General features: G+C 43.3%; 2 protein-coding genes across 3 annotated transcripts; one reads left to right on the top strand and one right to left on the bottom strand.

Annotated features, from left to right (window-relative positions):
- Window positions 1-129,963: 129,963 nt before the first annotated feature.
- LOC137221148 (uncharacterized) lies at window positions 129,964-135,768 on the bottom strand. The gene is made up of 2 exons (XM_067730406.1): window positions 135,071-135,768; window positions 129,964-131,680 (listed from the first exon to the last, which is right to left on the bottom strand). Exons 1-2 carry the CDS (start codon window positions 135,720-135,722, stop codon window positions 131,646-131,648), a joined length of 687 nt encoding a protein of 228 aa, XP_067586507.1. The 5' UTR covers window positions 135,723-135,768; the 3' UTR covers window positions 129,964-131,645.
- A 283-nt stretch (window positions 135,769-136,051) lies between these two features.
- Window positions 136,052-278,434, top strand: ANKH (ANKH inorganic pyrophosphate transport regulator). Of its 2 annotated transcripts, none has more exons than XM_067730404.1 (12): window positions 136,052-136,515; window positions 213,823-214,039; window positions 222,935-223,053; window positions 226,312-226,395; window positions 233,144-233,314; window positions 235,529-235,663; window positions 237,782-237,874; window positions 241,520-241,615; window positions 273,288-273,417; window positions 275,192-275,315; window positions 275,954-276,053; window positions 276,506-278,434. In XM_067730404.1, exons 1-12 carry the CDS (start codon window positions 136,420-136,422, stop codon window positions 276,617-276,619), a joined length of 1,479 nt encoding a protein of 492 aa, XP_067586505.1. In that variant the 5' UTR covers window positions 136,052-136,419; the 3' UTR covers window positions 276,620-278,434. The 2 variants fall into 2 exon arrangements, with proteins under 2 accessions (XP_067586505.1, XP_067586506.1); XM_067730405.1 differs by lacking the exon at window positions 136,052-136,515 and adding an exon at window positions 150,677-150,790.
- Window positions 278,435-288,358: the final 9,924 nt, after the last annotated feature.

The raw sequence follows: 288,358 nt of genomic DNA, 5'->3' as shown, positions 1-288,358 counted from the left end.
AACTATTTACCACATGCTTATTGTAGACCCACTTGATGAACTCTTATTTTGATTTAAGCAGAAAATAAAGAGTAAAATGTGTCACCGATGCATTTTTGCCAACTTTAAATATTGACGGGTGAAGAAAGAAGAAAATTCCCCCAACCTTTTGCAAACATTTACTATAAACGCAATTCAAACACAGAAATAGTACTCACGGAGTTCAGATTCAACATAAAACAAATAAGCATCGTACGAGAGGGCAGATCAGAAGGCTTGTGTCAGAACTTGAGGCCCTGCTCTACCTGTTAGCATCGTACTGGACAGGTCTTAACCTCTCTGAAGTTCAGATTTTCCATCTGGAAAATGCCATAGAAGTCCTCAGTCTTACCAACTGCAAGGTAAAGCTGTCATAAGACTCAAAGAAAATAATGCAAATGAAAAAGTTTTAAACAGTAAACATAGTGAAAATACTAATGGATTATCTGGTGGGAAACCTCTGAGAGAATTAGATGCTGGGGGCAACAGAGTCTAAGAATCTCTCCCAGCAGATAAACTTGTCCTGACTTCATAGCTCACACTCCAGTTTCTTCTGTTCTTGCCAAAGCAAGGGGGAAAAAATGGGAGCCAATTGCTTTTGATGATGTGTACTTTTCGGAAGACCCTTGGAATCAGAGTTTAGAGTTGCTCTCAAAGGGGGATCTTTTTTTGAAGTAGAGTTGATTTACAATATTGTGTTAGTGTCAGGTGTACAGCAAAGTGATTCTGTTATATATTTTTTTCTCCCTCAGATTCTTTTCCATTATAGGTTATTACAAGATATTGAATATAGTTCCCTGTGCTACATAGAAAATCCTGTTGTTTACCTATTGTATGTATAGTATTTTGTACCTATGAATCCCAAACTCCTAATTTCTCCCTCCGCTGACCCCCTTTCCCCTTTGGTAACCATAAGTTTGTTTCCATGTCTGTAAATCTGCTTCCATTTTATATATGGACTCATCTGTATTATTTTTTAGATTCCACATGTGAGTGATAACATATAATATTTGTCTTTCTCTGTCCGACTTACTTCACTGAGATATTCTCTAGGTCCATCTGTGTTACTGCAAATGGCAATATTCATTCTTTGTGGTTAATATTCCATTCTATACACACACCACATCTTAAAGCAATCGTCTGTTGATGGGCACTTAGGTTGCTTCCATGTCTCAGCTATTGCATATAGTGCCCCTGTGAACATTGGGGTGCATGTATCTTTTAGAATTAGAGTTTTTATCCTTTCTGGATATATGCCAAGGGGTGGGATTGCTGGATCATATGGTAGCTCTAGATATAGTTTTTTAAGGAACCTCCATACTGTTTTCCATAATGGCTGCATCAATTTACATTCCTACCAACAGTGGGAGGGTTCCTCAGAAGAGGATTTTATTTCTTCCTGATCATTAGCTAAAAGTGTTTTCCTCTAGAGAGTTATTGTCTCCAGTTCTACTGGATTTTGGACTTCTAGCCTCCAGAACTGAGAGAAAATAATGGTTTTAAGTTTGTGATAATTTGCTACAAATAACACAGTATCTTTTTTTATTTTTACATCTTTATTGGAGTATAATTGCTTTACAATGGTGTGTTAGTTTCTGCTTTATAACAAAGTGAATCAGTTATACATATACATATGTTCCCATACCTCTTCCCTCTTGCGTCTCCCTCCTTCCCACCCTCCCTATCCCACCCCTCCAGGTGGTCACAAAGCACCAAGCTGATCTCCCTGTGCTATGCGGCTCCTTCTCACTAGCTACCTACCTTACGTTTGGTAGTGTATATATGTCCATGCCTCTCTCTCGCTTTGTCACAGCTTACCCTTCTTGCACTGCTGGTGGGAATGTGAATTGGTACAGCCACTATGGAGAACAGTATGGAGGTTCCTTAAAAAACTACAAATAGAACTACCATATGACCCAGCAATCCCACTACTGGGCATATACCCTGAGAAAACCAAAATTCAAAAAGAGTCATGTACCAAAATGTTCATTGCAGCTCTATTTACAATAGCCTGGAGATGGAAACAACCTAAGTGTCCATCATCAGATGAATGGATAAAGAAGATGTGGCACATATATACAATGGAATATTACTCAACCATAAAAAGAAACGAAATTGAGCTATTTGTAATGAGGTGGATAGACCTAGAGTCTGTCATACAGAGTGAAGTAAGTCAGAAAGAGAAAGACAAATACCATATGCTAACACATATATATGGAATTTAAGAACACAGTATCTTTTAAAACATGGATACTGTATGCAACCACCAAAAGAGTAGATATTGATAGAGAAGAGGATGTAGGACTGAGCTTGAAGGCTCTTTTACTGCAAAAGGCTGAGGAGAAGGAGAATCTAGAAAAGGACAGTGATGCAGGAGGAAGCTATGGAGGGTGGTTCTGGAAGTATGTGAAGGAGTGTTGGCTAATGTGTCAAATGCTGCTCTTTGGTCAAGTAGGATAAGGAGAGCTGATTGGTGGACTTGGCGACCTGGAGGTTGTGGGAGACCTCGACAAGAAAAATTCAGTGAAGCAAAACCTGATTAGGGTGGATTTAAGGCCGAACTGGAGAAATCAGAGACTGCAAGTATCTAGACAACTCTCTCAAGGTTTTGCTGCAAAAGGAAGCAGAAAAATGAGGTGACAGCTAGGTAGGAAGTAAGGTTAGGACAAGGCTTTTCAGACAGGAGGAACTCCAGCAGCATCCTTAGATGTTGACGGGAATGATCAAGACAGCACCAAGAAATATATTAAGAGAGAGGGAAAATTGCTGGAATGGTGTACAAAAATTTTTTGTTAATTTTTTATACCTCCTTCTGCCAAGATAACTTGTTCAGTGAATTGCCTTAAAGTGCTTTCTATGCCGTTTTTACATGGTTGAGATTATAGCTCAAGGAATATATAGAGAGATATTTAAAGATAGTTAACTCAGTAATACACACAGATGCAGGATTGAGTATCATTTGAACAAGAGTTTAGGGACTAAAAATATCTGCTATTTGAATAGTTTAAGAAAATGGCTCAGTTCATTTACTATAATATGTTCAAAATGGTTAAATTCCTTGGAAACTAAATGGCCATTGTGGAATTCTCTGCAATTCTGCTTTTGTGAGAGCAAAAAAAAAGGTTTTTTGTTTAACAATTCTCCTTACACTATGTCCTGCTGTATTATTAGTTGGGGTATTCTTAGCAAGTGCTGGAAATTGAAAAGCACAGTAATTTTTTTTACATAGTTATCAAATATGTCAAGAAGTCAATCTGAACACTGCGTTGAAAGAGAGGTACATAAAACACGTTTCCTGATGTAGAAAAAGAAGGCAAAGAAGAGCTAAGAGGAAAGCAAGGAAGTATCAAGTTTCACAGTGAGCTCCTGAATTAAAAGGACAGCAAGTGATACAAAGGGTTCTTGATTTAACATTCCAACTTTCAACACAAGAATATACGAAATAGGTGAAGGGGGTTAAGAGGTACAATCCTCCACTTATAAAATAAATAAGCCACAGGGATGTGACATACAGCATAAGGAATATAGTCAGTAATACTGTAATGACTTTGTATGGGGACAGATGGTTACTAGACTTACCGTGGTGATCATTTCATAATGTATGCAAATGTTCAATCACTGTGTAGTACACCTGAAGCTAACATAATATTATACATCGATTATATTTCAATTGAAAAAAAAGAATATACAACATCCACATTCTTGAGTTCTTCATTTATATTTCGAAAACTTGCATACCTGATAGCTTATTTCTGATACTTTTCCTATAAGAGACAACTTCTCCATACATAAGATCATTTGATCACACAGTTTTCCCTATAACCTCTTTAGATTTCTCTCCATGGTTCATGGTCTTTAGATTCTGCAGAAGAGTATTACTTTTCTGTTGGAATTTTGGGTAATTTTCTTCTCTGTCATCCCAGTTCAAAATTTTAACTAGGATTTCTCTGGGTATGTATTTCTCTTTGGTTATTTAATCTGAAACAGTGTGAAAACATTTAAGGGAAATAATCAATTCTGTGTTCTCTCTCTTATATGGAAGCTATGCTCCAGTTATTTTGATTTACATCTACAGATTTTATGTTGGATGTCTCTATTTGTAATTTTCTATGTCATTATTTTCTCAGCTTGATCTTTTTCCTTAAGCGTTTCTGAAGTTTATCTTCTGTACTGCCTAGTTTATGTCAATTTGAATTTTAACTCTGGTATTATAGATTTAATTTAATTTTTCACTAAAGTTTCCATATCTCTTTTATATCTGCTTTCATATTATCCTGTTTGTGTCTTAAACTTAACCTGTTTTTTTCCCTTACAATTACTGTCTCTGTTACATAACAATGAGTTCCTCTATTGTTAAAGGATTTTCTAACATTTTTTTTCTGATTCTTAAAATAAGTGATTTTCAGGTATTTCTTCTTCCTTGAGGATCAATTATTTTAAATATATGATTTTTTTCCCTCTATTTCTCTATTTTTTAAATGGTAAAACATTAAAATTTAAATCTTGTGCTCTTCATTCTTCCAACTACAATGTAGCCATTTATGATGGTATATTATGTCTTTAGTAATTATGAGGAACAGAGATATATTTAACTTGGAAAAAATTATTCAGTCATTGTTAAACTAAAAAAAAGTAGTTCCTGAAGAGACAGGATAGTGTGACCCCATATTTGCTTTAAGCATAAATATACACTTCAATCATTTATTGAAAAAAATTTTATTTAGCACCTACTAACTGCCAAAGTCAGCTGTAAAAAAGACAAACATCCCACTCTGAGTAGATGAGTACATTCTACTCAGGAGAATGATAAAAACAAATTTAATATTTGATTTTTTTCTAATTTTACATTTGTCTGACAAATTTTCCTAAGTACTTAAGCAATTAAGTAATTAGTATAGGTACATTGAAATACAATGATTCTTAAACTCTCTTAAATGTCCCTATAATATGTATAAGCTTAGTATGATTTCAAATTAATCACAAATCTAAAATAACTATTCATTTTTATATCTTTAAACTGAAATCACAAGATTAAGCTATTGACCCTCTAATATGTCAACTATTCTTAAATATTACAGATACTTAGTCTAACAAATGTACTAACTATTATGAACTTTTTTTTTTTTAAACCCACATTTGTTTATTTATTTATTTTTGGCTGTGTTGGGTCTTTGTTTCTGTGCGAGGGCTTTCTCTGGTTGCGGCGAGCGGGGGCCACTCTTCATCGCGGTGCACGGGCCTCTCACTATCGCAGCCTCTCCCGTTGCGGAGCACAGGCTCCAGATGTGCAGGCTCAGTAGTTGTGGCTCACGGGCCCAGTTGCTCCGCGGCATGTGGGATCTGCCCAGACCAGGGCTCGAACCCGTGTCCCCTGCATTAGCAGGCAGACTCTCAACCACTGCGCACCAGGGAAGCCCTACTATGAACTTTTATTTTCTTCATATCTATACTTCATTCTAAGCCTTCCTGGAGTTAAAGGGGCTTATCCACTAAAGGAAAACTATGTCACTTCAAACAATTTTTTGCCAGCTTGACTGAGATATTATTGGCAAATAAAACTGTATATACTTAAAATGTATGTAATGATTTGGTATACGTTGTGGAATGATCACCACAAACAAGATAGTATACCTATCCATCATCTTACATAGTTAGCTTTTTGTATGTGTGGTGAGAACGCTTGAGATCTACTCTCTTAGCAAAGTTCAATACATTACACGGTTGTTAACTATAGTCACCAGTCTGAACATTCGATCCCCAGAACTCATTCATCTTACAACTGGAAGTTTGGGTACATCTTCCTATTTCCCCCATCCCCAAGCCCCTGGTAACCACCATTCTACTCTCTGATTCCATGAGTTTGAATTTTTTTTTTTAGATTCCACGTCTGAGTGAGATCGTACAGTATTTACCTTTCTCTTCTGGCTTATTTCACTTAGCACAATGTCCTCCAGCTTCATCCATGTTGTCACAAATGTATTCAGCCAAAAAGAAGAAGGAAATCCTGCCACTACAAATAATTTTGAGCTTGTTTTCCCCAGGGAATAGTTAGGATTTCTTGGCATGCTGAGACTGCTTAATAACCAGACCAAATCTTGGGCATTAGAATATCCAGCACCGCAGACATCCAGGGCAATTCTACTTCCCACTCTGACTACCAAGCCAAGTCCTGTTTAGTAGTCCTTTTTATAGCTAGGAATTGTCATTGAATTTGCATGTCAGTTTAATCTCTAATCCCCATCCAAGTGGCTTTCTCCACTTGATCGCATTTAACAAGTCTATATACTGCTTCAGTCTGTCCTCAATTCTTGTCCTATTCTTCCTGTTTTTTAGAACCACAATTTTTAACTGATATTAAAATAACATCAGATTGAATTTTGGAATGTCCTCATGTCTTTGTCTGACAAGAGCAGCAAGAAGTCATTAAACAACTTTGAGCAGGGCTGTGATATGAACAGTTTTATATTTTCAAAGTATTACTCTGGCAACTCTGGGCAAAATGAGTTAGAAGAATGCAGAGGGGATTCAGAGTTCAAAGCCCTTGCAGTCTTGCGGGCAAGAGATTGCTTTGTGATTCAAGCTGGGGGTTGGTTGCATCAACTTCTCTACCCTTGACCCAAGAATAACCCTCCCCCCTGGGAATCTCTGCCTTTCTCCACTCAGGGCCAATCTGTGGAGGGAGACACATGGAATTAGAGGGGAAGCAGAACCCAGCCAGCCAACCACACCAGTCCAGTGATCCTGTCTCAATCGTATCACGCTCCTGACCACTGGGCATCGAACCTAAGAGTAATAAGAATTCAGCAAAGAAAGAGGCCAATAAGGTGAGAAACCTTCATGGCAGAGATAGACCTGAACTGGACCCCATCATAGGGTGATGAATGTCATCCACTGAAATCTGAGGAGAATTGACCACCCTGGAAAGATTTATGTGTATACACTCTTTCCAAGCTCTACAGTTGGTGATGGGAGGGAGGGAAATAACAGTACCTGCAAATTCTTTTGCACATCTATATTTATTTTATCATTTTATTCAAATCTTTGAGGGAAAAGAGACCTATTATTAATCACATTTTTATATGAAGACACTGAGGTTTAGAGACGATAAATAGCCCAAGGCAACATCCAAGTGTGTCTTTACACACACACACACACACACACACACACACACACACGCAACAGAGTTAGGACTAGATTCTGAAAGTATTCCTTCCCTCGGGCATCTACTCATATGGTTTAGGACTGTCAGTCAGGAACCTTCTTCTCAAAGCCATACTAATGCACATTCCTATCAATTCGATTTTTTACATTATAAAAATAGTATTAAATGCTTACTAGTGCTGAGTGCTGTATGTGGAGAAAATAAAGCCTGTGAGATTTCTCTTTCATTCATTATTTTGTCCCCTGTACTTAGCACTGAGCCTGGCATGTATTCAGTGTTCAATTAGTTGCTAGGTATGTCCACGTTTTCCCAGATGGAAGCCTTTTGGGGGTCAACAGGAGATTTAAAATAAGAGTAGATTCTTGGACTCAGTTCCTATACAATAATTGCTAGACTGACCGTCCCTAAGCCCTCTGCTCTGGTTCAAAGGTGCTTCCCACGTGGTTCCCAAGGACCCTCCCTCCGAACCCTGACTCCTACAGGTAGATGCTGGTCCCACTGCTTCTCAGACCTCCCCTCATCCCCTGACACTCTGTTAGCACATTGGCAGAGACTCAAAGGCAGGTAGAGGAGTGGGAAAGCTTCCTAGTGGAAAACAGACTTCAGGTGTGTCCTGATTGGAGGCTGTTGTCCTGGAGAAGCTGGAAGAGGTCTAGGGAAAAGCAGGACACCCTATGTGACTGCTTGGGGTACACATTTGACTTTCTCTGGTTAGTCCTAAGTTGGAAGCAGGGACCAAAATTAGGAAAGCTGTCACTTATTAATCAAGTCCTGGCCATTTAGGGTTGATTGTTACAGGAGTTATTGTTTGGCTTCCTGAGCTGGTGCTAAAGATAGTGGTTTGACTCGCTACAAGTCTGACATAGATAGCACGCTGGCTTCCTGGGCTGGGTACCCATCGATAATGGGTTGGTTTCCTGGGTTGGTTGGGTCAGAGTTCTATTTTTACATGTATGTATAATATGGCCATAGTCCATTTGTATATTCAGTCTCTTACCCCTCTTTTGAATTCTGCTCTTAGGCCAAAATCAGAGCTGCCTCTTATCTGTTTTTTTAATGAGGCTTAGAACAATGCAATTCTTTCCTGTGACTTGCTTCCTAGTATAACTTTTTTCTTTCTTGTAACCTTATCAGAAAAGAGGACTAAGAAATAAATATCAAGATCTCATAGTTGTCCCACCCCTGTGACCCCCTTCCACTGCCCCCAGAAGAAGTTTGGGGACCTATACTTTCTCTCTTTCCAAGGTAAATGTTCTTCTCTTTAGCTACTGTACTTGAGGCAGACACAGAGATGTGCTGGCCAGATGGCCCTTCAAGGAAGTACAGTCAGCAGACAGCCTCCGCTGTCAGCTCTTTCAGGTTCTGACTCAGCTGCTCAGAGCCTCCATACCCCAGGTCCTACCCTTTTGGGGTCAGCCCTTGCCCCGCAACTGAGCAAAGCAGGGGTATGAAGATGCCGCCATTTTGGCCCATGAGGACAACATTGATGGGGGTGCTCCCCTTAGAGGTCCCCACAAGTTTGGCCAAGATCTCTCAGGCTGACAGTACTATCTCACTCTTTCCTCTGCACAGTTTTCCCCCTTACTTTTGCAGCTGCTGATTCCTAATAAAATCTTGCACCCCAAGCTGCGTGTCAGCTACCGCTTCTGGAGAATGTGACTGAATCTCAGTCTGCCTATTGGCCCCAGGGTGTTTTCCCTACAGATGACAGACTGGTCAACATAAGTATGGATACAGTCTCAGTTCACAGCTTCACCTCTCACATCCTTAACTTAAGTCTGGGAGTAAACACACATACACACACACACACACACACACACACACACACACACACACACCCCAATCTAACCATTGTGATCAACCTGCTCTCTAATTGTGTATGTAGGTCAGACCTAAGACAGAGATGAGCCCATAGTCTGCTACTTGGTTACTGATATGCAAGGATCGAATTTATACCCAGAGAAGTGTCCGTCCATCTCTTCTCCATGGAGATGGTGGTGCAGCTGGGTACTCTCACAGTTCCCCTGTGCCTCTTAATCTGAGGTATGAGGGTAAAGTGGAACCCAAGGTGGCCGGCACAGTAATAGAAGAATAGAAAAGGGAAAGAATAGAAATCTCCATAGAAAGAAGAGTAAGATTGGATTTAGCAAAGTTGTCACTTAGAGTCATTGCTAATTTACAGTTTAACCCCCGGGCTTAGTGTCTCAGACCATAACAGGAATTTTGCACGAATCCCCTGAGCCCCGGGCTGGTCTGGGAGCTAGCTGTCTGGGCTTCAGATGGCGCATGCACAGAACCATTGGCAATCGCAAGCGCTGGCTCCAGACAGCTACTGGATTAAGGAAAAAACTTTCATTGGTGCTAAATTAAACATGATCCAAATCCTCATGTGTATAATATTTGGTACTTTTTTCTCATCAAAAGGTGATTTATCAAGTAGAGGAAATGGACATTGGGAACCAATAGCAAAGTGAATGAGCCTGAGTGTGTAGAAGGAGGGAAATGCACTGCTTTAGCCTCCGTTTGCTAGCGAATCACCCCCTATAGAATTCTCACCAGCAATGAAAAAATACATCCATCAAGCAGACAGTGTGCTAGAGAGGCTGTGAACAAAAGCCAAGGAAATAGCCATTGCCTCCTGTTTCCCAATGTGAAAGCATTCCAAAATTCAGACAGCAGAGACCAGAGTCCCCAGTTGTTCATATTACCCTCAAATGAAACCTCATTACTATGAGTCATTATGTTCCAGTAGCTTTATCTCTAGTGCTTTCAAGCTGCAAGACTGAATATTTCACCTGACATGAACAGGCCTGGGATAACTGGGGGTTTGAGGCATTATACAATCACAAAAGGCAACAACCTAGATCACATGAAGAACATCAGATCAAATAAGATCAAGATAGACTACCTCCTCTCGATCCCAAATCCCCATAAATATGGGAAACTGGGAAAAAGTGTGTGTGCATGTGTGTGTACAAGGGAATAATTGCTTACCACCATTAGAAAGAAAGATCTATCAGTATGCCAGAAATGTGGCTGATTCCCAAAAGATAGAAGGCAAATGAGGTTGGTTTGATGGAGTAAACAGGAGCCCAAAACTCAGCCCACAAGAGGGAAGCCACGAAAAATCAAAGCAGAGCTGGGTGTGCTCTAAGTGTGGACTGGCTCCTACAGGGAGCTGGCGAGGCTTCAGGGTTATGGGATCACATCTGGAGCGTATAGAGCATCCTGGCAGGTCCTTCCTGCCTACACTGACCCTTCACTCTCCACCTCCACTTCAATCAGGAGAGAGCAGTTTCTCCTAGACTGTGCCAGTTAGTTTGAATGCTGAAGGTGGTACAGTTGGCACCAACAGTAACTTCTGACAAATAGGAGAAAAAGGAAGCCCCCAAGCCCAAAAGACAGAGTAATCAAATGCTCCACCAGGGAGAACTTCCAATCTCCTCCAAAATCACTCGAGGCGGGCTGCTGCAAACAGAAACACAGTCACATGAGTCAACAGGGAATCTCAGATTTTTTAAATGAGTATGTGAGCAAGAAACAGAAAATATTTAAGGAAAACTAATACTTTGACAGAGAGGCACAAAGGCCACAAGTAGAAAAACATGCACAATAGAACAAAAAAGAGGGAACTTTAATCGATGTATAATTAATAACCTCAGAGTTACAAGAGAGGCTATCCCATTTATGAAATTAAAATGAGTTATTTTGACAAACAGCCAATTAGATATCTTGGAAATAAAAGAACATGATTATTAAAATAAAAGTCTCAAATATACCAATATCAAAATAGGCACCCCTGAGGAATAAATTACTAAGTGGGAGGATGGATCTGAAAAATTCTTTCAAAATTCTGTACAGGAGGATGAAAAGAAGGCATGAAGTAAAGTCTAAAATATGAAGCCTACTTGTGAGAGTTCAAAAGTCCAGTTAGAAAAATTCAGTGAGATGTAAATGAAAATTCCAACAGACCTTTTATCGAACCTGACAAGTTAATTATAAAATGAGAGAGAAAATGTTGAATAAAAAAGAACAATGATAGGAACTTGACCTACCAAATGCTGAAAAAAGCTATAAAGTTCTATCAGCTAATACAATATGGTGATGTTGTATTGGTCTTAATACATGAACAAACATTGATAAATATTAAAAAAATAGAAAGCCTACATTGAGAGAGATTTCATTCGAAATGTTAATGTGATAAATCAGAGATTTAAACTCTTCTTTTGAGAAACAGCTTCTGGCTTGATGGTGCACCGTGGAAAAGACTGAAGACCTACCTAATCTTGGGTCATCACGTGACCATGGATCCTGAGTTTCCCATCATGAACCAAGTGTGGTCTGACCCACCCAGCCATTAGATTGGGTGTGCAGTGATCTATCGTCAAATATAAATGGTATTATGATAGCTTTATAATGTGTCAACTGGACTAGGCTGAACTACACTTCCCAGAATTCCCTTTCTCATATGTTTCCGGTTATGATGGGTCCCAAGGGGGATTCTTGAGACATTTAGAAGGCTGAAAAGAAGCAGCAGCTGTGTGTCATGCACATACAGTTGTTGCTCCTCTGTTGACCCACCTCGTTAACATGAAGCAGCATCTAGGCCTGCAAATACTCTCTTATACTATATCTTCTTTTAGATTTCCTGAGTTCTGGGCCAGGTATGTGTGTGTTTTCCTTCCACGATAAGGGGTCATCAAAGTCAGAGGTTTCGGTTTGTCCTCATGGGCCCCCAGCTCATGCTCACCAGGTTTCAGTCTACTTACGATCTGCCCTTCCTGACTACACGCTCTGTGGATCTGCAGGGACAACAGCCTTACACAGACTGCTTAGCCAGCCCCACATTGCATAAGCATCAGAAGAGCTCAAGGAAATCCAGAGGGTACAAATAAGTTACTTGCCGATGATGAGCAGCTGACTCTCGGAATTGTCTCCTGTCCTTCAACCTATGCCAGTGGCCTCCTGGGATGTTCCTATGGCCAACTGACTAAGGAAGAAGAACTTCAGGATGACGTGCTGGTGCCACCAGGAAGTGGAAAGCTGCAGCGCTACAGCGCCACCCAGGGCGCTGGTGAACGAAGGTGAACGAAAATCCTCCAGTGGGCAGCCGACTGAGCAGCACATGTCCACTGTGCTGAGTGAAAGATGGCCGGAGGCGTGGCTCTACACTGATTCACGGGTGTCACAGATGGTTTGGCTGGATGGTCTGGGACTTGGAAGTTGAAAGTTCTGGGAACTTCCAAGTTTGGAAGATGGGTGGCAAGGAAATCTGGGGGAAAGGTATGTGTGTGAACCTCTCGGACTGTGAGATACTTTTGCCTCAGGTCGATGTCCACCAAAGGGCATCCACTGCAGAGGAGACTCAATAAGCAGGTGGACAAAATGACTTGCTCTGTGGAGGTCAGTCAGTCCCCTTCCTCAGACACACAGTCATTCATATTTCTGTTCACATGTCACCTTCTCAGCCTTATCCCTTCATCCTCTGATTCCTTATCCTGATTGATTTCCTTTCTTCTTCACATTTATCACAGTCACTTGCACATGAAGTTTACTTCTCTCTGTTCGCACTACCCTATGCAGGTCACCATCAAATCCCACATGGACACAGCAACCACTACTAACTGATCTCATGTTTATTCTCCCGCTTATTCTCCACATTGCAACAGAAATGACGTTCCTTGAATAAAACCTGAATGTGTCACTCTTCTTTATAAAGGCTCCCCTAACTCCCCTTTACCCTTCATGTAAAAAGCTTCATATGCACTTTGTGATACATCCCACCCCACTGACTCCCTCCCCTCCTCAATTTAGAGCACCTCCAGACTCCAGGCATACTAAACTTCCTTCTGTTCCTCAGACCACACCGCACTCCACCCTGGAGGCCTCGCCACGTATTTCCCCCCAGACTGGAACCCTCTCTCCACCTAACCCCTTTAGCTCGCTTCTCTTTGTCCTCAAGTCTCAGAACGGATTTCACTTTTTCCAGAAGACCTTTCCTAAACCTTCCCTCATTGTAATGGCCCCATAGCGCCCTCTGTTTTTCATATTATCACCATCACCATCCTTTCCTGCAATTCCTCACTTAATTATTTATTGAGAAGTAGTGAAGTATAGAGTTTTAAGAGTCTGGGTTCTGAGTCTGCCAGCCTGGATTTGAATCTCAGCTCTGCCTTTTACCAGCTTTGTGACCTCTGGTAAATTGTACCAACAATGGTAAAAAGTTGGTGTAAAAATTAAGTGAACTAATAATATACATAAAGCCCTTATAACAATCAAATCACAGCAAATGCTCAATCATTGGTGTTTCCATTGTTGTTACTGCTTTGTCCTCCCTGGGAGATCACCACAAAAAGTGGGGACCCTGTTCACCTCTGATTCACAGTACCTGGTGCCTCATAGACAGGCAACAAGTATTTGTTGAATGAATAGATAAATGAATGGATGAAATCTTCCTTACAGTCCTAGAGCGAGTAAATGTGGAAGCTGAGACTGGAATCCAAGTCTTCTGTCTTTTCTTGTATCGTTCCCCCCACCCCTTATAATTGTGCTTCTCAAACTGAGATGAGTTTACCCTCAGGAGTACATGTGAATATGCTCGGGTGCTCTAAACCCTGACACAAACAGGATTCACCTTCCTTGAGCATCATTTTTTTCCAACGATAAGCAATTTAAAGTGTTATCTTTACATTGGGAAATAAAATGCAACAGTCACCTGAATATTTTAAGTAACATGAGACCAGAAATAAAATGTCCCACTATGGCTATGTTTCATCCCACCCCCATGCTCCAGCCCTGCCCTTCACCCACAAACAAGGCAACCATACACAACCAGGGATGCCACTGGCCGCCAAATTACTCTCCGTGTCATTATCTGCAATAATGATCAACACGACATAATCATCTCCAGTGCTCTCTAGAATTCTGGATAGCATCTCAGATCTTATTTTAATTAGGCTTTGGTACATATGTTTGTGAGGATCATTTGGATTTTAAACAAGATTTGAAATTATGTTTTGTTATTTCTGATTATGTTTTTTAAAGACTATTCAAAAAGAAAGGATAAGCTGTTAAAACATATATTATTGCCTAACATTAATTTTAGGCAAACTGATAATAAGTAGTAAGCCCACTAGCAGTGACAAAACACAGTTGGCATCATCCATTTCCATACATGGGTACAGAGTTGGCTGCTGGAGGAGAATGTAGGGGATGGAAGAAGATGTGTCCAAGAGACCAGGGTTTCTCAACAGCAGCACTACTGACATTTGGGGTGGATTCTTTGTGGTGGAGACTGTCCTGTGCAACATAGGATATCTAGCAGCCTCCCTGGCCTCTACCCACTAGATGCCAGCAGTACCTCCTACCCCGACACAGCCAAAAGTGTCTCCAGACATGGCCAAATGTCCCCTGGGGGATAAAACCATCATAGTAGAGACAATAGAACACAGAAGACAGGAGACCCAGAAGCTAATGTCTTTTAAAAGTAGATAAATATTCTAGTTTGACCCTTCTGTCATTTCAAAAAGAGAATAAATTCTGCTGTAGAGCGATTGCCAGCAATAAAATGGAACCCATCCTCAACGTTGCAAGAGTTGTTTTTAACTGAAACGAAGCAAAGGTGTGGGAAAATCTGCTTTTTCTGGAGCCTCTTAATATTCTTGGATTTGAATCTAAATTCCATTCCTTAAGGCACTTGGAAGAGCGCTTACATTTTTCTTCCCCACTTGCCAGAAATTACAGTAGATAAGGCCTTTTTCACACTATTACTTTCAAAATGCTTCAAACAGCAGCCTTATCTGCAGTCATCTCTGAGTCGAGAATCATTTTCCTGGCTTTCATAACATTGGCTGGAAGTGCTGACATGCTTGACATCTTAGGTGGCATCTGAAACTCCTCTTTAGCGAGACGAGAGCTGACCTAAGGGAATGCTAATTGTTCACCTGAACTTCAAGGGCTGACCTCTTTGTGTATCAAGAGTTTATTAAATTTAATTCCAACTGGATCTATTGTTGAAAATATCTGTGACCCAAAAGTCCAAAAGTAAAACTAAAATCCATTTGTGAGGACAGCTGCCAAAGAACCTCTGCCCACTCCATGGAAATTACTTCCACCTAGAAAATCTGCATATATCTTTTTCATTGCCAAGAATGTGTGCAGCTCTGGCATGGTGCACTTGGTCCCTGGGTTCCTTTACATTCTGCTTCTGTTTTTAGGTTTTGCTTCTGCTTCAACCTTGAGGAAGCCCACTTTTCCTTGGGGAAACGAAGGAATCTGCCTAATGAATATGAAAGGAAAAACTGAGGGATAGCGTATGGCAGAAGAAGTGTCAGAGCCTCACTCCACTAAAGGGACCTTCCTGTACATCTTCACATTCATCAGGCTTTTTCCCACGAAAATGGCTTGTACCTAGTAATCTAGAAAATAAAGCAACAATACATGTATTAGATATATTTTTCAAGACCTTTTGCTAAAAAAGCTACTGAGCTCATTCCATTAAACTCATCTGAAGATTACTCTGCTGCTATGGCTTTTTAAAAATCAAACTCATGTTTACCTTTCTTTTCTGTGCCCTTTCTATAGCATGGTCCAATGTGGGGAAGTTGACATTGCTGTTAATTTTTCTGTTTTACAAGAAAGGAAACTTTTTAAAGGTCTCTATCGAGGGTGTAAGTCTAACTATATCTCAGTTCTCCAAACTTTTTCACCCAGGGTTCTCCTCATGTGATTCATACAATCTGTTACTCTCAATGTTGTGATAGCACCATTATTAACCATCACATGTGTTTTCTGAATGGCTGTATTTTCAAAATGAAGGGCATACACTGGAAACAAGACTTCAAGGATTATTCTTTGACAAAGATAAAAAACATTCATCATTGTAAATCTTTATCTAAAAGAAATATAAAAGGTTTAATAGATAAAAACTAAAAATACAAATGACCTTGTCTGCTATCCAATAAGTTAAATAAATAGATGACCGTTAAGTTAAAATATGTGATTACAAGAGGGAAAAGTGGTGAAATATAAATGTAATTTTTCCGTGAAGGCCTTGTAAAATCTATCTAAGGAAAATTGGTCTTCAGTGGAAGATTATTTGGGAGCTTAGGACAAAAGTGGGTTAAAACTGTCCTACTTTATAGCCCATCAGATAGGTCTGGCTTTTGTCAGAGCATTTATTGGTACATGAGGAACCTACAGAGATATAAATGTGTGCATGCAATCAGCAGTGAACTGAATAGTAGGAATCTACACAAAGACTCAAGAGGGAGTGAAATTCTTTCTGGGTAAGAATATGGGCTATTTGAGTCATTCTGACACCAGGTGCATAGTAGATAGAGATCTAACTTGCCTGATCCCTTCAGCTCCACCGTATAGGTCTGGGAATGATTCCACCCATAAAGAAAAAATGCTCAAATTATCACATTGCCTTTCAAGTGAGTGGAAGAAAAGATGCTTTGAGTTTTTACTATATTTATTGCTCTCTTCACAGGTTGGGAACTCAGAGCAGAGCCACAAATACTCACGCTTGAAATCTCAAAAGTTAGATATAGTAAGACATTAAACACAAGGCACTGGGCTCAAAAATGGGAAAGTTACTGGGTCACCACATCATTTGTCTTGAACTCAGTGTTGCCAAGAGATGGCAATATTGGCACAAAACACAGAAATAATTTCCCTCTCATGCCCTTCATTCCCAAAGTCCTGACTCAAGAATGATGAGTAAGAAGATGTTGAACTAAACAGTAATAAAAATGCCTTTCAACAGGTCAGGTCAAATAAGGTCAAAGGAGAAGCTAGGGAAACAAGACATGACATTTTCAAAAACTTACCGGTATGACTTAGAAAATACAAATCAAATGACTCATCAACATGGCTTAGAAAACATGCACGAACCCCCTGTTAAGAAACAAAATGGAATGCCAATAAAAAGAGAATGTCAAAATGGTTGATAAATGTTTTTCATTTCCCACTTGCCTTACAGAATGCTCTAGGGGTGCCAGTGTCTTTGAATGTCCAGCCTCCCCTGGCCAGTATCCCCATGCCCAATGGAGCATGCTGTTAAACAGAAAATAAAAAACACTGTGAACAGTGGAGAGAGACCACAGAAGAAATGAAGAGGTTTATATTTTAGTATTTTAATGGCACTTTTTCCTTCTTTTTGTAAAGGGGATTCTGCATTTTCATTTAGCGCTGAGCCCAGCCGATTATGTAGCCAGCCTTGCCTAGAATATTTGAAAGCTAAAGGTCCCCCATAGACAGTGATCAGTGTTCAAGGGATTTCTGGGAGATGAACTGTCCATGCACAAAGCTGGAAGGGACCCAATAGTAGATTCACGGCTCTCCCTGAGACTGAATCTTGAAACATCCTAATTAAGACAAAATTCTGACTTTGTCCTCCATACAACACTCGTAAAACAAACTGCCAAGCCCAAGATAAAATCCTGATAGTATTTCTGAGGTCTCCGCAAGAGGATATCTACTCTAGATGCTTAAGTCTCTCAAACCAATAAATTCTCTTTGTTGCTTAAACAAATTTGAGTCGGGCTCCTGTAACTTTCAATTGAAAGAGTCCTGAGCTGTACAGAGTTCTGAGGTTGGTGGTTGCTGGGAAGGGTGATTTCCAATCTCATTCCTCACATGCTGGAATGGGGCTTGCTACAGGATATGCCCATCACATCAGATCACGCTGATACCCTGGAATCCTGTCCCACATTGACTGAAGACCATCCTCAAAGAAAACTTTAAGTTAATGGAAAGTTTGTTCCAAAGTCCATTAAGAATAATAAAAATAGACAAGACAGGAGGCCAATTCTGAAAGGAAGATAATCTTAAACAATTGATTAACCAGAAATTAAAGGCAAAAGGAGTTTCTAAATCGTCCTTTTAGTGATAATATTTATGGGAAGAGGAGATCTACTCTTATGAAAGGGTTCACTCTTTCTTTGAATTTTATAAATGATTCACAATTGTTGGCAATAGTGTCAAGGCAATTTTGAAAACAACAGAAAAGAGTAAGTGGCTCAGTCCAGAGAACAAAAATTATGACTGCTTTGCCTACAAGAGTTTGAGAGAGGGCTTTACAGTTTGGGTTATAACATTTGCTTTGGGATTTAGACTGTATATTGATACATCATCGCTGAAAATAATTCCAAAGGCAAAAATCTATTCTTATTTGGTTCCAGAGTACCTTTTTTATTTGATAGCAAAACTCACTATTGCAAAGAATCTGTGATGTGTTTTTTATGTCATGGTCTCCTTTGTTACTGCTAATGTATACTGTCCTTGGCGCTGTGCTACATGCCTTCACATGCGTTAGCCCATTTAATTTTATGTCTCTAAGAGATAAATTAGATTACTTTTCCCATTTTACAGAAATTGCTATTCAAAGGTCATTTGCATCTCAGGGAAATCTAGCAAGTCTGGACTCACTCAGTTGTGTCTGCCTGCCCGTGGTGTCAATTTTGTGTTACAGTTTCTCACAAGCTAGAGAGGCCCTGGATGTTCACAGCTTCTAGAGAAAAATTTTAAGAGGGGACGGGAGCTACACACTGCAGACCAAACTTACCTGCACGTTGTCATTTTTTAATTCACATGCTTTTTTTTCCTCCATTTATAAATGGAAAATAACATCACTATCCTGATCATTCTCTTGACTTTGGTTTCCCAAAAGACAGCATCCCTGTGAGTTCAAAATAAAAATTTATTTGATTATACTCAGAGCAAGATGGGGGGGGGGGAGGTTAAAATTTATTTTATTTCAAGAGATTTGTTTTGAAAAAATGGTTTTAATAAAAATCCAAACTATACACACCGAGTATAAAATTTTGCCACGTGTATGTGTATGTGTACATACGTGCACACACGTGTATGTATCGTATACCTACCATGTCACGCTAAGGGAAACCCTGAACATTGTACAAACACCTGAAAACAATGTAAACTGTTTGGCTCTCATTGAATCTTAGATGCATTAAGACTCCATATCAGGGTCTGCTACGTACTTCACAACCTTTACACCACTATTCAAACTGGTCTTTTTTAATGGACTATTTCTAGTAAGGAAAAGAAAGCACGAGTGACATTTTCAGCTTTGTTCAAATTGAAAACCTTAACCCCAAATGCCACAGAGACCTGAAATAACAAGATGGATTTGTCTTTGCAGTCACGCTTGGACCGTCTGCCACCCCTCCCAGCATGAAATAAAAAGAAACGAGCTTGACCACTAGAGGGCAACATTGTTCCTCAAATATACACACAAAGGAAAAACTAGGGATGTATAAAATTCCTTAATATTTTTGTCTTCCCTTTAAGAAGCCTCCCTTTCAATATATTCAATTTGATGACTTCGGAGGTATGCATATACCCATGAGACTATCACCTCCAAAAGCTCCCTCCTGCCCTCCCCCTCACAGCCCCCTCATTTTCCGTGTCAAGAACACTTAGCACGAGGTCTACGCTCTAAACAAGTTTCCAAGTGTACGATACAGTTTTGTTAGCTGTACAGTCTATGTTGTACAGCAGATCTCTAGAAACTGCTCACCCTGTGCAACTGAAACTTTATATCTGTTGAACAAAACTCCCAGTTCCCTCCCCTACCAGCCCCTCAACCTCAATCACTGTTTTACTATCTGTTTCTATGAGTTGACTGTTCTCCATACCTCCTGTAAGTGGAATCAGGCAGCATTTGCTGTGATGGGCTTCTTTTACTAGTATAATGTCCTCCAGGTGCATCCATGCCATCTCAAATGGCAGGATTTCTCTTTTTTTAAGCCTGAGAAATATTTCCCTGTATGTATACACCACATTTTCTTTATCCATTCATCCATCATTGGACATTTAGGCTGTTTCCACACCTTGTCTATGGTGAATAATGCTGCAGTGAACATGGGAATACAGATATCTCTTTGAGATTCTGATTTTAATTCTTTTGGGAAGGTACCCAGAAGGGGGAATCACTGGATCATATGATTCAATGTTTAATTTTTTGAGGAAACTCCATATTGTTTTCTACAGTCACTTTTTCCAGCCTCAGTTCCTAGCAATGGCCAAACCCTCTAGTCATCTCTCACTTCCCACATCCTCTCGTGTGTCCAGACATTCCTTCAGCTCTTTAAGAAAATCACCTTTTTTTTTTTTTAAAGGCCTTCCCTCATCACTCTGGTAAAAATTACATCCACAATCCATATTTCTCCTCCATACATTATATTGTTTTTGCCTATCTTCTTGCTTTTCTTATAAACTATTTTTTTCTGGTAGGAAATATGCTCCACGCATGCCAGTAACTTTGTCTGCTTCATTCACTTCATACTAAACTAGGAAAATTCACTCTTTTACTAAACCAGGATTAGAATAGTGACTACCATATAATATATATGTGTATATATATAATATTCATGTGTATATATGTATGTGTGTACATACATATATATATATATATGAAGGAGACGCACTTTTAGAAAAAATATTCCTATTTTTCGATGGCACTAGGAAATAATGTCTTATTTTTTGTATATTCCACCTTAAACTCAACATGTCCAAAACCAGATTCATTATCTTTTCTGTCTTCTGGACTTTCTGACTTGGTCGGTAGGAAGTACTAGCAAACACCAAGATAGCAATCTGAAAGACATTCCCCCATACTCATGCTTATCTCACTTAACTCTAAATATGTGTTTAGTTGTTTTCCATCTTCACCTGACTTGAGTTTAGGAAGAGCAGGAACCTGCTTTATTGTCCCCGCCATCATGTACTCAACAGTCTGGCACCATATCTGTCATGCAGTGGGAGTTTAATAAATCTTGACTAGATAAATGTCACTGAATACATTCTAGTCTCCTCCCTTTCCCTCATTCCTCCTGTTTTGGTATCAGGGTGATGGTGGCCTCGTAGAATGAGTTTGGGAGTGTTCCCGCCTCTGTTATATTTTGGAAGAGTTTGAGAAGAATGGGTGTTAGCTCTTCTCTAAATGTTTGATAGAATTCACCTGTGAAGCCATCTGGTCCTGGGCTTTTGTTTGTTGGAAGATTTTTCATCACAGTTTCAATTTCAGTGCTTGTGATTGGTCTGTTCATATTTTCTATTTCTTTCTGGTTCAGTCTTGGAAGGTTGTGCATTTCTAAGAATTTGTCCATTTCTTCCAGGTTGTCCATTTTATTGGCATAGAGTTGCTTGTAGTAATCTCTCATGATCCTTTGTATTTCTGCAGTGTCAGTTGTTACTTCTCCTTTTTCATTTCTAATTCTATTGATTTGAGTCTACTCCGTTTTTTTCTTCCCTCTTTTTCTTGATGAGTCTGGCTAATAGTTTATCAATTTTGTTTATCTTCTGAAAGAACCAGCTTTTAGTTTTATTGATCTTTGCTATTGTTTTCTTTGTTTCTATTTCATTTATTTCTGCTCTGATCTTTATGATTTCTTTCCCTCTGCTAACTTTGGGTTTTGTTTGTTCTTCTCTCTCTAGTTCCTTTAGGTGTAAGGTTAGATTATTTATTAGAGATTTTTCTTGTTTCTTGAGGTAGGCTTGTATGGCTATAAACTCCTTCTTAGAACTGTTTTGCTGCATCTCATAGGTTTTGGATTGTTGTGTATTCATTGTTATTTGTCTCTGGGTATTTTTTGATTTCCGCTTTGATTTCTTCAGTGGTATCTTGGTTATTTAGTAACGTATTGTTTACCCTCCATGTGTTTGTGTTTTTTTCCCTGTAATTGATTTCTAATCTCATAGCATTGTGGTCAGAAAAGATGCTTGATGTGATTTCAATTTTCTTAAATTTACTGAGGCTTGATTTGTGGCCCAAGATGTGATCTATCCTGGAGAATGTTCCTTGCACACTTGAAAAGAAAGTGTAATCTGCAGTTTTTGGATGGAATATCCTATAAATATCAATTAAATCTATCTGGTCTATTGTGTCATTTAAAGCTTCTGTTTCCTTATTTATTTTCATTTTGGATGATCTGTCCATTGGTGTAAGTGAGGTGTTAAAGTCCCCCACTATTATTATGTTACTGTCAATTTCCTCTTTTACAGCTGTTAGCAGTTGCTTTATGTATTGGGGTGCTCCTATATTGGGCGCATATATATTTATAATTGTTATATCTTCTTCTTGGATTAATCCCTTATCATTATGTAGTGTCCTTCCTTGTCTCTTGTAACATTTTTTATTTTAAAGTCTGTTTTATCTGATATGAGTATTGCTACTCCAGCTTTCTTTTGATTTCCATTTGCATGGAATATCTTTTTCCATCCCCTCCCTTTCAGTCTGTATGTTTCCTAGGTCTGAAGTGGGTCTCTTGTAGACAGCGTATATATGGGTCTTGATTTGTATCCATTCAGCAATCCGATGTCTTTTGGTTGGAGCATTTAATCCATTCACGTTTAAGGTAATTATTGATATGTATGTTCCTATGACCATTTTCTTAATTGTTTTCGGTTTGTTTTTGTAGGTCCTTTTCTTTTCTTCTGTTTCCCACTTAGAGAAGTTCCTTTAGCATTTGTTGTAGAACTGGTTTGGTGGTGCTGAATTCTCTTAGCTTTTGCTTGTCTGTAAAGCTTTTGATTTCTCCATTGAATCTGAATGAGGTCCTTTCTGGGTAGAGTAATTTTGGTTGTAGGTTCTTCCCTTTCATCACTTTAAGTATATCATGCCACTACCTTCTGGCTTGTAGAGTTTCTGCTGAGAAATCAGCTCTTAACCCTATGGGAGTTCCCTTCTATGTTATTTGTCGTTTTTCCCTTGCTACTTTCAATAATTTTTCTTTGTCTTTAATTTTGGCCAATTTGATTACTATGTGTCTCAGTGTGTTTCTCCTTGGGTTTATCCTGTACAGGACTCGCTGCGCTTCCTGTACTTGGGTGGGTATTTCCTTTCCCATGTTAGGGAAGTTTTCGACTATAATCTCTTCAAATATTTTCTCCTGTCCTTTCTCTCTCTCTTCACCTTCTGGGACCCCTATAATGTGAATGCTGTTGCATTTAATGTTGTCCCAGAGGTCTCGTAGGCTGTCTTCATTTCTTTTCATTCTTTTTTCTTTAGTCTGTTCTGCAGCTGTGATTTCCACCATTCTGTCTTCCAGTTCACTTATCCATTCTTCTGCCTCAGTTATTCTGCTATTGATTCTTTCTAGTGTATTTTTCATTTCAGTTATTGTATTGTTCATCTCTGTTTGTTTGTTCTTTAAATCTTCTAGTCTTTGTTAAACATTTCTTGCATCTTCTCGATCTTTGCCTCCATTCTTTTTCCAAGGTCCTGGATCATCTTCACTATCATTATTCTGAATTCTTTTCCTGGAAAGTTGCCTATCTCCACTTCATTTAGTTGTTTTTCTGGGGTTTTATCTTGTTCCTTCATCTGGTACATAGCCCTCTGCCTTTTCATCTTGTCTGTCTTTCTGTGAATGTGGTTTTGTTCTACAGGCTGCAGGATTGTAGTTCTTCTTGCTTCTGCTGTCAGGTCTCTGGTGGATGAGGCTATCTAAGAGGCTTGTGCAAGTTTCCTGATGGGAGGGACTGGTGGTGGGTAGAGCTGGCTGTTGCTCTGGTGGGCAGAGCTCAGTAAAACTTTAATCTGCTTGACTGCTGATGGGTGGGCCTGGGTTCCCTCCCTGTTGGTTTTTGGCCTGAGGCAACCCAATACTTGAGCCTACCTGGGCTCTTTGGTGGGGCTAATGGCAGACTCTGGGAGGGCTCACGCCAAGCAGTACTTCCCAGAACTTCTGCTGCCAGTGTCCTTGTCCTCACGGTGAGCCACAGCCACCCCCCGCCTCTGCAGGAGACCCTCCAACACTAGCAGGTAGGTCTGGTTCAGTCTCCCCTGTGGTCACTGCTCCTTCCCCTGGGTCCTGATGCACACACTACTTTATGTGGGCCCTCCAAGAGTGGAGTCTCTGTTTCCCCCAGTCCTGTCGAAGTCCTGCAATCAAATCCCACTAGCCTTCAAAGTCTGATTCTCTAGGAATTCCTCCTTCTGTTGCCAGACCCCCAGGTTGGGAAGCCTGCTGTGGGGCTCAGAACCTTCACTTCAGTGGGTGGACTTCTGTGGTGTAAGTGTTCTCCAGTCTGTGAGTCACCCTCCCAGCAGTTATGGGATTTGATTTTGCTGTGATTGTGCCCCTCCTACTGTCTCATTGTGGCTTCACCTTTGTCTTTGGATGTGGGGTATCTTTTTCGGTGAGTTCCAGTGTCTTCCTGTTGATGATTGTCCAGCAGCTAGTTGTGATTCTAGTGTTCTCACAAGTGGGAGTGAGAGCACGACCTTCTTTTCCGCCATCTTGGTTCAGTCCCCCAGAGTGGGCATTCTTACCACAAGTATGTAAAGTCACCTATTTCTGTATAATTGGGGGGGGGACAGTTTTAAATACAGGCACTTTTCTCTCACAAAATTTTACCTTAGTATTTAAAGAATTGGAAGAATTTTATGCACCACTGCAGTGTAAATCAGCCGTATTTCTTAGTTAATTTGAGCTTTCCTTGAGGAAAAAAACTACACATCACACGTCCTTTGCTCAAAAAACCGAGTCATCTTTGTTGCTTTTTTATTTTAACTTGGATACCTTTTCTCAAGTTCACACCATGGTTGTGCAGGATTCCGCCCCTTTCTTCTGCCCCTCAGCAAACGTCTTTAATTATCACATCAAGTGCCTAGCTCTGACCCAGAATCCCCTGACCTACCTGCCGATATGCCTGGTTGGTCTAAACATTCCACCCATAGTTCTGAGACTTCCGAAAAGCATCTTCCACAGAAAACCAAAGGCCACCCGGGCCTTGAGCCAAAGCAGCTTTTCCCCTGGAATCACACTGAAGTAGAATAATAATTTTTTTTAACATCTTTATTGGAGTATAATTGCCTTCCAATGGTGTGTTACTTTCTGCTGTATAACAAAGTGCATTAGCTATATGTATACATATATCCCCATATCCCCTCCCTCTTGCATCTCCCTCCCACCCTCCCTATCCAACCCCTCTAGGTGGTCACCAAGTACCATGAAGCAGAATAATTCTTGACCCTCTTTGTTAAGTGATTTTCTATGTCTCTCTCCTCTTCGAAGGTGATTTAAGGAATGATGTGTTAAGGTAGTACTTTCTCTTAGAGTTAAGGAAAGAGAGGCCCTTGAAGAAGACAGGCTTTTACTGTTGAGAGATTACTTTTGGCTTCCCACCGCCTTCCTCCCTGCTCCCTGTATCACTGTGGCAGGCAACTCCAAGAACCCAGTACTGCCAAAATACACTGGCTGAATGGAACCACAGTGCTTCCTGACATGCTGGTCCCTCAGCCTTTGGATGACGCAAGATACTGGTACCGTTCGTCATGTGCAAACAAGAGTAGCCCTTGACTAGCTTTAGTGGCTTGGATTCCAAGTATCACCACCTACACTGCAGCAAGCCTATAACAGTAACGATAGTACTAATTCCTTTCTCCATTGATACAGCAATCATCTCTTCAACAAGATTGATTCTTTTTTTTTTTTTTTGGTTTATCTCTTAGTAAATATCTTTTTAAAATTTTTATCAGAGTATAGTTGCTTTACAGTGCTGTGTTAGTTTCTACCATACAGCAAAGTGAATCAGCTATACATATACATATATCCCCTCTTTTTTTGGATTTCCTTCCCATTTAGGTCACCACAGAGCACTGAGTAGAGTTCCTTGTGCTATACAGTAGGTTCTCATTAGTTATCTATTTTATACATAGTGTCAATAGTGTATATATGTCAATCCCAATCTCCCAAGATTGATTCTTGTTCAAACCATGCTAGTTACAGCAGGAACAAAGTTAAATGAAGTGGCAACCATGGTCATCCATCAATAACTCACAATCTAACGGAGAAGAGGACAATTCCAAAACAATATGGAAACCCAGTGAGAGACATGCAGCATAAAAAAATAAATAAATGAAAGGAGCTTCTAACTCAGAGAACAGGTGGAGGAAGCAAAGACCTCCTGGAAAAGGCAATGTCTGCACTGAATGCTATACTTGAAACGTCAAAGATCTACAGAGATCAAAATATTTTTTCACGCTCAGGAAAGTCCCTGTGTTTCAAGGAGATTAACTCTCAAGCCAACTTGTTCCACAAACACCCTCAATTCCCCTTGCAAAATGGGCTCCAGGGCTGTGATTTCCTTATAGAATTAAATTTTGTCCATTTGCTTTTACTTCTCCTTCTTGGAGGAATGAAACCATAAATCCTGTTCACAAAATAGGTATTTCTCGACTTTCAAAACTTTGGTTCGGAAAACATCCATTTCCTGCTCAGTTAAATAAGGCTCTCGCAGATGCTGGTTCTCACCCTCCTGCCAAAGCCATTATACACGTGGGCTGTGGTGTTTGGACAGACTTTAAATAGGAGCATTGAATCCCAACGGGTGTGTCCTGATGTGATCATTCCTTTTGGGACAGGTTATTGTGCGCGGCTCTCAGTCCAAGACATTCAGCTTAAAATACATTTTGCATATTGTGCAAATCACTTGAAAAAACAAAATCCTTGGTAAACTGCCTATAAAATTTCTAGTACAGGCTAAGTCATATCCTTGAGTATTTCGTTTTTACATTGGCCCCAACTTCCCAAGAGTTTTTTAAAAAAATAGAGACTTTAATTAATGGCAAATTTTATTACACTCATTCTAAGGGTGGAGAAACAGAGAGACTAAAATGAATCATCCTCAGTTGCAGAAAGAGTTAGATGCAAAATCTATTGGTAGATACTAGTTCAGATATCTATTCATTAGCTGTAACTACTTCTTACATTTCCCTTCCATAAGATATTTTTCCATGTTTGTGGTATAATACAACAAATCTGTAGAAGTGAATGCAGGGGAAAAAAAAAAGGCAAACTATTGAGACTGATGCCAGGATTGTCCTGTTACTGAGCTTTGATTATACAGTGCAAGATACATGAACAGCATGCCTTTAATTTTTTTATCCTTCTGATATCATATTTATGCTACCCCTCAAGATAGCATATTGGGGGCCATAAACAAGCCTATTTCTGGTCTCCATAAAGTACATTCTAAAGCTATCTTGATAGTGTTAGGTTGCTTTCATGTAAATCTATTGCTCTATTAACTTATTTTTAGTTAATAGTCCATACCAGTGAATATTTACTGAGAAATACACTGTCAATAAAGCAGTTTGCACCCTGATGTTCATAGCAGCATTATTTACAATAGCCAAGTAAGTTGCAGCCTAAGCAACATATATATATATATATACACACACACACACACACACACACATATATAATGAAATAGTGCTCAGCAATAGAAAAGAATGAAATCTTGCCATCTGCAACAACATGAATTGACCTGGAGGACATCATGCTTAGTGAAATAAGTCAGACAGAGGAAGACAACTACCGTATGTTATCACTTATATGTGGAATCTAAAAAATAAAACAAACTAGTGAATATAAAACAAAAGAAACAGACTCACAGATATAGAGAACAAACTAGCGGTTGCCAGTGGGGAGATGGAAGGGAGAGGGGCAAGCCAGGGGTAGGGGATTAAGAGGTACAAACTACTATTAATAAAATAAATATGCTAAATAAGAATATATTATACAGCCTGGGGAATATAGCCAATATTTTATAACAACTATAAATGGAGCATAATCTATGAAAATTTTGTATCACCATGTTGTACACCTGAAACTAATATAATATTGTGAATCAACTACACCTCAATTAAAAAAAAATGAGTAACAGTCAAGTGGAACTATCCTCTGTCTATTGAGTATTGAGAATGTTTTTCTTGGTAAATGTTCACTGCTGAAGACAATTAATTAAAAATAAGTTAATAGGCCAATGCTTTGTGGGAGGGCTGCCCAGTGATCAAAGGTAATCCTTGGTAATTCTGGTTCTTGCCAAGGCCCAGCAATCGATGCATTCCCAAGGGCAGGGAAACACTTCTCCCCAGATGATGGACTTGTGTCTGTATCCCAGCAGGGAGTCATCCTCTTCTTAGCAGTTTTTCCATTGACTCACCATGTGGGTGCAGGTATCTAAGCCACATCAAGCTGCAGCAGCCCCTCCTTTGGAGAGTGCCAGCTACAGGTGGTGGGAAAACTAACAAATCCACATTCCGGCTTTCATTCTTCCCTCCTGAGTGTCAGGCTCTGTGCTACACTCTTGGAGTAGAGAGGTGGCTATAACAGACACAGTCTAGCGGGAGAGGTGATCAACCAATGCTGAAATGTACAGAGAGCTCTAAGAACAGGTAATGGAAGAATCAAAGTAGACTGGGAAATTAGGAAATTAGGCATCTTTGCGGAGAAAATATTTAATCTAAGCAATTTTTCTCAAACTTGGCTGCAGACTGTAATCACCTGGGGAGCTTTGAAAAAATACTTCATCGTGGGTCTCACCTCCAGAGATTCTGATTAAACTGGTATGGGGTGAAGTCTGGGCATCAGAAATTTTAAAACTCCCGAAGCAATTCTAATGTGCAGCAAAGTTTGGGACCACAAGTCTAAGGATAAGTAAGAGTGAGCCCAGTGAAGATGGTCCTAGTGGAGGGAACAGCATGTACAAAGGCCCTGCAGTCTGAAGGAGCTCAGCACATCTGGAAACAGCATCTGGAGTGTTAGGAGGAGGCCTAGAGGGTCAGGAGATGATTCTGAGGATGAGTATGCAGAAGCTGGCAGGAGCTGGATCACATATGGCCTTGGTAAGTTAAGCTACAGTTTTCACACGTTTTAGTAAGAACAATAGAAGCCACTGTACGGCTGTAGACAAGGAAGTGAAATCATCAGGCTTGTGTTTATAAAAGGCATCTCTGGCTGCTGGGCAGAGAGTGTATTAGAGGTGATATGACATCATGATATGAACCAAGACTGTCTCTATGTTCCAGTAGATCAGAGCTGTAGAGAGAGGAGGAACGGGGTCATGGTCGTGTCAAAGCAAAGGAGAAAAGAGTCGTGTTCTCTGAGCTGATCCTGGGCAACGGGAAGTGTCTGATTTTCTTTTATATAAGCCACATCGGGTCCAACTCCCTCCCATACACTGTCCTCTGTCTTCCATCCTCTAGACTTAAATTCTTCCCTCATTCCATACTCTCAACCCCTCCGGCAGCCACCCCAGACCGTGCTGCATGAGCGGAGACAAAGTCATAGAGAAGAAAGAGCCCTGAGGCAGGAGTTTTCTCTGCTCACCCATGGTGATCCCCACAGGGCCCTGAGAATCGAGAAAGAAAGCCAAGTGCCTTCTGCCAGGGCTGGAGGGTGTGCCCTTGAGAGGGCAGAGGCCTGTTCCCAAATCTCCACCCCCCACAGCGCTGTCCAGGCAGGAAGAGCCATGGGCCACCGTGTGGACCTTCTCTGGACGCCTCGTGTGAGCAAACTTGCCAACAACAGCAACGCTGCGATGTGAAGGAGCCACTCCTTCCTTCCACGATAGGTGACAAATTAGAAACGGGGTTACACTACTTTCTGTTCTACTCCAGATTTGTTGTTGAACCCTAAAACAAAGGCTTCTTGTCTCATTATTTTCCGTCTACAGAATGAGTCTTTTGATAGCTTGGGCAGAGGTAGAGAACTCCGAGCATTGTATGATTTCAGCATTCAAAGAAATTAAAATAGAAATCCACAGAGTGTTTAAAAAGATTTTTAAACAGTAATCTAGTAATAGCCCTTCAATATTCTCTATGAGGCAGAATCTAAACACACCTATCTCACCCAAGACTGCCAGCTCCTCCACAAGTAGGGTAGTATTATTTCCATTTTACAGAAGAAAAAGAGGTTCTAAGCAGATACCATAATTTGTCCAAGGATACAGGGGGGATACCTGACTGGCTGTGACTTGAATCCAGTTCTAGTCTGACCCTGGAGTTTCCATTCTCAATCAGTACTCCCCACTGCTTCCCTAGCTGCAGGTCCTTTATCAGTTTGGGAAAAATCCTTAGCCCCACCTACTCATAATATCCTAGCAGAGGTGCTCCTGATGGTACCAACATGAAGAGGCCTGAAGATTTAATGTCAGTAAGACAAGGAAGGTTTTTGTCCTCTACATGCCAGATGTGTAACCCAGGCCAGTTATCTGAGCACTCTGTGCCTCAGTTTCCTCACCTGTAAAATAGGAAAAATAAGAATAATATCAACCTCAGATGATAAAAAGCAGTTAGTGCAAAGTCTATCATGTTAGTGCTCAAGAAATATTAGCGATGATTAGTATTGCTCTTATTACAATGGTTTGCACGCTTCTCCATCTTTTTACCCCAATTGCGCAGTACCTTTAACTTTCAAAGTGGAAAGTGGCAACAAATTTAGATAAAAGACTATAAATAGAGTTCAATCAGCTGTGCTTTGGCGGTAATTTGTTTGATTAGGGTCGTGGGAGTGAAGAAAGGCAGCTTTGCCCAGCACCACTAGGTGGTGCTAATATGTTACAACCACCCACAGTGCTTTTCATGTACATTTCACAATCAAAAATATGCTTGAGGGCTGGCAGGCGCCAGAGTATTATTTTCTAAATGTGGCCTATTATTCTATGTCCAGCACAAAGACTCCACAGTGCTACTTACATTAGGCCATGCACTACCCCAAGAAAAAGACAGGGATTGTATTCCAATTGCTTTACTTTAGATAGAGGACAACTTTAAATAGTTTCCTTTTGATATCACAATCAGGGTCACCCAGTCAATGCAAGAATCTACATTTTTTGCTAAATGTAATGAATTATTGCAGTGAAAGAGTGACTTGATACAGAGATGAATGAAAGCATCTTAGACAAAAGTGTTCCAGTTAGTTGTTTCCTCGACTAAGAAAAATCACATGACCTCCTGGAATTAAAATGTCCCTCACAGACTCTAACTGAACAGTGATTATGGTAAATTTTCCCTGCCTAATTTTAAAAGTAAATTCCTGCCTTTTCTCAGGTTTCCCGTATCAACAGTACCCAGTTTCACCCACAGATGGAAACCCTGAACACAGTTTCAGGCTTGTTTCCATGAAAGGGTCATTCAAGGATTCCCGTTGGTTGCCACATCGCCTGGGTGATGAAATGCTCCTGCTGTTGCTTCCTGGGAACCACAGGTGGGCAGGGCTTTGGGTGTTCTGTGTCCCAGTCAACAGAGGACCGGGCTTCCCTGAGTTGCACGCCTGATTATTTCTGAGCACCAATGGAAAATTCTTCCCTTCACACCCCTTATCAGCAGATTTCACACAAGGTGTTCAGCTCTCTCTCGCTCACCCTTATTCCAAAGGATAAGGCAAGGAGCTATTTGCCAAATGGAAAATATCATGCTATTTTCTGTTCTCACAACCAAAAATAATTTCAAAGGGAGCCTGCTTTTAATTTCTTGTTTTAGTTTCCATCTGGGCATGCTGAATAACTCTCGAAAGCTGGATCATGGGGGATTCTAGATACAAAGGAGAAAGGCTTGCCTGTGCAACCCTGGCCTGATTCTGATACCTTCCAGGATTTGAGTCCCTCCCACATTTTATCTTCCAGCTCATAGCCCATTTTACATGCATTTTCTCACGTTGGTCTCTGCACCAAGGCTGTTGGAAGATAAGTAAGCAATTGCTATTGCCTCCTGTTGACGCATAGAATCTGATTTGTCCAAGATTGAAAGTTAGCTAGTGGTACAGCTGGGACTCAAACCCAAGTCTTTATACATCAGACACTGTTTCTTAATCACTCCTGCTCATCTGATATTCATCATCAATTGCCTTCAGTTCTTCATGGGTGTATGTAGTCTCTGCCCAGCTAAATGTTAAGTTTAACGACAGAGACTATGTCTAATAAACCTATTGTTCCCACAAAGCCTTAAACGCACAATAAATAATTATTAGTTGGTCTTTATTGTGTGAAGGATGAGAGTAACACAATACCCTTAAATCTAAATAAAACTGAATGGTTATGTTCTCCTTTTGTATAAGGGAAAAAGATATCAGGACTGAAAAGTGGACACTTTTTTCAAGTTCATTTTAAATGAAAAAAGTATGTCAATTCAGGGCAGACTCATTTCCTATTCTATATCCCTTATGGGTTTAGGTTATAATTTTGATGACAGCAAAGAGACTAGGGTGTTTTTCTGTTTTCCTTTGCTAAATGACGTGATTTGGGTACAAGGAAAATTGTGTTTCTGTGGGTTCGCCTCCATATTTACTCTCTGCCTGACTCCCATTTTCCAGTGTTTCATAGTCTGGGGAGGAAGTGTGGTCTAGTGGTCAGAAAAACAGTTTAGGAGACTAGAGTCGTGGTTTCTATTCTTGTCTTATCCCCTGACTCATCATAAGATCTTAGGAGAGTCACTTAAACATCATGAGCTTCAGTTTATCCACTCTTTTCCCACCTAGAGATGGTGCTCAGAAATAATCAGATCATCTGACAATGTGAAATAAGAAATAAGTTTGGCTCTAAAAAGAAATAATACCGTCTGAATACAAGGCTTCGTGAAATGGGTAATATTGGCTCTAGAAGAAAAACAGGATCCTCTAATTAACTCTACCAGCTGAAAGGAGTTATCAAAAACTCTTCCGGGAAGCGTTGGTTCAGCTGGGTATTAGTATCAACTGAGATAGTATCTGGAAAGCAATTTATGAAGGACAAAAATAATCAAAGAACCAAGAACCTATAGGAGAGGGTGTCAGGAATTTACCCCTGGCCTCCAGAAGGAAAAAGTAACTCAACAGAGGCACTCAAATTTCACTTGAGGGTCACACTCTTTGACACACTAATGACTCTTCTCCGGAACTCCCATCTGGTCAGCCTATAAATTCAAGATCTACTTGAGATCTTGGTTTCTCTCTACCCTTCATTCACACCACATTATCCTTCTCCAAGAAGAAAAGCTACAGCGGATGTTATCCCATATTGAATTAAAAAGGGAGGAATCTGCAAAACGAAAAATCAGAGTCACCCAATTACTCACACAGAGAGAATCATTTTTATTCCATCACATGATCTCCAGCCTGGTTCATTGGCTCTGGCATTCTTAGCCATCAATAGCCACCCTAGAGAACAGGACAGGGCTGCCTTCAGAACCTCACCGTTGGCTCAGTGATTGTTGTCATTGTGTTAGGGGTTGCTGTCACCTTCGTAAGATGGAATCTGATGAATTGATCATTCAGTATAATTCTGACACTAAAACTAATACTAATAGCTGAGATTATAAGAATAACAACTCTTTACTAAGTGTGTCCTAATTGGCAGGCACAATGGTTAGCATGCTCTGTACATGACCTCCTTTAACTCTCTCCTAAATCCAATAAGGTAAAAATTGATATTCTCATTTTACAAATGAGGAAACTTAGAAATAAAGTAACTTGCCTGAGGTCACAGCGTGAAGGACGAAACCCAAAGCTGTCTGACTCCAAGGTCATGATCTTGACCGCTGAGACAGGATGCTTCCTTCCAACTGGAACAGGTCAAAGAGGAGCTGTCTCCAGGAGGCGTTAGGGGAGAAGCAAAGGGATTGACACTCAATAAACCTTATTTTCCAAGAAGTAGAGAAACAGAGTAGATTGCTTCTATGGCCTGTGGGAACTTGCTAGGGTTTTTTTTTTCTGCTGGAGACCACCTTTGTCCAAGCTGGTCTCCCTGCTTGAAGAACAGGTAGAGAAGGTGGAACCAACTCCCATCTATGTGCCTGCTGGTTACACACAGCAAAGTGGTCCCGGAGGAAAATAACAATTCCAGATATCAAAGATTCTCAGGCTATGGGTTGGTGCAAAAGAAGAGGAAGAGGAAAAGAAGAGACTCAGAACCTGTTCACCTGTACAAAAGGGGGAGCCCATCTTCCCACAGACTCTGAACGATGACCTGATGAGGATTGGTCAAAACGACACATCCTGCAGGAAAGAATCAGAGGAAACGGCACATTGAAACTAAAGTGTCAGAGACCCAAGAGGAAAATAACCCATCAGGGTGGATGGCACAGTCCAGCCAGATGTGGACTTGACATAGCCAGGAGCATGTGACTGGAAAAATGCCCAAAGGCTAGAAGTTCTGGTCAGGAAATTAAAGGTCCAGGAAGCACAGATGTTGCTTTTTATCTTTATTTCCAGCTTAGGATTCAGCCTTTGAGAGAGGATACAGAATGTGAGAGGAGAAAAAAAAAACAAACCTTGACAGAGTACTTATCTAATTTAGAGCGCAAACTAGCACACTTTTGAAAACAAAAGGGGAGGTACTAATTATTAGTTCCCCCAGGAAGAACAGGTAAACTAGGACTGTCTCAGGCAGACTGGGACATATGGTCACTCTAACCTTTGGGGAAATCTATAAATACAAGAATAAAATTTTAGTAGAGAAATCTAGGTAATGGTAGAATATATACACACGTAGATACACATATAGTTGTGTATAATAGAGAGAGAGAAGAACCAAGGAGGTACTGTAATGGAAGTATGCTGAAGAAATTGGTTAATCTTGACACTGATCAAAAAATTGGCATATTGGCAAGTTATGGAAGTAAGGAGAGACTTCAGTGACCTTGAAATTTTGGAACTTTCCATCTGAAAATCAGGTCATCTGATAAATGTCTGGATTTAACCTGCCTCACTTACAATTTCACTTCTCAGGAAGTAAAGGAAGTGACAAAGGAACTGCTACTTTGCATGTGATTCTCCTTAATTATGAGGAACTTCCAGGAGATGTGAAATCCAACGCATGCTTAGGAGTCCTGCTGCCGATCCTAACAGTTTCCAGGGAAATAGAGGTAGGATCCCGCACACTGAGATGGTTCAAGAAGGAAGGGAAGCCCATGAATAAGAAAATCACGCAACACAGTCACAAACGATCTCTGCACAATAAAGGGCACGATACTAAAAAGCCCTGTAAACATAAAGCCAGAGGTGCCAACGCCAAGACAAGGTGAGGCCAAAGAAAACATCTAAAGCTACGAAGGAAACTCTCTTTGGAGCAAGAAGGAGACATTCATGGGACATGTCCACCCCTTAGAGAACTCCCATCACGTTGAAGCAACACAGGAAGTAGAAGAGTTGAGCATTAATCTACATTATTCCTTTAACTTCCAAATTCTTCAAGCTATCTCAGGTCATTCATTTATTTCCACTGAAGAATTCCCACTCTGTGGTTAGTCCTCTCTATCAATCGAAGAAAAAAAATAACAATTATAAATATATATGCACCTTACGTAGTTAGTCCTCTCTCTTTCTCTCTCAAAATATTCCCAAGAAGAATTACATTTGCAGTTAGTAGGGACAAATTAGAGAAGAGGTATAAGGCAGCTAAAAACAGCGATAGGATTTATGAAATTTGAAGTAAGCAGGAATGTGGTTTGATGTATGAAATTTCTTCCCATAAACGCAAATGGGGAGAAATAGAAGCCAAAGGAAAGAAAATAGTGTATAAGAGACAAAGTGAATACGGCACGTTTAATTAGAAAACTTCCAGGAATTGTGTTCTGGCTGGTTTAGAAGCCATCGTGCATTACCACATTCTCAGGCACTTGGGGTCTTGTGTCTTTCTGTTGCTTCACAGTGTTCTGCACATAGTAGCACTCAGTCAATATTTGCTCAATAAATGAAGTTAGAAATGGGACTCCAGGATCAACATGCATCAATATAGTACAATCATATCTGTAGTGCACTCCTCAAAGAAGTGACCACTTAGTTAGCAACCCAAGAAAGCTGAGAATAAGAATACACAGCTCTCACCAAGTAAACAATATTTATTAAAGACTGAACTTACCCGCTTATTAAGTGGGGATCCAAGTGTGTCATGTAAACATAAAATAATGAAGTAAAATATAAAGTGGGCAGAGCAGGCAGAATTTCTGAGAATAAATTGGTTAACTCACTTGGAATGAAACCCAGGTCCTAATAATGGCGCCGCGGGATGGGGTCTGGGTCTCCCTCATCTCTCTGTCTGCATCTCCTTTCACTCCTCCCCTCTCTCTCCACTGCAACCACACTGGTAAAGGGCCTCTGTCTCTGCTATCATCTCCTGTATCTGGAAGACTCTCACCCCAATTATCTGCGTGATTACTACCTCTCTTCTTCAGGTCTTTTCTTAAATACACTGTCTCAGTGATACCTTCCCTGGAAACCCCATTTATATTTGCAACACCATCCCAATCGCTGTGTTCTCCATCTCGACCTGGGATCCCCCAAAACAGAGCCCAGACAAAGGCTTACATGCAGGGACTTATTTGAGAATTCAATCCCCAGGGAGCAGAAGGGCAGGGCCAGGTGAGTGAAAGAGGCAAGGAGGGAAGGGCTCCCAAGGATGTGCAATCCAGCTGGCGGTCTCCCTGAGGCGACTGATCCTTCTGGTGCCTTGGAAGGAAGCTTAGGAAATGCACATCAGAACTACGCCTCTGGGGGACAAAAACAAGAAGCATTTATTGACCCCCTCCTGCCTGCACTTTGGGGTCACGCACATCTGAATGTAAAGCTGGTTTCCATGGAGTGTCCCAGGCTCAGTAGCAGGGAAGCCCCAGAGCTCTGTGCAGCTCCGGCACAGGTGGCCAAAGTCTGCCAAGACTGGTCTTGGTGGCAGAAGTTGGGGTCAAAGGGAGGACCATGAAGCAGCCCACAAGAGGAGCCCCATTCCCTTCCCTGCTCTGTGTTCCTTCGTTGCTCTTACCGGCATCTGAAGTTCTGTTTCACGTATATATTTATTCAGTGATTGTCTCTCCCAGCTACTGAGGAAGCTCCATGAGGGAAGGAATTAAGTTTAGTTCACTACTGTATCCACCATACCCGGAAGGGTGTCTGGCAGAGTGAACACTCAGTGTATGACCTACAAGTGAATGAACGAATGAATGAAGGCAAGCATTCATTTTGAAATACTGTGAAAGACTGCATCTTAGTGGGATTTAATGAACAGAAACTCTCAGACGATGTTCATTATCACACATTATCATGCTATCCTCAAAATTTATCCAGAAATAATTCTTCAAATTTTTTCCATGCCATAACCAAGCACTGGCCATAATTAAACCCAGAGACAGCAGACAAAAGCAACACAAAAATCCTTCAGAAGAAAACGGAAACATTTTTAGCACTTTCATTTCTCTAATTTTCTAACCAACTTTACCCAACTATATGCCATTTAGAAATGGCCAAGATCAGTCACAAAATCTAATTCCTTTTGCCCAGCGCTTTCCATTGCTTCCAGAAAATATAGCATCAGCCCTAATTGGTTTGTCTTTCATTTAAAATATATATTTTCTAATATATATTTTATATAAAAATTGTATTTTTATATATAATATATGCACACACACACGCAAATGTTATCTTATTTCCTCTCTTACTTATACAAATTAATATGTCTTGCTTCCCTTTCTTATTCCCAAACCAGTTCATACTTCTAAGCCCCTTCCTTCATGTACAATACATTTAAAAGGTGACCTGAAACGTACTCATGTAATAATTCTAGGGATATTCATCTAATTCAGGTACTGACCTCTCTGTATCACTACAAATAAAGATACTGGTGTCTCCAAGAAAATCCAAATTTGCCAGAGACATGTTGTTCTGATTCAAAGAGATTTCTTTATTAAGGAGCATAACCTCCTGGTGTTTTTAAATGACTGTTTAAGGGCGGATAGCTATTTAACAGACTTCGACCGGTTGCACAGGCCTGCCCTAGTCACTTCTTTAGCCTCCCAATAACACCAGGATGGAGCTGGATAGACCCCCACTAAGCCTTTTTTTTTTTAAATATCTTTTATTGGAGTATAATTGCTTTACAATGGTGTGTTAGTTTCTGCTGTATAACAAAGTGAATCAGCTATACATATACATATATCCTCATATCTTATGGTAGGCTTCTACCGTATTCATCTTAAGGTGAAAGACAGTCAATCCTCATTATTCACGGATTCCGTATTTGTGAATTCACCTACTCTATAAAATTAATTTGTAACCCCCAAATCAGTGAAACTCCAGGCACTTTCATGATCTTTCACGGACACAGGCAGAACAGCAAAAAATTCAAGCTGCTCAATGCACACATTCCCAGCGAGGTCTAACAAGGCAACACGCTGCCTTCTTGTTTTAGCTCTCACGCTGTACACGAGCATCCTTTCTGTGGTCTGTTTAGTGCCACAGTTTTCACATTTTTTTGTGTTTATTTTTGGTGATTTTGTTGTTTAAAATTGCCCCCAAGCATAGTGCTGTCTAGTGTCTAGTGCCACAGAGCAAAAAGGCTGTGATGGGCCTTATGTGAGAAAACGTGTGTTAGACAAGCTTCATCAGGTGTGAACCAAAGTGCAGTTGGTCTTGAGTCCAATGTTAGTGAACAGTGTATATTAAATAAGGTGTCTTTAAACAGAAACATATAAAACAAGGTTATGTGTTGATCTGTTGACTAATGGCTGGCAGGTACGTAACCCTGTGTTTTCCTCCTGGAGCAATAGTTGTGTTCTATCCTTTGGTATCCACAGTGACTTTATCAAACATTACTGCAAATAATGAGAATCAACGGTACAAGGGGCTCTACAAGCAGAAACAGGGGTTTCCCTGCTACAGCGAATCCATCCGCCAATCTGCTGTATCCCCACAGCCCTTGTCCCTCTGTCTAGAGCAAGGCTGGCGACCCCGACCCCGTCTTACTGACCACAGGACATGCAGGTAAGCAAGACGTTCAATCACATCCAGGACCCTGGAACCGCTGTCATATCAACGATTATGTCTGGGGACACGGGTCAGATGACACCCAGCCTCCTGGAGCCTCAGCTGGGATAAATCCAAGGCCTGCTCTGCACTGCTTCCCAGATTTCCCCGGAGGAGTTGGGCTCCAGTTGCCTACAGGTCACTGATCTAATTATGCCATATTTAGTGGCTTCGTCCTCTTCTTGTCTCACGTGCGTGGGACCATCTCTCAGATAAACTACTTGCACTCAAATCCCTATCTCAAGGCCAGCTACATGGGAACCCAAACCAAGACACACTCTGATTACAGAGGTGTCACAGGCATCTCAGTTAAGGTGATGCCACAGCAGAGTCATCACCAGTTCAATGATACCCCACACCACGGACTTAGAGATACACACATTGCCCACAACGCAAGGTCTCCAGAACCCCACACTAGGGACCAATCTGCAGGCTAATCCTTTCACAATCTTCTGGAGCTGCTGGGAAATCTATGACAAGAGAGCCCGTGACAGTGTCTGGCATGAGATGTGTGCTCATAACTAGTTATTCAGTGAATGAACGCGCAGTAAACTTTCAACATCATCTTGTAAGTAATGCAAAACCACTGTGGGGTTTTGAGCAATGAAACACCAATACCAGAGAAAGTAATCTGATATTGATATAGAGGATGGGGAAGAAAGGAGATAAACTCCAGTTTTCCAGTTAAATGAAAGAAAGAAGCATTTATTTAGATATTTTAATGTAAATATATGCAAAAGCAAGAGATCAAAATCTAAATGGAGAGAGAGAGGAGAGGAGAGAGAAAGAGATGGAGAGAGAGAAATTGACAGAGAGAGAGAGAGAGAGAACGAGAGCCCACGTCCTGTAATGAGCAGAACAAAGCCAGCCACCCCAGACAAGGGCCCTTAGACCCAGGCTTTGTAAATAAACCTAGGGAAAAATGGCCGGGTGAGAGCAGAGCTAGTGGGAGCAGGGAGTTCAGGCTTCCCCGGGCTTTCGATAGCAGACAGTAGCAGACAGCATCCTGTGTGAGGGGCAAACCGCGGGCAGGAAGCAGCCTCTGTCTTTATGTCTTTCTAAGATATTTATATGCTTCACTGTGGCCAGCAAACATAACTGCTGGAACTTGGATGAAATCTTAATTATACAGGACTTTAATGATTTAAGTTGTTGTGGGTAGAGAGGGGAAGCCAATAAGGAAGGAGCAAAGGTTGACGCAATTCCAGCTGCCCGTTTCCCCTCAGCCCTGCAGAAAAGCCGGCATTCCAGAGGAAGGTCTCCAGGTTCATTGCGTAAGGTGGGAGAGAGCCACATAATTCTAGCTCCTGGCTCTGGGTACTGGTTTTGTCAATCCTCAGTCTCGCCACAGCATGTCAACAAGTGGACAGATCTGGAGTCAGTCATCTTGCTAGGAAAAGGATTACGGGACCGTTGTCATCTCCATAGTACTCTTTACCTGCCCTTTTCCCCTGGACTTTTCTTCCTTCCCTTTATCTCTTCTTTATTCTTCTGGACTAGCCTTTCCACCTTCCTCTCCATTGTCAAGAGTTGTACCAGAAGGAGACCACTCTTTTCTGCCCAGAACAGGCTTACCCTTATCTTGCAAAGAGTAAGGAGAAGGTTGGCTAAACTGGTCTCAACGTGGAGCTATAGAAGGATTCTGGATGAGACTTTCATCCAACACTCAGCAGGGCTGACACCTGCCTAGCCCAGGTTGGAATGAGGTCAGCGCTTGCTCCAGTGACACTCACCAAGAAATTCAAAGGCCCTTTTTTCATTATTCCACAATCCGATTAAGCAGACCTATAACATCAGACTGTTCCTGGGGGCTTTGCAAGGTGACTGAGTTGGCCACGCAGGAGTAAAGGATGCGTTTTCATTCACTCGACAATTTACTGAGAATTAATTGCTGCGCTGGATGCCTTGACAGCTAAAATGATGAATACCCCCCAGGTTCTATCCTCAAGTTGTTAATAATTTGGCAGGAAGTGTGATGTGTGCTCAGACAACAATAGGACATGGCAAAGCATCCTGACAGACAAGATGCGGTGACTTGGCTCTCAGCTGGGAGTTCAGGAAAGCTTCACAGACAGCGCTTGAACTTGGCCTGGGAGGGTGGATAGGATTTCCATATGGACAGACAAAGGTTTGCAGGTGAAATGAACAAGGGCAGGAATGTACAAGTTGGGGGAGGGGGTGGAGGCCAGTAAGGGACAACAAGTATTTCATTGTGGCAAAGGTATACGTATGTTAAAGGAGTTAACAGCTGAAAGAGTTAGATTAGGGTTAGGATATTTTTTTTTCGGTACGCGGGCCTCTCACTGTTGTGGCCTCTCCCGTTGCGGAGCACAGGCTCCGGACACGCAGGCTCAGAGGCCATGGCTCACGGGCCCAGCCGCTCCGTGGCACGTGGGATCTTCCCGGACCGGGGCACGAACCCGTGTCCCCTGCATCGGCAGGCGGACTCTCAACCACTGCGCCACCAGGGAAGCCCTAGGATTTTTTTTACAGACAAGGTGGAGGCAATGGATGTCAGAGCACCTGGTCTCACCCCTCTCCTCAAAGATTAGAGCCCCATTACCTAGAGAGGTTCCAAGCCTTTCCCAAGGTCCCATAACAAGTCAGAGCTGGCTCAGGGTTCCCGATCCAAGGCCCCGTCACCATGTGTGGCCGTTTTATAATCACAACCGAGACTTAGGGCTAATAATCTGGCAGCAAAATAAAAAACAGATGACAGGGGTGAAGACGGTGGGCATGAGAGCTGCACAGAGGCCTTTACAGGTTCCAGGAAAGGACTACTGGGCACCTGGACCCAGCTGCTAGCAGTAGGAAGGCAAAGGAAGGTATGAGTCCAAGAGGAATTGCGGAGGGAGAGTTTACAGGACAAGATGACTGTTTGGAAGTGCGGGCTGTAGCAGGAGAGGCGGCAGAGCTGATGCCGAGGCTTCAAGCCCAAGTGACAGGGAGCCCTCTTATGGACTAAGGAGACCGCCCACTCTTTCCCCAGCACCCGGCAGCGCCCCTTCCTCTCTGCCCCTCTGCTGCCGAGAGCGTCCCTCGGGGTTTTTCCTGACACAGCCCTTGCTCCCTGACGTGTGACCACATGACATGTTATGCCCCCCTCCTCTTTGTTAGTCTCCCCCCTTCTTGGATTTGTCTCTGTAGGCTTTTATTACCTACTCTTTAACTTTTCTTCAGCCTTCTAAGTATAATTCTTTTAAGCTTATATTCTTTTCTTTTTTCATAGTAGTAACAGAAACCCAATTCAAACTAGTTCAGGTTAAAAAAGGAAGGTATTCGTTCCTGAAATTGAAAACCTTGGAGGTATATATGGCTTTAGGTACAGCTGGATCCAGGGGTCCACACTGCCTCTCCCCCCACCTCTCTCTTTCTCTCTCTCTCACTCTCTCTCTCTCTCTCTCTCTCACACACACACACACACACACACACACACAATGGGAATTGCCCATGCATCTCTGAGGACCAAATAAATCTCTATTGATTAAAAAACCCACTCAAATAAAATATTATAGTACTATAAGAAAGGTTGCATTACTGTATCCTCATGCAATGTTTATCAAAGCCACTGTGTTTAACAAATTTAATCAAGAAAATTATCTATTAAGTATTTAAGGACAGCAATACTCGATAATAAAGATTGCCCCGGCTTCCTGTCAATTAATCTGCCATCGTCCCAGAAATAACCCATATCTAAAATGAATACTGTGACAATTCTACCATGGAAAGCTCTCCGTTGTAAAAGAATTTCTGGAGTAGTGGTAGAGGGGGCGAGGAAGAGGGAGACGTGTTTTAGAGTAACACGGCATTTTTAAATTAAATGAAAGACTACATTTGAGGACTATTAGAGAATCTTACACCATTTAAGTCTAAACTCAATACCGTTTTTTCAGTTAGTCCAATATTTCTAGTAGCTATTCTGTTTGTTGTTTTTATTCCATTTGTTCCAAGTATAGAGGAGAAGGAAGGGCTGTTTCCTTCTGTTAACAGGTGGGGTTGAAAGTAAAAATTTTACAGTCACTCATGAAAATGAGCCCAACTAAGAATTTTATTTTTGTAGAAAAAATACCACCAGATAGGTAGAGGCCAACCTTAACAAGATCATAAAATGGGGAGAAGTAGCAAAATAAGCCTGGCCCTGATTCCCAGCACCAAAAGCCCATTGTGGTTGCAGAGCTATTGTCACACTAGGTGTGTGTCCTGCCCCCTGGGAAACATCGTTTCAACTTTGCTCTTGGAGCCTGAACTATTTGAATCTTTGTCACTGCTACAATACCCACAAACGTTCCGTAAACATATATGAGCATGGAGCAATGAGGAAATACAAATGGGGCAAAGATGGCCCGATTTTGAAGGTATGAGATGAAACCTGAAATGCTCTCATGTCACAAAATAGATGCCATGCAACCTGCCATCTATTTAATCACTTAGTTTCCTGTTATTATAAGGCTTGTAAACAAATTGTCTTTTCATTTCCTATTATTAGTTATGGCGCAATGCAAGAGCTGGAAACACTTTTATAATTTAGGATAAAGCATTAAAAATAACAAAAAGAAAAATCTCCTAGATCAGGTGAGAAAAAATGATGGTGGCGATGTTATCTTTTATTGACTACCCAGAAAAATGGGAAAATGCTGTAGAGAGACAAGTTCCATTTTGTTTTATTAGAGAATACCTTCAAAGAACAGACCAGGGGAAAAAATGTAGCCCTGCTTGCCAGTTGTTATCTATATCATATTGGTGGATATTCTGATTGTCTCAGAATGCAACCCTAGGGTGATTTTTTTTAACCTTTGCTCAGTCTCTCTTCAGGGCAAATCTCAAATGGATTTAGCTTTAAAGGGGTCATAGAAACTTCTTTAATCTTACAGCACAGTGAATGTACACAGTTAGAGGAATCTGATAAGGCAGAGCAAAGACTTGCCTCCACTAGCACTGTTGTGATTCTGTCTTCAGAACAGTGTCTCTCTATAATCATTGCTTAGTGGTTAAAATGTATTGCTCCAATCTGCAAAAAGAAGAGCTGATGAACAGGCTAGTTTTGTGCAGCCACTGAGAAGCTAGTCATAATTTCAAAATCCTAATGCTCCCTACACCCTCAATTTTGTTTATGGGTCAGGAAGTTCTAAGGACACGGAGTTTCCATCCGTATCTCTGTAAAAACGTTGTGCTATCTCTTTGCTCATTGAATGGTTAGAGCTAGACTTTGACATGGCCCCAGAGACCATCAATCTTCATCCCATCTCATAAGTGAGGAAATGGAAACCTGAAGAAAAGAAAGGATTTTCCCAAGGATCACATACCCAGCCAATTGCAGAGCAAGGATGAAAAATCAGGTCCCTAGATTTTCAGCTGAAAGCTCTTTCCGTTTCTGAGAAATAAGTGACCTTGAAGCTCTTGGAATTAACATGTATCTCCCTGTACCAAAGTTGCTAATGATAGAATGTGGAAAATGGATATAGAAAGTGAGAATTGTGCTTCCGAAGTACATCAGAACGTTTTGTGACACAGTTTTGCGATCTAGTTGAAGAGAGCATCACTGAGAGTCACAGTGAACTTGTAACATTTTTAATATTTCTTTATACAAAAGATATTCTGGTAAGAGTAATCAAGGGTTCCATAATGTTTAAATCACCTGACAGCACATGCTAAAATTGCTATACAGAGTACCAGAGAAGATAGCAAGTATTGCTTAATAACTACTGGACATCCTCTCATGTCATTCTGGTGGTTTTTCCCATCTACTCTCGTTACCAAATCTGGGATAGTCATCACCATCCTTGAACTTCATGCAACTTGCTTGATGCATTTGACCCCAGAAGTTAATATAGAGTGGAAATTCCTATATGGGGCATAATAGCTCTGACAAAGCAAGGCAACATAAACTCAACCGTCATTTAATAAACACTTGCTCTGTACCTACACTATACTATGTACTGTATTAGATGCTACAAAGAGTACAAAAAAAAAAAAAAAGGATAAGCTTTGATCCTTGCCCTTAAAGATTTTATAAATTTTAGCAAACTGTTAAGTGTTAGTAAAATAAATTAAATACTAAGGAAACAGAGAAAAAAGCAATTAATTCCGGGCAAGAGAGAAAACCAAGAGGTTGTAAGGGTGGCTTCATAGAGGAGGTGCTTCTGCTCTTTATTGTTGTTTAACAAACTACCCCAGAATTTAGAAGCTTAAAACAATGATGACATTTATTTTCCTTTTGAATCTGCGATTTGCTCAGGACTCAGTGGGGACAGCTCATCTCTGCTTCACTCAGGGTCAGCTGAGGCTGCTTGAAAGCTCATTCATTCACATTTCTGGAGACGGATGCTGACTCTTCCCTGGGGCCTTACCTGGCCCTATGCGCTAGAACACCTATATGCAGCAACTCCATGTTACCTGGGCTCCCTTACAACATGGTGGCTGGTTGGAAGGGTGAATTTCCTGGAAAAGGGAGAGAGCTAGTCAGCGGGAGCCACATGACCTATGACCTAGCCTCAGAAGTCACACAGCATCAACTTTGCCACATTCTGTTCATTGACACAACCACAAAATCCTGTCCACCACCTGATGGGGAAACAGTGAAGTTCTGAAAAGTTAAAATATCTGCAGAGCTAGTAAGGGAATTCCATCCCAGCTGGATGGAATCATTCCATCCATGATTCCAGATCTCACGGTCTTAACAACAGTATTATTCTAAAAACTGAAAAATGAGAACTAGATTTGAACCCAAAACCTAGGCTTATCATATTGGTTAAGGAATTGCCAACTGATAAACAGATAAACAACTCCTAGGTATATATCTGAAAAAAACAATAACACTAATGTGGAAAGATATGCACACCCCAATGTTCATAGCAGCATTATTCACTAGAGCCAAGACATTGATACAACCTGTGTCCACCAACATATGAATGGATAAAGAAGCTGTGGTAGAGGGTGGGAGGGAGGGAGATGCAAGAGGGAAGAGATATGGAGATATATGTATATGTATAACTGATTCACTTCGTTATAAAGCAGAAACTAACACACCACTGTAAAGCAATTATACTCCAATAAAGATGTTAAAAAAAAAAAAAAGCTGGGCTTCCCTGGTGGCGCAGTGGTTGAGAGTCCGCCTGCTGATGCAGGGGACATGGGTTCGTGCCCCGGTCCGGGAAGATCCCACATGCCACCGAGCGGCTGGGCCCATGAGCCATGGCCGCTGAGCCTGCACGTCCGGAGCCTGTGCTCTGCAACAGGAGAGGCCACAGCAGTGAGAGGACCGCGTACCGGAAAAAAAAAAAAAAAAAGCTATGGTATACATATGCATTGGAATACTACTCAGCCATAAAAAAGAATGAAATTTTGACATTTGAAGCAATGTAGATGGACTTGGAAGGCATTATGTTAAGTGAAATAAGACAGAGAAAGACAAATAATGTATGAAATCTTATATGTGGAATCTAAAACATACAACAAACTAGTGAATATAACATAAAAGAAGCAGACTCACAGATATAGAGCACAAAGCAGTGGTTACCAGTAGGGAGAGTGAGGGGGAATACAGGGGTAAGGGAGTGGGAGATATAAACTATTGGGTGTAATGTAAGCTCAAGGATGTATTGTAAAGCATGGGGAACATAGCCAATATTTTGTAGTAACTGTAAGTGGAAAGTAACCTCTAAAAATTGTAGAAAAATTAAAAAGTTTTCAAAATAAAATGGATAAACACCCAAACCTCAGCAGATTAATATAGCTGAGCTTTATTTTTGCTCATGAAAATTCTGAAATGGATGTTTCTAATCAAGGTTCTCCTTCAAGCAATTATTCAGGGATCCATGCTCCTTCTCTCTTGTGGTTCCACTATATTCCACATTTTCCCTCCAAGGTTGACTTTGAAAGGGAAACAGCTCGGAGATTTTACGGCTCAGGCTTGGAAATGGCACCCTTCACCTCCACTCATGTTCTATTGATTAGAACTCAGTCACATGACTATATTTAACTGCAAAGGAGTCTGGGAGTGCCTTGGCCATAGGCACTTAGCAAGGAAAGTCACTCTGTCATAGAGCTGTGAAATCTGCTTGAAGTGTTGAGAGGTTTTATAGAAACAAATTAGCACTTCACTCACGTTGTTTAAATCAATGGATTTTTATCCATTTCTCCTCACACTAAGGTATGGAATTCTGAAAAGCATTAGCATATGATCTAAACACGAAGTCATCAGGAATCATTTCCCATGTTTGTTTTTAAGTGAGGCAATAGATGTTATATAAAGAAGACCACAGTCAAGGGGAGAATTATAGGCTGAGTTAACCATTTGCCAAAAACAAAAGTGAATAAAGATTTTGGGTTTTCGATAGATGAGCTAAACCGTAATTGAGAATTAACAAGGAGTGGGGCTTCCCTGGTGGCGCAGTGGTTGAGAGTCCGCCTGCCGATGCAGGGGACGCGGGTTCGTGCTCCAGTCCCGGAAGATCCCACATTCCGCGGAGCGGCTGGGCCTGTGAGCTATCGCCACTGAGCCTGCGCGTCCGGAGCCTGTGCTCCGCGACAGGAGAGGCCACAACAGTGAGAGGCCCGCGTACCGCAAAAAAAAAAAAAAAAAAAAAAAAAAAAAAAAAGAATTAACAAGGAGTAAAAACACAGTCCACGTGTAAATGATATCAAATATACCCCACATTTTGGAGTTTGGTGACTTACACTTATATACTAACCATATTGACTGCTTTTATCAAGGTGATCCACGTCTGCCCCAGGTGCACTACCTCCCCACTCACTGTTTCTGAGCCCCAGATGAATGCTCTTATCTCGGGGTCTTTGCTCTGGGAAACAGCTAGAACTTTTCCCAGTGTAATTCATGGACAAAGAAAGATAGCCCACCCAGGATGTACATACAGCTGGAAAGTGCCTATTCATGCTGATTTTGAGGCTTTGGGGCTGATTTGCAATAAGAGGGAAAAAATGGAAGCAACGCAAGTATTCAACAATGAGGAGGATGGTTTAGTAAATTACAGTAAGAATAATCATAATAACTAACAACTTTGAGAGCTTACTTTGCTCCTGGCACTATGCTGTTCAATTCAGGTTATCTTGGCCAATCTTCACTAATAATCCTTACTTCACATTCGACAAATTTTTACATATGACAAACGTCTTATCAAAGATGTAAAGAAACTTACCTGAGATCCCAGAACTAATTCACAGAGGTCTGGATTGAAACTCAGGATTCCAGGGTCCTTGTTTTTAAGCGCTCTCTTGTGCTGCCATGTGGTCAGATAAGATCCTATCCCAGAAAGGTATTTATAGTCTCTAGGAGAGGCAGAGGCATAAACTAGAATAACTGCAATACCTTGTACTAAGTACACTTATAGAATTAAGTATCTAGGAGAGCTTCACGAAGACAGTGATTCATTTGCTAAATTTTGAGGATCTGATTGATAGACAAGGGAGGAAAGAGTGGGAGAACCATTCCCAAGAGAAGAAAAAGGGTGTGCAACGACCCAGGGGAAAGTACAGAGACATGAGGTAGCTTGGCAGGTTAGAGGAGAGTCAAGTGGTACAGCGATGGGACATCCCACAAGGGCATGAATAGGGTGAGACTGGAGATCGAGACCCAATCACAAGAGCCCAGCCCACCGGCTAACAGGCTTGGGTAATCCGCGGAAGGACTTGAACGGGAAGTAGGAACCAAATGCTCATTTTGGAAAGTTGCATTTCAGAAGAGTGGGGGAATGGGTCAGAGGGAGCAAAGTGGAGGCAAAGAGATAGGTAGGTTAGAAATTTATAGCAACAACAGTCCAGGCAAGAGATGATGAAGTCTTGTATAAAGACAAGGGAATGGACAGCAGCCGTTAAGTTCAGAAGATATTTAAGAAGTAGAATCAGACAGACATGATGAATGATTGCCTATGTAAAGAAGGGGTCTAAACGGACTTCCAAATTTTGGCCTCAGATGACTGAGCTGATGGTAGTATCACCATTTGAAATAGTGAAAACAGAAGAAGGAATTTGAGGGCAACCTGTGGAGATTAAGTGCCTGGAGGACATTCAGGAATCGATGCTTAGGAAGGTCGCAAGTCTGGAGAAGAGGTCATCAATTTTAGCACACACTGATCATTAGTAGGCGTTTGGGAAACATTCCTAAGAAAGCACAACCACAGCTTATTTAAAGAAATGAAGTTGAAGTACAGCCAAAAACCATGGACATTGTGTACAAAATAAACACAAGAAGAGTCTGGAAGGTGGAGAGGAAAGGCCAACCTACTAGGGGCCTTGAGACCCCAGGACAGTGCTCTGCTAAGTTCCCTGGTTTTCCTTTTGCCTCATGAATCCCATACAGGGGGCCAGAGAGGCCAGCAATGCAAAAACCACAACAGGAACAGACCAAAAAGCCCCAAGAAAAAGCGGCTCCCGCCATCTGAAGGACCAGGAAAGAGACAACCTAGCAAGACTGAAACACTTTCAACCATAACCACCCTACCCCAGCCAAACACCATGGAAAAACACATGGCTCCACCCTCCCTTCCATCACCAAAGGCCAAGCAGCAGTCAGGATCTCCACACTTGCTCACTCCCAATATGACAAATTTATAAAGATGGAGAACACTGGTGGTTGCCAGGGGTTAGCAATGGTGTGGGAAGGCAAGGTGATTATAAAGGGAGCACGAGGGCCATCTCCTTGGTGATGGGATGGTTCAGTATCTTTATTGCAGTGGTGCTAATGTGAATCTGCACATGAGACAAAATGCCAAAAATATATATATACACACACACATTGTACCAAGGTCAATTTGCTGGCTTTTTGATATCACATTATTGTTATGTAAGATGTATAGTTATGTAAGATGCTGGGGGAAACCGGATGAAAGGTGCCCAGAATCTCTGTACAATCTTTGCAAGTTCCTGAGGATCTAAAAGTATTTCCAAATAAAAAGTTTTAAATTGTCATAGAACTACACACACATACACACACACACACACACACACACACACACACACACAAAAGAACAAAATTATATATAGAAAACGGTCACCAGATTATATTTGGCTTTAGTACTTTTCTCACTTGTGCTTTTTTATAAGGATGCCTGAGTTTATTAAAATTTACAGCACTTCAACAAAAGGATGAATCTATATGCTACAGATTCTACCCAGAAAGAGCTAGGCGTTTCTCATTTGCTACAGTGTGCTTGGTTGTAGACCCGGTTTGTGTCTCTAGCTCCACTGGTTTCTAACTCTGTTACCCTCTCAGAGCCTCTGTGTCATCTGTGAAATGGAGCTGAGAATACAGACCACCTGCATTGTTGTATTTAAAGTTCTTTCCTAGCACTGAATCCAAAGCGAGGGAGGCCTCAGCAGTGGTCTTTCATGAAGAGAAAAAGAAAAGATGGCAACAGCCAGATCAAGAATGACAGGGACTTCCCTGGCAGTCCAGTGGTTAAGACTCCGTGCTCCCAAGGCAAGGGCTGCGGGTTCAATCCCTGGTCAGGGAACTAAGATCCCACATGCCTCGCAGACCAAACCCCAGAAGCAACATTAAAAAAAGCAAAAGCAGTATTGTAACAAATTCAATAAAGACTTAAAAAAAAATGCTCCCAGAGACACCATAAAGCTAATATCCTTGCCTTTGCTCCTTTGATCCCATGAGCTACCCCTGTATTCCTCCCAGCCTGGAAACAGAGTCAACAGTTAAGAGGCTGCTTCAGTAATATCGGCAAACAGTAGTAAACTAAAGCATTAGCGATGGGAAATGAAAGAAGGGCAAACTTAAGAGAGATCTTGATGATGAATTGGACTTCAGGATTAAGAATGAGGGAGAAAAAAAAAAAGAATGGCACGCAGATTTCTGGTTCAGGAAAAATGAGTTTCAGTTAAGGAGAAAAGAAAAACAAGAGGAGAAGACTTGGGGTAGATACCGTAAGCCTGTTTGGGAATACGCTAAACGTCAAGAATCTGGATATACAGATGTGGTGCTGGAAGAGAGGCCTGTGATAGATGAGTCTATTGGGATTATTGACATGCCACTCGAAGCTCCAGGCATGGGTGAGGCATCTCAGGAAGAATATGAAGTGAGAAGAGCCGCGGCCAAGGACAGTGCTCTGAGAAGAGTGAAACACCGTGAGCGGAAGAGCCTCCTGAAAAGGCATCTCAGAAAGAGCATCTCAGACAGAGCAAGTGGAAAGGAAGGAGATGACTGGGGAGAGAGTGATGTCATGGAAGCCAAATGAGGAAAGAGAGAGACATGGTTGGGTGACTGATGTCACAGGGGGCTCAATAAGACACAAAGTGTCCATGGAATGCAGCACGTGGATGTCAGTGGTGTTGGAGCAGAGGTCAGGTTGCAGCATGTTGGGGAGCGAATGAAAAAAGCTCATATGCAGCCAGCAAATGTAGAGTGTTCTTTGGAGGGACGGGTCCCACACTGGGTCCCCAGGTGTCAGCATCACCTGGGAACTTGTTAGAAATGCATATTTGGGACCCTACCTCAAACCTACTGAATCAGAAACCCTGGGGATGAAGCCCAGTCACTGATGCTTTAATAAGCTCTCTAGACAATCCTGGTGCATGCCAACGTTTGAGATGCCAGACCTAGAGAAGCTTACACCTGGAGAGAAGGAGAAGAAACCATTGGTGGAAGGTAGAGGAGGACGGTCAAGGGAGGACTTTGTTTTCCAAAATGGGAGAGATTTTTAACGTATTTGCCTGCTATGGGAAAAAGAACTCACATTTTAAAAGAAGGGACTGGCTAGATAGGGAAATAGAAGATCTGGGTTGGAGCTGGCTCTTAGGAGAACAAGAAAGTAGATGGTGACTATTTTGAGATACAGAGACAGAGACTAAGCCTGAGAAATTGTATCCCAGTGTCAGGACCCATCTGTCCATTAGGCAAAGTGACGACAGATATTTTTACTATGATAATCCTGCTTCTATTGCTTCAACCAATGCCTCCTCTAAGAACCTCAGTATTTTCACTCCCTGTGTCACTAGCATGTTGAGGGGTGGAAGCATTTCACTCCATCTGAGCGGCAGGCCCACTGCGGGCTAATGGTCCTCCTAGACTAGGGCTCAGGGCCACGTGTAACGTGGGAGCTGAATTCCGTGGTGCTCAGGTACCCTGGCTCTGGTATTTGTCTCCACACTGGATCTCCTCCATGCTTGAAGCCACACGAGCCACAGTCTGAGAGTCAGATCCAGCGAGGCCGGGAGGAGGAGTATTTTCCTAGGCCAGAGGCAAATGAAAAGGGATGTCTGGGGCTTTTTCCAGACAAAGTAGGTAGGAGCTGCTCACTCAGTGGCTTCCAAAAAAACCCACAAAAAATGAGAAAACACAATATTCCACCTTCTGAGGTGATGCAACATGTCAAATACAGACAAAATTTTAAAGGGAAGAAAAAAAAGAGGTTTGTCTGGTAGGGAAATGAAAAGGAGGCTGACAGCTACCATTGGTAATGTTTGCTTTGTTATTCCTCTGGTCCTGCTGGTCTGCAGTGACCTGGTGTACCCAGACAACAGACGGTGGCAAAACAAGTGTCGGTAAAGGAGACCTAACAAGAGATTCAAAGATTTTTAACTTTCATTAACCCCTTTTTCTTAAAAACATGGTGCTAAATCTTTGTGGTTAAAACCCTAGGTTGACAGCCTTTAATAAAGAAGTCCAGACACTGGAAAAACCAAAACATAAACACAACTATGGGCCAAGTCGCATTCTCCTTTGATATTTGCTTTTGAAAACCGAAGGCAGCACCATTAACATCACAGAAAATGTAGGCAATTAATTTCCCCTTTTAGGGGCTTTGAGAATGTCTGCCAGAATTGACCACAGAGAGCAAACCAATGCCACATCAAGACATTAATCCAGATTACCAACTGGTCTACTTGAAATCCTGTCTGGTAGTAACTTCCGTTTACTACTAGCTTGGATGAGGTTTGAGAGTTGAAAAGAGAGTTCCCGTTCCAAGCACTAAACCATGCCCAGTTCAGTTTCAACTGACACTGATTTTCTTCTTCCCCATGCCACTTCAGGAAGAGGAAAGTCAAGTTTGGGGACTGTGAATGGTAAAGAGTAGCACATCCCTGTGTGTATCTGTATCACACAGAAAGAGCACACCTTTACCTTTTCTCCTCTTTTTCCTTCTCACCTTGAGGAGGAGAAGGGCTGGGCAGAAATCAGTGTATCTGTGGGACCCAGACTGTTCAGTCCAGAAGAGCTTCTTTCGTTGTCATTGCTCACGAAGCTGCACCACCACTGATTTTATTTTCTAGGAGTAGATCCAGTGTTTTCTACCAGGCATTAACGTGTCATAAAATCAGTTTAATGAGTCATGACTAGCATTTTGGATATAGACAGGATAGGATGGGATGGAATGGAGTGGATGGGATGGGATGGGATGGGATGGGATGGGATGGGATAAGATAAGATGGATGGGATAGCATAGAATAGGATGGATAAGATAGGATAGATAGGTTAGGATAGAAAATATCAGAACCAATCATAGGTAACAAGGTAACAAGGTAACATAGGTAACAAGGTTGGGAACTGGTCTGTGAAACTTTTATTTAAGTTTTGTATGTAAGTGTGTGTGCACATACACAAATGCAGTTGTGTTCTAAGTCACAATGTAAGATGTATCTTTCATAATCAAAAAGTTTGTGCACTATTATAATAGAAATGGGACTTCTCTACCTAAATCCCAGTGATTGCCGGGTTTTCACCTATAAATAAAGAACTGCTCTTATTGGCTTAGCACATCAGCAAAACATTTTACCAAGCAGTGTTCAGAGGCGAGAGTAGGCCCCTCCATACTGAACAGGGTCCTTCCGGCTCTGTGAATCTCTGAAGCACGGCCTCGCTGGGATACCGTGGGACAAGTGTTCTGGGGCTGCAGGATGGGGAAAGCAGAAAAATCATGTGGCTTATTCTCAAGATTTCTCAGAAATAATGTGCCCAGGCCTACCCACACCTCACTCACCCCACATGGGCAAACACCAAGTCTTGGTCCAGACTTTGAAGACCATCCATGGACAAACCAATGAATCCCACAGTCTGCATTTTCAATTTCAAAGATTTAAGAAAACACTTAAGAAGAAACACTTTCCAAGAAATCTGTTGCAAGAGCCTCTAACACGAACACTCCCATTTATATTTTTGCTTCAATCTAGATGAAAAGGATTGTGATAAAAATTATCCTTTCCACGCAGCAGGTTTCAATCCCTGAGTCTCACCACCACAAGTTGAAAGGATGCCCTGGGCCACCAGCGTGACCGCCCTCACTGAGCCCAGATGGCTTCCCTGTGGGTCCTGCTCTTGTTGGCTGGCTGGCTGTCCGCTGGCGACACCTGGAGTCACCTCCCATTTGCACAAAATGAGAACAATGTTGCTTTTTATTCAGGCAATAAATAATAGTGCAGTGTTGCTTGGGGTTTTTGTTCCCCTTAGAATTCTTGAGATAATTGTGAAAATCAAAATCAAAATATTTAAACTTCCCTTTTCCTCTTCATGTATAGTAATAGAATTTGGAGGTCTTAAAAACTAAAAAGCCAAGTTTTCATAAGGAATATCTGTCATGCTCCAGAAACATCAAAGCATCTTAGTATGTGTTTAATATGTTCTTATCAACAGAACTTGAATTTTAAAGTTACATTTGATGAAATGCAGGCTACCCAAGAAATAAGAGGATCAAAAGAGCTTTCGGTGGAAGGATAATTTCTACAATCCCATGACAAACTACACTTAACAAATAAGTTGAGGAATTATTCCCCTTTGTACACCACTTTTGCTGGGTCAGTAGTTAGTGACCAATGAATAGAATCTAGACCTAAGTTCAAAGTCATTTTTCTTTCTCATTGGATGCGTGTTACATTCATTCTCAGAGCATTCATTTTGTACGATCCAGCGTAACACGTACTGAAAAGTATAAAAGACTGAACAAACTAAAGAAATTATATGAGCCACAATAAACATTACTCCAGCTACTAAAAATATGAAGCCACAATGAAAGTTACTATGAATGAATACTGATTGACCAAGTGCATGGTTTTTTTTTTTTGTTTTTTGGGTTTTTTTGTTGTTGTTGTTTTTGCGGTACGCGGGCCTCTCACACAGGCTCCGGATGCGCAGGCTCAGCGGCCATGGCTTATGGGCCCAGCCGCTCCGTGGCACGTGGGATCTTCCCGGACCGGGGCACGAACCCACGTCCCCTGCATCGGCAGGCGGACTCTCAACCACTGCGCCACCAGGGAAGCCCCAAGCGCATGTTTTTTCCCAAAAGGAAACATTACCCATATGTATAGAATCCATACCTACAGAAATGTATTCATTTTTATATCTTTCCAGTGAAGCATCCTTCAGAACTAAACACTGATTACAAATTCTCAAAGGCCTTTCCCTTTACGCCATTCTCCAGAAGCAAAGGGGAAGAGGCAAAGAGATGGTGACTGAGTGTGGCTATTCATTCTGTGCCTATTTCATGAAAAATAAAAAAGTTTTGCCTTCAAGTCTAGTGTCCTGAGCACACATCCCCTGTCAAAATATTAGGAACCCTGAGAGAAGGACAGCATGATCTGGGCTTTCTCTCACACCACAAGAAGGACTCCCTTAGGAGTTGGAAAGCAGACCACACAGAGCAGGCCTCTCACAGTTGATGCTGCTTCTAATGACTACACTGCATGGCAGTTCCAGATAATTCCTTTCAAAACAGAGGAGAGTTTTTCATGACCAGTTGTGATGGTTAGTCTCATGTGTCAACATGGCAAGGCTACGGTACCCAGCTGCTCAAACACTAGTCTAAGTGAAAGTATTTTGTAGATGTGATTAACATCTATAATCAATTGAGTTTAAAGAAAGGAGATTATCCTTGATCATGTGATTGGACCTCATTCAATCCATTGAAGGCCTTAAGTGGAAAACTGAGGTTTCTTGGTGGAAGAAGAAATTTCACCTGCAGATTGAAACATTAGTTCCTGCCTGAGAGTTTCCAGACAGTTCTTCCTGATGCCTGCCCTAGTGATGCCAGACTTGCCAGCTCCCCTAGTTACTGGTTCTGTTTGTCTAGTAGAACACTGACTGATATACCAGTCAACTGGTCTGGGATGGCATCAATCTAAGTTCATCGGGAAATAAAGGCCCCCGTTATATCCTAAATTTTAGTCAGTTGACAAATCCCAAAACATTGGTTTTGTAATCTTTAGAACACAGAGTAGCAGACCTTTAAAATGATTTGCTACTGTGTCCTTAAATGTTGTGTAGATGGGAGTAGGTAAGAATATACTCTATTGTACAATCCCAATTTCCATCAAGCTGAAAAGACACTTGAAACTGATGTTTGTTCTTAGGGGAAAACATAGGCAGAACACTCTGTGACATAAAACACAGCAAGATCCTTTTTGACCCACCTCCTAGAGAAATGGAAATAAAAACAAAAATAAACCAGTGAGACCTAATGAAACTTAAAAGCTTTTGCACAGCAAAGGAAACATAAATAAGACCAAAAGACAACCCTCAGAATAGGAGAAGATATTTGCAAATGAATCAACGGACAAAGGGTTAATCTCCAAAATATACAAGCAGCTCATGCAGCTCAATATCAAAACAACAAACAACCCAATCCCAAAATGGGCAGAAGACCTAAATAGACATATCTCCAGAGAAGATATACAGATTGCCAACAAACACATGAAAGGATGCTCAACTTCGCTAATCATTAGAGAAATGCAAATCAAAACCACAATGAGGTATTACCTCACACCAGTCAGAATAGCCATCATCAAAAAAATCTACAAACAGTAAATGCTGGAGAAGGTGTGGAGAAAAGGGAACCCTCCTCCACTGTTAGTGGGAATGTAAACTGATACAGCCACTATGGAGAACACTATGGAGGTTTCTTAAAAAACTAAAGATAGAGCTACCGTATGACCCCACAATCCCACTACTGGGCATATACCCTGAGAAAACCATAATTCAAAAAGAGTCATGTACCACAATGTTCACTGCAGCACTATTTACAATTGCCAGGACATGGAAGCAACGTAAGTGTCCATCGACAGATGAATGGATAAAGAAGATGTGGCACATATATACAATGGAATATTACTCAGCCATAAAAAGAAATGAAATTGAGTTATTTGTAATGAGGTGGATGGACCTAGAGACTGTCATACAGAGTGAAGTAAGTCAGAAAGAGAAAAACAAATACCAACACATGCCAACACATATATATGTATGCCAACACATATATATGGAATCTAAAAAAAAAAAAAAAAGGTTCTGAAGAACATAGGGGCAGGACAGGAATAAAGATGCAGACGTAGAGAATGGACTTGAGGACACAGGGAGGGGGAAGTGTAAGCTGGGACGAAGTGAGAGAGCGGCATGGACATACATACACTATCAAATGTAAAATAGATAGCTAGTGGGAAGCAGCCGCATAGCACAGGGAGATCAGCTCAGAGCTTTGTGACCACCTCGAGGGGTGGGATAGGGAGGGTGGGAGGGAGACGCAAGAGGGAGGGGATATGGGGATGTATGTATATGTATAGCTGATTCACTTTGTTATACAGCAGAAAGTAATACACCATTGTGAAGCAATTATACTCCAATAAAGATGTTAAAAGAAAAAATTCACCTAGAGGGGTGGGATAGGGAGGGTGGGAGGGAGACGCAAGATGGAGGGGATATGGGGATATATGTATACGTATAGCTGATTCATTTTGTTATACAGCAGAAACTAACACATCATTGTAAAGCAATTATACTCCAATAAAGATGTTAAAAAAAAAATTCACCTAGAAGGGTGGGATAGGGAAGGTGGGAGGGAGGGAGACGCAAGAGGGAAGAGATATGGGAACATATGTGTATGTAAAACTGATTCACTTTGTTATAAAGCAGAAACACACCATTGTAAAGCAATTATACTCCAATAAAGATGTAAAAAATAAAAAAATTTTAAAAATTGATGTTTGTGGAATTCCCTGGTGGTCCAGTGGTTAGGACTCTATGCCTCCACTGCAGGGGACACGGGTTCGATCCCTGGCTGGGGAACTAAGATCCCGCCTGCTGCATGGCGTGCCCAAAAATAATAATAATAAATTAAAAACACATATTAAAAAAAGAAATTGACATTTATGCTAGTTGGGTTTTCATTGTTAAATAGCTACAGCATTTCAAGGCAGAAAGGAACACATATGGAATATGTCTCAGAAACACTACCACAACCAAAGTCATCTAAAATAAGTATGACTTGATGAATGTCAAAATGAAGTTGAAATTGGTTTCAGCCCATTTTCTAAGTTGCAGCTGTTCTGATAATTCCACTATACCTGCCTTATTTCAGTAGTTTCCTGCAGCTTTGTTTTTTTTTTGTTTGTTTTTGGGTTTTTTTTTTTTCTTTAATCCATATCTAAGAAAGAATTGTATTCTGAATTTTTCATGCCAACTATCACTGATGAGTTTAACAGTCCTTTCCCCACCACAAAAGACTACAAATTTTCTTCCCATTACATTCCTCTTCTGCCAAAATAGACCCCTACGGCTGGGTGGTTTTATTTTGTTCCATCATAAGAGAGTTTAATATAAGCTTGTCAAAGAAAGAGACAGCAGTGACAGTTAAATGAAAAGTGGCACCAACTAATGTATTTATAGAACCCCACGTGCAAACAGACAACAGATGAGGAGAGAATATTTATACACGAGAAGCACACCACACTTCCGCGATAATCAATTTCTCAGAAGGGCTGTACCCCCAACAGATTATGAGCAAAATAAAATCCCAGAGAGCGGAAGAACATACAATGGGGTCATTTTTCCTGCCACCTGAGTTCTCCTGGGCCACAACGGCAACCTGGGAGGCAGCGGCACAGGGGTAAAGGTAAACCCTCTGTTACCCATCTACCAAAGAGCTATGCGTCCCAGTGGGAGACTAAGACGATCAAGCCTCCGGGCCCCTCTGGTTATTATGACAATGCAAGGACCACTTGCCTCTGTCCAGACACTGTCGGACACATGATCAAAATGTTGGCACACTGTCTTCCTCTCTTCTGCCTCTTTCTCTCTGTCATAACGTGTCTCTCCCATGCCTGAGTCCTGCTCTGAAGGGAGAATCTGCTGTCTGTCATTCACCAGAGTCAGCATGTTATCCCATGCTCTCAGAGTTTTGAAAAGTTTAAACGGCCTCTACCTACAGAATCTGTTCCTTATTGAGGGATTTCTGGCATCCACAGCAGGCTGGGCTTGGTGAGGCAGACAAGTGAACTGAGCTTTAAGCAGTTTTACAAAGAGCCAGGAAGACACAGTGGGCTTTGAGGCTGCAGAAGAGGCCTTGAGAGCCCAAGGTAGCAAAAAGAAGGACGACACCAAGAATGAATACAACACTCTGCAGTGGTTTTCCCCAGTATGGCAGGCAGAAGACTACAGCACGACAATATGTAGGAATAATGAGCAATGTATATTTATGTAAATCTAAATAAGTATTCATTATACAAAACAGTAATAAAATATTAATGTCTTGTGGAGATTTAAACATTATACTATCAGCAGAATCAAACATCTAACAAGACTGATTAAAAGAAAAAGAAATTCTGCAAAATATAAAGATAAGGAGTAGAAAGGGGGATATCATTGCCAATCCTACAGGTATATAAAAGATCTTAAGGAGATTTTATAAAATGTATTCCAAAACTATATTTTGAAAATGCAGATGAAAGGACAGATTCCTTTTTTAAAATCCCTGAAAGTGACACTAAAATAAATAGAAAATCTGAATAGTGAGATATCTAATAAAGAAATTGAAAGTGTAATCATGATATTAACTCTATGAAGATATCTCCAGGCTGTTGGAGAAAATAAGAGTCACACAGCAGTTTAGACACCTCAGTTTAGAACTGGGCTCAATTCCTAATACAGTAAAGACAGCAGGGGATTTTAGCCAACAAATAGCATGTAGGATTCAGTGGATGGAAAGTGGGGGGAAGGCAGAGATTCCTGCTAAACCAGCTTAACAAGATTCTTGCTGACATCACACCAGAGTGAGCAGATATCAATGGGGGGAGAGTCCCTCTAACTTAGCAGGATTCTTGCTATAACTGGGCCATGCAGGAAAGCAAAGCTGATCACCAAGGTGAAGGCCTGGTTGAGAAAGGGCTCAGTGGAGCCTGACGACAGTTTGCTCAAGGAGAGGGTATTTGTCAAGGCTCAGGCAACTTCATCAGTGGAGTTTCTCCAGATGTTTACAGAATAATTAATACCAATATTAAACATACTTTTCTACAGAATAGCAAGAGACCACATTTCCTGACTCATATTATGAAGCTAGCATACACTTGATACCAAAATCTGAAAAGAATATTACAAACAAGAAAAACCTTACACCAATCTCCCTTATAAGCATAGATGTGAGAAAGAGAAAAGCAGACCCTGGCATCTGGCTGGGAGCTGACTGCTACTATCAGCCAGGCCTTGTGTTATCCTGTTGAATATAAACCATTCCACAAAACACCAGCATCAGCTAAGCTCCCCCTCTAATCATGAATGCATCAAGACAAACTGAGATTATCGTGTCTGAACGCAACTAAACCAAGTTCATTGTTCAAACCATAAAAATGACTAAATACTACCCCACCTCTGTCCTGGCTTATAGCCTCCACACATTCCTCCTGCCTAATAGATAAGATTTATAAAGACCCCCCCCCCCGCAATTATAGAATAGCCCCAGCTTCTTGACAGCATGATTGGAGCAAAGTTCTACTTCCTAAAACCCTCCCTAAAAACACCAAATCTTATAATAAATTCTTCTTAACTCCCCCTTACTGGGATACCATGATTCCCACAGTGTGCAGTTTCCCTTGTTCCAGTGAGCAATAAACCCAAATTGTTCAACTTCATGTGTGTTCCTGGTGGTCTTTGGCTGGAGGGTATTGCCAGATGGAAATTACTCATCAAACGTTCACATATCAAATCCAACACTATATTAAAAATAACAATACACACAACCAATTGGCTTGATTCCAGGAATGGAATGCAATATTAGTTTAACATTTAAAAAAATCAATTGATGTAATTCATCCTGTAACAGGAAAAAAGAAAGAAATGACATATAATCACATCAATAAATGCACAAAATACATTTGGTAAAATTCAACACTTATTCATGTTAACAAAAATGAAAGCTTTCAGCAAACATAGAAAAAAATTTTCTTTATCCTGATGTGGTGTATCTACAAAAACTATACAGCAAACAACATATTTAATGGTGAAATATGAAAAGACCTTCCTCTGAGGTAGAGAATAAAATAACTATGCCACTATGATCACTTCTATTCAAACAACAGGAAGTTTCAGCTAGAATACTAAAGGAAAAAAAAGGAATAAATCTGAAAAAGATTTATAAGACTTCTACTCCAAAAATTACCAAAATTGAGAGAAATCTTTTAAAATCTAATTTAGTGGAAAACTATACCATGACCATGGATTGAAAAACTCAGCTCAATGTTGTAAAGGTGTCAGTGATTCCCAAACAAATCTATATCCCAGCAGGAATTTTTATGAAAATTATAATCTGACTTAAAATTTATGTGGAAATGCAAAGGTCCAAGAACAGCCAAGACAATCTAGAAGGTTCAAGGATAAACCAATAGATCTATGTCACAGAACAGAGAGTGAAAATACTGTCACTTGATTTTTAATAAAGGCGACACTTCAGTCCAGGAGGAAAGAATGGACTTTTTAATCAATTGCATTGAAGCAACTGGAAACTTATATAAAAAGAAAAAATCTTAAACTCCTACCTCACACCATACATAATAATAAATTCCAGGTGGATTGTAGCTGTAAAAGGAGGTGGAAATAAAATAAAGATTCGGGGGGGTGGGGAAAGGAGAATATCTTTACGACTGTAGGGTAGGTTAAAAATATATAATTTTTAAGAAGACACAACAGCAATAACCATAAATAAAATGACAGATAAATTTGACTAAATTTAAAAGTATTTCAGTTCATCAAAAGACACCATTAAGAAAGTGAAAAGGCAAACAACAAACTGGGAGAAACTATTTGCAATACAGATATCCAATGAAGGACTCATATCCAGAATACATAAGTTCCCTCAAGTCAATGAAAAAAACCAAAAGGCCATCCAGTAGGAAAACAAGCAATAGATTTGGACAGGTACTTTGCAGAAAGAACATCCAAATGGCCATGAAGCAAAGAAAAGGTGCTCATTTTTAGGCATCAGGAAAATGCAAATCAAAACCACAATGAAATGCCAGTATGCATCCACCAGAACACAGCTTCAGGTGAGGATATTAAGCAAAAGGATTCACTAACGGGGGCTTCCCTGCCTGGTGGCGCAGTGGTTGAGAGTCCGCCTGCCGATGCAGGGGACATGGGTTCGTGCCCCGGTCCGGGAAGATCCCACATGCCGCGGAGCAGCGGGGCACCTGAGCCATGGCCGCTGAGCCTGCGCATCCGGAGCCTGTGCTCCACAATGGGAGGGGCCACAGCAGTGAGAGGCCCTCGTACTGCAAAAAAAAAAAAAAAGGATTCACCAACAGAAGGCTTATTGCTAATGTAAATTAGCACAACCAATTGAAAGCAGTTTGGCCATACCCACTAAAGCTGAACATAGGCTTCCCCTATGACCAGGCGATTCTACTCCTAAGTTTATCCCCCCAAAGAAAACGAGGACATTTGTGTACTGAAAGACGCACACATGCTCATAGAAGCACTCGGCTTAGTAACCGGAAACCGGAAACGACTCAAAAGTCCATCAACAGTAAATGGATGGCGATATATTCAGTAGCGGAGTACTCTTGGCAATGAGAATGAACAAACTGGCTACAGGTAACAAAAAATGAATCTCACAGGCAAATGTTGAGTGAAAGAAATGACACTAAAGGTAAATTATACCTACCATACGATTTCATTTACAGAAAGTTCAAAAACTTGCAAAACCAACAATCAGTGATTTAAATAAGGATATTGGTTACCTTTTGGGGTGAGTCTTGAGGAGGGCTTCTGAGTTATCAGTAATGTTCTGTATCTTGGCTTGGATGGCATTTATAACTTCTGTTCACTTTATGAAAATTAATATTTTTCTATTTTTGTAATTATTAAAAGTTTATGTTTTGGAAAGGTGGGAGGGATAAATTGGAAAGTTGGGATTAACAGGTACACACTACTATATACAAAGTAGATAAACAAGAGGGACCTACTGTATAGCACAGGGAACTATATTCAATATCTTGTAATAACCTATAATGGGAAAGAATCTGAAAAAGAATATATATATATATATATAACTGAATATATATGTGTGTGTGCATATATATATATGTGTATATATATATATATAACTGAATCACTTTGCTGTACAGCTGAAACATTGTAAATCAACTATACTTCAATCAAAAAAGTTTATTTTATAAGGTACAAAAAATATACATTTACTATTGTATATAAACAACACGACCGTTGTTTTTGGATTGGGGGACATTTATTTCTTAAAAAATATATAGGGTATAACTGATTCACTTTGTTATAAAGCAGAAACTAACACACCATTGTAAAGCAATTATACCCCAATAAAGATGTTAAAATATATATATATATAGGTGTAGCATTGTGTAAGGGATTGATTCCGCCTGGAATTTGAATTGGAAGCTTTACAAGGCTAGAGGACCACACAGAAGCTCAAAAAAATTACTTCCAAAAGCATTACACAATTTCCTTGCACATTGAAATGACCTTTTGTTGCTTTATGTCTCATTCCATTTTTTTCCTATCCATTTTCTGAATGCCCTAAAGAAATCTTCATAATACAGTCAACAAATTGTGCCTGTTTGTTCCTGGACTATTGATACCACGTCAAGGCTTGAGAAAAAAAATTAAACTCTTAAACCCAAATCTCCCCCTCACTGTATCAGTGCCGCCCAAAGCACCACAACAGCCCAGAAATGGAAACGAGCATCCTGACCATTTCCCTGAGGAATGCCACAAAGGCTCATTGTGGCATTGTAAAGGGCAAGGCTTCCAGGGCAAAATCCCTCAACAGGAAGAATTTTGCCTCACCCTGGTTGTCCCAACAGAGCTTATGTAGATTGCACTGCAGCAATAAGTTCTTCCTGTTAGAGTCTGGATGAATAATGCTCACAGAGGAGAGAGTAAAGAAAGAAATAGGTAATAGTAAAGTGGGAAAACGCTGCTGAATTTAAGCTCTGGCTCTGTTTCTAATGAGCTGTTTGGTGCTAGCCAGCTCATGGAACTTATCAGCATTTAATGTCTTTGCAAAATGGATACTGTATATGAATGGATGGTTACTACGCCCCTTCAAAGTGTGAACACTGATACTCTGATGAACCTTTTAAACTGGTTAAAAAGCAAAACAGGGCCTGTCTTGGTACTGTGGCTCTACTGCTCAACTCAGTCCTGGTGCCCTCCACTGGTTGGCATATGCTAGTGCTTTTTTTTTTATTAAACATCTTTATTGGAGTATAAATGCTTTACAATGTTGTGTTGGTTTCTGCTGTACAACAAAGTGAATCAGCTATACGTATACATATATTCCCATATCCCCTCCCTCTAGAGCCTCCCTCGCATCCTCCCTATCCCACCCCTCTAGGTCCTCACAAAGCACCGAGCTGATCTCCCTGTGCTATGCAGCAGCTTCCCACTAGCCATTCATTTTACATTTGCTAGTGTATATATGTCAATGCTACTCTCTCACTTCGTCCCAGCTTCCCCTTACTCCACTGTGTCCTCAAGTCTGTTCTCTACGTCTGCATCTTTATTTCTACCCTGCCACTAGGTTCATCAGTACAGCTTTTTAAAATTCCATATATATGCGTTAGCATATGGTATTCGTTTTTCTCTGTCTGACTTACTTCACTCTGTACGACAAATTCTAGGTCCATCCACCTCATTATGAATAACTCAATTTCGTTCATTTTTATGGCTGAGTAATATTAAAAAATCTAGAAACGATAAATGCTGGAGAGGGTGTGGAGAAAAGGGAACCCTCTTGCACTGCTGGTGGGAATGTAAACTGATACAGCCACTATGTAGAACAGTATGCAGGTTCCTTAAAAAACTAAAAACAGAACTACCATATGACTAAGCAATCTCACTACTGGGCATATACCCTGAGAAAACCATAATTCAAAAAGAGACATGTACCACAATGTTCGTTGCAGCTCTGTTTACAATAGCCAGGACATGGAAGTAACCTAAGTGTCCATCAACAGATGAATGGATAAAGAAGATGTGGCACATATGCCAGTGCTTTATTACACATACTGGGATATTCACTGGGCATTTTGTAAGGCAGCCATTTTTCATCCATTCCCAGCCAGGAACTTGCATCCTGAGAACCTAAGGTTACACTCCCTGTGCTGAGCCTCAACCTGGCGATTTTGCTGTTTAAGCCCTTGCTTTTCACATATCAGGGACTACAACAGTGCACTGTAACAAAAATAATTCTTAAAATGGAGCCAAAACCCAGCATCGTTCTTTTACTCTAACAGCTAGATGGTCATAAACAGGAAGAAAAATTTTACTTCTATTTTCCCAAATGTTTGGCCAGGATGTGATTGCCAATCAGAGGCATTTAAAGTTGTTCTGGGCAAAATTTTAAACCTGCATCCAATTACCATGTTCTAGAAATCAAAATCTCCCTGTTTACTTCTCACTGTATGAACGTGTTAGACAGCTTCCAATCTTCATCATCGGGAGCGTGATGTAGCTGACATAACTCTAAGTTCCAAGTTACTCGGGACCAGGTATGGAACGCCTACTGTCCCCTGCTTGGATTCACAAACCAGCGCTGCTGGTCTTCAAACTTCTCAAAGTAGCTAAAGGGCAGACTGCACAGTCCTTGAGAAACTGTGTGCCGAACACTGTTCTAAGCATGGGAGATGCAATGGCGTACGAAAGTAGACACAGCTGTCAACTTCAACGAAATGACACTCTAGGCCAATCTTTAAACGTGCAAGCTAAGCAGAAGCTCCCCCTGAAGTTTAACTACGTCAAAGCCCTTCAAATACTTTTAGTTTTAAAAAAAACTCAGTAACTCTGTATATAAGGGATTTGGGATGGGGAAGGATCACTCCAAGAATCGCAATTATTATTATTATTTAACGTTACTATATATTATATATATATACTATATATACTATATACTATATACTATATACTATATATATAGTATATATAGTATATATATACTATATATATACTATATACTATATATGCTATATACTATATACTATATTATATATATATACTATATATACTATATAGTATATACTATACTATATACTATAACTACTATATAATATTTAAGGACGGCAATGAAAACTCAGCCTACAGCAGAAAAGCAGTCCAGTATAAAGTGTAAGTACTCTTAGTTTGGCTGTTAATCAAGTAATGATAATTGAGATTTAGAAACTCCCCTATTTTCCTTAAGAAGACAAGAAGAGGTGTAAATAGAGGCATGACTCTATATCACCTCTCTGGGTGGGTGAACCATGGGAAAGGAAGCTGCTGGAAAGAAACCTGTGATATTTAGGAAACCGGGAGACATTTAGACAAACTGAGTTCAGAAGATAATTTGACTGATGGAGAAGAATCGTTCTGTTGGATCTTTGATTTGGGCTGAGTTGTAGGGAAAGTTTGCTTTAGTTCTCAGGCAGTTTTTGTTTGTAGATTCTAGCGGGGTCCAGAGAGAGGCTAGGTTTGCTCACAGACTCATGAACAGTCAACTAATGTGGCTGAGAAAGCAGGGTAAGCCTGGGTGAAGGTCAGGTGAGTGACACGGGAAAGAGGGTGAGACAACCAGAGACTGAACCTTCAATGTGAAGTAATGACTCATTCCCTTATGTGGGCGATAAACCCTCTCAAGGGAATTCTAAAAATGTTCCATTATTTGAGCAAATACAATTTCGCCCACTTTGAGGATGGGTGCATTTATTGTTATGACTGTTTAAAACCAATCCCACGACTTAAGTCATATATCTCTAATCATAAACAACAATAGAAAAAAAACAGCTCTAATGACAGCTGTGCTTTTACAAAGGTACAATCCTGGCCTTTGAGTGGGACAGAAAGCCTTGCTTTGGAGATGTAAGATCACGTTCAAGCCTGTGTACCTTAAAGTCAGCCAGCGTTTAAGTAAAAGGGAAGTTTTGACTTTTGGAAGAAAAAACTACCGAAGGAGAGATGAAAAGTTAAACAACTCTGGAAATAGCAGATATGCTTTGTATGACATCAGATGAAAGCTAACAGTAGGGGCAGCAAGAATAATCAAAGACACCTGAGACATTTTCCCGAAGAAGTCCCTTCTTGGTTCCAGGATCCTGATATAGCTTTTTATTCATTTGATGCATGATACCGTAAAATAAGACAGGACTGGTGAAAATGAGAATTCTGAACAATGCCTTATACGCTATAACTGTAGGGTCTAATGCATGTGTTTTTAAGGCTATAATGTTTCTCTTCAGGTATATCATTTACAGTTGATTAAACAGGATATCTTGTCATCTCTATGAAAAAGTTGAGCATCTACACAATTCCCTCTCGTACCAATATTTCAAAGTACAAGTCACTTCAGATAATTAGCCCCTTTCCTGAAATGTAGGCCCAGCCCAAGTGGCTTATATGCATATTGGCCAACACTCATTTGAACCCTAAACAGAAAAAAAAGAATGATATCTAAAGTGAAACTTCATTATTTTTAGTTGAATTTAGAAGTCTATTAAATAATATGATCTTGTCATTCTCCACCACCTACACCTTTGTGTGAGGCTTTGATAAATGTCACAGCGGTGAGTAAGGTAAAGAAATCAAACTATATTTAACGTGACATATGTAAGTAGCTGTCAGGTTTGGGATTGGAAGTCGGGTAATCCTTTAACTCCTGTCTCTGTGAATATCTGGAGATCAAGCAGTTCTCCTGAGACAATGAAATTTGGAGGAAAGCATTCTACGAATACAAGGATTTTGATGTGCACTATCAAATAGACCTCAGGGTTTTTTGTCTTAACTTCCGTTTATTTTTATTTTTGTTTGGTGCTTAATAGACTTAAAAACATAGAACAAAAATACATCAAGTGACATTCTTCTCAAATCCTACTTGTTAAATAAAAGCGGGATAATGAATTCAGAGAGTTACATTTGAACCAAGCTAAGGTCACAGTTTCAAACCTGCAGAGCCATCCTATACGCTGAGAAGTGAAAAGATAACCCAGAAATATGTCTAAGATGAAAAGTACACTTGATTTGATTTGATTTGGTTTGATAGGTTAGTTTTCCACGAAAAATGAAGGAAACACACTCCATGGCTCTAGGTCCCCTAGGTCTGTAACCATAGGAGGTAGGATTTTCAGCTAGACGAAGTCCCTTCAACTATCCACTGAGATGCTGGGAAAAGCTGAGCGTTAGGGTCCCTGTGTCAGGATATTACACCAGGTGCTTCGCTTCTTTGTACCTTCAAGCCAAAATGCGCTCTCTGAGGAATTACTTTTCCCCTGACGCCAAATATTCAGCTCAAGAGATCACTGCAATCAAGGAAAGAAATATCTACCACTTTTATCTCTTTTAATTCCAAAGCATAATGGAAGGACATCCTCTATCAGAAGTCTCTGCCTTCTCTAGCTATATTAAAAACTAAAATCAAAGGCAAGAAATGCCCTGAGGTTGAACCTTCAGAAAATATCTTTTCTGAATATAAAAGCATATAATACAGGTGCCATTCCCAAAAGAGGGTGGGGGGAGTTGATGACATCACTGACTTGAGTTAAGAGCATTTAAAAATTGTCTCTTTTGACGAATTTGGTCAACCTCAAGATTATTCTTGTCACTTCTCTATAATATAATGTTCCCGAGGACAGTATTGTAAGGCTTTTCAAAAGGAATTAGTCCAACTATATATAAAATAGATAAGCAACAAGGACCTATTGTATAGCACAGGGAACTATACTCAACGCCTTGTAAAAATCTATAAGGGAAAAGAATCTGAAAAAGAGTAGATAGATAGAGAGAGAGAGAGATGTATGTATAACGGAATCATTTTGCTATATACCTGAAACTAACATTGTAAATCAACTATACTTCAATAAAAATAAATAAATAATAAATAACTTTTTTGTGTGTGGCTGTGTTGGGTCTTTGTTGCTGCGCATGGGCTTTCTCTAGCTGTGGCAAATGGGGGCTACTCTTTGTTGCAGTGCACGGGCTGCTGTTGCAGTGACTTCTCTTGTTGTGGTGCATGGGCTCTAGGCTCACGTACTTCAATAGTTGTGGCACGTGGGCTCAGCAGCTGTGGCGCACGGGCTCTAGGGCGCATGGGTTTCAGTAGTTCTGGCTCTCGGGCTCAGTAGTTGTGGCTCGCAGGCTCTAGAGAGCAGGCTCAGTAGCTGTGGTGCATGGGTTTAGTGGCTCTGTGACATGGGGGATCTTCCTGGACCAGGGATTGAACCTATGTCCCCTGCATTGGCAGGTGGATTGCCAACCACTGTGCCACCAGGGAAGTCCGATAAATAACTTTTTAAAAAAAGAATTATTCCAGGGTATATAAAAGTTTTTGCTAAGCATTTTGAGATTAAAGGGTAAAAGTTTCTGTAAAAGAAAGGGGAAATTACTCTTCAGTTGTTACTGCTATGAAACACTGAACACTGTTTTCCTATGAACTTCTTGGAGTCATTACCCTTAATTCCATTAGTCATGGTTCATGGGTAAATGATCAGTAGATATTTTTCTAGATGGTTTTTGTGCTTCATCATAAGCATAATGGGTTGTTCCTGCCATAACATCAAATGTTCATTCGAATGTAAGAAAAGCAACAGAAGACAGAAAAGCAAAAATGCAGAGGCTAAGCCGCACATGATATTTTAAAGATGTCAGTCATCCAGGGAAACAAGTTACAGAACAGTTTAGGTAAATTGTCCAGGCCAGGAATTTACCAGCAGATTATCTCAATCGATATCAGAAGCTTGGGGTTCTCAAGTATTTCCTTCAGGGAATGCAAAAATAGAAATGGTTCTTCATACTGGCATGACTCTAATTATAAACACGATAAACAGCTGCCGTTGCGGATTGGTAGATGAAGACACAAAATAAATAAGGATGCAGTACCTTATTCCAACAAGCTTTCATCAAGAAGAGCACTTTTCATTCCATCAAAACATACATAACTTCTTGCTAATTATTTCTTGTTCATCAGACGAGAACTGTTTCTTTTATCAAGGAACAGATAGGAATGTCTCCAACTAGTTAGTCGTCCTTTTGGCACTGGGTCATAGTATTCTAGCCAGACTGACTACAGGCTAATCCAAACATCATGACTAAAACTAAGGCAACAAATTGCCCAGGAAAGAGATGTCAGGATTCAGAGGTAACATTTCTCTCCTGCCAAGACCCCGAGGCTTGTTTTTTTATGCAAAAGTCATCTTAATATCTAACCAAATTCTTCTTGGAATACTTCAGCTGTGGCTTTCCCCTGCCATTCCAAAAAGAGAAGAAATTTTCTTTCATCACAGTGTCTTCAGTTGGAATTGTAGACTCAGTCTAATTGAAAAACAAAATGGGTGCATCGTTTAAAATTTATCACTACAGTACTTTGTCCAATCCACAGAGGAAAATAAGGCTCACATCCCCTGACTCCGCCTCACTTTCTTGTTCTTATTTCCTCAAAGAAATAAGAAATTTGATAGTGATGCAGAGCTAATTAGCACTTTTCTCTCTCCAACATCTGGCCCATCAAATTACAGTATGAGAATACACTGATCTCACGCTGTGCTTTTTTGTTATTCAGAACAACACACCCATGGGTGCGTAGTAATAGTTGTGGCAGTAGCAGTAGTAAGAGCAGTAGTTGTAGTAGCAGGAATGAACATGAATTGGAAAGATTCATCAGAAAGAGCAATTCACTTCTGGTTTCTAGACACCAGGCTAAGCACCTTACATATATTATCTAACTGAATCTTCACAACAGCCCTATGAGGTAGGCATTATTGTTACACTTATTTTTCCAAAGAGGAAACTGAGGTATGGAGAAGCTAATTAACTTGCTCACGGTCACACAGCTGGTAAGTGATGGAACACCAAGCTTTGAATCCAAGTACACTAAGTCCAGAGCACCCCACTTTTAACAGTTTCAATGCACTACTTTGAGCAAGTCAATAAATGCGGAAAAAGAGGAACCTATAAAAGGCCATTCCAGTGGCCTCGCTTGTTGTTATCAATGTTCTTTGAGTTTCCAGGATGCCAACATTAACAAGATATTGTGAATACTAACACTTGGAAACATATTATAATCTCACCTACAGTTCTGGAAGCTAAGAAATAATTTCCCAAAAGGCCTTCCTTAAATTTGTGTGCAAAATCGTTGTAATGAATATATTTGCATTGGGGTGGGTACACTGAATGGAAAAAGGAGAGAGGTACACTCCATCCTTCACGTACCTCCCCAGAAAAGCTACATAGACATCTCAGAATAAACCAATTAGTGTGGCAACGGAATAGGGATGGGACTCTCAGTTTCTTCACACTGGTCATGGTCTGTGTGGGTAACAATGTGTGCAAAATGGCAGAAACGTTGCCACCTCCATCAACAAAACAGCCTTGTAAGAAGTCTACTCTGAAGAGTTTGCCTGAAAGTTACAAAGTGTCAAATGGCTCAACCCTTCCAATCTGTCTTATTATACAGTAGGACTGGTGGTTGATTCCCTAAAACCCATCCCACTCCAAATGGTTAGCTGTGGTGACCCCATTCCTCTTGCTGGTAATTAGCTTAGAGGAGGCATTTGGTACAATCCTGGCCAAAAAACTTTGGGATAAAGTTTCATTTTTTCCCTTGGGATGATGCCCTGTATGCTTTAATACCTGGAATCACAGCCATGACGTCAACGCATGATGAAGGTCAAAGTAAACAGAATTTCCAGAAAACAAAGCTAAGGTTCTGAGATACCACAGCAGGAGCTGCCTTACCTATGCAATTCTTGTTAAGAGAGATTTAAAAATCCCTATGTTTCCTTACGTTTAAATCAATTTGAGTTGGCGACTTCTGTTTGGTATAACTTAAGTTGTCCTAATAGCTTCTTTTAACATTTAAAATCTCAGGAATTCTTAACAATCACTAAGGGTATAGGAGGCACTCAGAATTGTCCTTATCTATGTAGAAATTTTTACCTGCAAACAACTCATAAAGTAGCCAGCAAAGGCACTTCCATAGAAATCATTTTGAAAAGTATTTACAAGGAATGCCTGGGATGAAGTGGGGGTTGGGGGGTGGATTCTTTCTCTCCCTATCTTTTGCATCTCTATGTACAGAGAAGAAAATCAAAAAAGCTAAAAAACATTTCATACAGGTCACTCTATAACTGTGATTAAGACAGAATCTTAATAACTCCTTTCACAGTGCTTTATACGATGAAAAAGATTTTCAAAGTACTTTCTGTGCATCACATTTGATGTGCACCATCACCCTGGGATTCAGAAAGGTCCTCTATTAACTTCCTTTAAAGAATAAGGAAACTATGACTCAGAGAAATCATATGACTTGCCCTTATTAAAGACACATGTATGACTAGGACCCAGGCCCCCTGATCTGCACCTCAATGCTTTTTCCATTGTCTGCAATTAGGGATCAGGACAGCAGAGTGAAAAGGGTATGAGATTTTAATTCCAGCTCTGTTTCTCACTACTACTAACTAACCATGTTACTTTAGGCAAACTACTTGTGTCTAGTACATTATAGATGCTCACAGATGATCCTCATTACTTTTATCATTGTTCCAACAGCCTTTTTCCTCTAAGTCTTCAACACAGGGATACAGAAACACAATCATATATCACAGAGTGATTATTAAATGTAAAATCAGACAAGTAACTTTTACCATGTTTACCTAAACTAACTCATTTCTGGTTTTTAACCCTCTCTACCTTTAGCCCTTGGAATCATAAATGACATCTACACGATTAAGTATGTCCATGTAATAGTTTTTATTACATGGTGATTGCTTTGCTGTGAAATTTACTTATCGAGGGAATGGCAGGGAGTAAAACTATTCCTAATGAGAAGAGTTTTCTTGCTCATTTCCTGCTAATCCCTGGGAATGAATCCAGTTAAGCCAAATTTTATGGCTTCTCCTCATTGTATGGGCCCTGGTGAAATGGAGGTGGTCCCAGGCTGCTTTGTTTTGATACGAAGTCTAAAAGGGGCATGAGAATGGCCCAAAAGATCTTGGCTGAAGCAAGCTCCCCTTCACTGTGGTCTTTGCCTGGGCCCAAACCCACCAGGCAGTTCTGTCTTGGCCACACTCAGTATCAAACTGATTTGGGTTGACTTCCGTCTAGGCTCACATCATCAGAACAGGCCACTCTAGAAAAGCACATAGGAAAACTAGAAGGGCAACCACCGTAACAATAGACTCAACTCATTTTCCTCTCCACTGAAAATCTGCTTATAGCTTTGAAGAATAAAAATTTCTCTTGTTACTGATTTTTTCCATGATAAATCAACACTAACATTGAGAATAAAAATTCAAGTGGTTTTCATTAGAATGACCAATCATCTCTGATTTCCCAAGACACTAATGATTTACACCTTTTATCCTGGTATAATTAATAGTGCATCCTTTTCTCAAAAGGGTCCTGGTTTGGATAATAAATTATGTGGTCCCCAAAGATTTAGTTGCTTAGGAAATGACCATCTGTTCATTGGTCTAAATACTTACTGGTAGAGTCATACTCAAATTACCCCCATGAAGGCTCTTGTAGAAGAAAATTACCAATATGTTTTCACAAGGAGGAGTTACTGTGATGTTTCATGTCCTTTCCCTAGCCCCTTCATCAGAAATATGTCAGAGAACTCTGTTTTAAAAGACTGTTTTAAGAATAAAATTTTGCCATTTGCAGCACCATGGATGGACCTGGGGGGTATTATGCTTAGTGAAATGTCAGACAGAGAAAGACGAATACTGTATGATATCACTTGCATGTGGAACCTAAAAAATGAAACAAATGAACGTGTATAACAAAACAGAAACAGGCTCCTCACAGATACAGAGAACAAAGTAGTGGTCACCAGTGGGGAGAGAGGAGGAGAGAGGGGCAAGATAGGAGTATGGGATTAAGAGGTACAAACTACTGTGTATAAAATAAATAAGCTACAAGGATATACTGTACAGCACAAGGAATATAGCCAATATTTTATAATAACTTTAAATGGAGTATAATCTATAAAATATTGAACCATTATATTATATACCTGAAACTAATATAATATTATAAATCAGCTATACTTCAATTAAAATATATATATAAGACTTTTAAAAAATATTATATATTTTTTAAACATCTTTATTGGAGTATAATTGCTTTACAATGGTGTGTTAGTTTCATTTCAAATAATGACTCTTTTCCCTGGCATTGACTAGGGATGCGACACGCAATGTAAATATAAAATCCATGAAATTGAACCTTTCCCTTCTGAAGATATTTAAATTTCACGTTTATAAAACTTTTTGTTAAACATACTGAATGGGTTATACTAAACATAATATGGTCTCTCATTGCTAACTCAAGGTACATACGTTGTTGATTGCATAGTGGGGTGATATGGTCACTGAAGTAGTTAGCATTTAGTTTGCCCTTTCCCCAAATTTTTTCTATCTCTGCTTTTCTTCCATTCTCCTTTGTTAACTGTCATTTCTCCAAGTGTCAGCTATTGGCAGTTCCCTACTCTCCCCACTGCTTTTAATTCATTATGTGTTATAATAAACTAGAAAGAACCACAGGTTACTAAGGAAAACACCAACCTTGCTAAATCAGTAGTCCTAATTTTAGAAGTGATCTTCAGTGGGTAGGCTTTCATCACAAAGTAGGTAGTCAAGTAAGACACATAGCTGTGTGATAGTCACTGTCTTCCTCCTAAGAGGACTATTCCAATATTTCTATGTTCTTAGATATATTCTAATAGCAAATTTGCCAACACCTAACCTCAGAAAAATTGGGCCATTATTAAACCACTGGCTTTAGTTCGTGAATTGGAATAAATGAAAAATGTTCTGCAAAATCCATTACTGTCAGTAGTATGTTGAATAGCACTGGTGAAAATGGGCATCTTTGTTTTATTCACATTTTCAGTTATTCAGTATTGTACTGGAAATCCTAGCCAGAGTAATTTGGCAAGAAAAGTTAACAATAAAAGACAACCAAATTGGAAAGTAAGAATTAAAACTATATTTATTTGCAGATGGCATGATTCTATATATAGAAAATCCCAATGAATCCAAAAAAAAAAAAAAAAAAAACTGCAAGAGCTAATAAACAAATTCAGCAAAGTTCAGGATAGAAAACCAACACATAAAAATCAGCTGTGTCTCTATACATCAGCAATGAACAATCCAAAAAAGAAATTAAGAAAACAATTCTATTTACAATAATATCTAATAGGATAAAAACCTACCAATGAAATTAACCACAAAGCTGAAAAATTTGTACATTTGAAAACTATAAAATATTATTGAAAGAAGTTAAAGACCTAAATAAATAAAAAGCCATCCACTGTTCATGGATAGGAAGACATAATATTGCTAAAGTGGCAGTATACCCCCAAAGCATTCTACAGATTAAATGCAATCCCTATAAAATTCCGATGGTCTTTTTTTGAGAAATGGAAACATTATTCTCAAATCTATATAGAATTGCTAGTGGCTCTGAGTAGCCAAAACAATATTGAAAAAGGAAAAAAGAGTTGAAAGACTCACACTTCCTGATTTCAAACCTAACTACAAAGCTACAGTAATCAAAACAGTGTACTACTAGCATAACAAGAGACTTACAGACCAAAGGAACAGAACTGATAGTCCAGAAATAAATCCAAAAATCTATAGCCAATTGCTTTTGACAAGGGTGCCAAGATCAATAAATGGGAAAAGAATAGTCTCTTCAACAAATAGTTATGGGAAAAGTGTATAAACACACACAAAAAAATAAAGTCAGACCCCTATCACTCCATAATAAAAAATTAACTCAAAACTGATCAATGATGTAAACAAACATAAGATATAAAAATAAAAACTATTGGAAGAACCACAGGGGTAAATCTTTATGACCTTGGATTTGGTGATGGTTCCTTAGATATGACACTGAAAGCATGAGCAGTGAAAGAAAAAAATAGATAAATTGAATTTTGTAAACATTAGAATATTTTGTGCATCAGAGAATGTTATCCAGAGAACAAAAAGACAACTTACAGAATGGGACAAAATATTTGCAAATTATATATCTGACAAAAACTTAGTATCTAGATTATATACAACTATTACAAATCAACAACAAAAAGACAAACAACCCAATTAAAAACTGGGCAAAGAATTTGAATAGACATCTCTCCAGACAAGATATACAAATGGCCAACAAGCACATGAAAAGATTTTCAACATCATTGGTCATTAAGGAAATAAAAATTAAACCGCAATGAGCTACAACTTGCCATCTACTAGGAAGGCTATAACAACAACAAAAAAATCAGTGCTGGCAAGGACGTAGAGAAATAAGAATACTTGTACATATTTTATGGGAATTTAAAATGCTGCAGCCACTGTGGAAAACAATTTGGTGATTCCTCAAAAAGTTAAAACACAAAATTTCCACATGATCCATCAATTCTCCCCCTAGGTATATACCCCAAAGAATTGAAAACAAATGTTCAAACAAAAATGTGTTCTCCAACGTCCATAGCAGGACTATTGACAATAGTCAAAAAGCAGACACAACCCAAATGTCCATAAAGAGATCAATGGATAAACAAAGTGTGGTGTATCCATATAATGAAATAGTATTCAACCGTAAAAAGAGAATGACACACTTTTGCTACGACATTGATGCTCCTTGAAAACATTATGCTCCATTAAAAAAAGTCAGGCACAAAAGGTTACATATTACATGATTCTTTTATATGAAATATCTAAAAAAGGCAAATCCATAGAGACAGATAAATGGTTCCCGGGGGGCTGGGGGAGAGAGTAATGGGGAGTGAATACTTAACATTCAGGCTGTTCTTCTGGAGGGATGAAAAGTTTTGAAACTAGAAAGAAGTGGTAATTGCATGACATTGTGAATGCACTAAATGCCACTGAATTGTGTACTTTAAAATGGTTAATTGTATGGTTTGTGGGTTTCACTTCAATTGAAAAAAAAAAGCCATTACTTTTTTGGTAAATAATACTGTATTTCTGAAATTCCAGTCCAATGTTCGTGGTTCTCATACTTTTTCACATTAAATATCAATCACATTGGCTTTAAAAAAAAAATCACTCTTAGGGACAAAAAGTTTAAAAAAATGATAAACCTGTCTCTTTTAAAGCTATTTGACAGTAAATTGTAAAAAGAATTAACCAAAAATAGATGACGAATAGAAGCAATTCCCTGCTGTTGTTTTGAAAAGACAGTTATGTTACAGTATACAAATTGACATGAATCCAAGCATGGGAGATTCTTTAGCAGGGTCCAAAAAGTCTAGTGAATGTTTTTAAGGACCTGATTGTCTCAATCTAACAAAAAACAAGACCACCCACCTCCACCTCTGAGTATCACCAAGAGAATGTTCTTCTGTATGCCTGGAAAGCCTGAAATATAAGCGACAGTTAAGGGGAAGATGCAAAGAGGGATGGGAAGAAGAAAAAAATGAAAAGAGGGGATGAAAAGAAGAATATGAACAAGAGGTGATTCTAACCCTTGACAGTCCCTCATCTAAACAAATTTCCTATGTTGATCAAAATGTCGTTCAATCAAGTTCAGTCCAGGAGGACAGGGAAAAAATGCCTAACACCATTCACTGAAAAGGGACTCTTCATAGTTTAGAAGGAAATAATTAGGCCAGAAGCAATTTGGGTGAGATGAGCACCGGATCAAGAGGACAAATTATTTGAAAGCACATCTCCAGTTACAGGTTTTTCACATACCGGTATTTTGGGGGGCACCATAGAGCAACCTTCCATTTTTAATTGAGATTAACACATCTAACATAAAAATTTACCAATTAAACCATTTTAAAGTATACAATTCAGTGTCATTTAGGACATTAGCAATGCTGTGCAACCATCACCACTATCAAGTTCCTGAATATTTTCATCATTTCAACCCCCTACTCATTAAGCAGTGACACCCCTTATGTTCCCCCTCAGCCCCAAGAAACCACTAATCTGCTTTCTGTCTCTGTAGATGTATCTATTTTGGATATTTCTTATAAATGTAACCATACAAATATGAATGTTTGTGTCTGGCTTCTTTTACGTAGCATCAAGTTTTCAAGGTGCATCACTGCTGTAGCATGTCTCAGTACTTCATTCCTTTTTAAGGCTAAATAATACGCCACTGTATAGATACACCACAATTTGTTTATCCATTGATCCCTTTCTGAACATTTGGGTTGTTTATACCTTTTGGGTATTGTGAATAGTGCTGTGATGAACAAGCACAAGTTTCTTATACAAGTTTTTGTTTCAACATCTGTTTCCAATCTGGGGTAGTATATACCTTGCAGTGCAATTGCTGGGTCATGTAATAATTCTATGTTTAACTTATTGAGGAACTGCCACACTGCTTTCCACAGTGGCTGAGCCATTTTACGTTCCCACTGGTTATGTATGAGTCACACTTTTTATGTCTCTAAGTTTTGGGGTCTATTTTATAGTCATTTAGAAAGCGTTTTCAACCAGTATGATTTTTTTAATTTTGTTTTCTACCGATTATGCATGTTCTTCACTATTTACAGCAGCAAAATGCGAGAAACAACTTGAATGTCCAACTGTATGAGACCGTTTAAATCACATATGATATATAGTAGCTTAGTAAAGCCATTTTCCAATCTTCTGACTGCATTTAGTAATTTTTAAATCTTAATATAGATAAATGATAGCTTATGTCGCCACTTCCCAAGGTCATTTGACCAAGAAACACTCTTAAATCCTAACAGGAGTTAAGATAAAATACTAGCTTGAGTTGCTACAAGAAATGATCCCAAATTTACCTGAGATTTGTAAACTTTGTAATAGAACAAACAATAAATTGAGAAATAAAATTTTTAAAAAATTTTTAATATGCTGCTAGAAGGAAGAATGATGTGCTAAATCCAATCTTGATGTAAGAGGCAGCGCGAATAATAACTAATAAAAATAGCCGATCTGCTCTGGCCATTACTACGTAATGCCTGAAACATTTTACATTCACCCTCAAAATAACTCTTTCGTCTATCTGCTACTGATTTTTTCATTCTGTAAATGAGAAAACAAAAGTTTAGTGAGGTTAAATAATACTCAAAGTAAGAGTAAATAGGGCTTCCCTGGTGGCGCAGTAGTTGAGAGTCCGCCTGCCGATGCAGGAGACGCAGGTTCGTGCCCCGGTCTGGGAAGATCCCACATGCCACGGAGCGGCTTGGCCCGTGAGCCATGGCCGCTGAGTCTGTGCGTCCGGAGCCTGTGCTCCGCAACGGGAGAGGCCACAGCAGTGAGAGGCCCGCGTACAGCAGAAAAATAAAAAAAAATAAAATAAAGAGTAAATAGCTGGAGTCTGGATTTGAACTCATTTTGTTACACTAAATCCCAGGACCTCAGCAACTATGCAGTACTCCAAGTTTGCATATTTTGTTCTCACTGCGGTGCTGTAATATGAAAAATCCTATTTCTTATGAGTACACTGTAGCAAAGGCAGAGATGTGAAGTGCTGGTGTTATAATATTTGGGTAATCATGAATTGGGCTGTTTTTAGATGTGTAGCTTATCTTGAGTAATTTTTATAGAAGCCAAAGACTGTGATTATAATCTCTTTAAAGTAGTCATGTTTCAGCTCGTTTACAGTAGACACAGTCTGAGTACCACAATATCTCACTTTTCTGTTTAAAGTTCCTCTGTCAGTGGTAGATCTTGGGAAGTGAATTTGAGTAATGTAACTGGTTGGTACCCTTAACGCCTGGAATAACACGACTAATATATATTGAAACTGAGAGACAGGACACAGAGCACAGACGAGTGATCTTCAAAGAGCACTCGTCAGTTTGACAGTAAGTCAATAAAGGGCTGTCTCCATGTCAGTGATGGATGGAATGTCATAGGCATTAAACAGTCTTCTCACATCTAATTTTTTTTTTTTTTTTTTTTTTTTTTGCGGTACGCGGGCCTCTCAGTGCTGTGGCCTCTCTCGTTGCGGAGCACAGGCTACGGACGCGGAGGCTCAGCTGCCATGGCTCACGGGCCCAGCCGCTCCGTGGCATGTGGGATCTTCCCAGACCGGGGCACGAACCCGTGTGCCCTGCATCGGCAGGCGGACTCTCAACCACTGCGCCACCAGGTAAGCCCTCACATCTAATTTTTAAATACAATTTAGAGGGTAAAAACTCTGTAGCTAGTGTTTCCTTTTGGAAAATAACCTATGGCATCTCGTGGAATCCAACAGGGAAATTTTGAAAGTAATTTGAATTAAGATTCTCTTTGAGAAAAGGGAACCCTCTTGCACTGTTGGTGGGAATGTAAATTGGTACAGCCACTATGGAGAACAGTATGGAGGTTCCTTAAAAAACTAAAAATAGAACAACAATACGACCCAGCAATCCCATTACTGGGCATATACCCTGAGAAAACTATAATTCAAAAAGAGTCATGTACCACAATGTTCATTGCAGCACTATTTACAGTAGCCGGGACATGGAAGCAACGTAAGTGTCCATCAACAGATGAATGGATAAAGAAGATGTGGCACATATATACAATGGAATATTACTCAGCCATAAAAAGAATGAAATTGAGTTATTTGTAGTGAGGTGGATGGACCTAGAGTCTGTCATACAGAGTGAAGTAAGTCAGAAAGAGAAAAACAAATACCGTATGCTAACACATATATATATGCAATCTCAAAAAAAAAAAAAAAGGTTCTGAAGAACCTAGGGGCAGGACAGGAATAAAGATGCAGATATAGAGAATGGACTTGAGGACATGGGGAAGGGGAAGGGTAAGCTGGGATGAAGTGAGAGAGTGGCATGGACATATATACACTACCAAATGTAAGATAGCTAGTGGGAAGCAGCTGCATAGCACAGGGAGATCAGCTCAATGTTTTGTGACCACCTAGAGGGGTGGGATAGGGTGGGAGGGAGGGAGACGCAAGAGGGAGGAGATATGGGGATATATGTATATGTATAGCTGAGTCACTTTGTTATAAAGCAGAAACTAACACGCCATTGTAAAGCAATTATACTCCAATAAAGATGTTTAAAAAAAAAAAGATTCTCTTTGATGAGAAACCTTCAGTGAACAACACTGATGAAAATGCAGTTCAGATGCTGCCTCTAGCTAAGGTTTGCTTACATCATTCATTTAAAACATAGTGATTAATTCTCACAATAATGGCTGTATATTTCCAAAAGAGCCTTTTATGTCATTCACTACTGGTACCTGGTGGTCTCCTCTAGTAGTTTTCTCTGGGAAGCTCCAGGAAAAGAAGGTAAAAATTGTAGCTCAATTTCTGATTTTTTTGAAGTAAAGAAAAAGCATGGGGAAGTCATTTAGGCCCATTCAGTATTTAAACTATAAAAATATAAACAATATTTATAAAGAATTTAATTCTACCTACATCCTGATGGACTTGTCACAATTTGACATGATCCAGAATTAGAGGTCAATTTTCCTTCATTCGGATAATGAACATATTGCAGGACAAGAAAGGCTAATACGGCTGGAAGTCTTAATGATCCAAAAGTATCAATAGTAATATTTTCTCTCTGTGGAACTGCTCTCAGGCAAGAAGCTCAAAGCTGAATGAAGTCAGAGATACTAGCACCCCCTAAAGGTTCTTGAGATGCACAGACCAGCATTCCAGGTGGAGAAAGCTGACTGTGAGTGCTGGTGTTAGGACAGATTTGGAGCGAGGGATGCCATAGAAGAAACAGTGATGTAAGCAAAAGGACTGCTTTCAGCTGAGCCCCTGTGCTCCCAGCAGCATCCCAGGCCAGTGCTTCATGCCTCAGAGGACATCTTGTCATCTCATTCAAAGCAGTCCCATGCCCTCGGCACCCTGACATACAACCATCTTCCCTACCAAGATAGGTGTCTGGCAATTCTGCACTCAGCTTGGTCAAGACTTCCGAGGGTAACTGGCTTGACGAGGACTCTGGTCATTCCAGAGGGGCGGTCTCCAGTAGGGAGAACTGTAGCCAAGTAGTGGAGAGAGCCCCACAGATCCAGAGGATAGGAACGTGGACCCACTTAGGACTTGACCACAAGACACTCAACTTCCTTGGGCCTCGGTCTCATTAGCAGCAAAGCAAGGGGAATCAGGAGGTGGTACAAGGTCTCTTCTATCTAACACCTGAAGCCCCCGAGAGGACAGTGGTGCCTGGCCCAATATTGCTGAGCCGGGGCCAGCCCAGCCTGTGGAACAAAATACAGAGACAGGGGATATGACTAGGTTACCAGCACTGGGTGAGTCAGCCTGGAGGTTAGGAAAGGCTGGCTGGCCGGAACTCGGCCCACGCTGGGTAGGGATGTGTGGGTGGTAGAGCGAGCTCTCTCACACCAAATCTCTCACCACAGCTGCCTGCATCCCACCTTCTCTGGCCAGCCTTGGAGATGAGACGCAATAGTAGAAAAACACCCAGAAGGCAAAGGTGGTGATTAAGCGCTGTTATTGCAAAGGGGACCCTGGCACTCTCTACAAGCCATTAGCTTTATGTGACCTTCAATTTCCCTTTTCTCTGGGCTGTGTATTAAGGATGCCCTGACTTCCATCCAGAGTCAAACGACTGACACAGTTAAAAGAACGTGGGGCAGATTCTCAGGTAATTCTGGTTCTATTTCCTACAAAAAAGAATGTAATTTTTTTAAAAAATCAACTTTATCCATCATACACTACAAACTGTCCATGTGACTGAAGACCCATGTTCAGTGTTAACAAACCTCTTTGCCTTCACACCCGGTTTTAAACTTAAGAGCAAAAAGTTGTATGACATGTTTGGCTTCTTTTTTTTTTTTTTTAATTATCTACACAGTATTCTTTTTTTTTCCCCTAATATTTATTTATTTATTTATTTATTTATTTATGGCTGTGTTGGGTCTTCGTTTCTGTGCGAGGGCTTTCTGCAGTTGCCGCAAGTGGGGGCCACTCTTCATCACGGTGCGCGGGCCTCTCACTATCGCAGCTTCTCCCGTTGCGGAGCACAGGCTCCAGACGCACAGGCTCAGTAGTTGTGGCTCACGGGCCCAGTTGCTCCGCGGCATGTGGGATCTTCCCAGACCAGGGCTCGAACCCATGTCCCCTGCATTGGCAGGCAGATTCTCAACCACTGCGCCACCAGGGAAGCCCGACATGTTTTTAATAGTCAAACGTTTATGGCAGTGGGTACGTTTCACAGACTCTGTTTGTAATAGAAGCCAGGGTTAGACATTTAAAACAAGTATAACAGGCTAAAAACCTCTCCTTCCTGCAGTTAAAATAATAAGAAGTGATTTATAAACTGTTATCAGAGAGTTAACTCAGCTAAGTGATGTTGGTTTTTCTCTCATTTAGTTGGCATGATTTAAAACTCTTAGCAAACAAAATGAAAAGTATCATCTTCACCCACTGTCAAACAATGAGATTCACAACCCAAAAGAGGCAAAAAAAAAAAAAAAATTAAATGAGGGTTTATATGTATGTAACCTTTCCAAAAGTTGGACTTAGATATATATAGAAGAGTTATCTTGGTTAAGTATTGGTGATCTGTAACTCAGATCTTTTGGGCATAAGCTAATTGCTAGAAAGATCAAGGAGAATTTGACAGTAAGAAGCTAATTGTATCTTACTAACCTCTAAAAATCAGATACGACCTACATCTGAATGCAAAATACTATATGCAATAATTGCAAGGAAAGTTCCAATAAAACTGTAAAAACCTTATTGCCTTCTGAAGATCAAGCCCACTTTTCAACAACTGATTAATTCAAATTGAAGTCACTACCTTCTTGATTTTGGCCCAGCTTTAATCTCTCACCAGAAATCCCTCACACACGTCCTATTAAAGAGTTTGGTGGGAAACCACTAATGAAAGTGAAATTGGTAACTTACATAATATTCACAAATATTTATTCATTAATTGTCCTATAATTTTACTCAATAGCTCTCATATTAACCAAGGACTATTCCCTTGGTCCTAAAATACAGTAAAACATTTGAATGTCATTAGAAGTAAGTTGATAAACATCTAGGTGTATTAACATCATCAGATTAATCAAACTTAATGAAATATAGAACATATAATAAGCTTAGTAGCCGAATAGCCACCATCTCCAGGAAACAAGAAAAAGAAATGTTCAAAACTCTCACAGATGGATGAAAGAATTATCATATGACAGCACCGTAGAATATTATAGAGCCATTTAGAAAATGAATTGGAGTTATGCCAGTTGACGGGCAAGGCTTTCCAGCAGGTGGAGTAAGCACAAAAGACAAAATGCAGAGATGAAGCTCCTATAAATGTATTTACATAAGTATGTGTCTAAATGTTTGTATGCATGTATATGATGTATACATATCTATACATATTCATATGTATTTGTATATATCTACATAGAAAAAAGTACAAAAGCACACGTATTATGTCGCCAACACTACCTGGGGGAGTAGGTGGTGGCAGTGGTACAGGGGGAGGGGAAGGGTTAGAAGGAACAGGAAAAAGGAGACTGAACCAAAAACAATATGATTCTGTTATATGTGTGTGTTCAAGAAATTATTTTGAAAAGAGAGATTTAGGTCTATAGACTTATAGGGATGGCTTTGGAATATTAAAAGTTGCAAAGGGGCTTCCCTGGTGGTGCAGTGGTTGAGAGTCCGCCTGCCGATGCAGGGGACACGGGTTCGTGCTCTGGTCCGGGAAGATCCCACATGCCGCGGAGCGGCTGGGCCCGTGAGCCATGGCCGCTGGGCCTGTGCGTCCGGAGCCTGTGCTCTGCAGCGGGAGAGACCACAACAGTGAAAGGCCCGCGTACCGGAAAAAAAAAAGAAAAAAAGTTGCAGAGTAATGCGTCCAAGAAGATTCTCTTTTGCTTTTTATTTTTAAAGATCGCTTTTTTTCTTTGTATAAAATTAGAGAGGTAGAAGGGGAAAAGATTATAATGCTAACAACGGTGCAGCCACCACCAAGCCTGGAAGCACAACCTTCCAGGTCGTGTTATTAAGGACAATGTGACCGTGTGTACTATACGATCATCTTCCTTTATCAGGTCAAAATGAATAATTAATAACACCTGGGCAGGTGTTCCCTCCTCACTGACCTGCCTCCCTGTCACTGGAGCGTCCGAGTTGCCGGCACATCTTCCTTTAGTTTTTAGCCTAAGTGGTCCATCCCGGCCTCTGCTAAAGGTCCACCTTCCCCCTCACCACAGGGAGACCTGGGCTGATCAGCTGGCCTAAAACCCAGCTACCTTCTGTGTCTCCTGTCCCACTCTAAACATCAGAAACATGAAGGAAAGTCTAGGCCCCATTCACGCCCCTCCAGAGGCAAGAGCAACTCAGACCAGTGAAATCCCAGCCCACTCCGTGTTTCCTAGTTGTCCCCAGGTTCACGAGCGAGAAGCCTACAAGGCAGTCTGCTCCCAGAGCTCCAAACATAAACTTGGAGTCAAGGTTCTACACTTTCAGCATCTCACCAATTAATACGACACCCCTCCTTTCTCCAGATTCTCTCCCAGAAAGACGTGATCAAGACGAAGTAGAGAAAAGGGAACCCTTGTGCCCTGTGGGTGGGAATGTAAATTGGTGCAGCCACTATGGAAACTGTATGGAGGTTCCCCTCAAAATTAACAATAGAACTACCATATGACCCAGCAATCCCACTTCTGGGCACATACCCAAAGCAATTGAAATCAGGATCTTGAAGAGATAGCTGCACCCTCATATTCATTGCCAGCATTGTTCATGATAGTCATGATAAGGAAACAACCTAAGTGTCCATTGACAGATGAATGGATAAAGAAAATGTGGTGTGTATGTCCAGTGGAATACTATTCAGCCTTCAAAAAGAGGAGGAAATCCTGCCATTTGTGAGAACATAAGTAAACCTAGAAAACATTTTGCTAAGTGAAATAATCCAGATATAGAAAGACAAATATTGCGTAAACTCATTTATACATGGAATCTAAAATAGAGAGTAGAATGGTAGTTACCAGGAGCTGGGGGGAGGGAGAAACGGGAGGTGCTGGTCAAGGGATACGAAGTTTTAGTTATGTAAGATGAGTAAATCCTGGAAATCTGATGTACAGACTATAGTTAACAAAACTGTATTGTACCTTGGGATTTGTTAGGAGGGTAGGTCTTAAATGTTCTCATCACACACAGAAAAAAGTAATTATGTGAGGTAACGGATATGTTAATTACCTTGATTATGGTGATCATTTCACAATGTCTACGTATATCAAATCATCAGCTGTACATCTTAAATATATACAATTTTTAATTGTCAATTATTTCTCAATAAAGCAGGGGTGGGAAAAAGACTACATGTCTTATTGCTTCAGAAACAGAAGAGCTGGGTTTCAGAAATAGATATGCCAACGTGGGAATCTTCTCGCAGCAAAAACCTCAAGCCTCCTGTTTGGAGGTAAAAGCTTACTTTGAACGTCACAAGTTGAGTATTAATTTTTTAATTTCCCTTGACATTTCTGTTGTAATGTCAACAAATCCCTATTAGTTACCCCATCACCACACCCAGGAGGCAGATGGAGTCCTCGGGGTGATCAGGGATAAGGTTAACATACGCGAAAGTGCAGAAGATAAAGCACATTGATACCTTCCGTGATATTACTTCCATATCATGAAGAAATCATCTTTTAGTAATAGCATTAATGTTCTCTAAACTGATTCTTGGTTGCATTGTAACATAATGGGTGGCTTTGGTTACATTACCAAGTAATTTAAGCAGAAAGGTAATGCCTGCCCTCCAAGAGAGAAAACAGAAGGTACCCAATAAGCAGATGCACTCCTTATACACAGACCAATGAGCACAACTTAAATCTAAAAGGTGTAATCAAAGCAGTTGGGTTCATTGAATGAAATTTCTGTATAAGAAGCTAGAGTTTCAAGTTTGGGTGAATGATGGGAGAGGTAGAAGTTAGAAATCTCAAGTCCAAATATGGAATGACTGAAAGGTGCCCAGAAGGGGTGTCCCACGTAACAATGCCGGGAACTAGGGCGGCACAAATTCTTTTAGCAAAACGGACTCAAGTGGGAGCAGCCAGGCCAACAGCTTCATGCCCCCGGGGGACATGAAGCACCACACGACAGGACCAACAGGGAAAGGGCAGTGGCAAGATGAACGCCCGGGTCCCCAGACCAAACCAGAGAGCACAGAGAAGGTTCCAAGTCGGAGCATGGCAACCAGAGGTCCAAGCTGGGCAGTGAGCGGTAGGTTGGAACTTGGGTAAAGTTGAGTCCAGGAAGCCAGCACCCAGGTATCCAGGTAAGCAGGGAAGTGCAGATCAGAAGAGCCACAAGGTTGGAACCAAGCACAGAAAACTGGTAAGAGCAATGGTGCAGGTCTGCAGAGGATGGCACAAAACAGATCTTCGAAGTGGACTGAGCATGGTCTGCCCTCTGCCATGTTCTAAGCAACGTTCCTGGGATGGGCAGATGATGGCTGGCGGCAGGTGTCACTCACCAGAACAAGGGTGGACCCTGAAGCTGTTAGCGATTGCAGCACAAACCTGGAGAGTCTTCCCCGGTTGAGTAAAGAACTGGAGAATTCATGGGAGGGCATAGGAACGAGTGAGAACCAGCCTTTAGAAGGACAGGGGCCCTGACGCCAGATGCGCCCTTTCCCTGCTGGTGCCTCCTCTTTCGACCCTGCAGATCGGGGCCAGGGGAATCATGAATGCATTTTCAGGGTGCCTCTGAGCTACATAAATTATGCCTTCCTGGGATTAGGATCAAAGTTATAGGTCAGGATGCTCCTGCAATGTGTGGAGACAGTCATGGCTAAAGCAGAAAGATGGGAGAGGGAGATGGTGGGGGGATAGGAGGGGAGAAGAGACAGACAGAGACAGAGAGGGGTTGCGATGCTAGGGTAGTGGGGAAAGCCCCAGTGACTTCATAGGTACAAAAATTCTGAATTAAATGCTGTTTCAATGGGTCTTTATTAAGTATGGAAAGAAACACTGCAGAACCAAACAGATGGTACTCAGAACTTCAAAAACAATGAATATAGTGGTCATTCGAAAAAAGCCAGTTCCTAGCAATCGCTTCTAGCTGGCCAACATTCTCAGCTGGAAGCTATAAACTCACATTACTGGGGACATCTAAGGCCTCAGGGCAGGATATGATGAGTCAATAAGTACGGATGATCTCCCTACAAATACTTCCAGAACACATCACCTCCAGGCCATCCTCACCACCTGTGTTTGAATGCGAGCCCTCATGGTTGTCACCCGGATTACTGCAACAGCCTCCCAACCTCCTGGTGCCAAGCTCACTCCTCCACCCCCATCTCCTGATGGACGCACAATGTGCTTTTCTTTAACGCTCCAGGAGTCATTCTGACCTAGGAAGTGAAAACTGGACATGCCTGCGGTTCACTCTGTGTCCTGAAAGCGCCCACTGTCTCCTGTGGGTGGATCCATGTGCAAGCACTTCTGCCCACGCTCGGGGAGAAGGCAAAGGGGAAGTGTGCAGAGGCATGTGGAGGCCCCGCCCTTTCACACACCCTGCTTTGATCTCCCGGCCAGCTGCCCTGGGACTCACATTTGGCCCCAGCCTGGAGGACACGGCGTAAGGTTCACTCTCTGCCCTCCTTCAGCACGCAAACAGTTTATTCAATACTTTGTCTCTCCCTTCTTCCTTCCCTCCATCTATTCATCCATTCATTTAATAAGTACTCAGGGAGCACCATGTTATGCTCCAGGCACTATTCTAGGAACTAGAGATAGAACACTGAGCAAATGTCATATCAAAGAGATATGAATGTCTCTATCCTTCATAGCCCACTGCCGGGACCCACATGTTTCTCCGCAGAGCACTGAAGCTGCAGAACACTCGAGTGGGATCTCAGAAGGGTCTGGTTTTCAGTGTTGACTCTTGCCTTTGGCACCACAAACTCATCCCTGGTTTCCCCTGGTCTAAACTCAGGGTCTCCTGGGCAGTTCCAAGAAGGGGGGGCTCCACAACCTCCACCTATCCTGGGCAGCCCCTGGGGTTGCCTAGTCAGAGCACCCCCACTTTAGACACAACGTATCAGCCCAAGGATATCATCCGAGCATCATTAGTTTTTACAGCAACTCTCCTGGGTCACTCTTCTTGGCCCAGAAGAGAGGAACGGGCTTTGCATTTGGAGAGACCTGGGTTCTGGTCCCAATTCATTCACTTGCTAGCTGTGTGGCCTTAGACAAATTGATTCATTTCTCTGAGCCTCTGCAAACTGAGAACTGTAATCATTGCCACTAACACATATAAGTTTTACCCTGTGCAAAGCACTGATCTGGGTTCCTCACATGCGTGACTCAAGGCTCAGAGAAACCCCTTGAGGTGCACGTGCTTGTTATTGACATTTTGCAGGCAGAGAAACTGAGACACCGAGGGGTAAGTGTCAGGTTCAGGATAGGAACCCAGGCAGTCTCTCTTCAGAACCCTGGCTCTTAAAAACTCTACTGCCTCGTTGGCTTGTCAACCAAGAGCAGGCTCCAGGCAAAGGGCATGTAGCTACCCACCAGCACAGCTCCCTCTGCTGTGCCATCCTACTCTGCTACCACTGCCGCCACGGCCACCGGACTAGCCCGAAGTAACTTTCCAGGTCTGGGTCCCCCATCAGGATTTAACACATACTCAGATATAAGTCTGAGGAACATAAAATATCGAAAGATAAGGCTTTACTTTACCTTTTCACTCAGAGTTTGTTGCCTTGTTCATGGGACATGGAAAATAAAGATTGCACTTTTTGCCTGCCAAGTGTAGTCTACTATCTTCAGACAGGTTTTCAAGAGTAAGTAAAAATTATTGCTTTCATTATAAGTACTCCCTTCCAGCTCTAAAATGCTATGATTTAATGCACGGCATTGTAAGTGATCGCCTGAAAGAATGGCTTCCTACCATTTCCTCAGGTGAAAAGTTCAATCCTAGGGTCTCCCAGCACAACGACTGCTGCCATTACCATGAAGGATTGTCTTGCTGGCTAATGTTGGCGCCTTATGCCGTTGCAGTGGGTAGTGACACACAGCGATGCCCGAGTCATAAAAATCTGTTCCACCCAGAAGGAAAAAACAAGAAAGTAAAGCACTAGTTGTCATCACCAGCTGGGATTAACCTCCTCCATGCAAGCTCAGAAAAAGCAAGTTGTGAATTCTTAAATTCCCATTCTTTGAAATAGCAGTTGGTCTAGTGTAAGAGTTTGGACTTTGGAATCAAACCGACCTGGCCTCTTAGCCAGGCTTTGCCCCTTCCCAGGTATGTGACCTTGGGCTGGTAACTTAATTCTTCTGAGCCTGTTTCCTCATCTATAAAACAGAGATAATAAAACCCAATATGTTGGGCTGCCCTAAAGATGAATGGAAATTTGATAAACATACCATAATGGTGTCTGGAATGTAGGAGAGAATCAACAAATATTTCTGACATTATTCAAAAAGAGTAAAACATATCATGGGGTCCTTTTTCTGGGTCTCTGTTTTATTAGTAACTTAGCAGTGTTCACAGGGAATTTTTATAGCAGACACAGGATTATTATACCCAAAGTGTAGGAAACTCTAGTCTCTGGCTTTCCACTAACCAGACTTTCCATACCTCTTTAGTACTATTGTAATTGTTACATGACCATCGCTCTTGACACACTGCTGTCTACTGAAATACCTTCTGAATCATTAAAAGACAGATGGCATTATGTGCTAAATGGCACTTTTCCAAACATATTTTATAGTGTTGTTTCTTTTCAGATACACATTTGCCAAGGAGGAGATACTCTTCACTCTTATTTAAAGACATAGTAAAATAGCTCCCCCCATTTCTTGTGAAATTCTTATTAGTCAGGGTTGAATATAACAAAGTGTTAATAAGTTGCTTTACTCATTCACCTACCGAAGGTTGGAAAATACACACACCTTCAAAGAAAGTTGTTTAGCCATCAGGATCACAGCAGGAACTAGGGGGCACCCGTATTAACAAAGGTGTGGGTGCCCCAACTCACTTTTCTCCCATCCACCTTTCCCCTCCTTTGCATCCCACTGGCTGGATCCAATAGGATCCAGGTAGCAGGAGAGTCACAATTTGTGTGGCCCAGTAAGTCCAGCCTCCCAAGCACAGAACATAAGGAGAAGGGGGGAGAGTGGATTCAGAGGGGCAAAGATATTCAGCCTCCTTATCCGGAGACACAGTGTTGCCGTGAGGAAACTTTTTTTGAGTCAGCTACAGTGTGAGAGCTTTAAATATTCCCTGACATAAACAGGGGAAAAAATTATTCTATTATATGGAAAGTTAATTTCCATAACCCTAGAAATATTTTTAATGCATTTTATTCATTCAACAAGTCTTTAGTTCCTGTCTACCTGAAAAGAGACACTGACACTTCTGCTGGATTGCAACATAAGCATACCTGAACATATCTCACATTCTCAAAAATCAGGCACTAAAATGACAGTTTACAAGAAAAATGGGGTTGGGCCAAACCTACGCAACTTTGTAACCTGAGTCCTTACAAAAAAACAGTCTAACTGGTTCCAGGGGAGATAACTTGAACACAGCAGCAGACAGGCAGCTCGGCCTGTTAAAAATGCCCAGAAACAACAGGGTGAAAACGTTAGCAGCGTGCTAGTTAGAGCTGAGCTGGAGATGTGAACAGTGAAGATGGGAGGAGAGTGCTGAGCTGGGGGAGACCTGTGAAGATGGGCCCAGAGGCGTGGCAACCTGACCCGGCCCAGAGCCACATGCAGCCAGCCTGTGTCTCTCGAAGGAAGGAGCTCCAGACACAGGCATTCATCTTAATTCTCTTAAAATGCAAGCGAAGGACTCCTCAGCAGCTGGGCTGAGGGCTGTCGTGATGAAGGCTATAATTCCACTCCCGTTATGTATGCTGGCCCCCCTCGTGAAGGAAGACCCACATCTGAACCAAAATGACTTCTGTGTTAGTACACGGGCATTGTCTTGGCTGACTTCCCTGGAAAATAGAGCCCTGAGGCAAACCTCACCCAGGCTAGAGGTTGCGGGAGTGAAAGGAAAAGGAAAATGAGGCAGGGAAGGAGGGAACAGATTTAAAGTTGTTGCCAAGATGGCCACAGCGTCACAAGGACACCCCTGACTCCGGGTCATTGGGAACCATGGCAACACAGGAAAGATGCCGGCGTGGGGGTGCGGGGGGAGGGGAGGGAATTTCTCTGCCAGCTCTTCTTTTTGTCTCCTATCCTTCTTTGGTAAAGTTGACCCCAAGGTGTGTGAATTCTGCTGCCTTCCATGTTGTTTCACACCTCCCACCCCAACCCAGGTAGCAGCAGGGAACGGTTGGGCAGAATGAGCACTGCAGCTGCCCCAAACCTGGCCATCACATTTAGGGGAGACAGACAACTCTCTGGAAACCAGCTAGCAGCCCAAGACATCAGGAGGCTTCTCTGGCTGGGTAGAAGGGAATGCAGAGCGTAGGGCCAAGCAATTTGGAAAGATGCCAAACCTGCGTTCAATACTGACCTTATTCTTTTTTTTTTTTAATGAAAGTTTCTTTCTTTCTTTCTTTCTTTCTTTCTTTCTTTCTTTCTTTTTGTCTGTGTTGGGTCTTCGTTTCTGTGCGAGGGCTTTCTCTAGTTGTGGCGAGTGGGGTCCACTGTTCACCGCAGTGCGCGGGCCTCTCACTGTCGCGGCCTCTCCCGTTGTGGAGCACAAGCTCCAGACGCGCAGGCTCAGTAGTTGTGGCTCACGGGCCTAGTTGCTCTGCGGCATGTGGGATCTTCCCAGACCAGGGCTCGAACCCGTGTCCCCTGCATTGGCAGGCAGATTCTCAACCACTGCGCCACCAGGGAAGCCCTGACCTTATTCTTTTATTAACAAATTGCACGTGAGTATGTTCATGTCCTAGAAGCCCACAATACAGCAAAATAGACTGGACTCTAAACAAGGACATGTACCTGTGCTCTGGAAGCTATGTTCTTATTAAATAACGAAGATTGGTACCCACAAAGCATACCAAGACTTGCTCTCACCAGCATCCCCGTAATCACCCCACACCCACTAATCTATGCTTCAGTGGATATTGGAATAATTTTAATGCATATTTTATTCATATCACGCCCTGTCTAAAATTCTTCAGCGCTTCTCCACATCTTCCATGCTTCGTAATTTAGCACATAAGTCACCTTTTCAGAGATTGTCCTTTGCAAGAGCATCTTTTCTGAGCCCTCAGTCTTCTGCCCCCCACCTCTCCACTCTACCTGCTTCTTTTCAATGCCTCCTTCTGCCGCTGAGGACCAGGGATGGTGCTTGAGTTTCGGCCAATAGAGAAAGGGGACAACACCTGTGATGAAGACATTGCTATCTCAATATGATAATCATCTATGGATTAACTGGACAAACTTCGTATTTGGTTTCATGTAAAGTTATACAGCATGACAGTTTCCTGTGATCCACGTAGGATTGTCACATTCCTGAATGCAGACTTCAGGAACTTTTTATCAAATATTACATTTCCACGCCTTTTGGCACTCAGACACTTACTCATCAAGTTTTCCAGGATGATAGGATTAAAGATGTTTCATTCCTTCCTTGAGTTGAAAAAGAAATCATAAGCCTATGAATATGCAAGTGGAAAAAAATAATGGCTATGTTTTCTTTTGCTTATGATTCCTTTTCTTTTTGTGTCTTTCTCAGGTGGTGATTCTGTGTTAGTGCTGACAATAATGATAAGCGTACCTGGCGTTTCACATCTCACCAGCTGTGTGTGGAATCCTGTGCTGGGGACCCTCTCTACACACTGAGTTGGTGGCAGCCATCATGCCCTCTCTGCCACTGCTCCTTGCTTCAGCGGGGCTTTTCATCAGGAATGAGACACAACTGGCAGTATTGCCCCCCTCCCCAGTTAGACATTACCATTTATGTCCATGATCTTGACAGTACACACTCCCACCCCCATTTCTTTTTTTTAATATTTATTTAATTTATTTATTTAATTTGTTTCTTTGGCTGCGTTGGGTCTTAGTTGCAGGGAGTGGGCTCTTCGTTGTGGTGTACAGGCTTCTCTCTAGTTGTGGCGTGTGGGTTTTCTCTCTCTAGTTGTGGTGCACAGGCTCCAGGGCGTGTGGGCTCTGCAGTTGCAACCTGTGGGCTTAGTTGCCCCGCAGCATGTGGGATCTTAGTTTCCCGACCAGGGATCAAACCCACGTCCCCTGCATTGGAAGGTGGATTCTTTACCACTACAACGCCAGGGAAGTCCCATCCCATCCCCATGTCTATACCTCACTTCCCATCAATTGGTACAAGAACTGATAATAAGCGTCCAACAAATCAAATGCATAAACAGCCACTTAGGCTACTAGATTCAGTTAATGAAACCAGTTAATGAAGTTGATATCATCAATTTAACCCCATCATCATGAACTTACAGAATGCCTTATACATCATCATGATATCCACACAGCATTGCTTCTGATCAAGGAACTCACTTCATCGCAAATGAAACATGACAATGGGCCCATGCTCATGGAATTCACTGGTTCCCCATCATCCTGAAGAGCCTGGATTAATAGAATGGTGGAAGGACCTTTTGAAGACTCAGTTACAAGAGAACAAACAAACTAGTGATTACTAGTGGGGAGAGGGAAGGGGGGAGGGGCAAGATAGGAGTAGGGGATTAAGAAGCACAAGCTACTATATATAAAGTAAATAAGCCACAAGGATATATTGTAAAGTACAGGGAATAGAGCTAATATTTTATAACTTTAAATGAAGTATAATCATTAAAAATTTTGAAACACTATGTTGGATACCTGAAATTAATAATGTAAATCAACTATACCTCAATTTAAAAAAAAAAGACTCATTTACAGTGCCAACTAGTTGACAATACCTTGCAGGGCTGGGGCAGGGTTCTCCAGGAGGCTATATATGGTCTGAATCAGTGTCCAACAAATGGTGCTATTTCCCTGATAGGATTCATGGGTCCAGGAATCAAGGGGTAGGAATGAGGGTTACCCCTAGTAACCCACTTGCAAAATTTTTGCTTCCTGCCCTCATGACCTTATACTCTAGGCTAGCAGGTCTGGAGGTCTTAGTTCCAAAGAGAAGAATGCTTCTACCAGGAGACACAGCAATGATTCCATTGCACTGGAAGTTAAGACTGCCACCATCCACTTTGGGCTTTTCATGCCTCTGAATCAACAGGCAAACAAAGAAGTTACTCTGCTGGCTGGAATGATTGGCCGTGACCACCGGGAGAAATGGGGGTGCCAAGCAAGAATATGCCTTGAATACAGGGGATTTCTTAGGGTGTCTCTAAGTATTACCACACCCTATGATTAAGGTCGCTGAAAACCTATAACAACGCAATCAAGGTAGAACTACTAATGACCTAGATGCCTCAGGAATGGAGTTCTGGTTCACCCCACCAGGTAAAGAACCATGACCAGAGGTGCTTGCTGGAGGCAAAGGGAATACAGAAGGGGAGTGGAAGAAGGTAGTTATGAATACCAACAACTACCATGACTAGCTACAGAAGTGAGGACTGAGAATGTCATGATTGTTTCATGTTACTTTGTTATGAATATGTGTGTGTGCATGTGTGTGTATTAAGCAAATGTCTGCTTTCTCCCCTCTTAGTTCCTTATCTATGTTTTAAAGAGATGCATACGGGTGCCATGTTGACAAGGGATGGACCTGTGATGGTTAATAGTATTTGTCAACTTAGAGGGTGTTTTTGGAAGAGGTTAATATTTAAAATGGTAAATCTTGAACAAAGCAAATTCACCTCCACAATGTGGGTGGGCGTCATCCAATCAGTTGAAGGCCTGAATAGAACAAAAAAGACCAGCTTTCCTCAAGCAAGAAGGAATTTTCCAGCAAGATGCCTTCAGGCTTCATTGCACCATTGGCTCTCCTGGGTCTTGAGCCTGCAGGCCCACACTACAGATTTTGGACTTGTCAGCCTCCATAATCACATGAGCATATTCCTTACAATAAATCCCTTTCTAATTATATACACATGCGTTACTTCTGTTTCTCTGCAAAACCCTGACGAATACAGCCAGGAAAATCCTTTTTCCATGAAACATCTATTAAATTTTGTGAGACACTAGAGTTCCAAGAAGACTAGTCGGTTAGGGAAATGCCACCATAGACCATAGCCTTCTAGAAGATCTGCTGTCTCACAAATGCAGAATATTGGTAAGAAAGAGATCTGAAAAAAGTGAAGAAACCTAAAGCAATCATCACCAGGGGTTAGCAAGCTTTCATATTCATGACATCATTCACAGGATAATTTTTCTACCACTCAATAGCTGTTCATTCACATATCTCAAAAAAATAAGTTAACACAAATAGAAATATGATCTCAGGAATCTTTAGAAGGTGTCTTGCCACCTGACGCACCTATATTCCATTCTATGTTTTGTCACAGTTTTTCTTTGCGCATTAATTTTCAGGTGTGGCAACAGCACCGTCTATGACGCAATTGATGCTGATGGACATTCCATCTCGGTTGCAGAGGACTGGCGTGCTTCCTGCGATGAGAGCCTTCTGCACTCCTATCCCCCCACACACTGAAAGACAACTGACAAGGGCAAAACAAGTACCAGCTGGGCAATAACACTAAGACAAATGTGAATCCTTTGCTAAAATATAAGATAAAAGCACAAAGGACTCTAAGCATTTCTGTGGCACAATTACCATGCACTTTATTACAATCTTAAGCACACAACTTAACCCTTTTTTGCTATAGTTGGGGGAATGTTTCCTTATGTATGAAAATGAATGATTTCAGGCACTGACATCTTAGGAATAAAATAACTTGTGCCTAAAATATTACTAATACTCAGGAAGTCCTTCCCGTGAAGGGGGGGGGGGAATTAAATATTGGCTTACCAACTATTTTTAAGTAAAAATATATCAGCTCTAGAAAATTCCATTTTTCTAGCACAGGCTTCTAAGGAGTTTCCTTTTCTAACCTTACAGCTGATACTCTCATCGAGAGTTTTCTCACTTTACAAGTAAGACTGAAAAATCACCTTCTTACAAAACAATTTTAAACATTTTAAGTAAAAGGTGCTGAAATTCTACAATATTGTTTTGAATAATGGTAGCATTTTAGCCAGACTAGAGTGGTTTGCAAAGCACAAGGCTATATAAGCTTTCGGGTCACTGCCAAGGTTGGCAGTTCTAATGGATTAAGCAGACCTGTGAGTAGATAAGGTTGCAGCCCTTCAAAGATGTGCTTTGCAATCTAGGGGAAAAGGGTTGAGATGAAACACGCCATCAGTGATAATGTGAGATCCACCTTAAAGCTAGTGTCTTTCATGGAATTGAAAGAAAAAGGCATATGAGGAAGTGTGGCCTTGAGAAGAATTATCCCCACAAAGATGATCTGAAGGAGGGCTGCCTTTCGGATAAGATAGAAAGTGTGGTCATAGTTTCTCTAAGTCATTAGGCACCATAGGATGCTCTTCAAATAATGGGATGCCCTTGCCTCCCCAAGTCCAGCCAGAGTGATTATTCAGCATTTCTGAAAGAGCACTATGATATTATTAGGATATAGGATCCTTTCCTTTCTGATTACAGCTGGATTTTATTAATATGGCAGCAAGGTATTAAACCGGTATATCGCCCTATGTGAATTTTGCAATGGTGAAAATGGTCCTTGAATAGGAGTTTAAAATATTGTTCAAGTATTTAGAGTCTCCAGCAATGAAAGTAACTACATAATGAGAAATGTATTATTTCAATTGAAAGTCTTTTATAGGAAAGTAATAGGTTTAGAAAAATCCTTAAGGCAAACAACTCTATTCTGATAAAAATCGCAAGACTCTGAAATTGCTAGAGGATGACATTTCTCGTTGCACGACTTCTACCTAAGAAATTTCCCAAAGATTAATGAAAGGTCACTCTCCTATAGATTTCTATTAGCATCTGGTTAAAATAATGCAAGAAAAATTAGATTCAGGAGTACCTTGCCCTAAAACCTCATGTCCTGGAACAGTTCTATGGTTGATCATTACCCCAGAGGCCAGCACTGCGGCGGGAAGCTTGTTCCCATCACCGGGAACTGGCACATGGCTCAAAAGGGATAGGGTGACATGGAGCACACAGACAGAATGACCACTCAGATTACGTCTGCCATTTTTGCAGTGCTGAAAATGAAGATGCTAATGCAGAGAAGGAGGGAAAGATAAATGATTTCTATGGACTAGTTTATGACAGATGAGCAACTTGTCACTGAGATGGAAATTTTTTATAAGGGATCTACCTAGAAATAAGAGCACTCTCTACTTAATTCAAACATATGTGTGACCTTTTAGTCTGAGGATATATTTCCACATACTTCACAACTTCGGGAGGAGGGGGGACTGTCACCACTGTCTCTGCTCTACAGCTGGAGAGGCCAGTAGTGAGAGGAAAAAATAATGTGCTCAATATCACCAAGTTCAATCATCTCCAGACTGAGGTTGGAATTCACGTCCCCTAACCCCTGAGCCTGTTCTAACATTTACCAGGGCTTTTCAGCTTTTTTTGGTTAATTCAGAATTGCTATTTTGACTTTGCGATAATTAAAAGAAATCTGAAAATCATCTGTCAATCAGGAAAATCAAATTGTTGACTTAATTGTTCAGAGCCTGTTGATACTTGGAAACACGTCTGCCACAAGATAAAGACATGAATGTAATTTGGTCACTGCAAAAGAAAAGAGATTGGATTTAGAAATTATATCCCATGCACAATTTTAAAATATGTGTAAACAGAAAGAACAGAGTGTCACCCATCATGTCTTTATGCAAAATGTTAAGTCACAACCCACTGCATCACCCGGGACAATGCACCCTGAGGGGAATTCAGAATGGAAAAAAAACAGGATGGAGCATTCTGTGCTTTGGATAAATGGGCCCCTAGATAGTCAAGTTGCATGTCAAAGGAGGCATTTTAGTGACCCCAGATTCATTAATTGAGGTGTCTGTTCTTTGTGACTAGCAGTAATCTTTTTATGCTTAACTACATGTATTTCCCAGCCAAAAAAAAAATCATATATATACTAGGTCTTCCTTACTTCTTTGGAGCAGTTTCTCAGAGCTATCTGAGAGGCTGTCTCCTACGCTACAGTCCTCAGTAAGGTCCCCGAATAAAACTGAAACTCACTGCTCTTACGTTGCGCGGTTTATTTTTTTCAGGAGACAAATTTAGTAAGTCATTACTTTCGAAAGAACACCTAAAACTCGAGGGAGCCATAAAACACAATACGGAAAACCCAGTAGGCTATGTTGCTTACAGAATTATTTTTTTCACGTGCCCTAAAACACCAAGAACTTCCAATTGCAGATATCCCAGGGTCGTTGGCTTAGAAGAATTGTCTGTGGCACCTGTTTCTTTGAAAGTTGGTAGAGTCAGCTTAGCTCTTAAGGATAAAATGTTCAGTGGCTACTCTTTCCCCTAGGAACTGCAGCTGAGAAGGGGGCAGCTGGAGGAGCCAGGACCTTGCCCAGCTGTGCCCTAAATCCAGGTGGCTGATCCCATCTTCAGCTCCTGGCCCTCTTGTAACCAAGCAGGACCCTACGGGGCCTTCCCAGGACAGACCCCTCCCCCCATGTCCTCTGCCTTAACTCCTCTCTGAATTACCTAGATAACAGTATCTGATGCAAATGGCCTGAGCCATTTTACACATGCCAAACCCCCCACCAAATGGAAGGTGTTAACCGCTTGAGGATCAAAAGCACGTAGCCCCCAGACCTCCTGGAGCCTGAGGAGTGATAATGTTAACCCCTGGGACACTGCCCTGTTACCTCACTATCAACCAATCAGAGAATTGTGCAAGGGCTGATCACATACCCCGTGACCCCCCCTTACTCACCTGGCCTTTAAAAATGCTTTCCTGAAAACTATTGGAGACTCCAAGTGTTCGAGCATTGATGCTGCCCAGACTCCTTGTCTGGAGGCTTACAATAAATGCTGCCCTCTCCATCCTCACAACCCAGTTGTCAGTAGAGTGGCTTTACTGCGCTACAGGAGAGCAAGCAGACTCAAGTTTGGTTCAGTAACACTCACATCTGAATTCAACCCACCCTTCAGATGGTGAAGCACTGGTACTGATCTAACAATGTATTCTGGCTGCATTCCGACCACGGGATCCACGCATGAATGGACGCATGGCTGAAATAGCGTCATCTGTCAGCGTTTACCTCCCTCCTCTGTCCATCAAAGACAGGGAAAGCCCCTTTGCACCATTAAATTAGTTCAAAGGGAGAACACACAAAAGAAGAAATGACTTGCAAAAGAAAGATCCCTTCACTGGGCACCTTTATTCTCTTGCAGATTTAATTTCTGTGACACATAAAGGATACCTAATTACTGTTCCTTTTGATGTTTCAGTAACCAAAAAGTAACTTACTCATTCTGCATGTACTATAGGTAAAAACTACAATATAAGGAGAAGGAAGGTGGAGTTTCTGCTTTCAAGGAGTTTACAGTCTAGAAGGTACACCAGCTGTGCACATGTCTGACTGCACTGCAAGCTAGAAACGTGGAATCAACTGCTGCAGGATAAGCCCAGACAGTGCTAAGGGAGGTCAGAGTGAGGGAGATTATTCCAGACAGCAGAGGAGACTGAGAGATGGGATTGGCAGGGAGTCAGGAACAAAACAGGATTGAGCAGAAGAGAGGCTGGGAGGTTAGAATGGGCTCTGACTTGGGAAAGCTTCAGATACCATATTAACCAAGGGGAGGGACTTTATTCCCTACATGTGAAGAAGAATAATGCTTTCCATGACTATGAGTTTTTCTGCTTAACCAGACACTGAAGGGGAGTGAGAAGAGCCCGTCTATAACTTAGATGCATGACTCCAGGGACAGCAAGTTGCTTGTTTGTACTGAATTGAATCAAACTGGGCGGGTTAAAGGCAGGAAAGTGTGGACGTGGGAAGTGACTGCATGGGGGTGAGCAATGAAGGTGTGGGCCAAGGGGTGGCAGTGGGACCGGAAATGCCCAACAGTGATCTCTTGGAATATATAAGCTCCCATGTTATTTTGTGAAAACACAGAAAAGACAACAATAACATCCTGACCACAACAGAGGGACAGCAAATGCAGGCCCAATAAAAGGAGGCTTTTCTTTAGAAAAGGAGCTGGATACTGAGTGCCTACAGTCTGAGGAAGACCAGAGACCCACCCTCTTAGGAACACCAGAGACCCACCCTCTTGGCTTCTTTTCCTTCATTCAAGATCACGCAGGAGGCAGGGTCCAAAACAGCTTGGTCTTCATGGTTTGTATTCCTGGTTTGTATTCCTCACTATCTACACTGTATCTACACTTCATGGTTTGTATTCCTCACTATCTACACTGTGTAGATGCCTATCTCCTGTGTGTTCTCTGCAGCTTGCTAAATGCTAGGGGAGATTGCATTCATCAAGACATAGAAGGTGGAGGGGAGCAGAATTTGCCACACTTAAATATGTCTCTTAGGCGTATGAATGATTTTAAGCTGGTTATTTTCTAAGAAACAGCAGACAAGGGGGAAAGCTCTGAAAATCAAGTAGAAGTTACCCTTTTATAAGAAGTATTTACATTTATAAGGGAAATCTCCACTTGTAAGTGAGTCTCCCTCACTGTACCGGGAGAAGAAGGATGATCAGGTCTCTAGAGACTTAAATCTGCTAACGGCCTTACCCTGGCCTTACCCTTGTATACTGTGCTTTTCCTCGTCACCTCCTACGACTGGCTGTCCCCACCCTTGACACCCTTTTTCGTATTTAGCTGAGAATGGTGTTTAAGGTGAGGGATTTGGCTATTTTGGTGAGTTACTCATTTTTCCTAGGCCTCTCCCATGTATACATGTTATTACACATTTGTTTGATCTTCTGTTAATCTGTCTCCTGTCAATTTAATTCTTAGACCTGTCAGAAGAAGCCAGAAGGGTGGAGGAAAATTTCTTCGTCCCAGACAGAGACATGGGCCCTTTAATATCACTGGGAATATACAACCCACAGGCTAAAATCAGGTTAATCCTCTCAAAGTAAAATGACGGTAATAATAGTAATAAGCTTAATAATACGTATCATTTTATTGAGCACTGTGTGCCGGTGCTCTGTACACTTAACATGCTGTTTTAATATTCATAACCAGTCTTTGTGGCAGGACAGCCAAATTTTGTCTAAATTCTAAGATGTTCATGTTTTTCACATGTTAACATGTCCAGGAGGGGGTGTTTTACAATCAATATATATATTTAATGTGAGAACAATGCTGCTCTTTTTGGTATATTTGGTTTGTTCCACTGAAAAGTTATTATTAAATGATGTCACTTAATAATGATGTCTTAGGATGAAGGAAAAGTGAAGATATTGTCTTCATTTTTTAAATGAGACTGAGGCAAAGGTAGTGACGAGTTCTCAGCACTAGTAGGTGAGAAAGCAGATGAGAAAACCTGCCAGCTGTCTGAAAGGCTGTACAATGAATGACGCTCTTCTATGGCATAAGAAATAGTTTATCCCCTTGCAAGGAAACTGCATGCAAGGATACTCAGCCATCGCACTAACCCGACCAAGCCATCAGCCATACTATGTCGGTATCCATTTATTCATTTGACGAGCAGTGATTCAGCACCTGTCTGCCCCACATTGTGCGGGCCATCATGCTTCTGGTAGCAAGAAAAGCTGCCTCCTTGCCCATGAAGCACAAAAAACCAATGAGAGACACAGACATTAAACAATAATGACATAAACATTGAATGGAAAACTATAAAGCATCACAAGCAAAAACACAACATGTTACGATACCATTCATCAGAGAGTCCAGATGTCGTCTGGGGTATCACGGACTGCCTTTCCTGAAGATGTTTTTTTTTTAGTTCTTCTCAGGGATTCCACTAATACTGGGCAAAGGAGTCCCCTGGACTGGGATCTGCTAGAATCTGCTGGAATAATACAGGAGGAAGCAGACTATTCCATACCATGGAAATTGCACGTGCAAAGGCCCTGAGGCGAGCGTTTGCTCATGCTGAGTTTGAGATCTAGAGAGAAAGTCAAGCAGGTTTGAAGGGGAGAGTCTGCACGTAATGAGACCAGACAGGCTTGCGGATCATGGTGAGGATGTGGCTATTTATACTAAGAACAGTAGGAGGCAGCTACTTTTTTTACTTTAAAATGTCTGAAGTCGTATGGTGACAGTTGAATGTGGAAATAATTTCTGTTTTATATCAATGTAAATTTAAATGCGACACAGTATCACCAGGTGGGAGGCTCTTTCAAAATAGTCAGGGCTTATCTCTACAGATGTCCTAGAAGTAAATACGTGGTCTGTAACAAATATATGTTACATGTCAATTCATAGGCCAGGACTAAACCATTAATTCTTCTACTGAACCATTTGATACTCATCAGTAGCCCCGTGACCAGACTCAATTTCAGGTACAGAGAGGTGTTCCCATATGTAAGAGAACAGTCATAGTGAACTTCAGGTCTGGATTATCCCATTTAGAAAGGGACAGCCACTTAGGGTGAATCTGTGTTTTTGCTGAGAATAGTGTCACTGCCTTCCTATTGATATAAGACAACAACAACTACAAAATAACAGGCTGTCTTTCCTCTATGAAGGCAGACTGCAGTGTAGGTGTCAGCCACAGAGTAGGAGGTGCTGAGCAGTAATAAGACTGGTCCTCAACCTAATGACTGGAAGTGACAAAATCCATCAGAGGGAGGAGGTTGGCTCTGAGGCTCCCACCTGAGCAAATATTAGGGGAATCACCCACCATGCCTATCTTCCAGCCAGAAGCCACTCTCTTCCTGAGGTCTAAACCATGACTGGAGGACCAGGATAAATAAATTTGCAGTAGAGGTGGAGTGAGTTAGAAATTTTATCCAATTAATGGACCTTAAAATCAGCAGTTATCTCGTGCAGAACTAGTGGGAATATCAACCGTTTATATCTTTTGGAAAACAATGTGTCAACATGTATCAATAGCCTTAAAAATGCCCATGCATTTTGAACCCATAATTCTATTCCTAGAAATGTATCTTAATGGAATCATCAGCAATATACAATGTTCACAGTCTCATTATTTACAGTGCCAAAAAGTCAGAAATAGTTTATAGACCCAGTCATGGAAAAATGATAGAACGACTATAGCATGTGCAGAGGGTGAACTATTTTGTAGCCACTGAAAATCATATCTTTAAAGTACATTTGATGACATAGGAAAACATAATCCATCAAGTTTAAAAAGCATTTTACAAAACTGTATATACAGGATAATTTTAAATACACACACATTGTAATAGGACAAAATGATAATAGTGATTATATCTAAATGCTAGTTACTTGCTTTTTCTATACTTTATTTTCTACAATGGCCAGGAAAAGTTTTTAAAAACAGAAGAAAGTACAGGAAAATAATGGACCCAAAATTAACTGTTGTTTTTGCTTCAAATATTTAATGAAGGAATAGAATGTTCTAGATGAAGTTTGAGTCCACTTTATTCCTAGTTCCAGACCCCTCTCTTCCTGAGAATGCATCCATCTAATCTGTGTTTGTATACTTTTCTACACATTATGCTTTCATAAACATCATGTAATATGTTTATTTATATAAATTTTATCACACTGCCACTTACTTTTTTTTTTTTTTTTTTTGCGGTACGCGGGCCTCTCACCGTTGTGGCCTCTCCCGCTGCGGAGCACAGGCTCCGGACGCGCAGGCTCAGCGGCCATGGCTCATGGGCCCAGCCACTCCGCGGCATGTGGGATCCTCCCGGACCAGGGCACGAACCCGTGTCCCCTGCATCGGCAGGTGGACTCTCAACCACTGCGCCACCAGGGAAGCCCTGCCACTTACTTTTTTCACTAACTTTAGATTTTTGATAGCCATTCAGGTTGCTGTGTATTGAACTAATTCATTTATTTTAACTGCTGTAGAGTATTCATCAAATATACCACAATTAATTATTCCATTCCCTTATTCACAGACATTTGTTTCCAATTTTTAGCTATTACAAATAATGCTGCAATGCAGAGCCTTCATAATCAGGAAAAAGTCGCTAAGTATAAAAGAAGGAGAAAAGTGATGGAGGCTAATGCTAAGTCTAGAGAAAGGAACGCTTCTGCTTCCCAGACTCGGGTTTTTTATGCATTGTCCCAGGCCCTCCGGAGGCCACCGGCCTTGGGGCTCTCTTGTGCTATGAAGACATCTGAAGGCCCAGAGGTCCTTAACCAGGCACCCTCTGCCCTGCCCTGGACCTTGGCATTAATACCTTCTAATGCTTGGACACCTACAACTATATGCCTGACATGCCTCTTCCCAGAAGTAGCAAACAACATGAATCTTATCAACTTGTTTAAGCCTCAGATTTTCTCAGTTGGAGAATGAGGCACAGAGAGGCTAAGTAACTTGCCTGAGGTCACATAGGCAAATGGATTCAAACTTAGACAGTGTGACTCGAAAGTCCACACTCTTAACCTCTGTGCCCAAGGCCTCCCGTAATTTTCCACTAGCCTACTCCTTATCTCATTTCCCTTTTTACAGCCGGCCTCTCACCTGCTACGAGGGAGAGACACAAGACTGCTCTGTTTCTCAGTCCATGCTCATCAACCACACTGGCTCCTCTGCTCACACTGCTATGGCTTCTTAACCACCGCCCTCCAAATCAATCTTTGTATTTATGATTCTGATCTTGTCATCATTTATATATTTCTTGAGCCACTCAAATCCTGAGTGCCCTGATCCCTTTCTTCCTCTTGTCTGGCACTAATATCCTGCTGCCAAAGCATTGAGGGGCAGGAAATAAAGTAGTAAAGCTGCAAGCTATTCCCCCCTCTGTCTTTATACAATGTCTGTGTAACTGGTACAAGGAGGAAACTTGCTAACAGTAAATAAATCAAAGCCCTGTCAACACTTGGGAATGACCCCACACCATGGACATCCATCTGTCAGTGGCGTGGAGTGAATTTTCCGCCTTTTTTGGGCTCATGGCTCAAGTCCAGTTGGTAAATTGTATTGCTCAAATATTTTCTTATGTGTACTGATTTTTTTTTCCTGCTTATTCTGTCAGTTACTGAGAGATGTGTGCTGTCAACGTCCATAATTATGATATGGATTGGTATTTCTCCTTTTAGTTCTGCTAGTATTTGCTTCATATGGTTTAAAGCCATGTTATTAGGTGTATACAATTGAAGATTGTTATGTGTTTCTGTTGAACAGCTTATTTTATCCGTAAGAGCGCTCCATCTTTTCATGTAATAGTCCTTAGGTCTGAGTCTACCTGGTTTGACACTAATAAAGCCACAGCAGCCTCTGTTGGCTGGAGTTTGCCAAGTATATTTTTCTCCATTTTTTTTTTTTTTTTTTTTACATTCAGCCTGTGTCTTTTTATTTAAAGCGTGTCTCTTGGGCTTCCCTGGTGGCGCAGGGGTTGAGAGTCCGCCTGCCGCTGCAGGGGACACGGGTTCGTGCCCCGGTCCGGGAAGATCCCACATGCCGCGGAGCGGCTGGGCCCGTGAGCCATGGCCGCTGAGCCTGCGCGTCCGGAGCCTGTGCTCTGCAACGGGAGAGGCCACAACGAGAGGCCCACGTACTGCAAAAAATAAATAAATAAATAAAGTGTGTCTCTTATAAACAGCATATAGGTTGCTTCTCATTCAGCTTGCCAGTCTTTATCTTTTCATTGCAGTGATTGGTCTAGGTGTTAGCTTCCTAAGATTATCATAACAAATCACCACAAACAAAATGACTTAAAACAACAGAAATTTATTCTCTCAAAGGCATGGATACTAGAAGTCCAAAATCAAGGTGTCAGCAGGGCCACACTTCCTTGGGAGGCTCTAGGGAAGAACCCTTCTTCGTCTGTTCTATCTTCTTAGGGTTGCGATAATTCTTGCTGTTCCTTGGCTTGTGGCAGAATAATGCCAAGCTTTGCCTCTGTTGGCATTTTTTGTACAGAAAGAAAAAAGAAAAAAAAAAAAAACCTCTGTCTCTGGGTTTTCAGGTGTGTCCTACTGCTACTATGCTCCATGACCTTCATTTTAATCTTTTTGGCTGGTCAAGTTTTTCTCCCTGCCCGCAACTCTCCAGCCCCCTGACCAGTGTTGTCCATATAAAGGACCAATCAGCTCAAGCACTATTCCTCTGATCAAACACCTACAAAACCATTTTACAGACGGTCTATAAAGTGGGAAGTTTATGATCATTGTGGCTCTGTTAGCAAAGGAAAAAGGTAAGTCATATCTGCTGCTTAGGCAAACAACAGTATCTGTCTGCAATAATCACATACAGAATAAAAGTCAAACACTTTGGTCTGGTTTTCAAAGCCCCCCCCCACCACCTTGTCTTCAACCTAGCTCTCCAAGGCCCATCACTAGGATCCCTCCATCCCATCTGCCCACGTGACCCCCGTGGAAAAAGCCTGGGCTTTCAGGCTCATGCTGCTTCATTGTTCAGGAATGCACTCCTCTATATCTATTTTTTTTTTAAACATCTTTACTGGAGTATAATTGCTTTACAATGGCGTGTTAGTTTCTGCTTTATAACAAAGTGAATCAGCTATACATATACATATGTTCCCATATCTCTTCTCTCCTGCGTCTCCCTGCCACCCTCCCTATCCCACCCCTCTAAGTGGTCACAAAGCACCGAGCTGATCTCCCTGTGCTATGCACTCCTCTATATCTTGACATGCCCTAACTACTAAGGTAGTACATGTTTGCCCTTCCTCTTCCTAGACCCCATCCCTGAAGGCTCCGTGCAAATAGCACACATTCCATGAAGCTGCCCTTCAAGCCCCTGCTCAGAGAAACTTCCCCTTCTCACTTCCTCTGTATCTCCCTCCAGCACATCACCATCTTCTATCTTTATGCACACACACATCTTACATTCCCATCTAGATTGTAAGCACCTTAAGAATAGAGACTCCATCTTACTTGTCATCATGTTGTCAAATCGCAAACACTTTCCTGGGAGACAGACGCTGAGGGTATTGGCTTGGTTTACTCAACAGAGAGATCCACCCACATGCAAAATCTATGGACACTTCAATCCCACCCTCACCAACAAATCAATAAAGACATCAGATACGTTTCGGCTCAATTTTGGGGTCAGGTCTCTCATGGGGAAGGAGTATTCCAGGACCATTCCCTCCTTTACTAGCCAGAAGTCTCTGTGTCCTTATAATTATTGAAAATTTCACAGATGTGAAATGCCACCAGATATGATTCTTAATCATTGCTAATGTCAACAATGGCTGGATCAGAAAAAAATCAAGTATACGACAAATATAATAAATATAATATTGATACATAATACAACATTATGTAATATATAATACAACAGACATAATAAACCCATTCTACAGCAAGATAGCTCCAGGTGTTCTCATCATATACAGTCTGTCTGACGTTACTCTGATGCTTGTTACCTCATAACGGTGGCTTTTTAACTTTTAAGCTACTTAGCGATGAGGGGTAGTTTTACTATCAGGATAGTGAATTCTACTCACCTGGAAAGTGTGTCAAGAGTTTATTGGGTCATGACTCACTGAGGGGACAATGAAAATGAGGCCCACCACACACCAAGCCCTTTCTGGAGTTGTGGTGCATGCCTAACTGTATCTTGTATTCTGTGATCTACTGCTTTACACATGGATATTCTTTTTGTAGTCGTGGGTACCAGATCAATTCTGTTAGGTAGGGCTGGATATTGTGAAGTGTGGGTAAGGAAAGGATTGTAATTACCTGTATTGATCCTGTCAGTCATTCTAATCACCAGACGATGATATGAACACAGTGAGATTGTAATAAAATTTGAACACATGATCCTGCATGAATTAGAGAAACTATAAGAATTCTAGCAGCTCGTCTGACACTTCCGTGTAGAAACTGGACCATTTCTGATGATATCATGGGAGTTTTGCTGGCTGTGTTTATTGCGATTTGGGATTTTGCTTTAAGATAGATTAATAAGTAAAATCTGAACTCCCCATTCTTTTATCTTCTCTCTGTGTGTTTGTTCAACATTTTTCTGGGTGTGCCCATTATTCGAGACCTGCTCTCTCTAGCCCTGATCCCTCAACCAAACACCCCTGGCCTTCCTGGGCAGTCCCTGTTCCCATCCCTCTCCTCACCCGCCTCGCTAGAAATTCTGGTTGCCTGACTCTCAGTCTATAGAAATGTGTGCTCTCCAAGCACCTCAAAGAGTGCCCACTTAGGGACTTCCCTGGCAGTCCAGTGGTTAAGACTCTGCACTTCCCCTGCAGTGGTTCGATCCCTGGTTTGGGAACTAAGATCCCTCATGCCTTGCTGCGCGGCCAAAAAAAAAAAAAAAAAGGCTGCCCATTTAAAAAGAACTCTTTTTTTTTAAGGCTGCGTTGGGTATTCATTGCTGAGCGTGGGCTTTCTCTAGTTGTGGCAAGTCGGGGCTACTCTTCATTGCGGTGTGCAGGCTTCTCATTGCAGTGGCTTACCTCGTTGCAGAGCACGGGCTCTAGGCATGCAGGCGTCAGTAGTTGCAGCACACAGGCTCAGTAGTTGTGGCTCGCGGGCTCTAGAGTGCAGGCTCAGTAGTTGTGGCTCACAGGCTTAGTTGCTCTGCGGCATGTGGGATCTTCCTGGACCAGGGCTCGAACCCGTGTCCCCTGCATTGGCAGGAGGATTCTTAACCACTGCGCCACCAGCGAAGTCCCTGAATGGAACTCTAAAAGATAAAGCCTGCAATCATTTTGTTCAAATTAAAGGGATGTTCCTCTCATGGATTTGTAGTCTTATTAACAGCTGCCCAGAGTCAGTGAGGCATGGTGGGAAAAAGGATATTCATGAGCAGGAAATTTTATTACAATCTCAAAATCATCCATTAAAGGTACGTGACTATTTGCCCTCAAGTAGAAGCTCTGTTGTTGATTGTTTCTTAACCTCCTCTAGAGCAGTCGTTCCCAGATTTGGGGATTTCACAGAAATAACTTTTTTTAAAAAATAGGATCTCAACTCAGTATGATCGGTCTATTTTTCCAAGTAAAATGTTAAAAAATAATAATAACTACCGATTCTTCTTGCCATTATCATGTGAAAGGAAGATCACTTGAATATCGGAAAAGAACGGACATGGTCCCATCATGAAGGCAGTTCTTCAATTAATAAATTTAATTTTATGTTCATATTTTCCTACTATCAAAAACTGGTGAATCTTTGGTCCTGAGCTGGAACTGGCCCATAGACCAGCACTCGGAAGCCATCACTCTGGATGTTGACATGTCTGGTCAAAGCTATGATTAGCCACCTAAACTTTGCAGGTCATGGTAAACATAAAGTTCACTGTGGGTGCATTTATTCGTTCAGTCATTCCAAAGCAGTTAGAAAGAACTTGGACCATGGCGCCACATACCTTCAACCAAGGCCCAACTCCACCACTTGCCAACTAGGTGACTTTAGGTGTGTCACTTAACCTTTCTAAGCTTCCATTGCCACGTCTACAAAAGGGAGAGACAGCAAAATTCACCGAGTTGTTAAGAGGATTAAGTGAGGATTAGCAAAGGTTCTTTGTTTCAACAAAACCAGTCATTTGCTAGAACTGGAGTTGTCTAACATGCCAGACATTGTCCAAGACCTCTAAGACACAGAGTCAAAAGTCACCATCTCTTCCTTCAAGGAGTTTATAGTTTAAAGGAGGGGGACCCACAAAAGGAGGGCCAGATTCAATGAAACCAGTGCTAAAATGGAGACCAAAGCTTGGAAGCCACGGGGGCTTGTAGAGGTTTGAGAGAACAAAGAAAAGAGAAGGTGGAGTCAGAGCAAAATCTTAAGGCATATACAATTAAAACAAAGCGAAAGAATTATTAGGCTCTTGCTTGAGAACTAGACCGACCTGTAGTGCTAGACCTGAAATGTGCAAATTAAAGCCCAGGGGACAAAATAGCGTGTTTATTATTCAGCATGTTTATTGGTTGAAGAATTGGCTCATCAAAACAGTAATTTTCCTCTGTCTTACTGTCTCCATCCTGTTTGGGTTGCCCTAAGAAGATTGTTCTCTGCCAATTCGGACCTGAAGAAGATGAATTTTCAGTGAAAAAGGAAAGAGAAGTTACAGCTGCTAGTTTTGGGGAAATCTTGAGCGTAGATCTTTTGAGAAGACCAGAGTATTTGAGTGTCTGAATCCCAGGGTGTTGCCTCACCCCTTGCTACTCTAAGTGTGGTCCTCCACCCAGCAGTATCTGCATCACCTGGGAACTTGCTGGAAATGCAGAATTTCAGGCCCCAGCCAAGAGCAGCTGAATGAAAGACTGCATTTCATTGTATATATGTACCACATCTTCTTTATCCATTCCTCTGTTGAATTGGAAGATTGGGATTGACGTATACACACTACTATATATAAAATAGATAACTAATAAGGACCTACTGTATAGCATAGGGAACTCTACTCAATACTCTGTAATGGCCTATATGGGAAAAGAACATAAAAAAGAGTGGATATATGTATATGTATAACTGATTCACTTTGCTGTACAGCAGAAATTAACACAGCATTGTAAATCATCTATACTCCAATAAAAATTTAAAAAAAAAAAGACTGCATTTCCACAAGCTCCCCAGGGGATGGGTAACTATTGTACATGAAGGTTTGAGATGCGCTACCCTAGCCTAATTCTTGGTGAAAAAAAGATGATCACTGGACCGGAAGTGACCAGCATTAAAACCCCTCTGCTGACTTGGATTGACTTTGCTTTCATTTCTTGGCATTCATTTCTCACCTCTATGCATTAAAGAATAAATAATAGTTGTGGATCAAAGAGTAGGGCTACCCCAGAGGCGTGTGACTTATAACTGCCCAATTATCTTAAATGTAAGATAATTGAAGATACGTTGAAGTTTAATAACATTTACTTGAATGTATGCCTATGGTCTTATTTATATTCTCAAACAACTTACAACTTTTTGGGGGGCTTTTTTAATTTTTTAATTTTTTTAATTTTTTTAATTTTTTAATTTTTTTGCGGGCCTCTCACTGTTGTGGTCTCTCCCGTTGCAGAGCACAGGCTCCGGACACGCAGGCTCAGCAGCCATGGCTCACGGGCCCAGCCGCTCCGCGGCATGTGGGATCCTCCCAGAACGGGGCACGAACCCATGTCCCCTGCATCAGCAGGCGGACTCTCAACCACTGCGCCACCAGGGAAGCCCTTGTTTTATTTTTTACACAGGAGAAAACTAGAGCTCAGAGACATTAGACAGCTTGCTGGGTCCACACACACCTGGTCCTCAGGTTTCAAGACCAGGGCTCCTCCCTGAAGCCCGGCAGCCCATCATCTGCTCCAGCTGAGAAGATGGTCCCACCTGGACCAATCGCTATGCCTTTCATTTCCAGTCCCATGACCAGCAGCCCCGTTCAGTCCACAGCTCTGAGCTGCCAACCAAGTCCACTGTTTGCTGCTTTCAGTTCATGGACAGCCACCGGAAGCCTAGCTCTGGGTCCCCTAATTAGCTAGCTTGGAAACATCTGAAGTAGTCTCCTAGTCCTGTGGGCCAGGACTAGTGCATTCCTCTTTGTATTTCTCACAAGCCAACCTGATGCTTCAAAGAGTTGAACTGGGTAGATAAGAGTGACTACCAAAGGTTTCCTAAGGAACAGATGAGAAAATCTCCCATGACCTCTGGGCAAGGACTGAGTCAGTGAATCGGAAACATCTTGTGGGAACAGAGATCCTGAACAGACCAGCTGGCCGAGGCAGGATACAAGGAACCAGACCAGGGCTCTCACCTCGCCCCATAGCTGGGGGCTCCAAGGGTACAAGCTGAATGCTGAATGCATCAGGAAGGGCAAACAGGCAGCATGGCTTGGCTTGGAGAGAAGTGGGGTGTGGCCACTCATAGAATCATCTAGGCTTGTGCTGGGGACTTGAAACTTAACAGCTCTTTTGATATCCTCAGTGGTACGCTGAAGTCAGTATTACAACTCACATTTCACAAATGAAGAGACAGAAACCAAGCTAAATAAACTGCCAAGGTCACACAGCCAGCAAGTGGCAGAATGAGTTTCAGCCCAGCTGGGTCTGATCCAGAGCACATTCTCTTTCTGTGGGATTTGGATCCTTGCAAGGAAGGATTGCAAAGTGAGCATCCTCTCCTCTCTCTCTCTAGTGCTTCTGGAAACTTCTTGCACATATCTGTTATATTCTCTTGAATGTGGTGTTGTGCGCAAACTTACAAGAAGACTACATCCTAGGCCTCTGATTCCTTCCCACCACTTTAGGGTCTAACACTGTGTAGAGGGTTTTGGAGAGCCTCCAAAAATATACGTCCAAATCCTAAGCCCCAGAACCTGTGACTGTGACCTTGTTTGGAGAAACGGGTCTTTGCTGGGCCCTAAATCCAAGGACAGTGTCCTTATGAGAAAAAGTCAGAGGGAGATTTGAGACACAGGAGTCTCGAAGGAGAAGCCACGTGAAGACAAAAGCAGAGATGAGATTCGTGCTGCCACGTGCCAGGGAATGCCTCAGCCTCCAGCAGGGGGAAGAGGTAAGGGAGGAGTCTCCCCTAGAGCAGGGCCCGGCCAACACCTAGATTTCCAACGTCAGGCCTCTGGAACTGCGAGAGAGTAAATTCCTGTCGTTTTCAGCCCCCCGGTTTGTGCTGGTTCGTTATGGCAGCCACAGGAAACTAATTCACACTGAAACGAAGGATCTTTCATTTTGCGACTGTCGTCCACAAACTGTACTGCTGCATAGAGCCTTTGAAAACGTACCTACTCTAAATCTATGCGATTTGGGATGGGAAGACCCAGATTTGAAAATCTAGGTTCAGAGCATTCCTGATTTTAAGAATATAGAGTCAGAAAATAATATATGTAAAGTAGGGCAGTGCATCAGCCACTTTTTTCTCAAAAGACGAAAATGGCCTTTCATGCAAAATATTTTGTAGTCGATAGATAACATTATGTAGGGATGAGGGTTACTTATGCTGTTTCTATAGTATCTTAATTAACTTTTCTTAAATGGGCATTAAGCATAAAATACAGGACATGAAAAAGGAACAAACACAAAGAGACTAGACTTCACCCACAAATCTGTTATGTAGCCTGCAATCTGTCAGAAAAGGCTGCAAATCCCCCATGGGTTTTTTGGTATAAACACTTTCTATTTTGAGACTCTTTTCCCCTTCGCTTTCACGCTAATAAATTTTTAAAGCAATCATGAGCCCCAAACCTAGACAGGCTTCTCTCAAATGCTCTACGTTATCCTCCCTCTGTCCTCATTTTGAGTCATTCTCTCTGAAGATCCTGTAATAATCTGTCATCCTCCAAATGGAGTTGAGAAAGGTTTCCTCCCTGGAGCACTGTTTACCTGGGAGGTGAGGTTAAAAAGCCCAGGACTCATAATCTGGAAGTAGAGAAGGGAATGTGTGTCTCCAGGGTAGCCCTAGGGAGCCTCTGGGTTTAGTGGGTTTAATGTGCCCTGGCTCCATCTCTGACTGTGTGGCCCCCGGCAAGTTACTAGGCCTCTCTGAGCCTTGGCTTCCTCATTGGTAAAGTGTGAATAAAAACAGTGCCCACTGCCTAAGATTTCGTGATGAATGAAATACAAGTTGCTCAACCCTGTGATCAATTCTGTTTCCATCTCATTCAACTGATTCGTGCACCTGACATAGGGGGTCACTTTCTTGATTTACTGTCACAATAATAAGCACTCCTGGTTTTCCTCCTTCCTGTCTGGACTACCCCCAGTATGTACCCCTTTTGTTTTTCTAATTTATTTATTTATTTTTGGCTGTGTTGGGTCTTCGTTGCTGTACGTGGACTTTCTCTAGTTGCAGTGAGCAGGGGCTACTCTTTGTTGTGGTGCGCGGGCTACTCATTGCGGCAGCTTTTCTTGTTGCGGAGCATGGTCTCTAGGCGTGTGGGCTTCAGTAGTTGTGACACGTGGGCTCAATAGTTGTGGTTCGCGGGCTCTAGAGCGGACGCTCAGTAGTTGTGGCGCATGGCCTTAGTTGCTCTGCGGCATGGGGGATCTTCCTGGACCAGGGCTCGAACCCATGTCCCCTGCATTGGCAGGAAGATTCCTAACCGCTGAGCCACCAGGGAAGCCATTTTTTATGCATGAATGCTGGAGTACCTTGGACCTCTTATCTTCTCACTCCCTCATTGGCCTCATCCAGGACCGTGACTTCACAAAGCCCTTTTTTGCTGATGACACCCAAATCTAAAGGTCCAGCCTCCCCTCTGAGCCCCTGACTAACTTCGTCACTCAGGTCTCTCTCTGATGTCACCGGATGTGCAGAAGCATCACAAAGTTTGGTGCTTTGTGTCTGCACCAAACTCTTAATCTGCATCTCTGGAGCGGCTCCTCTTTCCAAGCTGCCCATGTTGGTAAGTGGTACTGCTAGTTTGGCTCAAGGCAAAACATGCCTCTTCTCTTGTTCTCACCACACATCTCAATCCATCAGCAAATATGTCCATCGTAACTTCAGAGTATTTCCAGAATCTACCACTTCTCACCTCCTCCAATTTTAGGTCATGGCTGCAAGCCATCACCATCTCCCTCCTAGATAATTGCAGTAGCTTCCTAACTGGGTTTCCTGCTCCCATCCCTACCCCCAGCACAGCCTTTTCTCCACTAAACAAGCAGTGTAATTCCTTTCAAACCTATGTCGAAACATGTCCCTGCTCAATAATCTCCAAGGGTTTCCCCATTCCACTTGAATCCCGAGCTGCCCCATGGATCTCATCCCCAACCTCTCTTCCCCTTCCTTCCCTCTTGGCAAGCCATGCCCTTCCCAGGATCAGGGTACTGCTGTTCCCTCTGCCTGGGATGCAGACAGATACCTACTTGACAGAGCAACTTCCCCGGTCACCCTCTGTCACACTTCATCCTGTGCTCAGGTTTATTTTTCTTCTTAGGACTCATCTACTTTGCATTATATATGTATTTGTTGGTCAGCTGTCTCCCTACCTGAATGTAAGCTGTAGGAGAGTAAGGACTTCGTTGCATCCATTGCTGTATGCTTGGTACCTAGAATGCTACTGGGCACATTAATAACTTCTGAACAACTGAATAAAGAAGTGAATAAGTGAATGCATGAATGAATCAATGAACGAGGTTCTACACGTAAAGCCCTAAGCATAGCACGGTGTGTTGTATGTAATTCATAAATACTACCTCCTGCTGTGCTTGTTATTTTATTTTTAATTATTATTTGTTTAGGTGCTTTACACACCCTGCCTTTCCTCCTGGCCCTTCGATTTTTTAGACTCCCCCCGCCCCCTGCCATGTCCAAACCTCTCCATTGGAACCTAAGAAGAGTCAGAAGACAGTGATGGAGATTACCACCATAGTGAGAAAAATTGTCAATGGCCAACCCTCTTCTATGGTCACTGAGTTTGGTTCTGCCAGATACACAGATAAGGAGGATGGTTGGACTAAATTGTCTTCAGGTAGAGCCATCAAATGCCCTGGATGCATTTTTGGACAGCCTCAGTTCCAATAATGTGTTCTGTCCTTTTCACATACCAGCTAAAACGTAAATATTTCTGCCTCCAAATTACACCTCCCAGACCGACTTTGAAAAGCAGCCCAAAATAGTACTTGGCATTCAGAAAACACAGCCAATCTTACCTTTAATCACTCTTGTGTTGTTCTGGAGATTGTACAAATTTAAATATGGGGAATTTTGTGGGGAAAAGTTAGGTAAACCCTGGGAAATGCAAACCATATAAACTCGTCCTCGAGTTTGTATGGTTTGCATATAAACTGTGTATAACAGTTTATATGGCAACTGTTATATACACAGATCTACATCCAATCTGACTTGTTATTCATCTATACATATTTTTGAGCTTTGGGCCACATATTCTGTGTGGACATGTCAAGGAGAAGTGAGCACACACGCAACAAACACATCCTTGTAAACACACCTGAAAAAAGGCTTAGCAGGGTCCTTGGGAACGCTTGGGGCAAAGGCAAGATGCTTTTCTTTACTGCTGGGCTGAGGCCTTGGGTGAGCAGCTCCCCTGGCCTGGTAGGCAGCCGACCCACCTGAGATAAGGCCTGTCAGGGACGCCTGTTCCGTGCAGACGCCCCGGCGCCTGCAGCTGTTGGGGCTAGTTAGAGCATCAAGCTCACATCAAACACTCACCTGTGGCCCCAGCTCTGGATGGAATTGGAAAATTACTAACCCAAAGGCCAAGAGGACTCTGTCTAGGTCCAGGGCCACCAGAGTCCCCATCCTCCCTGAGGGCAAAACACTCTTTTGGAGACAAACTGGCAGGATTCTTAGATAGAAGGAGAAAAAACCACTGACTTGGGAAAACCAGACCCTCTCTGGATGAGCTACCTCCTTGAAGACACGACTGGAACATTCTTGGGTGGGGCAGTGCACCCCCCAAATAAACAACTTAGCAGTTCTCCTCCACCCAAAACAAGGGCCTCTGTGAACTGCCCCAGTCACTGCCTCTAACCTCGGGCCGGGCCCTCGAGCTGCTCCCGAAGCTGCAGTCTTTCCTTCAGCCGCAGGGATCTCACCCTGGCGTGTCCTGCTTCCTGACCTGCCACAGACGGGGCCCTGCCTGCATGATGCCCTACCTCAGGCCAACAGGGTCCTGCTTCATAAACAATCCTTAACTCAGTCCACCTCAGGCGGCAATCCTGGCTCAAACCCTCCATGGATGTGGTCAAACTAGAAGCAAAAGAGAACAGTAGCTGGGAGAAAATCAGAGACCTAAAGTCCGATATCCACCATTTTCAGCTGTGCAGATAAAGCAGGACCACCCCGTGAATAGCTATGGGTGTTTTTCTGTGTTTTAATTTCCTGGCAACAAGGTGATGGGTCCAAGGACTCAGTCCTACCAGGCCAGCTCCCTGGTAGAGAGGGGACACCCCTGAATTCTCCTTCCCATGCCCAAGGAGCTCTCAGGGTCTCCGGGGGCCAGACAGCTGGTCTTTCCCAGCCCTATCCTAGTCAGCGGACACTGTAGCTTCATGGATGCTTATCTACTGGGCAAGGCCCGTCCTACAAAAAGAAAGACTTGTGATAGGCTACATAATTGTATCCAAGGATACCTACTGCCTGGAACCTGAGAACAACACCTACTACGGCAAAAGGGTGGCTATTGCTTTCTATGGCAAAGGTGAGATTGTCTACGAATCGTAGACCACAATTCTACAGAGAGCAGCTGGACAGGACCTTGAGCCATCTTCTGTTGGGGAAGGAGAGTATACATTTGCAGTTGTAACCGGAAGAGTGGGCCTTGTTAGGCAGAGGCATCTTTGAAGAATCGTAAGTACGGGATGATGCGTATAGGTGTTACATAGCCAGGGGGCAGGGGGCCATGTGCTGGATGCCTGTTGATTTGCCTGCTAGCTCCTCCTCTCAGGGGTTCCCAGTAGTCGCTGGGGACAACAGGATCCCATCCCCTGACTCCCCTGATTAAAGCAGGGTAAGCACCTGACCCAAGCTGGCCCACTCAGGGTCCCTTCTGTTGAAATAACAGCAGCAAAAGGGGTCCTGAATCCCTTTTAGGACTGGGAGCAAAAAGAACCTGATGACTGAGCTCAAGAGCTGTGGTTGTACACTTTCTAATCACTACATGGACCAGAAAGGCAGAGGATGAGAGGGGAGAGAGGGGACGGAGGGAAGGAGGGAAGGAGAGAGGCAGGGAGAGAAGACAGATATATCGTGGTTAGAGATGCAGAGAGAATCCTAATGATGTTCAGTCCCTGGTTCCAGGTCCTTCCTGCGGCTGGGTTCTGCCGGGATATACCTATATCTTCATAATAAATCCTTCTTTTCAACTTTGGCTAGTTTAAGCTGATTTTTCTTGCATTCAACCAAAAGAATTCAACCAATATACATTCTCATAGATCAGCTATGAACAAGTAATGTAATTCATACGATAAGTACAATAGTTTGCAAAGGACGCAGCAAATAGGGAGGCTACTTGTGCAATTATTATCAAGGCAGCTCCTGTCACTGCTCTAGCTGATGACCTTGCCTCCAGCTTTGGGAAACCCTGACTTCCTACTGTCTCTTCTCACAAGCCCAAGACACAGGCCTTGCTCCCAAGTCATCCCTCATTTCCCCGTTTCTGAGAAACCAGCAGCACTGCTGCTCTACCTCCAGGGGTCCGTTCATTGCCTTTTCTCTTTTTAACCTAAAGCACGGGGGTAGTACAAAACTGGACTAAATAATCTGTAAAATCCCTTGCAGTTTTGCTATCGTGTGATTCTGATTTACTTTAACAATCCACACAACTATACTGACCATTCAGACTACAAACTAGTGTAAACAGTCTGAATCAGGAGATCTTTTCAGAATCTCATGGTTTGCTTGTAAAAAAGGCAGGACTACCCCTGTTCTTCAGTCTGAATGCCAAGCTCTAGGTGAGGACTGAGATTCTGATTGTAAGCATACAACATTTAAAAGGCCAGGACATGGGGATCAATATCTTTTAAGTCATGCATGTCTGGATTGAGTACCAACCTTGCTGCTTATTAGTTGTGAGAACTTAGACAATTTGATGAACTTTTGTGTTCATGCTTCCATTGCATAAGAAGGAGGGGGTAATAGTAGCAAATGTATAGAATTATTTTGAGGATTAAATAAGGTGATGTAGGTTCCTTAAAAAACTAAAAATAGAACTACCATATGACCCAGCAATCCCACTACTGGGCATATACCCTGAGAAAACTATGGTTTCTCAAACTTTTTGAAAACTATGGTTTCAAAAAGACTCATGTACCACAATGTTCATTGCAGCACTATTTACAATAGCCAGGACACGGAAGCAACCTAAGTGTCCATCGACAGATGAATGGATAAAGAAGATGTGGCACATATATACAATGGAATATTACTCAGCCATAAAAAGAAACGAAATTGAGTTATTTGTAGTGAGGTGGATGGACCTAAAGTCTGTCATACAGAGTGAAGTAAGTCAGAAAGAGAAAAACAAATACTGTATGCTAACACATATATATGGAACCAAAAAAAGAGAAAAAGGTTCTGAAAAACTTAGGGGCAGGATAGAAATAAAGACGCAGACGTAGAGAATGGACTTGAGGACACGGGGAGGGGGAAGGGTAAGATGGGACGAAGTGAGAGTGGCATGGACATATATACACTACCAAATGTAAAATAGATAGCTAGTGGGAAGCAGCCGCATAGCACAGGAAGATCAGATCAGTGCTTTGTGACCACCTAGAGGGGTGGGATAGGGAGGGTGGGAGGGAGATGCAAGAGGGAGGGGATATGGGGATATATGTATATGTATGGCTGATTCACTTTGTTATAAAGCAGAAACTAACACACCATTGTAGAGCAATTATACTCCAATAAAGATGTTAAAAAATAATAATAATAAGATGATGTATGTAAAGAATCTAGTATAGTGGCTGACCTACAGAAAGATTATACTTTAGCTATGACTTGTAATATAGCAAACAGAAGACTCTACCAAATTCTAAAGCAAATTAATTGGATTGATTTAATATTCAAGCATAAATTGCAAACTTCCTTATCCAGCCCTTCTTTATGAGATGGCCAGCTGTATTATTGAATGCAGTATGTAACTGCATATCTATTTGCATGCTTATTTAATAGCTGCTCCAGGAAAGAAGGGATTACGTTTTATTTTGTTTTTTGTTTTTTTGGGGTTTTTTTTTATTATTATTTTTTTGTGTGGTACGCGTGCCTCTCACTGCTATGGCCTCTCCTGTTGCGGAGCACAGGCTCCGGATGCGCAGGCTCAGCGGCCATGGCTCACGGGCCCAGCAGCTCCACGGCATGTGGGATCTTCCCGGACCGGGGCATGAACCCGTGTCCCCTGCATTGGCAGGCGGACTCTCAACCCCTGCACCACTAGGGAAGCCCTAGTTTGTTTTAATGTAGACATATACTTTACTTAAAGTAGGTTTATCAAGACATAATTTATATAAATAAAATTCACCCTTTTTAGGTGGACAGTTTTCTGAGTTATGGAACCACAACCACAGTCAAAATATAGACTCTTTCCATCACTCCAAAAAGTTCCCTTATAGTACCAGCTTGTAGACAATCCCTTCAGCTCCCCAGTTACTGACAACAACTGGTCCGATTTTTGTCCCTACAATTTTGTGTTTTCCATGATGTCATTTAAATTGTATTATACAGACTCTGGCTTCTTTTGCTTCTAATAATGCATTTGAGATTCATCCATATTGTAGCATGTATCAGTGCTTTGTTCTTTTATTTGCTGAGTAGTATTCCACATATGGCTATATCACAATTTATCCAGTCCTCAGCTGATGGTCATTTGGGTTTTGTGCAGTTGTTGGTAATTATGAATAAAGACTGTTATAAACATTCACATGCAGGTCTTTTTCTAGACATATAGTTTCATTTCTCTTGGGTAAATACCTAGAAGTGGGATTGTTGGGGTGTTTAATAAGTGTATATTTAAGTTCATAAGAAACTCTCAAACTGTTTTCCAAAGCTGTTGTACCTTTTTGCATTCCCACCAGCAGTGCAATGTATGAGAGTCCCATCTGCTCTGTATCCTCACCAGCACTTGGTGACATTAGGTGTTTGTTTGTTCTTAGTTTTAGTCATTCTTATAGGTATTTTGCAGTTTTAATGTGCATTTCTCTAGTGGTTAATGGAGAGTCTTTTCATGTGTTTATTTGCCTTCCTTACATCTTCCTTAATGAGGCAGTTTTTCAAATCTTTGCCCATTCTTGAATTGTTTAATTGGGTTATATGAATTTCTATTATTGTGTTTTGAAAGTATATATATAATATTATATTCATATATATATGTGTATATATGTTCATTCTGGATACAATCCCTTTATCAGATATATGTTTTGTAAATATTTTTTCCCAATCTGTGGTTAGTATTAATTTTCTTAACCATAGCTTTTGAAGAGAAGTTTTAAATTGTGAAGTCCAATTTAGGACATTTTTTGCATAAGGTTTGTGCTTTTGATATGTATCTAAGAAATCCTGGCCTAACCTAAGGTCACAGAGATTTTCTCTTATGTTTTTTCTAGAACTATTGTAGTTATTACTTTAATCTGTAATCTATTTTTAGTTAATTTGTATATATGATATGAAGCATATACAAAAGAATGAAGGGTTATTGTTTTGCCAATGGATGTCCGATTGTCCCAATATTTGATGAAAATACTACTCTTTCTCCATATAATTGCCTTGGCAATTTTTTGTGAAAAATCAATTGACTGTATATGTGAGGTCCTATTTCTGACTCTCTATTCTATTCTATTGACTTGTATATCTATTTCACCAGAGCCACACTGTGATGATATGGTAGCTTTATAGTAAGTCTTGAAATCAGGTAAAATGAGTCTTCCAGTATTGTTTTGTTGTTGTTGTTGTTTTAATTTTTAAATTTAATTTTATTTTTTTTATACAGCAAGTTCTTATTAGTCATCCATATTATACACATCAGTGTATACATGGCAATCCCATTCGCCCAATTCACCACCCCCCGCCACTTTCCCACCTTGGTGTCCCTACCTTTGTTCTCTGCAACTGTGTCTCAATTTCTGCCCTGCAAACCAGTTCATCTGTACCCCTCTTCTAGTTTCCACATATATGCGTTAATATATATTTGTTTTTCTCCTTCTAACTTACTTCATTCTGTAAGACAGTCTCTAGATCCATCCACATCTCAACAAATGACCCAATTTCGTTCCATTATATGGCTGAGTAATATTCCATTGTATATATGTACCACATCTTCTTTATCCATTCGTCTGTTGATGGGCATTTAGGTTGCTTCCATGACCTGGTTATTGTAAATAGTGCTGCAATGAATATTGGGGTGCATGTGTCTCTTTGAATTATGGTTTTCTCTGGGTATATGCCCAGTAGTGGGATTGCTGGATCATATGGTAATTCTATTTTTTGTTTTTTTAAGGAACCTCCATACTGTTCTCCATAGTGGCTGTATCAATTTACATTCCCACCAACAGAGCAAGAGGGTTCCCTTTCCTCCACACCCTCTCCAGCATTTGTTGCTTGTAGATTTTCTGATGATGCCCATTCTAACTGGTGTGGGGTGATACCTGATTGTAGTTTTGATTTGCATTTCTCTAATAATTAGTGATGTTGAGCAGCTTTTCACGTGCTTCTTGCCCATCTGTATGTCTTCTTTAGAGAAATGTCTATTTAGGTCTTCTGCCTATTTTTGGATTGGGTTGTTTGTTTCTTTAATATTGAGCTGCATGAGCTGTTTATATATTTGGGAGATTAATCCTTTGTCCATTGATTCATTTGCAAATATTTTCTCCCATTCGGAGGGTTGTTTTTTCATCTTATTTATGGTTTCCTTTGCTGTGCAAAAGCTTTGAAGTTTCATTAGGTCCCATTTGTTTATTTTTGTTTTTATTTCCATTATTCTAGGAGGTGGATCAAAAAAGATCTTGCTCTGATTTATGTCAAAGAGTGTTCTTCCCATGTTTTCCTCTAAGAGTATTATAGTGCCTGGTCTTACATTTAGGTCTCTAATACATTTTGAGTTTTTGTGTGTATGGTGTTAGGGAGTGTTCTAATTTCATTCTTTTACATGTAGCTGTCAAGTTTTCCCAGCACCACTTATTGAAGAGACTGTCTTTTCTCCATTGTATATCCTTGCCTCCTTTGTCATAGATTAGTTGACCATAGGTGCTGGGGTTTACCTCTGGGCTTTCTATCTTGTTCCATTGATCTATGTTTCTGTTTTTGTGCCAGTACCATATTGGCTTAATTACTGTAGCTTTATAGTATAGTCTGGAGTCAGGGAGCCTGATTCCTCCAGCTCCATTTATTTCCCTCAAGACTGCTTTGGCTATTCGGGGTCTTTTGTGTCTCCATACAAATTTTAAGATTTTTTTTTCTAGTTCCATAAAAAAACACCATTGGTAATTTGATAGGGATTCCATTGAATCTGTAGATTGCTTTAGGAACTATAGTCATTTTCACAATATTGATTCTTCCAATTCAGGAACATGGTATATCTCTCCATCTGTTGGTATCATCTTTAATTTCTTTCATCAATGGCTTATAGTTTTCTGCATACAGGTCTTTTTTCTCCCTAGGTAGGTTTATTCCTAGGTGTTTTATTCTTTCTGTTGCAATGGTAAATGGGAGTGTTTCCTTAATTTCTCTTTCAGATTTTTCATCATTAGTGTATAGGAATGCAAGAGATTTCTGGGCATTAATTTTGTATCCTGCAACGTTACCAAATTCATTGATTAGCTCTAGCAGTTTTCTGGTGGCATCTTTAGGATTCTCTATGTATAGTATCATGTCATCTGCAAACAGTGACAGTTTTACTTCTTCTTTTCCAATTTGGATTCTTTTTATTTCTTTTTCTTCTCTGATGGCTGTGGCTAGGACTTCCAAAACTATGTTGAATAACAGTGGTGAGAGTGGAGATCCTTGTCTTGTACCTGATTTTAGAGGAAATGCTTTCAGTTTTTCAACACTGAAAATGATGTTTGCTGTGGGTTTGTCATATATGGCCTTTATTATGTTGAGGTAGGTTCCCTCTATGCCCACTTTCTGGAGAGTTTTTATCATAAATGGGTGTTGAATTTTGTCAAAAGCTTTTTCTGCATCTATTGACATGATCATATGGTTTTCCTTCTTTAATTTGTTATTATGGTGTATCACATTGATTGATTTGCATATATTGAAGAATCCTTGCATCCCTGGAATAAATCCCACTTGATCATGGTGTATGATCCTTTTAATGTGTTGTTGGATTCTGTTTGCTAGTACTTTGTTGAGGATTTTTTGCATCTATATTCATCAGTGACATTGGTCTGTAATTTTCTTTTTTTGTAGTATCTTTGTCTGGTCTTGGTATCAGGGTGATGGTGGCCTCATAGAATGAGCTTGGGAATATTCCTTCCTCTGCAAATTTCTGGAAGAGTTTGAGAAGGATGGGTGTTAGCTCTTCTCTGAATGTTTGATAGAATTCATCTGTGAAGCCATTTGGTCCTGGACTTTTGTTTGTGGGAAGATTTTTAATCACAGTTTCAATTTCATTACTTGTGATTGGTCTCATCATATTTTCTATTTCTTCCTGGTTAGTCTTGGAAGGTTATACCTTTCTAAGAATTTGTCCATTTCTTCCAGGTTGTCCATTTTATTAGCATAGAGTTGTTTGTAGTAGTCTCTTAGGATGCTTTGTATTTCTGAGGCGTCTGTTGTAACTTCTCCTTTTTCATTTCTAATATTATTGATTTGAGTCCTCTCCCTCTTTTTCTTGATGAGTCTGGCTAATGGTTTATCAATTTTATCTTCTCAAAGAACCAGCTTTTAGTTTTATTGATCTTTGCTACTGTTTTGTTTCTATTTCATTTATTTCTGCTCTGATCTTTATGATTTCTTTCCTTCTGCTAACTTTCGGTTTTGTTGGTTCTTCTTTCTCTAGTTCCTTTAGGTGTAAGGTTAGATTCTTTATTTGAGATTTTTCTTGTTTCTTGAGGTAGGCTTGTATAGCTATAAACTTCCCTCTTAGAACTGTTTTGCTGCATCCCATAGGTTTTGGATCGTTGTGTTTTCATTGTCATTTGTCTCTAGGTATTTTTTGATTTCCTCTTTGATTTCTTCAGTGATCTCTTGGTTATTTAGTAACGTATTGTTTAGCCTCCATGTGTTAAACGTTTTTTTCCCTGTAATTGATTTCTAATCTCATAGCGTTGTGGTCAGAAAAGATGCTGGATATGATTTATATTTTCTTTAATTTACTGTGGCTTGATTTGTGACCCAAGATGTGATCTCTCCTGGAGAATGTTCCGTGCGCACTTGAGGAGAAAGTGTAATCTGCTGTTTTTGGATGGAATGTCGTATAAATATCAATTAAAACTATCTGGTCTATTGTGTCATTTAAAACTTCTGTTTCCTTATTTATTTTCATTTCGGATGATCTGTCTATTGGTGTAAGTGAAGTGTTAAAGGCCCCCACTATTATTGTGTTACTGTCAATTTCCTCTTCTATAGCTGTTAGCATTTGCCTTATGTATTGAGGTGCTCCTATGTTGGGTGCATATATATTTATAATTGTTATATATTCTTCTTGGATTGATCCCTTGATCATTATGTAGTGTCCTTCCTTGTCTCTTGTAACATTCTTTATTTTAAAGTCATTTTATCTGATATGAGTATTGCTACTCCAGCTTTCTTTTGATTTCCATTGGCATGGAATATCTTTTTCCATCCCCTCACTTTCAGTCTGTATGTGTCCCTAGGTTTGAAGTGGGTCTCTTTTAGACAGCATATATATGGGTCTTGTTTTTGTATCCATGCAGCAAGCCTCTGTCTTTTGGTTGGAGCATTTAACCCATTCACATTTAAGGTAATTATTGATATGTATATTCCTATGACTGTTTTCTTAATTGTTTTTGGTTTGTTTTTGTAGGTCCTTTTCTTCTCTTGTGTTTCTCACTTAGACAAGTTCCTTTAGCATTTGTTGTAGAACTGGTTTGGTGGTGCTGAATTCTCTTAGCTTTTGCTTGTCTGTAAAGCTTTTGATTTCTCCATCGAATGTGAATGAGTTCCTTGCTGGGTAGAGTAATTTGATTGTAGGTTCTTCCCTTTCACCACTTTAAGTATATAATACCACTCTCTTCTGGCTTGTAGAGTTTCTGCTGAGAAGTCAGCTGTTAACCTTATGGAAGTTCCCTTGTATGTTATTTGTCATTTTCACTTGCTGCTTTCAATAATTTTTCTTTGTCTTTAATTTTTGCCAATTTGATTACTATGTGTCTTGGCATGTTTCTCCTCGGGTTTATCCTGTATGGGACTCACTGGTTTCCCGGACTTGGGTGGCTATTTCCTTTCCCACGTTGAGAAGTTTTCGACTATAATCTCTTCAAATATTTTCTTGGGTCCTTTCTCTCTCTCTTTTCCTTCTAGGACCCCTATAATGTGAATGTTGTTGCGTTTAATGTTGTCCCAGAAGTCTCTTAGGCTGTCTTCATTTCTTTTCATTCTTTTTTTTTTATTCTGTTCCACAGCAGTGAATTCCACCATTCTGTCTTCCAGGTCACTTATCCATTCTTCTGCCTCAGTTATTCTGCTATTGATTCCTTCTAGTGTAGTTTTCATTTCAGTTATTGAATTGTTCATCTCTGTTTCTTCTTCAATTCTTCTAGGTCTTTGTTAAACATTTCTTGCATCTTGTCGATATTTGTCTCCATTCTTTTTCCAAGGGCCTGGATCATCGTCACTATCATTATTCTGAATTCTTTTTCTGGAAGGTTGCCTATCTCCACTTCATTTAGTTGTTTTTCTGGGGTTTTATCTTGTTCCTTCATCTGGTTCATAGTCCTCTGCCTTTTCATCTTGTCTATCTTTCTGTGAATATGTTTTCTTGTTCCACAGGCTGCAGGATTGTAGTTCTTGCTTCTGCTGTCTGCCCTCTGGTGGATGAGGCTATCTAAGAAGTTTGTGCAAGTTTCCTGATGGGAGGGACTTGTGGTGGGTAGAGCTGACTGTTGCTCTGGTGGGCAGGGCTCAGTAAAACTTTAATCTGCTTGACTGCTGATGGGTGGGCCTGGGTTCCCTCCCTGTTGGTTGTTTGGCCTGAGGCAACCCAATACTTGAGCCTACCTGGGCTCTTTGGTGGGGCTAATGGCAGACTCTGGGAGGGCTCATGCCAAGGAGTACTTCTCAGAACTTCTGCTGCCAGTGTCCTTGTCCCCATGGTGAGCCACAGCCAACCCCCGCCTCTGCAGGAGACCCTCCAACACTAGCAGGTAGGTCTGGTTCAGTCTCCCCTGTGGTCACTGTTCCTTCCCCTGGGTCCCAATGCGCACACTACTTTGTGTGTGCCCTCCAAGAGTGGAGTCTCTGTTTCCCACAGTCCTGTCAAAGTCCTGCAATGAAATCCTACTAGCCTTCAAAGTCTGATTCTCTAGGAATTCCTCCTCCCGTTGCCAGAACCCCAGGTTGGGAAGCCTGACGTGGGGCTCAGAACCTTCACTCCAGTGGGTGGACTTCTGTGGTATAAGCATTCTCCAGTCTATGAGTCACCCACCCAGCAGTTATTGGATTTGATTTCACTGTGATTGCGCCCCTCCTACTATCTCATTGTGGCTTCTCCTTTGTCTTTCGATGTGGGGTATCTTTTTTGGTGAATTCCAGTGTCTTCCTGTCAATGATTTTCCAGCAGCTAGTTGTGATTCTGGTGTTCTCACAAGAGGGAGTGAGAGCATGTCCTTCTACTCCGCCATCTTGGTTCAGGGCCAGGCAAGTCTTCCAGCTTTTTTCTTCTTTTTCAAAATTGTTTTGTCTACTCTCAGTTCTGTGCTTTTTCTTTTTCCAAAGGATTTTGATTGCAATTCTGTTTAGTCTATAGACCAATTTAGGGAGAACTGATATCTTAATAATATTGAGGCTTCTGATCCATTCACACATCACAGCTCTCCATTTATTTAGGTCACCTCTGAATTCCTAATGTTTTGTAGTTTTCAGCAGAACATGCACATTTTGGGATTTCCCTTGTGGTGCAGTGGTTGGGAATCTGCCTTCCAATGCAGGGGACATGGGTTCCATCCCTGGTCCGGGAAGATCCCACATGCCACAGACCAACTAAGCCTATGTGCCACAACTACTGAGCCTGCACTCTAGAGCTCGAGAGCCACAACTACTGAGCCTGCGTGCCACAACCACTGAAGCCTGCATGCCTAGAACCTGTGCTCCACAACAAGAGAAGCCATGGCAATGAGAAGTCCACGTACTGCAATGAAGAGTAGCCCCTGCTTGACACAGCTAGAGAAAGTCCACGTGGAGAAATGAAGATCCAATGCAGCCAAATAAAGAAATAAATAAAAACATGCATGTGTTTTGTTAGCTCTATCCCTAAGTATTTCGTGGATTTTAAATGACAGTTTTTTAAATTTCTATTTCCAATTTTTCACTGCTAGTATACATAAATACAATTCATTATTGTATATTGACTTTGTGTTCTGTGACCTTGCTAAGCAAGCTCACGTATTCTTTCTGGCAGCTTTCTTACAGAATCTCTGGTATTTTCTACATAAACTATCTCATCTTTTGTGAATAAAAAATTATTTTTTCTTTCCAATGTGTATGCCTTTTATTTCTTTTACTTGCCTGATTGCATTGGCTAGGTCCTCCAGCATGGTGTTGAATAGGAGTGAGAGAGCACATCTTGCATTATTCCCAGTCTTAGGGGGATCATGTTTGTTTTGTTCAATACTATATACCTAGCACCTTGCACCATGTCTAGCACACAGCAGACACTCCAAAGAAGTTGCTGAATGAATTAAAACAAAGTTAATTGATCTATATAGAGATTAAAATGACATCAGTTATGTTAACCCCTTGTCCAACCAGTCTATCTACTGAGTCACAAGAAAAATCATGTAAATAAGTAGTAGGATACCATTTTGAAATCAGGAACATTTTCTAGGATAAAAATGCTCTGGTGGAGGTAGAGGAACTTAGGGATAACCTATGTACTTAATGTGAAGACGACTGTGCACTACTTGTTTGCCTGATTAATTAATCAAATAATACCTACTCTACCATAATTAGTAACACTGCAAAGGAAAAATAGATTTTATTAAAATGCAATAACAATTAAAGGAGTGTTGTTTGCCTACCTCTTCTCTTGGATGGTAAAGTCTGAGAAGCTGGAAAATCTGATTTCTACTTCTATCACCCAAATGCTAAGGATGTCCAGTCAGTATTAACTATATAACAGAAAGGATAATACACTTGTCAACTTGGAGGTTAAACATAAAAAAAGCTTATGGAAAACTCAATTCAAAATGTGTTATTTAATGTCTATTATTGTTCTGGGGTGGAGGTGAGAAATAAGAGGGTGAAACCAGATGAAATAATATCTTAAATAGTTCCCAGCCTCAGGAAATTTAATATTTTGTGGCCGATGTCAGACTTACAAACTAGAAGTAAAGACTAATGCAGTTCTCATTCCGATTGTCAAAATATAAAACAGAAGAGAAATTATCAAATGAGCTAGAATTACACAGGATATCTTTGTGAGATATTTTAATGATATTTTAAAAGTGCTTGTAAAAGTAAATAGACCTTGGATAGGTAGCGAGAATAAAAAGTTAAGCTTTATTAATTGTATTTATAGGCATACTTTGGAGATAATTTCGGTTAGGTTTCAGGCCACCACCATAAAGCGAATATTGCAATAAAGTGAGTCACACAAATTTTTTGGTTTCCAAGGACATATAAAAGTTATGTTTAGGGCTTCCCTGGTGGCGCAGTGGTTGAGAGTCCGCCTGCCGATGCAGGGGACACAGGTTCGTACCCCGGTCCGGGAAGATCCCACATGCCGCGGAGCGGCTGGGCCCGTGAGCCATGGCCGCTGAGCCCGCGCGTCCGGAGCCTGTGCTCCACAACGGGAGAGGCCACAACAGTGAGAGGCCCGCGTACCGCAAAAAAAAAAAAAAAAAAAAAAAAGTTGTGTTTACACTACACTGTAGTCTATTAAGTGTGCAATAGCATTATGGCTAAAAGAACAATGTACATACCTTAATTGAAAAATACTTCATTGCTAAAATATGCTATCATCTGAGTCTTCAGCTAGCTGTAGTGGTAACATCAAAGATCACCGATCACAGGTCACCATAACAAATATAATAAGAACGAAAAAGTCTGAAATATTTGGGGAATTACCAAAATGTGACACAGAGACAGGAAGTGAGAAAATGCTGTTGAAAAAATGGGGAAAAATGGCACTGATAGACTTGCTCAACACAGGGTTGCCTTAAATCTTCAGTTTGTAAAAAAAAAAAGCAATATCTGTCAAGCACAATAAAGCGAAGGGCAATAAAATGAGGAATGCTTATAATTACAGACATTTTATGTTATCCTGGTCATTAAAAAAAAAAAAAAAGCAAGAGCAGAAGTTGGAGAAAGAGAAAAAAGGGAAATGAAAAGTAGCTACATTTTCATCGGTTCCATCCTCCATTCCATTCTACTCATTAAGATTTGCCAGACCTAAGGTTTGAGGAGTCAGGGTGAATTACATACACACTTACCTTGTATGTTTCACCATAAGGAGCCAAATATAAGTCAGCAAATCATCAGATGCTCACCTATATGAAGAATCCCTATAGAATCCTGAAAGTCAGGTGGTGGTGGTGGTGATGGTGTTTTGAGTGGCAAGAGCAGAATCCACCCCAAAACTTACTTTTGTTTTTCAGGTCACTTTTCAGATGTAGGAGTAAGTTACCAGTTACCAATACACAATGCCATCAGGTTACATAACTGACCTGGCAAGGGGCTCCCCGAATGTTTTATTCCCTAGCAATTATAGAAAAATCAAAATTTATAAAATGCATAAGGCATACACCTGTACTCTGATTAAATCTGCCTCAAATCCTCTTCTCAGAATAAAAGAGGAATAAACAAACAAAAAAATGCATGAGATTTATCTATCTGCTGTCCATAATTATTTTCTTTTAATTTTATGTTTCAACATGTAAAACATAAATGTTTCCAAAGCCAAAATTAGATAATAAGGTACATTCAGAGAAATTCTTCTTCTGTCCCTATTCCACGCTGGTCTCTTTCTTCTTCCCCCATAGATAAACATTTGAATAATTTTTATTTATACTTCCAGTGGTCTTTTCACAAATATAAGTAAATACACACAGGCACACAGAGCCATAGTCATATTTCTCTCTCTTTTTACCCCCCAAATAGCATACCATTTCATGGTTTGCCACCTTGCTTTTTTCAAAATATTCTGCAGATCACTCCATACTAGTATGTAGAAATCTTCTCCATTCCTCTTTACAGCACAACATTTTGAAGCATCTGTGTGGTCCCTTTAAAAATATTATTAAAGAATTTATTAAAATTGAGAACTATTACTCTTTTTTAAAAACTTTATTGAAGTATAGTTGATTTACAATGTTGTGTTTAATTTCTGCTGTACAGCAAAGTGACTCAGTTATATATATATATATATATTCTTTTTCATATTCTTTTCCATTGTGGTTTATCACAGGATATTGATTATAGCTCCCTGTGCTCTACAGTAGGACCTTGTTGTTTATCCATTCTGCATATAATAGTTTTTATCTGCTAATCCCAAACTCCTAATCCATCCCTCCCCCACCCCCCGTCCTCTTGGCAACCACAAGTCTGGAGAACTAGAACTCTTGACAGAATTGAACTAGCAAATTCTAGCTTATCTACAGCAAATGTTCGATTTCAGGATAATTTACCCATGCCACTCACCTCCTACCTCCAACTGTTGAGATATGCTGAGAGTATAAAATTGGGTTTGATAATTAGGCCAAGCAAATTATAACTAGGCTTTGGGCTGGAATGACACAGAGATGGCAAAAGTAAAACTTGCAGTTTTGGGGAAGGAAACAACTTCTCTTTCTGTTCTCTGGAAGCCTGGATATGGGCAGAAATCATGACTTCATGAAATAGGACAATATTTATATGAACACAATTAAGTAATCTAGAATCAGAAGCTCCCCCTCACTGCATTCACAGTGAGCCATGTAGTAACAGTTCACTAGGCCCAGATGTAGGACCACAAGGCTTGAATTTATATCTAGTCTACTCTATTTTGGAGTAGAGTCTACTCTACTCTATCTTACTGATCATTTCAAAACTGGACACCAACATCTGGGACTAAATCTTCCATAAAAACTATCTGTTAGGGCTTCCCTGGTGGTGCAGTGGTTGAGAGTCCGCCTGCCAATGCAGGGGATACGGGTTCGTGCCCCAGTCCGGGAAGATCCCACATGCCGCGGAGCGGCTGGGCCCATGAGCCATGGCCGCTGAGCCTGCGCATCCGGAGCCTGTGGTCCACAACGGGAGAGGCCACAGCAGTGAGAGGCTCGCGTATCGCAAAAAACAAACAAACAAACAAAACTATCTGTTAAATAAGTTGGTTATACTAAATACATGATATGGGATAATTCTGTGTGACCAGTGTAGATAATTCTATGAAGTCAATCTTACACAAATCTTTAGGGCAACTGCTTCCAGACCAAGTCCACTGCTATGTTTCCAATTTGATCCCATTGGGCTCCTCAAATCAAGAACACTGAGTTGTAGAGTTGTAGAATTGGATGATCTTAAACATGACCTTCCATTCTGTCCTTTGAAGCAGAAGCTCCTTGAGGGTAACTTGAACATATTCATTTATGATCAATTACAGAAAAAAGTAAATCAGACACATATGTAACTTTTAGTTTCTCTTTTCACATTAGCGTGTTCAAAACTTAGCATTAATAATTTTAGGCAACAAAATCATAGTATATTGCTAGTCATCTATGAAATTGTTTTGGGAAGAGTAATTTTTTTCCATGCTCTGAAATCAATGCTAACTTGTACTTCTAAGGAAGTTTTGTAAATATTTTTTTAAAACTCTCTTTTTCTTTTTATAAACTTATATAGGCCCATTGTGTTAAATACTGAAAAGTATAAATGAAAATAACACTATGCAGCTGTAACTAACCACTGTTAATAGTTGAGCATATTATTTTCCAGCATTTTTTCCTGTAGGTACATAATTTTTTCTCACACTGTTGAATATAAAGTCTGTAGATCTTGTAATGGTCTTTGGCTGAAAGCAATCAAACCTAAACTAAAAACTTTGTACATTGAAAGTAAAGCTGTACCCTCTGAAAGATAACACTCTCTGAATCTAATTTAAATGACTTTGTGATCTCTTCTTGGCTTCCGGGTAATTTAGAAAACTTCCTATTCATTACCATCACCTGTATTATGGAGTTATCTTTTCAAACAACTGCTAAGTTAAAAAGAGGAAGAGAGAGAGAGAAAGGTCCAAAACTCCCTTTGAAATCTATCAGATTTTTAAACTTTGACAGAAAAAAAAGTAATTAATTGTTCCATTCAGTTCCACATTGCCATCGTGTGATTGAAATGCAAAGCCCTTTCAAACCTAAAAAGTGCTTTTTGCCAGAATCAAAGATGACACTATTAAATCATTTATTTTACAAAACCACACTTAGAATACTCAAACAAGGATGATGACCTCTCATTGATTCACTGGAACTTTCTCACCGTTCCTTCTTAAGACCAAGGTGTGCGTTTGTATCAGCACCAGCAATGAGGCTGGCGCTTGTTCAGGGACCAACCAAAGCAAACCGGGCTTCCTGAAGGTCTACTGAGAACCTCATCAACCCCACATTCAAGACAAAGGTCAGTGTAATGAGATTGCTTTGAGTAAAATTGCTAGTCGACAGAATGGATAAACCATAAGGTGATATTTGCTCTAGAAAAAAACTCCTTCCCTGAGAATTCCTTTAAATAGGCTGTCTCGGTATATTTAAAACAAGATCCAACTATATTAAAACACACCTTTCAGGAACTTGCTATTGAGCAGAGTCCTGTACCCAAGAACTTCCTGTTTTGCTGGGACATCGCTTAAATAATACTATTTGACAAATCTAACACAATAAATAATTACCAGAATTTCATTTTAATTATAGGGCATGTAATTTGAGCTACGAGGTAAATTAGCTTCCTATTTCTCAAGGCCTTGCTCTGTTTGGAATTTTAAAAGGTCTTTTAAAGGCATAAAATATGGAAAACATTTAATATTTTCTAATAATTGTGAAATACCTGAACCCAGGAGGTGGAGATCTCATGCTTACTATGAACACAACTTTTACACTGCGAAATGTGAGGTAATAGGCTCGTTCCTGGGTGCACACTTTATTACTTTTAATAATAAACGAATTTATTATGCTCAGTAAACTTTAAAAGATGCGTTGTGAGGGGGCAGTTCAAAATAATATAAGCAGGACACGCTACATAACTTGCCGACCTCTCCTTCAAAAATCATTAATTTCCAGAGGCAGAACATTAAACCGGGCACAGCTCCTTCTAAGTCCTGGGACCTTTGCGAGCCTCCAGGTCACACATCAGTGAATTCAGACCTGCACACGAGGCCTTCTTTTACCCTCCTTTTAGGTACAATGATGTTCACGCACTCTCTCCCTTCTTGAGGCGCTTTTCATTCGCGGCCTCGACCCTCTGGTCACAGCGCGCTGGGGCAGAGATGGATGCTGGCTTTGCTGCCTGCCGTACTGTTCTTCAGTTTAGGTAAAACACTCAGCATGGCTATTATTAACCCTGAAATCACTGGGGCAAGTATTGTAAAACCGATTTTTCTTTCTCCTTCTATATTGAAAAGAGACTTTTCGAGTTTGGTTGTTCTTGCTTACAATAGCGGTGCATTGAGAAGAATCTCAGTTCACAGTAGGCAGAGTCCGCTGGAGGCTCGTCTGGGTACCCCGAAGGCCGGCCGGCCCAGCCTGGGCGCCTGAGGGGACGGTCCCCGCGGCTCTCCTCGCATTTACCTCCGGGATGCGGTCCCCGTCGCCCCTGGACACCCTGAGAGAGATGCTCCTTTTCTCGGTCTCTCGCGCCCGCCAAGAGCGACGCCTCCATCTCTCCCGGGCCCCCAGCTGTCCAGGTGGGCCCCAAGCAGGTCCCCTCCCGGAGCGATCTCCTCCTCACGTCCCCGCCTGCCTCGAGGCGGCCACCCGGGGATGGGGTATGGCGCGGTGCCCGCCAGGCGGGCAGTGGGAGCTTCCCAAACCCGCTCATTCCCGGCCCCAGCGCGCCCCGAGCCCTCCTCGCGCATCCGCGCTCACTTCGCCGGCCCTGGCGGCCAGTCTCCCACACGCCCCGGCCGGTCCCCGGACAGCGCGGGGACCCCAGGCCCGAGCCCCGCGGGGCTCGGGCGACAGGGCCCGGCCAGGGACCCCGGGCTGCCCCGGGGCCTTCGGATCTCTGGGTGCGCCCGCCCCTCAGGCTCCCCGCGCGGTGCCCTCGGGCTTCGGGCCACGCGCCGCCCCCGGCCCGCTTCCCCATCAGCGTCGCGCCGCCGCCCCTCGGTCGACAAGGGGCACCGCGGCGAGTCCCACCCAGCGCCGCCGGGACGCGGCGGAGGCGGCGGCTCCGCGGCCTGTGCGTGCGCAGCGCCCCCCGCGGCCGCGCCGAGCGCAGGCGGCGGCGGAGGGAAAGAGGGAAGGAGGGCACCGCCCGCCCGGCCCGGCCCCTTCCCCAGCCCGTCGCCCGCCCCCTGGCCGCCGGCGTTGTCCGCGCCTCCGCGCCCGCCCCTGATTTCCTCTGCGCGGCGGCGGCGGCGGCGGCGGCGGCGGCGGCGGCGGCGGCGGCGGCGGCGGCGGCGGCGGCGGCGGCGGCGGCGGCGCCTCGTGCGCGCGGTTATTTATTTCCGGGCCCCAGAGCGCTTATAATGGAGCCGCTGTCAGCGGAACCTTCTGCCGCCGCTGCCGCCGCCGCCGTCCCTCCTCTTTTTTTTCCCGACAGATCTTTGTTGTGTGGGAGGGCAGCAGGGATGGACTTGAGCTTGCGGATCTCCTGCTAGAGCAGCTGCGCTCGGAGAGGGCGCCGCAGCCGCGACGAGGAGCCGCCGCCGCCGCCCTGAGACCCGGCCGGTCCCGGCCTCAGTCCGCCCGCGCCCCCGCCCGGCCTGCTCGGCCCGCGCCTCCCGGCAGAGTCTCCTCCCGGCGGCAGATGTGTGTGGGGTCCGCCCACGGCGGGGACTATGGTGAAATTCCCGGCGCTCACGCACTACTGGCCCCTGATCCGGTTCCTGGTGCCCCTGGGCATCACCAACATAGCCATCGACTTCGGGGAGCAGGTAAGCCCCGGCCGCGCCCCGCACCCTGCGCCCTGCTCCCTCTGCCTTGGCCTTAGACGCCCGTGCGGCAGGGGATGGGGACAGAGGAGAGTCACCTGCTCCGAGTCTCTTTTTATCCTGGAACATTTGGTTGGGTTGACAGCTTGTCAATGACTTTCCAGCATTCCATTTCCCCCTCCCCCCAGTTCTTCCGCAGACTTCTCCAGCTCTCCCTGGAAAACGTTAAAAGACCGGAGGGTTTGGAGCTTCACTTACAGAAGGATTTTTAGTGCACAGGAGTATTATGTAATTTGTGATTATGTAAACATCTGGTTTGTAAGTAAATTGTAGTCTGTAATAGCTTGAGTGCTGGGGTTTTTATTTATCCCGAGTTTGTGGTGATGGGATCATGGGGAGAATTTTGTATTAGAAAGTGTCCAAGTTGATTTCCCAGGTACTTTTTTTTTTTTTTTAAGCTCATGTATGGATTAGAGGCGTCCCATATGTGTCCTGATAAGCCGACCATTGGCCATCTCTAGTTTGGGTTTGTTTGTTTTTTTCCTTTCTTTCCGTCTTGCACCACTAAAGAAGGGGAGCACATTTTTGTTTGTTGCCTTCTCATCCTTGTTTCTTCTTCATGTTTTCCCCCATTTCTCTCCATGTGGCGTCATTGCAAATCGAGCGCTGCAGCCTCTCCAGCAGCGGGGCACTGGTACTCCGCACTTTGCCTGTGCGGCCCGTTTTCGCAGGCCTGCGGCGGGATGCAGTTGCATTTTTAAGGCCGGGAAGAGGATTGGGGGAAGAGGGCAGCAGCCTGTCACCTTGATGGGCAGGGGTCGGAACTGGCCCCGGCATGTGATTGAGCAGCTCCTGACGTTGTAGTACTCTTATTTCTTTTCCTTGAAGTCAAGAGACCTCAAAGGATGTTTGTATAGAAAAGGCACCTATCTTGATGCACCTTTAGTTTTCAAAAACCAAACAGTTTTTCGTAAGGGTGTTCATTTGACTCCTCCTTTTGATGAATATCTGCTTGCATTTGTCTCTCTGTGCTCAGAACTTTTGATTGATTGGAACTGTTTATCTCCCAAATACTTAGCCCACCTTGTAAGCTACTTTTTAGTTCGAATTTTATTGCTGACAGGTGTTCACAATGTATTGCAGCATAGCCTCTGAAGACCTTTGTCTAGCTAGTAAGCCAATTTATTTCCTTCGATGAAATATTATATCTTTTCTGTTGCCACTTTGCTCTGCCAGCACCTCCCCAGGGTCTCCCAAGGGCTCCTCTGTTGCTCCACCTCCACCCCCACCCCCCAGAACCTTCCCTTTTTGCATAATTAACTGGTGACTTTGGGCATTTCCTCTAATCTTTGGAAAGGTTTTTAGGCCTGAATTTATTACACTGCACATTTTAGATGCGTCAAGTGCTGTGTATTCACTTCAACCTTTTACTGTTTTAAAGCTTATCTAATTGGAGCTGCCCCAAAGGTTGTCAGAAAGCCCAGGCTGCTCACCTGATCGCTTCTCCCTGAAATGTAGCAGCTGTGTGTGTGTGTGTGTGTGTGTGTGTGTGTGTGTGTGTGTGTGTGTGTGTATTATAGGGATAACTGGAAGAAATGAGTATTCTTTGCCATAATTAAATGGCCTGAAACATACCACAGTATTGCCTCACATTTGCCTTGATTTAATGCAAGGTGATATAACTAAGGATTTGATTTGAGTGTAAAGAAAGGGGTCTCCCTGAGGTCACAAAAGGGAAGCTAGACATAAAAGATGACTACACAGGTGGTCTATCCTAGTGGGTCTAGTAATTCACACTCATCCTTGAGACGTTGCTAAGCTCCTTGTCATAGGTGACATAAGCAAAGTGCTGGAAGAGTCGTCTTGTTGCACCGAAGCAAGTTTTATCAGTAAGTGTCCTTTGAGGTCCTTATCCCTTAAGCACCAGTGTATTTATGAGCCTACACGCTGCCTGGTGGTAGAGATATTTTATCAGAGTTAGGGGTGGGGAGATGGAGGGAAGAAATTGATATGTTTCCAGAACCTTGCTTTGCCTTCCAGTATCAGATGATAATTTTGCAAAATGGGGCAGGGTGCAAAGAACAGAACTTACTTTTTCTTACTGTTAAACTGGAGGGAAAGAATTGCAGTGTGAGCTAAAGAGTGACCTGGTCATAGGTGGGTCATGAACAAAAGAACATTTTACCCCAACTGCTTTGAGGCACAATAAAGAGGAGGAACAGTGAACCTATTATATACAAATACGGGTCTACGGTAGACTTCTGAAAGTATGCAGCTCTTGATGTGGAGTCTTGTCATGTTCTATGGACAGATGGACACACGTAGGTTTCTACCGTTCTTCTTTCAGAGTGGGCAGGTGTATATTATACCTTGCTATGAGTGAACAATGATTCACATTTCAGTAATTTACTAATTCTAAAGTAGGTTAGGTGACATGGGAGTCCAAAGGTCAAAACAGTCCCTGGTTCACGGGTGTTCGAGATGATGAAGAAACCCCAAATTAAAAAATAAAATAGCTCATTAGCTTTTAAGTCTCTAACTTGTCAAGAACAGAAGGATACTGAAATCATTGTAAATGTTCCCTAGATGAGGTGTTTTTTAATGATAATAAACATCTCAGTTTGTGGTTTCTGTTGGAAATGTGGACAGAACCTTTAAAATGAAAACCCTGCTATAGGCAAGATTCCACTGAAATTTAAATAAGCAGCACATGTGACTGTGTGAAGGCATTACACATTATCTCAGAGCTATTAGTGTCACGTGTGGGGCTGCTGTGACAAAGCCTGTAACAGCCCGTCCAGGGCCTCCTCATGTTTTCCATGAACGTTATCCGTTATGTAGAGCTTTCCCTGTAATGTTATAGGCCAGTTAGGGAAGAAACCCAAATATTATGGAATATTTACTCTAATGAAATCTATCATCACATTTTTCAATTTTGATGGTGGCCGTAATTTGGGGGTGGAGGCAAGTGTTGAATTCTACACTGAAAAAAGGAAAAAAAAAAGCTGTATGGAATAAAATGACCTGCTTTTTAATATTAAGCATAGGCACCATGGAAGAAATGAGAATACACCCTTATTGCAGAAACTAAAACAATGTTTGAAGAACCCTTTAGGTGTGTAGAACACTTGATGATAGTTGCAGTATATGTGGAATTAGCATTTTATTTCTATTTTTACAGATTGAGAAGCAAAAGTATTCATTGCTTCCATTCATCGAGCACTTAGTATGTGCTTATAACATCTCAGCACGTGTTATATATGAGGAAAGAATAAGAGGCCTAGGCATGTTAAAGCCCTTGTCCAAGTTCACATAGGCAGTGCAGGCCAGAGCCGGGGCTCCAGCCATATCCTCCTGGCCCTTAGCCACTCTGCTCTCTGCTTGCACACTGAGAGCCACCCCCAGCAGTTCTTAGACATTTAGAAGTAAGTTCTGGCTTTTCGGAGTTCCAGCCTTGGCTTAAATGTAATCTTAGCTGTCATAGTTTGAATTTTAAAGACTCAACAGATGTAAGCCAATCATAACGAGGCTTCTCAGAAAAGGGAGATTGTGACCAAGAGGGTCATGTAAGAAGGGCCAAATTATCCAGATAATTAATTAAATCAATGCTGTGTCTTATTTTGGCAAGGTTGGCATAGCCTTTGGTTAAAAGAGAGGAAAAAAGATAAGAAACAACTGACACTTCACAAAATTATTTAGAAATCACTTAGTCTTTATCATTAGAGCAATATAGATTGCTAAAGAAAGATGGAAGATATGAAGATAGGTTGAAGAAATACAATGTATTTCTTCAGAAGGGTCTGCAAATGTCCATTTGATCTCACCATATTCAAAGGACTGTGATTTCTGTTTAAAATTAAACTTGGTACAAAGTCCCTGAATTCCTTAAAAGCCAAGTTCACCAAATTATATAGAATAAATCAGTGATCTTTTTTTTATAAGGTACCTAATGACACTTAAAATGTTAAGGACAGCTCTTGTGAAGACTTGAAAGAGAAACAGTTGAAGTTGTTCTCACTTCAGAAGACATGTGTTCTGCTCAGTGCCAGGCAGTCTACTCTTTGACACTCACGAGATTGAGTTCTTTCAGGTAACCCTGAGTGAATCACTGAATTTGGTTGGGTCCAATATAATAGATCAAAGACCCAAGGGATTTATCTGTGAACGAATAGTTTTGCATATGGATTGTTGATTACTAGAGTAAGATGTATAATAGGAATGTTTCATGTTTCCCCAGCCCTCCTTTCTAACTTAAGAAACCTAGAGTTAGGCTTCCACAGTATAAGAGGGTTTCAAGTTACTAACATCACAAAATGGGGGAAAAAAAAAGAGAGAGAGAGAAGCCCAGGAAAAGTAGCTTAATAAATGTTCTCCTCATCTACTAAGTAGAGGAATGCCCCCCACCTCACCCCCCTTTAAAAAAAAGGTCTCCAGGAGGTACAGGAATTTTTTTTTTTAAGTGAATGTTGTGCATGGCACTGGCCACTACTGGGCAGGGACTCGTCATCCAAGGTCACTAAGTGATGGAAGAGACCTCCCCAGGCAGAGCTTGCCCTAAGTAATAACAAATGTGTCCATTGTATGTTCCACTTTCCAAAGTACTTACAGACAGAAAAGTAAATCCCAGGTTAAGTTTCTAAGTAACGGTCGGTGAGAGACTTTTTTCTCCTCCAATCTATTCTATATTAATGGACTAAATCTCAAAACAACATTTATTTTTTTCTAATTATTAAAGTAACATATACCATTTAAAGTTTGGTTACATATTAAAAAATGGAGGAAAAAAGTAAAAATACCTCTAATTCGACTCTGAAGAAAAAACCCCTTTAATGTTTTGGGTATCTCCTGCCAATTTTTTTTTTTTTTTACATAAATGAGGATATACATATGTGTGTGTACATATATATATATATATATTTCACAGAACACAGAGGCATTTTTCCCATATCACTTAAAAGTATTTAACTGTGATTTTAAATAGCAGTATAATATGTGATTGCATGAGCATACAGTAATTTCCTTTGCTGTATATTCCCCTGTTGTTTAAATGCTGAGGTTTTTGTTTGTTTTTTCCAACATAAAGTTTCAGTGAGCATCTCTGTGTAATAAGTAGATAATGTGTTTTCTCTGACTGCCTTGGGCTTTATGCCTAGCATAATTTGATGCCTGTTTCAGCTTCTCATTCATACATAGAAAATGAGGTCACTGGCAGTCCGTATTTAGTCAAGGACACCGTGACCTCCTTAGTCCAACTGATACTCACTTCTCCACTGTGTTTCCCAGTTTTCTTTAGATGTACATCTGTGTTTAAAGTACCTCTCTTTCACTGCACTTAGGTAAGTAGATTATTTCTAGAGCCACAGAGGTATAATTCTGCGGTTTGTTTCTTTACTCATTTATTTATTGAGGTGGTTTGATGACCAGCCTAACTACTACTTTGTCAGAATACGTCTTCCCAAGCATCTCCTTCAAAAGATAATCAAATACTTCTTACGTCAAGACGATATCTAAATCTCTTTCTAGTTATACATCTGATTCTTTAAAAGCAGTTTTAAAAGCGTACCAAGTAATATCGTTTATAGCATCATCTCACTTTTTTGATGTGACAAGCCCAGTTTTATATTAGTGGCCAGTAATTGGTTCCCATGTCTTTTTGCTCTGAAATAAATAAACCTCTTTAAACTTACACCAGAGTGACTTGGGTCATATCTACATTTAAAAAATTAAATCCAGTGTTTTTTTAACACCTATGACTTTATTAGTTGATGTGGCAATGTCATAGAAATATAGAAAACCCTGTTTTATTGCAGAATTATCTAGATATGAGCTACCTCTGTGAGTGCATTTCCTTGATAACTGAAGCTTATCCTTTTTATTTTTTAAAGGTTTTTTTTTTTTGATGCAGACAATTTTAAAGTCTTTCTTGAATTTGTTACAGTATTGCTTCTGTTTTATATTTTGGTTTTTTGGCCGCGAGGCATGTGGTATCTTAGCTCCCCGACCAGGGATTGAACCCGCACCCCCTGCACTGGAAGGCCAAGTCTTAACCACTGGACCGCCAGGGAAGTCCCTGAAGCTCATCCTTTAAAATGCAGATCACTGGTTTTCTTTTTCTTTTTGTAGTACAAGAAATCTATATTGCACCTTTCTCTACCATATTAGATAAATACTATATGCAAAACTCAACGAGCATTTTTTTGGTGGCGTGTGAAGGTTGTACTGGCAGTCAGCTGACAGGATATCCACTGACAGGTGATACTCAAAATACTTAGCAAAGAGTTTGGCACCGACCGAGAAAATAAAAATAATAATTAATAAAAATAGCTAATACATGTTGAATACTTGCTTTTTAATTTTCTGCTTTGGATCTGCTCTGGGCCCCCCAAACTAAAATCCATTAGAAATCCATGAAAAAATGAAGAACAAACAATTTTGGAGGTCTTCCTTGCGAAAAAAGTGTATACACTTTGTTAAACTAGCTCTCCTGCCCTGCCCTATTTTGGTTTCTGTTCTAGAGAGATTCTAGAGTCAATGTCAGGTAAGTGACCTTTGTATAAGGGAAGTGTTGCCAGATTTGACACAGGCTCTGCTCTCAAATCAGGTCCTATTTGAGAAAACATACATGAAACACTTTTGCAGTCAGAGCATCACAGAGCGAGATGCCTGATTGCACACTGCAGTTTGTGATAACGTACGGCAGGGTACTCAGTACCTGCAGTAGCGCGGTGAGTCTGTGGTCGTGGCGATGAACAGTAAACCACATAGAGGCAGTTCTTATCTGGAGGTTGTCACCCCTGCCTCATTCTCTGTAAAGTCTCCTGTCCCCAAAGTGGATACCACCCGTCTGCAAAGATGAGAATAGAGTCACAGGATAGGGAAATTAGCAGACTTCATATCAAGCCATACAAACCCCAGGTTTGTTTCTGTTTTGTTTTAATTTTGCTATTTCTGTGGTTTGGGACTCTTTCAGTGGCTATGCCAAAAACGAAGTACCGCTCACCATGCTGAGAACAAATGAGCTTAAAATGACCAAGACTACAGTTAGTCAAGTGAAGACTTATGCATCATAGCTTTCTGTTTCTATATGGCTGCTTCTCCATGCCAAAAATGTTTTCCAAGTCTGCCTTGGCAAGGGAAAGAACTTAGTTATTTGTCAGGGCAAAGGTGGTATTTATTCTCCTAGATAATGAGTTATCAGAAAACAGCCTGGACAGCTGGTCCAGGAATGCCACGTGGTCCCAAGGGACAGATGGACCAGCTTCATTTCTTGTGGGAAGAGTACATTTTGGTCTAAGTTAGCTCACGGGCCCTAGCTGGCTTTTACATTATTTATGGGGTTTTGATATCACAAGATCAGCGAGGCTTTCCATGAGTCTGACACCCAGCACTGTTACAGGGTTGCCTTTCTGTAGATGGGTTTGTCAGTATGAATAGGCAGTCCGCTTACTAACGTGGGTCCACATCTCTGTCCCCAGCCTCAGGGCGGGGGGAGGGGCTGTGTGTATGGCTCCTTCCTCTCCAGCACAAGGAGGCGAGAGGCACCTCCAAGCCCACGTTCCCAGTGCACTTCCTGTACCTTGTCTGGGCACATCCCACCTGGCTGGGGACTGCGGCTGGCCGTGGGGACCTGTGACTTCAGGCTGGGAGGAAGTTAAAAGCAAAAGTGGGACTCCCTGGATACGAACTTTCAAGGGAGACTAGAAAGGTGAGGCTGAGGCTCCTCAGGACATTCAGTTGGAATTAAATGGCTGAAAAGCTGAATGTTTTTAAAAGCAGATTAACGAGGCTTTCTAGGGAGAAAGCTGAGGCAAGAATGAGAGAGGGCAGAAGTTGGCTTTGTGGCCGTAATCCTCCCAGGATGTGAGAACTAAAAGTAGCTTATTTTGTGAGAGAGACAGAAAGGATTAGTTTGGGTCAAGAAGCTTTCCGGGTTGTGGTCCAGCAAGAGCATTTACATGGTGAAAGCTGGTCACTCCTGGTTGTTCTCTTAACTAAATAATAATGAGTCCACATCAGTAAGCTTGTCAGAATCCCTGCTCAGTTTTTTTAGAAATATAACATCAAGTCTAGGGAAGGTTTTGAGTCCCGGACTGTCGTTTTCTCATGTGCCCGTTGTCTTAGGTGTGGCTGCTTTGTGTTTTCAAAGCTGTCTTTAGGATGATAAGAAGTAGCTATGCTCTTACCGCTGCTCCATAAACAGCCCCGAGATCTGTTGGCCACTGGGTCATGCATTTCAGTACAGGGGAATGGTAGTGTGGAGAATCTAAAATAGCAGATTACAAAAAAGAAAAACAAATTGTCTGAGTGCTCTAAATGGTTTGGCAGGAAAGTTACCGAGCTGGGACACGGCGGTCTCCCACGATGTGTGGCCTAAACTTGACATTTTATAAAGACAGACAGCGCAGAGCAGAGTAACAAGTAACCACGCTTCATAAGAAAGAGGTAACTTTCACCTCTTCATGATCCTAGCCAAGACCAGCGCAGAAGCAACTGGAAAGACCCTTGCCACCAGCCCGATCCAAAATAGGAAGTGAAGGGTCTTTTCTCTGCTCCGGACTCACATTCAACTGTGGTTTTTCCTTGGGATGGGTTATGGTTCCCACCCCCTCCCTTTTTCGACGCAGCGTTGCATCACCTGGAGCCCCACCTGCGGTCAGGGCGTACCTCCCCTCCTCCCACACTGAGGCCCACACCTCTATGTGCCAACACCACCTGGGCCTCACACCTATCAGGCTGCTTACCAAACCTGGGCAGTTCCCTGACACTGTTGGTAGTTAGTCCAAGTGTTTACCAGTCTTCCCCGGATGAACCAGTGTTTCAGCAGCGAGGAGAAAGGAGCTTGGACTGAGTTCCGAAGATCCACTAAAGGGCCTTAAGCTGTCGGTGGCAGCGCGCATCAGTAGCTGAGCTGCGGAACCACTTTTGTTTTTCTAAAATTCTTATTTACTCTAATTGCTTTTAGGCTTAATATGTCTTCTGTCAGGGGAGGAGGCTGGTGAACCTGTTTTTCTTTCCTTTTTAAAAATCACTGTATCGTTTACCTACAGTGAGGTACACAGATCTTACATGAACAGGTCCATGAGTTCTGACAAATGAGAGATGCACACTGACATAACCCACGCACCAGGCAAGATATGGAGGGTTTCCATCAGCCCAGAAGGTTTCTGGGGCCCCTCCCTCCGAGGCCACAGCTGTTCTGAGTGCTGTGGGAGCCTTTTTAATTGCCAAGACAAAGTGACACACATGCCTTTGGTCCCAGATAACTGAGTTCTCGGCCACTCACCGTTATTACAGTGCGTAGCGCTGCTACTCTTTCCTGTTGCAAACTATGGCTCAATGTTGTGGATTTAAGGCAGGTAGAAAACTTGACTTTCTGTGTAAAATAACTTTTCCCCTTATTTTGTACAATTTGGTGTTTTTAGTTCTTCAGTTGATATACATCCTTCAGTTATATGGACTGCTGATCATTTTGATTTTCAGACATGCTTAAAAATTAAAGGCTGCTTCATATCGTAAAATGTAAAGCTAGCATCATAAAATGAAATGTGGTACGTACATACTATGGGCTATTTATTCAGCCTTAAAAAGGGAATGAAATTTTGATGTATGCTACAACATAGATGAACCTTGAGGACATTATGCTAAGTGAAATAAGCCAGACACAGAAGGACATGCTTTTGTGTATGTGGAAGTATGCTTCCACTTATATGAGGTACCTTAAGTAGTCTAAGTCATGGAGACAGAAAGTGGAATAGCAGCTACCAGGGTTTACGGTGGGGGAGAAATGGGAGTTATTGGGGTTTTTTTGTTTTTTTTTTTTGCGGTACGCGTGTCTCTCACTGCTGTGGCCTCTCCCGTTGCGGAGCACAGGCTCCGGACGCGCAGGCTCAGCGGCCATGGGTCACGGGCCCAGCCGCTCCGTGGCATGTGGAATCTTCCCGGACCGGGGCACGAACCCGTGTCCCCTGCATCGGCAGGCGGACTCTCAACCACTGCACCACCAGGGAAGCCCTGAACTGTATACTTTAAATGGTTAAAATAATAAATTTTATGTTATGCATAGTTTATCAACATTTTAAAAATTTTCATTAACTTCATAAGCTACTCAGAAAGCTGGTGGCTTTTGAAGAGGATCTCTCTTTAAAAAAATTTTTGTTAATTTTATTCTGGTTATAGTCATTGTATAAAGAAGAAAAATAAATTAAAGTATCAAGAAGCAAATGAGGATATATAGCATTATCTCTAGGCCCATGACCTAGAGCTATTGCTATTTATTATTTTAGTGCATGTCTTTCCCATCTCTTTTCTATCCGTGTATTTTCAAACAAAATTGTAACCTCTTTCCACTTTAATCACAGGCAGTTTCCCTCGATTTTAAGTACTCATCTCAAATATGATTAGTGGCATTCTTTCACAAGAACACACCACAATTTACTTAACAATACTCTGTAGCTAGGCGTTCAGTTTTTCCTGTTTCGTTCTATTACAAATAGTGCTCTGAAACATTTTTGTTCAGAGATCTTTGCTTCTGATTATTTCTTTGGGTTAACACTAGAAATACTTGTGCACGTGCGCACCTTTTCACGCCTTCCACTGTGTGCGACACCACATGGCTGTAGAAAGTTGTCCCAGTCTCCCCTGCAGGCGCCTGTTGAATGTGGCCCCGGCCCCCAGTGGACATTCCCAACCAGGATGCCATTTTACTGTCCAGTGAGTTCTGCCCCCGGAAACTGCGTTCTAGTTCTTTCAAAGCCACGTGGTACTGAACTCTTTCAAATGATTTCTTTTATTAAAAGCATTTTTTAAAATGCTGAGACATCAATTCCGTTTTTCATCATGTCATACTTTTAAACTCTTTCAGGACTTTCATTCTTGTCAGTAAGCACATTTTGGACCGAATACGTACTCCACTTGGGACTGGGCAGAAGCACAGGAAGGAAAAGGAGTGAGTGGGTTTTACTCATACATCTGTGGGGATATCTGTCCCTGCAGGTTTCACGGCAGAGAAAAGTGCTTTTTTTGATGAGTTCAGTGATGCTCAAGAAGTTTGCGTCCCCAAACTTCCTGGGTGAACTCGTGGGAGAGGAGGAAAAAATTAACCAACCTTCCAAGGTGCCAGGTCCTGCCTGAGGCTCCTGGCACGTACGGTAGGGTCGTCACCTTCCCCACTTTAAAGATGAGCAGATTGAACAGCTGTGCCGGGTTGTTCAGTCTCTCTGCAGAGCAGCCAGTCTTCTCTGACCAATAGTTCACGCTTAGGGTCTCAGAGGAGAGTATTTGGAGTTGACTGTTCTAGGGAAATATGGAGCTAGTGATATTTAGGGGAAATAGAACAGAAAGTGTTCTTCTCTCTTTTCTACCACTCTGCCCCTGGGTTCTTCAGTTTAAACTGGTCTTCTTGCTATTTAGAGCCCTCCTTGGAGAAAAGCAGCAGAGCAAACAGAGAGGGGAAATAGTTCATGCTTATTGAGAGAGGCCCTGAGTCCCTGTGGCTTGTCTGTAGTTTCTAGTAGTGCTGCAAGCTGACTACAACATGGTTGAGAGGAAGAATGTCCACTCCTGATAGGCCCGCCTGGACTTGACCTCCTCCATCCCTGCACCCACTGGCTCTATGACCTTGAGCAAAGAACTCGACTTCTGGGGGCTTCAGCTTTCCGAGCTGTTAAACAGGTATAAAGGGTTTCTGTACCTTCTTCTGGAAGGGCAGACCACACAGAGACTAGACACAGAAGAGCTTTGAAAAGTCTGAAGTGCTGCCCCTATGTAAAGCAGTATTACTAAGACTTTGAGCCACGCATGCAGCCGCTACACCTGTTTATTGTCACTCATCCTTGACTAGAGCCGACTGACTGTTCTTGCTGTGTATTGAATCCGTGACTCGCGTTAAGGAGACTTGCTAAACCAGAGCCAGCTGGGTTAGGGGCGAGCAGGGGCAGAAGCGTGCTGGAGGACAGATGCTGGAAACACTTGGATTTTACATGTGTGTCAGCAATACTTTTGCTGGGTTTTTTGTTTTGTTTTGTTTTTTCCTACTTTGGGGAAAAGATGTTTAAGGCTGGATTTGCTCAGTAGTGGGTTTTTTGTTGTTGTTTTTTTTTGATTGTTTGGTCTGTTTTAGTTGAATTACTAGGATTTAGGTAACATGCACTTTTTGAAATGATAGGTTAAATTTCATTTTCTCTTTATCATAGGCTGCTGTTTGACACAAATTTGGGGGAGGGTAGCTACATGTACCACTGGCCCCTTCTCTAATCTAGACATACAAATGGGACCAAGCCTTTTTCAAATTTGTTGACAATTATGGCAGTAAAACACCAAGGTGTTTGAAACAAATTATGGGGGCTGCTTAATGAGCTGAAAGTTGTAACCCTCTTTCTCAGGTGCTTACTATACTGTTTTGGAGTGTTTTCCCTATTAAATGGAGAATAGTTTCACTATTAATGGAGAATATGGAATGCAGGGGGCAAGAGTGTCTTCATGAATGTGTTCATTCAACAGATGTTTCTTGAACACCTACAGCGTGGCAGGTCCAGTGCTAGTCACTAAAGAGGAACAGGAAAAAGGACTGACTTTTAGCTGTGCAGCGATGAATCTAGAAGGGCAAACAGACAGGCAGGCACCTGCCAAAGAATGTGCTCAGGTCTGAGATGGGGGAAGAATACGGTGTTTATCCCAGGATCCTATAACCCATCCTAAGGGTCAGGGAAGCTTTGGTTCCAGCTGAGACCTGAGATCAGATCAAGAGAGTGGCGTATCTGCTATATTCTGGAAAGCAAGAGAGTTCCAGGTGGAAAATGGCAGACGCTCACTGTGAGTGGGCCAGTACCCCATCAGTCAGGGTAAGGAGTTTGGCCTTGATCATTAGGCCACTGGGGAATGCTGAAGGGTTCTCAGCGGGGGTGTGATGTGCTTGGATTTGCATATTCGAAAGATAACTTTGGTTTCCGTGTGGCTAATGAATTAGAGGGAGGTGAGAGCAGAGGTGGGGAAACCAATTAAGAGGCTCTTGTGGCCACCACCAGCGAGCTGCAGGAGGCCTAGAGTAGGGCTGGGGGCGAGGAGGGAGCACTAAAAGAGAAAAGCTGTCTAGAATCAAATGGACTTGGCCACCGGATGCAGCTGACAGTGATGTTACCCAACTTTAAAAGAGCTGGTTTGGAGTGAGCTGGTGAAGAGAATGAGTTCCATTTCAGTCACGGTAATGCGTTAATAGATCTAGTGAGATGTTTTACATTGCTTGCCTGAGAGAGAATACACATTATGCATAACCGTGGGAACAACAAGAAATGCTTAGTATCTGGATAGCACTGCTGCTCTGTTTCTCTCTTCTTGCCCTCCTCTCCAAGGGGCCACTGCATTACATTATCCGGAATGGGAGCTCTTTGCATTTTCACCTAAATGCAAATACTATGAATATTCATTTTTTCCCTCAAGCTTTAAAAATGCTTTATTATAATACAGTCAGTGCTCAGCCATTTGCTTTAATGCAATAGTGATTGGAAAATTCAAAATACTTCAGAATATTTGGCATTGGACTACATTAGGACTCTGGGGGAAGCAAGTTTATCCTCATCATCATTGTGCTGTGCTTAGGATAATATTACAGTTTAGACCAGGGCCTGGTGACAGCAGAGATGTCATCTGGAATTAAATTTGATGAGGCTCCTTGGTTTTGCTCCCTCTCTCTGTATATTAAATGTTTACTGTGTAAACAGCAGGGAGTGGACCAACCTTAGAGGGGTCTTTTTATGGCTTTATGTTTGTGTGTTTGTATTTTGGTGTTGTCTACAGCTTACAGCCTGGTTGTAATTCATAAAATCATTTAGAATACATTTTGCTGTAGAAATAATATTATAAATTGTGGTTAGGTTTCCAGGCCACTTGACCAAAGTTACATTACCCCTAATGTTATTAAAATATTATCTATTTGCAACAAGCAGCAGTAGAAAACCATGCTGTTAGAATACTAGTCATTGGAAAAAGCAGTAATGTTGAAAAATACCATTTGTCCTAATTACCTGTATGAACAGTTGGCTTAATAACAGCGTAGGGAAGGTGCTGGCACGTGGGAGGGGAGGAGGTCGGTGCCACGGGCCTTCGAAACTGGGTGAATTTAAAATCAAAATGTCTTCTCGAGCCACGTGCCTCATTGGCTGTGACTGTGGTCATTTGAGAACTCATAAATGGGAGTGTCCAACAGCCCTCGGAGGATGAATTGACAAGACTTGGAAGAGAGATGGGTGGATGTGAAACAGAACCCCTGGGGTGGAATTAACAGGTGAGACTGGGCAGATTCTCCTGGGTGGACTGTGGGAGACGGAAGAACAGGGGAGCCTGAGGCTGGACGCCGCTTCAGGCTGCTGTGGGAGCCGCGCTTCCCGCTGGCGTCCCGGACCCAGGACAGCCGGGGAGGCGGGGGTGGTGATGGCGATGGCAAGAGGAAGGTCACGTGCCTTCAGCTATTTCCATGGGAAACCATTGCCTGTAAGCTGATGTCATCTAAAGTCTGTAGTAGTGAGCTGTCCCCTGCTAGTGCGACATGGAAGGCAGTTTTGAATGTTTTCACATGCAAAATAACTCTGATTTCTTTATGACTAGAGAAAGACTTGTTCTACTGTTCACAATCAGTAGCTCCCTGGACTTTAAAATGCATGCTCCCTGCCCCGTAATTTATTGTGACCTAATCATGTCTTACGTGCCTAGCTAATTTCCAAGGGGCCTGCCACTTCTATATCATGTTTCCTTTTCCCTGATTAGTCCATAAGTGGCATTCAAATTCTAATTTTAAACGTGTTATCACTAAGTTTTCTAGTGTTATTGCTAAGTTTTCTAGTGAGAACAAAATATTAAAACATCTACCTGTATCTATTGATGTAGGCTTACCTGTGCCCTCATTCCATTGATATCTTGATACCCTCTTGAAAAATAGTCAAAATGCAGCATTTAACAGTAAGAAACCAAAAAGCTACTAGGAAGCTCAGAACTGAGGTGAAAATTTGTGGAAATGAAAATATTTTCTGTAATTGGACCATATCCATATTGTAAAAGGAACACCTCTAAATAAATAAATAAATATATTTGTACATTTCTTCCTTTTTTTAAGAATCGACCAGTATTAATACAAATACCTTAAATTAAGCAGGTGGAAAACAAACATTTAACCCAGTTTTTTCTTTTACATTCAGCAGAAGTGGACAGTCTTTTTTCAGGAGGCTGTAACTGAGAAAGGGCGGGTGAGCCCCAAGGCTCAGGAAGCCAGCTCTGAGAGCAGGTGTCTGCAACAAAGTAAGGGTTTATTGCAGGGTGCTAGGCAAGGGAGTGGGAGATAAGCCTCAGATCCACTCCTATTTGGTCTTTGAGTTGCGGGGGGGCTGGGGGGGCGGGGGGGCAGTGTTTAAAGGGGAAGAGCAAAGAAGCTGGGGCTAGTCATCCTCTTGTGACCTGTCTTGACATTTCTTCATCAGCGTTTCAGGGGGTCAGGATGTCCCCAGTGTGCATTCTCTGGCCAGGTGGTCCATGGCTTGCGGGTCTGTTAGCTCATCTTGACCTGGAGGAACAACCTGAGTCTGTACGTTAATGATTATACGTATAATAGCAATTATAGTACAATAACGATGTTAACACCAGCAATTTTAGTCCTCTGACTCTGGTTGATTGGTGTTCAGTTAGCAGAGAATTGAGGTCGGAGGGGACAAGAAAGGGATTGAGGTCGTCAGAGGGGACAAGAAAGGAAATAAAGTTTTGGATAGAGAGATTAATCATAAACTCAGCAAGGGAGCTCAGTCGCAGGGGGACTCAGTTTTAACGCAACAAAATAAACATCGCCCTTTGCTTTGCCTGGTGCACAGTTCACCTTTGTAGAGTACTTCACAGTTTGTGAAATGTATTCTCACTGAATGCAACAGTTGTTCCACGACCCACGGGCACGCAGGGGAACCCTGCCTGGAGGCCACCCGCAGCGGGTGTCTGTACGAGATGAGCCTGGACGTGAGAGCCCACTCACCCCAAAGCCCACATACCCCTCTCTGAGGTGAGCTCCGTCTTCCTTCCATGCCCGGGATGGTGCTCCTTAGCAGGGGTCCTCCTGAGCATGGAGGAGTATGGAGTCCAGTCTTGGAGTCACAGACATCGGCGTGACCTGTAGGGAGCCCCTGAGAGGCCGTGATCTGTGCTCCGATCAGAGGACCACAGCCGGAGGACGGCCTTCCTTTCCTGTGTGTCTCCCTGACCTAACCCTCCTCCCCATTCTGTGTGAGGGTCTGCTCTGTCCTCAGGAAGAGGTTGGGGGTACTTCCCTTTCAGCACGGAGCGGGGGTCACGGCACAGGCCCAGCAGTTCAGAGTCACGTGCAGGCTCCAGCTGGGTCCTCCTGGAATTCCATCTTCATATTTATCCCTGGCTCTGTTCCTTCAATATCACAGCCTGACCACCGGAAGTCCCCCCCCCACCTTCCCTCCTCTGAACCTGAGGGCCTTGCGTTCCTTCTCCTTATTTATGCTACAGAGTATTACTTTCTTCAAATCTAATCATCAGGTGAAAAAAAAAACACCCCATGGGGGCTCTCATTGGCTGTGTCTTCTGGCCGACGTGTTGAGTTTCCTTGCTTTTCGGCACCTTTTCATAAATCAGGTGTCTTTTAATTTTTTTATATTTTTCCTTCCAAGCATTCATTAATTTCAGATTGGTTTCCACGGGTTTCTGCCTTGCTGAGTTTGTTGCTTTTTCACGGCAGTGGTCTCCAGAGAGGCAGGGAGAGTGGCCTTCGTTCCACCCTTCCTGGAGTGGTGGAGATGCCAGGCTACTGCCCTCTGTGCCTCACCCCTCTGTCTTCACAGCCCACAGCGTCTCCATAGTTACCCATCTGTCTCCCCATCTCCCTACGAACCACCCCCCTTCCCGGGGCAGGGCTGGTGTGTGATGTCACCTACTGTGCCTGCCTTCCAGCTCCCCTTCCTACAGCACTGGGCACAGATGGAACCTCAGAAGGGCTTGAGTGAAATCACTGGGTGAGGTGACCCCGTGCCTGAAAATATAAGCCACATGACAAATGTGATTTGCTCAGGGTTAGCGTGTACATCCCCCGTCTTCTATCAGCTGAAGCACATCTGTCCCCCTAAATGGAGGGACAGCTATCCGAGTCCACTCAATGTCTTCCTAAGCACAGTACCCCGAGCTTGCTTCGCTGAGGGTGTGCGGCCAGAAGGGGACAGCGCATCAGTGTGCAGCCAAGGTGGCCTCCCTCCCCGCCAGCCAGGAAGCAGCTCGCCTCCAGTGCTGAATCTGGAGGGCTTACTAGCGGCACAGGCTTGGTATTCGGGTTTGTCAGCTGGTCATAATGTAGACACCAGGGAGACTACCTACCTTGAAAACCAGTTATTCTTGTGTTTGGGTGAGAAATCATTTTCTGGTGAAAAAAACCCATGCAAAACGATGCCTTTGTGGGAGGTGATTTCACTCAAGGGGAAAGAGTCAGGGTGATTTGCGACCACTGAGGCTCTCCCTGTTGTGGGGATGGCCTTAACCCTGCAGGGCACATCCCAGGGACGTGGAGGAGCGTGCTGGGGAGACCCCTGTCCACTCCCAGCCCTCAGTCCTGAGAGCACACAAAGACCAGCTTCTCTTTAGGGGTGCAGAGCAGGTGACATTAGAGCAGTGTGTTAGTGCATGGCGATCTTGTTTGATTGCCAGGTACCTTCATCCAGGACAGAGGAATCATCCTGCACAACCATGGCTGGAATTAGACTGAGTAGACCCAGATGTGACGAACAGCAGTATGATATTAGCTGTTGTCTCCTAGTAAAGAGTATTCTGTACTTTGCACTTTTGGTCATCAGTGTGGACCGTGGCCAAACCAAAATGCTTTGAATGTGACAATATTATATGTCATAGCAATGCAATAGTATATTACATGTTATAGCATGGGATCCAAACAGAGTAACACTGAAGTAATAGTAATCTGATAGCTTGCAAGCACTATTGCTAATAAGCCTGCCTTCCCTCCCTCTGTCTATCCAATATATAGCCTAATGACCTGCAAGGATTTCTATACAAATAAAGTTTAGCAATCAGAGTTTATGAGCTATCTCTGTGTATTTAACTGCAAGAGGGGAAAGTCCTTTGCCGTAGGGATTCTGATTTTATTACATCATTTACCATTACACAAAGGGAGAAAATATGGTCAAGAATAGAACTAGACTGCTTTCCCTCCCCAAAATCCAGATGAGACAGGGAATGCATTTGGGACTTACCTGCTGTAACAAGTTTGTAAAGAAGAAATCTGATCTCCAGTATATGCCAGTTCCTTAACAACTGAGGCTGACGTGCAACAGTGGAAATAAGAGTGATATGTTTTTAAAACACACACTGTTTGGTAAACTAAACCCTGTCCTCCTTAACCCAGAACTGTGATATGTACTTGTTTACATGTATTTCCCTTTTGAGGTTATTCAATCATTGAGTACGTAACCTCGGCAACATTTTGATAGTTTTCTGTTGTTTGAGGTTTCCCTCAGAATGATGTAAAATATTTATAGGTTGTTTGAAATAAGCTAAATTTTCTTTTTAATGGGATGGAGTCAATTTAGAAAAAGGAAAAAAAAAAAGGAAAACCTTAGAAAGCAAAGCATGGATTTCCTGTAAAGCTGATGGTGGGGCTTCAAAAAATAAAGCCTGCAACCCAGACTGGATGAGAACACAGTACAGTGAACCTCTTGGTGACTGTCGCTCCTCTAGTCTGCATGTTGCTGTGGTTTCCAAAAATGTACGATAGAAATAACCATTTTATACACGTGCTATTGTCCTTTTTAAGGGTGGACAGCTCCTAGGCATGAAAGCATTTTTCTTCTTTTACCTCTTCTGAGGTGTGTTTTTGTTTGTTTTTTTGCTTTTTCTGTTTTGTTTTGTTTTGTTTTGGTGGGGAGGGGAGTGAGGGGAGGGGGAGGATGGAGGGAGATAAATCACTCTTTTTCTTTCAACAGAGCATTAAAAACAATGTATACCTTACTTTTCCTGATAATAAGATGTCATCTTCTTCCTAATAATTACTACTGCTTTATCATAGAAAGGTGCAATTGTGACATTTTTTTAAATAGTAGTTTTTATTGTGTATGAAATTTGGAGTGAGTTTTATATATTAATTTATTATTGTTTGCTGTGTTGGGTCTTCGTTTCTGTGCGAGGGCTTTCTCTAGTTGCAGCAAGTGGGGGCCATTCTTCATCGCGGTGCGCGGGCCTCTCACTATGGCGGCCTCTCTTGTTGCGGAGCACAGGCTCCAGACGCGCAGGCTCAGTAGTTGTGGCTCACGGGCCTAGTTGCTCCGCGGCATGTGGGATCTTCCCAGACCAGGGCTCGAACCTGTGTCCCTTGCATTAGCAGGCAGATTCTCAACCACTGCGCCACCAGGGAAGCCCCTAGACATTTGAAGTTTCTCATCATCATAGAACAGTGTAAAACTTAAAAAAAACAAACTAAAATTCCTTCTTGAATTTTCACTTGTAGTTTTCCATGGGAGTCTCCTAACAAGCCGTGGTTACTTGGAAGCACACGGTCCTCCCTTTCTCTCTATCTTAAGCTTGTCGGAAAGGCTGGGTCCGTGGTCCATGTGTGCAGGCACAGGACAAATGGCCTGTCCCTCTGCCCACCCATAGGTTTGGGCAGCCTGAGCAGTAGATGGTCCTCGGCTGATGTGGCCCTGGCAGTCCCAGAGGACAGCTAAGCTGAAAGCATCAGCCCTATGCAGAGCTGCTTCACAGGAGTACAGATGAAGTCCCTGATACACACCATCCTTCTTGATTACGACCCTTTTGTTCACTTAGTGCTGTGAGCTTGCTGCTTCTCTTGGCTGAAGCCCGCCGGTCCCGCAGGAAGAAAGTTACCTTCCGTCCTTCCACAGTCAGGGCATCCTCGTACACAGCTGTTATCCAGAGCACTGCAGTGCAGCCTCCATAGCAAAGACTTCATTTCAAAACCGGTAACATCTCGTTTTTCCCTCAGTGATCTCTGTTTTCTTTACTGGCCGCATAATCGCTCATTTTGAGATGCCTACTTTTACATCTTTTTCTCCCCCCAGCAGTATGGATAAAAATAATCAAGGTTTTGCTCTTGTCAGCTAACCCTGTGCCTGCAGTGGTTTATCGGCCCCCTTCCTCTCCCTAAGAGCAATGCACTGCTTTTGAGGAAGAGCCCTTCATCTCATAAGACAACCTGCAAGACCACAGTTTGAAAAGCTCCAAACTTGAGGTTCATTCTCAGTCCATTTCCCAGTGTGTGAGATGGGTGTGTTCTCTCTCATAGGAGTTGTGCTGGATGATGTAAACTAGGTCTCTCATAGAAACAGCCCAAGAAACGAGAATCAGTTGCTTAGCTATGGCTTCATCATTTACGCTTGAGCTACCATTCCGTCGCCCACATATGAAATAGCTGAAAAAGAAATCCTCTGAAAAGCTGAATGGCTAAAAAGCACTTAAAAGTGGTTATTAAATAAGTCTTGCCCACTTCTTATCATAGTCCAAACTCCACTGACTGTTAACACTAAATACATGTAAATGATAGCAATGCCTTCTTCAACCCTTGACTCATGGAAATAGTCATCGTAGACACTTTGGTAACAGCCTTTAAACGTTAAGCATCACAGCCACCGCCTAGCAGTTTGACCTGGTGCTTTGAGCATGATTTACCAAAAGGTACTCATGAGGTTAGAATTTGGCTGTGTCCAAATAAGAGTTTTACTGGGATCTCTTAGATGGTGAAAAGCCCACAAGGAGAGTTTCCAGTGGCCAGTTTGCAGTCCTGGGGTGATTAACCTGTTACCTTTGGCACGTTGCTGGTCAAACATACCCTGGGTCCCCTTGTACCTTTGGTCATTGACCAGTGTCGTAGGACATTAAAGGTACCCCACAGAGCCCAGTGTGGGGAGAGTCAGATTAAGCTCTGCCTTCTCCCTTGATGGATTGGAATCCAAGGGGAACTCCAGCAACCCTGTGTGGCTTCTCCTAGGGCTGGACCCAGAGTAACTTCCTCTCAAGTCATTGTCAACCCAAGTCTTTGGGTAGGGTCTTACAGAAGACCCTGTGAGTTTATGGCCCCATATGGTAAAAGTGGCAAGTACTGAAGTCTTATGAGGGACTCCTGAGATAGCTCTTCCTGAACACTAACCCCTAAACACACATACACACCGGTTTTGTTTGATTACTTTATACCGTCTGCTTTCCTTGTCCTTTCTTAATGAAACCAGGAGGGTTAAAACAAAACAAACAAAAACCACCCTATTTTCTTCTGCCAGCAGCGAACGAAGCCTTTAAACTTTAGAGGGAAGAAAGACAGCTCTGGACTCATTTATTCACCCAAACTAGACTTTCACCAGATTCACTATTAGACAAACAGGTAAAACGATACTCATTTTTGTTCTTTGCCAAAGTAACAAAAGGGAGGATTTATTGGAAAGCACGTTTCTGTCAACACCATTAATCTGGATGTTAAATGATCAGATATCGTATTAAAGTCTACTCTGAAAGTTCAGTGGTAGAGAAAGAGCTGTTTTCCCCTTGCATGCTTAGCTAAACAGGAATAGAAGAACAGGAAAACGTTGATAATATGATAGGCTGGTAAGTCATTTCTCCCCCGAAGCACACATTTTTAAGTAGAAAATGGATACCAACCTGATGGCTCCAATCCTCCCTAAAAGACGGTCCTAGAAGCGCCCGCATTCTCGGACCCAGACAAAGAGCTTGTTATACACAAAGGAAAGGCGGGGGGCAGGGGGCCCAGAAAGACAGAAATAAGTCTCAAACTCAAAGCAAATGTAAAAAATCCCTAAAGTGTGGAGAGCGTGCAAATAAACAAATCCCAAACCTGCAGGCTCTTCCTGTGCCGCCGTGAAGCGGGATGCTACACACAGTGGACAGGGCTCATCTGAGTCCAGGTGGCCTGGCTCCCGCGTGCGGTGGGAAATATGGAAAATCTAGTTATCTCTGACTTCCTGTGTGTCCCCACATCTCTGAGTTACAGCTACACGCCTTAATAAAATCTAAGTAGTCACCGAGAAAGCTCACCCAAGTGAGGGCAAACCTAAAGAGTTAGAAGGCTACAGTGGAGATGAAAACGGCATTAATGTCTTTCTTTAGGTTAAGGACCTCTTCTAAATTAAAGTCTGACTGCTCCTTTTGAGCCGACAGTCAGGAAGTTTGGTGAAAACGCTGAAATAGTACATGTAGCTAGAAACACGTTAGGCCAAACGTAAGGTCAGGGAAACTTGGCAAGTGAAACATAATTGTGTGTTTAGGAAGTAAGTGAACCTGTTCGCTTATCGTTCAGAGGAAGAATGGGCTGCAGGGAGAAACATAAGACATCACAGTTGTCCCAAGACTGCCAACCTTGGGGATATTAAAAAATTTTAAAAGGCTTTAGGTTATACTTGAAGTCAGGGGAAGTGTAAGGCATGAGGCAGAGGAAGACAAACCCCGCAGCCTAGCTAATGAGGTCGTCCTGCTCTGCGGCCAAGGGACTCATTTGCTGTACTGTGAGTGTCACCTTGACTGCAGGTCAGGATCTCGGGGATGATGCAGGAGCACCCTACTCTTCCCCTTTACCCCCGCTTCATGGATTCACAGGAGGACGAGAAAAGCATCATGTCTGTTATGGAAAGGTCACATTCGGGTGTCTAAAATAGATCCCAGGTGTCTTTACTTACCTGAGTGTGCAAAACGTGTGCGCGCTGTGTGAGTGGTGCTGCCTGACTGTCAGCTTGGAAGCCGGGATTTCGTGGAGCCTGGAAGGTTCTCCTTACTGCTTCTGTCGCGTAGTTTTCCTTTGGTGAAGGGCCATAACCTCAGAGCTTATGGCCAGAGCCAGGGCACATAGAGGCGGCTGAAGAACACACGTTAGCTGAGTTTCCTCCCTTCCGCCCACTGCCTGCTCAGGCTCAGGCTTCTGACCAGGGCCTGGCTGCCCGCTCTTGCTTCAGGGATGTCTGCTTCACCTCTCCTGCTACCAGGAGATGGGCTCTTTTCCTTCCTTTTTGGCCAGCCCCCATGCTCATCAGCAGAAGTTCCTATCTGTTGGGGTCCAGTGTGTTATAGAGAAATGAGAAGCAGGGCACTCATTGGTTGGGGAGCTGAATGGCCCAGGAGATGGGCTCCCACTGCCGCAGGGCAGGCAGTTACATCCTTGGCATGTTCTAATCACCCCAGCGCTCTGACCACAGCTCAGCACCCGCCTTACCGGGGAGCTCTCAAGACTCTTCTGTCCTGCCGCGGAATCCCAGTGGGAGCAGAGGAGAGGGTGGGGAGGACAGATTTCCTCTCTAGGCATCTTCACGTGTTCTGCCTTGTGTCCAGAATGTCCAGAACATTCTGCTGTAGGCTCTATCACTGAGAGGAAGAGGGATGGAACACCACCATTCAGGGGTGACATGACTGCTCGGTCACGGCTCCTGAGCAGTTAGTGGATGGAGGGGACTTGGGAGAGACAGAAGGAAGCTCCCACTCCCACAACCCCCAGCACCGTCTGATTCAAGTCCAGCCCGAGAAACTTAGCTGAACGTTTTCTCAGGATGCTGCAAGCTACAGGCTCGACAGGCCGCGTGGATGGTCAACTCACTTCTGTTTCCCCACATCTATGCACAGTGAGACAGAGCTGGTTCCCGAGGAAGACCTAGGTGGGGCTCACCCACCTGTGTGTCCTCTAGGCTGAACCACGCTGGTCAAACCTGAATGACTGGCCGGGCCCAAGGCTCCAGAAGATGTTGCTGGACTGGCGTGGACCCTGCAGTCCAGGCGCTTTGGGGGTGTTGCTTGGTCAGAGCTGGTCTCTGTCCTTGGCCTTCAGATCTGCCAGTGAGCTGAGCTTTCGATGTGGTTCACTCCTGCCTGAAACATACCAGCAGTCTCCAGACCTGGCAGGTGGGAGATGATAGGCAAGGCCATCCTCCCTCCGGGTAAGAAACCACCCGCCACCCCCCAGCCTCAAGTGGCTCTTAGGTGAGATCAGTGTTATAGAGGATACCAACTAATATTTCTACCAACTCTACCTTAAACAGAGCATGCTGAAATGATATTCTAAATTTCCTCACAATACATAGCCTTCTATGCATCTGTTACCTAGGAATCCATCTAATTTTAGTGAAAGCATTTATCTAGTTAGCCTTTTACTATCTTCTGGGGGTAGAAATAACTCAACGTTTATTATCCCTTTGTAAAGCACTGATCCATTTAATTTTTCTTAAAAAAAGCCAAAAAAACGAAAAAACCCAGCTAACTCCTTAGAGCTTCAGAGTTGACACGTACTTCTGGAACTGTAGGATTTGGGGAGAACTCAATTATCACATATTGACACGTGCTACAACATGGATGAACCTTGAAGACATCACGCAAAGTGAAAGAAGCCAGTCACAAGAGGACACATACTGTGTGATTCCACTAGAGAGATACCTAGAGTAGCCAAAGTCACAGAGGCAGAAGGAGAATGGTGGTGGCCAGGGGCTGAGGGCAGGGCATGGGGACTTAGTGTCTGATGAGTACAGGTTTCAGTTTTGCAAGGTGAACAGAGTTCTGGAGGTGGATGGTAGTTATGCTTGTACAACAGTGTGAACGTACTTCATGCCACTGAACTTCACACCTTAAAAATGGTTAAAATGGTAAATGTTACATTGTGTGTTTTTACCACAATTAAAAAATAAATTTTAGGAAAGAAAAAGATTATCACTTATTTTATGCTTTAATTGTATTCCCATGGATCCCTCGTTTGTGCAGATTGAAGAGGTCCTGTTTTTTTCTTTTGTTTTTTAACAAAAATTTGTGTGTTAGCTCTTTGTCTCTCCAAACATCTTGTTTGCCCATTTCTACCTAACGAATGTAATAGCAGTAGTGACAGTTAGTACCTTTATGCATGTTAGTCATATAAATTCCCCCTCGAAACTTTTAGGACAGTTCCAGACATGTGCTGCAGGGTGAAGAAAAAAATCATGATTAAGGTATTAGCCCGTCAAGTTATGTAAAACCAACAGGCACACTGATCTGGAGCAGCTGTGGGTTCTCTTACTGAGGCTTCACTCAGTGGGAACTTCCCTGTTTTCCATTCATTTTCTATTTCATAGATGCCCTTGGAATCACCTTCCGGGATGCACCTTGGCTGTCTTTAGGTGCAAACCTTCTCCTTTTGGACAGACTCTGAGTGAGGCTGCCTGGGCATCATTAGAGAGCCAGAGGGAGCGCTGACAGATCAGTAGAATTAGGAAGCAAATCTGAAAATGCAGTATTTACTACATCAAATCATTTGTCATTTCCAGAAGCCATCTTATACAGCAAATTCAAAGACATATACCTTTGCTTACAGCTGGCAACTAAACCAATCATTAGAATAATCGTCACACTGTAGTTAATAATGCTGTATTGTATGTTGGAGTGTTGCTACAAGTTCTCGTCACAAGAGAAGAGGTTGTAACTGTGTGGTGATGGATGCCAACTAAACTTATTGGGGTGGCCATTTAGCAACATATAAATATATCAAATCATTACGTTTTACACCTAAAACTAATACAATGTTAGATGCCAATTACATCTCAATTTAAAAAAAAAAGTTTTTTTAAAGCAAACGTTTGAGTTATTTTGATAGTGGTGATGGCTTCGCTGGCATATATGTATGTCAAAATATCAAATTGAACACCTCAAATACGTATGTTAAATATACCGCAATGAAGCTGTTTTTTAAAAAAAATTTGAAGAGAAGAAGAAATGATATGCAATGAAAAAAGAGTAGCTGTCACAAATCAAGAAAATGCACAGATCAATTAACCTTATAAATAGATTGTTTGATTTCAAATTTGACGTGATAAAGACCAAGTTAAAAAAAAATCAAAATTTGGTCGAGTTCTGAATCCAGAAAAGAATAATCCATGTTTCTGATTTTTTTCAGCAGTCCCCTCCTTCCTAGAAAATTGTAGCAGAAAGAACTTTCTTAATGTGGTTCTTAATATTTTAGTCCTAGCACAAAATAGAAAATCGTAGGCACATATACTCTGCTAGAATAATGTTTCTTCTTTAAAATCTAGGAACCATAACTTGGATACAGAAAGAGGAAAAGCAAACTATTATTAAAAAGTGTTGGGGGAATTCCTTGCTTTGGCCAGTTGCTCTACTTGTTGAGAATTTAAAAGAGTGTTGGGATCGCTTCACGAGCAAACTGTTTACAGGAGGTGTGAGGTGTGGTCAGGACAGAAGCAAAATGTTACCATTCATCACTTGTGTGGCAAGAACCACCCTCCCCTTTTAAGACATGTGAGAACATTGCATATATTCTCTCGCTTATTCTCAGAAGGTTTCTGGGACAGTCATAGAGGGGCATGGCTAAATGTCTTAGATGAGGCCAGCCTGGACGTTTATTATAATATGTTAGGTCACAAAAAAGTCAGACATTGGTCATTTTCGCAGGTTTGACTTGTGATTGGTTACATGGTACTTGACAGTCAGGGCTGGGAGTTCCTACCTCTGGCGGTGAATATTCTGTCTTCACAGGTCAAAATAAACGCTGGGTCCTACAGACATCCATGACATGCATAAAGTGTCTTATTTATGGTGCAGAGTTAGAATATTGAGAATGAAAGGTCAAAAGTGACTGTCCTTAGGACTTGCATTCTGTTATCCAGTGTCTGGTAGTTTCTTCTAGGAAAAGGAAAATCTAGGGCTTGGCATGTTCTAGTCTTGATTTCAGCCTAAAGGTAATAGGAGTTTGGAGACTGATCAAAATCTAGCCAGTGTTGAAAAAGGAACCAAACAAAAGCCTTTTTTTAAAACTAAGGATTAAAAAAAAAAAAGGACTCTCTCTGTTTTTTGTTCTTAACTGATAAAACTCTAAGAATGGAGTCTAGACGCTTAACCTTGACGGAATACGCTCGCTCGTATGGTATTCTTTAAGACCAAGTCAGCCAGTAAGATAAAACCGTGTGCGTGTGTGTATGTGTGTGTGTGTGTGTGTGCGCGCGCGCACACGCTTTCAAATTATGAAGTTTTACTTCCCTGTGTTAGCATTCTTTTTACCTGTCTTCACTACTCTTCACTTGGGTTTAAACTTAAGGATGCAGGTCAGGAAGTAAAAATGTTGGATGTTATGGTCACTATGGTGATCACTTATACATCTCTTGCTTTGCTTTCTAGACCTTTCCCCTTGTTCAACTAGCATGAGACTAGGCTCAATTTGCTAAAAATGAAGTAAAGATCCATTGGGATGACTAGATCAAAATTACTTTAAGGGACTTTGCTGAGATGTTTATGAACAGCTTTTCACTCGCCTTATTGTTCAAAGAGATTCTCGTGTTATCAGCAAACACCGGAGTCCCTGGCGCTCAGGCCCTGGATGTTCTTCGTCTTCACGTGGATAGTCATTCTGTTCCATGGCCAACATAGGCGCACCTTAGGGGCTGGAGGGATTTGGTGGGATTTTTGCCTGGGCACACCTGCAGTTTGTATACCCTGGCAGAAAAATTTCACTCGCGGAGTGTTTTGTTATGCTCATTAAGCGATTTACTGAAAAAATACACTGCTTCTAAGCTTGCCTTTATCAGAAAGTGTACAAAGAAGCGTCTGCCAAAGAACACAATCCTGGTGGAATTAAGCAAACAGTCAGGGACCAGTTGCTTGTGTTGGAGCTTTTCCCCTCCTGTCTCCTCCCTCTCTGTCACCCCAGGCCAGGGAGTGGCCCCTTCCAGGGCTTTGTAAGCCCAGGCTTGCACAGCAGAAGAGCATAGCTCTGGGGTAAAAGATATTTGTGGCTTTCTGAAGGTAGAGAGGATTACCTCCTGAGCATGATGCTGTCGGCAGACAGTGCCTGGCTAAGCAGAAAGACAAACAGGAAAAGTAATCTGCAGCCAGCAGGAGCATCTGCTAGAATCTCACAACCCCAAAACTCATAGTAACACTGCACTGGTGTTTCTGGATCTTCCCATGGCTTGAAATTAAATGATGGAGAGCAGGATATGGTAGGTGCCTCCTAGGGTACAGGGTAGGACTCATGCTGTTTTGTATCACCAGCACACCTAACTATCAGAAGGATTAACGGCCCATTTGTAATCGTGGTTTGCAATGTCAGTGATGCTGAGAAACATTTCAACATGCACAGAGCTGGCCGTGGGTACAGACTGTCAGGTGTTCTAAGGTTTCCTTTTGCAACAGGACAGACTTCCAAGAGACAAATTATTTGAATGATTAACTAGAGGCACACATCCATCTCTTTTAGCAACAAGTCTCAGCAGAATTAAAAATATTTATGGAAGCACTTTAAAATTTAACCATCTCTGTCCAAATCCAGAATTATAACTTAAAAAAAAACAAAACAAAACCTTGTAAGGATACCACCATAAAAATTAGTTGTACTAGTATCAGGAGTCATGCTTAAACCTGCGTGATTCATAAATGTTAGTGAAATAAGTAACATTTTCTTCTCTACCTTGGCTGACCTATTTGAGAACAGTGCTTTGCTTTGTCTTAATGATGGTAATAATAACAAAAGGTTAAATAGCCCTGACTCTGTTCCAGGTAATGGCTCTAAGTGCTTTATGTATATTAATCCATTAATCTGCTAAATAACCCGACCAAGCAGTTAGAATCCTCTTTCTCCAAAGGAGGAAATAAGGCTCAGACAGCATAACTGACTTGCCCAAGACCACACAATAGATCTTAACATTTTTTTTAAGAGTCTCAGGAAATTTCCTAGTCAGTCGTCAGTGTATGTGCCCTAACACTGCCCTTTTCTCCCTAACTCTTTGAGCATGCTTGCCTTGACTGTAATTAACAACAGTAATAATAATGGCCATCGCCATTTAAGGCACGCTTATTACTCTAGACCATGCAAAGGCTGAGTATTTTAATGGGTGTTTTCCCCTGTAGTGGCTCCTGTGATTATCTCCATTTTACAGATGGGGAAACTGAAGTTGAAGATGGCAGATAACTTGTCCAGGGTCAGAGAGCAGCGCTCTCCTCTGTGCCCACAGGCCAACAGCAGAGCTTGTGTTCTTTGCCACGTCCTCGGTCCTTCTTTCCTTGTACTTTAAGATTGTATGTAAAATCGCCGTAGTCATCTCCGTATTTTAAAGATGCTTGTGCATTTTGTGGAAGGGGAACCACGCTCTGAATTTAAGCCAGGTCAGTGCACAACGCATGCATGTCAGTGTGAGCCGCACGCGAGCCCCGCGGGGGTGCTGTTTGGTTTCCTAATTCCTTCCTGCTGCCAAGTCTGAGGTGGTGTGTTACTGAGAAGAGTTTTAACCCAAGAGAGAGAAGGGAGCGTGTTGTTGGAGGATGGCAGAGCCCCTGACGGTCCCTTTGCACATAAAGATTTCTGTTATGTGAACAAAGGAGTGACCCACTAGGGGGATGTAATTATGCACCAGGTCGTTCTCTTCTTGCAGAATCTGATGAGCTGGCGGGGACCTCATCAGGTCAGCCTGACTCATCTCCCTTGGGCCCAGCATAGGCCAGTCCACAAAGGTAGCATCTTGGCTATTCTCAAATGTCTCTGGCAAATATCATCACTTGCTTTTAAGGTTGTGCAGCAGCCTTTTCAGTCCTGAAGGCTTAATGTGACCCTCATCCTTGTTTTTATTCCATAGCCTTGGGAATCAACCCTATGACCCTACACTCAGGCCAGGGAAAGAGTGTTACAAGGATGGGTACAGGGATCCCCGACTTTTCTAAAGTTCGCTTTGTGCCACTTCACTTTTACGAAAGACCTACATTAGTACCTTGTCGCTAACTGAAAGAAATCCGAAAAGGATTTCCAAATTTAAGAAAAAAGTCAGAAAGCAAAATAGCATTCAGCATTAGTTTCTCAGAGAACCGTTCTAGAGGCAGCTCACACCCAGAGACGGGAGAGTAGCACCTCCAAGCTCCTTCCCTGGGATCCATGCTCAGCACCTCAGCATCGAGCTGCCGTAGCCTTGAACTGTGTCTGTGAGCACCTGTGCTTCATCTTGACTTATTTTGTGCATCCATTAGCAAGATGTGTCTTAAGGTAGTCGTGTCTTCACTTTGCACCATTTTGGCTTAGGAAAGCTCTCATAGGCACGCCCTGCTTTCGAATACCGGGGGGAACCTGTATTGCTAAGAGCTCAACAAGCTCTACAGGTGCCAACTGAAGAATGCCGCTCGCGGGCTTCCCTGGTGGCGCAGTGGCTGAGAGTCCGCCTGCCGATGCAGGGGACACGGGTTCGTGCCCCGGTCCGGGAAGATCCCACATGCCGCGGAGCGGCTGGGCCCGTGAGCCATGGCCGCTGAGCCTGCGCGTCCGGGAGCCTGTGCTCCGCAGCGGGAGAGGCCACAACAGTGAGAGGCCCGCGTACTGCAAAAAATAATAATAATAATAATTAGGTCATTAATCACTGCAGCCGCTGACCTCCAGCACATCCCGAAAGGAATTCAGGGTGGAGATTAGGAATGAGGCACTGTGCTCTGGGAAATACTGGCAGAACAGGCCTTCGGAGAGTTCGTTTCAGAAGAATTTGATGAACCTAATTTCTTGCATCTTCTCATATCTAGAAAAGCACTGAAATTGTTAATGGAGACATCTGCTCCTCGTGACCAGCAGCAACCTTCTACCGAGACGTGTGCTTGGTTGCACGTACCCCTTCACCAAATCTTATATACACTGCCCTCCCCACCCCTCCTCTTCAGGACAGAGCTCAGAGCTCTCTGAGAGGCTGTCTCCTGGGCTATAGTCCTCGGTAAGATACTGCATAAACTCGACTCACCGCTTCTGCGTTGTGCAGTTTTCCTTTCTTTGTTTTTAGTAGGTGAGAGCTTTGGCCAGCCTGTTACCAATTACCGTGCAATTAGCTAACACTCTTGTCAGTGAGCGTCAGTGAATGAACCTCATCCCCACCCCAGGACCTGAGCTCTACAGAGAGGAGGCATCAGCATATCAAGACAGACCCCTCATTTTTAATGAGCGTGTCAATTCTTCTTTCCAGTCTTCTCTGGTAGAACTTCCAAAATGTCTGGCTGCAGTCTGATTTAAGAATGGAATGAGTATTCACCTGCCTTGGGGACATATGATCTATCGAGAGCCTTAACATGAGTGCAGAAAAGCCACTGACCTCAGCATGGTTATGTTTGCTGCCCGACTGCTCCATCTGAGACACAGGGAATAAGAAGCAAGTTGGCCAAGCTTGGGGCCCACCAAAGCAACTGTGTGATTACATCAAGAAGTTAAAAACGTATTAAGCACCAGAAATTGTCTCTGGCCATGCAGGCATTCAGCTGTAGTTAGATATGTTTTAATTGTCAGTTGGAAGGTAGCTGGAAGTAAGTTTTGTGAACTAGTCCAATTTCTCCTTTTCAGAAAGGTTAGGTGTTGATGCATTTCCCACTGTCTCGATAGTCATAGTCTTACCTACTTTTTCATTGCTTTTAAGGTAGAACAGATAGCCACAGTCCCTAGAAAACTAAAAGACGAATAGTAATTAAAACTTACTTCAACTTTTGGGGAACTTACCTACTCTGATTCCTCTTGAAGCAGTTTTAAATAAACCTATTAGAATTTGTTTTTAATTCTCATGCTATGTTTTCTAGATGACTTGAACAGCTCTATAAGTCTGCTTATCTACTAAATGTAATCTGTTTATTTTGCTTTTTCCCCCTGTGTTACCCCTAGGACCATTAACTAGCAATTGGATCATCAGCTTTGGTTATCGAATTTTTTTGGAAAGGATGCCACTTGTTTATAATCTAGAAAATTTTTTTCCCTCATTGCAACTATTTAGGGACCTTATAACAAAGCCCAATAGTGGAAGTAATATTTATTTACACATGGAAAGCTGTCAGAATTTCCATTGAGACAATAAAATTTATGTCTGTGACAGCAACCTTTTAATAACTTTAAAATACTTTTTGTTATGTTTTTAAGTTTTTGAATTGCATTCTATTTTGGAAAGGTAACTGCTTAAAGACTAATTTATTCACATGATTTTCGGGCCAGAAAATATTTTTTAAAACTTGTATTTGGAGGTTATTGATCTAAAAATTGCTTTTCTTGGTAGGACGCTACCAGGAAATTTCACTGTAATATTGAGTAGAGCTGTGCACTGTTGGTGTTAAGAGCTCTTAGGAAATACTGGGGGAGAATTGGGTATTTCGCTGGGCAGGGAATTTTTACCCTCAAAATTTAGGTTAAGTTTTCCTTTTTTTTAGGTTAAGTTTTAAAAGCAGAACATCTTTCATAAATGGTTAATATTTGTTCCTTAAACTTTGTCTCTCTTCCTTATCTTTCTTAATTTAACTTGGTGATGAGAAAGATTAATCTATGGGAAATAGCCTACGATTTGGTAACTGCCTTTCCTCAATTAGCAAGATTAATATGCTAGTTGAGGAAAAAATACTGCTTGTTTTCAGTTCTGTGAATCCCTTAGTTGAGTACGTTTCCCAGAATATACTGCAGGATAATAAGAAACCTTTGGTGAAAATTGGACCCTGTGATCAAGTAAGTTTGGGCAAAGTTGGGTTGACTACAGTACAATCATTTTCAAAGATTTTTTTTCCTGATACCTGATCTTTGCAAATGATTAGCATATACTTAAACACCCATTGAAAGAAATGGGGTTCTATGACTACTTCAAAACCAACAAATAATCAACAAGAAAACCGAGGCAGCCTCACGCTTTGTGTCCGGAATCCCAGAGCAGTAAATTGAGTGAAAAGATGCCATCAGGCAGGCAGCCTGGGGTCATACAGGACCCTGTAGGGGCAATCAAATGTCGGATGAAGTGGCCCCAGGGGATTTGCTGCAACAAGGGCCAAATCATGGTCATGGCAGAATGAGGAAATCCTGCAGCCCTTCCTTGCTGGGGTCCTTCCTTGCGTCCTCAGCCTTTTCCCGCCCACTCTGCCTTGAGAGTGTGAGTGAAGGACTCTAGGATGGGAAGCTGGCATTTTAGGAACGGCAGTGGAGAAGGGGTGGAGCTAAGTATCAGTCAGGGGAGGCTGGAGATCAGGGATTAACCATGGGTCCCCTTTGCTCCTGCCTCGCCCCCCCCCGCCAGGGGCGGAGTTCCACAGGGGAAGCCGCAGCCCAGCTCAGGGGCTTCTGGGGGTTATAAAATTTGTAAAACTTTGTGCACGTTTGGGTTGCAAGTATATTGCTTTTAAACGCACCAGCAATAGTACTATAAATAACATATCTTAATGTAAAAACAAAATACATGAGAGGTTGCCTTATATGACTTTTAAAACAGCTTTAAATGTGTTTGGATATGTCACCTTGTATGTGGTCCAGCACCGGGAATATTCAAAATTATAGTTTCCCTCAAATTATATTCTATTGATCAAAAAAGTCATCTAAAAGTGTGTCCTTTAAAAGGAAAAAAAAAAAAGGACAGTTGAACTACCTCTCCGTGAAGGCTTACCAAGAACGTGAGATACCTTTCCAGTGACCAACAGGCCCAGTCTGCCCAGGACAGAGGGGTTTCCGGGGGTCCGAGACGCTCAGTTCTAAAACCAGACAAGTCCCAGGCAAACCTTCGGAATGCCAGGCACCAGGCTAGATGTGACGGAAAGTGGGAATCAAATTCAGTGCTTCACGGGCAGGGCCAACTCCAGGGCTGGCCTTCCTGGGCAGTGCTTGGGAGGATGGCCAGTGGGAAGGCACTCTGGGAAACAGACAAGACCTCGGGCTCTTAAGTAGTTCTTTGCTAAGGTGTTTGTGTTTGCTGTTTCTGTAATCTTTCGGTTATGACCAAATTATTTTTCTGAGTTAGAAATGTTGCTTTTTACCTGCAAAGCATCACACTCCCATCCCCATTCCACAACACACACACACACACACACACACACACACACACACACACTCACACACTCTCACCCTTCCCAGCCCACAACTTGTAAATATCCCAAGCCATCGGGGGTATCTTTCCGGGCATGTCTCCCCCCACCCCTTCCCCCAGGCCCCGGAGTGTGTTTGGTTTGGCCTTTTCACTCAGCACAGGGACAGCGTTCCTATTGGTGCCATCCCCACCTTCGGGTGTTCCGCCTGCTTGGGTGTGTGTAAGGGGCGAGGCAGTGCCAGCACTGGGGTCTGGCCACAAGTAATGTGTTCTCTGCATGATTGGGCCCTGCTGTAGGAAAACACACTTGCCCAACAAGCCCAGGCACAAAAGAGGATTGTTTTGAAGGGCAGCCTCAAATACCCAAGAAGACTTCTGCCTAACAGTCTTGCTTACTACACCCATTTTTTAAAAACCTGTTTAGTGGTTATCCTTAAGTATGTATTCAGTCTGTCTTGGTGACATTTGAAGAGGTGCTTTTCAACTTAAACCACTGTACTTTCCTGTCATTAATTCATCCCTCCCTCCACCTTACAGATAAAGAATAGATAGGTGGCTTCTTCCCCCCTATCCAAAAATTGCAAAACCAGGATCAGAAATTGAGCATTAATAATTCCCCAACTTATAGAACAGGGTACTAATATTGCAAAGGATCATTTTAGAGGCCAGGTGGACATTTTCTTGGCTGAAATTATTGGTCGGTTAGAAGAGAACTGACAAACTTTGATGCAGACACGGAACTTGCTCATGTATTTCGTCTTTTATAGATCTTGAGGATGGGGAAAACACCTTATATTTGTCTCAGGTCCCTTGCCTAAAACACGTCTAATAACTCTTTTTATTAGATTAGATTTTTTTTTTTTTTGAGGGGAGGTGGTTTCAAAGACTGAGTCGTAAGACACACATAATGTGTGATATTTGGGTAGTACTAGTCTGGCTGAAGTGGATTCCAGATCATATATCAAGCATTCCTGTTGATTTGCACAGGACAGGCAACTTGCCCAAATGCATTTTTCATAAGCATTTGGTAGTTTATTTATAAAGTAGGAATTTGACACTTCTTGTATCTCAGAGAGAGGCTGAGTTATTTGTAGAACTCTGATATTTTCCAATAGAAGCTGACTCAACTGTATAGTATGTTCAGCTTTTGATTGTTTGATTGGATTACTTCTAGAAATCGGACCACCAAGATGAGGAAGGAGAACAGAAGGCATCTGTATATCAGAATAAGTGTTTCTGGTTATACACAGTATGGTAGTGGTTGAAAATACCGATGAATTCACCCGAGTTCAAGTACAGGCTTTGCCACTCACTCACAGTGTGATCTTGATGAAGTCACTTAACTTGTCTCAGCCTGCTTCCTCCTCTGTAAAGCGCTGGTAAAAAGATAATAGAAAACATGTTTCATAGGGTGGTAGTGAATGTTTGACCAGTCCTTCTGGATTCTGTCATTCCTCTTCATTATAATATACAACAAAAGTCATCAATTAACTAAAACTGCAGTAGAGGTTCATGCTTTGAAATTGCTTCTTCGAGTCACTGCCCCATAAGGAATTCCCTTGAGTAATTCAGACCTTAAAAATAAGGACATTTGACTTGGACGAAGTCATTTGCTAGTTTGTTCTTTTATCTCTGATTTGGATGTAATGCCCTTATTTGGGTAAGGTGATATTTTCCTGTAGCACGGCTAGAGTCTAGGCCATGAAACATTTTCACAAGTAAATTTGCCATATAATGAGATCCTCGCTAGAGAGCATATTACCAATGTTTTGTTTTGTTTTGTTTTGTTTTGCGGTACCCAGGCCTCTCATTGTTGTGGCCTCTCCTGTTGCGGAGCACAGGCTCCGGACGCGCAGGCTCAGCGGCCATGGCTCACGGGCCCAGCCGCTCCGTGGCATGTGGGATCTTCTCGGACCGGGGCACGAACCCGCGTCCCCTGCATTGGCAGGCGGACTCTCAACCACTGCGCCACCAGGGAAGCCCAGCCAATGGTTTTTATTCCATGGTATGGACCCAAAGAACTACATTACACTAAAGACAAACTTGTTTTTATGATAGAAGAATCATTGGGTGGTACCCAAGCCGACCTGTCATGTACAGCTTCATGTCCGGTTGTGTGGTGGGATTACCATGGCTCCTTTTTCTAACTGGCATAAAATAGAGGCAGTGCTTGAAGTAGGGTGCTGCAGCCACAGCCTAGAAATGAGGCGACGTGTTTTACAGTTTGTCTGTAGTTACTGTGCTTTACCCCGTTCTAGAATAGGTGCCCACATGGTGTGATCTGAGGTGTGCCGAATACTCCCCTTTCTCCAAACAAATGTGGCTCCTATACCTACCCAGAGATGTTGGAAACTGTCGGAAATCAAATTACCATTTCAGATGATGGCCTTGTCTGTCGAAGGCCTCTGTTAAAATCTCCGTTGAAATGGAGAATCTGAGAGAAGGAGAACCTTGACATAATGTATCAGTTTATGAGCAGGATCCCAAGAAAAATAGGATTTAAGATAGAAGTTTTGATAAAGGAGAGATAAATTCCATAAACTTATGGAATGTGCCCAGACAGGACCCTTAAAATAGGAGCCCCAGGAAGGCAAAGGAATGGAGCGATACCCACTTACCAGAGGAAGTGGGGTGGGCTATGAAAGGTTTCTTTGGGGATCCTTTATTGACAACCAGCCTTCTTCTCAGCTGTGCCTGGACCCTCTGTAATACCAAAGCGAATAATCCCAAAGGTGTGTGTGCATTTATATTTAAGAGGCAGTGCATTCTAGTGGTTGAGAATGCTGGCTCTAGGGCTAGACTGCAGTTTGCACCCCAGCTCATCAACTTACTTTGACTGGATACCTTAGGTGAGTTACTGAACTCTTTGTGTTCATTTTCCTTGTCTGAAAAAAAGACCTGGCTCTTAGGATTGTGGAGAGAATTAAAAGAGCTAATATATGGAAAGCACTTAGAACAGTGTTTGACACATGGTAAAAGTATTAGCTGTTACTGTTACTAAAGATGTTATATTCATGCCTGCAGAAAGGAAAAACCATGGATAATGGTCTGACAACTCCCTGAGCAAAAAATACTGACATCTGTCACTTAGCATGTTAAAAGTTTTTTTCTTTTTGGTGCCTTTTGGTCAATAAGGTGGCTGTGCTCCAAGCAGACATCTGGAATCTAGGTCCCTTGTATACAATAGTTGTGCCATATTCTAGGGCATATTCTGAGTTCACTGATTTTCAGCATCCAGCTGGCAGGTGAGGAAAGAGGTTTGTTTGCTCAGGAATTCTTAGGGACCAGACTTTCTCCCACACTCCCATGTTTCATTGGCTTCATTACTTTGCCCACATTCTAGTGACTTGATTTCACATTCGTTACTTCTCCCATGTTTCATTGGCCAAAACTGGTCACATGGCCCCACCTAACTGCAGAGGAGACTGGGAAATGTAGTTTAGCTGTGTGCCCAGGAAGCAGAGAAGAAGGTGGATATTGGTTAGAGCATGGATAAACCAATAGCAAATAGATGATTTTGACTTTGGTTTATGGTTTCACTATGAAGCATAAGCATTTCTCAGTTTAATTTTAAGAATTAATGGGGAAATCCACTCCCTCGTTTTGGTACACAACACTCAAATTCTAATGTTTATGTAGAACTTTAGCTCCATTATCATTTCAGAGTAAAATAATCATAAAAGCTAACATTTATGGAACATGTACTGTATACCATCATACGAAACAATTTACATGCTTACTTTATCTTATTTAACAAGCTGAAATTAATTTATTCAATCTCCACCACAGCCCTTATGAGGTAGCTACCACAATTGTCTGCACTTGATGGATGAAGAAACTGAATTACAGAGAAGCTCTTAATTCAAATGAAAAAAATATATATATGAATTGATGAAGAATCACAGGATTAACAGAGGTTAACAAAATTTGGTAGAGAACAAATTAAAGTCATCAACTCTTTTCTTCTTCGGAGACCAAATCTAGATATACAGCAGAAGAGACTTAATACAGTATGGGGTGTTCACCCTACCTGACACAGCACTCATTAATTTGTCATGAGCTGGGTGGTTTGTCAAGGAAACCTGATACACATGCGCATGGAAAAACACACATTGGTGTGTACTTTATCCTTTGGTTTATTTTAGTTTATTTGCTTAGCTAAACATGCTGTGTTTATTACCAGGTGAACCATGCATACGTTGCATTAGTCTGGAAAAGTAGCTTTACTGTCTTAACCTGATATCTGTTTAGATATTCCTTGAAAAATCAGTTTCCTAACTTGTATCAGATCTTAGCATTTTAATCACAGGGCTAAATAATCTGATGTCACTAGTATGTGTGCTTTAATCTTTTGAATTATAACATTATAAAGAAAAGAGATAAAAGCACAATTCTGTGAGCCCTCACAGGTGGACAGTGGAAAGACTGATCGTTGAATGAGGAGTTTATTTTCTTAAGAGACTCTGCATGGTCAGTTAAAATGAGTCAGCTCATTGCCATCTTTATTAATTCCATAGACTGCAAGTCCCTCTTTGAAACTACGATAAGCTTAAAGTACTGAAAAGGCTGAGATTTAAACAGATGTCGGATGGAAGCAGCAGATGTGTAACAGTACAGAGGGTTTTGATAGGCCATGGAATAGCTGAGTAAGTAGAATTTCTGTGTGCCGGCGTATCTAAACATTTGGCCAAGCCTCAAGGGCATGTGCCCAGTTGTTTGTGGCCTCATCTGCCTTTGAAAAGTCTCAGTGTGGCAGCTGAATAAGGAAAGCACCTACTTCAGAATATTTGGCTTTATGGCCGTGGGTTTTTTCTTTTCCATGCTGCCTTGTTTTATAAAAACATGAGGAGAATTTAGGCTAACCATCAGAGCTGTCCATTACCAACAGGTGATAATCCTATGCTTTTCACCTCTAGATCTCAGAGTATTTTCCACTGTGTGAAGTTATAATTTTCCTTATCATATTTGTTCTTCAAAGTAATTTTCATTGAATTGAGAAAGTGACACTGCTTGCCTTAGAGGGTGTGTAACCAGAGCCCTGGGGCACTGAGGTGAGCTCGGAGGCCAGGCTCAAGGCTGGGGCCAGGCAGAAAATGGAAGTATCCAGGGCCAACTTCTTGGGCTGTGACATACGTAATTAAGTAAGGACTTGGGACTTGGGACCTCATTCTTGAGAGCCAGGGATACTCATAACACATTAGGAACCAGGAGTAATCACTCATATCAGGTGGTTAAATGATTGCACAAACTGCAGGAGGACTTTTCACTGTATTTATTAGCTGGCATTTTTTGGAAATGACTGTTTTTATTTATGATGAATAACCTAATATGGTAATTCTCATTCCATGAGTTAAATTGAGGGTATTTTGGGTTCTTATGGCACATTGGGTTACTGTGTTTTAGACTTCATGACCATGGACATGCATTTCATTCCTTTTCTAATTCAAATGCAGCTCAATTTTTTTTTAATTAATTAATTTATTTATTTTTGGCTGTGTTGGGTCTTCGTTGCTGTGTGTGGGCTTTCTCTAGTTGTGGTGAGCGGGGGCTACTCTTCATTGCGGTGCACGGGCTTCTCATTGTCATGGCTTCTCTTGTTGCGGAGCACGGGCTCTAGGCGCACGGGCTTCAGTAGTTGTGGCACGTGGGCTCAGTAGTTGTGGCTTGCGGGCTCTAGAGCGCAGGTTCAGTAGTTGTGGCGCATGGGCTTAGTTGCTCCGTGGCATGTGGGATCTTCCCGGACCAAGGCTTGAACCCGTGTCCCCTGCATTGGCAGGCGGATTCTTAACCACTGCTCCACCAGGGAAGCCGCAGCTCAATTTTAACATTAAGAAAGAATGCACTTTTCTCTATCTGTGCTCTAGGACAAATCGCTGTTATTATTGCCCTTTAGGCTTCTAGTCCAGTTTGGGTTTTGATTTCTAATCAAGAATAGGGTGCGTGCAGCAGACAATTTCTAGGCTAGGTCTGCGCAAGTCTAACCCCCTCTCCGACCCCCAGAGATCTGGGAGGAAAAATCAGCTTTCCATAACTTTTTAATTTTTTCCTATTCACGTTTCATCAGAACCTATTTTTTTCCCCTCTTACAAGGAAGGATGTAGTCCTGCTGGAGGTAGATCATTTCAGCCTTTATATTTGTGGAGACAAAATGTAACAGAGATGGTGTTTGTCTTCAGTCAAGGCTGTCTGAAGATCCTGCAGACTCTTCGTCAGTATAAGATATTCTTGCTACCACCTACTTGTTCAGTGGGTTTCTGTCTGCTGCCTGTTTATCTGGGCAACGGCACCACAGGAAGAAAGGAAAGTTTAAATGTGGAAATGACTTCTTATGCGTCAGAGGCTGTGAACTTGCAAGTCATTTGGTAATTCTGCTCCCCCGTTTGCTTGAAAATAACCCACTTTCCCTCTCTCAGTCTCTCAATTATTTAATTATTTGTAAGAGGACCTCCCACTCGTACACCACGCTTTCTTGCCATATAACGTTGTAAATTGTTCATTTCCACAATTGTTGATTTCATAACCAAGATCTCTCTCCTTTTTTAAAATTATTTTTTATTTTTAAATTATTGCTACTGTTATTCCTGATATTCTGGGAGATAGACACACTGACATTTAAATGAATCACAGTTCAAAGCACTTAGGACCAATAAAACAAATGAACTAAAGTTATTTTCTTCCATTATAGGTGTAAAATAGTATGGATTCAGTTTTCTGATGGCCCAAGCAACTGTTAGCAGTAAACTGAAGTTCAGACTTTGCCCTTTGCAACAAATATTATCAATATCAGATGTATAGTTGAAAGTTTGGTTTCATTTAGGGTTGTAAAATTTCATCATGGTATACTTAATTTCGCCAAGCCCAGATAACCTCAAATTATTACAGTATAGTAATATTTAATGGCAGGTACTTAGGGCAGAAGAAAAGGGCAAAGTGGTTTTCATGTATTTCTTGGATTTGTAGATTTGTGGTCATGAAATTTCTGTTGTTTATTGGCAGAGTTTTTACTATCGCAGTCCACACTGCTTCTGAATGCGTGCTGTATATCGTGAAAAATGAAGGCCACTACCTTTAAATATGCAGTCCAAAGATTATGTAACAGAGTTAAATCAGTATCTGAGCAGATGGGCCCATTATAGGGTCATTATGTGATTCTGCTGGCGTGCTATTTCTGAAGTGTGAACTCTTCATTCTGTTCAGATGGCTAGGAAAACAGCCTACCCCAAAGCACTATCCTGGTGCAGCACTGCCCAACGCAAATGTCACGTGAGCCACAGATGTAACTAAAAATTTTCTAGTAGCCCCATTTAAAAGGTGAAAAAAGAAATTGTGCTATATTTTCTTTAACCTAATATTTCATGCTATCGTTTCAACTTGTAATCAAAATAAAATTATTAAGGAGACATTTAGTCTTTTTTTTGTACTAAGTCTTTGATAGCCAGTGTGTATTTTACACTCACAGCACAACTCAGTTCAGACCAGTCACATTGCAAACGCTCAGTAGCTACGCGTGGCCAGTGGTTGCTGCAGTGAACAGCCCAGGTCTAATGTTTTCACAGAGTAAATCCATTAACGGCTCGCTTGCAGCTTCAGATAGGAAGAAGAGAGGAATCATGTGAAACGTGTGCTCATTTGCAGACAACTAAATGTCAGTTCTTGAAAAGGAAAATGTTGACAGGACTTTCTGGAAAATACAACTTGATTTTTGAATTGTTTATTTGTACAGGTCAAATGCTGCTCCATAGCAGAACTGACTTTATTTTTATGGAAAAGCAAACAAACACTGATTTAATGTTAGTCGTTACTTAAAGGAAATTAAAAATCAACATCAGAGAACCTTAAAAGATTCCTTTTTTCACTCCTTTATCTGGGTCTGCCGTTGCCATAGCTACATGGAAGAGATCCAGTAGAAATTACAGTCTCCAATTATAGTTCCAAAACTTTCTTTAGTTATCATATTCCTTTTCAACTAACGGTTGTTTTTCTTGTATTGGACTTTTTTCCCACTGAAAATATGGAAGTTTTGGTTAATGAAGGCTTATGTTTTTATTTAGTACGGTCAGTGGGAAAATTGCACATTAATGCCATTTCAAATGCTTTGAAGCCCTCACTTACAGCAAGTATAAGCCATAATTAACAAAAACAATTAGTGTTAACTCCTAGTCAGAACCTGTCACGGAGTGTTTATTTGTGACGATTTTCCTCCCTCAGTCCTTCCTCTGGAATATAGGCTATTCCATGTCATTCAGTTTTTGGAGTCCAAGAGCTCTTACTGTAATTCTAAGTAAGGTGATAAGAGGCTCTGTCTTTCTGGCCAATTAAGAGTTGTTGCCAACCAGAGGACCCTCACTCTGAAGAAGCTAAGACCCTTGAGCTTATTACTGTTCATTGGAGGCAGAGGTTTTGCTAGATTATTACCCTCCAGGGATGACTAATAGAGGCATGTTCTCTGAATTAACTTGGAATGTCTCTACAAACCCACAGATTTATCATCCTTGTGCTGTCAGGCTCTCATAAAGTCTTCGCATGTTTTTGAAGTTTAATAACTTAAACTCATGGTAGAAACTGACAAAGATTCTCTCCTTAACCAAGTCTTGGCTAGCCTTCTTCTGAACTAGGCCTCGACCTTGACCTTCAGGGTCTGTGCCTTTAGCAAGAGTCCTGCTATGTCAGTTTAGAGAGAATGCCCCACCTTTGCTGTCTCGTCACCCTCAATATCTGATCAAGTTCCACATCCCCCAACTTTGATGAATAAGCTCTTGGCCTGCTCTTAGCAAGAATCCCCCATCCTTGATGTAATTTTCCATCCACTGACCCCCTCACTCTGCTCATTGGCTGTAAATCCCCACTTGTCTGGCTGTTTCCAGAGCTGAGCCCCATTACAGCAGTGCTGACCCCCTAGTGCAATAGTCCTGAATAAAATCTTTACTGTCTTAACACGTGTAGGAATAACTTTTCCTATCAACTATACTTCAATAAAAAATAAACAAGAATAACTTTCCCACTAACAAAATAATAAGTTGCATAGGAATCCCACGTATTAAAACTTTAGGATAATTTTATTGTATAATGGTACACAGTAAGTTCTTATTTCATTCCAACTAAAAACACTACTTTAGCAGGCTAAAGTCAAGCCTATGGTTAGAATCGAAGCTCATTCTTAGAAAGTTCTCTCATCTATTACTCTCATTTTATGTAGACATTTTATTATACTTGCCACCAATGTGTAGAAGCTGGCCTAAAACAATAAAAAGCTTATTTATAAAATACTGGATTTCCCTAGTTTTAACTGTTTCTGCAGGAATAAGGTGTTTTTAATTTCTAGCACAGTGTTTGGTCCAAAATATGTGAGCATGTATATCTCCCTGTGATGTTCTCTAGTGAGCTGCAAAGGTCGTTTGAGATGAGGCCTAATTTGTTTTAACCCACTTGCAGGAAGTCCATAGGACTTGGCTTGGAAAGTGGTCTCTCTATGGCAAAAATAAGACTAAAATGAAGGTGAGAAAGAATTCCATTTAACCTTGGGACAGCTTTCACTGCAGAGAGGACCTCCTTGTCTAAATGCTGGGCTGGTTAGGAGGGCTTATTTCTTTAGACAGCCCTGCCCCACGTTGCCCACCGTCATGACGGCGTTACACAAAAATCGTCCTAGATTAAGATTGGGTACGTAGATTTGTGTATCAGTCTGTTTCCTGCCAGAATGTCTTCCTTCAGGGTTTAGTTATTTTACAAGTTACGCAAAAGAAAGAGCGAAAGCCAGCAGAATAATATGTAGTTTTGGTATTTCATTTTTCCAAAGATAATTATGGAAACGTCCCAGAGAGTCACCTTCCAGAACTAGATCAGCTCTTTCTGGACACTGGCCGGCCGTGCCCATTTGTGACAGACAAGGGCCAGCTTGTGCCAGTGGCCTGATCATTAATTCCCTATTCAGAGTTGAGCCTTATAGTGAAGCCACTTTCAATCTCTGTGTTAAAACCTCAATAAATTACTGTTTGTTTTTAGAATAAAATATTTAATGATTTTTTTAAAAATTAGCTCTTTCAAAAGTAGCTGCACAGAAGCAGTTAAATATAAGTTCTTTGTCAAGGCCTTTGCTGTAGGATCGTCTACTAAGTGTGTATTCTGTGTACATTTCAACAAGCCGTAGACTGGAGTGATAGTATTTCAGTGTCACTTTTTATTTCTTTCTGAAAGAAGCCAGGGCAGAATCACTATATTCACATTAGGAAAGTGACAGCCACGATACTGGGGGTAGTATGGAGGCCAGTTTGCATAGATGTGCTTACTGACATGCTTATGATCCTTTTTCCTCTTTTGCTTCATTAAAAAAAAATTTTTTTATAAAGCTGGACAGCTCAAGGAGGGGTAGACATGTAAAGTGATGGCAGGGGTCACACTTTCTGAAGCCAAGTCTCACCTCTTGACTCTTTCTATATAAGATAAATACAGAAGGAGGGCAGAGGAGAAAGAAGGAAACTGGTTGGACAATCTCTGGTGGATGCAGAGTGTATAATTGGCAGAGGATTAATTCAACACTACAAATGTATTTCATTTCATGGTATTTGAGAAATACGTGTGTTCTTGCTTACATTCACGTGAGCTCCTCGTTTTTTCTTTCATTACCTTTTGGCACTTCCTATCTCCATTCTTGCACTTCACTCATTTCCACTCATGTTTAACAGTTTCCATTGTCTTCTTCCCTGTGTTTTAGCGGCACATGCCGAATTCTACCCCCATTGACCGGCATGCAGGATCAGACAGCCTCTGACACATGTACCCCAAGGCTGCCAAAGTACGCCACGGAAAGCCAAACAGAATCTGTAAGCTTTGATTCATCATTTCTACCCCACGGTGTCCAATCCTAGACTCTTACACAATACATCCTTTCCATCTGTCTATTTGGCAAAAACAACAGAAAAATGAGAACCCATGTCGTAAAGGAACTGAAGCACTTTATCCAGTGAAATATCTGAATTTAGAAAATACCATGCCACGGAATCATCAAAGCAGATTTTATATTATTTTTTAGTTTAAAAAAATGTATCCAACAGAAACTCGTGGCAATACATGTAGGAAAGCCCAAATCCATAGAATTAGGTAAAAGCTCATGTTTCCCTTTCTTTCTTCCCATCCCAAATGAGTGTTTTTCTTTTCCCTGTGGGAGAGTTTGTTTTGCCGTCATGTTGCAGAGCAGCTAAAGCTCGTGGCTTGTCGTGTTAACTGCCCTGCCTCTTGGTCGGGTGAATTTTGTAGAAGCTTTTCTTGGTTCCAGACCAGGCTATTACAGAGGCTCCACTGAGGAACAGTTAGGTGTACTTGAATGTTCCAAGAAACTCATGGGCCTCATGAAAATATTGATGCCTGAATAAAAACCTTTTGTGAGAGAATAGAGCCAGAGAACAAGAAATCAACAAGACTTCTACATCCTTTATAAGGCGGTCATGATTTATTCCCACTTCTAAACTTAACACTTTCCAATCTGAACCATTCTCTTCCCTCTCATGCTCGGTCCTGTTCCTTTCGTATGCTCCGAATCACTCTCTGGTGCTAAATTCGATCATTTGGGAGTGAAAGCACAGTGAGAAATTAATCACCAGTCCAGTTATTTGAGGTTTAGAAGAAACTAAACTTAGATTCATTTAAAGTAGCTCCTCTCTCTTTTCTTATAGCTTCTAAATCAACCCTCTTTTATTTTATATAAGGAAACTGAGCCCCAGAGAGGTTATTTGTTGAAAGTAACACACTCAGATATGGCAGATCCAGAAGTAGAATGTGTCCTAAGACAACCACCTCCTTCCTTCAACTGCTTTAGGTTAACAAAGTAGAAGGTTTTTAGGTTGGGAAAAGGAAACTTCAGCCTAATATGTCTCCACATGAGAATAACACTGGGGGGCATTTTTAGGTCAGGAATACTTTCTCACCAGCTTGTCTTCAGTGCTTTGTCAGTTGATTTACCAACAATATCTTTAGCTGGATTGGGCAGTCCAGTGAATGGGACCTGCAAACAGAAAAATATAGGGACTGGAGCTCAGACTTGGCCATGTATAACAATAATCCATCCACCTAGCTTACTGGCTGGAGCCCTTGATCTTTACCTTAAGAGTCTGAGCAAGCTGACTTTTAGAATGGCTAGACGCAACAGGGCAACATTCGAAACCCTTTCTAAGTTGTTTTTAGCGGTTTTGGTCCCTGTGTTTGGTGCCTCTGTGCTCTTCGACACTCTGGTCATTGTTTCTGTCTGCCTTGTAGCCCCTGTCTCTGTATGGACCCCTGGGGTTCCTTGTTGTATTTGTCTAGAAATGGCCAAGCTGTGGTTATCATCTTATAAATAAAGAATACTCCTTGGTAAGAGCTAATGAAGACTTTGTTATCCATGAGAACTGACTTTGACCAAAGAAACGGCACATCTCCAGGGAAATGTAGAACCCATGGAGTTCCCTGGAAATCATATGGATTTGGAATTATATGGAAAATCAAGACCTCTCTTGTTTTTATAATAATCTGTGGGAGGAAGTAAATGGTGAAATAGCTAAGACTACAAATGATAAGAATGGCTATCAATGAGAAATGTCAAGGCTGTGGCTTCGTGCCATTGCAACACATGCACTTACTTGCATGAACACACCCATTCACATACGTGCACACTATTAACTAGTGAATTTATGGAGGAAGGGAATCCCTTTGATTACAGCACAGTGGGCATCAATTGTTAAATCTTCACCTGTGGTACAACCCAGGAGACTTGTTAATCTCTCTTGAACACATCAGCCCAGAGGTCCCGCTAGAGCCTTGTATCATTAAGTGGAGGGTATTGAAAATGAAACGGAAAAATTTCCCTTATTTTTCTAAATAGCCACAGACCTAAAATATTGAGCATAGTTTGTCTATGTAGAAGGACAGAATTTCCAGAAAGGGCCAAGTGAAATGTTCAAAAGGACAGAGATAAGATGCTGGTGTATAAGAACGCACTTCAGAGGTTAGGACTCTTCAGACCGGAAAGATGAAAACTCTGTTAAGTATTCCAATTCTATTTTCAAGTATAGAGTGAGTAAAAATGACCTTGTTTAATAAATATTGGCTTTCTGGATTTAGGGCTCCACTGCCCCTAGCACCCCCCATGAAATTTGAAGGAAGTAAAATTTTATTTAGGGAGGAGAGGGAGGGAGGGAGAGAAAGAACTGGATTGGGAGACTATGAGTCAACTTAATGACCCCAGGAGATGCTGTAGGTTGGAAGTATGAGCTGTTGAGACAAATTCTTAAATGGATAGAGCCAAGGTGTATCCTTGAGTCGGAGTCAAAGAATGCTATAAAATGCACCTTGGTGTCAGAAACAGACGATTGAACTTAAAAAAGAAAAGATCTGGCTTAATCCATCCACTTTGGGGTCCATTTGTTTATATGTTTAGATACTTGATATCTTCCAGAAGCTGGGCTAGTACATTAATATCCCTCCCTCTCTCTCTCATACGCACACACACACACACAGTCTTCTGCCCTGCCATGACTTATGATCTAGTGGAGCAGGCAAACATACAAATAACTAACTTTACAAAGCTGTATGTAAATGAAGGAAATGTCATGCAGAGATTGACAATTGTCTATCGAAACTATATTGAAAAAAGGAATGATTGATTCTGATGTGAGAGGTGGGAATGCCATCGCAAAGACCTTAGCACCTGAGCTGTACCTTGAAGGGTAAGGGGGGCATCAGGAGAGAGGTGTGCATGACCTGAGGAACTCATCCAAGCGAAGTAGGAGGGGAGTGATGCTCAGGAACTGGTGAGGGGTTGGGGGGGACCTGGAACATGGGATGCAGGGAAAGACAGGAGGAGAAGAAGCTGGAAAAGGACCTGGCACAAATCATCCACAGGTAGGAGTTTAGACTTATGGTTGTAGCCAGTGGGAGTTCTTATTGGGTTTTGAAGATGAAAATGGCATGATTTTGTCCGTGTCTTAAGAAGATGACCCTGGAGCAGTATAGAGAAGCAATAAGAGAGCTAAGAAATTCGAGGTGGAGTTGATAAGCTGTGGCAGGTATACTGATTGGGAACCAAGTGCCGGTAAAGCTCAGCCTCTGAGTGATGCCCCACCCAGGGGTCCACAGGGAGAGTCCAGGCATGGACGGGTATCCTGGTGCACACAAATATAGATCCTCTTCACACGGGTAGTTTCCAGAATGATACGGAACTTTGTGATCACCTTAGCACTACAAAGCTGAGGATACTGTTACACATTTTGACTAAATTTAATTCTCCTTTCTTCCTGTGACTGTTCTTTATTTATATTTCGGCCAAAATAACTCTGTAGTAGTCACCTGAACTTAACATTTCCCTAGGGAATTCAGGCTTCAGTTGGCACTGTGAATCTGCACAGTATTTTTGCTGAAATTCGTACTCTCAGGAGTATCTGTGAAGCCTATTTTAGCACCACCTTGTAACGTCCTAAAACCTTTATGTGCACTGAAAAATGGGTTATGCTCAGAAGAACCTATTCAACCATATATAACTATGACAAGGATGATTACACAGAATAAAATTAAAACACAGCACTTTGCTTGTATTGTTAACTGTTCACAGCACTCAGTTCATGACGCCTTGTATTTATGTTGGTTGTACTGCAGGTCTCTTTCCCCATCTAGACAGTCAGTTGCTTGAGAGCGTATATACTTTATTCATCATTTGATTGCCCCCCGTGTCAAAGAAAAAATTAGTCTGATATTTGTTAAAATGATAAGGAAGATTTTATTCAGGACTATTGCAGTAGGGGTTAACACTATTGTAATAAGGGAGAGAGATCAAGTCCAGTTCTGAATTCAGCAGGACAAGTGGGGATTTATAGCCAATGAGCAGAGGGAGGGGGTCAGGGATGGAAAATTACTAAGAGGAGACATCAAGGATTGGAGGATCCCAGCTAACCTGACCTAACGGAATTCTTGCTCAGGGCAGGCCAAGCATGGGGGATGAGGCGTTTGATCAGAAATTGAGGGTGATCTGAGATCGAGGGTAGGAGAATTCTTGCTAAACTGACGTGGCAGGATTCTCACTACAAATAGACTAAGCAGGCTGAAAACAGGGCCCAAGGTCAATGAGACATAATGGAAAGGAGGGCTCAGAAGGGCCCAACTGATGTTGGGTCAGTGAGAGAGTCTTATCAGCTACAAGGCCCAGAATTGCTTGTTCGATGTTTTAAACCTGGAAAACGTGGTGTGTGTGTGTGTGTGTGTGTGTGTGTGTGTGTGTGTGTGTGTGTGTGTGTGTGTGTGTGTGTGTGTGTGTGTGTGTGTGTGTGTGTAGGACCTGTAATGCCCCTGTACAGTTTGTTTCCAGACCAAGAGGCATCATTAGAGATTTGTGTAACAGTCAAAGGGGGAAGGAGGTGGCCAGTATATTAACGTGGGCAGAGGGAAGGGGCATTTTGAGAACGTGGTCCAAGCCAGAAACATTTACCCAAAAGTTGGCTACCCAATTTACTTACATTTTGGTAGAAAATGACTTTTTGATTTTGATTTTAACTTGAGGAAGCATTAACCCTTAAAGAAAAATCTGTTTTCCCTTGGTAGCTTTCATACTTCTCAGTGCCCTGTTTGATTTATTTTTAAAAATAAATACTCTTAACAGTAAAAACAATAAAAACAAACAAAAAAGCTAACTTCAGGGTCAAATGATTTAAAGTATCCGATCAAGAATTTTATAGCGGGAGATATGGAGGGGGAGAGGGAAGAAAGGACTCTGATGGTGCCATGAATTAAAGTAGAAAAATACATTATTTTCTATGTTCAAACGTGAGGAAGGATTTCTAATGAGCCACAGTGGCGCCATGTATTTTCCTGTTGGTCTTCAGACCTTGAAGAATTGAGAAGACAATTGAATAAAGATGGATAATACTGGGGGCTTCCAGTGGCGCAGTGGTTGAGAGTCCGCCTGCCGATGCAGGGGACACGGGTTCGTGCCCCGGTCCGGGAGGATCCCACATGCCGCGGAGCGGCTGGGCCCGTGAGCCATGGCCGCTGAGCCTGCGCATCCGGAGCCTGTGCTCCGCAACGGGAGAGGCCACGACAGTGAGAGGCCCGCATACCACCAAAAAAAAAAAAAAAAAAAAGATGGATAATACCAAGCATGACTTTTTATGAAAAAGTGGGTGAGATATACCAGCTCTGGGACCTCGCTGCCATGGTGGATGTGATTGTTTAACTTGGAAAAGGGTTTGTAGCAGTCAAGAATTTGTTCAGCAGAAAACAGGAACTTAACAGAAAGCGGTCAAAGTTTCTCTTTGCGTTAGACCCTAGAACTATAAGGAAAGGGGTTTCCTCTGAAACAGATATGTGTTCAAATGTTAGTAAACTAGAAATCCAGTGGGTTGACGATAGAAGTTTCAGTATTCTTTTTATTCGTGTGGTGTCACACAAGGTTAATTGTTGGCTTGCACTTGGAGACAATGAGTAACGTCATCAGAATGCTGTTACACTGTTAGTTCTAGCAGTGCACGCCCACGAGGCAGCTCAAAGGGCTCTACAGTGTACTGGGGTTTTTATGAGCTGAAACCAGCAGCCCTGCCTCCCACTGACTTTGCACAGTTGTGCATGGGAGCTTCTTCATCTGGAAAAGAATAATGTATCTAGTCTGGATGTCCAGTGGAGTCATCAGAGAAGAGAGTCCAGGCGCCCAGACTCCTGGTTTCACCTCTTCCACCTCCCCTGTCTCTGGGCTGTCCATCTTTGTCAGCCCTGTCTTTTTCTTCTGTGTGAGTCAAGTCATGAAGTGGCTGAGTTTGTTTCATTGGCAGAGCCAAGTAACTATTTCATTACAGCCGAAGGAAAGTGTTGGGAATGCAGCATGCTGCTGGGGACAGAGGTTCCCTTATTTAGGAGGCTGTGTGGGCTTGTGCCGGAGGGATCGTGAGCTATACTTGTGGGAACATAATTTATCTTCTGCTTTTAATAGTCCATTTATTTCCCACCTCCCTTCTTCACCCCATGGTGCCTATTGAAGTCATAATTCTCTGTCAAATGACATTTTGTCACATGGAAATGAGAGCATTGAATCTGGAATTTTATGAATGCACTATACCATGCAGTGGTCTAGGTGTAGAAGAGGTAAAAAAAAAAAAAAAAAAAAAAATGACCTTGACAGTGATTCACAAGGTTTGATCTCATACTGAATCTTTTGTTCTTTTGCTGACTTTTTAATTTAGAAACAAAAAGTCCACCGTGGAATGATAAGTTGGGAGCCAAGGACATGTAATGGCTCCTCAGGCCACAGAAGTGGAAGTTAAACATGCACTTGTCTCTTTAGTTTCTTAGTGTTGCAAGAGATTCCTGAATCCTGAAAATATGGGGGTGAATGGCCAGGCACTGAATTCATGGTTAATGTAATTAGTCTTGTCACTTGGGTACTTAAAATCAATGAAAGTTAATCCTGGGCAAACTTATCAGAGCAATCAGGTACAAACATGCCCTTCATTATTCTCCTTTTCATCTTAAAAAGTTAATAATTTGCTTGCTTTCATAAGTGTTATTCCCCTCTCCCATGCAACTCAGAATTGCATCTTGCATCTTCCCTCCCTTGGATGGGATTCAGAAACCGTTGGTGGTACACAGCCCCTGAAACGTCAGAGTAATGGGCAGCAACACCACCAGAGACTGAAAACAGAGTCGGTGTCTGTGGCTGCAATTCAGTTGGCATCCAAAACCTCACTTCCTGTTTAGGCTCCTTTGTGAGCAAAAGCTTGGTTTCAGATCTTAATTCTGTTTTGGCGTCAGGAGCCTGGTGCCCACTCCAGGGTCACATTGAGACCAACCGGGCTGACTCAGAGGAAGGAGCTGTCCTGTTGAGTCATCCACTCCACTTCCTGTGGGTCCAGAATTTTCTTTGGAGGCTTCTCATCCAAGTGGTCCCTGGCCTTAGCCTGAAAAGCCTGGGAAACTCAGAAGAATAAGAATTGAACATCTGTAGGACATACTTCTGCCTTGCATCTCTATAGAAAGGCATCATTTCATCCCATGAACAGTTGGTTTCAAGAAGAAATAGAAAACTGGGTGGAGGGGGGAAATCAGAGCTTTCTGCTGTGGTGGATACATATCTCATCAAAGCATTTAAACACTCCCCTTACCTGTGCCACTTTGCTGGCTTACAGACTTACTGTAGGGGACACAGTGCCTGATTTTTAGAGATTTATAACCTAAATAGATGACCCTAGTGAAGGTACATGTAAAGATGTACACACAGAAATGGAAAATATTTCAATAGGCCTTCCTTTCTCGTAACTGATTCAGGTTAAGAAAATTGGTACCTGAACCACCAAGAAGTATTCAAATCCTTAGCTCTCATGAACTCAATATGTGGACTCGATAAGATAGGAAGGATACCTGTGTAGCTGTGACTCTGTGATAGTTGGTTTAAGGCTGGGCTAGTAAGGAAGAGGCATAAGAAACATTTCATCACATGGAATTTTTTTAAAAGATGAGTTTTTAAAAATAGAACCATATTCTCTTGAGTTCACGACAAGCAGTACTGTGATTTTGTATCTAAAATAATTCTGCAGTGCAAAGGTACTGCATGCCCGCTGTCTTTGTCCTTTGCTGCTTCATCAGGTATCAGTTCAGGTATTCACTGCCTTTTCCACATTTCCTTATAATACTTACAAGAGGTCACAAGGGGACAGTTAAAACTGTCTTGAAGATGGATCACATCTGATGGAAGAGCAGCCGCGGCCCGTTCCCATTAGAAGGGTCTCCAAGATCAACACACACAGGAACTCGCCCTGGTGGTTCCTGGTGCTCTATGGAGTCATCCCTGCCCCCCTAGCATGAGGGTGACCTCCTGCTGCAGCCACAGCGAGCGTCACTCCCCTGACTTCCTGAGAAGAAGGTTCTTAGTGCGTGAAGGGAAAATAGCAAATGCTCATCAGACACTGCCAAAAGGGGAGTGTTCTGTTGGATTCCGAGATAATTATTAAATGGTAATTAGTAAAGTTGTGATTAACGTTCCATTTAAAACATTAAAATCCCTTGTTTTAACTCTGTTCAAGCTGCAAGCTTACATAGATTGTTTCTCCCCTCCCAAATATATTTTATGACGGGATGTTTAGAGTTCTGTTGGTTTTTTTGGGGGGGGCCGGGGACAGGTAGTGAGAGGGGAGAGGTGCTACATGGGGATAATTCTCTTTAACTGATGGTCTTATTTTATTCAACAACTATTGAATTAGGCAGCTTGTTCCTTTAGCGTTTTTGACACAAATGTATTGAGATGGAAGAAGTGTGGAAGAATTGAAAATTATGGTTAAAAAATTGCACCCACGTTGCATATAACTATATGTCTACTTGTATAAGTTTTATAAGTTTATCTTATCTCTCCACCTAGACTGTGAACGAGTCAGAAATTACCTATTAATTTTATATGTATCTCCTCAAAACGTCTAGCTCAGGTGCTAATCAAAATACTTAAAAGCACAAACCGCTGGAGCTGGAAGATTGTCAAAACTACCTATTGACTGACACCTGGTTAGATTGGGAGCCCTGGGTAAACAGCTAGCATCATGTGCTACCCGGTGACAGTGTTGTCTTAACTTCGTGTGGGAAGGCAAGGTGAATATTTTTGCAGTGGATGGAACCATCTACAAAGTTGCTATACATCCAGCCTTGATAACATATGTCAACTAATCAATGTGAATTACTATCTAGTACAGAAAAGAAGTGTATAGATTAGGTCTATAGATACCTAAAAGGTAATTAAGAATGATGAGGCAGATTCCATGCAAACTAGATACCTCAGAATAAATTCCTAAAGCAAGAAAGGCTAAACTAACTTTCAGAAGAGTCCTGGATAACCTCTAGCTGTCATATAAATATACTGAGAATCACACAATCAGAGAAACTTAGAGGCCATCCAGATCGTGCCAGGTGACCCAGTGACTGCCTCAAGATCCCGAAGCCACTTGTCCCAGAGCAGGAACTAGATCCTAAAGAGCCTGCAGCTCCTTACAGCATCACCCTGTTGGAGCCGTCAGTGAGCACTGATAACTCGTCTTTATTCTCCTGTTCAAAAAATATCCTCTACTCTGTATCCATTTCCTGAGCTGTGTGTGCACACCTAGCAAGACCATATCTTATTTAGAAAAGTCAGCAATGTGATGTGTGCCTCAAAACTGGGATTCTGTAAGCAAAAGCATTTGGGAAACTCTCTAATACCATTGTCCCCTTAGAGGTTGATAACACACGTTGGCATATAAAGGCTTTGAGATGTTCTTAAAAAAAAAAAAGTTTAACTTTTATCCTAAAGTTATTTGCCTGCCTTGTGCTTTCTTTAAAATTTTTATTTATTTATTTATTTGTTTATTTATTTCTTGCTCATCTAGCCTTTTTAAAAAATTTTTATTGGAGTGTAGTTGATTTACAACGTTGTGTTAGTTTCTGGTGTACAGCAAGGTGAATCAGTTATACATGCACATATATCCCGTCTTTTTTAGATTCTTTTCCCATATAGGCCATTACAGAGTATTGAATAGAATTCCCTGTGCTCTACAGTAGGTCCTTACTAGTTATCTATTTTATATATAGTAGTGTGTATAGGTCAATCCCAATCTCCCAATTTATCTCTCCCCTCTCCCCCTTGTGCTTTTTTTATATACAGCACTTATTAACATGCAGGAAACTGTTCCTGGAATATACTTTCAGAAACACTAGCTTTCAAAACCTAGACTATTTCAGAGTGATGTTGATAATCACCAGGTTAGGCGTTAGGGACAGAGTGGAAATAGTGGAATTTGTTTTCAGGAGAATTCAAAGACTTAGAGGCATCTAGTAGGGTCCTATGTAAAGAGAAGAGGTAAATGAAACAGCCTGGTAAAAAGAAACATTTTAGTCCAGTGATTCTGTTAAACCTTCTAAAATATATACATCAAATTATACTCAAAAGGCCCAGATACAAATTCCTTGGTAAAAAATATCACAGGAAAAAGAATTTTTTCAGCCATGATTCACTCTGACAATCTGAAAGGAAAATGTGTCCAATATAATTTTAACTCTACCAGGCTCGAAGGAACAGAACACTAATAAGGTGTTACATTGCAAGAGGAATAATTAACCAGACTCACAGTCTCTGGGCTCATCTCAGGATATTTGCTTTTATATATTTTGGGCTACAACCTGCTTTTGCACTATGTCTTATTAAGTTCTTATTTGAAAGGGTGAGGGTTTGCTTAAAGAATCCAGCATCTTCCTTCTTCATTTTTTCCTACCTCATTAGTCAATTTCACATGATTTTGGACTTACTTTCACTTAAAGTGAGCTTAAGAACCACAAAGTATTGTTAAGGGAATTGTCTAGTTTAGAAGAAAAGCTGCATCTTCTTTTTTTTTTTTTTCCAAACGCAAAAAAATGCTGCCTGTTCAAATAGCAAACAACGATGCTTAGTAGGTCATGACTGGATTTTACTATGCTAGAAAGTCGATTGTTTCCACCCTCTTTTTGATTGATTTTTATGTTTGGTGATAGGGGCTCCAAATCAGTGACCAAATTCTGTGCGGCCAGTAGCACGCCACAGAGAAAATGGCAAATGTTTCTGTGCAGGAACGTGAAAAATCCAGCTTCAGAAAAGAGCAGCTGTTTGCAGCAGCGTGTGATGAGTGAGGTGCGGTGGATAAGCTTTGCACCACACCTGGGTCCAGGCATTTGCTGTCCCTCGGTCAAGTAGCAGAGAGTACACACTGTTTCTGTGCCTTCTAGTTCCATGGCCTCCGGAAACATACAACACAGCAAAGGGAAACACAAAAGCATACCTCCCAAAGCACAAAAGGAATTCTATTTCCATTGCCTCACCTGGTGCTGAAGCGAACGCAATATGGGTTTCTTTGAAGTTTTAGGAAAAGGTAGTGCTAAGTGCAACCACAATCCAATTCCAAGAAAAGAAGACCGGTCTGTTCCAAACCTTGGTGTACAGATCTTAAGACCATGTCTGTTAAAAAGCAGGCTTACTGTTATGATTTATCTTAAGCTGTAATTTGCATATTAGGTATATCACCTCCATGGGAAGAATTCAGCAGTGCCTTTAAAAGTGCTCTGTCTGTGGGTTCAGCTTTTAACCACAAATTACAGCAGTTAGTAAACCTGAGAAGACTTATCTTGAAACTGATCTAACAGCAAGCAAAAGGATTTTCTGCGGAAGGAGAACTATTAACAAATTAGGGTGACAATGAAGAAAGGAGAGAGAAGAAGGGGATTTCATTGGAACATCCCCAAAGCTCCGGTGCTGCACCAGCTGCCTTCAGGTCACGGTCAGGGCTTTTTTTCTGCAGCCCCTCTTCCTCCTTTCTTGGGTTCGCCATAGATGCAGAGGCAGGGTTGGGCATACAGGAAGCTGCGCGTTACCCTTCCAGCTTGAGTAATTCAGCTTTTTCCCAGGCCTCCACTGTGGCTAAAATAAGTGTCCTTTGAAAAGGGGTTCTGCTGCCCCAGGACAGCTGGTGTTCCCAGCACACTTCCTGACTATGCTTCCCTGTCTGAAACTGTGAGGACCTCCCAGGGTGCACACACCGTGTTACCCTTTGCTTGAGAGAACAGAGCAGCTGCATGGACTCCGTCTGCAGCCCATGGGATTTCGTTCTCACCAGTGTCAACAGATCCCAGTGATATTTCTGTTTATCCCAACAGAAGTTTGCCATCAGATAAGCGTTAGCTTAGCAAACACATTTACTTTGCAGACTCGAATGCATCCTTGGTTAGCACGACTTCTAACACTTAGAGAAACACATCCTCCCCCCCCCCCCCCCCGTAGGCAGTCACCCCATTCATCGCTCAACAGTCACCAACAAAGAAAATCAGTGATGGCAAATGAAGAGGGAGAGGACTTACTGCCCCAGGAGAGAGCAAACGAGGCAGGAAACAGCTCCTGCCAGGACCTTGCTTGCTGCCCTTTCTGAGGCCACCTAGCTAGCTAGGCCACTAGGTGTCACCTGCAAATGTCCACGGCAAACTCACTTGGGATAGGGTTTCTCAAGCGAGGAGCAGAGGCAGTAAAGCTGAGCAGCACAGGGGCCCCTTCTTGCCTGTCTTCCGTCCGGCCGTCTTACTCTGTGTTCCGGGGCCCTGTAGATCTCCTGCTTCTGGCTGCCCGGCCCTTGGCCTGTGTATGCTGCCTCTTCATGCCCTGTGCATCCCAGACCACGTAGCCTGGGTACCTTCCAGCAAACTGTGCTGGTGGATGTCAGGGGATCTCACTGGCCCCGATCCCTGCAGGCCTCGCCGGGCTGCGAGCGCTGCATGGACACAACCCCTCGGGGTTGTGGGAAATTCCTGTGAGCAAAGATACGAGGGGGGCAGGACACTTAGGGTGAGGTCTGTGGCCATGCGTGGTCCAGAGATAAACAGGGTCCCATGAGCTGTCACTGCACACGGTGTGGAATCAGTTGAGGGTGCAGCAGCTCACAGTATCCCCGTGGGCATTTTTCAAGTCCAAGATCCTTAGACATCAAGGTCAAGGAAGCCTGGCTCTGGTCAAACGTCCCTCCCTAAAGATTACATCCCTCTTTAAACTTGGTAAGAATGACTGCCTCTCTTTTTTTAAGGCTCTGTTGTAGCTAAGTATTGTTTTATTTTTTTTTTTTTTACATAACTTGGAGGATGGACAGTCCCAGGTAGCATTTTCAGCTTGCGTTCTCTGGCACCCAGCTTCAGGCAGTGGCACCCCTGCTGTACCTCAGCTAGAAACCCTGACATCATTCTTTCCTTTCACCAGTGTTGATTGACAACCTAGATAAGGCCCTGCCCTCAGGGAGACTGACCCGGGAGCGGGGTGCTCAAGGCAGATGAGAAGCAGATCTTACTTCCTGCATCAGAATAAATGGTGGCCCCCATCCTCTTCTACTACCAGCGCCATGGGTCCCGGACTGAACACCTGTTCCTTGTGGTATTGTGATAAGAGGTGGTTCTCTGGCTGTTTCCTTCCCGTTTTAGTCCATTACACACACTCCCACCAGGTCAGACTTCTAAACTCTACACTCACAAGCTTTTGGTCTTTCCTGTGGCCAGTCATGTCCAATCTAAACTCCCCTGCCTGGGGCCACCTGACCCCACCTGACCTCAGATCCCTCCACTCCCCCAGGCCCAGCCTCTTCTCCTTGAGCCCAGAGCAGGCTCTACTCCATCACTCCCATCCCCCAACCAGAGCCGTCCCCCTTCCTCCCAGCCAGCCCAGGACCGTTCAGGTCTTCTTGGGCACACAGTGGCTGTCGCTGTTGGAGTTGTCTCACTGCTAGTCCTTATGTTACCACCACGGAGCATTTTAATCACGCTTTACTGGTTCCACATTCCCACCGTAGCCTCTTTGAAGGCAGGGACCTCATCTTCATCTCTTTTGTATGCTCCATGGCACTGGACACATAATAGCTACTGAACCAGTCTTCCTAATCAAGTGATTGCCAGACAGGCCAGGTCCACGTGGCACCTGCATGGCAGAGATTTCCTGGGTGGAGAGTAAGAGCTGGGAGGGCTGCGAGGTAGATACCTGTGTATTACGTTTGACTTAATGAGCTATCGCTGAAAGCTGTTTTTGAACATGTAAAAACCAGTACTGCATTACACACACTGTGCACATTTCCTTCTAAAGCTGTCAGATTAATGAGGATATATTTTGAGTAATGAGAAGTTTGCTTGGTTTTGCTTAGCTACTACTAATTTTGACTGCATGGCTGAATGTATTGAAAACCAATTTCCACTCATCTTTTAAGCAAGGGAACCAAGTTTATTAAGAGAAAAAAAAAAAAAAGAGGCAGGAAGGGGTTATTAAAGCTGGAGGAGCCTGGCTGGCAGCACAGGGACTTGGTATAGAAGGTGCTTTGGGAATTCCTTCATTTATCTTTAAGATTTTGATGGAAATCACAAAGCACCTATCACTGTTATCTTCTTGCTGTCCCTCTCCTCCCCACTGACAGGGGAGCTTTAAATTTCAGGCAGTTTGAGTCAACACGGTCACTGCTGGAGGGCTAAACTCATCCATCAGCCAGAAGTAGGGTCCTGCACCAACCCCGTGTGACCGCGCTGAGGGCCATGTGTGTGTGACCCAGTGCATCAGGATGGAATTTTTGGCCTGAACCTCTCCACAGGCTGTGGCTACCCTAAAAAGCAAGTAAATTCCAGAAGATATTTAGACCTGCCACAGGTCTTCAGGAGTAATTTTCAATCTACCCTGAACCAAAATTTCATCCTGAGATCCCATGGGGATCCCGGAGATCCCTGATGTGCTCTGGCTTAGGTCAGAACAGACATCCATCGTGTGTCCAGAATTCTTATTTGGGGGAGGGAGAAAGCGTCGGTGATTAGCCTCCTTTGGTAGTAAGCACTTTCATGGACATAATCTCAGTTAATCCTAAAATCTGTCCTATGGGAGACCAGTTTGGACGAGCATTCCTATTTTCCTAAGCATACTGCATCTCAGAGAAGTAAGGTTGTGTGCCCAAGAGAACACAGCTAGTATGGGGGAAACTCAGATCTGACCTGATGGGCCACATGCTCCCCAGCTTACTCTGCTGGGTTTAGAGGCCAAAGTCCCAGTTCTGCCACTAATAGCTTTCTGACTTTGGGTAAATTATTTTTCCCTATGAGTGTCAGCCCCTCCATCTCTCACAAGAACTAAGACTCCCTACCTTGCTGGGTTTTCAGAAGGATTAAATGAGCTGTGACAAACTCAAGAGAAGATGGCCAGCACAGACACCTGTACACATTTAGGAGCACTTGAAAACAGTCAGCGCTTCATACAAAGCTGTTGATCTCTACAGGGATGAATATGTAAGTTTAGATTTATACCTAGCAGTTCCCTTAAAATACATTTTCCAAAAAGAAAGAAAAAGAACCAGTGAAAATGGGATTTGAGTCTCACTCCAGGTATATTTTAAGGTTCTGTTCCCTTTCAAGATTTACAGCCAATGTCAGCAAATACTTGGTTTGCCTAATCTTTTTGTGGTTTGCAGGGAAGGTGGATTGAGTGTTTTTCAAAGTTGGAACTTCCTGTTTTTCCCTGATCAGTGTTTTTCTCTTTGAATTCTTCAATTTTTGCATCAGTCAAGAAAACATGTGGTATGGTCATGTGGGACTAGTCTTACTTTCATATGTGCATTAGAAATGAGGTGATATAATAGTTTATGTCATCTTTTATCTGTTTAGTGTCCTTTCATCTTCACGTAGAAGTAAGTATAGAGAAAGAGCTTGCTTTCATTTCATGTAGAAACGGTCTTTTAGTAACACCAAGGGAGAAATCTTAACGCATTTTAACTTGTGAGGAAGCATCATATTCTATATCGAGCAACTGAAAGGGATTATAAAGCTTTCTTTAGCACAGATTCAGATCTACTGTCAGAGTTATTTTATGCAATGAGAAAATCTATTTACTACTCAAAATCCAGAATTACCATTGGTCTTCTCCTTAACGTGCCATTAAAAAAAATCTGCACTTTACCATTTAGAAACTTAACAGACAGCCTTGGGAAATCCCCTTTTACTGTCAGTGCAACAGGAAGAAAAGTTTACTTTGCTTTATTCCTAAGTGTTAAGGAGAGGTTATCAAGCCAAAATCCTGAGGACTTCAAAGAATATCTAGCAAAGGAGCTTAGCGTTTTTGCCACCAGCACTCTGGGACACACGAGTTTAGAGTAATTGAAGTGGACCTAAATGTATAGTGGGGATGTTAAAGTTGGTTTCAACAACATGCATTTAAGCCACAAGGAAGCTCATGAGTGAGACTGGGTAAAACAATTCTAACACTGAGGTTGGAATGATTCTTAAATTCTTCTGTAAATGCTGTTATATGTAATGCCAAATGAGTTTAGATGTAGTTGTACCCAAAGAGTAGACCTTTTCTTATACATTTCCTTTTGCACAGCTATGTAGGGCTCATTCCATACACCTGCGTTCTAAAGTTCCCTTTTCCACTCATTCTGAGCAGTTAGAATTATCATACTATCTATACTGCTTTTACAGCTGGACCGCTATGTTCATGTCTTAGCACTGGTTGTAGCAGTAATCCTTCTATGGGTACTCTCTCAGCCTTTGTGTTGCCCCCTCCCCACTGCTTTTTCCATCTTCAGCTCTTTGAGTCTGTCCTCCTCCTTGTCATACAAAACTGCCCTAATCCTCAGGACAGTCTTTCACTAATTAACGATTCATACAAGCCCTTAATTCTAAGGTTTGTGGCGAATATAAAGAAATATTCAAAATCACTTAACGAGTACAGCATGTTTGCCTGGCCCTGTGCTCTCTGTTGATCAGTGCGCGTGACATGGTGCCCATAAAAGGTTAACAGTCTGACCATCGTGTCATGTTTATTGGTCAATAAAGGGCACAGTTCCAGGCATATCTTCTATACTCATTAAGTATATATGAATGAATGAAATTGTTCCACGAATAAAGAAACGATGACAGTAATTCCCATGACAGGAGCGATCATGTGGCTGAAACTGGTTAGAGAGGGGTTCCTGGGGAAAGAAAGGCTTAACTTCAAGCTCAGAGGATGGGCAGATGCTGGCATTTCAGCTAGGATTAAGAGCTAGCACAGCAAAGAAATTCAGAGGTTGGAGTCTTCCCAAGGCGAGCAGTGATAGCCCCGTTAAGTTCACAGAACTCCAAGAAGCCTTCTCTGCCCCTGCAGACTAGATTAAATGCCCTTCTGCTGTAGTCAGACTGTGTTATAATTGTTGTGTTACTTATTCGTAAGTATATCATGACTTAGGTGTTAAAGTCACCAAAGGCAGAGGTAGGTAACAAAGGGCTTAAACAAGTGGCAGCAGGAGGGTGAGTTAAACAAGAGAAGGTTCCTCTTTTCTCATGCTCAGAGGTCTAGGTTTTGGAGACTTGCACCTTTCTTTTGGACAGCACACGGCTTCTAGAATTCAGCCTTGTGTTTAAACTGTCGGAAATCAGGACGTTTTTCAAGCGAGATGAATGGAGGATTCCTTTTAAGAGGCATCATGCCAGGTGATCACAAAAAGCACGCCAATAACCTATCACCCTTTGCTTTGTGGGGTGGCCCTCTGGCTTTGCCCCTAAGAATTAGACATTTCATCTATTTTGTGTGTATTCTTTGTTGTTGTTTTAAACTATGAAAGTAACGTGTTCTTTGTCATAAGTAAAACCATACAGATATGAGTGTAAAGTTGCGAATTTTCCTCTTCCTGCCCCCCTTCATCCCACCTCTCCTAAAATAACCAGTATTAAGAGTGTGGTATATGTCACTCTCCAACCTTCTCTCTGCTCACACCCATATACTTACACATTTTGAGTGTCTTTTTAATTTTTTTAATGGAGTGAGAATATACTGTATTGCTTACAGTACAGCCTTCTTCTACTTAGCACTGTGTCACGGGCTTCTTTCTAGTTGGATACGTTTAGTTGCACCTCATGCGCTGTGATTGCTGGTCAGCATGCCCCTATGTGCATGGACCGTGCAGGCACCAAATAATAACCGTAATTACTTAGCCTTTCCCATGTTGGCAGACAGATTGTTGTCAACTGTCTGCTATTACAAAGAATGCTTTAATGAATGCCTTTGTATGGGTGGCATCACGTATTAGGGCTTTATTTTGTTTGGATAGATTCTAAAGGGGCATTGCTGGATCAAGGAGTTAGTACACTTTAAATTTTAATACTTTTTGACATATTCCTTTGCCACAAGACTATAACCATTCACTCCAGCCAATACTGTATGAAATTTCCTTTTCTGCCGTATCTTCACCAGCCCTGGATTTTATCCGTCGTTTTCGTGTTTAATCTGATGGCAGTCTTGTTTCCATTTTTACTTCCCTAACTGCTTTACTCTCAGAGTAGAGCATCGTTTCAGGTGCCTACGTTTCATTGGTACTTTTCCTTCTGTGAGTCGCCTGTTCTTGGGGACTTTACTACCTGGTGAACGAAGCTCCCCTTCACTAGACTTCTTTATCATGGTTTCTTGGTTATCCTCCCATACAAGGTGGAACATCATTTTACCCAGATGCAAATGAACACCCGAGTTGCTGGAATTTTTACTGAAGCTCCATTAAACTTACAGGTGAATTCAGAAAGATTTCTGTTATATTCGTAACACTGTCTTCTCATCAAGGAACATAGCTTGTCTTTTTCTTTCCGTCTTATGAACTTCAAGAAAATTCTATGGTTTTCTTTATTTAAGAACCGTACTCCTTGTTGAATTCATTCCCAAGGGTTGTGTAGTTATCGCTCTTTTATAATGGGAGTGAGGCAGTTTATTAGTCTCATAAGACAGACTGTGCCATCAGAAACAAAGACAAATTGGCTTTTCCTTGTTTCCTCAACACATTACTCTTAAATAACAAACACATGATGAGGTGTTTTACTAGGGTGCGCTCCTCCTGTCCATTTATATTAACATTTTCTTAAATGATGCTTTAAAACAATGTCAGTGTCAACTGGTGAGACGTAGGGCTGGTCCTACGCATCAGTCGTTTTTCCTGTGGGGTCTCGAGTCTGTGGGAATGTCACAGGACTTGGAAAGGCTTAAATAACCCCATGTGGGCAGTGGGTATTCGGGGGAAGCTTCACTGTGCGTTCTTATTTTGTACCAGGAGAGATACATTAGCTGTCGACCATATCCTGGAGTCACAGAAGGAGCACTGAGTGTGACCAGTAGGCCTGTCTGGACCCAGGTTGTGCCCGAGCTCCTGTCGCACTGTCAGCCGGGACACCACCCTACCGTCTGGAATCACTGGGGCCTTGAATGGAGCTGTACTGCTTTAACAGACGCCCTTCTCGGGTGATCACGGGAAGCTTGGGTCCAAGGAGCATTCCCCACTGCTCATCCTGTAGGACCTCTTTGCCCAGACTGCAGGGTCGAGGCTGACCAGACCACGCTCTGCCACCAACGGCATCATCACTCAAAGCCAGGAGCCTGCCCTTGGCTCCTCTCAAAGGGAAAGACCTCAAGGAAGTTTTAACTCAGCCTATCCTACCTTCCTTATAAGGGCTCTCCAATTTCCCAAACTACATTGCCATCAGGTAAAAGTAACAATTTCCTTTAGTAATAATTATCTCTAATAATAACCGTCTGGATGGGTAAGGACATTTCTGTGTGAGGACATGCACTCCCCTCCCCCTGCCTTGTTGACAGTGGGGGGATGTTCATCCCAACGCCACCCCTTCACCCACCGTCTTCAGTCTAGTGTTGAAGGAGGGAAGAGCATCGGACTAACGGTCTCCCAGCCTTCCGGTTTGGGCTATACCATATATTAACCAAAAGCCTTGGGCAAGTCAGGGAGTCTCTTTGAACCTTGTTTCCTTTTTTACAAAACGGGAATTTTTGGATAAAGAAGATGAGGCACATATATACAATGGAATATTAGCCATAAAAAGAAACAAAATTGAGTTATTAGTAGTGAGGTGGATGGACCTAGAGTCTGTCATACAGAGTGAAGTAAGTCAGAAAGAGAAAAACAAATACCGTATGCTAACACATATATGTGGAATCTAAAAAAAAAAAAAAAATGGTCATGAAGAACCTAGGGGAAGGATGGGAATAAAGACGCAGCCCTACAAGAGAATGGACTTGAGGACATGGGGAGGGGGAAGGGGAAGCTGGGACGAAGTGAGAGAGCGGCATGGACTTATATACACTACCAAATGTAAAACAGATAGCTAGTGGGAAGCAGCCGCATAGCACAGGGAGATCAGCTTGGTGCTTTGTGACCACCTAGAGGGGTGGGATAGGGAGGGTGGGATGGAGACGCAAGAGGGAGGGGATATGGGGATATATGTATAGCTGATTCGCTTAGTTATAAAGCAGAAGCTAACGCACCATTGTAAAGCAATTATACTCCAATAAAGATGTAAAGAAAATTTTTAAAAAAACAGGAATTTTCAATACCTACCCTGTTGTTGAAGCACTGTTAGATACAGCCAATAAGATAACGTGTGAAGGTACGTTCAAAACTCGGCCATACTGCATATGGAAGAGGTTGGTGTCCTTCATGTGATCCATAAATCAGATTCCTTGAATGAATTATTTACACCCTCAACAAGTATGCTTCTATGGCTGCAGCATCCTTTGGGGCTCCAGGGGCCAAGTGGACAGGGGCGCAGATGTCTCCTTTCACTGGGTCACCTGCGTCCCCTCGTTCACGTAGGCCAAAGGGCTAGAGCAAGACAGCACTTCAGGCTACTCTGATTTTCCGAGATCCAAAATCTGAATTACAGTAAATCTGGATTTACAGAATGAAGTTCAGCATGTGTGTTTACCAGCTCATTATTACGTACATGAAATAGTAAGTGACAAAAATGTATTCATTCTCTCTTTAGTCTAGAAATTTTCAGAGCCCTTCAATTTTACCCGCACTGTTCTGTAGCTTATTCCTTGATCATATCACTTTTCTTGGTGAAAAATATTTGGCACAAAGCATGGTTATAGTTGTAAAGACAAAGTAAGTTCAGGATATATAATTCTTAAATCCTTGCTACCACTATTGACACCATTGGACTTTCCCGATTTGCTTGTGCTGCAGTGACATTCTTTGTCCTTTCTTGTTTTGTGTTCTAAACAGTTTATTCAGTGAGATGATTTTACTTTACCTAGAATCTCATAAGTCGGATCAGTAATTTCGGCCAATAATAGCAATGGCGTCATGGGGAGGCCATGACAAACCTACTTGCACACAGCAAAGCAACCACTGAAGACAGCTTTGTCACATTAAATATGGTCCATTTGAATTTTGTCGGGGTTCCTCTCTCAGCATGTGTACGTGTCTGTGCATGTGTGCACGTGTGTGTGCAACACTGGTTTGTAACATCCATGGGCTGGATGGACTAACCTGTTTAATGACTAATTTTGACTCTCACTAGCCTCCTAAAAACAATCAGATCAAACGCCCCAGGCCCTTAGAAATCTTTCACAAAACTTGACATGTGCCCGGTTATATAAATACCAGCAGTGAGTCATAGCTGAACCTCAAGCAGAAATAAATGAATCCCACAGTTGAGAAGCAAGTAAAAATTTTGCACAAGTTAAAGATACTAGGATGGTGCATTATCCCAGGTAGAAAAGAAGCTCATAAACACTCTTGTCCACGTCTCCAGAAGGCCGCCGTGGAGAGCCTCTTAGCATTTCTACCACGCTAGTGATGGGGGACTGGTGCATGAGCTTGGGAAGACAGCCCACGTGGTGCTGTGTTCCCAGGTTCCGTCTGTACCTTCGCCATGCTGTGTGGTGCTGATGCCAGAGCATTAGTGACCTGATTTCTCTTATCCTCATTTTCTTGGCGTGGCTCAGATATATGATGACTTCAGCCTCACTCTGTTCATCCTCCACATTTACGCTTGTAGTGCTTGCTACACACTATAGTTTCAAAAATAATCTTTGCTTCAGGGTCTTTGGAATTTTCCATAAAAATCCATCTTTATCCAAAAGTTCTCTTTGCTCTGCTCGGCTAATCCTCTCTGTTTAAAGTAAGCATTTGGCCCCAACTGCGATATCTAATTCAAAGTGGAAAGAGGGCTTGGTTCAGGATAATAGAGTGATGGTTAGGATCTCAAGCCCAGAGGTCAAGAAGTTCTGGATTCTTCTCCCAGGTCTGTGTCACCCTGGACAAGTGGCTTAGCCTCTCCGCGTACCAGTGTTCTCACCAGTAAGCTGGGAAATAATCGTACGTCCCTCACAGAGTGGTCGGGAGACGTAAAGATCTCAGAACAGTGTCCGGCAGAGAGCTAGCGCTCAGGAAATGTTAGCCGAGATGGTTTCATCGTCATTATTATGGTGGTCATTGGGTTTCATAAGCTCCAAATGCAAATAGGCATTTGCTTCTTCTTCTCGTAGAATAAATGCATTTGTAAATGTCAATAGAAGTTCATAGATGACATTTCAGAATGTTGCAGTTGAGTCAGAAAAAGGAACAGAGCCTCGGAGCTGCTTGCTCAGAGATCTACAGCCAAATTTAAGGTGCTAGAGAAATCAAGAAAAAGAATCTACTCCTAATCATGGAGAGAGTATGTACGTAAGCAGGGTGCGTAAGTACGTAGGCAGAGAGAAAGCATAGAAAGTTAGTAAAAAAACTCCCCCGATCCCAGAGTCGATCTATTCCAGACTGTTGTTTATGGAGTTGTTGTGTGAGCTGTTTAGTTTTGTTCTGTTAATAAAGAAGCATTTTAAACTCGATTCTACAGTGGAATAGACACAGTCTTAAGATATTAACCAAGAGATAGCATCATTTGGGGACCATATAACCTTATAAGTATTAAAAAATTAGTAGGAAATGGAGATTTTCACAACAGTAAAGATATGAGATCAAGGTGAGAAATAAGTAAGGAATCTTAAATGACGTGGGAAGCTTTGGTTTTTTAAAAGTACACTAGAATTTTCATAGTAATATTTCTTCCTTGTCAAGCCTCCTACCGTCTTGAATTAAAGTTAAATTTAGGTATATAAGCTTCATGTTTAAATGAAAGGTCAAGAGGATCTGAGGAGGGACCTATGACACTAAAATATATCCTTGAACGAACTAACACATTTCTAGATTAAAACATCAAGCGTGAAATGCTTTTTGTTTTCCCTGAAGTATTGAAGAAACCAACAGGAGAAAACTGAGTTAGCCAAATGTGGAACCTGTTCAGTAGTTTGTTCTTTGTAGAAACTCCTGTCCAGGTGTGAGAAGTGACATAGAAAAGCAGTGGTATATTTTGGACTTGCCTTGTGTTGTCTCTGAGTTTCCAGGAAGCACTAGATATGGATAGCACTGCCCAGAGCAATGACTCTGACGACCAAAGAGACCAGGCTTCATTTTACTGCCACTCCCTGTAAACCACAACCTCATGTGTGGGTGTCAAGTTCTTGGCCAGAGCTCCAGCTAGACAGAGCGAGGTGTGTCCTTTAGAGGGGTGTATAGATCCTTGAGAAAATAAAACATGGCTGGAAAACTACCGGGAAGACAAATGATCTAATTTAACCCAAACCACTTTTTAAAATACAAACGAACAGAACAGTAACAGTGGGAAATTATAGGAACCCAGTCTCTTTGAGGGGACTGAAATCCAAACGTTGCTGATTAGCTATGCCATTGGAAGACGCTGTTCCCACAGGTAGCTTTGCCTCCACGTGTACTTCTGAATTTCCCACACTTTCACAAATGCAAATTTTCTGAGGACCTTGGGTTTGAGAAAGATTTTTAAACTGTATTCTTTTGCCACAGTAATGGTTGAGTGTGCTTCATGTCCTAGAAGGTGTAACGGGAGTGTTGAAGCTGTAGACAGAGGAGTGGTCTTTTATCAAAGACAGAAGATTACCCAGCCCTGTGTCCCATTGGTTTTCCTAATCCAGGATGAGGCAAGTAAAGGAAGTATTCATCTTACTAAAAGTAAAATAAGGGACTTTCAGCCTTTCATATAATAATCTCACTGCTATTTTAGGGAACAATACCAGTTTCCAACTCAACACCTTTTTCTGACAGCAATATGGGTTTTTTAAATTGAAGTATAGTTGATTTACAATGCTGTGTTAATTTCTGCTGTACAGCAAAGTGAACCAGTTCTACACATGTATACATTCTTTTTTATTTTCTTTTCCATTATGATTTATCTCAGGATATTGAATATAGTTCCCTGTGCTACACAGTAGGACCTTGTTGCTTATCCATTCTGTATGTAATAGTTTGCATCTATTAATCCCAAACTCAGAGCCCATCCCTCCCCCATGCTCCCTCCCCCTTGGCAACCACAAGTCTGTTCTCTACTGTCTATGAGTCTGTTTCTGTTTCGTAGATATGTTCGTTTCTGTCCACTCAGCACCTTTTTTGTGGAAGAATTTGAAGAGCCATTTCTATATGAGCAACGTGATCATTTTTTTACCGTATGGCCATGAATGTCAGTTACAAGATCCGAGTCCAACTGCCCTTGGCACTTCCTGAACTGTGTGGCCATCTCTCTCCAAGCCTTGTTGCCCTTACAGGCACCCATCTTCTCAGATTTGGAGATTATCACCCTGGTTACCTGTCGGCACACTTAGCTCTCAGCAGGGTTCTCTCAGCTTCTCCGAGAAGGTTCTCCTTTGAATCTAAATTTCTGATTTTCTTTTCACGGCAGCTGACTTCTGTTATAGGATTTGACTTCATAGGGGAACAGCTTGTCCTGTATGCCAGTTGACATCCAAACGACATGAAAAAAAAAGTCGGAAAAAATCTTTGTTTAAGCTTTGTACTTAAGAGGCTAATCATGTGTCCCCCTGTTGCATCCTATCTATGTCTGTGTGTCTGCAGTTAAGGAGTCACCTTTATCCAGTACTTACTGGGTGCCCATGTGACATAGTAGAAATAGCAGTGGATATCCCTGTCTATCCCATGAGAAAATATCAGAGGTACAGGAAGGTGTATAGTGTCACTGCCCTCTCTTTGCATATTTTAAATATATAGATTCTATCAAAAATGAGTTTATTTACCCAGAAAAACCAAACCTGCAGTTGGAAGATTTTTATGAAGGACCGGATAAATCAGCTGGATGTCAGTTAACACATCTCTTCATTCACATATTGAATCTTAACTATGTGTCAGGCATTGTGCTGAGTAGATGCAGGAAAGCTGGTGACAAGTAAGCCCAAACCCTGCCTCAAAGTAATCTGGCAAGAAGGGCAGTCTGGTAACCAGGCAACCACAGTACAGCCCAATGAGTGCAGCACTGGGACCCGGGGTATAGGGTGCCAGGGAGCACAGAGGAGACTAGGCCTAGGGGACGGCTTCGCAGAAATGTGATTCCTGGGAACTGAACTGATGATGAGTTTACCAGGTGAGTGGGAGTGGGGACAGGGGTAGAGGCAATCCTATGTAGAGAAAAGAGCTTGAGCAGAGACCTTTAGCCGAAAGGGAGCATGGCGTATCCAGAAAGCTACAAACAGTTTAAGCCTCATAAAACATAGCGCAAGGGCAAGTGTAGAGACCAGACAGACAAGCAGGGTCAGATCGTGAGTGGCCTCTGTGAGTGGTCACTCATTGAACAAATACTTACTGGATGCCGTCTACCCGTGTGCCGGACACTGTCGCAGACACTTAGAGCAACATCTGTGGGGTCCACGGTCTGTGAACAGGATGCAGCCCTGAAGCACCTCGGATACCCTTGTAGGAATTTGGATTTTTGTGATCTGACCGTAGTGTGGAGGGAAGGAGGGCTTGGAGACAAGAAGACCACGAGTGACCTGACCCAAGGCATGGTGGTGGGGCTGGAGAGAACTGGACAGATTAAGAGTGACTAGGCGGACTTCCCTGGTGGCGCAGTGGTTAAGAATCTGCCTGCCAATGCAGGGGACACGGGTTCGAGCCCTGGTCAGGGAAGATCCCTCATGCCACGGAGCAACTAAGCCCGCGCGCCACAACTACTGAGCCTGCGCTCTAGAGCCCGTGCTCCACAGCAAGAGAAGCCACCACGAGAAGCCTGTGCACCTCAATGAAGAGTAGCCCCCACTCACCGCAACTAGAGGAAACCCGCACGCAGCAACAAAGACCCAACACAGCCAAAAATAAATAAATAAAATTTATTAAAAAAACAAACAAACAAAAAAAACAATGACTAGGGAACGAGTATGTTTGGGACCAGGAAATCTGTGCCTATGCGGACTGAGAGGGATCCAGGGAGATCCTCAGGCTTCTGGGTGGGATGCATTCATTCAAAGGGAACCCAAGAGGAAGGCTGGGTCTGTGGGAACCCAGGTAGCCTAGTAGATGGTGAACCCAGTTTTGGAAACGTGGAGTGTGAGGTGCCACAGGGGCACTCAGATGGAGATGGGTGGGTCTGGAGCTTAAGAGAAGCCTGAGAAATCTGGAGAGATGGATCAGGGACTCCTGAGCAGACAGGGAATAATTGAAGCTGTGGGAGGGGGAGGGATTGCTGAGCCAGAGAGGAGAGGGAGCGGAGGCGAGGGCCCCAGGTAGAACCCTGGGGACACCGATATTTGAGACAAAGGAAGAAGAGGCATCAAGGAGAAAGAGCTGGAGCAGAAGAGCTAGGAGGAGAACCTAGAAACTTCAGCGTCACTGAAGCCAAGGAGGAAACAGCGTTTCACAGAGGGAGCGGCCCACAGGGTGGATCCGCCCAGGGTCAGAAAGATGACGACAGCAAGTGCCCGTTTGCTTTAACAGGAAGAGCATGTGTGAGGGCCGCGGACAGAGAAGCCAGAACCCAGTGGGTGCGTTCAACACAGCATTATGCGCTGGCTTCCTGTCATGTGGCCAGAGCATGCTAGAGCTGTGGTTCTGGGGCCACAGATGGGGTTCCTGCACTTCGGGAGCTGCTGTTCTAACAGGCGGAGGAGTAGATGGGAAAAACAAAAGTGGGAATAAGGAGCACAGGTACCACTTTATAGAAGTCATCTGTGAAAGGGAGGTGAGAAAGAGGGCGGGAACAAGAGGAGGAGAGGAGGCCAGAGAAGGTTTATTTTTCACGTGGAAGAGACTTAAGCATGTGAGAATGAGGATGGGAAAGAGCCCGTCAAGTAGCCAAGATCAGACGAGCAGGAGAGGAAGATGGCAGCTCCTGCCAAGGTCAGAGAGACAGAAATGCAGAGACCCAGGGAGATAGCCCTAGACTCGCCCTGCTCAGACTGGCCTTTCCAGCATAACGAGAGAGAGGAGGTGAAAAAGGGTTTGGGGCAGATATGTTTTGTGGAGGATCGTTTTAGGGAGAGAAGCAACAAGAAATTTAGTTTCTACCTGATGGATTCCATATTGCAGATGAAGTAAGAGGTGAGAAAGTAAGAGGCTGAGAAAGAGGGAACGAGGCAGCCCAGGAATACAGAGAGCAGTGGTGGGAAAGATGGACCGATAACTGAGCAGTGAACAGCCCGGTTGAGGATGGAGACAATGAGTGTGTAGTGGCAGCACCCTGCATTGTACATTTGATTCCAGCCGCTCCCAAAGCCCAAGTAGAAGTCTGCAAATCTAGATAAGGGTCGAATAGGTAAATAATGAGATGAATCCAAGGTCAGAGGTTTGCGGACAGTGAGTTGTGGGTACTGACAAGGGTGAGGTTAAGGTGATGACTATGAAATGTGGGGTAGAGTGAGGAAGGACAGGCAGCAGGAGGGAGAAGATGGGGCGGTCAAGAGGGTGACGAGTTTAATGGCGTTTAGAGTAGCTAGAGGGGGAGGTGCAGAGAAAGCCTCACAGATCTCCCGGACAGGAGATCAACGGTGCTGCCTGGACACCAGACCTGCCCTCCGGGACAGGGTATCACCTTCTGGTCCCGCTCCAGCTCCTGGGGCCGGCGGAGGGGAGCAGGTACAACACTCCACCCAGCACCCAGCTGTTAAGGAACACTCGCTGTTAACATTGGCGTGAAATGATTGGCAGGACGGAGGTGGTGACTCTTGGTTTAAAGACGCTCAGTTGGCAGTTAGAGATGTTTCTGGTCTCTAGAGCCCAAGTTTAAAATGTCAGGATCCCTTTTAGGGTTTAAAGATCTAAGACAGTTCATACCAGGGAGATCACATGGGATTTGTTAGCCATTTCCCTGGAGGCTGTGGTTTTTTGGTTTTGTGTTGTTTCACTTTTTAATATCCTGTAGTTTTGCTGACTTTCTGGGGGAAAAAATTAGGCATTAGAACACCATGAACCTGGCAGATACTGGGATTTACTAAGGCAGGTAGGACCCAAGAAAAGCCTTCTGGAGCCAGATAAGTTTGTAAGTCAGACATTACATATTGACGACTACCCACAGCACAGAGAATGCTGATTTGGAGTGTGACGAGGCCCCCGTGCCATGCCATCTGGAACCAGAACCAGGCTGGGCTTGAAGGTCAGCTTCATATTTACAGTGGTTGGAGTCTCGGTAGATGTGGCCCTAATTTAAAGTGTCTTTACTCTGGAAAGCCCGTGAATGTTTAGACACTTGCCTCTGATAGACACTTGCCTCTGAACAGCCGGTGAACCTCTGTACTTACAACAATCTTGGGACAGAATTGTGACTCCAGGCCTAATTCATTCCAAAGACTTCTCAGACACTTTCTTAGCTGAATTTCAAGGCCATAGCTCTTCCTCTTTCCCAGCCACAGTGGCTGTTCTTCCTGGTGTTGGCTAGAGATGCAGCAGGGTTTGTGAGTGACGTGGCCAGAACAGTAGTAGCTACCTGATGGATGCTGAACTACAGCATCCTTATAACCCCCAGGTAACATGGAAGGCTTGCCACATACTTAATGTTTAAGTTTATTTCTAGGGTGCTACAGGGCTGAATCTCAGACTCCCTTCTATCTATACCTTGTCTAGATAATCTCGTTTAGTCTCCTGCCTTTAAATGCTGTCTGTATGCTGACGACCTTCAAATATCCACAGCCGAGATGTCCCCTGGACACCAGGCTCACTGAGTCAACTATCTTACCTGACTTCTGTGTTTGGAATGCCATGGGTGTCTCACACCCAGCAGGGGACGCCTCAGTGGAGGTCTTGCCTTTTCCTCCCAAACCTTCCCTCCCCCAGTCCCTTCATCTCAGTAAGTAGCAACACCATTTGACCAATGACTCAAGCCAAAAAAGTCAACAGCCAGCTTTGATTTCTCCCTTTTCCTCACACCCACCACATAGTCCATCACCAGGTCCATTTATTTTACCTCCCAAAAGCTCTCAAGTCAATCTACTTCTCTCCGTCTTCCCTACGTCCCCTAGTCCAAGCCATCGCCTTCTCTTACCAGAACTCCTGGCTTCCTGCTCTGCCTGTCCCTCTCCAGGCCACGTCCATCCCTGCAGCCAACAGGAGCCTCTATCCCACCTCTGCGTGGACCATTTGATGGCTTCCCACTGCTCTTAGAGCAAAGCACCGCTGTGACCTGGAATTACCTCAGCATTGTCTTCTCTTCCAAGTTCACCTATTCCCCTCTATTCTCACTGGCCGCCTTTCTGTTCCTTAAGAACACTAAGCCCTCCTGCAGGCCTGTGCCTTCCTCCAACTCTATACAGCTGTTCATTCTTCATCTCTCAGCTCAGATATCACCTCTTTGAAGGGGTTTCCTTGTCTAGTTCATCTGAATAAGCTCCTCCAAGGAAACCCCAGCTCATTAATTTCATTTCTTCAGTACCCATCACAGGAAATATTTATCCTGTTCGTGTGTATTTCACTTCATTCTTTCATCCTTATCGTTCACCTATCATGTGATCCCCTATCATGTTTAGGTCTGGAGATGTGGTGTGAACCAGACAAAGTTCTCTTTGTGCCCTGGAGCTTACAGTCAAGTGGAGAAGATAGACAGGAAGACAAATAACAAGTAAATAGACAGTATAATGTCAAGTAATGAACATGCTATGAAGAAAAACAGGGTAAGCAAATTGAGACAGACAGGTAAAGCAAACAATAGGGATGGAAGGAAGTATAAGAACTAATGGCTGATAAGAAAACATCACAAATAAGTGGGCAATGGGTGTTTTATTCAAACTGGTGTTGAAGGAGTAAACTATTATGAGAAAATGAATTTTAAGCCCTATCTCACAGCATAAGTTCCAGGAGGAGTGAAAAGCTAAATGCGCAAATGAAACTGTAAACTAGACAAAATCACCTTAGCTAAAGATGGGTAAGAATGACAGAGTCCAAAACTATGGAAGGAAACTCCGTGAAATGAAGGATCAACTACATAATAACTTAATATTTCTGGTATCAAAAGAAAATCATAAAATTAGGAAGTGAACAAATTGGGGGCAGTACTGAAAATGGAAATAATAAAAAGGCTAATAATATTAATATAGCATATCTCCTCAATTCTAAAGCTCTTTTTCCTTGCATTTGAATGCTTCTTGAAATCAGGATATGTTTTCCCATCACGATGTACATTTAATTTGGCCAATAAAAAATGTTAAGTCAATAGTAAATCTTACAAGTAATAACATCTTCATCTTACAATCAAAACGTGATTTCCTTAAAGTGCATACAAATTAGTATCAACATTGAAATTCCTGGCAGAAAATACCTAATTCATTCATTCATCCAACAAATATTTGAGTGTTTATAAGGTAGCAAGGTGGTAGGTGTACAGTGGTAAACAACATAGACATAAATCCTTGCTTTCAAGTGCCTTTTCTAGGCCAGTCATGGGTGGTGCCCTGTACACTACTTATAGACAATCTAAGATCCATTATTTCAGCGAGAATAAGTACCATGGCCAAGGCCACTCAGTAGTTAAGTGGTAGAAGCGGATCTAGTCAAGTCTGCCTGTCTCTAAACCCTGTGCTCTTTCCTCAAATTACCATAATTGTTGAGCTCAGTGGAGTTTTCACACCCAGTCTTGCTGACAGAGCTGTTCTTCCCTGTGCCCTTCTTTCTGCTCTCATGCCTCAGCGCTGGGTTTAGGACTTCATCAAGGAACAGTTGGTGGAAATAGAAAACATTGCCGTTGATGCCCCAGCCAGAGCTAATGTCTTTCTAGCAAAGAATAAAATTTTGCCAACAAGACATATAAAAAGACTAATCCTACATTATTTAGGGGCCCTCCTATATAGTTTTAAAACTTGTGCTAATATACAATTTTATCATTTAAGTTCGAACACGTATTTTAGCAATAAAAAGTAAACAGTTTTCAGTCATAGATTGGGGAAGGATGAGAAGGAAAAAGAACAAACCATACACTGTTCTCTATGTCTGAGAGAAACGTAATTAGAAGTTGTATTGAGCTGGGGATTCTGGAAGCAGAACCTGCGTTGGGAAATTCTTGTGCAAGTGATTTATTGAGTGTGTGCTCTCCGGAGAAGGGGAGAGGGAAGCAGTGGGCAGTGGGGAAAAATTAAACAAGGATGTGGTCTTCACTGGAGACTAGCTTCCACCTGATCCCATGGGGAGCTCTGGAGCATGAATTGTACCAGAGTGATCAGTCCCACAGTGAGGCAGGGGAGGTGACCTTTTATACCCCTGTGTCAGCTAGCTTGGCTTCACAAAAAAGAATGAAATAATGCCATTTGCAGCAACATGGGTGGACCTAGAGATGATCATACCAAGTGAAGTAAGACAGAGAAAGACAAGTACCGTATGATATCACTTCTATGTGGAATCTAAAAAAATAACACAAATGAACTTACTCACAAAACAGAAACAGACTCACAGACTTAGAAAACAAACATGGTTACCAAAGGGGAAAGGCAGGGGGAAGAGAGATAACTAAGGCATTTGGGATTAGTAGATACACACCACTATATATAAAATAGATAACCAACAAGGTCCTACTGTATAGCACAGGGAACTATATTCAATACCTTGTAATAACCTATAATGAAAAAGAATCTGAAAAATATATATATATACACACATATGTACAACTGAATCACTTTGCTGTACACCAGAAACTAACACAACACTGTAAATCACCTATACTTCAATAAAAATAAATTAACTAATTAAAAGTGTATTACTATACAGAAAGCTGACTCTCCTGCCCAGTCAGTTGCCTGTGCCTAAAGACAGAGGCGATGTACTGGGGACATTTTTAAAATAAAGTTCTTCTTCCTGGACATCCATTCCCACTACCTCCAGTCTCCTTTATTGTCTACTAGGTGGGAAAGTTAGTTTGGAAATGCCATCCTGACAAGGTCACCAGTACCTCAGAGGGTCCCTCATGGAGGATGATTAAAACAGAATATTCTATGACCACATCTTATTATTCAAAACGGTGTATTTGGTTTAAAGATTTTCTTTTCCTGTTTGTCTGCACAGAGATCATGAATCTATTTCAAGTTAAGATACAGTAAGAATCAAGTGAATGGCATCCATTGTATTGTATAATAATTTCCTTCAATACCTGTTTTCGTAGCATAGAACTTACTTTATGCTGTGAAGGTTACATACATAACAGATACCTAGTATTTCACACACACACACACACCCCTTCCTTAAAGGAAAAGAGAAACCATCACCTACTCCATATAAAGTGGCTGACCCATTTCCAGAATGCCTGTTGCTATTATGTAGGTTCAGCCTACAAATAAAATTTAACATGTTAACCTTTTAACCAGAACTTCTCCGAATTATTTTCTGATATTAACATAAAATGCTTGTTGGGTTTTTTTCTATCACTTTCAACCCAGTGGACAGCTATCTCCCCCACAGGAAGATATTTCAAAATGAAGCTAATATGGACGAAAATGAAAACTAATAACCTTTATCAAATTACAGTGAGATCTGCCCTATAAGCTGCTTAGAGTGCCTATGGAAACATGACCTGCTGAGTTTTATTGTAGGAGATATAAGACAGCGTTTCTTATTTATTTATTTATTTTGGCTGTGTTGGGTCTTCGTTGTGGTGCGTGGGCTTCTCACTGCAGTGGCTTCTCATCGTGGTGGCTTCTCTTGTCGTGGAGCACGGGCCCTAGAGCGCAGGCTCAGTAGTTGTGGCTTGCGGGCTCTAGAGCGCAGGCTCAGTAGTTGTGGTACACGGGCTTAGCTGCTCCGTGGCATGTGGGATCTTCCCGGACCAGGGCTGGAACCCGTGTCCCCTGCATTGGCAGGCGGATTCTTAACTACTGCGCCACCACGGAAGCCCCAAGACACCGTTCCTAACGCTGTTTGTGGGTTTCTTCCCTCCACAGGCCTTGAACCGGGGCATTGCAGCTGTCAAGGAAGATGCAGTGGAGATGCTGGCCAGCTACGGGCTGGCCTACTCCTTAATGAAGTTCTTCACGGGGCCCATGAGTGACTTCAAGAATGTGGGCCTGGTGTTTGTGAACAGCAAGCGGGACAGGACCAAAGCTGTCCTGTGCATGGTGGTGGCTGGCGCTATAGCCGCTGTCTTCCACACCCTCATAGGTAAGGCTGTTGGCCGTCCCTTAAGAATCTAGCTTTGCTAATTCCTTCTTCCTCTTAATTCATTTTCGTATATTTATTGTAGTAAATGATTTCTTCCATAATTATTAAATATCAAGACAATTTTAAGGGATGGAAGGCATGGAGTTTGTGCTCCTAGGTCAAGAAAAGAAAATGTCCTTTGTCTGGCAAGCTGTATGTCCCTGGTTCCCAAACCCTGTGTCAGTGAGGAAGGAGTTTCATTAACAGGTGAGCAGATCTAGGATTAGCCTTCAGTAAGGTCAAAAAAATGTCAGGTGCTTTTGTTAGCGACAGACATTACTTACTCTTTTCTTTTTTAATTGAAGTATAGTTGATTTATAATGTTGTGTTAGTTTCAGGTGTACAGCACAGTGATTCAGCTATATACATACATATATGTATATGCATATCATATATATGCAGTATATAGATATGTTCTTTTTCAGATTCTCTTCCACTATAGTTGATTAGAAGATAATGAATATAGTTCCCTGTGCTGTACAGTAGGACCTTGGTGTTTATCTTATCAGACTCAATCTTAAGAATAAAAATAGAATGAGTGTTATTCAGGATTAATTCTTATCAGCAGTGAAAACAAATGAGATTGTTTAATGTATTAAAATTATCTCCTTTTAGGGCCCCATGTTTCTATTTCAGATGAGACTCAATACTCTGGGCATAACATTCTTTCCATGAAACAACAAGAAAATTTTATCACACACAGTGACTGGCCTACGGTTTCACCAAGACCTAGGAAAGCCCCTTCCTTTAGAGCTGGAGTTCTACTTCTGCTGCCTTCTTGGTGGTGATAAAAAACCCTAAGGGCATGATCTCAGAACCCCTTGGCTTCAAAACAGCTCAGCTTACCTGGCATAAAAATTGAATGGCACACCTACTGAACCCAGTTACATAAAGCCTGTGAACAACACTTCACAAACCCATTGTGTGTCTTCAAATTGGCACTGGTTGTATGAGAACCATGAATGTCCGTGGTGAATGAAGAGCCGGGAGATTAACCCAAACCATTTACAGTGTACTCAGATGTCAACTCATGTTTACTCATAGAATTATTAATCTAAAAGTAAATAGACTGAGGCCTTTGTGGTCTTCCTTTTTTTTTTTTGCGGTACGCAGGCCTCTCACTGTTGTGGCCTCTCCCGCCACGCGCAGACTCAACGGCCATGGCTCACAGGCCAAGCCGCTCCGCGGCATGTGGGATCTTCCCGGACCGGGGCACAAACCCGTGTCCCCTGCATTGGCAGGTGGACTCCCAACCGCAGTGCCACCAGGGGAGCCCCTGTGGTCTTCCTTTTTAATACAACATAGGATTTTGTGCTAAGAACAATGTTGGCGAGAGGATGCTTCTCATGGGCCAAATATCCAGGCAAAGTGTTGCTATTGGTCATTTCACTGGGGCTCAGAGCTTCCGGGCATGGGACAGAGAGGAGATGCTTTTCTTTCCCTTAACTTAAACCCTGAATACTAACTTATCCGCTGAGTTTTAAAGAAAACTTCTGCAGCTACATTTGATCTGGGCCATTTTCATAGATGGTATACGTACTTGAGAAAATTCCATATGTGCAATGAGTGGGTCTAAATAAATTTTTGCCTAAAAAGGAAGATAAATTAGTTTCTTTTTAGCTACTTACTTCCAAATAAACCCAACATTCCCTGTTTTAGTCATGCTCAAATGAGACTTTGGGGCTAATAGCTAATTACTAGATGTCAGTAATTAAGGAAAACTTGAGTGTACTGTATTATTGACACTGTTGGGAGGGACATTTGGTCACTGAAATAAAAATCAAAAATCAAACAAAAATCAAATCAAATCATTTTCCAAGTTAAATGCAAGTTTTTCAATTTTAAAGTGGAATCATAAAATCTTACATTTGAACCAAAATGGTTCTACATCCCAGGTATATTTAACAATTGCTTTTATCACTGTTGATATTTTTACAATTATCACTTCTTTTCCTTCCAACAAACAAATGCTTTCTACAGTTACTAAGAAAGCAATATCAATTTCTTTCAAAGACTTAAAACTCAGATTTTAATGATTTTCCCTCTTCTAGTTTGTTGGCCTCATTTCAATTTTCCGCCTAATGGTTTGATTCTTCTCTTGCCGTCTACTGTCTGCTGCATAGGCATCTTTGCTCACCTTCCTTTCTCCTTTTTTTCACTAATCCCGTAAGCTTTTCTATACTCAGATCTTGCCGATTTTTCCCCATAACCTTGACCACAAGCTCCAGGTGGGATGTTGCTCTTTTGTCATCCTTACCTTTTCCAACAGTATTTTCCTACCATCCATAAACATCCCCCCGTTCAGTTTCTACTTTACAATGTGTCACCTACACTAGACACTAAAACCCATTTTCCCATCTTAGTAATGCTAGAAACAGCCACTGACATTTCTACCTTAACAGTCAGCTCTCGGCTACCTATGCTTGGGACAAGGGAACAGTGACATAGATAAACAAAAAAGCAGCTATTCCAAATAATTTGACTTAAGAAGCCATTGTCTACTCTCAGGCAGTCTTCCTAATTGTATTTGCTTGGCCTGATACTGAAATGGGTATGTATTCCCCACATGAACAGCTCCTCAGTAGAGCTTAGAGTAAGTACAAGAAGCCGCATGTTACACGTTCACCAGCTTAGCCCACAGAGTGAGATAGGAACCAGAGTAACCTAGGCTTAAAACCAAATTTCTCTATATTATTTTGTTTAGGCGAAACTAGTCTAATTGCCTGAAACTTTCCTTTTTAGGTGCTATTTCCCTATCTCCTTAATAGATTTATTTCTGTTATCTAGACCTTCTAACTTTTCCATAGCATTTATATAAGGGCATCCAAGAGCATAGAGGAGGAAGAAGTTCTTTCTCTTAGGGATTGGTTCTGAAAGGCTCATGGGGTGGGTCATCTCTTAACTGGCTCTGAAAGTGTTGGTTGTATTCCAGCACGACTCTTTCTAATTTTTCCCTTATCTTTGATACAAGATGGAGTGGAGAATTTGACCCAGTGCTCCAAATGAATATTTTGCTGTAGCCACTTAAGATTACAGATGGTGACTCTTCTTGTCTGTTACGTTTCTGTTAATTCTGTCTAACCTCAGGCTCGTGGTTTTAACAAAATCACCGTGTTCTATGCTTTTTCAGTTTAATGGCCAGCTCCTTGGTTTCTTTTTGCTTTGTTTCCTAATTTACCTGTTTATTCATTTTATTCTTTACAATATTAGTTACTTTTCCCAGCAAGATGCCTTCTGTATATTTAATGAATATTTCTCTTTTTTTAGATATATTCAAACACTGATAAAATTCATCCATTTCCCCTTACGATGTTATTAACATGAATGTTTAACTCTAAGCAGACACACCACTAGTATTACTAGAGCTGACCTTCCTGCTTTGAATGTGGGGGCCTTTGACTAAACAAGAGTGAAAGAATTGCCCTTTGTTTAACTCACCTTTAAAGTAGTCCAATCCCCATCTGTCCTATCCGTGGTCCAACAAATTACTTATTGAACAAATAGTACGTGCATGTCATTCAGGTCCTACTAATCAAAAGTTGGATACAGAGGTGAGATAAATATAGAAGATACTCATCCTTGGGGAGGAAAAGAAGTGGGAGGCAGACAGCCACCACGCATTCATGGATCAGGGAGAATAAAGCAAGAAAATGAGTTCGGTGTTGAATATCACAGGTAACAGGGTGGATGCCCAGTGCTAGGGTGCAGGTAACCGGGTAAAGGAGGGGTGCAGCCTGAGACTATGGAAGAGCCCGTTAGGCAACAGGGACAGGAAAAGGGGGAGAGAGGAAGAGAGAAAGGGAAGGAGAGCAGGGAAGGGCAAAGTAGAAAGAGGACCCGCAGGGAGGGCGTTAGGCATTGAGCTTTGTGGCTGTAGCTGGGTCCCTTGGAGAGCCTTTGACACCAGTGAAAATTTTTTTGTGACATCTCAGGGACAGCTATATTGAATAAAGCAGATTGAGTCTAGTGTTCATGTAAGTATGTTTAATACAGCTTTAACAACAAGGAAGATCTGTATATTCTTATTTACTGCTTGATAACGTTATGGTCTCTAAAGAAATTTTTACTATTTAGAAAAGTTCAATATATTTTGTCAGTCTGCATAATCTCCTGGGTTATGAACTAGTGCTGGGGCAGAGGTACTCTTAAGGTATATTTTTTTTAAGTTTGTGTATTCCATGGTACCTCCAGCCATTGGAGAAATCCCGATTCCCAGCATGATCTCTATCTTAGATTTTTTTTTCCCAATCTGGATGAACTTTGATATTTCAAACTTTCAGTATCTACCGATAATCTACCAACTGCTGGAGGATCTTCTCACTTAGAAGGGACTTCAAAGCTAAGCGTCACCAGCTTTGAAAAACCAGTTTCAACTGTAGCTCCTTTCCTTCGCTAACCTGGTGTCACATCTGGGCATCCATTTACTGATCACAGTGAGACATTAGAGGTAGACTCAGGTCAGAGAGGACCAAGAACTCCTTTGTGGGGTCAACTGTTATTGTGTTTGCCCCAATAAAGGAGAGAACTTTCACTAGGTCCTTTTTATTACATGTGCTGTAAATAATGTTTTTTCTTGTGTTTCATATTCATTTTCTCTGATTTTTTTCTCTTTTTGGACCAGACTGGTAAGCCACGCATTCTCTCATCCTTGAGAGATTTGCACATGGTTCTGGGTTTCCCCAGACATTTGCACATGGCCGGAGTGGGTCCCACTGATCACACAGGCACTTCCCCAGGAATGTATGGTGCAGATGGTGGGGAGAAGATGCTCCAGAAAATGTACCACCCAAACCTTATGCAATTAGCCAAATGAGTAAACACTTGGAATTGTGTTGGACTGACAGACTTGAAATCTAGAGATCCACTGGCCAGAAAGTTGATATCTGTTCTATGTGTACCTGGAGCCTGGCTCAAGATACCCGAGTTGCAGGAGCCTTGGTAAACAGAACACAGTGGGTCAATCCGTAGCACTTGGGAGACTTTTAAACATGGGAACTGAGGCATTAGAATTAGAATAAGGGCTCCCAAATTTGCCCCTTGGAAATGCACATATTATTCTTTTACTAAAAACGGAAAGAGGGCTTTTTCTTCAATTCCCATGGGAAAATTATAGGTAATGAGGCTTATTTTGATTAATACTAAATTTCATGGCATTTTGCAACAAGTGCTGGCGACTCTGGATGAACAAGTTGGAGAACCAGTGATTCTGGAAAGGTCCATCGCTCCATCACCCCAGAGTCTCACGGGAAAATAATTCTGAGGTCAGAGGAGCTAGGGATTTGAATGGCCCTTCCTGCTTCTTGTTTGGGCAGCTCAAAGCTGTCTACCTGTAAATAGGTTAAGTCCGTGTCCTCCTGCTGCAGCCAGGCCATGAACTCCATTTACATCTATTCAAAAACCTTGCTTAATTTTTCTTTCTAATGTCCTACTTTTCATAAGGACTCTAAGCTATTTCAGAAGAGTCTTGGTAAGGCAGCTTATAGAAGTTGAAGGTTACTAAATGTCATTAAGGCAGCTAGCCTGGTAATTATAGACTCTATGCAAAGTGCTTTAAACAAATTACCCCCAGCCTGTACCTCCAGCCAGAAACAGCTCTGGGACACGGGAGGGGAGGGTGAGGCGATACTGGGTGGAAAACAGCCGCTGGGATTTTACTCTCCCAGCTCACAGGGTGGAAACAACCTTCGTAGTTATAACCAGACTCTTCTTCTACTACATATGGGAGGAGTAAAAGGAAGGAAGAAAGACGGGAAGAAAGCTTCTTCCCTTGGCCTCCAAAGTTTTTCTCTGGTAGCTAAAGGAGGACAAGAAGTAAAAAGAAGCAAAAGCATCCTTGGGCCCATTGGTCTCAAAGTACCCCTGGCACCTGGGGACCCTGGAGCTGCAGACTGAACAAAGCAGGGGGTGGGGGGGGGAAACATCCTGGCAGAGTCAGAGGCTTGGTCGAGCTCAGCACCCAGCAGTCCTTCAGACCCTGTTAAACTTCAGATGTCCGCTCTTCATTGCTCTACATAAAGGCACTGTTTTTGATGTTTTAGTTAAAATAGTGTAATAAGTTGGTACACTTAGGTATATTCACAGAAGTAGAGAAGCTTATTTATACTGATCCCTATACACTCAGGCCACATGAGCAAACTGCACGCCCTGCTCTCAGCTGTTCAAATTCACACGTCCCTTCTTTTCCTGCCATTACCCCAGAGACTCACAGGAAAATAATTCTCCCCTTCCTAGAAGCCACCTGTATGAGTTTGCTAGGTCTGTCCTAACAGAGCAACACAGACAGCAGAAGTGTGTGGTGTCACGGTCTGGAGGCTGGAAGGTCGAGGTGGTGGCAGTGAGGTTGGTTCCGTCTGAGGCCGTGACGGAGAGTCTGTCCCAGGCCCCTCTCCAGCTTCCAGTGGTTTGCAACGTGCGCTGTCCCTTGGCTTGTGGAAGCATCTCCCCGATCTCTGCCTTCATGTTTTCATGGGCTTCTCCTTGTGCGTGTCTATCTCTGTGTCCAAATTCCCCCTTTTGAGAAGGACACCAAGAGCCCACTCTTCTCCAGTGTGACCCCATCTCAGCTAATTATACCTGCCATGACCTGGTTGTCAAATAAGGTCACCTTCTGAGGTCCTGGGGACTAAGGACTCAGCAGATGAATTGTGCGGGGACACAGGTCAACCCATACATTGCCCTCCAGATCTCAGCCTTTTCTAATCTCAAGGGCCCAGCGTTAGCCATCCAGTCCAGTCCAGTCAGCTGGCGTTTGTATTGGCGCTAACCTTTACCAGGGAATGTTAGTTCCTGAGCTCTTCAGAGCCAGCCCCGGGCTCGTGCACTTGGCATTGCTCTGCTCGCCCAGCGTGGCCGCCTTTACTATTGCCGGCGGTCTCTGCTGGGAGGGGCAGTGGGGTGGGCCGGGTCAGGACCATCTCTGCGCAGGTCTCAGCGCAGTGAACTTGACTGAATGAAAAGGAGTGTACAAATCAACAGCAGCCACGATTTCCAAATCTCGGCACCCAAAGTAAGCTGTGTGTGTGGTCCAGCAACATCTTTATCCCGGCTTTGTGTTTCACCAGCTAATCTCAGGTCTGAATGCACTTCTCACCTCGCTGCCAAGTCGGGCTGGAGGGCTTCCTCCTGCTTTCCAGGATCAGGTCACCCACGTGCCTTCTGATCCAAGCAGGACATCACAGCTGCCTTCCTTGTCCCTGGCCGTAACTAATCCCATTTCCCCAGTCTTTTCTCTTTCTGCCAAGTGCCACCCTCCCTCCTGGATTTCTCTTCTTGCTGCCTCAGTGGTTTTGCTGGTCCCGCCACGCTCCACACCTGCCACCTGGGCTCACCTGGCAGCTCGCCTCTTGGTTTCCACCTCTGCCCTTCCTGGGAGGACCGGGCCCTCCTCGCCTGCATTTGCCTGTCCCACCAGCATTGCATGCTGGATGTCTTAGCCATTCCAGCCCCCTACCCCTTGAAATCACTTACTTGTACCTCTACCCTCGCTGAGATTTCTACTTATAGACATTTAAATAACTTGGATATCATCCTGAAGAGCACACTTAATCCAACATCCCCATAATTCCAGACTAATCCCGACAGAGGATGGAAGATTATTTCTTTTTACCAGTTTATATGGTAATAAGTCGTCCCCCAAACTTTGAGATGGGGGAAGGGACTCTTACTATTTCACAAAGTGAGACACTAAATTTTATCTCCTTTCTGATTTCAAAGCCTCTGCTGCAGTTGTCAAGTACATGGATATTCATATTTACAAAAGAATGAACACAGCGGGAACACTACTATTAGAGCACTATGAAAACACAAAGATCATTGTTTTCCTATATAGTCTAAACATTGCATCAATGAGGTAGCAAATAGCTGAATATTGTATTTAACCTTTACTAACAATGTCTGCCAGAACGCCTAGCAGACACTAGGAGACCTTTCTCTTTCTTCCTTTCTCTCCCTTTGGCACCAACACATTCATTCAGCCTGTGTTGGTTAAGGCCCATTATGTTCCAGTCACACACTGGTCACAGGTCCTCATGTTGGAGGGACTTGGAAAGCACAGAGATAGCATTTTTCCACTGGGGAGACTATACCCACAGTTACCACCCTCCTCCCAAAAAAATGATACAAAAGGAATGACAAACAGTGAAAAGCTAGCTTTAACATTTTTATTGAAAGGTATGTTATCCCATTGTTATGTTAAAACACTCACGCATAATCCACCACACACACCTGTAAAAGAACTGGGCAATTAGAACCTAGAGTTTCAACTGTGACCCCTTCTGGGCAGAGGGATGAATGAGACTGTAGATGATTTTCTTCTTTTTGCTCATCTGAATTTTGTAATTTTTGTACCAAAACCCAAATATTATATTTAAAATTGTTTTTAAACTTTTGAGGGCTTCCCTGGTGGCACAGTGATTAAGAATCCGCCTGCCAATGCAGGGGACATGGGTTCGAGCCCTGGTCTGGGAAGATCCCGCATGCCACGGAGCAACTAAGCCTGTGTGCCACAACTACTGAGCCTGCGCTCTAGAGCCCATGAGCCACAACTGCTGAGCCCATGAGCCACAACTACTGAGCCCGCATGCCACAACTACTGAAGCCTGCACGCCTAGAGCCCGTGCTCCGCAGCAGGAGAAGCCACCGCAATGAGAGGCCCGTGCACCGCACCGAGGAGTAGCCCCCGCTCACCGCAACTAGAGAAAAACCCGCGGGCATCAACAAAGACCCAACGCAGCCAAAAATAAATAAAATAAGATAAATACATTTATTTAAAAAAAAACTTTTGAGATAAAAAGCTTATGAGGATAATGTTTTCTAAATATTGCCATGTTCTGTTTTGTTTTGTTTTACCTTCTGCAGCATATAGTGACTTAGGCTACTACATCATCAATAAATTGCACCATGTGGATGAGTCAGTGGGGAACAAAACGAGAAGGGCCTTCCTGTATCTTGCTGCCTTCCCTTTTATGGATGCAATGGTGAGTAGAGAAGATCGTTGGCACTGTTTAAAAAACTTACGGTAAAAAATACATAGCCTAAACTTCACCATCTTAACCATTTTTATGTATACAGTTCAATGGCATGGAGTATATTCACATTGCCGTGACTCTTCAGAACTCTTTTCATCTTGGGATACTGACTCTGTTCCCATTAAACACTGCCTCCCCACCCTCCCCTCCCCCAGCCCCAGAAATGGATCCACTTATTCCCCCCAGAAAATGACCAACACATCCGAGGCTGTCTTCACTGCCCACCACATTTTTTTCCGATTGTGATAATATACATATAACATAAAACTTCCCATCTTAACCATTTTGAAGCGCCCACTTCAGTGGCATTAGGTGCATTCACATCATGGTGCTCCCATCACCGCCATCCACCCTCGGCCCTCTCCATCTTCCCAGCTGAGTCTCTGCCCCATTGAACACTAACTCCCACCCCCTACCCTAGCCCCTGGCTCCCAGCACTCTACTTCTGTCTCTATGAACTTGACTGTTCTCGGTACCTCGTGAGTGGAATCCTACAATATTTGTCTTTTTGTGACGGGCTTATTTCACTTAGCAGAATGTCTTCAAGGTTCGTGCATGTCGTATGCAGCATGTGTCAGAATGTCCCTCTTTTTAAGGCTGAATAGTATTCCTTGTATGTGTAAAAGCCACATTGGTTTACCCTTTCATCCATCAGTGGACACACCGGGGTTACTGCCACCTTTTGGCTACTATGAATAATGCCACTGTGAACATGAGTGAGCCAATAGCCCTTTGAGTCCTTGCTTTAATTCTTTTGGGTATATACCCAGAAGTGGAATTGCTGGATCATATGGTAATTCTGTTTTTAATGTTTTGAGGACCTGTCATACTGAGTTCAGCAGCAGCTGCACCATTTTACGTCCCCGCCGGCAGTGCAGAAGGGCTCCATCTGACCACTGACTTTTAACCAGTCCATCTTTTCAGTTTATTTTATGAGAATTATCTATATTTGCCACAAGTTCTGGCAGTAGGCAAGAGAGCTTGTTTGAAAAATTGATTCAAATATAAATTCCTTTCTGATATATTCAGGATCAAGGGATCAGAATAGCTTTCAGATAAACTTACCACTTGTGTGGTATAAGCACCCAAAGCTTTTTAGAATAAGACTCGCTTGAATATACTGATAGGATTTTATTACTTCAATAGCCAGCTTTGCTAGATTAGCTAAGGGTGGCTGACTTCCATAGATTAAATTCTTTGTTCTGATACTGAAGAGTTCTCAGAGAATGCTTTTTTCCTATTCATCTATGTTATAGATATAAAAGAGACTTAGCCAAATATGTATATTTCTATATTTCCAACAATGTCTAATGCTAGAAAATAAACCTTTTCTTTGGGCTCCATTTTAAATTACCCTTGGAAGGAGACTTTAACATATGATAGTCTATATAGGTTTTTCTACCACTCCTTACCTCCAGTTCTATATACATTAGACGTGTGAGATGAATGGAGGTATTGAGGTATGGCATTAGCCCCCCGTCCTCAGAGGAATGATGCAATGTAAAAATGTACGTGGTCCATCCTCTCAGATGTCATCAGAAGTCTTAATGTGCCTGTAGCAGGGTTACGGGGGCAGCCTTCTTGAGTCTGACAGCTTCCTACTGGTGGGCCAGGGAGCCTTAGATATTAAACCCTTAGTTTCCACCGGAGGTCCTGATTTTTAGTTGTCGTGACATCACTTTAGGTGGAGAATTTGGCCCCTGGGACACTTGTACCTGGATTTTCTTTTTCTTGCTTATCACCAGGTGTGTTTACTCTGGTAGTTGATGCATACCCCCTGCTCCCATACCCCCTACCCTAAAAGAAAACAGCCAAGGGTTTGGAGTGTGTAGAACCGGATTCCCCACAGGGCCCAGGCTGGACTGAGGTGGTACCACAGTGCTTTCAAAGCAGTGAGAGAATTGAATGGAGTGACCTTTTTCACAACCTAAGAGAGTAAAAGCCCAGCTTCTTCAGCAGAGTCCATGATTCTGCTCTAATGCCTGCCCTCCTGTCTGTACTGGGACTGTGTAAACACAATTATACAGTGAACTCGGGGAACTCAGGACTAAAAGTGACTCACAGACTCTTCAGTGCCCTGTGTTCCACTTCCCTTCTTTGTTTATTGGCCACGGAAGTTTCCAAAGCTCAGTCTAACCCCAGCACATCTGTGATGGACACCCTTTTCTTCCATGTTTCATCTCTCAACTCCCCCAAAAGGCCCAGTAGTAAGAGATTGCTAATAAAAACCAAAATAATACATACCACCCCAAACACACACACACACACACACACACACACACACACACGCACACACGCACACGCACACACGCACACACCTTGCAGCATGGCCCTGATGTATTTGTTGGAGAGATAATATTTGCAAATCACAAAGCTTATCGTCCAGACAGCTTTTGGTCAACAAAGGTAGCCTACAAGCCACAATTTGCAAATGTTATCTACGCCTTGCGTTTCTTTTCCCATTTAGCACCTTTGGCCCTACCAGCTGAGGAGGAAGTAGATGTAGCAGCGGCTATAAAGTCTTGACACAGACCTAGGAAATAAATCAGACTTGTCTGATTATGTTTAGCTCACGTGAAATGTTATTTCTTTGTCAGTTCAGGTCAGCCTTTACTGGTTAGAAGGATGATGCTTAAGCGGATCCTACTTTGAACTTCAAACCTTCTCCAAACCTGCCATCCCCTGGAACTTTCACTGTCTGTAACCCTTGGAGGACTTTCCTCTTAATTTTCCTCAAAGGCACGAAGTGACAGGTCGGATCCCGCCCAAACTTAAAGAGAAGGAAACAGTAGAACCTGATCAGTCAGTGAGTGCCTGCAATGACGGTAGTAACTCAGATCCAGTTTAGAGCCCTCATTAGAACGTGCTTCACAGATGGAGAATGCTGTGCTTTGTGACTCCCACTGGCCCCCCATTCCTGGTATTCAGCCAGGTTTCCTGCCAGACACACAAACCAGTACACTAGTCTGCATAGAACTGGTACCAAATACACACTGTGCAGTCATTGGTTCCACTTAAGTCTCACGTGGTCCTAGCCGCCAGGCTAAGTTACAGTCATTTTACCAATCAAAGATTTATGAAACCTGTGCTACTAAGGTTGGGGGGTGCGTTTCTATTCTGTTTCAGGAATGCCCAGGGACTCATAATGACCAGAAATAACCTAATCCCACAGGTGTATCTCATACCCTGTTCTCTCCTTCCTGGCAGGCATGGACCCATGCTGGCATTCTCTTAAAACACAAATACAGTTTCCTGGTCGGATGTGCCTCAATCTCAGACGTCATAGCTCAGGTAAATGTGATCCGTGTGTCCATCAGAGCTGCTCAGAGCCCCTTTCAGGTGACGGACAGAACCGGCTGCTGCCTCATTTACAACTATCCGCTCCGCGAGCGTCCCTGCATTACTCAAAACAAACGTGAACTTCCATAAATGCTTGTTAAGTGAATGAGCAAATGGAACCCCCCCCCCAAGATACAAGCGTGTAGGATCTTGCAGGAATGGGTGTTGTAGGAATTTAAATTTACTATCAGAGGTTTTGCCCTTTATTGTTAAGGCACTTGCACGTGAAATGACTCTGAAGTCAAAGCTAGTGGGTGGTCACAGGGTCACTGTGCACACATGGACCTCTGTGTGGCTGAGTCACTAGATGCTAGTTTCTAGAGAATGCTCCTAGGAATTATTCTTTATTTTTTTATATTTTTTTTTAATTTTTTTTTTTGCCGTATGCGAGCCTCTCACTGTTGTGGCCTCTCCCGTTGTGGAGCACAGGCTCCAGATGCACAGGCTCAGTGGCCATGGCTCACGGGCCCAGCCGCTCCGCGGCATGTGGGATATTCCCGGACCGGGACACGAACCCATGTCCCCTGCATCAGCAGGCGGACTCTCAACCACTGCACCACCAGGGAAGCCCTAGGTATTATTCTTAAATGTTGTTGTCACCTGGGGCTGCCACTCATGCATCATTCTCCCACATTTGGAAAGAATCAGGAAGTCGGCTTCGTCTGAGAACATTATACTTCTGTCCAGTTCCCTGAGGTCTGGCACCAGCCCTGGTTTCCATTCTCCTTCCTGTCTTCTTCCTCCAAAGATATCATGAAAAATTTTAGCAGCAAATTAGATTTAATTCCCATAGTCTGTACGTTAGACTTAGTTCCTCCAGTCAGGGGTTTGGAGAACGAATTCTTCACGGAGAAGGAGGTGGACTGATTTCTAAACTCCCTTCCCAATTCTTAGTTCCATTCTATGAACATGTCCACACATTTCTTTCTGGTTTTTGCCTTTTGTACACACTAGTCTTTCAGCCACCTTTTTGAAATAATCTACTGTTCAACTGTTAGTACCTCCCTAAAGACCAAGAATTAGATTTCCAAATTAATTGCATTTACTCCATGGATCACTATTAAAAGTAATTTAAATTACTTCCTGCTAACATTATTTTGTGTGTGTGTGTGCACGCGCACAAGCGTGAATACTAGCTAACGTCATTCTTTGATATATCTTTGTTAATTTTCTTGGTGAGTTATTAGAGATTTTTTGGCCTGGTCTCACTTTTAATTCATCCTCTGAGGGATGAACTAAACTGCCTTGTTCACTCTAATCACTTAATTTGAAATTAAGGAAACAGCTCTTATTTTTAGCATTAGCATCAGCAACTCAGTGAGCATTTGTAGATGTGTTATCTCAAAATAGAGAAAGAAATCACATCCCTGAAAAATTCTTTGCCAGTGCCCCCACAGCCATTTTCCTTCTTAATTTTTTTTTTTTTTTTTTTTTTTTGCGGTACGCGGGCCTCTCGCTGTTGTGGCCTCTCCCGTTGCGGAGCACAGGCACCGGACACGGCAGGCTCAGCGGCCGTGGCTCACGGGCCCAGCCGCTCCGCGGCATGTGGGGTCCTCCCGGACCGGGGCACGAACCCGTGTCCCCTGCATCGGCAGGCGGACCCCCAACCACTGCGCCACCAGGGAAGCCCTTCCTTCTTAATTTTAAACCTGGTCCTGGCCGCTGCCTGTTGGGAGGGCTCAAAAGCTCGGAATAAACATAACTGGTTGGTAGGGGCGATGGAAGCTGGATTCAGGTGCCATCTGGCCTTGGGCTTTTCCTGGTGAAGTTTCTGTTTTAAACCTTATAGTTGGAGTTCCTGCCACAATTTGGTTGGGGGAATAAATTCAATGTTTGTTCTTAAGTCTTCTGCTTCCCCTCCCACCCCCCAGCTTCAGTCCTCTCATTACTTGTAAGCATTTGTTAATTACCAGACTTGGTAATGAATAAATAGATCCTAGGCAAAGTCCTTTGAAATACCACCTCGGCATAGATAGATAGGGAGTAACAATCACCAACGATAAAATGAAAAGAGTTTATAATGCCTTGAATTTCAGTGGCAACTCCCAGTTTGAAAACCTTTACTAAGCTAATTAATTTCCCATCATAATACAAAAAAACCCTCTTGCTTTGGTTCCAACATGCCATGCTTTTCTGTGTCATCATTATTGTAATAGTCATATGTTTTTTATTTATTTTGTGATCATCTAGACTTTCTTAGCTTGCTCAGTATCAAATGAGGATTCTCATGGGGTGTTGGGCCTCAGTGGGACCTCTAGTCCTTTCCCCTTTGTGCTGTCATCAGCCCTGGCCTTCTGAAGTCAGCTGAGATCCCAGGGATGGGATCCCAGGATCCCAGCTGAGTAATCTGGCTGCACTACTCTAGGTCCCTTTGTCTCCTGCCTTTCCATCTCAGCCTTCGGGCAAAATCCCCGTCCTGAACCACCCAATGGTGTGCACCTTGCACCACCTGCACCCAGGTAGCAAGCACTCCAGCAAAAAGTTACACAGTGGGACAAACTGATCAAAGTATAGATTCATCCTCTCATCACTCACCTCTGCGGACTCTGGTAACCATGTCAGAGGGTCTCCGCCCACTTCACTCTCCCTGGCAGGTGACCTCATTGCCTACCTCACTGAGAAATTTAAACCCACATGCCTACTTTCAGACCCTTGCCTCATCTCCGTTCCCTCTCCCATTCCAGGAGAGGAGGTGTCCCTCCTCTGTCCAAGGCCACTTCTTCCTCCTGTGCCTTGAAGCCTATCCTGTCCTGCTTTCTCAGGAACCTTATTTGATTGGTTATCAGTGACTCCTTCTCTCTCCCCTGGATCATTTCTCTTTGACATGGAAACATGCTCAGACATCTGCCATCTTAACACCATAGCGACAGCAACAAGAGGCTTTTTCTCATGTATGTCTCTAGCTACAATCCTCTATTACTTCCCAGCCACACCTTTTGGAAGGCCAGTTTCCTCTCACTGTCTCCACTTTTGCACTTCTCTTTCTTCCTTTTACCTACCCCACGCTGACCTCCACTCCCATCACTTCGCCCACACTGTTCTCACTAGTGACCCTCTTGCCACTGAATCCAGCGGGCACTTTTTGTTGACCTCATGGATGTCTCAGCAACTCTTCACTCTGTTGACTGCGCCTTCGTCCATGAAACATCCCTTCCCATTGGCTCTCACACCACCACGTCCTGGTTTTTCTCCGACTTCTGGTGGCCGAGCTCATCTACTGATGTGTAAATGTTCCTCAGATCCATCTCTCTCCTTACTGTGTATTCTATTCGTGAAGAATCTACTGCATGCCCTACGTTTAAACCATCTGTAACAAGATTGATGATCACCAGATAAATATCTGCGGCCAGGCCCTCTCCTCTGAGCTCTAGACAAGCCATCTAGATATCTCTATGCTATTTCCACTCACATCCTTCAGAGGCATCGTAAGCCTCAGTTCATACTCTTCATGATCTTGATGATGGTGGTTTTGAATGAATCTGTGCCCCTACCATCAGCTCAGACACCTGGGAGCCACCCTAGGAGCGTCCCTCTTCAGGACCATCCGTCTAAAATTTTTAATCCTAGATGTTTCTTTATCTGCCCTCTTCTCCCCATCTCGGCTGCCCTCGCCCTGGTCTGAGGGATCACCCCTCCCACCTGAACTCTCAGCGATGCCTCCTGACTCGGGCCTGCCCCTCTGCTCTGGCTCTCCTCCGTCCTTCCCCACTGCGGCCACAGGGATCTATTCTCAGTGAAATGCTGGCCATCTCACCCCCTGCCTAGAACCTGCTTTAGAATCACCTCCTGGTGTCCTTGAGATAAAAAGCCAAAATCCTGATCATGGTCTACGAGGTGCTGAAACCCCACAGGCTCTGCTTCTTCCCCAGCCCCGTCACTCTCCTCTTGTCCCCTTGCTCTCTACCCTCCAGCCACTGGTCCTCCCTTGTGACCAATTCAGTGTGGCCGAGCTGCCTCCCGCTGGGGGCTTTGCCTGGCTTCTGCCCGGAAGGAGATGCCCTGCCTCGGCTTGCCCCACCTAACCCTGGCTCCTGTCGGCCCCTGCCGGCTCCTGCCAAGGCATTGGGTCTCGGCTCAGTTGCACCCCACGTGGGCGCCCTCCCTCACCCCACAGCCTGGCTCTCCCAGCACCACCGCCCTCTGTCCTTCACAGGCCTTTTCACAGGTTGATTACCATCTCTGCCTTCCCCACTAGGCTGTCAGCTCCAGGAGAACAGAGCCTGGGACAATCTTATCGATCATTGAATCCCCAGCACCCAGGACGGGGCCAGCACGTAGCAGGCTTTCCCTGGGAAAATCCTCGCCACCGAGGCAGTACGTTACCTGCAGAAAATAGTCCGACAAGGTTTTGATGATGGTATCAGAATCAAAAATCTTAATTCTGGATTGAATTGCAAAAGGCCCAGGTGTTATCTTAAGTTCATAAATGATACAGCCCAGCGAAGGTGTAAGATGTATGGTATGTGTTGGACCATCTGCCATCAAGCTATTAACGACATGAGGGAGGCTGAGAAAATCTTCACTTCGGCCTTGATCGCTACCGGCCCAATGCCTCCTGCCCGCCCTCTGCCACACTCCAGCCTGCTGTGCTCCTCGGGCCACTTTCCTGTCATCTCCACACCTCCCCCTCCCTTCTTCACTTCCAGATCCCCTTCCTTGGTCCTACTCATCTTGCATGGCCATCCTGATGGCGTCACCGGGAGCCTTTCTGGACTGGGCAGAGGAGGGGTTGGTCTTCACATATCCATTTTTCCTCCAGTGTGTTTTCAGTCTCTAAACATGACCATCTTCGTTTACACTGTAGGTCTGTGTATGTCGAATCTTAAGCTTGCGGCAGACAGACTAGTCTGTTTGCATATTAGGGCCCCTTAAGGCCTCTGATTAGTTAGAGAAATAAATGGGCATCTTGGCCACATTACAGAACGCAATCTTCTGTTCCAAACACAATGGATCCTTCACCAGGTTTCCCCCAGCTGGTCTTTGCATCCCTCAGTTAATACGGTACATTTGTTCCACTGGGAAGCAACAGGCATGGAGACAGTCACGGGCATCTTTATTTCCATCAATGAGCTCCACTGTATCCTCGGTGAAAGTGAATGTGAGTGTGTGATCATGAGCCTGAGTGGACACTCACGCGCCCATGCTCTGGGCAGCCTGGTCATGTCCACGCAGCCAAGCGGTAGCTCTGTCCCCTGCATCCGCCTAAGGGCCTCTCTGTCCCGTTTACCGGTTTGAGAGCAGCAACCCGGGCACAAGTGTCAGTTTGTGCTACCAGCAAACCTCCTCCAACGTCTCATACTATTATCTCGTTCAGAAGAGTTTCTCTGGATTACCCTGCCTTTCTCTGTCCCCTGTGGCAACTGAACGCACTCATTTGATGAACTGTGCTCGTTCTCCAGCTTCTTTTTTAACTTCGTGTCATCACTGATTTCTTGAGAATGCAGTGATCCGCGTACGCCTCCTTCGGTCAGGATCATTTAGTGGTGGTAGATTTCACAAGCCTATCATTCCCTGGATATTTGGCTACTAAGATTGATGTACCCCCCCCCCCAAATTTAAAAATGAAAAATAAATAAATAACTAAAAGAAGGAGGGGAAAAATGGATACTACTTAACAAAATTCTCTAAGGACAAATACAAAACTAATACAGGGCTGATATTCAGCTGGTTCTTACCATAACAGCCAGGCCCGTTGTCTGTTCTGTTCAGTTGTTCAGTCTGTTGGTAAATATTTAGAATATTATTCCTGAAAATAATCAAACAGATTCATTGCTGTAGTGGATAGAAAATGGATGGATGGGGTTCAAAGGTACTAGGTAGACTTTTTATAAATCTTGATATTTAATCACTGTGTTCCTCTTCAAAATAAATTAAACAAATAATTTTTTTAAACAAACAACAAAAAAAAAATTGATGTAGCCCAGACAATCTCTCCCCTCTCCCATTACCCTATTTGTGCACTCAGTACGCCTCAGTGGTCTTCCAAACATGTGAATCCCAGGAAGGACTCTGGACAGAGGCGGGGCTGATTCTCTGATTTCTGCAGGATGGGGGGTTAAATACATTGATAAATTTGCTTTAGAGCCTGTACTGTTCAATAGAGATTGACACTTTACTATTATTTCAATCCCTCTTGACTTTGTATTCTTTGACCTTTGCCACTTTTGTAAGTTAATATCTTAAATTTTAATTATCTTGTTTTATAATAATTAACGTTGGTGCTTTTGCAGCATTTTTAGTGGATTCCATGTTATAAATGTTAATGTCCATTTTTCTGTGTACCATTATTGGTCACTGTTCTATCCTTTGTGGAAGGTCACTTAGGTCCTCTGGTGTGGATTACATGTGTACATCGATAGGGCAAAGCTCTTCTGCATCCTTTGGGGTCAGGGAATCCAAAGTTTCTAGACTTTTTTTAATCGATAACCTTAACCAGATGTGCAGTTGCCTTAAAAGAATCTTAATGATGAATATAACAGAATGATCGTGTGCTCTTCCAGTGAATCCCAAATGCATGACCCTGAATTCTCCGAGAGCAGTATTGAGCTGTAGCCCAATACAGTTTCTGTTCTCCTTCTCATCAGTGTCAAGGTTTTCGCTCAGAGATACATCTCACCTGGGTGCAAGAGGTGGGGCCGCACTTCCATTGATTGGTTCCGTCTTCTCCCTACTGACTTGTTCTTGTTTCCCCATCTCTCAGGTCGTTTTTGTCGCCATTTTGCTTCACAGTCATCTGGAATGCAGAGAGCCTCTACTCATCCCCATCCTATCCTTGTACATGGGTGCCCTTGTGCGCTGCACCACCCTGTGCCTGGGCTACTACAAGAACATCCACGACATCATCCCGGACAGGAGTGGACCGGAGCTGGGGGTAGGTCCTTAGACCTCGAGGACATGCTCTCTGTACATCCAAGTGGAATATAGTTTCACCCCACACGTATGAAACGAGACATCAGTGTAACAGCCACATGCTCTGGGATGTTATATCTCAAGGCCAAGTGCTTCATAGTGTCCACAGGGAAAGACAGTTGGAGAACTGATGAACTCTGGAGATGAAAGAGTCCTTAGAGGTCACTCTCCAGCCTCCTTACCTCCATACGAGGAGACCAAGTCACAGTGAGTCATGTCAGGCCAAGGAGGAGACACAACATTGACGTCCTCCTTACTCTCTGTTGTCAAAAGGAAGTCATTCTGTTCTCGACAGAGATTTTAGGACCCCTGGTACCACTGAACTCACATTTGATTATTTTTAATTTCACACCAGGGATCCAGGCTGTGTTTGTACTTTCTGTACTGGCCAAACACAATCACTCATTCAGGTGCCTTCTATGGAGGGAGCAGAGTATTTAGGTACCACAGGGCAACACAGGAAGTTTTTAAATACGGTCTCTGGCCTCAAGCAGCTTTACGTCCCATTTGGCTTATCCAGCACAGCAGCAACATTCAGACATGAACCCAAGAAAGTACAGAGACTGCAATGGGAGTTCAAGAACTTCTCTCACGGAGGCTGAGAGAGGGTAGATAGGGATGAGGTCTAAAAAGCCCCCCTGATGGAGGCAGAGCTTGGCCTGTGCCTCGAAAGGCGAATATGGTACAAGCAAGATACAATCTTATACAAGTGACCAAAGCGTTCTTTTCATCATCATTATAAACAGTATCTGATTTATATGTTTGCTAATTTCTCTATCCTTAGGTATCATTTGGGTTGGTATCCATCTAGATATAAGGCAGATATGCATGATTATGTATATATATATATATATATTTTTATATATATATTTATATAAATATGGCCCTGAATAAATTACCACACTCCACCCCTTGATCCCACCTTTGACCACATGTTACTTTTGTCATGTCAAAACAGTAATTGCGGGACTTCCCTGGTGGTGCAGTGGTTAAGAATCCACCTGCCAATGCAGGTGACATGGGTTCGAACCCTGGTCCGGGAAGATCCCACATGCCGCGGAGCAACTAAGCCCGTGTGCCACAACTACTGAGCCTGCGCTCTAGAGCCCACGAGCCACAAGTACTGAGCCCGTGTGCCGCAGCTACTGAAGCCCACGTGCCTAGAGCCCATGCTCCACAACAAAGAGAAGCCACCGCAATGAGAAGCCCGTGCACTGCAACGAAGAGTAGCCCCCACTCACCACAACTAGAGAAAACCCGTGCACAGCAACAAATACCCAACGCAGCCAAAAATAACCAAAAAACCAGTAATTGTATTGACCACCCACCTTGATCTGAGGTCAGGCCATCAATAATATCAGATCTAGGGCTTCCCTGGTGGCGCAGTGGTTGAAAGTCCGCCTGCCGATGCAGGAGACACAGGTTCGTGCCCCGGTCCGGGAAGGTCCCACATGCCGCGGAGCGGCTGGGCCCGTGAGCCATGGCCGCTGAGCCTGCGCGTCCGGAGCCTGTGCTCCACAACGGGAGAGGCCACAACAGTGAGAGGCCCGCGTACCGCAAAAAAAAAAAAAAAAAAAAAGGGGGCGCACATCTTTGCTGTAGAATTCTTAATAAGTCGCCTTCTCGTTACCATGCTTTTGTTTTGCTTGTGCTTCTGAACATTTACATGACTTCTGTCAGAGCTTTGAAAATAGGAACCTCTGAGTAGATTTATATAGTGCCCAAATAATTAGGCACATTTGTGAGCAGACTGATTCCAAAATAAAGTATAACAATGTTTTACTTCTAAGAGTTACGTCTTACTGACATGGCTTCTAGCCAGTCAGTTTGGTAATTTAAACAGAAACTAATTTCCAGCCTGTTTCTTGGGCTATGAAGTTGGGTTCTGCTTGGGTTAAAGTTGCCCTGTTTGGAAAATAGGCGTTTGGATCCATCAGGCTTCAATGTGTGTTTTGACTTCACAGTAGCTTGCCAGCTGTCTGAGTTCATTTCTATTAAGACTGTACATTTTACTTTAATTCAACTTGGCTTGTCTACGAGGCTTTTTCTATATTATTTTTAAGTATAGTGAATTGACTCATGATTGATATCGAAAGAAAAGGCTTTGACTCTGAATTGTTTTTTTCTATTCTGCTTCCAGAGTTCAGTGAACTTTTATCCCCTTTTCTTGATGCAGGGAGATGCAACAATAAGAAAGATGCTGAGCTTCTGGTGGCCTTTGGCTCTCATCTTGGCTACACAGAGGATCAGTAGGCCAATCGTCAACCTCTTTGTTTCCCGGGACCTTGGTGGCAGTTCTGCAGCTACGGAGGTAGGGCAGCTTCTGGGGATGTGGGTACCCACTGTCGCCGTGTAAAAACTGGGTGCGGGGGAGGTGGATTACAAATTTGTTTCCAATTCCTCTTGAGAGCTCAAGAAGTTCTGTGATATTAAATTATGTGACACCTTCACACAAGGAACCCATAAGGATCTCCATCAGTGACTTAGAATCATGTGATTTTATATTTATCTGAGTATGGGAGAAAACATCTCCTTCGTCCTTCTCTTTTACCACATGAGAAAACCGAGATTAAGGACACACAACTAGCAAGAAGCTGGGCTAGTGTTAGAATCCAGATTTTCTCTCTCCACTCAACGGCCTCTCCACTTTCCCATGGAGTCAGCATGGTACCTCTTCACAGTAGTTGCAGAGGACAGCGAAATATGCCATGCGCAGCAGCGGAAGTGAAAGTACCAGGGGGTGAAGGGCTGCTGCCTCCGTTTTGGCCCACCTAGTCTCACCTGTCCTTTCTCCACCTCCTGTACCGAGCCTACCGTGGCTTTATGTACTCTGGCAATCTGCCCTCCTCCAAAGGAGGGTCTCCATTATTTACTCAACTCAAGAAACTGATCTGGAAACTGGCAGCTCCACTTCTTTCCATCTTTCAAGTATGGTATGAACAAGTAGAATGACTTCATTTGTTTCCTCCTCCGCTGCCCTCTGGAGAATTAATTGTCTCAAGAACTGCTGATCCTTCAGGAAGGCTGGTGGCTACCCATGAGAGCCTCCTGTTTACACACTGCCCTTGAATGCACTGTCAGCATGTTTCCAGGCTGAGGGCTGCTGCCAGTTTCCATGTCCTGGGAAGCAACTCATGTTGGCTTGGAACAAGCAGCACATAAATCACAAGCAGAAGGCTTTCCCTTGTCTCCATTGGTTCCTGGATTTTGTCTGTTGAATCGTGAATGCCATCTGGGCTGGCTTCTGTAACAGAGCAGCTTTTTTACTTCAATACTTCAGTTTCAGCTGCCCAGTAAAAAGTGTGGGACCCCCATCACCTGTGTGCTAGAATTCCATCTTTCCCTAAGAAAAACAAGACATTATACACTTGAGCCATTTCTAAATGACCTCAGTGCACAGAGACAGACCTTAGCATTAGGGTGACAGAACTGACATAAATTGATCGTCTGCTTCTGATAATGTCGGCACTTATGGACGTTTCACTGACTCCCGACACCCCTGCACGATGGGTGTCGTTATTCTCATGGTTCTGCCGGAGGAACAGAAACGGGGCCTGAGAGCGTTCATGCTTCGCACAGCTGGGAAGTGACGAAGTGAGGTTTGAATCCAGGGCCGCCTGATGCCACCACCCACTCCTCACAGCAGTGTCTTCACCCGCTGGGGACCCACCTCGCTCACGGTCCTGGCATCACTGTTATGGTCATTAGAACAGACGAAGCCTGATTCCTCCTGTCCTAGCTAGTGAGGGAGTTGAACTTTGCCAAAAGTGTAGGGTTAGGTGCTCTGTTTTAAATTTTCTTCCTCTTCATTCACCTAAGAAGTGAAACTCTCATTTTCATGGAAGAACCTGTGAGCCTTCCTATGAGAAGTATTAATTTAGTTTTCTTAAGTTAAACATCAAAATTGGGCTCTCCTGGCTGAACAGATTGAAAGTGAGTTGAGTTGGATGGAGGATACCGTAAAGCCATCGACCAGTGCACACCGTCAGCTTCCCTGGGGGGTGGCGTGGAGGCAGAGCGGTGGACGCTAAGTGCAGAGTCTCCAGAGAGCAGGGGTGGGGCTCAGAATCGCATTTGGAGACTCAAGAATTGGGCTAGACTAGAAGGTTTGGTTTAGCTCAGTGAGAATTTGGTGAACCTGGGTTGAAATCTTGGCTTCTCAGGCAGTGATCGGGACCCCTTCCTCACTGGATTCATGTAAAACAAGACTCATCCCCCTGGTCTCAGGTGCACACCCTGGGTCCACTCAGCTGGCTCCCGGGATGCAGGGGAGCCCCTGCCCCTTCCTCCTGCTGTCACCCAGGGTGGAGTGACCTGTCAGTGGGGACCACACCCGAGATGGCTTGCTCTGCCACGTGGCAGACGGCAGGCAGTGGCTGGACACAGGCTCTGCGGATGCCCTGCTAACTGCCGGCTCTTCCTCTTGCAGGCCGTGGCAATTTTGACAGCCACATACCCCGTGGGTCACATGCCATATGGCTGGTTGACGGAAATCCGTGCTGTCTACCCTGCTTTTGACAAGGTGAGAACCCCGTGCGCCGTGGTTTCTGAAACACACTCTTTAAAATTAGCGTTTGATAGACAGGGATTGCCGTTGACGGGCGCAGTGATGTTTCTAATCTCACCTCGCTCTGCAAGATTAATGAGGCTTTGGGGCTGGCGGAGGAAACTCAGAAAATAACAGAGGCGAATTTACACTTGCCTTGATGCCGCTCCCATGATGCCTCTGCAAACCGATACTCACTTCAAGGTTATTCCTGTCAAGAAATTATTTGCAAAAGGGAAATTATACTCTCAAAAAATTTTAGTATATTGTATTTCATTTCTCTTTTGTTGTTTTTTAGTTAAACCGATACTTTATAGCAGATGTGAAGGTACAGGAAGTTCTGTGCTTAAGTTCATAAGCTTAAGGCTGTCTTGCAGGGTGCTGGGGTACATGCACACCGAAGTTGTCCATGCAGCAGCCATGGGTCCAGGCTGGTTGGGATGCAGCGCAGTTATTCCAGCTGGAAGCTTCTGGTGACGGCCACTGTGTCCTTCCACAGCTGTTGACACAGCCCAGGAAGGCACATAAGCCTTCAGACCTGTAACCTGAGGCCAGGTCAGGACTGACCTGCCTGCAGATCATTTGAGAAATGCCTGTTTCATTAAAGCTTAATTATTTGAACCTGTAGACTTGTATCCTGAAACAAAGAAGTAGAAAAACAGACCCCCAGCAAGATAGTGTACAATGTTTTAAAATAAAAAATAGGAAAGAAGCACAGAACCTGCCACTGGTACTCTTAATAGCAACTGTTTGGCCTTGAATTTCTATAGAACTAGCTCAGAGCCATTGCTGATATCATTTCATGTGATCCCATAAAGAGCCCTAGGAGGTGAGGAGAGGAAGCCTCTTCACCAGGGTCCCCAGCTGATTACGTGCCTCTATTCCCACACCTATAGTCAATCACCCACAAATAGCAACTCACCTCCAAGTGCTTCAGGGATGGCCCCCACGCAGCCTAACGTGAGAGAGGGTAGGCTATGGCCCAGAACTCTTTACTGGGTGTGGAACTTCCCCAGTAAACTGTAAGCTGGACCCTCCACTGATTGCCAACATTCATTCACAACGTTAGGATGCAGAGCATTTCCGAAAAAATTCTTTTGATTCCTGCTTCCTAGGCCTTTGAGAGTGGACTTCCGAAGGCCTGAGTCATTTGCAGGAGAGAGCTGTGTTTGAGTGGGTTTCATCCACTCCATTGATAGAAATCAGTGTTTTCATGTCAAGGAACATGTGTATAGAAGTAAGTCCTCAGAAACCAAAATGGATATAAGTCATCTTGCTCTTGGAATATAAGATTATATAATAAAACTCAGTAGCAGGTTCTAAAGTGTTAGAACCTCATAGCTGTGAGTGTCTCATCTGAAATTATTTTTGGCTACATTGAAATAGTAAAGCTTAACAATACAGCGCTATACAGTTCCACTAAGAGCGTCCAAGATAAGCATTGTTTTATTCACCATCACAGAGGTCAGGCACTACAAAAAAAATTTTTTTTTTTTTACATCTTTATTGGAGTATAATTGCTTTACAGTGGTGTGTTAGTTTCTGCTTTATAACAAAGTGAATCAGTTATACATATACATATGTTCCCATATCTCTTCCCTCTTGCGTCTCCCTCCCTCCCATCCTCCCTATCCCACCCCTCTAGGTGGTCACAAAGCACCGAGCTGATCTCTCTGTGCTACGCGGCTGCTTCCCACTAGCTATCTATTTTACATTTGCTAGTGTATATATGTCCATGCCACTCTCTCGCTTTGTCACAGCTTACCCTTCCCCCTCCCCATATCCTCAAGTCCATTTTCTAGTAGGTCTGTGTCTTTATTCCTAAAAATAAAAAAATTCTTTTGAGGAGCGTACCTCTAGCCAGATGCTGGAGTTACTCAGAACCCTTTTGAAACCTCCCCCATTGTTGCCATGCATTCCACTGCGCTACTCCAAGCCATTCCCATGAATGCCGTCTATTCACCCGAATCTTAAGACACCTCTGTGTGGACTTCCAGAATCTGCTGCACTGACAGTTGAAATCCTTAGCCCCCTTGTGCGTTCCAGAATAAGAGATTTAAAATTTCTCGCATAACTTCTGCTGTTTCTAGCTAAACAGTGAGCTGGGAGAGTTTTCCACTCATCCAAATTCTCTCTAATGTTCAGTTATTATATGCAAAAGACTATGTTTCTGCGAAAGAGCAGATGGGGCAAACAAGGTGAGACACAGATGCTAATCTAATGATATGTGCTAGTTTATTCCAACCGTACTTGCAGAAATATTTGCTATTTTAAAAATAAAAGCGCACCTGAAGGAGCTGGGGCCCGTGGCTGCCACCATGGGTGGCGTGTGCATTTGGAGGTTCCTAATTCTTCCCGGCCTGGCCTCCTTCTCGCCCAGGCCACCGGGGCACCACCCTCGCAGATCCTTGGGGGAGAGGAGATGGAGAGATATCCTACCTGCTGTTTTTCAGAAAAGCAGATGTGCTTTAGAGACCGGAGTTAAGAAAATGTCAACCCCTCCAGAGGTGGCATAAAGGGGAAGGGATTCGAGAGATTGCCTCAGCCTCTGAAGGGAAGCAAACATCAAAAGCTCTTTTGCAAGTGGGACCTGTAACACCTCTGCTTGTGTGTCTTTCATTGGGCTGGATATGGGAGCCAGGGGCTCGCCATTTGTTCTTTTCTTTTTTTGAATTTTATTTATTTTTTTATACAGGAGGTTCTTATTAGTTTTTGTGAGTCGGCTCTGGGACTAATGGGATCCGTAAGGAGGCTGGCGTTGTTTTTCCTCTGCTGCCTTTCAAGGCTGAGGGCCGGACGCTCGTTTAGATTGGGTGATGGGCACGCCTAGCAGTGACCCTGGGATGGCCCCAGCAATCCCTCAGGCACGTGTCAGAGGACCTCTGGGCCGTCTGCATCATTTGCTTACATTTCAATCTAACAAAGGCTGTTTGAACATCTTCTCTACTCAAGAAAGATGGTGCTAAGTTGCAGGAGCTAAAGAGATGGGTGAGGGACTTCCCTGGTGGTCCAGTGGTTAAGACTTCACCTTCCAGTGCAGGGGGTACGGGTTCAATCCCTGGTCGGGGAGCTAAGATCCCACACGCCTCGCTGCCAAAAAACCAAAACATAAAAAAAAGAAGCAATATTGTAACAGATTCAATAACGACTTTAAAAAAATGGTCCACATCAAAAAAAAGGTCTTTAAAAAATAAAATAAAATAAACAGATGGGTGAGACACACAGTCCTTTATCTCGGAGAGCAAACGCGCACCTCACAGGGCCTTGACATGTGCCCTCAAATACGGGCCCAGATGCCACGCCTGTCTGCAGAGCTCCAGGGCAGTCGGGAACTGCAGGATGGGGTGGGGCTCTGGCCTAGCTGGGTGGGCACCCAGCGCCCAGGAGAGGGGACTCATTCAGGAGACACTGCCAGACGTTCAGTCCAGAACCCCCTCTGGTTAGCATTCATGTCCAGAAACATGACAGTTGTCTGAGAGAGACTCAGAGTGACAGCTGTCTGCCAAGCTGTCACTCGACATCTACACTTGAGACGCATCAAATACAACAGAAACGAGATGCTCTGTAAGGTGCACGTGTGGTCAGCCAAGGATAACGTGGAGCCTTTTCTTGCCCCCCTAGAATAACCCCAGCAATAAGCTGGTGAGCACGAGCAACGCAGTCACTGCAGCACACATCAAGAAGTTCACGTTCGTCTGCATGGCCTTGTCGCTGACGGTAAGGAGAGACCCATCCCCGCCCCCACCTGTGTTTGTTTTTGGAAAGGGGGGTAATCGCCATTTTCAAGGGAGAGTCCCAGTAGCCCATAATACGATGTTGTGCTAGATTAGATAACAGCCTCTTCGAGACATTTTCATCTCAAAATATGAGCGATCGTCGTTCAAGGAGGGCGTTGAGTCTAAGAATAGAGGTCAACTTCTGGCGTTTCTAAGGGCTTCTTACGTGCTGAAGAGAGGCAGGCTTTGCCTTTCATTTTTAATACTCTTACTAATAATTTCCAGCCCGTTTTTAAATACCCAGAGTCAACTCTATAACCATCTCTGTCCCTTTTCCAAATTTAATTGGTGGTGTTTGTTTCGCTGGTAAAAGTGCCTTTCCTCATACGTTCATGCTGATATATCCTCCCCATTTATTTATCATTCAGCACTTGCTTGTCAAGCACCTACTGGATCCCAAGCCCTGCCATCTTCAGGGATACTGGTGTGAACAAGTGTGGATAACACCTCACTGTTGGCAGGGCCTGTCAGTGACTCTGCACAGCCTTAAATAAACAGCACACATCCTTCCTTTGTCAACTCCCCTGGGTAATTCAAATGTAAGAGACATAACGTTCAAAAAAACAGGGAAAAGATTCCTACCTGCTCTGTAATCCAAAGCACGTGGTGTATAATTTAAGGTTGTTTATGACATTTATCAACAGTCATAAGAAAATAACATTTATAATCAACTTCACCTCGTAGACTGTGCCTTTTGGGTTCTAAAGATGGAGATGAGAAGAGGATAAAAAGAAATAGGAGGCTTTTGAACTCAGTTCCTTGTTTGTTGTTGTGACTACATGTGTCCTATTAAGTCCTGTAGCAGTTCTCCATTTTTATAGTGCAGTGTAAGGATGTAGCAGAAATGCCTGGGTGTGTGCAGCTCCATCATGAATGACTGATAAGGAGGACGTAAGGCAATAAGAGGTTTGGGGACATGGTGATGACAGGAACACACTGACCAGGGTCCCTCTGGCCATTATCACAAGAACCACTTAGCTAGATAAGCCCTCATAGTGGTCCTTTGAAATCAAGCCCGACACACATTTTAAGCCTTTTATGGATTTTTTTTTTTCAAAACCCACAGCTTAATATTTGATCCATTGATCCAACACCTGAATAGATTGTATCAACGGCAACACAAGATATATAGCCCATCACCTAACACCTCTGACACTGAGTCATGACCTTGCATTCTCAGCTGTCCCGTCACTCCAGCCCAGCCCTTCCCTCCAGTCCTTCCCTCCTGAAACTGGGAAACTGCAAGGAGGGTGTCAGAAGCATATTCCAGGCCACGTCCCCGGGGTGGGGGGGATCTCTGGTAGCATGCCTGCCTGAGTCAGGACAGGTTGCCCCCGGCAACCCTGCTCTCCTGGCTGCATTATTTCTCCCTGTGGTGGGCAAGTTTTTCCGTAGTTCCCTAAAATATTAGCGAAACACTGCACAACCTTGAAACCGTTCAAAAGAGTATTTGGGGGAAAAACAGAGAAGATTTCTGTCCCAGGAACAGACCTCAGCTTTTGGAGACTGTGTTAAGTGACCGGGAGTTGAGAGCTCAGCTGGTTTCGGGTGCCAGGCTCTGTGACTGCAACCTCGTCCGTTGCCGAGAGCTGGGAGCTTCCGGTCGTTCCTCGCTCTGCTATCCAGAGTCCGGCCGGGTCTCCTCTCTCTGCATTTAAACCTCCTCCCGCAGCTGTGCTTGAGTCCAGTGGAGAACTTTACCAGACTGGGTTTAAGGATATTCCTTTCCTCCTTCAGTTCACGGGCAATAACCTGTACTTCTCAAACAGGAGCAACAAGTGTATTTTGAAATGATAACCAAGTAAGATCTAGAAAAATGCTTTGATTTCCCATGTAGAGGTTTTATTTACTTAATAAGTTCAATTAGTCTAATCCTACCATCTGTAACTAGAAGTTACAGATCTATCTGAGGGTAGATTTGTCACCGTAGAAACAGAGACACAGAATCCTGTGTTGGAAAGGAACTTGAAGATGAACTGATCAAATCCCATGATTTTTTAGTAAAGGAAATGACTCAGAGAGGATAAGAGGATAAGTGACTTGCCCCAGGACAGACCAGTACAGACCGGCAGACCTCGCTTTATTGCACTTCGCAGATAATGCATTTTTTTTTTTACCAGTTGAAGGTTTGTGGCAACCCTGAGTTGTCAGATGATGGTTAGCATCTTTTAGCAATGAAGCATTTTTAAATTAAGGCATGTACATTTGTTCTCTAGACATAACGCTATATTGTACACTTAAGAGACTACAGTATAGTGTAAACATAACTTTTATATGCACTGGGAAACCAAAAATTCATGTGACTCGCTTTGTTGCAACCTGCGCTTTATGGTGGTGGCCTGAAACTGAACCTGAAATATCTCCAAGGTATACCTGTAAATAATAAAACTTAAGTTGTTTTCCTTGCTTTATCGTGATATTCACTTTACTGCAGTGCTCTGGACCCAAACCTGCAGTATCTCAGAGTTCTGCCTGTAACAACTCCAGCTGGAAGCCAGACTTCCCAGCTCATTCTCTGGGGCCCTTTCCTCTGTATTGCACTGTTTCCAACAGGCAGGAACAGATATCTGGCCCTGAGGCTCTGGACTGAGGCACTTGCTGGCATGCTTGAAGCGGTGGTTTCTCCAACACTAAAAACAGCAGTATCTGAGTTTGCAGCTTATGGTGTGTCTCACATACATTATCCTTATAACGATTCAATCAGTCGGTCCAACATCTTGGCTAGAGGAATTGCCATTAAAAGATACACAGAAAAAAATGTTAGGGCTTTTTCCCCCTAAATTCAGCGTTTCACTGTCACTGTAAAGCATACACCTTTTTACAGTATTTATTCCTTCTTCACATCTATGATTCCTTGGAGGCTCTGAACTTCCCTAGGCAGGGTCTGTGGCTTAGTCACCTCTTATCCCCAGGGCTTAGCATCCTGCCCGACACAGAAGGGGCACAGCAAGCAGAACACAAATACATGACTCAACTAATACTTACCTGTGAGATAAGGATCAGAAAGGCACCGATGGCACCCGCCCCTCATGAGCAACAACCTCCTCATTTATACTCAGGTTATCCTATTTTGAAAGCTTTGAAGATGCCCTTTACTCCCAAGTCTATCTTCCCTTTTTTAATTTTGAAACTTCTCAGTGTCAGGAAATGAACATAGCAGAGCATTAAGATCAGCACGTCATGTATATTCCAGTGGGTGATACGGTGTACCAAGTACGAGCCTTCTGATGGTTCCACAGCTTTCTGTGCATCGCCTAGGATTAGAGCACTCTCCTGAGCTCTGATCCTTTGGGCATAAACAGCTCTCTCCCGGGGTCTTTGAGAAGAGCTGACCCCACAGATCCTGCAGACACTTAATGACCCAGTGATGCTACCTGCTTTTCAAACGAAAAGGTGTACTGTCTATAGCAAAAACTCATCTTGCAGTCAGAATGGGTTCACTCTTCAGGCCCTGACACTTTGGGTTCAACATCCTCCTTTGCCTGTGAAAGATACTTTCGACAGTTAGTAAGAGACTAATAGTTCAGAATGCTACAATGCATGTATGTGTTTATTCCCTACTATAGATTCTCCATTTAAATTTAGAGTATCTATCCAACTCTAAAAGTTGGTTCTTCCCTCATTTTCTTATCCAGGAGTCTGTCTGATCCAGTGGGCTTCAAGAAAAGCAGCAAATGCCTTCTGCCCAGTTGGAAGAGGACGTGGATTTAGGAAGCGAGTAGAGTAGGAAAATAGAAGTATTTCTCAAGTGGCATCTTGCTCTCCTGCCTTCAGAGCTGCCTCTAGGAATGCTTAGTGAAGTGCTGGTTGATTTCTTTAGACCACCTGATGCGAATGAGGACAGGGGGAGCTTTGGTTGATCCAGAAGATTAGCTTCAACATGGTAGAACCGTCAGATAAAAATTAATCCCCTCAGTAGCAACAAAGGAGTGGGCACGATGCAAACCAGGGTTAGCAAGGTGACTGCAGACTGACACGCCGCTGTTAGGGGCAAAGGAACACACAGTCCAAAAATACGTACAGTTTAAATCGATTTGGAAGAACAGCTTCAGATGGTGTGCTGCTTGGTGGGAGCTTGTGGTGTAGTGGCCACACAGAGGAGAAAGCATCACAGACCAGCCATCAGAGCTGCACAGGAGAAGGCAGGACCACAAAGAGTAAGGCTGCAGACGGTGTTGGGGCCAGAAGCGAACAACCAGTTTTGCCCTGAACCTTCTGGTAGAGCCATGGTCTCCATCGCTTATGTGACTGACTATAAAGCCCCATGATAATTAGTGTGTCCTGAAAGGCTGCGTTTCTCTAGTAGACAGTCATGGTGATCACAGACAGAGGGTGGTGGCAACGAGCTTGTGATATAAGGAAGCAGGAACATCGTTCCTTCCTCTTGGGGAGAAGAACTGGTAATGCTAAACTTACAGAAACATGGCCACTTGTAAACCCCTTGGGACTTGCCATGATCCCCTCCTGGATTCCAGATTTGGGGGGAAGATAGTAACCGTGAACCAAGGTAGGATATGTCCTTTCAACAGCCTTTTTGGTGCAGAGGAGCATCCTCAAAAGGTAACAGACCTCCATATTCCGGGATGTTAGGCCAGTTTGCTGAAGCCAATGGGTGGGCTTGCTAAATTTACCAGACTTGCCAACTTACCCCAAACATGTGTTTGTTTGTTTTTTTTAAATTTTTTTAATTTTAATTTTTTAATAATTTTCTAATTTTTTACTTTAATTTTTTTAAGGTTCGTAGCAAATCATATTAAATGGGGAAGTTTTAACAGCTTTAGATGACTTTAGTTAACCAGTTTCCATTTTGACTTCACAATGGCATTTTTTAAACATTTGGTGTTTTCTTAAGCTCCCCACTGCTCTAGTTTGGGGGAGCTGTTGCCAAGAGAGGGGGCCCCTCTGGGGCCAGAGCGGTGGGGAAGAATCCTTGCAAAGCACAGGCTGGGCTGCTGCTGAGGCCTCCCCAACCCCCTTTTTACAAGATGGAAGTGGGAGTCCATCCAGATGGATGCTGGTAGGCGGAGCCAGCAGGGCAGCTTTGTGCAGCGAACAGCCTACACGGTCACACCGAGCACCCCCAGATGCCGAACCCGGAGGGGCAGGAGGGCAAGTGCAAAGAGCAGGAGATGGGAGAGACAATGTCAGAGAGATGGAGGGTGCAGGTCAGAAGGAGAAGCGGAGAGAGACCATGGATCAGGAAAGAAAGGAGAGGTGGAGAGTCAGAGGAAATGGAGCAGAATGACAGAGGTGGGTACAGTAGACAGTGGGGAGGAGGGAAGGCCCCAGAGACCCCTAGAGCCTTCACAGCCCCCCAGGGCCCTGCCAATCCTTCCAAGACATATTGCTGTAAACTTCAGAAAACTTTAAAAGAGGCAGCTTTCTAAGAAACCAGTAGCTGTGACAAATTGTTGGTTGGCCAAATAGGCTATTTTCACAGGTCGATTTTGGGTGAACTGGACTGTTTCAGGATGGCAGGTGTGAAGAGGGATTCTTTTGTTTTTTTTTAATGTTTATTTATTTATTTTCTTATTAGTCATCCATTTTATACACATCACTGTATACATGTCAATCCCAATCTCCCAGTTCATCACACCACCACCCACACCCCCCGCCGCTTCCTCCCCTTGGTGTCCATACGTTTTTTCTCTACTTCTGTGTCTCAATTTCTACCCTGCAAACCGGTTCATCTGTACCATTTTCTAGGTTCCACATATATGCGGTAATATATGATATTTGTTTTCCTCTTTCTGACTCACTTCAATCTGTATGACAGTCTCTAGATGCATCCATGTCTCTACAAATGACCCAATTTCGTTCTTTTTATGGCTGAGTAATATTCCATTGTATATATGTACCACATCTTCTTTATCCATTCATCTGATGACGGGCATTTAGGTTGCTTCCATGTCCTGGCTATTGTAAATAGTGCTGCAGTGAACATTGGGGTGCATGTGTCTTTTTGAATTATGGTTTTCTCTGGGTATATGCCCAGTAGTGGGATTGCTGGGTCATATGGTAGTTCTATTTTCAGTTCTTTAAGGAACCTCCATACTGTTCTCCATAGTCGCTGTATCAATTTACATTCCCACCAACACTGCAAGAGGGTTCCCTTTTCTCCACACCCTCTCCAGCATTTGTTGTTTGTAGATTTTTCTGATGATGCACATTCTAACTGGTGTGAGGTGATACCTCATTGTAGTTTTGATTTGCATTTCCCTAATAATTAGAGATATTGAGCAGCTTTTCATGTGCTTCCTGGCCATCTGTATGTCTTCTTTGGAGAAATGTCTATTTAGGTCTTCTGCCCATTTTTGTATTGGGTTGGGTTTTTTTGATTGTTTGCAGTTTTCTGTTCGTTTGCGGTACATGGGCCTCTCACTGTTGTGGCCTCTCCTGCTGCGGAGCACAGGCTCTGGACGTGCAGGCTTAGTGGCCATGGCTCACGGGCCCAGCCGCTCCGTGCCATGTGGGATCTTCCCAGACCGGGGCACGAACCCGTGTCCTCTGCATCGGCAGGCGGACTCTCAACCACTGCGCCACCAGGGAAGCCCTGGGTTGTTTGTTTTTTAAAATTGAGCTGCATGAGCTGCTTATATATTTTGGAGATTAATTCTTTGTCCGTTGATTCGTTTGCAAATATTTTCTCCCATTCTGAGGGTTCTCCTTTTGTCTTGTTTATGGTTTCCTTTGCTGTGCAAAAGCTTTGAAGTTTCATTAGCTCCCATTTGTTTATTTTTGTTTTTATTTCCATTACGCTAGGAGGTGGATCAAAAAAGATCTTGCTGTGATTTATGTCAAAGAGTGTTCTTCCTATGTTTTCCTCTAAGAGTTTTATAGTGCCCGGTCTTACATTTAGGTCTGTCATCCATTTTGAGTTTATTTTTGTGTATGGTGTTAGGGAGTGTTCTAATTTCATTCTTTTACATGTAGCTGTCCAGTTTTCCCAGCACCACTTATTGAAGAGACTGTCTTTTCTCCATTGTATATCCTTGCCTCCTTTGTCATAGATTAGTTGACCATAGGTGCGTGGGTTTACCTCTGGGCTTTCTATCCTGTTCCATTGACCTATAGTTCTGTTTTTGTGCCAGTACCATATTGTCTTGATTACTGTAGCTTTGTGGTATAGTCTGAAGTCAGGAAGTCTGATGCGTCCAGCTCTGTTTTTTTCCCTCAAGACTGCTTTGGCTATTCGGGGTCTTTTGTGTCTCCATACAAATTTTAAGATTTTTTGTTCTAGTTCTGTAAAAAATGCCATTGGTAATTTGATAGGGATTGCATTGAATCTGTAGATTGCTTTGGGTAGTAGAGTCATTTTCACAATATTGGTTCTTCCAATCCAAGAACATGGTATATCTATCCATCTGTTGGTATCATCTCTAATTTCTTTCATCAGTGTCTTATGGTTTTCTGCATACGGATCTTTTGTCTCCCTAGGTAGGTTTATTCCTAGGTGTTTTATTCTTTTTGTTGCAATGGTAAATGGGAGTGTTTCCTTAATTTCTCTTTCAGATTTTTCATCATTAGTGTATAGGAATGCATGAGATTTCTGGGCATTAATTTTGTATCCTGCTACTTTACCAAATTCATTGATTAGCTCTAGTAGTTTTCTGTTGGCATCTTTAGGATTCTCTATGTATAGTATCATGTCATCTGCAAACAGTGACAGTTTTACTTCTTCTTTTCCAATTTGTATTCCTTTTATTTCTTTTTCTTCTCTGATTGCCGAGGCTAGAACTTCCAAAACTATGTTGAATAATAGCGATGAGAGTGGACATCCTTGTCTTGTTCCTGATCTTAGAGGAAATGCTTTCAGTTTTTCACCATTGAGAATAATGTTTGCTATAGGTTTGTCGTATGTGGCCTTTATTATGTTGAGGTAGGTTCCCTCTATGCCCACTTTCTGGAGAGTTTTTATCATAAATGGGTGTTGAATTTTGTCAAAAGCTTTTTCTGCATCTATTGACATGATCATATGGTTTTTCTTCTTCAATTTGTTAACATGGTGTATCACATTGACTGATTTGCATATATTGAAGAACCTTGCATCACTGGGATAAATCCCACTTGATCGTGGTGTATTGTTGTGTTTTAATGTGTTGTTGGATTCTGTTTGCTAGTATTTTGTTGAGGATTTTTGCATCTATATTCATCAGTGATTCATCAGTCTATAATTTCCTTTTTTTCTAGTATCTTTGTCTGGTTTTGGTATCAGGGTGATGGTGTCCTCATAGAATGAGTTTGGGAGTGTTCCTTCCTCTGCAATTTTTTGGAAGAGTTTGAGAAGGATGGGTGTTATCTCTTCTCTAAATGTTTGATAGATTTCACCTGTGAAGCTGTCTGGTCCTGGACGTTTGTTTGTGGGAAGATTTTTAATCACAGTTTCAATTTCATTACTTATGATTGGTCTGTTTGTATTTTCTATTTCTTCCTCATTCTTCATTCTTGGAAGATTATACCTGTCTAAGAATTTGTCCATTTCTTCCAGGTTGTCCATTTTATTGGCATAGAGTTGCTTGTAGTAGTCTCTCAGGATGCTTTGTATTTCTGCGGTGTCTGTCGTAACCTCTCCTTTTTCATTTCTAATATTATTGATTTGAGTCCTCTCCCTCTTTTTCTTGATGAGTCTGGCTAATACTGTATCGATTTTGTTTATCTTCTCAAAGAACCAGCTTTTAGTTTTATTGATCTTTGCTATTGTTTTCTTTGTTTCTATTTCATTTATTTCTGCTCTGATCTTTATGATTTCTTTCCTTCTGCTAACTTTGGGTTTTGTTTGTTCTTCTTCCTCTAGTTCCTTAGGTGTAACGTTAGATTGTTTATTTGAGATTCTTCTTGTTTCTTGAGGTAGGCTTGTATAGCTATAAACTTCCCTCTTAGAACTGCTTTTGCTGCCTCCCATAGGTTTTGGATCATTGTGTTTTCATTGTCCTTTGGCTCTAGGTTTTTTTTGATTTCCTCTTTGATTTCTTTAGTGATCTCTTGGATATTTAGTAACTTATTGTTTAGCCTCCATGTGTTTGTGTTTTTTACTTTTTTTTCTCTGTAATTCATTTCTAATCTCATACCATTGTGGTCAGAAAAGATGCTTGATACGATTTCAATTTTCTTAAATTTACTGAGGCTTGATTTGTGACCCAAGATGTGATCTATCCTGGAGAATGTTCCGTGCACACTTGAGAAGAAAGTGTAATCTGCTGTTTTTGGATGGAATGTCCTATAAATATCAATAAAATCTATCTGGTCTATTGTGTCATTTAAAGCTTCTGTTTCCTTATTTATTTTCATTTTGGATGATCTGTCCATTGGTGTAAGTGAGGTGTTAAAGTCCCCCACTATTATTGTGTTACTGTCGATTTCCTCTTTTAGAGCTGTTAGCAGTTGCCTTATGTTTTGTGTTGCTCCCATGTTGGGTGCATATATATTTATAATTGTCATAGTCTTCTTGGATTGATCCCTTGATCATTATGTAGTGTCCTTCCTTGTCTCTTGTAACATTCTTTATTTTAAAGTCTATTTTATCTGATATGAGTATTGCTACTCCAGCTTTCTTTTGATTTCCATTTGCATGGAATATCTTTTTCCATCCCCTCCCTTTCAGTCTGTATGTGTCCCTAGGTCTGAAGTGGGTCTCTTGTAGACAGCATATATATGGGTCTTGTTTTGGTATCCATTCAGCAAACCTGTGTCTTTTGGTTGGAGCATTTAATCCATTCACATTTAAGGTAATTATCGATATGTATGTTCCTAGGACCATTTTCTTAATTGTTTTGGGTTTGTTTTTGTAGGTCCTTTTCTTCTCTTGTGTTTCTCACTTAGAGAAGTTCCTTTAGCATTTGTTGTAGAACTGGTTTGGTGGTGCTGAGTTCTCTTAGCTTTTGCTTGTCTGTAAAGCTTTTGATTTCACCATCAAATCTGAATGAGGTCCTTGCCAGAGAGTAATTTTGGTTGTAGGTTCTTCCCTTTCATCACTTTAAGTATATCATGCCACTCCCTTCTGGCTTGTAGAGTTTCTCCTGAGAAATCAGCTATTATCCTTATTGGAGTTCCTTTTATGTTATTTGTCATTTTTCCCTTGCTGCTTTCAATAATTTTTCTTTGTCTTTAATTTTTGCCAATTTGATTACTATGTGTCTCAGCGTGTTTCTCCTTGGGTTTATCCTTTATGGGACTCGCTGGGCTTCCTGGACTTGGGTGGCTATTTCCTTTCCCATGTTAGGGAAGTTTTCGACTATAATCTCTTCAAATATTTTCTCAGGTCCTTTCTCTCTCTCTTCTGCTTCTGGGACCCCTATAATGCGAATGTTGTTGCGTTTAATGTTGTCACAGAGGTCTCTTAGGCTGTCTTCATTTCTTTTCATTGTTTTTTCTTTATTCTATTCCACAGCAGTGAATTCCACCATTCTGTCTTCCAGGTCACTTATCCATTCTTCTGCCTCACTTATTCTGCTATTGATTCCTTCTAGCGTAGTTTTCATTTCAGTTATTGTATTGTTCATCTCTGCTTGTTTGTTCTTTAATTCTTCTAGGTCTTTGTTAAACATTTCTTGCATGTTCTCGAGCTTTGCCTCCATTCTTTTTCCGAGGTCCTGGATCATCTTCACTATTATTATTCTGAATTCTTTTTCTGGAAGGTTGCCTATCTCCACTTCATATAGTTGTTTTTCTGGGGTTTTATCTTGTCCCTTCATCTGGTTAGTAACCCTCTGCCTTTTCATTTTCTCTGTCTGTCTGTGAATGTGGTTTTTGTTCCACAGGCTGCAGGATTGTAGTTCTTGCTTCTGCCGTCTGTCGTCTGGTGGATGAGGCTATCTAAGAGGCTTGTGGAAGTTGCCTGGTGGGAGGGACTCGTGAAGAGTGATTCTTAACAGGCTGCTCCAGGGTGGGCTTCATGACCCCAGATTCGAATTATGCTGAGGTCATGGGACTGTGCCAGGGTCTCCAGGCTGTGTCCCACTGGCCTCCCTCAGCTTCAGCAAATGGAGGCTACGTGGTGATGGCCCCAGCGGCAGCAGCGGCGGCAGTGTGTGTGTGTGTGTGTGTGTGTGTGTGTGTGTGTGTGCGTGTTGCCGTCATTTAAGGTAGTGAGAGAAGGGAGACTTGCCATTCAACCACAGTGCCTCACACAATAGGATGCAAGGGTATCTGAGGCCAGTGGCTGTTACTACTTAAGGATCTCTTTCTTTTAAAAAAAGAATTAAAATAGGTGTTTATCTGGATCCACCCTGAGCCTTGCCTTTTGACGTCAATGTGTGGTAAAAAGGGGAAGTGCGACTCTGCACTCGACCCCGAATCTTCTATTCTGATGATTATGGGGTGAATTATGTCCACCCCAAATTCCTATATTGACATTCTAGCCCCAGTGCCTCAGAATGAGGCCTTATTTGGAAATAGGGTTCTGATGAGGTCCTGGTGGGTGAGTCAGGTGGACCCCTTATCCAGTCTGACTGGTGCTCTTAGAGGAGGGGGGTGTGGACACAGACACGCACACGGGGGGTTGGGGGGCGGTACGTGGAGACTGGAGTGATGCTGCCGGAAGCCGGGAGGCCTGGAGCAGCTTCTTCCCTGGCGCCTTCAGAGGGAGCGTGGCCCTGCCACACCTTGATGTTGTTGTCACTCCAGGACTGTGAGACAGTAAATTGTTAGGCTGCCCGGTTTGTTGTACTTTGTTACAGCAGCCCTAGCAAACTCATACACTGACGTTCCCGAAAGAACGGAGTCCTCTTGCCATTTAAGGCCACGTGGATTGATTGACCAGAACTAACTAATCAACTGATCTGCTTCCTTTTTAAATTCTCCACTTACCGTTTCCATAACACATTTGTATTCTTGTGTTTCCAGCTTCTCCAGGTGAGAATCTGAGTGTAGGATTTGCTTAGAAATCTTGTTCGTGCAGGTCAGCACTGTCCCCAAATTTATGTGCTTAACTATGTCCGTGCTGATGGGGCTTTTTTTTGAGGGGAGGTGGTTGTTGGCATCATAGCATCCAGTAGAAGTACCAGCCTTCTATTTAGGTTGTTTTGCTTTTTGGTTTTATTCTGCTTTCCATTAGTTGAACAATCCAATGCGTCTCACCCCGGCCCTGCAGAACCACCATCACGAGCACTGAAAAGCCGAAACATGTTCGCAATTTTCAAGGAACCAATTAAGTTGCTAGTATTTTATCCAGTTGTACTTATACCCCCAAACTGTCTCAAAACCTTGATCCCTTCTGCTGCTTCTTGCATCAACGGTAGTATCTGATTTGGCACAAAACCGTAAAAATTACTTAGTTTCAGCATCACCTGTCAGTACACACCTGTGTTCTATAAAGAACAGGTGCAGAGCCGCCACCTGAAGGGGTTTGGGAACCAGGGAGAAGACAACTGTGTTCTCCCCCAGCTCCTGCAGAAGAGTCTCGATTGGCCCGTGGGTCCTACACATTCCCCGTGCTGCCTGCCGGACCCCAGCCTCACATCGAGGATGTGGTTCACAGGCTCCACTCCAAGGGTTTTCTGGTGCAAAAGCAGATTTATCAGAGGGAGAAGGCAGTCAGGAATCATTCCACACAATATTCAAGATAACCCAGTGGGGATCAATTCACAGAGTTCCAGGAACTGTATTCTATGACTCTCTATGGCTTTTTAAAAAATCACTTTTATTCATCTCAGCTTAAAGACAGAAGCAGTAGGGGAGCATTTTTCTTCTTATCCGGTGGGTACATTACAGTATGTAATGGTCAGATGTGTGGTCCAGACTCTCCCAACAATAATCATGATGAGACGTGTAGACAAAACGAGGCCGTGATATTCGTGGCCGCTTGGTTTTCTGATTTCAGCGTCTGCTCTCACTCCCAGGTGCTTTGGGCTCTGAACACAAGCAACTTCCTGGTGAACTTTGATATCCTGTTGATTTATGCTGATAAGACATGAAGGAGTCAGCAAAGCCCATGTAAAATATCTTAAAACTTTTTTTGTAAATTATCTCAGGAAACACTGAATAGACATAGTGAAATCAGCACGTGAGGACATAAAACGCCGTTAGGTGCGCTAAGTGATCATTTTGTGTTTAGTGAAGCCAGAGAACATTGGACCCAGAAACAAGAGAGAAAACAATCAAGGATTATTCTGGTTACACAGAGGTATTTCCCCCAAACATTAAGGTAACATAAATCAAACACTGGTACTTCTATTGGATGCTGTGATACCAACCACCCTCTACCCTCACCCGCTAAAAGCCCCATCAGCAAAGACATCATTAAGCACATAAATCCGGGGACAGTGCTGACCTGCATGAACAGTATTTCTAAGCAAACCCCACGTTCAGATTCTCACCTGGAGAAGCTGGAAATACAAGAACAGAGATGTCTTACGGAAACAGCAAGTGGAGAATTTAATATCTGCTTTACTTCTCCCAGCGCTTAGGTGTCTTCTGCACCTGTAGGCAGACTAAGAGAGTGAACGGGGAAGTAACGTCAGTCTTAGCTAACTGATACATGGCCTGTACTGAAAATGTTCTTTATGTTATCTTAAAGCGTTTTACTGCATTTCCAGCTCTGGATGGGAGTGCCCACTTGTTCAGGCAGTGAAGGAAACACGATTTGAGTTGTGCCGTGAGATTATTTCCGGAGTCTTTTTGAACCTTCTGAGCCCAGGGCCAGCCTCAAAGAACCACCGTGTGACACTGAGAAAAAGCACGTGTGGCAAATAATAGTGCCCGGGAAACTTGCTCATCATTCGTCAGGTACCAGCCAGTTTTTGAAGGCCCGCCTTTAATCCGCCCTCAGAGATGGCTCTTAACCAATGTGGCTCGAGGAATGAATCGGCCCTTACCCGAACAAACAAAAACAAGAAGGTTGGGAGAGCCGGCCCCTGTGAACCGGAGATGGATTCAGATGCAGGGCTGGGCATGGTGCCAAGGGCCCTGGGCTCTCAGTGACACTTGCCTGCCCTCTTTGCGGATTTTGATTTAAAAGGGGTCGGTTGGGAAGGATCAGAGAACCAAAGAAGAGGGAGTAGCTTAGGCTTGAATTCAGGGCCACATAACACAGTGTTCGTGGATGTGGGCCTGGAGGCCCCAGGGCCTGGGTTCAAACCCTGACCCTACCACTCACCAGCTGGGTGGTCTCTGAAAACTATAAGCCTGGGCTTCCCCAGCTGCCATGTGGGCATGAGAAGAATACCCACCTTATAAGACTTTGCAATGGGGTAATAACTTAGCATATAGCGCCTGGCACGCTGGAAGCAAAGAATGCCGGCTCTTTCCTCCTTGGTCCCCAGACACGTGGGATTCCATGTAAGGAAAGGATGGCTGTATCTGTAAATAGGTGGCTACTGGTATTTTCGATGCCAGTGAATAATTTTATGATTTTTTCTAGTGATATCTATAATACCCTTCCAAATTTCTGTGGGATTTCTTTTCTTTTGGTGTTTAAAATAAATTCAGCTTCTTGATAGATTTATACATACCTTCTCTAGACAGACCCCACCCACACACGAGACACATATTGCGCGTTTTTCCCCCCGAGAACTTGGGAAAGTTCTTTGGATGTCCCATCACCCCTTCCTGTTTAAAGCCTCCAATCCCCGGTGCTGACAGTGTTCGTTCCAGCCTTTGTTCGTCTTGTTAATTCAGAAATGTCCGTTACCCACAAGCTTCAGTGAGCGCTGAAAGAGAGAAATTGATATGTTTAGTCCTCTGGCTTAGACATCTGATACATCAGTACACACCAACCAGATATTAGAAATGCCAGTGAGGAAAGATTTTCAAGCACGCTTGGATGCGTTGCCAGACTTGTCTAGAGCGTGGGCGATGGAACACTCTCAGTGGGACGGGTGATGCCTAGGGTTTCTCTGTTTACAGCACAGCTCCCCAGAGAAGGGGCACGTGCATATTTGTTCATGCAGTCATTCAACAAATGCTTGCGCCCCTGCTGCATACCAGGTCCCAGGGCTACCATGGTGAAACTAACACACAGAGTCTCTTTTCTAAGGGGGGGTTCATAACCTCACGGAGAAGACAGGCAATTAACATACACTATGGTGTTGGACGGTGCGTTAGTTTCCTGTGGCTCCCGTAACAAATGACCACAAACCTGACGGCTTAGAACATCAGAAATGTATTCCCTCCTAGTTCTGGAGGCCAGAAGTCGAAATACAGTTCACTGGGCTGAAATCGAGGTGCTAGCGGGGCATACTCTCTCCAGTGGCTTTAGAAAAGAATCCACTCCTTGCCTCTTCCAGCTGCTGGTGGCGGCCGGCATTCCTTGGCCGAATCACGCCAATCTGTCTTCACATCGCCTTCTCCTCTGTGTGCCTCCCTTTTCTATAATAAGGACATTTGTGACGGTATTTAGGGCCCACCCAGACATTCCCAAGCAATCTTATCTCAAGATCCTTAATTTAATCACCTCTGTCCACCGTATAAAGGAATGAATACTCGTTCTGGGCATTAGGAAGGGATATCCCTCTGGGTGGCCGTAATGCAGCCTTCTGCAGGGAAACACAGCTGCTTGGGAGAAAAAAATGAAGTCAAAGGAAAGAGGAGGAGGGAGATGCTACTTTGGATTGAGGGGTCACATTTACAGTAAGCAGGATGTCCTCTGTGCGCTCGCGGCCGTGGAGGCAGGGACATCCCCCCCCAGCCCCCGGCCCCCGGCTGAGTGGTACCTCCATGCACTCGCCTGCACGACTTCAGCCATCCTTTGTGCTCAGTGTCTCCCTGTCCCCACTGCCAACTTCTCCCAAATCTCTCCTTCCTATCTATGTTTCAATATGCTCATCTCCCAACTTTATTAAAACAAAAAAAAAATAGAAAGAAAGCATAAAAATCATGGCTTTATCCAGCAGCCCCCCTACGTTTCTCCTCCCCTTGGCATCCAAGCTCCTTGAGAGAATTACGCAAAAGCACCTCAAGCCCACCCTTCCCGCTGCTGTTGGCCACATCTGTGCTCCCCACCTGTGCCATCTGCTGTTCCCACCGCAGCCCCCCGCCTCCTTCTTCAGGGGCGAAGGGCCCCACTTCCTTCCTAGATCGTTCCTGTGGGCTGCGTTCTTGTCACCACTCCCTGTTGTCTCCCTAGAGAGCCTGCCCCAGTCCCTGCGGGCTCACGTGGCAGCTCCCCCGGGCGCCGTCCGGTTCTCACCTGCCGTGTTCGATGCTGCCGTTGTGTGCATCCTTTGCTCATTTCCCGTGGCTTCTGCGACCCTCTCCCCGGCTGCTTTTCCCTCTTCCTTTCTGAGTGTTCCCGCACAGGCTCCTTGGCAGAACGTCCCTCTTCCTCACTCTGAGTGAGCATCCCGCTCTGTCCATCTCCCTCCTAAGCCCTCTCTCTGCAGGTCGTGGCTTCAGGCGCCGTGTCTGGCTGGTTCCCAGATCAGCGTCTTTGACTCCCATCTCCCTCCTGAGCTTCAGGCGCAAACATCTAACTGCCTCCTGCCCAGAGATGCGCTCTGGTTTCCCACGGGCGCTGACAGCTCCTCCTGTCCCAAAGCGGACTCAATGGTCTGCTCGTGGCCCTGGGCTTTTTCTCCTCTCTGTTCCCTATTTCAGTGACTAGCAAGGACTCCTGCCTGCTTGGTGTTGCCAGAGACAGAAGCCTGGGCTCAACCCCAGCTCGGCTTTCTTCCTCACCCTGACCTCCCCTTGGGGACAGAGCCGGGTCTTAGCCTCCCCCTGAATACCCCTCGAACCTCCCTCTCCTCCATTCCCCACATCGCATCCCTGTTTCTGCTTCTACAGCTCCCGCTTAGCGGGGACCATAGCCCCCAGTGGGGCTCTACACACTTCCCCTCCAAACCAGTCCTCATGGAGCGGCTGGTGTAGAGACCTTCCAGGGGCTCTCTGTGCGACAGAAACCCAAACCCTAAACGCGCAGTGCAAGGCGCATCTCAACGTCCTGCCCCCCGTTCCAGCCACACAGAGCACTTAGAGCTGAGGGGCCATTGTGTGTTCTCGCGGCCCAGGCCTCTGCTCACGTTGTCCCTTTGGCCTGAAACCCTCTCCCTGCCTCCTTGTTCAGCGTATGTGACTTGGACTGTCAGCCGCTTCCCACCCCCTGAGGCCCCCGCTGTCCCCGTCATGCCCCAAGTCCCCCACCATGACTCAGCGCTCTGTAGCCAGCGGGGTCTCCGTGAGCGCTGGCGTCATCTCTGCCGTGTTCGCCGTTGTAAACGCCCAGCATCCGGCACAGTGGCTGGCCCAGGACAGGCGCCCAGGAATTATTTTCCGAGTGAATTCATGTATGAAGCCCATTGTCGTAATAACAAACTGATTGCTGCGGGAATCAGTAGGTCACTGTAGAATCAGAACTCTAGAAGTAACTAAGATCCGACTCCCTGAGAGGCGGGAAGGAGGCTGTGAAGACGGACTGCAGTGTCCACAGACGAAGGGCTGGTGAGGCGTCATCCTCATCTCTGCCCTTAGTGTCCGTCTGATCCCTCTTCCACGTGGCAGCCCTTCAAACAGCCAAAGCCCGTTTCCAGACCTTTTTAACAGGCTTGGCTTCCAGACCCTGCGGGGTTTAGGTTGTGCTCCTTGAAATTGTTCCAGCTTGTGAGCGTCCTCTGAGAATGTGGAACACAAACGCCAAATCAGGTCTGACCTCGGCTAATGGACTAGAATTGTCCAGTTTTGACTTTATAGTTTTTATTAATGCAGCCTGAGCCTACATGGGCTTTTTCATTTAGCCACATGGCACTGTTAGCCAACAGTGAGACCCCGTTGGCCATATTCTCATGATAGTCGGGGGCTGGCCCCTTCTCGAATCCATCTTCGGGGGATTTGCCAACCTCGAGGTTCCTGGTATCTCCCCACTTTGTTGCTTTCTCAGCCACACCAATGAGTGTTTTCACTTCAGATGATGTTAGTGATCTGGGACTTGCACAGGCAAAATGCTTCACTCCCTCTTACCAGTTTCGGTCTTCAAATTCCTTTTAACCATGTTTGCCCATTTATTTTAAGATGACCCTCCTTCGTGGAAAAGGTAGACTCAAAGGAGGGGCTTGGAATGTACCCTCGACCCCACTGGTTCTTTCCTCTTCCTCTTCTTACCTCGAGTGTATTTCTGTAGAGCCCTTTCTCTGGATCTCAGCGCCTGCAGCCATTCAGCGTTATCTGGGCTTTTGCCTTCCTGTCCTTATTCATCCACGAGATGGTGAGCCCTTGAAGGTGGTAGTTCTTAGACTTTATCTAGGCTTACCTCCCGGGAACTGGGGAAGAGAGAGCCTGTGAGCCAGCAAATGAAGGCAGGGGGATGGCCGGTACCCCCTTCCCCAGCTGCCGTGTTCCCTCCCCCCGAGAGCAGCCTGGGGACCACCTGACGTCTTCAGGTGCCTTCTGTTCTCTTTTCTGCTTGTTGCAGGGGTTGGGGGAGAAACCTTCTCTTTTGAGAGGTTTCCAGCTCCTTTCAGAATCTCTGGTGTTATCAGATCTTACTTGCCTCTTTCCCGTAAATTTTGAAATCTCTTTTCTTTACTTCATTTTTTAAATTTCCCTGGTCATTGTGAGCTTAACAAGAACGTGGTCACTCTCTCCCACGTGAACGGCCATCTCCTCCTTGACGGTCACAGTTCCGTCCAATGAGGCTGTTCTTCGTCTTGGTCCCCAGCTTCCTGAGCTAATCCTCGTCTGGGGGGCTAGCTTGCAGGTGGCTGGAGAGGGACGGGGTGAGTGTGTGCTCTCCAGAAGCCAGGCACGGAATTGCAACACCCCCGGGTGCCTGTCCCATCTTGCCAAAGCCAGCGCGAAAATACGTGTCATCCGAGGGGTGGAGGCCACCGTAAAAGTTAAGGTGATGATGTTTTGTATTTAAAACATTTTAGTGCTAAAGCTTCAGAACTTCAGGGCCTCACAGGGGCCCTCCCAGAGGGAAAGAAAGCAAAAAGGCTTTCCATCAGAGAAAGAAGCAGTCGACAAAATCTGCACCATCAGCTTCTTTCTCCGTGACACACTGAAATAATCCCTTTCGGGGAGGTTCAGCTAATCTTAAAACACTTCTTCTGCGGCTCACACTAGGTATGTCCTCGGGAGGCACAAATCCCACAGATACAAACAGAGGGACTCCACTCTGCCCCTCCCCGCAGAACAGCCACCACCTCTGAAAAACAGCGAGGTCACTGACAGTGGCAGTATTTATAGCGCCCCTAATCCTGCCAGGTCAGCACTGGTCACCTGCTCCCCGCGAGGTCTGGGCAGCTTGGCTAAGGCACTGCCGGTAGAAAACACCAGAAAACGCCCTGCGCGCAGGTCACAGGCCTGGAGTCTCGTCCAGTCTTGCCTGTCACAGCCTCAGTTTCCCCCCAGTTAGAGGACTTTTTCATCATTTAAGGATCAGTTTTGCATCTTGCAGTTCAGGATGAGCTCCCCTACTTGCATTTCCGTGTATAATGGACAATCTCGAGTTATCTGGTCGGCACACTGATTCTCCTCTGTTGCTGCTTCATGGGATAGCATATGTCAGCGTCCAACATATGTCAACATCCAACAAGCACATCAAGAATCCCTTTTTCTTCGTTACGTCCCACCAGTCAGAGCTGCATCTCAGTAAAGCGTTCAGCCCTGAGCCCTTCAGTCGTGTGCTGGACAGCGGCAAAATCTGAGCTGAGAAACAGCGAAACCCACCATCCCACAGGACCTCAGCCTGTGCTCAGAGTTAGAAGCTCAGCTCAGGAGGGTGACCCAGTCTCACTTCCTGTGGCTAAACTGACCCACAAGCTGTCCCTCAGCCATCAGGGTGGCGGACACCACCGGACTTTCGCTGAGCGTGGTACCACGCTGGCCCTGTGTCTCCCGCAAGGACGGCCTGTTTGAGCCTTTGTTTCTGCTGGGCTGCCCTACCCCCATGCCCCGAGACTGCCTTCTCATTGTTCGCATTATCCGGGAGAAGAAAAGGACCTCTTGTGCGTGGGGGAAGGAAAAGGACCAAGGATGCTGAATTTAAGACGTTCTCATTTGGCGTCCCTCACGCTGTCTGTGTACCGTGAGCCACTGGGCCAGCTGGGTGCATTTAGGCTTCCCAGAGACATGGGGGAGCAAGGCTTCTGAGTCCCCAAGGCCGGGGTTGAAATCCTGGCCCTGCCCTTTGCAAATGGGCTGACCTGGGGAAAGTCACACAGCCCCCCTGGGTCCTGCTGTCCTCACTAGAGGACCCAAAGCAAAGCCACGACCCTGGGACTGGGTGAAGGATTAAACGACATAGCCTATGGAAGGCTCTTGGCATATAGTAAATAACTGATAAGAGTTAGTTCCTTCCCACTGAGCCTCTGCCCCCCTTCACACTTCTCCCCAAAGCTTCAGTCATCCAGCATTTGCGTTTTAAGTCATCATATGTTGTAGATTTGAGGGTTCGATTGGTTTGTTCAGGGCAGATTAAAACAATTGAGACTGGCCCCCAACTCTCTACCTCATAACAGAGTGACAGTACAAATCCACAGGTGCGTTCCTTTTTTTAAGTTATTTTATTGAAGTATAGTTGATTTATAATGTGTTGATTTCTACTCTATAGCAAAGTGATTCAGTTATACCTATATATACATTCTTTTTTATGTTCTTTTCCATTATGGTTTATCACAGGATATTGAATATAGTTCCCTGTGCTACACAGTAGGACCTTGTTGCTTATCCATTCTATAAATGATGTTAATCATTTGCATCTGCTAATCCCAAACTCCCAATCCATCCCTCCTCCCGCTGGCCCTGGCTTGGCAACCACAAGCCTGTTCTCTACGTCTGTGAGTCTGATTCTGTTTCGTAGATAAGTGCATTTGTGTCATACTTTAGATTCCACATATAAGTGATATCATAAGGTATTTGTCTTTCTCTTTCTGACTTACTTCACTTAGTCTGATCATCTCTAGGTCCATCCATGTTGCTGCAAATGGCATTACTTCATTCTTTTTTATAGCTGAGTAATATTCCATTGTATATATGTGCCACATCTTCTTTATCCATTCATCTGACGATGGACATTTAGGTTGTTTCCATGACCTGGCTATTGCAAATACTGCTGTTATGAACATTGGGGTGCATGTATCTTTTCAAATTATAGTTTTGTCTGGATATGTGCCCAGGAGTGGGATTGCTGGATCATGTGGCAACTCTATTTTTAGTTTCTTGAGGAATCTCCATACTGTTCTCCATAGTAGCTGCACCAATTTACATTCCCACCAACAGTGCACACGTGCAATTCTTAAAGCAATTAGCAAATGCACGTGCATATTGTGTTGTTATAAGCAGGTTCCTTTCTTTTTTTTTTGCGGTACGTGGGCCTGTCACTGCTGCAGCCTCTCCCATTGCGGAGCACAGGCTCCAGATGCGCAGGCTCAGCGGCCATGGCTCACGGGCCCAGCCGCTCCGCGGCATGTGGGATCTTCCCGGACCAGGGCACGAACCCGTGTCCCCTGCATCGGCAGGCGGACTCTCAACCGCTGGGCCACCAGGGAAGCCCCGATTTTTTTTATTTTTTTAAATTGTGCTAAAATACACCTCACATATAACTTAGCACCTGAACCGTGTGTAAGTGTACAGTTCAGCACATTTATATTGTTGTGCTCCTGTCCTCACCATCCATCCCCAGAACTCTTCAACTTGCGAAACGGAAACTCTCTACCCATTAAATAATCACTCTCTATACCCCGCCCAACACACGCAGCCTCTAGCAAGTTCCAGTTTGACTACTAGCAGTCAAAAAAAGTAAAGGCTAAACATAAGCTAAGGTTGGAACTTTCTAAATATTCTTCAGATCAGGTAAGGAAAGAATTACCATTCTGCAGATATAGATGGGATGGGCGGGAGTTCACAACTGGAGTGCCACCTGCGGCCTTGGTGCACGGCGCCCCCTGCTGTTTGAAGTGTGTTGTTTCTTTCAATCAACCCTTTGTTTCTTACCAAGAATTCAGTCATCTTACATGGGAAAAATGCACCAACTGCTCTTAAGTGTGTATACGGCAATTTCATTGAATCTAAATGATAACAGGGATGACTTAGTTTTCATATTTTTAAGCTGATTTTTAAAATTACATCTGAAAATGTTAATATAATATTTTATCAAAAATGTGCTGTAACCGTTCATGGTTACGTCAACTCCCCTATGAAAATATTCCAGGTAGATGTTTATAATAATTGTAACTGTCAACAAGCCACGCGGAGAACATTAGGCGGTACCTAAACACTCGGTACCAGGCTTTGCCACGCTCCCTAGCTTAACCGAAAACCGAGCTCTGTTTCTCTCAGTAACAGAGGTGGTTTACTCCATCTGTCTCAGCCTACTGAAACTTTTGCTGGCCTGACCTTACATCAGAAGTCACCCTTTTTATGTATCTCTTCACTGTACACTGTTGTAATTCTCACTGTGCTACCCATGACTCTGTCCCGCCCGGAAGTGCTTTTCTCTGTCGCCTCCTCCCGTGCTGCCCCTTCGCTTTCATGCCCGCGTGGCTGTTCACCCCTTCAGAGGATGGGTCAGCGGTCCCCGATCGGCAGCTCCGAGGGGCAGCAGCCCGTTCCCTCTGGAGGTTACTACAGGCTTGCTCCTGTCACCCCCTTTAATGCTGCTCCCCAGAAACTGGGTTTGTCAGCCTTTTCACACATGGTCTGCTTGAGCATTTCCACACTAGTAAAACAGCACTTTTTTTCCCTCAACACTGGGACTCACCCTGGTTCTGAAGAGTCAGTCCTGATGAAATGCTGTCGTTCCGCTGGGGATGTGGTGACTTCTCACGAGCTCACCGATGGCACTAGGAAAGCTCTTAGAAACAGCCCCATCTAGTTCAGGCAGCCGCCAGCAAGGAGAGTAACTGTGGAGAGCGCAGGCCGGGAGGGGCCCCCCCGTGGGCAGCCAGGCCTCCAGCCTGAAGGAGAGTGATGCTTGCTCAGTCATGTCACATCACACCCTCTCACACTGCACAGGGACACCTCAGCACACTCTTGGAACCCTAACTCCAGGCGCCTCCAGGTTTGAGCGTTTCTCACCTCCTGGTCCGAGGCCATCTCTCACCTGGATTGTTACAGCAGCCTCTCCTCCACAGGGCTCCCCCGACCTCCACAGTCTGTTCTCACACGGCCCTGGGAGAGCCTGTCAAAACAGCAGTCCGATAGCGTCACTCCTCCAGTCCACAAAGTCCCGAGGCTCCCAGAGTCACAACCATGACCTGCAAAACCCTTCAGGAAATGCCCCTGCCCCACCCCTACCCTCCTCCACTCCCACCACACATGTGCAGACAGCGCAATATCGTGATGCTAAGAACCAAAAGGCCAAATGGCATTCCCGGGTCTCTGAAAACTCAAGCGAGGTAGGCGTGTGTGCATCCTATCGAGTCCACCTTCTTTTGCCTCCAACCTCAACCCTCAAGTAAATCGAATCAGGGTGCCCTCTGCCTGGAGTGACATTAGATGCGGTTTGAAAACCGAGCCGGCGGACACCTCTGAAAGCCGCCCCTCGTTCTGAAGCAAGACTGCTTCATCCCTGTCATCGGCACGTACGAAGGTTGACTTTATCTGTGAAGACAGACTCACGGGGCCCTTTTTATTCTAAATTATTTTCTGAACCAGAAGAAAGAAGACCCGCTCTTTGTGGTAAAACAGGGAAAAGTACAAAGGGGAAATAAAATCAACCCTAATCTCAACACCTGCAGATGACCCCACCGTTGGTATTTTATTGCGGTTCCAGGAAACCTTTTACAGTGATGATAGCTGAGGTTGATCACATTCGCCGTGGCCGGCACTGGTGGGAGCATTTTGTGCAGATCCTGGGCTCCTCAGCCTGGGTCCCCAGGTGTGCTGGCGGTCTGGTCATCTGAGGTGCACTGAGGAGCTGGCACCAGAATGTAAGTCAACTCACTCATCAAGCACACAGTCCAGAGCCTAGCCTGTACCCACCGCTTTGTGGGCGGCCTTGTTGAGGGTTACCACTGGTTTACCCAGTGGAGACTTAACACCAATTAAACATAAGTTGATCCCTTCTTTCTAAGTTAAACCTCCAAATAAGACTGATGCCCAGGGCTGGCTATTTTAATTCAGAACAGCTGCATGTATTTCACTTCTTCTAAATGCAGGGGTTCAGAATGTTTGACTTGATGCTAATGCTGATTATTTGTGAGTTCCTCAAAAGCGTGGTCAACAGCTTCTGGAAATTAAGTCAAAACCAGAGTTCTTGGCAGTGTTCCTCCGTGGAACGGAGTCCTCTCAGGATGCACGGGAACGGCTGTCTCACTGTGGCTGGGTTTCTAAGTTCTCTGAGTTCCGATGCTGACGGAGACAATTAGCTTCTTCAAATTCCAATCCCAAGTCCTTGGGAAAGAGACTCAGTCCCAGGGCAAGTCAGGGACTGACTCTGTGGATGAGGAAGGTCTTGGGAAAGATGCCTGTGGTGTGGTTCTAGTCACAGTGATTCAGACTGTAACATCTTAGGCCCCGAAGTGTTATTTCTGTAAGTTTTGGGGCTTCCTTCATCCTTGCTGTACACTCTAATCCTATTTGGGAATCTCAGTACATGGTAAAACTGTGTCAGAACTTAGCTGACTACTGCATGGATTTAGAAGTGAAGGGTTAAATACTGCCCCCAATATAGAACAACTACATACAGCCGAAGCCTGCTACCAGATTGCTTCTAAGGGAGGTGTTAGATGACTCATTGATTTGCCCAACCAAACCCTCATTAGAAATGTGACCGTGACACATATGCTGACCAGAAACTTGATGTTAAGCTTGTGAATAAAAGGGCTGCAGCCCTTTGGTTAGTTTCTACACAGGCTAACGTGATTTTTTTTTTAAAAAAAAGAAGCCAATGATCATGGAGACAGAAGGTTTGTCTGGAGTGGTCTGCACTCTACTCGAGATGAATGTATCTTGAAATACAAATAGGTATCTCGAGACAGCAGAAGCAAGAAGAACTACAATCCTGCAGACTGTGGAATGAAAACCACATTCACAGAAAGACAAAATGAAAAGGCAGAGGACTGTGTACCAGATGAAGGAACAAGATGAAACCTTAGAAAAATAAGTGAAGTGGAGATAGGCAATCTTCCAGAAAAAGAATTCAGAATATTGATAGTGAAGACGATCCAGGACCTCAGAAAAAGAATGGAGGCAAAGATCAAGAAGATGCAAGAAATGTTTACCAAAGACCTAGAAGAATTAAAGAACAAACAGAGATGAACAATACAATAACTGAAATGAAGACTACGCTAGAAGGAATCAATAGCAGAATAAGTGAGGCAGAAGAACGGATAAGTGACCTGGAAGACAGAATGGTGGAATTCACTGCTGTGGAACAGAATAAAGAAAAAACAATGAAAAGAAACGAAGACAGCATAAGAGACCTCTGGGGCAACATGAAATGCACCAACATTCGCATTATAGGGGTCCCAGAAGAAGAGAGAGAGAAAGGACCAGAGAAAATATTTGAAGAGATTATAGTCGAAAACTTCCCTAACATGGGAAAGGAAGTAGCTACCCAAGTCCAGGAAGCACAGAGAGTCCCAGGCAGGATAAACCCAAGGAGAAACATGCCGAGACACATAGTAATCAAATTGACAAAAGTTAAAGACAAAGAAAATTTATTAAAAGCAACAAGGGAAAAACGACAAATAACATACAAGGGAACTCCCGTAAGGTTAACAGCTGATTTCTCAGCAGAAACTCTACAAGCCAGAAGGGAGTGGCATGATATACTTAAAGTGATGAAAGGGAACAACCTACAACCAAGATTACTCTACCTGTCAAGTGTCTCATTCAGATTTGACGGAGAAATCAAAAGCTTTACAGACAGGCAAAAGCTAAGAGAATTCAGCTCCAACAAACCAGCTCTACAACAAATGCTAAAGGAACTTCTCTAAGTGGGAAACACAAGAGAAGAAACGGACCTACAAAAACAAACCCAAAACAATTAAGAAAATGGTCCTAGGAACATGCATATCGATAATTACCTTAAACGTGAATTTATTGGGCTTCCCTGGTGGCACAGTGGTTGAGAGTCCGCCTGCCGATGCAAGGGACACGGGTTCGTGCCCCGGTCCGGGAGGATCCCACATGCTGCGGAGCGGCTGGGCCCGTGAGCCATGGCTGCTGGGCCTGCATGTCCGGAGCCTGTGCTCCGCAGCAGGAGAGGCCACAACAGTGAGAGGCCCGCGTACCGCAAAAACAAAAACAAAAACAAAAAATGTGAATTTATTAAATGCTCCAACCAAAAGACACAGGTTTGCTGAATGGATACAAAAACAAGACCCATATATATGCTGTCTACAAGAGACCCACTACAAACCTAGGGACACACATAGACTGAAAGGGAGGGGATGGAAAAAGATATTCCATGCAAATGGAAATCAAAAGAAAGCTGGAGTAGCAATACTCATATCAGGTAAAATAGACTTTAAAATAAAGAATGTTACAAGGAAGGCCACTACATAATGATCAAGGGATCAATTCAAGAAGAAGATATAACAATTATAAATATATATGCACCCAACATAGGAGCACCTCAATACATAAGGCAAATGCTAACAGCTATAGAAGAGGAAATTGACAGTAACACAATAATAGTGGGGGACTTTAACACCTCACTTACACCAATGGACAGATCATCCAAAATGAAAATAAATAAGGAAACAGAAGCTTTAAATGACACAATAGACCAGATAGATTTAATTGATATTTATAGGACATTCCATCTGAAAACAGCAGATTACACTTTCTTCTCAAGTCCACACGGAACATTCTCCAGGATAGATCACATCTTGGGTCACAAATCAAGCCTTGGTAAATTTAAGAAAATTGAAATCGTATCAAGCATCTTTTCCGACCACAACACTATGAGATTAGAAATAAATTACAAGGAAAAAAATGTAAAAAACACAAACATATGGAGGCTAAACAATACGTTACTAAATAACCAAGAGATCACTGAAGAAATCAAAGAGGAAATCAAAAAACACCTAGAGACAAATGACAATGAAAACACAACGATCCAAAACCTATGGGATGCAGCAAAAGCAGTTCTAAGGGAAGTTTATAGCAATACAAGCCTACCTCAAGAAACAAGAAACATCTCAAATAAACAACCTAAACTTACACCTAAAGGAACTAGAGAAAGAAGAGCAAACAAAAATTCATCTAGACTAGATAGGTGAATAATGCACTGGGTAAATAAGAATAGATGGAGAAATGTTATTAATAAATGTATTAAATAACATGATACTCTCATTTACCTAAACTTTCAAAAACAACGTAAATAGTTCAAGTAGATTCTGCTTTCATCAGTAGCTAGGGTAGGGGTTCAAATGGGGAGACCCCTAGAGGGATGCATGAGAATCTGAGATTGTAGAAACCACGCTTGTCTCTCCCAACCTGGAAACTGTGATCTGCTGCAGGTGTAAGACCCATACCTCTATCCCCACAAAGACACACAGGGGAGCTCAGGTATTCTCCAGCTGCATTGGGGCAGATAAATGTTGTGAATGAATCAACGTGCATTCATCATCACGTACATTTGTAATTTGTCTGTGATGGTAGGTGGCAGTGATCCTGTCCTGAAAATTACTCTGGAATCATGCCCACAACACTGACATGCTAATCACGTGTTTGGGGGCTTAACCAGAGAGGCAGGGGTCCTGTTTGGGCCACTTGCTAGCTGTGTGGTCTTGAGCAGGTGAAGAAGACTTTATGTGCCTGGTCTCTTCATCTGTAAAGTGGGTAGTAATAGTACAGCTCTCATAGGAAAGTAAAGATGAAATGATTTAGTATGTACAAAGCATTTCTTCCGGTTCCCGGCCCATAAGAAGTGCTACATAGTGTTTGCTATTTTAATATCCCCGTCATTGTTGTCATAGACATAGATGCCGAATCTTCCCAAGAAATGGATTAAAATGATGCAAGCAAACAAGTCACTGATTCTTAAAAAAAAAGAAAGAAAGGAAAAGAAAAACAAATAAGTATCTCAAAATTCAAAGTAAAAATTTCATGGTCAGTGCCTGGACCTCAGAAAAAGAGTCACAGTCTGTCAAATAAAAGAGGAGTGGGTCATGGGTCTTCTTTTTTTTTTTTTTTAACCTTTTGGTTTTAGAATTATTTTAGATTTACAGAAGCATTGTGAAGATAGCACGGACCCTTCACCCCACACTCCATCTTACCCCTCTGTGGTACATTTGTCACAAATAAGGAACCAACCCCAGTACGTTATTGTGAACTAAACTCCACAGTTCATTCAGATTTCATGAGCGTTTTCCTCGTGTCCTTTCTCTGTTCTAGGATCCCATCCGTGCTGCCACGTTACAGTTAGTCATCTTGTCTCCTTAGCCTCCTCTGGTCTGTGAGAGTTTCTCAGACTCTGCTTGTCTTTGTGGCCTTGTCAGTTTCGAGGAATACTGGTGAGGCACTGTGTAGAATGTCACTGAATTTGGGTTTGTCTGGGGTTTTTCTCATGGTTAGACTGGGCATATGGGCTTTCGGGAGGAAAACCACATAGGTAAAGGGCCGTTCTCATCACATCTCCTCAAGAGAACATGCTCTCAACATGACATCACTGATGATGTTACCTTGATCACCTGGCCCATTATGTCTGCCAGGTTTCTCCACCGTGAAGGTTGTTTTCCCCTTTTCCATCTTGTCCTTCTTTGGAAGGAAGTTACTGTGATCAGCCCACACTCCAGGAGTGGGGAGCTATGCCTCCACCTCCCTAAGGGGGGAGTATTCTATTCCTGTCTATTTATATATATCAGTATAGACTCATGGGTATTTGCTCTGTGCTGTGGCTCATAATTCAATACTACATCATTTTTTGTTGCTCAGATTCCTCCAGCTTTGCCAGCGGGAGCTCTCTCTTCTGGACTCCCGTGTCCTTCGATGTATCGTTCCAAGCTGACGGTCTTGTATAGTTCCCACCCTAGTCCTAGAGTAAGCCATTTCTCCAAGGACCCCTGGTTCCTTTTATTGGAGAATAAATAGAAGCACCAAGATCGGGGCACGGAGTGGGTGGTTGTGCTTCGCTGGCTGCTTCCTCATGAGATAATGTTGACAGCAAGCTCAGCGGCAGAAAACCCAAGCCTGCAGCTACTCCCAGGAACAAGTCATGTTCACTGTCAGTAGCTCATGAGGTTTGCGTTCTGGTGTGGAAAAGTCAATGTCATTAGGCTCTGCAAATATTTGAGGAAAACGGCATGTCCCGGTCAACTAGGAGGGCATGTTCTAAGTCAAGACTACTCCGGGTGAACTCCTCAGAAAGACACTTTTCCTGAAATAGTCTTTGTTAGGTTAGCTTCTAGAGCGTCTTGTTTTCTGAAACAGACTGGTTAAATCTCATCTGATGATGATGCTAGGGGTCAGTATGTTTCTTGGAAAAATTTGATCTGCATGTAGGGATTGCATCTTTTAACCAACACCAATCCTACTTCTGAGTTGCATGTATTTCTTTCTGGGCGATGCTGGAAATAAGTCCCTTTTTTTTAAAGAACGTGCTGGAAGGTAAGGAGCATTTTCATAGTGGAAGTATAGCAAAGGCAAAGGGTCGAATTCAGAGACTTCAGGGAGAAGAAGAAAGGAAGTGTCGATCCATGTGGCATCTCTTCCCTTTAAACCTGTGATTGCTGAAGCCCCGGACTAGACTGAGAGCATTCAGTGACACCGGTCTAGAAAGACCCAATCTAGGCTGTAGGTGCGTGGGGCTGAAAACCCGAGAAGAAGCACCTCGGTGGCATGTGGCCTTGATAGGAGCCTGTAGGGTGTCTTTGGCACAGACAGATACCAGATGGAGAACAGAGGGGCTTAGTGGTGTCAAGTTAAATCATACTGTCGACTTTTAGAAATGACATATCAAGCCTCCCTCCTGGGAAGCTCTATTAGAGATCCACTGAGCCTTACTGTTTTGCTTTCAAGGGACCAGAACTGCAGTCACCCGCCCTGGTTACTCGATATTTATGTCAGTGTCTCCGGTAATTTGGGTGCACTTGCTATCTTGCGTCCTCAGGTTGGACACCTCCAAAGGTTACTGACCTTCTCCTCCAGGGCAGTGGAGAGCCTCCAGGTGACCATTATCTGTGCAGAGAAGCCAGAGGGAGGACTGACCTTTGCCACCGGTGCCTGCTCGCACCTTCCTCTCGGACATGCAATTACACGCTCCCTTTTCCTTGGTTTGTGGTCATTTAAAAGGCACTTCAGGGCGATTTCGCAAGGCACAGAGAGATTGCAACAGGAGGCATTATCTCACATTCAGATAATCACTGGCTACAAAATAAGGAAAGCCTGCCGATGGTTTTCCTGGAAGCTTAAGTTGTTTATTTTTTTTTTTAGCAGAACGCAGCCTAGAGAGCTCCCTCCAGCCAGAGAGGAAACCCAGGATAGCTTATCCTCCATTAGTCCTGATGCACAATCAAGTCCAGAGTTGGGGCAATGCTCACTTATCTTAATTCTTTACAGCTTTACTGCTGTGGAAAATATTTGAAGGGAGGGATGATCAATCTACTTGTCAAGAAAATGAACCGTGTCCCAGTGCTGTGCTCAGTGTCGTTGTGAACGTATCATGAAATTGCCACTATTCCTGGGCCGTAGGCGTGAGTGACAGCTCACCATTTCAGGCTGGCAGCTTTGCAGTGAGAAAAGATGGCAGGGCTACTTGTCCAGGACACTAGGTAATACAGCCTCCGAGCTCCGAGTTGCTAGATCTTAGGAAGTATTTTTCCCTTCATGTCAGAGATGGGGTGTAAGTACTTGCATCAGGCAGTAGGGTTAAATGATGGTACATCTGTCATCTTCGAAAATCAAGTGGGATACTCTTCCCAGATGCTGAAAATACAAGATAGAATAAAAGTTCCATTGCATTTATAAAAGTGAAACATATTTATAACAGACCCTCCAAGGTATTTTTTTAACATATTTCAACATGACATAGTAAACAGGACCAGCCTAATTCCATGAAACTTAATTTACCCAAAACCTAAAGGTCGTTATAGTCTAAAACTTCAGTGTTCTGTTTTTACACGAATGCAATTCATTTTATAATGCATTCACTTTCATTTTAGAGAAGAATCACTTACATCTTAAGAAAGGGAGAGAAGTGTTTTATGCAACTGGCATTTTTCTGACATTCTCTTCCAAAGTTATAGCGTTACATTTTTAAATTCAGCTTTTCAATCGGTTATACCCACACAAAGCTTAAAAAGTCAGGCCTCTAAGAACTGGTCCCCGCAATAGCTTTCTCCCAACCTGCCCTCGCCTTTTCTCCTACTCCCAGATCCGGTTCAATGCAATTCTGCCTGCGTCCAAATGCTTTCAGGTCACTTTTTATTGTTTGGTTAAAATTAATGTAAAAATTACATGAATAGACATGCTCACCCTGAACTAACTGAGCTGTCCAGCAGCCTAGATAAGCCTTCCACACTGGCCCGGCTACCCGCTCAGATGCCTGCCTGTCACATGGGCCCCGCTGCCAGGCTCCCTTTGGGGCAGGTGTGGCGAATGGGCCAGGGCCTTTGTTGTCAGGTGAGAACAGAGCAAGGTGGAGGCAGCTCGAGGACCCATGTGCCAGTCCCCCGATCGGGCAGGTTCACCCTCTCTCCTAGCTCCTCGGGGATCACGTGACACCTGCCTTCCCGTCTCACTTACGTACACCTTTTTCTAACAACCTCGCTTCCCGCCTTTCTTCCCCCCAGCTCTGTTTTGTGATGTTCTGGACTCCCAACGTTTCCGAGAAAATTTTGATAGACATCATCGGCGTGGACTTCGCCTTCGCAGAACTCTGCGTCGTTCCCTTGCGAATCTTCTCCTTCTTCCCGGTTCCAGGTAAACAGAGAATGAAAGAAAAATTCCTATTTCCCCTCATGCCTGATTCAGTCTTCTTTGTTGGCAAACGTTTGCAGTCCTGTCCCCCCCCCAAAAAAATTTTTTTTTAAGTTTTCAAATTTCACAGTAGATTAAAAAGATGCGAAGACATTATCCAGTCAGTTGAAAGTTTGAGAAACCAGTCGAACAGGTGTCATTTGTTTCTTAAAGGACAGTGGTTGCAAACTCAGTCAAAAGAGCCCAAAGGGAGAGCATGAGAAGTTCCAGGGGCAGCAGAACAGTTCTGTGTCTTCACTGCGGTGATGGCTACACAAATCTGTGCCTGCCTTGAGGCTCAAAGGACTGCTGGAGAAAAGAAGAATCCAGTCAGAGCCGAGGCCAGAAATGAGCCGTGGAGCTGGTCGAAGCCGGGGCCGATGGCACACCTGCCACCCTGCGCCTGTTCCCAAGTCAGGCCACGAGCTGCCCCTGCTCTGAGATGCCAGGCATCCCTGGAGACTGTTGGGGTGCCCTCTGGTCCTTGGGGGTGGGGTGGGGGTCACCGGGGGAGCCAAGCTTTGGCGCCACCTGGAAGAGGCTGCACTTGGTGGAGATCAAGGCACGTGTCGTTGACTCCCCAGTCTGGACTTGAGCGGGCGCTGGAGGTCCCAGAGCTAGGACTGGGGTGGGACTCGCCTTTCGTCTTTCCTCGCCTGTCAGACCCCGGGGCGTGCAGACAGCCGGCCCCACCTGTCTTCGCCACCTGCTGGGTTTGGGCCAATCAGGTTAGCATCCCGCCCGTGCGGCCTCACCCTCTCCCTTGGCCAAACACAAGTGAGTGTCTGTGTCTCAAAAATTCAATGCTTCCACCTGGGGCGGGCAGAGCCCGGCGTCAGACCAGGAAGACTGCAGATTCTTCCTCCAGAGGTACCCTGGACATGAGCTTTCACCCCAGGAATTGAGCACTTCCTCCCCCTCGATAGGCCTATGCCTGCTGCCGCCCACACGGGATGAAGGGCTAAGCCTCCCTCTTCCCCAAACCCCACCCAGTTTCAGATCAAACCTAAATGTTGCCCAGGGTGTCTGTGCCCCAAACCAGCCTGTCAATACTTGACGCACTGTCCTTGGAGCCCCTCCTTGGAGCTGGGGCTGGTGCCCTGCCTGCCCTCCGGAAGCTCACAAGTCAGGGTGGGGAGACAGGGTACCGGGGAGACAGGGTACCGGGAACATGTTGTGAGGCCTTTATGAAAACGAGGGAGCCAGCTGAGGACCAGTGGTCAGGATGCTGGGGAGGAAACAGGGAAGGGATGCCCGTCCCTCTTCCTCACCCATGCCTCCCGCCTCTGCTCCTCCCCCAGCCTGCGGGCTGGGAAACCCAGCTTCTGGTCCAGCTCCTCTCCTCCCAGAGTCAACCTGGATCACCATCAAGTTGCCGCTTCTCTCTGAGTTTTCTAGACCAGTGTGATCAGAGCTTGAGGCTAGGCGGGGGCGGGGGGGGGGGGGGGAGGGACCGGCAGCAGCCCTATGCCCCAAGGATGGAGGTCACGGCGGCGAAAGGGGCTGCCTACAGCCCACTCTCTGGACACTAAGGCTGTGAAGCGAGGGAGCCGAGGTGGGCACGGGGCTCCCCCAGGCCCAGAGGCGGGGGTTCTGCAGCCCCGGCGGGAAGACGAGGTGACCAGCGCAGGGCAATGGCAGCGAGGGACCCTGGATGCGCTGCGGGGTCTCTGGGGGTTGGAAGCAGCAGGACGGGAGAAGCGGGGCGTTGCTGACGAGTCCTCGGCTCTCCCCTCAGTCACCGTGAGGGCCCATCTCACCGGGTGGCTGATGACCCTGAAGAAGACGTTCGTCCTGGCCCCCAGCTCGGTGCTGCGGATCATCGTGCTCATCACCAGCCTCGTGGTCCTGCCCTACCTGGGGTACGTGGTCGGGGGTCCTGCAGGTCCTGCTGCCGCTTACGCGCTCTGTCCAGAAGGTGACATCTGCTCTTGCCCGGGAAATCCCCAAGCACGTCTAGAGTCAGAAATGCCGGGGGATGCCTTGGTTCGCTGCCCAGGCCCAGGCGGGAGGCTGTCGAGATCCATTCTAGAAAAGTACTTTCGGGGTCAGGCCCGTCCACAAACCGCATTGAGTGTCTATCACGGCGTGGCAGGCACAGGAAGGGGAAAAACACAAGGGAGCAAGGGCGTCGCCCTGGTCCTCAGGGGCTCCCGGTCCCTTGGGGAAGGGGCATGGTCCGTCCCACGGCTTGGGAAACCTCACCGTGCAGAGAGGACGGGCGGGATGCTGGGGGCTCACCAGCGGGAGCCGTGCGCCTCCCCCAGGAGATGCTGAGCTGAGACCTGACGCAGGAGTGAGAGCTGCCGGGCCGGAGTTCCAGGCCCCTCCCCCTGCAGGTGGCCCGTTTACTAGCTGCAGCCCTAACCAGCAGATCTCGGACGCGATCGTCAGGTCCCCCTGTTGGCTACACCTCTCCTGGGTTTTGGCTGGGTTTTGACTCTCTTTGTGCCTCAGCGGGGCTTTAACAGACAAATGGCCTTTGTGTGCTCATCCCCAGGGTACACGGAGCCACCCTGGGCGTGGGCTCCCTCCTCGCGGGATTTGTGGGAGAATCCACCATGGTCGCCATAGCAGCATGCTACGTCTATCGGAAACAGGTGAGAGATGGAGACAGAACCGCGCACCTGCCTGGCACTCCCCAGGTGTAGGAGACAGAGTCTGCACAGTCTGCGTACGGCCATGGAGGGGAGGGGAGGGGAGGGCACAGCCCCCCGCTGGCAGGGGCTGCAGGGAAGTGGCGTCCTCGGGCAAAGGCAGGTCTCCATCAGCTGATGGGCGGGTCGGGAGGTGGGAGACAGGATCCGCCCACCCCTCACCCGCACCCCGAATGCTTAACGCAAGAGCCAGGCACACAGTCCACTCCCGAGTAACCCCCCTGTAAGCAACATGCTGGCCTAAGATGCAGCCTCGGCGAGGTCGCCCCAGCCATAAACGAGATCCCAGTCCGCGGCGAGGGGTCCCCGGAGAGCCCGTGGCCTCCCCCTGCTCTTGGCTCTGCTGCGCTGCGTCCCTGCCCCAGCCCCGCGCTGATGAGTCTGCTTTGGTCTAGAAAAAGAAGATGGAAAACGAGTCGGCCGCCGACGGGGAGGACTCGGCGATGACGGACGTACCTCCAGCAGAGGAGGGCACGGACGCCGTGGAGATGCAGGAGGGGCGCGAATGAGGCGCGGGCGCCCGGGCGCTGCAGGGACGGCCGAGATGACACTTCAGCGTCATCCGGTCTCCCGTCGTGTTTTGTTCCGCTTTCGTCTTTGGTTTTCGCTTGGGTAATGAAAGAGGCCTTGATCTTACGGTTTCACGGCCACTCTGGCATACTGGGTATGCCCACGCTGATGTGAGGACCTGCAGAACGGTCTCGCCGTTGCTTTGTGGAAACAAACCAAACGACTGACTTCATGCCCCCGCTCCGTGAGAACCCCGAAGACATAGCTGCCTCGTAGCCCACGTTGCCTCCCCACCCCCTCGGACAGTCTCCCCTTGGAACCAAAGGACCGCGGCTGTGCCGTCCATCGCCCCTCAGACACCACCGCGCGGCGGGCCACAGACTGACCCTGTCCCCTTGCATCGCTCTTGAGAACCAATAGGTGACAACTCGGCTTTCTTTGGTCGGCTTCCCAGTAACGTGACTGTCAAGAGATGTGGCTCAGAGGCACCGCACCGTGGATGCGACGTGTGAACGCGCTGGACAGGTGGACAGACGGAAATAATCTCCCGTGGGAAGGTGTGAGGTTCCTTGGGGGCAGAAACTGACACATGCAAACGATAGCACTTCACCTCGCCTCTTCCTAGGTTTGAGTGCGCGCTCACTTTCAGGCCCTGTCCTGTACGTACGTGGGCTGCCTTGTTAAAGTTGTCCCGAAGCACATCTCCGGGTTGCCGCGTCCTTGGGCATGACTTTCCCTGAAGGCTTGTTTTTCCACTCACCTTTCCTGAAGATGGCACTAGAGCAAGGGAAATGGACGGAGCATTCTAACTTTACGTTTTAGTTTTTAAAGTGAACTGAAGCTTTAAGTCATAATCTAGCATTCTAATGCCAGGTTGCTGTATCATCACTTTGAAAGTAGAGTTATGACCTGGTCCTAACCGTGCGGCACAGGTAATTCCGAGTGTACTTCTATACTCCCCTCTCACACCACACGAGAAAGCAAGACATTTTATAAACGACAGCAAAGTCACTATGTGATATTCCCTGAAATGACACATTTGAAATCCATTCAGTGCAGTATATTTTTCTAAGTTTTGGAAAGCGGGTTTTTTCTTTAAAAAAAATATGGACACAGTTCACTAAATTCTTGATTTAGTCAAAATTCCTAGACTGAAAGAACCTAAACACAAAAATATTTTAAAGATATAAATATATACTGTATATGTTATGTAATTTATTTTAGGCTATGATACATTTCCTATTTTCGCATTTTCAATAAAATGTCTCTAATACAATACGGTGACAGCTCGTGTGCTCAACATACCTGCAGTTGAAACGTACTGTATCGATGAACAGTGTGTCTTGTTTGCAGCAATTTTACAGTCTGTCATTTGTACATAAATGTAAGGGTCAGCAAATGACAAGAGAACTATTTTTCATTATGAGCAACAGGGGTATAAATGGGTCAGCTGATGTAGACAATAGTGGGAATGGAAATATATGCTAGAAGGGCAAAAAAGAAAGAAGTCGTCAAGCCTTTTGCGTTTATTGCTTTCAGTGCCGTGTAATCATATTGTTCCTCATAGAAAAAAGAATGTAAAGGCTCGGAGTCAGCCATGAATATCACAGGGTTCGTTCACATGTCTGGACACCCAGTGACCCCTGGGGGACAAATCCTCATGTGCTTCCTCTGAGCGGGTTTTCCGCTGAGAATTAAGATGCATCGCTTTGGGGTGGTTTCAGGGGCAGATCTGAGAAGATGGGGGAAAAAATCTAATTGTATCGGCTTTTTTAAAGTACATGACTAGAAAATTAAACAGCAGTATTTTTTAACATGTGTGACTAGTATTTCATGCTTGTGGGGTTGGAGCTTAAAGAGTAAATTGAAAAAGCAAATTCTTTCCCTCCGAATCGGGGAAGACCAGCTAGGCTCTTCATTATGCGATTAGAACACAGCATTACAACCTCAGAGACACCTTCGGTGATACGAGTCACGGGCCAGGGTGTTTTGTTAAGAGTTTCAGAAAACACAGGAAACAAGCCCCGACCCAGGCCACCGTGACGGGGCTGCCGATTGTACAGGGTGCACATGTCCAAAACCTTTCTCCTCCAGCCATATGCCCTCTCCTCCCAGGTTCCTTCATTCGCTTGGGCTGCTAAAGTCACTTCACAGCTTGGGCTGACAAGCACACACCTTAACCTCCAGAGCAAACCCCACTGCTGGCAGGTTCTTCTGCAGCTGTTCTAACCAACACAGACAGGAGAGGAAGAGGAATGGGTCTCCTTCCCACTTTTCAGCGTGAGGGGGGGCACCCCTTTGACTTCGCCGCCCAAAGAAATGTGCCTCCAACCCAGGTTTCTTTTTCCATGCGAGTCGCTCAGCTGACAGAAGTATTTAGGGAGCCGTGCCTGGAGGGTCTCAGGTCAAGGACCGTGGAAAGACCAGACGTGACTTTTGCAGTGTGGACCCATGCCTCGTAGACACACGGGATCCAAAACCACGGGGGCATCAAGCTGCTTGTATTTAGATGCTGAGAAGTCTGGGCTGCTCGGAGTGGTCTCTCCATCCCGAGGGCCTTCTCTGGGCCAGCTCAGGTCAAGAGCGGCTTGTCACGTGGCCTCTCTGCTTTCTGAGGGGCACAGGCGAGGTCATTCTCAACGCAGCTGCTGTGGGCTCTGAGCGGGACCTCAGTGTCACTGGCGTGGGCGAGACACCAAGATCTGAGCCGGAGGACGCAGGCTGGGCTTGCTCCAGGGCCGCCACTCGGCTCAGGGCGTGTCCAGAGGTTTGCACGTTAGCTGGAAGCCCTCACTTGAGACTCTTTCATTTGGGCACAAAGGCCGCTGGTTTACGTCATTGTGGTTTACGCCCCCCTCGTTGCCTGCCTCAGGCTGGTCTTGTGCAAAAGTCCATCTTCTTTGTTTTGCACATGTGTTTTGCACCAGCAGTTGGTTTGGCTCTGAAACTGTCCAGGGATGGCCCGTACCCTCAGAAATGGAAACTTATAGTGATAGTTTAGGGTATATGGGATGGGGCCAGGCTTCACGACAGTAGTAAAAGCGCTTGGTTTTTCACTCCCCGAGTCCTCCCAGCAAATAACGTCTGGAGGTGCCCAGGAGGCCCGGGGGCTCCGCTGTAGTCCCGCTCCATCAAGACCCCAGGGCACTTCCCAACCAGGAGCCGGCTCTGTGGTCCCCACATGCAGCCTCTTCTGGTCTCTCTTGGGATTGGGATAATCACTGCATTTCCCAAATATCAGAAAAGTTATTCAGTGATAGCTCTAGAGCAAGAGTGAAAAAGTTAACACCTCCCTACCCTCCTACCTCATTCTCATTTGGGGGTCTTCTGGAAGGAAGGGGCAGGGGGAGAGCCACTTTTTTGTACCCTTAGTTTCCAGAAACACATCCATTTAAAGACTCAGTAGTTCTTTGACTGGATTTTTTTTTTTTTCTTCAAACTGAAATGGGAGAGAGACTGAGAAAGTATTTATATAGTTGTAATTAAATGACATTATCTTGAGAAATATTTTCTTGTATTTAATAATCTTTCTACTTATGTAAATCTCTACACAGACCAGTGCCCAGGACTGCATGAGCTGGTGTATACCCATTAGTCAGGGTTTCTGGCTTCTTTGCAGGCGAGCTGACTTCTAAACCTAGGATGAGGTCTTCATCAATCAAAGCAGTGCATGGTCCAGGATAGGGGCCTTTTATGTTCTAAGTCCTAACCTTTTTTTTAAATATATAACCAAAAGTGCAATGAGCATGTATAGCTCGTGGAGATTTGTAAGTGTTGAGACGCCTGTGTTGCACGTGCAGCCAATTCCCTAAAAGCAGGCTCCTGCCCACCTTCTGAGAAGACAGGCACCCTCAGGCGCGCCCTCGCACTGCTCCTTCATAAAAAGCACTTGAACCTAGAAAAAAGCATGTTTTTAAGCAACGTGTTTGGTAAACATTCAGGATGCTCCTCTACGTGGTTACTTGGAGTCTCTACTTCGGTCCTTTGAAGCAGCAAAACATCACGTGATTCATCGACTGATCTAACCACACATAAAACAGGATGTAGAGAAAATCTGAAGATACACGGGAAGACCCTGTTGCCTGCCCTTTTAAAGGTTATAGGTCTAAAATTAACTACCCAAATGTGCAAAATGAGGAATATGTTATTACACAATCAAAATAGCCCAAACCCCACTCCGAAGTCAGAAAAGCTGTAACGAATTATAGAGTTCACTGTCTGATCTCAAAAGGGAAAACAATGAAGGCGAGCTGGTGAGAGCTTAAGATTTCACTTTCTCCTCCAGAGGGGAGGTTAGAACTATTAGCTATTGCACTCTGCGCAAAGAAGAGCACCAAAGATGGGCCTCCAAAGTCTTTTTTTTGAAATCATCCTTGCCAAGTCCAAGTGGTTCCGGGAGAATTTTCTTCTCTGCTGCATTTGCAATCAACCAGGGTCTCTGAAAGACTGTGTAAGATCCACGCACTTTTATAGATTGCTGTCACCTACCCACGGCTTCAGCACACGTTTCTATATGGTACCCTTTTTTAAGTTAGGAGATGTAACCCGAAGTGCACTTCACTAACAAGATTTGGTAGCGGCTTCTACAATCCGTACATGCAAACAGAAGCGCACAAGAGCCAGGAAGCCTTTCTCTCTCCAGCAGTATATGTGCTCTCCTTAGGTTCAAGAAGCAGGGAGACGGGGCAGACCAGCTAAAAATGCTTGTACCATTCGTTCACCATCCAGCTTCGTGGAAATTCAGTGACGTATGGAGATTGGTCGTTACTATAAGATTTAGAGGCATAGATGTTCTCCACAATGAACCAGGGACAAGAAATGGTGTCTTGGGGGTGGGAAACACTACGGCCAGGTGGACTCTGGTTCCCTGAAGTGTGGGGCTGCGGACATGGGGGACCCACAGTTTGGATGAACCGGACACTGAAGGAGAAGTTCAAGCTACTCTGGTGGAACAAAGGCGGTACAGGGTTCCCATGACCACCAGTCACCCAGCAGCCAAAGCAGGGAGCAGTCACTGGGAAGCAGGCCACGCCCCCAGGGGTACCACATTCGCAGGGCTTCTGGGCAAATACACTGCTCCCTGGGCCCATGCTCTATTTGGTTTTCTTAGTGATGTACTGAGAGGGCAAATACCTAAAGCTGGAAAGACCAAGGAGCTCGTCATAGAGCTTCAGGAGTCCTGACAGCGCCACAAACGGGATTCTGTCCAGGTTGGTCACCTGAACAATGAGAAGCTCAGACCGTTATAGCGAAGGCTCCTTCCTGGTCTAACAGTCTATGCAGGATCTGGGGTTTAGAACATGGTATGGGATCCTGCAATGGAAAGATAAAATTACCTCGTTCTCCGTTTCAGATCTGAATATTAGCAGTGATCCAGAATTTTTTTTTTAACAGAAGTTAAGTCTTCTGGGAGTCATTTTTCTCTGTGTGGCTGTCAGCTTACAGGCTTTTCAGTTTTTCATCAAAACTGTGGGTTTAATTTAAACTGTCGAAACCAATCAATCACATTAAAATATCTGTGGAGCCTTGATTAAAACTGACTGCAGAGGTCGGTATAAAATATATATTGCATTTAAATAGGTGCTGTGTATGGGTTAAATAGATGTAAGTTTTCGCACTGTTAAGAGCATTTATATGTGCTTCTTTTGTGGACTTTTTTTGGAGGGCAGGAAATTTGTGCTCATATATTGTCAAATAGCTTTCATACTCTAATTTTACTTTAAGTAAAGCTTAAACGGCCAGCATATTGATTGAGATTGCTTTTAGTTTCTTAATTTTCTTATTCTAGCCATTAGTCTGTTTACACACCCCAAATTACATGGTTACCTAAGTCTGACTACAATTTCCCTTTTTTTGTCAAACGTACATGGATATTAAAATTTCGCCCTTTGCCTTGGTAAAGAGCTGAAACCTCTACCCACTGGGATACTTCCCCAAGCTCTGTGTCTTACTTAAATATGACCTATTTCTTCAAATTTTATTCTGTACTAAAATGAATTTTTACTTCCCATAACTGCAGTAATATTGAAAGTTCTCTGAGGCCCAGCTTCTCCCCACCCCTTCTAGAATGGGGATACCAGATAGCCCGGCTTTAGGAAAGTGAGAGGAAAAGAAGGTGAAAACCCCTCCTGCCCACATCTAAGGGACTCTTGCTCTTATCAGTCTTTATGTGAAAAGCATTTCTCTTTTTAAACCCTAACGTCTTAACCTCAGAGAATGATGGCTCTCATTTTTTTAACCTCCTATGAAAGATTATATAGAGAATGTGTTTTATTACCTGCCTGTAATCAACAAGGATGTTAGCATGCTACTGACTTGCTTGAGATCGCATATTTTCTTTACTGTTTCATGACGTTTTTGAGTTAAACGAAAGATCTCAGCCCTACCTCTACCATGCTTCCCTATTACTTGCCTCTAATATTACAGGTTTTTGAAGTCGAAGAGGTCATCGTTCTTTCCACCCACGGCACTTGGGATATGGCATGTCTTCCTGCTTGGCTGTGATGCCAGGATGTGGAGCTGTGCTGGCCCAAGCATTGTCAATTTTCCCCATGGGGAGCAGTCCTACCACAAGGGGCAAATCTTCACCCCTCCCACACTTCCTCCTGATGTCCCAGATGAATCACATTATCATCCTCCCCAAAACCTACTCCATGACACCCCCATCCCCCGCCAGTGGGGGTCCCACTAACCCCAATCAGTTTCCCTCCTAGTTTCTCACACGTCCCTCCCTCCCTCTGCATCTTAAGTCCCACTGGCTTAGCTCAGGGGCTCCTGGTCACCTAAGGCCCGGATGCTAAAGAAGCCCCCAAAACAGTTTCCTTCCCCGCTCGTGCGTCCCCCTGGACAGCGATGTAAATGGCACCTCCTAGAGTTTTGCAGTGCACAACCTGCACAACCATTCCCAGCTGCCAGCCCACCTCACCCCCACCCTGTCTCACATTGCAGAAGACCTTTAGTGTTCATACCTGTCTTCCTTTATGAGGGCTGAGGGCTTCCAATCAGGAGGATGTCAAAGTAACCGTCATGAGCCAGTTCCTGGTTTTGAAACGCCTGCCTCTCCCCCCTTTACCTATCTGTGAATTATCCCAAGCCACCACATCCACACCTTATACAATGGTAGCAAACTTCCAGAATGTTTCCGCTTATGATAACTAGTTTGGATACATTCACAGATACAATCTAAGGGGTGTTTCTGTTAATATCAGGGAGAAAACTATGCCCTCTTCTAAGTCTTCCTTTTCAACGCTGTTAAAGGCAATGCTGGGATGAAAGGTATACTGGCGTTGCTTATATTCTTACTTTCTGCCCCCAACAAGCTCCAGGCTTCTCACTGGACAATGCAAGCCAGTACATACCGTGCTAATGTCACAGTTCAACACACTGGTCTTTGTGCAAAAGGAACAAAAGAAATCAGGAGCCGCGAGGCCTGATTCTATCTCTGTGGCTTATTAGCTGTGAGCAGGCAAGTTACTGGATGCCTCTGGTTCCGCCTCCTCTGCTCTAGAATGAGATCTTTTCTAGCCCTCATCTACTGTGACATCAGGATTTGCAGAGCCGTCGATGGCAGTGCGTGAAGACGGGCGTGCACGTCTGCTAACCTTCCAAGTGGTTTGGAAGTGCCCCGGCCAACAAATCTATGAACATTACTGCCGACCTGCTTTCAACAAAGAAAAACTACTAGAGCTTTTAGAGAACAAAACAAAGACTAATCGTATCTTAGGTTCAGAACCTTTGAATCCAGAGACCAAAGCAGAATGAACCAATAGAACTATTATGATCAAACTTTACATTATACTACACACCTAAACTTCTTTCATCTGCTTCACGTACCAGGCTCTCTTGCTCTAATGGCAAGTGGCTGAGGAAAGCTGGCTGTGGTCGGCTCCGGTGTCCCCCAGCCCTGGGGCCCTGTTAGGACAGAGGCTCCCGAGTTCACGCATGATGGAGTCAAAAAGCAATTTCTTCCCCGTGCCTGGCAACGCCACGTCCTATTTCAGCTCTGTTCTTCTGCCTTTCCCCTAAATGCTGCCACGGCCCAGACGTCAGCAGCCTTCCTCACCCTCCAACTGTGTTTCTCAATGCTATTTAATTCCACTCTCTTTAAGAGAGACTCAAAGCGGCCCCCTACACCCCAGGCCCCAGGCCTGCTCCCACCTCAGTTGGGAATCCAGCTCTACACGCTCCTGGGTGACCTAACCTGGGCCTGTTTCCAATTCCAGATACACGCTGGGGATCCCCAGGGCTGTTTTTCCAGCCCTGACCGGTTCAAGAGCTGCGGTCCAGTCACCTCCCAACATCTCCTCAGAGGGTCCCAGAGGGGCCTTAGCACCCTTCCCTCCCCACCCCCCATGCCACCTCCTGACTAGATGAATCACATGAGCACCCACCCGGAAACCAGCCCACACCGTGTCCCACCTTCCCTCAGTCAAGCCACTAACCCTGTCGGTTCTCTCCCACTATCTCTCACTTCTGTCCCTTCCTCTGCACTGTCTTAGTCCCACTGCTTAGTTCAGGGGCTCCGGGTCACCTCAGGCCTGGAGGCTAAAAGCCTCCAAGCTGGTTCTTATTTCTCCAAGCTCATGTGTCCTCCTGGACCATCATGTGAATGACATCTAGAGTTTTGCAGTGCACAACCTGCACAACCATTCCCAGCAGCCCTGCTCACCTCACCCTGCTCCTCCAGGCTGGCCCTTCCTGTCTCGCTAGGCATTGGGGTGCTGAAAGGAGGGCCCTGCGCTTACATGGGTGGGCGCCAGGCTGAGTCTGGGCTACATGCAGTAAGCAAGGGCTCGGCCAGAAAGGAGGATGCTAACACCCAAAGAGAAGCAGCAATACAAAACGGGGACTCCTGATGGCGCCCCAGCCTCCTGCACCAAGCTTCTTAACGTCACACCCCCTTCCAGAACCTGTTTCCGCTTTCATCCCTCACTCACCATGAGGGCATCAAAGGACCAAGAAGAGGTATCTTAAAAAGCGAATTTGGAGAGATGGTTTCCTCGAGGCGCTACACGGAGCCCCGCCCCTCCTCAGGGGTGTGTGTGCATGCGCGTGTGGTGGGGTAGGGGGAAGGGGGTCCCTTGACCCTTTAACCCTAACGACCAGGCTCTGCAGGAGACACTCAGAGACCTTGAGATGGGCCCCTACCGTGGTGGGCGCTCGGTGGACGGGTGTCCAACTCGCCCGTCCGATCTGACGGAACAGTGAGCCGCACGAGAGGGGGCCCGGGGGGGTGGCACGTGCCACGTTCACCAGGGCAGAAGGCGCCGAGGTCTTCCCCATGAGCAAGGCCTGGGCGACACACATCGACCAGCTGACCTGCGGGTCATCTCAGGTCCTGAGGGAGTGAATGGGGCTCAGAAGAAAGCAGCTGGAGGTAACACTGCACCCTTGGCACTGCAAAGGAGGAAGTGGTGGGCCAGGGGCGGGGCCGAGGAGAGGACCTGAGCTGGGGGCAGCGGGGTCTCCAAAGGCCCCCGGAAGCACCCCGTGTGAGAACGAAAGAACAAGAGCTGAGCCCCGGGCAGGCCCAGGGCGCAAGGCTGGCGTAAGACAGCAACCACCAAGAGTAAAACCTCTCACCCTCCGCCCTCCCTCCTTGCCCCCGCTCCAACTCCGACGGGGCGGTAAGTGATCAGCGATTCTACCCCTGGTCCAGCGCCTCTGTTACAAAGGCACGGGGCGGGGTGAAAGGGCCTCAGAGGGGCCGGGAGGGATGCGGAGCGGAGCGCTGGGCCGGCTCTTCTTGCATCCCATTTTGGCACGTGCCTGCCCAGAGCAGACATTCTTTGGTGAATGAATGAAGTCATTCACACGCGCCTCCCCGAACACACACTGATTCTACACCCCCTGCATAACAGCCCTCTTCCTTGCAGCCTTCTCACCTCCAACCCCCTCTTCTTGTCACTAAGGTCAAGCTCTCCATGAACTAAGATAACCTGGGCCGGTTCCCCCAAAAGGGCTTGACGTGGATCCCTGACAGCCCCTCTGCTGGCCTTCCCTTCTGGAAGCTCCCAGCCCTAAGTCTCTCTGTGAAACACAGATGGGAAAACCGGAAGTATTCTCACATACAACTGCCTAGTTAGAGACTGTTATCAGCTGGGCAAAGGGAATGAGCACACGGCTCCCAGAAAATGCCCCGTGAATGGCTTCTACAAAGGCAAACAGGCTCAGTCTAGCTCGCGGAAAGGAACACAGACTGAAAGTCCAACTATCAACTCAGCAAAGAGCAAAGTTCCACAGAGCCCGGCGCTGGCAAGGGCCTAAGGAAAGTGGCCCTCCTCTGCAGCGGAATGTTGAGCAGTGGTACCTCTTCAGAGGACAATTCGGTGACATGTTTCAAGCTTACACTCAACTAGGGAAAGAGGTTAACGTCATGGGCAAAGGACGTATAAAAGCAACGCAGGGAAGAAATACCAGTGACCCATAAATATCTAGGAAAAATGTCCACCATTATGAGAATCAAAAGCCATTTAAAGCTGAACGCCTTCCTTTCTCTTTTCATTTTCTTTTTTCTTGCCAGGTGGTCAAAGTTTAAAATTAAATTACCCCTAGTGTCACCTAGGGGACAATGAAGCAGGCTCCGCAGTACCTGCTGGTGAGGATGAAATTCCTGCAACTCTTTTTTTTTTTTTTTTTTTTTGCGGTACGCGGGCCTCTCACTGTTGTGGCCTCTCCCATTGCGGAGTACAGGCCGCGCAGGCTCAGCGGCCATGGCTCATGGGCCCAGCCGCTCCGCGGCATGTGGGATCCCCCCGGACCGGGTCACGAACCCGTGTCCCCTGTATCGGCAGGCGGACTCTCAACCACCGCGCCACCAGGGAAGCCCCCTGCAACTCTTTTAAGGGAAGGTTGGAAATATGTTCCAAGAGCCTTAAACAGGGTCAATTTAAGGATGCATAAAAAGATCGATGAATGAGAAGGCTCATTATAGCACTACTTATAATTGAGAACACTGGAAATAGCCAATGATGTTAATTATAAAATTGTTCTAAAGATTTTTTTTTAAACCTTAGTGTATCACAGTTCCACCATCTAGCACAATCAGGATGTGATCTCCAAGAACGTAAAAGACAACTTCCACTGCGTGTTTGCTCTTTATGTTCTCAGCATCCTCCCCAACATCCTGAGGAGTGCGGTCTCCTCAGGAATGGCACAGCACGGCAGTGTTTTTATCTGCCATAAACTGCATCCCAGTTCTTGATTTCGGGAGACGGCACTAGGCGGGTATTTGGAGGACAGTGTCCTTAGCTTAGCTTAAATGAATATTCCAAATTGTAACAGAGAACGAAAAACCACCATCACCAGACCTCTCAGCCATCTTGCTAGGGTCTTGCAAGGGTGCAGGGCTGGGCTGCAGGGTCGTGGACAGGGGAGGGGAAGAATCCGCACTCAGCCCTAGGGAGCTGATTGGGAGAGTGTCACCCTGGGCTTTTCTGCCCCAGGGCCAAATCGGTTTTGCCTCTGGAGCTGTGCTGGGGGCTGGAAGTCTGGAATGAACCCTCCAGACCCAGCAAGTCAGAAGGTCATTACCAGGCCACTCACACGGAGCCCAGACAAGAGGCAGGGGCCGGAGGAGTGGGAAGGGGAGACAATTTAGAGAATCTGCAGAAAGAATGCCGAGATTTCGAGCAAGGGAGACATGTTAAGTGGGAATGTACTGTATATACACATAAATACTCTCGTTTTACACACATATGACAGTCGGTATTTTCTTGATTATTTGATGGTTATAATTC

Source organism: Pseudorca crassidens, chromosome 3 (genome assembly GCF_039906515.1).
Source record: "Pseudorca crassidens isolate mPseCra1 chromosome 3, mPseCra1.hap1, whole genome shotgun sequence".
Lineage (NCBI taxonomy): Eukaryota > Metazoa > Chordata > Mammalia > Artiodactyla > Delphinidae > Pseudorca > Pseudorca crassidens.
The sequence above is the reverse complement of the archived record's forward strand: the minus strand, read 5'-3'. Positions and strand labels throughout refer to the sequence as shown.

Excerpts from the sequence above, each read along its gene's own strand:
- LOC137221148 (XM_067730406.1), bottom strand. The coding sequence starts at position 135,722 with ATGGGGAAGCGGGCCGGGGGCGGCGCGTGGCCCGAAGCCCGAGGGCAC. Across the intron at positions 131,681-135,070 it reads CTTCTCAATGCACCGCTATT|GGACCACACAGATGCTTCAA; the intron begins GTAAGCAAGAAC and ends ATATTTTTAAAG.
- ANKH (XM_067730404.1), top strand. The coding sequence starts at position 136,420 with ATGGTGAAATTCCCGGCGCTCACGCACTACTGGCCCCTGATCCGGTTC. Across the intron at positions 233,315-235,528 it reads GGAGTGGACCGGAGCTGGGG|GGAGATGCAACAATAAGAAA; the intron begins GTAGGTCCTTAG and ends TTCTTGATGCAG. Across the intron at positions 276,054-276,505 it reads GCTACGTCTATCGGAAACAG|AAAAAGAAGATGGAAAACGA; the intron begins GTGAGAGATGGA and ends GCTTTGGTCTAG.